Source organism: Cyrtonyx montezumae, unplaced genomic scaffold, assembly GCF_038088225.1.
Source record: "Cyrtonyx montezumae isolate F1298 unplaced genomic scaffold, pur_monq_1.0 scaffold_1, whole genome shotgun sequence".
In the NCBI taxonomy this organism is placed as follows: Eukaryota; Metazoa; Chordata; class Aves; order Galliformes; family Odontophoridae; genus Cyrtonyx; species Cyrtonyx montezumae.
This window is the reverse complement of record NW_027071825.1, coordinates 26,246,601-26,534,958: the sequence shown is the minus strand read 5'-3', so window position 1 is coordinate 26,534,958 and position 288,358 is coordinate 26,246,601. Positions and strand designations below refer to the sequence as shown.

The 288,358-nt window shown below is 37.4% G+C and overlaps 1 protein-coding gene across 2 annotated transcripts; it reads right to left on the bottom strand.

The window, feature by feature from the left end:
* Positions 1-47,225: 47,225 nt before the first annotated feature.
* Positions 47,226-244,716, bottom strand: BRINP3 (BMP/retinoic acid inducible neural specific 3). Of its 2 annotated transcripts, XM_065746865.1 has the most exons (8): positions 244,651-244,716; positions 229,439-229,724; positions 128,978-129,168; positions 119,838-120,028; positions 99,781-99,886; positions 95,574-95,810; positions 80,416-80,638; positions 47,226-48,560 (listed from the first exon to the last, which is right to left on the bottom strand). In XM_065746865.1, exons 2-8 carry the CDS (start codon positions 229,672-229,674, stop codon positions 47,444-47,446), a joined length of 2,301 nt encoding a protein of 766 aa, XP_065602937.1. In that variant the 5' UTR covers positions 229,675-229,724; positions 244,651-244,716; the 3' UTR covers positions 47,226-47,443. The 2 variants fall into 2 exon arrangements, with proteins under 2 accessions (XP_065602937.1, XP_065602946.1); XM_065746874.1 differs by lacking the exons at positions 128,978-129,168; positions 244,651-244,716 and having other exon boundaries at positions 229,439-229,646.
* Positions 244,717-288,358: the final 43,642 nt, after the last annotated feature.

Sequence of the window (288,358 nt, the reverse complement as noted above, 5' to 3'; positions counted from 1 at the left end):
GCTTTCCCAATGTTTTCTCCTTTGTTCTGCTTGTTCAGGCAATTGATTCTTTAGCAGCTTTTATCTTACTAGTCCAAAACACTAGCTAGTTTATAAGAACAAAAAAATAGAATGTAGCTGGTTTTTTCATGGCTCCAATAAATTAGCCATAAGCAACTAACTTAGATGAGAAGTAAATAGATCAAATACATTCAATAATGCCCTTAACTGCTAAAGCATTGTCTACTAAAAACAGTAAAGAGATTGTTATTTACTAGAACAGGCTTTGTAGCAGTCTGGAGAGAGAAAAAAAAGTAACTGGAGAGAGAAAAAAGAAAAGAGGGAAAAAAAGGATTTTATATACATAAAAAGCTAAGAGATGTATTTTAAATTCACTTTATCTGTTGGATTAAATGTAAATTCAGTCCTCCTTCTTCTGTTCTAGTTTCTAAGGAGCAACACATTTCTATGAGATACAGTCCTCCATTGTTGTGCATATCTGAAGATCAGAAGACTTACCAAGAAATTAAATTATTACAGAATCTATAAAAACATTCAAAAGAACTCAATTTCTTAACACAGACAAAAAGAATAAACAACAACAGCAAAAAAATCAGACAACAACACTCAGCCATGGCTGGTAGTTACTATACAATAATTTTTTGAATGCCATTCTGAATTGATGTGTTGTGTCTTTTCATATCTGAGAAAGCAATTTCCCAATAGATCTTTCTTCCTACAGAAGTAGAGGTGTAGATATCATCTTTAGGTCTTACTAATAAATACATAGGAAAAAAAAAATAAATGAGCTTAACAGATTTATTTTTTAAGAAGGTTTTCAAATCTCTGCAGAATTTTAGAGTTTAGAGGGGAAAAAAAGAGGGAGAAGTGGGGAGAAAAAGGTCAGAGCTTGATTTTTGGGTAAATGCTTTTTTATTTATTATTCTATCATTAGCTAAAATTATTTGCTATTTTAGGACAGCTCTTTGTTTTCTCTTTACTGACTGTCAAAGGTAACTTCTTAAACAAATGACAACTGTCTTATACAAATGGATGAAAATGTTAATTTACTTCAGAAAATCTGTTTGATTGTTTTGAATGATCCTTCTTTAGCTAAAACTTTAAAGAGATTTTGTAGAAGGAACCTTGACCGACTGATTTAAGAACCTTCAAAACGCAATGTTAGTGAAGTACCTCAGATTTCCATCAGCTCAGTAAATATTTCACTTATCACCTTTAATTATTATTCTGTTCAGCACAAATTGTACTAGATCTGGAGATACCTACACAGGAAGGGTTAACAAGAAACCTTGAAATATGTCTCTGGTTTATGAAAGATGAAAGAACAGCTAAAGATACTTATCCCTGCCTGTGAGGGGGGTTGGATCCTTGGGGTCCCTTCAATCTCAACCCATTCTATGATTCTGTGATTTAGGGAAGCATCAGCACCAGCAGTCTGCCTGGGATGCAAAATGTCCTCCTGAAGCGTTTTTATCAAAACTGTTTCTGTGTCTCTGATAATTTATAATAGTGATTCCTCTATTAGAAAAGTGATTTTAAACTGCATTTAACGGTCACATCTAGGTGCTCTAGGTGCTGCTACAGGCAACTAAAAAAAATAAAAGAAAACCAGTATTAGGATTATTACTTATTTTTTAGTGAAGTCTAACAACAACAACAAAAAAAGATGTCCTTATCTAATAAAACATTATGTCCTAAGAACTGAGGGGAAAAATGCTTCAGTCCAGTGGAAGCTATTTTTTCCTTCTGACTTCATCTTGAAGAAGAAATCTTGACACAAAAGTGTATTCTCTTTACTCCAGGCCCTGATTAACTCTTCTAGAGAAGGTTTTTTGTTTTGCTTTGGTTTTTGTTTGTTTGTTTTTTGCTGTATTTTTGTCTGACTTTAAAGATGCATAGAAACATTCATCTCTATACACTTGAATTATCTGTTAAAACATAATATTCTATGTTCCCTTATCTGATAAACTTTGACTTTTTATCTATCTGATCACATTAATCACTTATCAGGCTTGTCATTGCTGTTGTAAGCAGCTGAAAGTCATTTCAAAACCTTTAGTTGAAAAGATCTGCTTTCAGTATAAATTGTAAACCTTTCTGGCAAGGTGTCTGCACAAGATACTTTGCTATTTATTTACTGTTTGGCTCTTGTGTGACAGGTGGAGGATGTGCATCAGACCTACAAAAACAGCACTTGAGTTAATGTAGACAGAAGAACTTCCATAGTAGACTCAGGACCTGTAACAATAGAAAATGGCTTCAGGGATTTGAACAGGCTTGTTTCAAGAGATCACGAAAGACTTAAGGAGCAAAAGAAACTTTTCAAGGATGATTCCTCAAATTGCTATCAGGATCCTTCAAATAGAAACAGAAAAAGCTTTTATAGCTACTTAAAGAAAACTTCTGTATGTGAGTGAGATACTCTGATGTTGAATCAGGCACGAGCACTACATTACCACTCCTCATTTCTAAACAGGGATGTAAGCAGAAGAGTTCTTGTAATTTTCCATGAATGGGTCATTGCATACCCTTTCTAATTGAATATTGTCTTGTGGATAACTTGGGGTTGAGTTACATATTTTACCACATCTTTATTGGCTAATGAGTGCATTTCCCCTCTGCTACATACACAAATGCACAAATGGCTGGCCACACCAATTACATTGACAAAAAGCAGTGTCTAAATCAGTACTGACATACACACAGCACTCAGATGGCCTGATTCTATCCCCCCCTCCCCAAACGGTTAAGCACTGAGGTATAGTAGCAAAAGATATGAAAGTATGTACACTAATTGTATAGCATCCTGCTATCTCATAATATCTTCCACTTTCCCACAACCCCACACATATCCACAGTAAATTTAGTTCAATCCTCAACAGATGTTTACCTCCATCTCATTTAATCCTGTAGGCAATTAATCCCTTTGTCTGTAAAACAAGTTATGTTGCAAGTTTCTTCATTTGGCTCAATTTGCTGTATATCTCACCAGTGACAAGTGACCACTATTTATCACCATATAGTCCCAGAGGAGTAGAAAAGGGGACAACCTACTTGCACTGATTAAGTCCTAGGATCAAGTTAGACTTATTTAAAGTTTCTGTGTATTACTCACTCATCCTGATGACTTGATGGTGCAGCAGAGGCTTCTTAAACATGTCTTAAATATGTCTTAAACATAACAATCACATTCTGGGAGTGAGGCAAGGCTATGTCCTTACAGTCAGTTACAACTAGGTCAGAACTTGTAACACTGTGGAGATGAACCACTGTCTCTACTGCCGAAATGCAGCACCACTATCTCACCATGCTCACATCCACTGTTTAGTCTCCATAAACATTCAGAAAACATAAATGAAGGCCAATCCATGTCATTTTTTTCCTCACGGAGGGATTAAATGACACACGCTTGCATATTGCACACTTCCATGTCAGAAACCATTTTGTCAGACCGCGCCTCTGTTGCCATCTGTCACACAGTGACAAAAGGAACAGGAAGGCTTAATCTCTACTGCCATACCACCAACATCTGTTTCTGACGGTATGACCCAAACTAGTAAAATGGGAGGCATTACTTTTGGAACAGCCATCACATGTAATCCACAATCCTATGCCCAGGTAACAATACAACTGCCCAGCAACCAAACCCCAACTAGGAGATGAAATCACTGCCTGCTAACTGACATCCCCCACACAGCAGCTACCCTAGGCCAGCTCCCCAGAGCGTTATGGCTTTATGCATGCTTTCTGGTGGCATGGAATAACCTCTTGCCTAATTCAGGCCTGCTGGGTCACCCTCTGCCCTGCCCCCTACCACTGTGGTGGTGGCTCTTCCCCATAGAATGGTCCAGCCCAGCCACAGTTGTGCACCCATCACTTGGGAACAACCAAACATCAGTGTGATATTAACGATGTCTCTGCTGAAAAAACAAAAAACAGAACCAAGAAAATAACTCCTCTTATCTGAAGGAATACAATACTCTTACCTGAGGAAACATTTTTTTTCTGAAAGAGTGGTCAGGCACTGGAATGGCCTGCCTAGGGAGGTGGTTGAGGCACCATCCCTAGTGCTGTTCAAGAAGCGTTTAAATGAGGTGCTAAGGGATTGGATTTAGTAGTTGGGTAGAGATAGTGATAGGAGGATGGTTGGACTAGACGATCTTGTAGGTCCTTTCCAACCTTATGAACCTATGAACCTATAGGGTACCTTAGGTAAAGGGGAGTTTGTCCCAAGTGAATAAAACTCTGTCATTTGAAAATACCTTCTTTCTGAAGCTGTCATCTGGGTTTACACGTAATGGTGGGGCATAAAGCCATTTGGAGAAGGGTAGTTCAAGAAGAAAACATTTTGGAAAAAAAAGAGTTGAAGGATTTATTTTGCAAGAGGTATTCTTTCTGGTCAAACATAATGAATACTGAGCATACCGTCAGCATAATTTCATGCTAAACAGTACGACTGCAAGAAAAAAATCACAGGATTTCTGATGGATCAAAGCCAGTGTTTGTAGAATTCAGTCATTCTGTCGATTTCAGCATACTGCAAACAGTGACTCTCCCTCATGACTACATCATATTGATTTTTATATTTATGCCATAGATCCTTCTCAGCTTAAAGAGAATTCTTCCACATTAGACCGTAAATAATTGATGCGCTTATTGATCTTGTTTAATATCCTTTAGCAGTTTTTCTGAATTTGTATACTTTATCATTGACCTAATGTAACAGAACAACATGTTAGAACTATAATAAAAGACTACTCAAGGGAAAATACAATTCTTCCAATACCTTTCAAGTGCTTAATGACATGTATGCATTGTAGGGATAAAGAAATTTGCACAGAAATACGATCAACTTTTGTGAGTCAAGCTGGAGGCCTGTAACTAGCAATGTACCACGGGAGTCAAGACTGGATCCAGCGTTGTTTAATGTCTTCAGCAATGGTCTGGATAATGGAGTAGAGGGTAAGTTGAGTTTCTAAGGCTAGGGAAAACGCGGAGCCTCTCCTGAACAAAATAGGATGGGGAAAAGGCAGAGTTACTGAATGCATTCATCCACTCAGTCTTTACCAGCTTTCAGGAATCTCAGGTCCAGAGAATAGAGGAAAGACTGGAACTTTCTGGTAGAAAAGGATCGGCTCATGGAACATTTAAACAAACTGCACAAATATAAGCCTGTGGGCCAGTCCTGAAAAGACAATCCATGAGTAACAAGGGGGCTAGCAGATGTCATTGAGAGACTACTCTCAATAATCCTTGATTGATGATAGTGGGAGAAATGCCCAAAGATTGGAGGAAAGCAGATGTCTCTCCTGTCTTTAAGTAGTGTAAAAGAAAGGGCCTGGGGAACAGCAGGCTGGTCAGCCTCTCCTCAGTCCTTGGAAAAGACACGGAGCTGTTGAGCCTGGACACATGAAAAAGAAGAAAATCACCAGGAGCAGCCAGCACAGATTTATCAAGGAGACCATTGAAACAATGGGACAGATAAGCAGACAGTGAGGTGGGTTAAAAACTGTCTGAATGGCTTAGGGGGATGTTGTTTGGTGACAAAGTCTAGTTGGATGCCAGTAGGTAGTGATTTACCACAGGGATCAACACTTGGTCCTGTCTTGGTTACCATCTTAATTAATGGTACAGATTGTGGGGCAGACTGTATAACCTCAGCACGTTTGCAGGCAACACAGAACCGGGAGGAGTGGCAGATACACCAGAGGGTACTGTTGCCATATAGAGAGACCTCAACCAGCTGTAATTACTGTCTGTTTAGTAGGCAGGATTTTCTATCTCGCTAAGACCACAGGCATGCACCACTTCTGAAATAATTCTTAATCTCTTTCATTACTAAGGTAACCCTGCTGGAAAACTTGAGCCACTAAATTTCAGTGTTCATTCCGAATGAAATTCAGAGCATGTTAGGCATTTATGCTCTGATTGCCGTGAACAAAAGGGAATGAATATTTGTGGAGTAGCTATTTTGAGATTCTGAGCATAACAGATGTCATCAGATGATGACCAAAGTGTATTTTATGTAACAGTCTAAAACTGAAAGATGAAACCTGAAATATATAACTCGCAGAAAATAATTACCTGAATTCTCTATCTTCCCTTTGTAAAAGCAGATTTTATAGTCTTTTTCAGAAACTAATATTGCAGATTACAGGAACCTTACCATTTGCTTGTTTCATGTCCAAGATTTTACAACTCTCTTTCTGGAGCAGAAGGAAGATGTGATTATTTAGGTGACACCAACGAAGTTGTTTTAGTTGGGATTTAATATTCTGGAAGGTATTTCTTAGAGCATAGGTGTAAATGATGTGTTAACTCTGAAGATAACGAAAATATAAACCTTTTTTCTTTCTGAAGTGCCTGTTGCAATCACATCATACTTTTAATCTTTCTTACATGTGAATGATACAATAACAACATTGAAGAATAAGCCATTTCCTTTATGTATTTTACTGGTGAGAGTATCTACTGATCAATGACACAGTTGTCAATCCTTTGCTGCAGAAGTTCAGAATTAGATGGGAACACAAGTTCATCTTTTATCATTTTTTTTTAATATTCCCTAATCAAAAGAAAGAAAGAAAAGGAGGAAAGAATGGTTTTTCTGCAAGCAAACTTGATCCAAGCTAGATCCACAAAATCCCCAGAACACACATTATTCTCTTCAGTCCTCTTTGACTTCAAAACTGATAAAAACTGTTTCCTGTGCCTTAAATAAAAGATGCTTAAATTATCATTTTTTTTCATTTTTAGCCTACTTCTAACAATTAAAAATATAATTCTCTATCAGTATAAGACAAGTTTGTTTATCTACTGTTCATAAAACTCATCCCACATGTCTTTCAATTAAAGGTCACATTATGCTTTTTCCCTAGCTATATACTGGACATTCTGTAATATCCAGTGTTGAAAGTGTTGGAATCTTCATTGAAATCCAGAAAGATCTTATCAACTGGCTTCCTTTGGTCAGCTAGCTGTGTGACTTTGTCATAAAAGGAAGCTGTTAATTAAACAGGACTTTTCCCTCATGCCCATCTTGGCTGGGACCTAGACTTGTGGACATCACTTTTCTCTATCATCCATGGACTCTGCAGATACTTTAAACAAGATGCTGCATATATATAACAATAATAATAGAATAACCATAACAATATCAGGTGAGAATATTTTTGTCAGTGTTGAAGTTATAAAAAGCCAGTCAACATGTCAGCCTGGCTTTCTCACACATAGAATGCAACAGCTAAATTACTTAGAGGCCTTTTAATAGTTATCGCAGAATGCCTGAGGTGAAAACCTGGCCAACGTACAGAATTCAGTTTTAACATGAAATGCAATCCTTAATAAGAGTAATGAACTTGAAAAAGAAGGATTAAGAACTTCAACAGTATCTCTGTAATTAACTATATTTCAGTGTCAGTTTTGCTATGTGATTTGTTTGTTTTCCTATTCTTTTTCCTCCTTTGAATGTAAATGCAGTTGAGAGCAAAGTAAGAAAAACTTCTCTACATTTTATTTTTTGAGCTCCCACTTTTCTACATTGTTCTGAAACAGTGCTTTGTTGTTACTGATTTTTCTTGTTTCTTTTCTTTTCCAGACTCCCACTGATATTGTATTGTTTTGAAATATAAGTGCAAATGTTTGTAAACTACTACTGCTGTATATTAATATATAATTTCACTGACAAGAAAATGTGTTTTTCAGGTAGCTCAAAACTCTGATTTGTCTGCATGAAAGGAAAGTAATTATGGAAATAAAAAGGAAATTAAAAAAAATTAGAAAAGTGATCAAAGGCAGAAAGGTGCCTATCTATGTATAAGCAATGAGGTATAGTAAGGGAAGGGACAGTTAAAAAACAATTGAAAGAAGTAGAGATAAAAGTTTCTAAAAGTGTAGTGAATTTCATAAGGCAAACTTAGAATGTTCACAGGTGCGAACGACACGAAAATAAGAGATCACTCTATCACAGAGATAAAATTTTCTTTTATGTGACTGCATGTAAAAATATTCCAGTAGCAAATGAAGTTATACTCACAGAAAAAAGATAAAAATGCTTTTAGATTAAGATCTACACTTAGAACAAAAACAACAAAAAACAAATAAGCAAAAAAAAGTAATTTATTCCCACTTTAAATTCTAACAAAAATATGTTTGTAGAATTCTAATTCTTGTTAAAATATTACAGTTAATTTCCACTGATAAAAAATTAATAGACTATCCAAATACCTGATTATGATTTTTAGAACCTGGTCACTGCATACTCTTATCATGAGAATTGGTTTGCAGTCAAGGAAGAAGAAAGTGGAAAATCAGACTAAATATAATAAGAATCACCATCTTGATTATAGGACAGGAAAAAAAATGCATCCCTTTTTGGTTGTGTTAGTGCCAATTTAAACTGACTGCAAAACTAAGAATCCATGTGGGAAGATAGAAAAATAAATGCCAGCAGTGTTTTGGAAAATGGACAAAAGCATGAAATACATTTCAGAGGAATGGCTGATCGTGACATTTCCAATTTTATACTGCCTTATGATAGGATGAAAAAATTAATTTCAATATTATATTTTTGGTATCTGGATAGAGTATAAGTTACTTCCACTAACATGTTGCCCTTGTGCAAAGATGAAGGACAGTAAAAATGTGTTTGCCTCAACAAACAGTAGACCTGGCAATGCTGGATTTTTACTAGAAAGTATCAAATAAAAGCAAGATCTACTGCAACAATACTTTGCTGCATACATTCTGGTTGTATAAACAAGCTTTATGTATCATCAGCAAATCATTGAAGGTTAGAGATATTTTATTTTTTCTTATGAAAAATAATTGACATTTTTTCTATCAGCTTCCTATGCTCATAGGTTACTTCATCTGTATATTTCAGTTATGAAATTGGTTCACCAAAGCCCCTGCAGCCCTGAACCATTTTAATTGTTGAGCTACGTGGAGAGCTGATTGAAGTGAAAAGAAAATCTTGATAGTAAACTACTGCACCTAAAACAGCTCCTTTTCGTATATCACTTTGTACACAAAAGCCCTCCAGATTAGCTTTGTTTAAATATTATTTGCATGTAAATTTCAGGATAGGTTATAGACTGTGTTTTATGAATGAGACTAAATGTTAAAACCAGCAGTTATGCATATTTTTAAATACTGAAGTCCAGTAGTGCACTTCAAATGAAAGCATAGTTATAAGCAGGCTGCAGAGTCAAGGACATAAGATGAAAATATTCTTTGATATTTGCAAGATTTTGTAAGGTTAGGGGCTAAGAGCTAGTGCAGAAATACTCTGACTCTGGGTTGTGAATTGTGAATAAAGGAAAGTATTTCCATGTTCTGAACAGTGCCTTTGTAAACACATCCTCATTCAAGTATTGTACAGCCGTAATGGATTTTCTATACACTGAATTGTTTTGTTATTTTGCAGTTAAACTTCAAAACGTTCTGCAGAATAGTGGTATGGTAATAGAGTGCTATGGTGTCACTTCTATCCATAGCTTAAATAATGAAGGCTCTAACTGTATATTGATGCTAAAAACCATTGTTAAGAAGCCCAATTATATTTTTTTCCATGCTGAGTTTGAATAGGTGCAGCAGGTCAGTCATTCTGAATAACAAATCAGCTTCTTAGCCTTTCCCAGAAATAATTCATTATTCAAATAATCTGTCGTTGATTTTCATTTTCCAAAAGGTTGATGAAAGTTTTATAAAAGAATACTTTTCTTCTCCAGAGCCTTTCAAAATTCAAGACCTATCTATTTAATAGAATGCCAAGAATATAAGATGAGCATTTATTCCCCTTAAAAAAAAAACTCAAGCAAAAGGTTATAAAATTGAAAACATAATTACAGTTTCTTTATATAAGTTAAAATCTGTGGGGTTTTACTTCATTGTGCAAGCTAAGAAAGGACAATGCATCATAAAATGTCTATTGAAACATATTATAAAAGGGGCATGGTGATGTTCTTAAGAGAGCAATAGTCTTAAAGATCTAATTTGCTAATTCAGAATATTATAGATAAACTACTGGGTAAGATCTTTGGCTACACTGATGATGAAATGGTGGACTTCAGCATCCTTAGGACATGGAGGAGGACATTCAGGAAACTCATAACTCTGGACTTCAGGAGAGCAGAATTTGACCTATTCAAAAATCAACTTGATAGAGCACCATGGGATAAAGACCTCTGGGGAAGAATCACCTCCTTCATACTTGAGAGTGACACTGCCTCATCCTGTTTTCATCTGGGACAGAGGAAGTCAGGCAAAAATGTCAGGAGGCCTCCATGGATCAACAAGAAGATTTTGAACTCGGACCCAGAAAGGAAGCAAAAACACGTAAACTGGAAGGAATACAGAGACATTATCTGAGCATTCAGGGATGGAGTTAGGAAAACTTAGATACAATTGAATCTGGACAAAGAAATCAAGGGCAGCAAGAAGGGATTGTATGAGTAGTGTGCCCAGGTGGCCAAGAAGGCCAACGGCATCCTGGCCTGTATTAGAAATAGTGTAGCCAGCAGGAGCAGGGAGGTGATCATCCCCCTGTACTCAGCTCTGGTACGGCCGCACCTTGAGTACTGTGTTCAGTTTTGGGCCCCTCACTACAAGAAGGACATTGAGGCCCTGGAGCGTGTTCAGAGAAGGGCAACAAAACTGGGGAGGGGTCTGGAGCACAAGTCTTATGAGGAGCGGCTGAGGGAGCTGGGATTGTTTAGTCTGGAGAAGAGGAGGCTCAGAGGAGACCTTATTGCACTCTACCACTTCCTGAAGGGGGGTTGTGGTGAGGAGGGGGTGGGCCTCTTCTCCCTGATAAATAATGACAGGACGAGAGGGAATGGCCACAAGTTGCGCCGGGGAACATTTAGATTAGACCTGAGGAAACATTTTTTCTCTGAAGGAGTGGTCAGGCACTGGGATGGCCTGCCTAGGGAGGTGGGTGAGGCACCGTCCCTAGTGCTGTTCAAGAAGCGTTTATATGAGGTGCTAAGGGATTTGATTTAAGTAGTTGGGTAGGGATAGTGATAGGAGGATGGTTGGACTAGATGATCTTGTAAGTCCTTTCCAACCTAATGTACCTATGAACCTATGAGTACCTTAATAACAAAAGGAAAATGAAGGAAAATGTGTGCTCACTCCAGAGGGAAACAGGAGCCTGGTTGCCTGTAACAATGGAAAGGCTGAAAGACTTTTTTGCCTCAGTCTTTACCAGTGAGACTGCCTTCAGGAATCTCAGGTCCTGGGGCCCAGGGTGAATGATTAAGCATTGAAGACATAAATTCAGTGGAAAAAGATCAGGAAATTCTTAAGCAAAATAAATCCAGGGACCCTGATGAGATGCACCCACCAGTAATGATGAAGTTGGCAGATGTCACTGAGAGGCCACTATCACTAATCCTTGAATGATGGAAGAAATGTCCAAAGTTTGGAGAAAAGTAAATCTATCTTCAAAAAGGCCAAGAGGAAGAACCTGGGGAAATAAAGGCTGGTAAGCTTAATTTCATTTCTTGGAAGGGAGATGGAACAGCTAGTCCTGGAAATAATTTCCTTACGCTTGAAAATCATCAAGAACAGTCAGCATGGATTTATCAAAAGGAAATCATGCATGGTCATCTGATAAACCTCTGCAGTGAAATCACCAGCCTGATGGATGAGTGGGAAGCATTGGATATTGTCTACCTGTACTTCAGGAAGACCTTTGACACTGCATGCCATAACACTCTAATACAGAAGCTGCTGATGTATAGGCTGGGATGAGCAGAGAATGAGGTGCACTAAAATATTAGACCCAGAGGGCTGTGCAGCCATCTAAATCAATAGTCCGGGCTCATGTTGAAAAAAATCTCAAGAAGTTCAGCAAGAATTGTAGAGTCATACATGTGAGGAGGAACAATTCCAGACATCAATACATGCTGGAGGCCACCCAACAGGAAGCAGCTCTGCAGAGAAAGAACTTGGAGTCCTGATAGACACCAGTTGAATGTGTGCTTGCTGATAAGAAGGCTAGTGTTGTTCTTGGCTACATTAGGCACAGTATCACCAGCAAGAGAGGCGATCCTTCATTTCTTTTTAGCACTGATGAGGCCACACCTGGAGTACTATCTCTAGTTCTGACTAGTTCTGTGTCCAGTACAAGAAAGACATGAAAATACTGCTCAAGGTAGTGGAACACCTCCCCTATAAGAAGAACCTGACAGAGTTGGGATTGTTCAGCCTGGAGAAGAAGAAATGTGTATAGATTCCTGAAAGGAGGGTAAAAATTAAATAAATAAAAATAAATAAATCTACGCTAGGATAAGGGACAGCGAGCACAAACTGGAACACAAAAGGCTTTGTCTATACATCAGGAAGCACTTCTTAACTGCAGGTGATAAAGAAGTGGAGTAGTTTGCTCAGGGAACCTGCAGAGTCTCCTGCCTTGGAGATGCTTAAAATCTGCCTGGACATGATCCTATGCAACCCACTTCAAATGATCATCCTTAAGCAGTGGGCTCGGGCAAGTTGATCTCCACATTTCCAATCTCTACCATTCTTTGATTCTGTGATGCTGTGAAAAGACAATGTGACAAAGAACCTGATTGCAGTCCAGAAAGTGAAGAAAAAGTGTAGTATCTGTAAAAATCAATAACAAAACAAAAGAAATTCCTAATAGCAAAGGTGTTTGTTGAAAGACTTCATCCAGTGAATGAAGCAGTGACATTATTTCCCTAGCTGTGACTTCTAGGGCACTAGTAATCAGGAACAGAGCTTAGTAAATCATTCATAATGAATAAAGAATTCATTAGAGAAATATGAGATTTTTTTTTTTCCTTGAAGACAGGGTATCAGAGTATCACTTATTTGAAATATTAAGCTATGAAATAATCACAACTCACAAACAGCTGTGTGGAAATACTTCTAATGCATCAGGCACTTTAACAGTAGAGATTAACAATTTATTATGATGTGTTTGCATTAGGTCATTTAGATGCTGCTCTTGATTACAGCCTATAAAACAGGCTGCTAAACAAAGAAATGAAGAATAGCATAAATTACATCTCTGTATGGAGTATTCACAGTAGCTCCAGGGGACTGTAGCATAACTAATAGTGAAACATCTTCATATTCTTATGTTTTCCCTTGTCATTTCTGTATCTGTTTGCTTTCAACCTGTATCAGGTCCAAACTATTTACTATTCCCACACCTGATTTTGGTTATTCTGTATCTACTTCTGTAATTAAACCTAATTCATTCTGAAAACTACAAATGCAAGGATGCAGGATTTGACGTAGCACATTAAAAGAGTAGGGGAAGAGACTAGAGCTGGATTGGAGACCTGTCTGGAGGCTCTGACAGAGCCAGGATTACTTCAATTCATCTTTTGACTGCAGCATCTGCCTTCACCTCATATCCCATGCCAGTCATGCTGGCTACTTAGAATCAAAGATAAGATATCCAGAGCAGGGTCTACTCACCCAGGACAGCGGCATGTACCCAAAGCTGGTATTGATCTGATATGATTACTTATGAACTCATGACTACGTTTACAGTAGGTAAGGCAAATAACAACACATTAAAACTGTTTTCATCAGCTTCTCAGTAGCTGGTTAGACTAATCCTGGGGGTAGACACTGCAGTGTCTGCTATTTATTTGCATCTCAAAACAGCACCCAAAGTAAAGTCAAGGGCATCAGGTTCATCACTGCACCAGCTGCTCTCCCAGTTGTCATTCTTTATAAAAAGACAATCTGGTCTGCGATAAGAAGTTTATAGCATTTTTTTTTCTTAACTAGAAATGTTAGAATAGTATAGGAAGCACTTTTGGTATTTCATTAAGTTTTCTGACCTTGTGTCCAAGGGCATAATAAGATGCCAAAAAGCTGTAGGAAATGCAAATAAAAATGATACATTATTCTGGGACTGTTAATTATAATGTTATAGCATTTCTAATTCCATGATGCTATAACTGGCTTGAGAACAGTAGGCTGCAGCTGTGAGTTACTGATATACATCCTCAGTCAAAAGGATGTTTTTAAGATCCTTATCTAGTGATAAATACCAGGATGGAATGGAGTACAGGCATTAAAATTGAAAAGTTTTGCAGTTCTACTATAAACGTCTCAGTTTAAGAAGCTCTCATGTGAAAACATGAATGCCAGTTTCCTACTCTGGTCACACTATGGAGAAACTTGTCTTCATTATCAACAAAAACAACACATAGTTCTAGAGTATTTAGAAGTAGAGATAATTTTCATTTTCTTTAATTAATTTAAATCTGCAGAACTTTAAGCTTCATCTTTAATGCTGTGTCATTAAGTGGGAATTTCTATATAACTTGAGGAGAAGATTATAATGACTGTTTTAAGTGCATTCCAGTACAACATCTGTTCAGGAACTGGCCCATTCTATAGCACTGATAAGAGAAAGCAACGTTTTAGTTTAATCCACAGCAACTGTCACAAGCTTTTGTGGACCCTACCAGCAGGTAAGAATTAGCCATATCACAAAGAGATCTGTCATGGTGCAGTCTACTGCCAAATGTTAATCCCCAAAGGAACCTGTCCTCTATGAACCTTCCAGTGATCATTAAAGACACGCACAGAACTCTCTGTAAGTCTGTTTACAGAGAGTAAAGCTATTTACAGAGAGTATTGCACAATGCCACTATTAGACTGCAGAACACACATCCAAAGGTAATTTTTACACCAAGGGTATGTCTTCCTTCTTCCAGTCTTTCCCCTGTTCTCTGGGATGTGAGACTCCTGAAAGCAAGTCTTCCTGGTAAAGGCTGAGCAGAAGATTGCATTCAGTAACAGTATTTTCCCTGACCTGTGTAAGCAGTGACCAATTTATTCAGCAGTTAATTCACATTTTATGTAGTCTTCCTTTGTCACTGATGTGTTTATAGAAGCTTTTCTTATTGTCTTTTACATCCCTGGCCAGAATACATTACTTTAGCTTTCCTAACTTAAAAGCTCAAAACTTGTATGAATTCTCTGTATTCCTCCAAGGTTTTGCCTTTACTTTTGCTTACTTCATGCCCCTTTTATTTAGTTTATTTGTTTGAATTTGACTAGAAGCAGCTTGTTCATTGACACAAGTTTCAAGGTATTTTCCCCTGAAATTCTCTTTGCTGGGACGTTCTGCTCTTCATCTTGGAGGATATGATCCTCTAACATTAGCTAGCTTTCCTGGGCCCCTTCTCCCTTCAGTACCTTATCCCCTGGGACTCTATGAAGAACATCTTTAAAGAATCTAAGGTCTGTTTTGTTGCATTCTCCCTGCCTTCAAGATTCCGAACTTCATCATTTCATGGTCACTGCAACCAAGGCTACATCTGACTGTCACTCTTCAGGGAGTTAGTTAACACACCTGCCCTCAAGGACAAGGGAGCAGAGTTGGCAGATCTTTAAGGAAGCTTTCCTTAGGGCACACGAACTACCAGTCCCCAGGTGCAGCAAGTCAGGACAGGAAAGCAATAGACCAGCATAGCTGTACCAGGGCCTGATGGTCAAAGTGGAGAGCAAGAAGAAAATACACAGGCAGTGGAAGCAGGGTCAGGTAACGTGGGAGTAGTACAGGGATGCTGCTAGGCTATGTAAGGATGGGGTCAGGAGGGCCAAGGCCAAATTGAAACTGTATTTGGCAAGGGGTACAAAGAAGGATAATAAAAGCTTCTGTAGATACATCAATTGAAAAAGGAAAGTCCATGGGGGTTTACCCTCCATAGTGAGCAAAATAGGCATGCTATTAACAACAGATAAGGAGAAGTACTCAATAACATTTTTGCCTCAGACTACACTAGCAATTGCTCTATGCACAGGCCTTGAGGGAACAGTTAGGAACATGGTGACTGGTGGAGCAGTGTCCCTTCTGATGTGAAGGAAGATCAAGTTTGTGACCACCTGAGGTCATCCATAGCTCTGTGGGTCCCAGTGAGATGCATCCCAGAGTCCTGAGGGAATTGGCTGACATAGCCACCAAGCCACTCTCAATGGTATTTGAAAAGTAGTGGTGGTCAGGTGAAGTCACTGTGAGTGGAAAAACAGGCAATGTCACATCTATTTTTTCAGAAGGGTAGAAAGGATGACCCAGAAAAATACTGAACTATCAGCCTCACTGTAATGCCAAAGAAGATCATGGAGCAGATCCTCCTGGAAGCTATGCTAAGGCACAGGAAAGTGAGGGAGGGTATATGGGATAACAAGCATGGCTTCACCAGGGCAGATCCTGCCTGACCAGCCTAGTCAATTACAATGGCATAATTGCATCAGTGGGCAAGGGAAAAGATACTGATGACATCAATCTGGAATTCAGCGGGGGCTTTGAAAGGAACCTTCATAACATCCTTCTCTCCAAATTCTAAAGATATGGATTTGAAGACTGGAGTGTACAATGTACAAGGAACTGGTAGTGAGATTGCACCGAGAGTGGTGGTCGATGGGTTCGTGCCCAGATGGAGATCAGTGAGGCATGGTGTCCCTCAGGGGTCAGTGGGACCAGTGCCATTTAATATCTCCATCAATGACATCAACAGTGGGATTGAGTGCACCCTCAGCAAGTTGGCAGATGATACCAAGTAGTGTAGGGTAGTCAACACACTCAAGGGATAGGATGTCATTCAGAGAGACCTAAACAGGCTCAAGCAACGGGCTCAGGTGAAACTCATGTGGTCCAATAAATTCAAGTGCAAGGTCTGCACCTGGGCTGTGCAACTCCCAGATCCTAATCTGCAAAAAGGTTTCCACAGTTAGAGACCTATTAACAGCATCAGTTCCACAGACAAATTATTTTGTACTGTCAATACACTCCTCACACTCTTTACTCTCACCAGAAGGACTGCAGAAAACACTATCTGAGCCCCTGAACCCTTGACTATTACCCCAATAGCTCTGAAGTCACTTCTGGTACCATCTATATCTCACCTCACAGTGTCATTTGTACCCACGTGGAGTGAGAGTAGGAGGTAGCAATCAGATGTAGTCTGTATCTATGAAAGACAGTTTTCTTTTTCAACTATCTTGTCATCTTCAGAAGAAAAATCATGCTGTTACAATATTCTTTAAAGAGTTCTGTTTATTACAATAGAATGTATAAAAACTGTATTTGGTCAGCTGCCAGGGGACATGCTAATTATTAAATAATCCCTTGTAAGATATTTCTAGGTGGGATATTCCTACTACCAAAAGTAGCTTCGTTTTCAGTAGTTCAATTGTTTCATTAGTATCTAAGGAATCAGGAGAGAGGAAATGTAAAAAGAAACTCTAATAAGTCTCTTCTCCATATTCACAGCAAATCATTCCTGCCTTAGAATGACACCTTTGGACTTCATCATATTTCAAATATTTGACAATAGCAATGACAAAAATGCAGTATTAATTGCAGTGGAACTAGATCAAGTGGAAATTTTTAAATAGCATTCTGATTATAACAAAAAGATAAACTGCTGATATATGTACTGCAATTAACAGAAGTGAAGTGAAATTTTGAAATGACCTTGAAAATAAAAAGGCCATTAGGCTGAGAGTGAAGGGATATCCCATTGCAGAGGGAGGGACAGTTCTGTTTTGGAGGGATTATTGTTGTATTCAGAGACTTTTTTTCTGTTTTCTCCAATTACTGAAAGTAGTAGAACAAACGCTGCTTTGAAATACCAGTCAGGGACATGAGAGCAGTATCCTGATCAGCTATACCTGGGGCCTTCCCCAGATCCACCCTGGCCCAGAACACCATTTCTTTCCCCCTTGAATTGCTCTGTGTCAGTGGTACCATCGCCACTGCTCCCCTCAGTCATGGCTCCTCTGAGCTGGGCCTCACCTAGAGCTTCATATCCTGCCCCCATCCCCACCATGCCCAGCCATCCCACAGCAGTATCTGACCTCGATGCCCCTCAGTGGGCCAGATCCTGACCCCCTACCCACATCCTAACTTGGCCTCAGCCCATCCCTACTCATAAACACCAGTGAGATTTTGACATGCAGATCTATATATTTTGAAAGCTGACAGGCGTATTCCATACTTGGAAACCATAACCAAATGCTTAATTTGCAGCTATTCTTACAGCTTAGCTGGTCCATCTGTGCCCTCCTCCAAGCAGCTGTGAGCATGCAACTCTCAAACCATTTGAAGGTTACTGATTTTAGTATTGGTATCTAATTAGAATGTGTTCCATGGGTTGATATCAAAGGCCATCACTATTTTATGTAGCCAGCTTTTGCTCTGATTATTCCCTTTCCAAATGTTTTAGTTTGTTTTATTTTATGTAATAGAGCTCCAACCTAGCAAGCACTTACACAAATTCTCTTCCTAACGCCATGACTATAACACACTATTTCTTTGGTTATTGAATACTCTGCAATATAGAGTTAGCTGCACTTAACTCAGAAAAATCTTATCCTATCTATTGTTATATGTCAGTGAGTGTCATTAAAATGTGTACACATGTAAGCATTTTCTGGGGCAACTGTCCTCAAGGAGCTTATCTCCAAGATAAGAAAATACAGACTCTTTAAGTATGTGTATACAAAAGTTAAAGGATTGAAAGATCATGTAAAATATGATGTTAAATGCTATCTTACAGTATAAACAAGCTAGTTCACATGTATATATGCAAAGTTTTTGATTGACAATTCCATTAAATAATTAAATTACTTAGTCTGTAAACTTTTCACTCACTTTTAGCATAATTTTGTATTTCTAACTTACAATTTCATCTTATTTAATTCAATGTATTTAGTTATTTCAAATTAACATTTAAGAACTGATATTTTGAAGACTATAATAACATGATCAGAAAGAATAAAAAAATATTAACCATCCTGTCCTAACACAGAGAACTTTTGAAGGCCTCCTTCTAGAGGAACTCCTCTAGGTTTTACTTCTGATTCCCATGAAACTGATAAAGACAAATCTTAAATACAAAATGGAATAAAATTGATCAAACTTTTAGAGTCTAAAGAGCTGATCTATTATTTGTGCCACTGTCAGAGTCCACAGAGAAACATGAGAGTGTTATTTTCAGTAGTCTTAATGTGTTATTCTTTGCATTTCAAGATTCTTAGTTTATTGATCTTTAGTTTATTGATCTACACATAAGTATGACACAGAATACATTGCTTTAGAAGATAAGAACTAGTCCCTTCAAATCTAGTGTGTTACTTGCTTTTTCAAATGTACTGAATTTTCTTTTTAGATTTAAAGAAGAGCAAATACAAGTGTCCTATTACGCATCATATGAAGTGTTAGACATTAGCAACACATTAAGACAGGTATGAGTTATATAGACATGGTTTTAATTTATAATATACTTTCAAGTAGTACCAAGTCACAGAAAAAAAATAATTACCTCTTCACTTTTTTTTATCCACTTTTCAGACAAATAGAATAACTTCAAGAAGTATCAGAAAACTTTAAAGACAATTGCTATACTTCTCTACTGATACTCTGTGATGACTGATGTGATAAAGAAGTTCCATAGAACTTATGATTATCAAGTATTATTTCTGAGATGAGAATAAAATGTGAATTATCAGAATAGTGCTAAAAGCCTTTAATTTGGAAGGTTTGTTGTGTTTTCACCAGGTGGGTGGCTCATCACCACATAGTCATTGAGATAATGACTTGCCCCTTCCCAATGGGATGGGGGAGATAATTAGGAAAAATGTAGAACATGTAGGTTGAGATAAAAGTATTTACTAAGGCAGAGAAAAAGGATAATAGTTATGGCTATATATATGAATATGAATGTGTACAACATGTGATGAACAATCAATTGCTCACCACCCTTCAACCAATGCTCAGCTAGCCCCCAAGCAGTGGAAAAGAGTGAGATATACTCCCACTCCCTTCGAAACTCCTTCTGCATGATGTCATACGGCATGGAATACTCCTTTGGCCAATTTACATCAGCTGTCCTCACTCTGTTCCCTCCCAGCTCCCCGAGCCCTTCTCTACAAATGGCCTTGGCTCTGTGCAGTACCATTGGGTTATCAGGATTGTTTTTCTCCTAGAACCAAAACACAGAGTCATACCAGGTACTCTGAAGATAATCCCTGATGAAACTAAGACAAACAGTAACAGCAAAAACAAATAATAATGATAATAAAGACAGAATTAAAATATCAAAACTTCCGATACTTTTTGCTTCCCTCATAAACTTATAAAATCCCCTAAACAGCAAGAGAATGACTTCTACAGCAATATTGGCACCTACTTATTCTGCTTGAATTATTACTAAGCAACTAAAGGAGCAAAGACACTGATAAAGGCAATGCTCATGTGAGAAGTGAGCATACGGTAGGGTCAGGAAATGCCACGTATCAGTTTTTGTTTGCCTCCTTTTGAACTTAAAGCAAGAGAATGAGATAATCATTTTTTCCTCAGTTATAGTACATCAACATATTCTTATCCTCCCACTCCCTGAAATTATAATCAGACTACAATTTTTCAGCTGCTGCTGTATACAAGTAAACTGTGAAAACAGGATGAAATTATCAAGTCTGCTAGGTTGAAAGTTAGACAAGTTTGGATGTCTTAATTGTGCCCAAAGACGTACTGTCAGCAAGAGAAATCTTAGTTGGGAGGGTTACAGAAATAACCCCTAAAATCCTTCCACTAATGCAATGTCTTCAAATCAGTTTGATGTAAATATTCAGAATTCACAAATACATATTCACAAATTATATATCTATTTAATGTATTATTTTGAGTTACACCATAAGAGTAGAAGCATATTAAATTGTGTCTTCTCATTTAAAACACTAAACATCATGACTTTTTCTTATCTATGTATGGCAGATGAATTGGACTGTAAGAAAATACAAACTCACTAGAGTAGCAGTTTCAGGAGGCAATGGAGGATGACTGGAAGTGTTGGGTGTCATATAGTTTCTAAAGTTATAACCTCTATCCCTTTATTTGTACATCATAGGATATTTGAACTGAGGACTCCTGGTTTTGAAAAGCTTACGTGAGTGAATCCAATTACACTGATAGTTATAACTGATTCAAATTAGATGTCACAAAATCAAGGATAGCTTCAGATCTAAAGAAGGGATAATTACATAAAAAATATAATTGAAAAAAAAGAATTATGTAAAACTCTTTGGATATTTGGGAAAATATTTGAAAAATAGTTCAAACTGGTAGATTAGACACAGGACAATTTTCTGGCTTTGTCTGCATACTTGGTATTAGAATCCTAGGAAGAAAAATAAGCTGTTTTTTCCTCATAAACGACAACAGAATAATGATTCTTTAGCACAAGCAAACAAGAAGACTGCTTTTGGATGCTGATATGAGACCAATATCTCAATGACAATAAGCAATTCCATCTGTGTAACAGTATCAATGATCAAGTTCTTATATTCAGAACAGTTTTCTGGAACTGTGGCTTCATTTTCCCTTTCTTTCTTGTACATCCCCCTCCACTCCAGTATTCCACATTTTATTTCTTGCTGCTGCACAGGGCCATTACTTTATCTTAAATTGGCACTGATCTTTCCTTTTAAATATTCCTTTGAAATGAAATAAGTTGAACAGCATTTTAGAGTCCACAGCAAAACCAGCACTCACCAGCTACTCTCTACTTACTATTTTCTGAACAACAGTTTTTCTCCATTCTATGGGCCAATCCAAATCATCCACAAGACTTTTAAGCAATACGTGTATACTGTCACTGCTTTTGAGAGATGGATACAATTGAATCTGTTCATACTTCAGACAAGTTTAAAGCATTCTTCATTAAAGTTCTTTTCAGTTCACTGGGGTGAAACATGAGAATACTGTGAGGACAACATGAGCTGATATAAGCTGAAGGACAGGAGGCTTGCATAAATGCAAGCTCAAGAACAAAATGCACAGGCTGCAAAACTTTTTGTCATGATAAAAAAGTAGAATAGATGTCCTGTTTTTGAAGAATGGACAAACAGATGCTTTAGCTCAACATAACAACAGTGGGAGGCAGTTTGGGCTACTCCCCCTAAAAGGTTGGAACTTCACAGCAGAAATGACTCTTAGCTTTAATACCACGACCACCAGAGATGTCAATCACTTTTGGAATTTCTGTCCATGTCCTTGGGATGTAATTAATATGTATTTGTTGTGCCTTTAAATATGCAGTTATTTCTCTCTTCAGTGTGCATGTCTGCTGAGCTATCCCCATGCACCCAGCACTGTAAATAAAGGGAATACCTGCTTGACATAACTCATTGGCATGTCAAGTTACTCTGATGGTTTTCTCAACTTCAGGAAAATGTTAGTTTTATGAATGTTACCATCTGTGTATGGTAGCATATGATTTTCATTTATCAAAGATAGAAAAAAACCACATTTCAAACTTTTAAAATAGAATTCAAAAGATATGTGAACACAAAACATGACAATGTTAAGTGCACTGAGACTATAGATGAAAATTGTGGGGAACAATTTGATGGTTTGGCAAAAATGTGAATTTTAATGCTTTTTTAATAAAAAATCTTCACATCTTGTTACTATGCAGGTCCATCCCTTCCTCTTTATATTTCAGACATTAGACATAGCTTATTTAGAATATTAAAATATTTATTGATTAAAAAAATCATTACTAAAAACTAGTAAAATGACTTACAGTCAGAATCAAAATTAACAAATAAAACATCACTTTTAAAATTACTAATTACTGATTCTGCATACTATTCACACTAGTGGCACTCTGCTAATTATCAAATGGGATGAATCCCTTACAGCTATTATTGAATTACAATTTTACCTGCTATCTGTCCCCACAGCAGTTAGAGCATCTCAATGTCTGAGTGGAAACTGGTGATGAGTTAAGTTTCTCAGGGGTCTGAATTGAGACAAGCACTATTTCATATATCTATTGTCAACATGGACAGTGTATCTGACATGCTGGAGGAAAGGGATGTCATCTGGAGGGTCCTTGCAGGTCCTGTGCAAACAGGATGGAGTTCAACGAGGCCAAGTGAAAGGTCCTGTACCTGGGTAAGGGTGATCCCAAACATGCATACAAGATGGGTGATGAACAGATAGAGAGCAGCCCTAAGGAGAACTGGTAAATATCTGTGGATGAAAAGCTTGACATGAGCTGACAGTGTGCACTTGCAGCCCAGAAGGACAACCATGCCCTTGGCTGCACCAAAGGAAGCATAGACAGCAGGTTGAATGGGATGCTTCTGTGCCCCTACTTCACTCTCATGATAACCTACCTGGAGTATCACATGCAGATCTAGGACCCACAACAGCATTAGAAAGATATGGATTTTTTTGGGAGGAGTCCAAAGGAAGGCCATGGAAATGATCAGAGAGCTCAAGCACCTCTCTTATGAGAAAGACTCAGTGAGATAGGGTGAAGGAGAGATATGAATTGGTGCACCACCCCTACATTTAAGCAGAAATACTGGAGTATGGGATACCTCCCAACAACCTCAGGGGCTTCCACAAACTTGCTGAGGGTGAATTCAATCCCACTGTGTCATTAAAAATGTATAGAATTAGAACAGTCCATTCAGAATGATCCTACCACAATCACCAAATCAAACTCTAATGATGCAGACAAGCACGTACCTCTGGTTTTGAGTATCATGCAAATTCTTCCTAGCTTTCCCTTGTCTCATGTGTCATATTAGAGGAAGCAGAGGGAATGCATGAGCTACTTGTGTTACTGAAAATGAAGGGAAGTGAAGGGTTAGTAAAGAAAAATTAAAGAAAATTAAAACAGAGCTTCCTACCACAAATCTGCAGTTGGAAGAGAGGGCAAATTTATTATTCCAGTTTTACACAGAACCAGAGCTTGAATGTGCTAAGTAATTTGATTCCAATTGATTTTTAATACAACTATGGAAAAAGTGGAAAACTAAATGTATGACTAGTCACGTCTGTGGGTTTTGGTTGGTTGATCTTGTTCTCCATCAAAGGCAAACCTTTCCTATCTTACTTTCATCTCTATTTTTTTCTGATTCTTATTTTATTTTTATATTATAAAGATTTTAGGATATGGGCAATTTTAAACTTCCAGAATGTCTTGAACTACATGGTAGTGATGTAGTAGCATCATCTTGAAGCCCATTTCCTTTCAGTACAAAAGTAGTAATAAATAAAAAACAAAAAAATTATAGATCCTAAGCAAAGTAATAAGTTGCTGTCCAACCAGCTTTTGTAGAGTTGCAAACTTTACCATTTGGGACAAATCTTCAAGAAAAAAAATAAAAATAAAAAAGTGTTATTGCTTACAAAGTGGAACCCTTCAGCTGACAATGTATATTCACTGTACTTTTACAGACATTGTTGTGATAAATTAAACTTGATGCTTGTTTTTCATCCTAAAAAGTGAGGGGATTGTATTTGTGCCAGAAATAAGGCACTTGGATTTGCTGGCCAGCTCAGCACACCTCTGCTGTATTAGCTGTAGGCCTGGTTCTGACTGCCTGAAAAAGATGTAGTTTTCAAGTGTCCTCCCCTGAACCAGAAGTTTCTTTCTGAATATATCTGTCAAATCAGTTTTGATTCAGGTCATGCTTAGACAAAATTAAGCAGTATGTAATGGAAAGCTGTATTCAACTTCAAATCATGCAGTGAGCTCATATGAAAGTGACTGGCTACACCATGAACCCAGCTGACTTCCTCACTCAGGCACTGAGACAAAAAATGAAGTAAAAAATAATTTTAACTGATTTTTTTCACATAAGTTATGCGATTAAAAATTATGCACAAGAACATCAGTAAGTGCTGCAATATGATAGAGTCAAAATATATTTTCAAAGTCTTAAAGAGAGGAGAAAATGAATGACTAACATTGCTACCTTTAATCATGACTCTAGTGATTAAAGCATTTATACGCATCCAACAGGTTAAAAGTTCTGTACTAACAGAGTCTGGAAATGACTCCTCTTGCAGTCATCATGGATGATTTAATCTCATTTTTTTTCTTAAAAGAGTTCTAATAAAGTCAGAGACTTTCTTAGTTTGTATGTATTATATTCAATAAAAATTGTGTTGAAGTTTGTTTGCACTGTAGATCAATATTTGCCTGGTATTGCATTAGAAGATGCAGTTGTCCATATGTATTAAGTAAACTGCTGTCACTGTTGAACAGGACTCCTGACAAGCATGCATATAACCTTTCTTATTTTTTTTCCTGTAAGAGGAAATTTAAAGTTCGTTACACATTTGATAAAGACTAATTTTGAGAAAAAGAAAACAAAGATACTACAGTGGTACTACAGTGAAAGGAAAAGAAGGTGACAAATTAAATGAGAAATGGCACAGGAGATGCAAATCATCTGCAGGACTTCCAGTGGGAAGAAAACTTTTTCACCACCACAAAAGGAAATTTGTTTTGTAATCACTGGAATAAATGTAATCAATAAATACACTATATTTGCAAAGAAAATTTACTTTGTCTTTTAAATGCTCATCTAATTTTACTTGAGTAATCAAACACTGAAGGTTTGTGGACCGTTTTTCACCAGACATGACACACTTTTCTTGTGTTGTTAGGAAGCATTGCTTACAAACATTTTTTTTAAGTAGAGAAAGTTCAATAATTAATTTACTGAGAGCTACCTAGCTTATTTCAGTGTCCTTAGAGGGACTGTGAGATCATTAATTTCTTCTGAATATTTACTCTAGAAAGAAAACAATGGCCTTTATATGAAATTTAGAAAAGAAAGGAAATAAACCACTTTTTATGTCAGTTGTGAAGAAAGTAGAAGCCTACAGCTTAAACCTTGATCTTCTCCAATATAATTTTATATTAAAAACATATTGTGATAGCTAATTTAAAAGTTGTGAATATGGCAAGAAATTGTATGTGAGAGCTGGGGAGGTTCAGCTACTGAAGTTCTGTGAGAACAAAGTAGACTGCCATCTGCCAGGAACTGCATTTGCAAAGCATTCCAGCCAGGCCCTTTTTCTATGATGCCATGTGTAATAACCTATCTATAGTAAAATTGCATAGTGCACAGAAAAGCAGAAGCAAAGAGAAGTCTTTGCAGAATAGAAATAAGAGCCGGAAAAATAATTGTTTGTTCCTTGGTGTGTTTCAGTAGAACAGAGATATGCCATATTTGCAATTGAAGACTCAGTGGAAGAGTTTATGTAGGTTCTCATTCTGATTTTTGGAGTCTTGTACTCAGCACAAAAAAAAGCCTTGAAAATTTTTTTTAGAGGGGATAAAGAGTTGAGGAAGTGAAGAGGGTGTCCAATCTCTTTTTGGTTTAATGTAGTGCGAGAAGCTTTCGGGTTCTGGTACGAATGCCACTATTATAAATGTGAAGAAATGCCATTGTCCTTAACAGGCTTACACTGATTATTAGTGTGAAGAGGACTGAGCTGAATTCTAGCTTAGATTGTACCTACAGTTCTCCTTGGGTGAGGAACATACAGACTATTTTCTCCCTCCTCATCAGATATTGAAGCTTTATAATACAAGTTTCAGATGGCAACTTTGAGATTTAGCTTTCAGATCTCCTACACGTCACAGGTGAGTTTCAATGAATTGTTTGTTAGATACAGCCGTATCAGCCATATATACAAAAAGATGCAAAATTTGTGCCCTGCAGAGACTGGAATTTTTGCCTATTAGAATACTGACTAGTTATAGATATGCTTTTGAACACAGAGCTCCATTGTCTACATTTCTACTGATCATTTGTAGGGTTAGAACTGCATGGCCATCTGGTTAAAGTAAAGCAAAACCAACTTCTGAATTTAATAATATTGCTACTTCAAGAATTCTTCTATTTATATATAATTTGCCAATTTTCTGTAAGATAAAGGGAAAAATAAAGACAACCTTGACATCACACACAGTGTAACAAGTAATGAGTATGTGAGAGTATTTTTTCTGTATTTTAAGTACTACTTTTATTAATAAGCAGATATCACGGTCTCTTTCTAGCCCTGCTCACATTCCTGTCAGAATAAGTCTGAATTTCACTGTACTTCATTTACAGCGTTCATGAATGCTAATGCTTTCAACAGAAGTTGTTCATGTTTGCAAAGAATATAGTAAAAACTACCACTGAACTTATACAGATATTTGAAACAAAAATCAGCATTCAACTACTTTTATCTGTATTATTCCTTCAATATTGTTTCCACTAACCATACAGGTGCTTAGACCTGACTGAAACTATCCGGTAGAAAAATCTAACAGCCTATTTAGGAATAACCTATAGTTATTCCTAAGTACAAGTCTTGAAAACAAACCTTGGTATAGAAGTGTTCCAAAATAGAGGTTTTAACATTCATGGAAATGCTTCACACGAAGTAATTGTCTTAATAAATGTCTGTGCGTTCTACAAGCTCCCCCCAACAGTCAGACAGGCTTTGCCATTTGTCCATGCAGGTTTATCATTGACGTTAATTTTGAAGAGATTCTAAGCATTCTCTCAGCTTCTAAAGGCAGTACGGTGAGGTAAATAACTCCCAAGGATGGTACTTCACAAAGAAATAGTATAGATGATGGCATATTTTGAGTAGTTCTATATAGACAGTATACAAATAATACAAAAGAGAAGATGGCTCACCTTCAGGATGTCAAGGCTCACAGGGGGCTCCACACGGGAGAGATCTCCAAGAAGAGATCCTTCCCTGGTGGTGGTCAGCCCTTAAATGGGGTTTGGGAGAGGTGGAGCCAGGCTCCACCCCTTCCACTCACACAGGTCTATCACCTCCACCTGTGGCCCCATGGCTGACTTGGTGCTCACCTCAAGTGACCAATCAGTGGTTCAGGCTGTGATTCAGCAGTTCCCATACAAGTACGTTCTGTATGCATCTTTCATACAATATCAAACAATTTCTCTGCTGCTTATTTATTCATGTTATAAAAACACGCAAACAGCTGAGAAGGGAGTCATTTTGTGCTAGTTCTACTATTTTTATGACCCAAGAAATGAGAGATTCCAAGATATGCCTCTAAAACTTAAATTCCTTGGGAACTCTCTGGAAGCATGCAGGGCTTCATAGAAGGAAGCTTTAAACGTTTAAAGAAATGCCTACTTTTGGATAGCTTTCGTTAAGACTCAATAAAAAATTCCAGTGGAGTTCTTACATTTCAAATGTGTTTGCTCATTTGCGGCAACTTTATGAGTTGTTTTGAACTGCTGAGCTCCGACAGTCAACAAAGCTGAATTACACAATGGCAATCACAGTGAGCATCTAACGTGCTGCATACACATATATTTCGTTAAAAGAAGATGCAAAAGGTGCTGCACTGGAACACCATAGAATTGTTTCTGCTACTCAGACATTCATTTGAACCCTTACAGCTGTTTTGTTACTAAACAATGGATGGAGTAATGAGGAACCCTCCTACTAGTTTGCCTAGCAGGAGAGCAGAGATACTTGAATATTTTTAACAATATAGAATAAAGGAGTTAATCAGATACTTTCTTGGTTGTTGGCAATTGAGAATTCTGTGTTGACAGAATCACAATCAAGCATCAGGGAAACAACCATTGCATTCCTTGTTCACAATGGAAGAAATTACTGCATAATAAAAGCATTATCAGCAATGCTGTTAGTAAACTTCATTATTATTATACAGAGCCAGATTGTAATAGTCTGTTATGAAAAAAAGTAAGACAGCAGGCACCCATTCCTTGTGTTTGCAGAAGAAAGCGTAAGTTGTTCATTTTCATTGAGCTGCCTGTGGACTTTGAGCTCTTGTAGGCTCTCGCAATAGCCATCCTAAAATTGCAGACGTACACCAGCTTTAAGGAACATCCACTGACTTTGATGCTATTACCCATTTTAAATATTCTAGAACTTCAAGAAGAGCATGTCAAAACTGTACTAGTTTCTAGAGGCACACTGCTTTTAGACTGAACTGGTTTTGTGCTTCTGGCCGCAGGTCAGTGCAGGAACCATGTTCTTCTGCTTGTCCACCTGGCTGCAAAAAGAGAATGAAAATGTACTGCACTTTTTTGTTTGTTCCCAGAATCAGACTATTTCGTGGTAGTTTTCATCTTAATCAATTCCTCCTGCAAGTACGTAATCCAAACCACAAAAACATATATATATATATTTCTGTTTCTTAGTAGTTTAATAGTGCAAAACAGGTTCATCGTATCTCTCTGGACTTCCTGGAAATGAAGCAAACATTATTTCAGGATGATTAATTGAAATATTACTTCTGGCACTGTTACAGGTACTTCAGCTCTTTATTGATTTGCTTTTGTCATTGACACTGCCTTGCCAAAAATGTTGAGAGAATACCATTTTACTACAAAAACAAAAAGTTACTTAAGAGAGGACATACAGCACATGCAGCCTCTTACATCTTCCCACATACAAACAGAAGTGTCAGAATTTTTATCATTCACCAAAGCTGCTCAGAAACTTTTTCAGAATAAAAATCTATTTAATTGAAAGTTAAATAACGCAGAGTGCATTGACTATTTTGATAGCCTTTTTGTGAAGTGAAAAGTTCTATGAGGTCCACTCACTGAGAAGATGAAATGAAAACATGATCTCTCTGAGCAAAAACTAGATTTGTCTTTTATTCAAAATCATATAAAAAAAATTAAAGTTTGAAATTTTCTCCAAAGTGGAATGTAATAAGAATTTAAAACATGAAAAATATCTCGTCCACAGCCATCTCTCATTCACATAGCTGTTGATTTCCTGAATTCATTTGTTAACTCTTCTCAGAAGTAAGAATTAATGTGATTATTCTATCTGAAGATACAGGAAAGAAGAAAATATCAGAAAGCAGAGAGGAGAAGAAATAGAGAGTTCTTATAAAGGAAGACATGCAGAACTGGTGAACTCACAAGAAGCATTACTGATCACAACCACAGACTATTTAAAGTGATCAAGACTGGAGACAGTCTGGAGTGCAATTATCATGCCCTGATGATGTTTTGATCTTGAGGAATATGGACCTGGCTTAAGAATCAAGTAGGAACTTGAATTTTGGAAACCAAACTGACAGATGTATACAAAATTAATGGATTAAATGCTGCAGAAAGGAACTGATCAGAACTGGTAGCTCATTAAGAATATTTTTCATAGAGCACAGGAGATTTTGATTCCAAATTGAAAGAATCGTAGAATCATAGAATGGCCTGGGTTGAAAAGGACCCCTGCAATCATCTAGCTTCAAGCTTCCTGCCTTGGGCAGGGTCGACAATCATTACACCAGGCTGCCCAGAGCCACATCCAGCCTTGCCTTGAATGCCTCCAGGGATGGGGCATCCACAGCTTCTCTGGGCAAACTGTTCCAGTGCATCACCACCCTCTGAGTGAAAAACTTCCTACTTATATCTAACCTAAATCTCCCCTTCTTGGTTTAAAACCATTCCCCCTTGTCCTATCACTGTCAACCCATGTACACAGTCATTTCCCCTCCTGTTTATATCCTCCCTTCAAGTTCTGGAAAGCCACAATGAAATCTCCCCATAGCCTTCTCTTCTCCAAGCTAAACAAGCCCAGCACCCCCAACCTTTCCTCACAGGAGAGATGCTCCAGCCCTCTGATCATCTTAGTGGCCCTCCTCCGGACCCGTTCCAAGAGCTCTGCATCTTTCTTGTGCTGGGGGCCCCAGGCCTGGTCACAGTACTGCAGGTGGGGCCTCACAAGAGCTGAGCAGAGGGGGACAATCAATACCCTCTCCCTTCTCACCACCTCTAAAGGAAATAATTGGGGAAAGAGAGCGCGGGACTTGACAGCAGGGAAGAGTATAGGGACACGTAAGATCTGAAACTGGGGATACCCAAAGGCAAGGAGAGAGCTGCCAGGAAACACCAGGAGCTGCCACTCCTTGCAAGAGCAGCTGAGGAGGCATGGGCAGGATGGGGAGCAGGGGTGGGAGACCACCACATGTAAAAGGGCACACAAGTGAGCAGGAGAACAGCAAAGAGGACTGGTAAATGGGGTGTGGTGCAGCATGGCTGTTTGTGCAGGAGGGTGAAAGGTGGACTGCTTTCTTCTCATCTGAGAAGAGTGCACTCTATTGAAAGAAAAATGGTGAGCACCTGCTGCAGTGCTCAGGCTGTGGCAGAAACACAGAATGGGGAGCCACAACCTTTCTGGGCTGACACGTGCCCGTAGATGGACCTCCCAAGGATGGAAAGTGCAGCCCAGATCTTTGGTTGTGGGGAACTCCAGAATATGGAAGTCCCATAAAGGCCTGAGTTAAGTTGGGGTGTCATGGTTGAAAGCGTGCCCAGCTTGATAAATTTTTTGTGCAGGTCACCAAGCTGAGAGGAAATCACGAGGATGAGAAGCATCCAGAAATCAGAGAGTGATGCATGGTATTCACACAGTCACATTAGCAGACTTAAAGCTCTGCCTTGTGTTTCTGCCAGGGGCTGAAGCCAAGCAAGCTTACAACCTTGAGGAGAAAGACCTCAGAAACACACAAGATGAGGTAGACTGGAATCTAGTCTCAGAGCAAAACTAGTCAGGGAGCTGTTTCTGGATGACACCAAGCTAGTGTAGTTGATATAACAGAAGGGAGGAATACCACGCAGTGTGATTTGGACAGGCTTTAGAAGTGGGCGCATGTGAACATCATGATCTTCAACATGGCAAAGTGCAAGATGCTTCACCTGGGCTGGGGCAATCCCAAACAGCACTACGGACTGAATGGATTGAGAGTAGTGCTACAGAGAAGGATTTGGTGAATAAAAAACTGAATGTGATCCACCCATGTGCACATGCAACCAGATCTAATGGGGAGCATCCCTGCCCATGGCTCAGAGGTCAGATTAGATAAAGTCCAAAGGTCCTTTCCTACCCAAACCATTCAATGATTCTGTTCTAGGACAGCTGCTTTAGCCTGAGGTAAGTACTGCACCTGAACTAAAGGCAAATGTAGTCTAATTCAAGATGTAACAGTGTAGCACCATAATGAGGAAAATGTAAAAGCTTTAGAGGTGTTTGGAAGTTAATGATGCAGCGTTGTGGTAACGACCAATGAAATTAACTGAAATTAAATTTTCAGTTCTCACTGCAAAAACACATTAAAACTAAACTGTTTCAGGATAAGGCTGTCTCATTCATGCACTACCACTCCTGTTTGGTATTTTATTCCTTTCTATTTATTTATTTATTGGTTTAAATGCTAGAGAGTGATAAGTTGTTGTATTTTTCTTGTTCATACTGCTAACTGGAATTTCTGTAAGGGCAGAGAAAAATAGATGGAGTTCTGAGTGACTGAAAATATGAAGAAGGTGTACAAAATGCGAGGAAGCTTCAGTATAGATGATGTCAAATATTTTACTCAAGCTCCCTGCAGTCATAGATTTAAAAATAATAATAATAATAATAATAAAATCACCAAAAAGCAAACAAACAAAAAGAAATGCAACAAAAAGATCACCCAAACAAAATAAATACATAACTCAAGATCTTGCTTTTGCAACATTTTTAGATTTTGGTATGTTTTTTTGATCCAAATTCTACTTAATTAAAGATTTATGTACGTGAATGATATGTTTTCATTTAATCTAGAGTTCCACTTAGACAGAAACTCAAAGATCCATTCTTAACCTTTTCTAAAAGCAGCTAATTTTGTATCTTCCCCACAAAATCTAGATCAGGCACTAATTTAAGGATATGATTTGTGGTCTTATGTTAAGAGATGCTTTCCACCTGCAAAATTAATACTTCTCTATTAAATGTAGTAAATGCTAAATGTTTTTTTCTCCCATCATGGAAGATATGTTAATTGAAACATATGAAATCAAATTAGTTCAAGCATAATAATAAAGCCTTATAATTCTTCATTTTGAGTTCATTTTATAATACCAGCCAATCAAGATCTCCTAAAATAGAGCAAATTTACTATTTTGTCTCAGGTATGCCATCAGATGTATATTTTTAGTAATGAAGTGCTTCAAGTAATGCAGTACTACAAGTCAAGAAGACAATAGTGTGTTCAGGATCCAAAAATAGAAATAAATATTAGAAGTACAAAATATAACTTGAAAAAAGTTATCTTCCAATTATCACTAAGATTCTTTGTATAAATATAATGTGTAAATATAGTACATAATAATTAGTAACAAGTCATTCATTAAAACCTACTATGTAATTACATTTGATATACTACTCAATAATTCTACAGAAATCTCAGAGTTTATTGTTGTGTAGAATAAATTAAAAATGATCATATAATAGACTAGGATGATACAGTTTGTTTTGTGCCATATTCTTTACTGCTGTAAAGAAGCTTGGCTGAACTTATTGTCCTCATACCAGACTTGAACTTATGCTATACATTATCATTGGTAAAAATATATAATTATTTATCTATTTGAGTGGAATGGAGCAATACATATTAAACAAACAAACAAAACCCAAGCAAACAGCAAAGCAAACAGCATCTAAATCTCAGTATTTCTTTCTTCCTTCTCTTAAACAAATAAAACAAAATATTAATTATGGATAAACTACTACCACCAAGGATTTCATGTATATATTATATGTTTGGCTGCTCCAAATTTCACTGTGTGTTGAGAATGCCTGGTGCCCAAGCTGTTCCCTGCTCACTGCAATGGATTACTAGGATTAGTAGAATTTACCATCTACATTTTCACCCTATACTTTCTGTTACTGAAAGAGGAAGCTTTTGAATACCTTATGACTGCCATAATGCAACATAGAAAGCGTTCTATTGCCATCCATTAGGACAAAATGTTGGCAACCAATAACTACTTAATAGTTTCAGGACTTGTAAGTCCTGTTAACTAATGCTTTTTAGTGAGTATGAAACAGATCTAGCAATGCCTATTTAATTTTTTATCTTCATTATTTATCTCATGAAGCCTTTGTTTAATACAAAATGCAATTTTTTTCTGCTTAAAATTCAATTCAGTTTTACATTCTTGAAGGCCCTTTCGCAGTAACAATACCTTTTAATGAGTTGTTTGTCTTTTTTCTTTTCATAGGCAATCTATATTTTAAAAATTGATGGACTGGCATGAGAAGCTAGCTGATTTGAAGCAAGTATCCTTTTTGTCCAGATTGCTTCTGGCAGAATGATTGGCTTGTAACTCTGATACTCCACACCACCATTTACAAACTCAAATATAACGAGTAAAATATTTTGAGACAATCAAAAATCTACCAGGCTTAAATACAAAGTGTAGTTTTGTTAGAAGAGAGGTGTAAGGTTTTAAATGGAAGGAATGATCATGTTGCCGTGAACCATCTATCACTGCTCCCAAACATACAAGTATAAAAACAATTAACAAACACCTGCTTTACTTTAAAAGAGATTTCTGTGATTTTTCTTTCTTTATTTTTTTTTTCTCCCTTTCCTATCTCTGTTCCCCTCTGGAGCATATCCAAGATATACTTTATATTCCTATCATAGTCTTTTCTCATTTGTGAATCTTTTTATATTGTATAAGTGAAAAGACTTATTAAAAACTGTGATTATAGTTTCAAGTTCTGCTGATTAATCTCTAAAACCTTTTAACTCTCTAATAATTTTGCTTCTCATTCACGGTGTCTCATTTGGAGAATTTTTATATGGCTTTTTATTTTTTAATTTTTCCAACACAGTAACAAATCTTTGTTATATTTAGGATGAAGACCTTTGTAGGATCTTACAGAATGAAAAACAGCTATAATATGAACAGCTCCTGTCCCAGTGACTGTTTTCTTCCCTGGTGAGCTATCAGTTTTGTCCAATTGCAATTGACTGCCACTGTTTTTACCTTGTAACGTCAGTAACTTACCTTTTAAGTACTAGGAGTGTCCTGTGCAAGAAAATAATCCTAAGAAATTTCCAGTATCACAGAATTGCAGAACAGTTTGGATTGGAAGGAACCTTAAAGATCCTCTAGTCCCAACCCACTGGCATGGGCTGATTGGCCCAACCAGCTCAGATTGCCCAGGATCCCATCCAACCTGGCCTTGAGCCTTGAGATTCCGGGGATGTGGTGCCCACATCTTCTCCAGGCAACATGTTCCTGTGCTTCACTACCCTCTGAGTAATAAATTCCCTCCTAACGTGTAACCTAAACCTCAGACGTTCGCCCTTGCCCTGTCACTATAAAATGCTGATCTCCATCTTTTTTTATATGCCCTTTTTAAGTACCCACACTCCTGCAGCTCTGAATCTTTCCTGTGCTTGAAGCTTCAAACCTAGACACAGAACTTCAGGAAGGGCTTCACAAAGACAGGGCAGAGAGAAAAATCATCTCTCCACCCGTCCATTGATGCAGCCCAGGATGTAGTTGGCCTTCTGGCCTGCAAGTACACACTGCTGGCTCATGTCCAGTTTTTTGTCCATCAGAACTCCCAAAGCCTCTACAGAGCTGTTCTCAGTGAGTTTTTTTCCCCAGTCTGCGTTCACGTCTGGGATTGGTCCAGCCCATCTGCATTACCTTCCATTTGTTGAATTTCTTTAGGTTCAGGTGGGGTCACTTTTCAAGCCTATCCAAGTCCTTCTGGGTGGCATTTCTTCTTTCTGCTGCATTAGCTGCACCACACAGGTTAGTGTTGGTCACAAACTTGAGTACATTCACCGAGATTTCAATGGAGATTTAAGCTCTTTTCATTAAGGGAGGTTTAAAACATGCAGACATTTAAAACATAATTAAAATGTTTCTATTCTCATGAGCACCGAATATATTTAACATAAATAATTGTAAATCAACTATTGATATGGAAGGCTTAGCTGAGTTTACCTTTTTTATGGATCTTCAAAGAGTTTTGATTTCAGAAAAAAATGCTATTTTTCTTTTATCTCTTAAGAAGCATTATATAGATTTATCTTTGTGAGCAGCCTAATATATATATGTTATTTTAGAATGGTCCTTATATATAAGGATGTCATTTAATTGGCCAGGAAATAAGGATGGCAAATTGAGAACTAGAATGGGAAGGGACAGGAGTTTTCTTCTGTACCAGCTGGTCAAAGAGAAAGTTTGTTTTCTTAGGAACACCAAAAAAATCTCCATTTGATGGCAGATCTCAAAAGGTGGTCACAAAATAAACAGTGCTGCTAACAGAAGCTGTGACTATGTTTAATGCTGATGAGTAGTAATTAATGCGGATTCTTTCAAGCAAGACTTGTAGGCTCAGATGATGCTTAGTAATTCATAAAGAAAAGGGACAGTGAAAGAAAAAAACTCTGAATGTGAATTTACTCCCTGTGTAAGTCTGACAGCCATGGTTTACGCAGCCTTCAGTATCAATGAAGAAGCAACTCTGAAGTTACACAGACTGGAAGATGCTTTAAAGACAGGAATATTCATAATTACTGGATGTGAACCAAATATAATCTTATTCTCTTATATACCTTTGTACCTAAGGGTAATTTAGATCCTGAAGGAAATTCTCAACTTTCTGGCTCATTCCTCTTTATTTAGAAACTTCATAATAAGATCATATGCAGTTTTACAGAGTAACTGTGTGGTGGTCTAAGAATAAATGACTGAGAAAAAATTGATATGGACAATGATTGATGGCTGTAGTTAGTTCATCACAGTTCTTCACTGCTACTCCTTCCTTCTGAATTTCACCTCTCTAGCATGGGTCATCTCCACAGGGCATGACTCCTTCAGGGTAAACCTGCTCTGGCATATGTTCTTCCATGGGCTGCACTGTCATTGATCTCTCTGTTGTGGTCATTTCCATGTACCACAGGGGAATCTCTGCTTTGGCTCCTGGAACACTTTGTCTTGACCTTTTACTTCCACCCTGGTATTGCAAGGCTTTTTTTACTCACATTTCTTTTTCCTCAGTTCTCTCTTACACAGCTGCTGTGCAGCATCTCATCCTTTCTTAAATCTATATTACCAGATTATGACCAGCATCACTGTCATCATCAACATTGATGTTCTCAGCTATTGCTGCAGTGGGGTAGTCTCAGGGCTGACCAAACACAGCTAACTTGTTATGTCTGTCATGGGACAGTCCCAATTTCTCCCAGATGCTGTTCCACAGCCCTTCTTCTGCTAAGATCTTGCTTAATACATTGGATATAATTGTTTGTAATCAGCATTCACTGGGTGGCTTTATTTGTCTCAAATAATTTTCAAAACCACAAGATTGTAGAGTTTCCTTAACAACAACCACAAAAAAAAATACTTGTCCTGTATGGAAAAGATTTGGTACTGCATCAATATCCCTGGACTAGTAAGATAGTTGTTCTCCTTAAGGTTTGGTCCCATTTATCACTACACATACATGAACCAAGACTAAAATGTTGAATTACCATTTTACATTTTGCCCCAAACAGTATTCTCATCTCAAGGAACTAGGAAAACTACAGAGTGTAAAAGTTGTTGAATATAAAATTTAAAGTTCCACTGAGCACAGAAATAACGATTAATTGACTACTTCTGAGTTTCATAGTGATAAAAGAGCAACAACAAAGACAGTAATCAGAGGGATGTATTAGCATAAATTACTATGATTAGCATAATAACAAAAACACTGAACAGATGATACTCTGAATCGAACTTAAAAAACATGATACTGCGTTGTTAATTTGAGGATCCAAACTTCTCTTCTGTTTTTTACTTTTGATCTTCTGCACCAAGCAGTTTCAGCTCCATGTATCAGGATATCACTGGTAGAGGTAGATAAGGACAGAGAGGAGATGTTCTATGCCACAGAAATGGGAGATGTTGCATGACAGAAACAGGTGATTCTGGCAGCTTGGGAAATTTCATGTTTTTTGGGTTTTTTTTAGCCTAAGGCTAGCTTGGATTATGGTATCAGGAAAGCTACTTCCCAGTACCTCAGCAATTATTTCTGCCCAGACATGAGGGCTATACTGGACATAGTACTGCATGTAGTGAAAACTCAATGACAGCTCCAAGATCTGAGCCTTAGAACATGAGATATACTCAGACTTAATAAAGTCCCTGAGTTTGCAAAACAACAGCACTTCCCAAGCAAGTCTGCTAAGGGGAGAATACTTTTGCTTTATGGACATTCAAAGAAAATCAGGAGAAAATAGCTAATCAAAATGGTGAATTATTTTATTTATATGATCTGCTTTGTCAAGACATGAATTCACCCTTTTAAATAACAAGCAAACATAAACTGCCCTCCACAAACCATAAAATAACCATTCACAGACACTTTTGATCACTCCTGATGATAAGCTCCTCCCATGAAATGCATTTCACCCAGTATGCAAAGTGCAGCTCACAGTTCTCAGTTAAATGAATTTAATAAAACTTAATGAAGCACTCTGAAATGAAAACAAAGGCAAGCTGATCTCCCTCTACATGAAAACTAGACCATCATACTGGTACTGCTGAAATATCTGAAATAATGCCAATATCTTAGCATGACTTTATGGGGTTAATCAGTGAGTTTTCAAGGGGTAGATCTGAGTATCGTAGAAAATGCAGTTACAGTAAATAAAAATTTCACAGACATAAGTAATGCCAAACTGATTCAGACCTACTGTCTGCCTAGCTCATTTTCTTACCATTGACAATGACCACTGTCAGGTGGTTCAGAAGATGATACAAAAAGTGAGTATTGGAGAAATAGGAACAGGATAGCCTATTGCTATTAAATGGATATCCTGGTTCTTTTACAGCTAGCTTGTTTTTTTGTCTTTTTTTTTTCTTAATATATACATTAGCATCTCTGAAGGTTTCAGTCTGATATATGTCCCAGTCCTGCATTCCTAGAGACTTTCTATGCAAGGTGAAAGTAACTCTGCAAAAAGGCACTGCAATTGCTAATAAAATGTCACAAACTTTGTACTGCAGTGGGAAGACTTTAGCACTGAGCTTTGTCAGTTTTTCTCCAAACTTTTCTTGAGTTTCCTGAAGTAGATTTGTTTTTTCACAGTTTACCCATAGCAATAATCATTTTGAGCAATTAGATGATTAGGTGGACGGGGCTAATTCATTTTGCTTTTTCTTACCTTTCAGTGTTTGTTTTTTGTTGTTGTTGTTGCTTTATTTTTTAGCAACTAATTGCAAGAAGCAGTTATTTTGGAAAACAAAACATCACTTGAACACAGTAATGGAGTTTTACAGACTCCAGCAGAAACCTGGAGGGGTGGGGACACAGGCTGTGGTGTAGAGAAGCACAGCACAGGATAGCAATAGATGCAGCACAACCTTGGCTGCAAACAACTCACATATGATCATTTGAAAAATAAATAAATGAAGACCACAAGTGGCACAGAATTAGTTTAGAAGCAAATAAAACAAAACACATATAACTAAAGTATTTAAAATGTACCATATATAGTGAACTCAGGTAGGACATCATCTTTCACGCAGGCAAAGAAGGAATAAGGTGTATAAGCTTATTAAAAATGTGTGAAAATAATTCTTTGGAGGTCCCTAGAGGAAGGGATTAAAAATAGCATGTTCTGCTCCTCCCAGTAAAGGATGTGAGATGCTGACAACTTGTACTTTCCTTTACATGCACTTGCTTTATGCAATTATATTATAATTATTATTACTGAGACTTTTTATGTCATAACATTCAATTCTTTCTTCTAATTTTTCTTACGAAAATTTGATATCAAATATCATTAGTTCTTTGATTATTCTGCTAAGATTTTAAATATACTAATAAAAAAATCTTAGTTTTAAATATATTGTGTGCTTTAATGTTGACAGAAGCAATTAATAATTGTTATTAGATGTTCTTGCTTTTTGCTCTTAAACAGTAAATTACCTGACACTCTGTTTATGCTGAACAGTCTTCGTTCACAGCACTTTTACTCTTCTCCATTTGTTTCCTGCCTGCTTGTACAAGCAACAGATGAACAGACATCCAAGATTTGGTACTTCAGGGAGCATTTTCAGATTCAAATTTTACACTAGCTGGAAAATTTGCTTCAGCAAAAGTTTTAATACATAATTAATAAATATTTAATTAATATATAATTTGCTCTTGAATAAGATCAAGTGGGATGTGGCAATATAGTTTGCACATATGGACACTTCATCCCATATTTTACAAAAATGGGCCTCATTTGCAGTCATCTAGGCAAGATATAAAGTGTTCATATTTACAGTTTTATCCTGGTATAACAGGCTCATTTCATGTCATCAAATTCACCCCTACACTTTGTGACTAGGACATGCATCATTTGAGGCATGCCTTATTCCAATACAGGATTTATGATGTGGGCTGGGCTCCTTGAGTTTAATTTGATTTAGGAAAATTTCCCAGAACTTACCAAGCAAAAATCAATTATAAATCAAAACATCATATTTCATTTTCTCCTAAAGTTTAAAAAATATTTCCTGAAGGCCTGATTCTATAGCAGTCTTCATGTTAAGCTGCATTACTCCTTGCTGTCTTCTAGTGCAGTGACTTGGTAAAATTCAGCATGATTATTCAGTGGCTAAACATAGCCCCTACTGATTTCTTACACAGACAAAGTCTCATGAAGTTGAGCTAGTTATTTCATTGGTTAGGTTTTCTTGGTTTGTTTAGTTTCTTACTTACATTGCAATTTTTTTCTAGGGCAGAACAAATTTGACATAAATAACAGCCTTCCAACTTCCTCTCGTTTTCATGTGTGACTTGATTAGCCACATTGTCTAACATTATACAAGTAATCTAGGCTAAAACATAGATCTTTGGTTAAATGATAGGTAGGTGTAGGGTGTTGACATGCCTGAAGTACTCTTTAGAACTATGTTGTAAATAGAAGAAGTCTACACTTCTATTTTTTAAAAAATATATGTATATATGCTTAAAGTTTTACCAGATGAATGCCTCCATATAGGTATGGGTGGTTTCAGAGATCTGAAATATACATTATCTTGTAGCAGAATGACAAAAAGCTTCCTTACAAAGCAACTTCTGCCTCTCATGAATTCCTTGTTCCAAGAGTACTTAGGTGGAAATGGCAACTATTAACCTTAAAGTCAAATATCCTTGCTCATAGTGGGCTTACTAAATAGTGTATCTCAGCTCTTCATGTAATAGCTTTTACTAATTTTGTCAAAGAGATTACAGATTGCCTCTTGAAGAGAAAAGGAACTGGGCAAGCTCAATGGATGTCAGTGTGCCCGTGTAAAATGTTTGTGTAAAATCCAGCTATTGTAATAAATAGTCACATAATGATTTTCAGATAAATCTGTGATGAAATTGAAGTTATAGAATGACTTAAATTCAATCTAATAACAGAATATGACAGGAATTTCATTTCTGTTACCTTTTTCTGATGAAGGAGAAATATCTGTGATGGATAGATTCCATTTACACAGTGATTTATTGGAACTAGCACTGGTACGTTCACTCTAATTTAATAGTGTTTGTTTATTTTGCCTTCTTAAACTGTAATAGCTGAGAAATTTAGCATGAAAATAAATGCTTGATAATTTTCTGAATGTATAACTTTTGCCTCTTCTTAGATGAAGCATCTGATAAGCAATTTCACAATAAATGCAGTCATTTATTGAATACTTTGCAAAATAAAAGCTCTTTCTCCAAATATTTATAAAGCCAGAATTGTCTTGTGGCAGAGGACATAACAACTTCTTTTACTTTGTTTCTGCAGTAGATCTTCTAGTTTGATTTTTGATGCAATTTGAATTGTATTTCCTTTGAAAGGATTATTATGAGCCTTGTGTTGGATAGCACTTGCCTTCAACTAAGTAGGAATGCTACTAGGCTAAAGAGTCATACAATCATAGCATGGCTTTGGTTGGAAGACATCTTAAAGATCACCTATTTTCTGCTCCCACCTGCCATAGGCTAGTTTCCACCCACTAGATCAGGCTGCCCAGGGCTCCATACAGACTGGCCTTGAAAACTTTCAGGAATAGAGTGTCTGCAGCTTCTTTGGGTAACCTATTCCAGTGCCTCACCACCCCCTGAGCAAAGAATTTCCACATAGATAACATAAATATTCCCTCCTACAGTTTAAAACCATTTCCTCTTATCACTATCTGTCCATGAAGAAAGTTGGTCCTACTCCTTCTTATAAGCTCCCTTCAAATATTGAAAGGACATAATGAGGTCTCATTGAGCCTTCTCTGAGCTAAAAAATCCCAGCTTCCTCAGCATTTCCTCATAAGAGAGGTGCTCCAGAGCTCTGATTATCTTCATGGTCCTCATTTAGATCCACTCCAACAGCTCCGCATTCTTCTTGTATCTTAGTCTGCCCTGGGCCTGGACCTGGGCCTCCAGAAGAGGCCTCAGATGAGCAGAGAGGCACAAACATCTCCCTTTCCCTGCTGGCCACCCACCTCTCTTTGATGCAGCCTGAGATACTGTTCTGGACTGCAAATGCATGCTGTCAGTTTATGTCAAGCTTTTCATCTACCAGGACCCCTAAAAGTGGCTTCCCTCTGAGCTTTTCACCTAGTCTGTACATATATCTGCCACTTCCCTGTCCAAATACACCTTACATTTGGCCTTGTTGAATCTCATTAGGTTCACATGAGCCCTCTTTTCAAACCTGTCCAGGTCCCTCTGGGTGGCTTCCCTTCCTTCTATGGTACTGAGTGTACCACTCAGACTCAGGTCATTTGAAAACTCGCTGAAAGTACACTCAATTCCACTGTCTATTTTGCCAATAAAGATGTTGAAGAAAACCATTCCCAAGACTCACCCTGAGAGACAGCACTCAGGATCAGCCTTCACCTGTATACAGAGCTGTTGACAACGGCCCTCTGGCTGTGACCATCCAACCAACTCTACCCACCAAATAGTCCAGCATTCAAATTCTTATTTCTCCAATTTAAAGATGTGGTGCAGGACCATGTCAAAGACCTTTATAAGTGCAAACAGACATCAACTGTCCTTCCTTTGTCCACCACTTAGGATATAGTTGGCCCTTTGGGCTGCAAGCACACAGGGCTGGCTCATGATCAGCTTTTCATCCACCAGAACTCCCAAGTCCTTCTCCACAGAGCTACTCTCAAGGAGTTCATCTCTCAGTTTGTACTAATACCCGAGATTTCCCCAACCCAAGTTCAGTATCTTGCCCTTAGCTTTGTTAAACCTCATTAGGCTATCATGAGCACTTTTTGAGTTTGTCAAGCTCCCTCTGGATGGCATCCCTTCCTTCTGAGGCAAAAAACTCATTGAGAACTTCAGTCTTTTCCATATTTGTTGTAGCCAGTTCTCCTTCCTCATTTACTAAAGGAGGTACACCAATTGACCAATATACCTGTAGAATCCCTTTTTGTTATTTTTAATATCCCTCACTAAGTGCAGTTAAATTGATGCCTTGGCTTTCTTGATTCCATTTCTGCATTTCCAGATGGCATCTTTGTACTCTTCCCAGGCCCTCCTTTCCCTCAGTTTGGTTAGCAGATCATTGATCAGACATGCTGGTTTCCTACCTCCTCATCATGACTTCTTATGCTGGGGATGGAGAGTTCTTGCAGTCTCAGGAAGATGTCCTTACAGAGCTTCCATCTTTGTTCCATTCCTATGTCCTTAAGGACATTTTCCCATGGGACCTTACCCAGTAATTCCTTAAACAGCTTGGAGTTCACTCTCCTCAAGTTCAGGGTCCTGACAATACTCTTTGCCAGGCCTAGATTCCACGAGATCATGAACTCAACCAGGACATGGTTGCTATGGCCCAGAGTGCCTTCAGTCTTAAACTCTTAAATGAGATCCTTTGCATTAGTGAGCACTAGGTCCAATAAAGCTTTTCCTCTTGTTAGTCTGTCCAATACTTGGACCAGGAAGCTATTAATCTTCAGTACACTAAAGAATATCCAGGATTGCTTGCAGCTCGCATTATTTCTTTCCCAACAGATACCCAAGTGTTTGAAATCCCCCATGAGGATGAGAGCCTGTAAGTACAACACTCTTGTAGCAGAAGCAAGAAAGCCTCATCCACAAGCTCCCCTGGATCAGGCAGCTTGTAGTAGGCCTTGACCACCAGATGTCCTCTATTGTTCTATTCTCTAATATTAACCCACAGTCTCTCAACCTGGTTTCTTGGAGGCAGCTCTTCTGTCTATCCATCTCTTAACACAGAGGGCAACTCCTCCAACCCTTATACCCTTCTTATCCCTTCTAAAAAGCTTGTAGCCCTCCATCACAGTATTCCAGTTTGTGAATTTGTCCCACCATGTTTTTTGTGACAGCAATCAGATTATAGTTTTCTAATTACACCACGCTTTCCATCTCCTCCTGCTTATATCCCATGCTGTGTTCATTGGGGCAGAAGCACTTCAGCTGGGCTGTCAGTTGCATTACCTTCTTGGAGGAGCTCTCCCAAATTCCTCCAGGACAAATCTGAGGTTTATCCATGTTGCTTTTTATCAAATCTAGTTTAAAGCTAATAAACCCAGGCAGGTAAAAAATAATATTATTTTATATAATCTAATAATAGTAATAATATATTTATAAAAATATATCTATTTTACATAATCTAATAATCTGTGTTAATATCTATTTGTTTTTCTTTACCTATAGCCACTGAAGCTATTTCTGAGTACTTTTGCAGGTTGCCACGATGCCATTGCATATATTGCTAGCACTTGCTTGTCTTTATTTCAGTTTATAGCAGCACATAATAACAGCAGTGGAGAATGCAATGGGAAATAAAGAGCAAAGAAACAGAGTCAAGATCTGAGCTATAGCAGGGAATAATCATATGCAATGTCTGGATGGAAATGACTGTACATATATGTTCCTTGATCTCAACAAATATGTTCATAACCTAGTGCAAATTTTTTCTTGTGAATCAAGATTTTTACTCTTTCCACTTGCCCAGAATTTTTTGGTTCTCTGTTAGACACATTGAAATCATCTTCATAAAAACAGAAACACATCAATTTCAAAAGTATGTAGAAGGAGATACTGTTGGCACCTGCTTGTAGTTTGAGAATCTGACAAATCTTGCTTTCTTTTTTTTTGCTATTCACTTATATTTTTTTTCTTTTTTTTTTAATGTCTATGGAGTCTAGTTTTGGTAAATTGAACACCCTGGTTCCAATGTCTGCAACTAGTTGATCACTAGTATGCTAAAAAAAAATTGTATTATATTTTTAATTTAGCACAACAAATACAGTAAGTACTTTATTTTTTTTCCCCAGTTAAATGCACTTCTGGATTGCTATTTAATTATTGTATTTTTACACAATATTGTAATTTAATTATATGATTATTATACCCAGATGGATTGTATAGTAATTAAATGATGCCTTGGGAATGTTTTGGCTTATTCTTCTTTGTGTGAACACATTTAGGTCTCAAGAAGATCTTTCCATCTCAATCAAATAACAATGTTTGAAAACAGAAAGAATATACAGTCAGCAGTGAGCTATTTTAGAAAGGAATTTGTAAAAGGGGGAAAGTATCTGAGCTGATTTAATACAACATACATAGTGACACTTTTTCTTACTGAAGGAATAATATATGTGAGTGTTTTACTTACCTCTGCCTCACGTTTCTATTGTAACTCATAGTTTCTATGAGCATAATAAGACTTCTTGATTTTTGTTCAATTTGTTACACCATAGTCTTTCTATTATTTATAAAGACTGCAAGATGTAATGATTAGTAAAATCAAATTGTCTATTTCTATATTTTATTACAGTTGCCAAATATATACCAAAAGAGAGATCTGATAATAAGAACAGAAGTAAGAATCATAACTGAGAAGGTCACGGTTTGGCCTGGTTCATCATATCAATGAAGGCATAAGCCAGAATTTTGACAAAGACAAATAAGCTTAGATACATTATTTATCAGCAAAAGAAAGCTGTGATTGGAAACCAAATAGGAATTCATCTAGAAGCTGATTTAGGGAAGAATATGCTAATTTTTGTCCTGCTGAGCTCCTAGTATAGGAAGTAAGAGAGATTATCAAAATGTGTGTTGGTAAAATAGTAATCCTTTCTAATATATGGTGAAATCAGGATGGAGAGGAGTCACTAAATAAAAGGAGGTCCTTCTTGGCTTTAGAATTTTTGAAGTCTTTCTGAGCTTCTGTTTTATTTTGCTTACAAATAATTACAAAACATAGCATTCCTTGTGCTACCATGGGCTACATACAAACAAAAAAAAGGAGTTGAGCCTAAATTAAGATTAGGCTGTGATTCAGAATTAAATTGTAAAGGAACTGAATCAAAATTTAACAGATTTATTTTAATTGAAATTAAATGATGTTTAATTCTATGATTAAATTCTAAAACTGCAGTTATGAGTGGATTTTTTAATCTTTCTGTCCTTGCACATAAAATAGTAGTTTTATATGTAAATTCTCCCCCTTTGCAAGCAAAATCAAACAATCAAACAAAAAACAAGTTGACCTTAACACCATAGGCATGAATTCAGATTTCACGTGAGGAGGTGCTACTAAAAAGAATTTGTACAAATTTCCCTCACTTTATTCTGTTTGTACTAACAAGGACTACAGATAGCAAAGACAGTTGTATTATTCTCTTCTGGCATAATGTAGTGGAACTTTCTTGGAAGTCCCACATTCTGCCATCCCAGCCATAATTTTCATCCCATCAACTATCCAAGAACCTAATTCTGATCCACACGTAAGCGCATTTAATTGATCTCATTAATAAATTAATAGATTAACCAGTTGTATCATTAGAGAATATTTTATACTGAATTTGAATCTTGACAGCATGGATGATGCTTAGGTAAATAGTTGAAAACAGGTATTTCTATATGAATATTTCAGAGTGTGCACTTGGGAGGAGTAGCCAATGTATACGTGTGCTTTAATATTTATTCTTTCTATAAATACACAAAATATCCAGGCAAAGCAAAGGATTAGAGAGACTTCTGAAAACATTTGGAGATAGTTTTCTCTTTTGTAAGATGAGTAAGATCAGTGGCACAGACAGCCTCTCACCTGTCTGCTGTTGAGAGAATGCAACCTTTCATTACTGTGCATCACACATTGTCCATCTTAAAACACTCAATATTGCAACTCTGAGAGTCTGTATGTCACGTTAAGCAATTTGAAAAGGGCATGCCTTTTCAAATCTCAGAGGTGTAGCAAGTAAAGCATCACTACTGTTGTCACTTCTGCTCGGAATAAAAATTTAGAACTAAATCCTAAGAATAAAATATTCTATGGTTTAGATTCTTTTGTGTTTTCTGTTAAAATGATGAGCCACTATGTTTTATTTACCTCCAAAGTGTGTTCAATTCACACGAAAGTATATCAAGATTACTGCTTTTGTGTAAGAAGAAAGAATCCCACAGCATTTCTTTTTAATAACTGTTCAGCTACAAAATTTTATTGGTATCCTTCTATGTTCCCTCTAGAGGATGTAATGCACAAAAGCATTGCCACGGAACATATAAAATTACAAATGAAATTTATTGTAAAAAGTAGAATGTCTTCTAGACTGGTGTCAGTATTTATTTCATTCATAAACCAAAACTGCAGGTATAATATATTCATTGTCAGCAAGTTCATGTGTGTAAATTGCCATCCAACAGTATTGACTGATATAAGACAGATATTGAAAAGACAATTTAAATTTACTCTTCCAAACATAAACTGTTCCACAAAAGCACTGTAAAAACTCCTTCAAGGTTTTGTGTTGTGCTTCACATTTATGGTTAACTACATAATTTGGTTGTGTCATAATCCACTGTGTTTGGCAATTTGGCATTAAATGCCTGCAAAGCAGATTGAATTCTCACCACTTCACTGGTAGACAGTTTGAGTCTATGACGCAGCAAGCAAGAGAAGAGGTCTAGACGACGTTGACCAGGTGGAGAAAGTTTATTTACACGATCACGTATCTCTAACAGCTGCAAAAGTGCAGAGTCCTGTGATCCCTGAGTATAGGGGTAGTCCAGCTGCAAAATCAAGTCTCGAATTGCTTCTGGGTCAAAGTGCATGCTGTAGCCAAACACTTGGATGTTGTTTATTTTCATGTAGCCCAGATTTCTTGAGGGATCAATAAATTCCAGGGGTTCATAGTAGATGCTCTCATTGCCATTTGGACCATTTGACTTTATTCGACTCCTCAAATAGATGTGTACTGTTTCAAAAAATGTCTTCCACTTGTTGCCCAGAGTCAGTGTCCAATTGTAACACTGCAGGGGTAAGTCCAGCTTAGTCCGCTCCCAGTCTGGGAAATTATTTTCATTCACAGGCATAAACCAGCTCTCAGAGTGGCTGCCCCCAAAAGGGTTGACATAAACAGCAAGAACAGGCTCTAAGGTGCTGTTTTTAGTTAGGCAGATTTGAAGAGAGAGGCCTAGTATCATATGGACCAGGCTAGACTTGTACTTGTTACTCTTAAGAGTAAGGAGCATCCGCTTGCGCCAAGAAGGATCGAACCAGTTGTTGAGGCGCATGTCATTGCTGATGAAAATTGCATGGACCTCAATTCTCCGATCTGTCTTCTGCAGTAAATACTTCATTTCCAGGTCCTGAAGGTCAGTCTCAAACCCAATGTAGTGCTCTGTTGATTCTGCGACTTCAGGCTTGCAAATCCCTTGGCTTAGCATGTATCCAGCATTACAGCTCCCACAGCGGGTACGATTGTCCGGAGCACAGCTCAGACAAGCAGAACCATCTCCAACTGTGCAGGGAAGAAACCCATTGCAGGCAACCTGGTCATTAGGGCAGGTGCATGTGTGGGTCTCTTCAGAAAAGCTTCCCAGAAGGCCATTTTCATTGCAGTAGAGAAAGGATTGGATGCGGTTGAGCCAATAGTTGGAGGATCTGCAATTTTAAAATACTATATTTTAGCATAAAAAGATACCTGAAAACAATAAATATAACCTTGCAATTTTTTACCAGAAATATAAAAGTGCTTTAAGTAACAGATTAAGGCACTGCGAATATAACTAAAATCAGATGACAGCATCTGCCATCAAATAAATACATATATAAATTGCCCTTTAACAATGCAAAATCACAAAAACAAAATTTCCCTTATACACTTGCACAACAGGAACATTTTAATCATATATTTTCTCTGCATCTCTGTCAAAGAGTAATTTTTTTTCTGTAATTTTCTTCAGATGAACATCTTGAAGTTCTATACAGTTGAAATTTCTTTTCCTCATACCATTTGCTCAGGAAAGTGCTTTGTATGTATCTGTGTATATGTATCATCATGCTGTTTTGTTATGAAGATTTTTGTAAGCCTGCAAGCCTTCTTGTTTCTAGTGGTAACTGCTTTGATTTATAGATTGTGAAGAATGGGGTAACCAACATGCTTACCTGGAATAGCAAATAGGATCCCACTAAAACAGATTCAGTCTTAATTCACTGAATGAATTCCAACACAAGGCTATCATCATAGACACACAGGATGGCTTTGGTTAGAAGAAATCTTGAAGATCTTATAGTTCCTGCCACTGCTATGGGCACAGTTCCCATATCCCTATGGGATATGCCATGGATGACCATGCTGTGTTCTTTTCATGAAATTAAATGATTGTTTTACTTTATTCTTATCAACTCATTTTAGTTTCACAGGAAACAATAGATGACGTACTAAATCACACTGTGAGAACATACTGAAAACAGTAATTTAGACCAATGAGGTACAGTTGCTAGCAGAAAGGGAATGTAAAAAAACACAGTTATGTGGACATAGTCAAGACAAATGTTATTTCCTTCCTTGTCTGCATTTTTCATTCCTTCTTAGTAGTTTTCACATTACACAGCTTAAAGAACTTGTTTTCACTGCTGCAGAGTCTGTTTTACTGTTGCCACAATGAGGAGAAAAAAAAAACAGAACAAAAACCATGAAAATAAAAACCAGTACTACCATTTTAGACTCTAGAGACTGTTTTTTGGTTTGGTGCTTTGGAGGTTTTCCATTTTGGTTTTTCTCTGCTATTCTCAATCCCTTTTATTTTTCTTTTTTACATATTGTCCATTGGTATTTTTATGTAAGGATATACAATATGATATGCCTAAACAATCTGCTTCTTTGTGCTTAGTTGTAAGTTACAAGGAGGCAAAAATGCATGGAGAGTTTCCTCCTTTCCAGAATAAAAACAGAACATCCATTCTACAAACAAATGCGCTGTTACAATATAAATGTAACTCCAAAACCGAGTAGAACATTAAAGCAATAGATTTCAAAGGTAGAATCAAAGTTCCCATGTACTTTGTCTGGCTCATTTTAACAGTAATCTATGTTTTTTCAACTTAATCCAAGTTTGCTCTGGCAGCTCACAGGAAGTGGAGTTTGGATATGTTACAACCTCAGTTCCTCTTACGTGTTGAACCTTGCAGCTGGGCTAAGTCTCTCATGGACTGTCATATTATTGTTAGGCCTACAGTGCATGACAGCAAACGAAACAGAGATCTCTGTCTGAAGGACTGAAAATATCCCTGAACACTGAGCAGTTTAATATCCTCCACAAGTTTTACTGAAAACTTCAAACAGATAATCAACTACTAGTCAATAATTAATGGTAGCGTGGGAATATTTTTTGAAGCTTGGTGCACCTAGCATGAGACAAAGAAAATCTATCTTCTATGTCTTTTTTTTTCTTTCATGAGACGTCCCTTTTCTACTACATCAGGTCTAATTATTCTTTAATTGTCTAAATCAAATGACTCAAGTAGTACTTGATTGTCTAGCTACTCTATGCAAATTTGAGTTTATCACTCCTAATTCATGACTTTCATTTTCTGCCATATTCAAAGTTCACTGCTAAGTCTGTCACCAGACAGTAACAAAAATGCTTATTAATTCTGAAATAAAGATTCAGTGTACCTTTCCACTCCTCCGTTTCTCCAGAGTTGCATTGATATATGTGATCTACAACAGTCACTAGGAAAAGCTCCTGTTTGGTTTCATAGGGGTAGGATCTGAATCTCTGACTTCAACCTCCTCAGGGCTTTGCTCAAAATTCAGTATACTTTTTTTTTTTTCTCTACAGGTTTAATAAGTTCTTAGAACACTTCTCCAATCTTCACTAAACAATTCTGTACACATTCCCAGTGTCCTTTTACCTTTAATTTCTTCAATTTAATCAGTTATATTCTCATTGTGTTAATGAAGGACTAATTAGAAAGCTAAGAGGCTACTTATCTTAGCAGTTCCTACTTGCATACATAGAATAATAAATAAATGAATACAATGAGTATCTGGGGGAGAATTGAAAGGGCTCACCAATTATCCTTTTAATGAGACAGTAAACAATATTATTTGATTTGAGAAATTAAATTTACTGGCCTGATGTGCTTGTTTTTCAAACACCGAGTTGTAGAACTTTAGAGTTTCAAACAGAACGAAACAATAAAAATACTCCTATTTCAATCAGCTTCAAATCAAAATGTGATGTTCAATGTATAGATGCTTTCATGATCATACAATATTATGTGATAAGCTATTATCAAATGCTATTGTAGTGAATAGTAGATTTGACATAATTTTATTGTTGAATTGAAGTAATATTTAATCGAAATAAATCAGTCATAGTATAGGCTACCACATATCAAATTATATGATTAATTAGAGCTCCTTCAAAGTTTCTTAGAATGTCTCTGTAACTTTTTTCTTGATTAATATATAGTCTAGAAATAAAAGTTTCAAAATACAATAACAAAGTCACAAGAGAGGCTGAAATTTCTAAGTAAGCATAAATGCTACTGATTTCTTCTTAGATGAATGCTTGTCTTTACAGGAAATTGACCACCCTCTGCTTATGCAGAGTATGAGACAGATAACCCACGCAAATTGCATACAACTAGAAACCACACACTCTTCAGTTAAAACTCCTCAACTGGCCTTTCACTATTCTAGGGTTTCAGTTTCATCCTTGACTACAAAGAGTTTCTAATCAACTAAATCAACACATCCACCTAATACCATTTAATTGTTTTGACTATATACTTTGATATGAATATATGTCATATTGCGTGATAATTTTTCCCAATTTTAAAAATTTACTGGGAAGGAGATTTCTATTTAATTATGATTTAATAACAAGCACAGTCAATTGAAGGAGTAAATCACATTTTATTATATTTCACTTGTTTGATTAAAAATAAAATCAGGCTAGATGATCAGGATCTTTTGTGGGTGAACTTCCTGCTGCATAGAATGAAGGAAACAGTTGGCTACCGTACTTTGAGCTAAAATATATATAGGGCAAAGCCTGACATTTAATTTCACATTTAGATAACCACGGTAAAAAATGATATTATTCTACAGATGTTAAATCAGATGATTAAAAAATTCTTATCTGATGAGAAATAGAAATCTTGACTGTTTTTGTACATGAAGGAATTCTATCTGAAGTTGCACTGCATTGCCTCTTTATGAAGTCCTCTGTAATTCTTAATTCTTTAAACTATTTTCTAATTTTTTTAATTGCTGTTTATTCAATAGCCTTACCTTAAAAAATAGCTTTTTGGAAGATTAGCAGTTGGAAGTTCAAATAAAAAAAACTTATGATAACTCTTATTCAAGACACAATAACATTTAACATAAGAACAAAGCAGTATGGTCATCTTATGTAATAGCTATAGCAAGTACTTAATCATGATATGACACTTTTACCTCCCTCTCTGCCTCACTAAGTGCTTAACATCTGTTGTACATCAGATGGTTCAGTAGCAGATGATGAGTACTCAGTGAGGCAGATGCTATGTGAAAAAAATGAAGACAATTTAACAGGAAGTGTATAGGCATTAAAATACCCATTACCTATTTTTCTCTTCTCTGGAGATTGAGTCCAGTATAAATCTGTAAGACAGGAACATCAAAAAAAGCAAAAGCACTTACAAGCCTCTTTAAAATGTCCTATTCTTGATCTTGTGGGATCACCTCTTGGGAAGGACAAATGAGAATCAAATTACTTAGTTTCTTTGCTGAAGTTCATAACAGGAACATTAATTGTTGCCAAATTTGATAATGGTATTTATGTGAATGTACTTTTATTCTGGGAGTTAGGTTAAAACTGCAGACTTGACCGTTGTCAGAAGACCAGTAAATGACTGATTAGAAGACTGACTGTTTTTAGCTTATTCAGCCTCACAAAAAGCAGTGCTGTAACCACTCCTCAAATGGTGGACATGCCTGCAATGACTTGATTACAGCTCATGTTAAATATGTCAGTGAGATTTTCAATGAAAGTTGCAATTCCAACTCAAAAAGATCATCAATGGAAGCAGTGCAGAAGTTCTTAGTTCACACCTTACAATTTCATGGCTGGCTCCACCTGAGCCAGTTGTTTTAAAGCTCTTCTAAAGGTACACTCCTATAGCCAATGGTGAAAACAAGGTTTTTACATTCTGCATATTTATGTCAGAGCATCCTGGGATGTGGAGAAGGAGTATAATAGATTTCTGAATGTACATAATGGAAAGAAGAGCTTCTTATTAGAAAGTGACCTTTGCTAAAATTCTGTGATACTGTGCAGAAAAAATGATTTAATTACATATGATAATTTGAAAAATATTCTTACTATATGCTGAAATTGTTTCCTACAAGAGGATGGGGGTAATAAAAAAAATTAATTTTGTTTGGGACCTATGTATACTAACTATAAAATGGGAAAAGATTTGAAATACCAGGAGGATAATTCTGTATTTAGCATTAATAACAACTGAATCTACGTTGATTTATTAAAGTAAAATACCATCTTCTTCATTCTTAATCACCGTAATCTTTACAAATCCCCCAGCCCTTGTGCCACCATTCTGCAGCTTTTGCTGAAGAATGATGGGTACAGTATATTTTAAAAGCAATAATGCAAATCACTTCTAAATTCCAGACAGTTCACAATATGAGAAGTAGAGGAAATAAGCTCCTGTAGAAAAATTCATAGACCTGTCACACCTTGTAGAACAAAACAATCATGAATTACATGATATTCCACACAATAAAACAATTTGACATTGAAAAAAATATTTTTAATTATTTAGATTACTTTGATTGAGCTTCATCTGAGGAGAGGCAGCTGCTAGCTATGCTCTCATAACATCTTAAGAATATCTTATTAAACTCCTGTCATCGTTTTGTTGATTAAACAAAGCCACATCCAGTTTGATCATCATCTAAAAATTCCTGAAATTCTCTTTCTACAAAGCAAAGCTTTTAACAGTGACTTTTGAATTTTATTTTTTTTTCTTTTTTTTTTTAAAGTAAAATGATGGTTGTGACAACACAACCATAACAATTTGGAGTTTGTTCTCTGAGTTGGTGCAGAACTTTAGTTATTTAATTTAGAAAAAATATTTAGGGTTCATTGATTTTTCTGGATATAAGGGCTCTATTGTGCTTAATCTTTTTCAAGGATCTTTCCAGTCTGTATATTTTGTATTATTCACAAAAATTTGCAGGTTTATCTACAATAATGTTGCACTTCCTTTAATCTCGTAGCAAAAAAATTCTAATCTGAAGCACCTTCAAGCAAAAACAGACACATAATAGAAATCATTTTAAGATAACATATCCATTGCTCTTTTGTCATGGCTATGATCATAATGATCACTGAGATAAGGTGGAATCAGAATCAAATTGCTTGGTAGTTCCAGCTACTTATTAAAAGAGCTTCAAATCAGAGACAAGCTTTGAAAGCTTTTACTAAATGATGATCCATAGCTCATAAATAATGATTGATAGTACAGCAGGGGCAAAGAAAATACCTGTAAAATGAATCAATTGTGTCAAAAAGCAGAATGAAAGAGGAATTAGAAGTGCAAGGAAAAATAATAGTTGTACTGTACAGGAGGAGGAAAGGTGTTACAAAAATCATAATACAGAGGATACAAAATTTCCTGTTTCTTAAGGCCACTCATCTCTGCTAATATGTGTATTTGTTCTTGTAGTGCTAGATGGTTATAAAATTCATCTTAGGCCACAGATTATATCCTTAGGCTTTAACGGGCTTTTTCAGATGCATATATCAAAATAAATTAAAAACAAAACAATACAAAACTAACCTGAAAGCTTTAATGATTTTTCTGATGGATAAGCATCTTTAAAACACTAGAAAAATAATCAAGTTTATTATAACACAATCAATTTTCCATGTCAAGGACAACCAAGGAAGTATAAAATCAGACAAAGTGCAAGTAGGTCCCCCACTACTTTTACAGAGAAAAATGAAATAAGAACATAAGAACCTAATACTTCTACATTTAGAAATGTACACAATGTAGTTTCATGCACTAGCATAAGATTGAATTAATGAGTTGACCACAAAAAGAAAATCCTTGTGCATTTGTGAATGCTTAGACACTGAAATTAGTATGGTTAGTGTCGCTCTGCATCTTTATTTACAGCTTCACATTGTTTTAGCACAAAAAGTGGCAGGTCTTTGCTTTGCATTGAGCCATCTTTAAGATAGATATATCTTATAGATACTATGATAGATATTATAATCAATGGAAGAACCATTGATTTACAAAATTGAGGGAAAAATTAGATTTTGAAATTAAAGATATACCACCTAATAATGTAAGTTGGAAGAGGAAAAGTAGTTAATTTAGGGGTAACTCTGGTTCTGAAGATATATAAAGCAATGAAACAATTGCAATTATGACAACAGGTGTTCCTCAGATCATTTGAATATGCTGTCATAAACCAAATTTGAATACTTAATTTATAGGAGGAAGTGAGAAAGTAGGGGTTGTTAAAACCAACTGAATTCCCTTATAAACATACATCCTAGAACCCAAAGCTCAACTGGAAGATAGTGTAAGATGTAGCTATAAATTCCATACGTTACAATAACCATATCACAGAATCACACAGATTCACAGGGGTTGGAAGGGATCTCAAGAGATCATCAAGTCCCAACCCCCCTGGCTAAAGCAGGTACCCTACAATACGTCATAGAGGTAGGTGTCCAGACTGGTCTTGCATATCTCAGTAGAAAAACACTCCACAGCCTCTCTGGGCAACCTTTTCCAGTATTTCATAACCCTTAGCATAAAGAAGTTCTTCCTCATATTAGTTATTAACTCTTATTATTGACTCCTTATCCTGTCACTCCATACCACTGAGAAGAGCCTGGCCTCATCCATTTGCATCCCACCTCCCTTCAGATATTCAATATTTATCAGATCCCTTCTCAGTCTTAACTTTCCCCAAGCTGAACAGACCCAGGTTACTCAGTCTTTCCTCATATGGGAGATGCTCCAGGCTCTCTATCATTCATGTGGACCTCCACTGGAGTCTTTCTAGGAGATCCCTGTCTTTGCTAGGGAGCCCAGAACTGGATGCAGTATTCTAAATGTGGCCTGACCAGGGCAGAGTAGGAGTCACGCTTTCTACTGAATCTCAGAATACCACTGGCCCTCTTGACCTCAAGGACATACTGATAACTCATGGACAACTTGTTGTCCACTATGGTCCTTCTCTGCAGAGCTCATCTCTGAGAGATCATCTCCTTACCTGTACTGACGCATGTGGTTATTGCTCCCCCTATGCAATACTTTACATTTGCTCCTGTTAAACCTCATCAGGTTCTCTGCCGAGCTTTCCAGACTGTCCAGGTCTTGTTGAATGGCAGCACAGCCTTCCAGTGTGTCAGCCACTCCTGCTAGCTTTGTATAATCATCAAATTTGCTGAGACTAGACTATTCCTTCAACCAGGTTGTTGACAAAAATGTTGAATAAGACTGCTAGTTACAGGCCTCCAACCAGACTCTGCATCACTGATCAACCCTCTGAGCTCTGCCAGTCAGCCAGTTCTCATCCCAGCTCACTGTTCACTCATCTATCCCACGCTTCCTAAGTTTCATAACAAGGATGTTCTGGGATATGGCATCAAACTCCTTGCTGAAGTCAAGGTATGCAACATCCCCTCATCCACCTAGCAAGTCATAACATAATAGAAGGCTATTACATTGATTAAGCATGATTTCCCCTTGGTGAATCCATGCTGACTACTCCTGATAACCTTCTTCTCTTCCAGTTCTTTGGAGAGGGTATTCAGAACAAGTTGTTCTGTCACATTTCCAGGGGGTAAGGTAAGACTGACTGGCTTGTAGTTTCCTGAATCCTCCTTCTTGACCTTTATGAAAACTGAAGAGACATTGGCTATCCTTCAGTCTTCAGATACCTCTTCTGTTTGCTAAGGCCTTTCAAAGATGATAGAGAGAAATGTACCAGCAGCATTAATTTGAATTGGAAATTCTGGAATTCTAGAATAAAAAGTAGCCTTGAATGAAAATTCTTGAGATGTAGTGCAGCAGATCACAAACTACTGAAGAAATGTAATGAAGATCTATTGAAGAATCTAATGAATCTAATCTATTGAAGAAACTAATGAAGAAACTGAAGATCACAGTGCTTTGCAGTGTCTTTTAATGCTTTTAGAATAGGAGGAAGCAGCAGCCAAGTTCTTGCAGTCTTATTCAAAAGACGGATACAACAGAAAGTTCAGAGACAGAAGATCATTTCAGAACTGGAAGTTTCCAGGTAGTTACTGAGGTAAAAAAAAGTAATATGAAAGAGTAATCGATGAAGTCAATGTGGTCTTGAAACCACACTAAAACCAAACTGAAGTAAAACAAAAAGCTTGTATTGAAAAAAGCATCCAAAGTTATAGTAGTGGAGAGGGGTAGATTTGAGTATGAGAAGAAATTTAGTGGCAGAAACATCATGCTTCAATTAAGTGGCTTTCTGGAATTCAGTCTCTTTAATACAAGCAAAATTGACCTCAGTAATAGACAGTAGCAGAAAACAAGGCCATATTAGATCCATAGAACTAATACAAGATCATCACAGTATCCAGCTTTCATACTGACTACATACCCTATTCCTGCTTTCAGTGTTCTTATTCCCAGATATAAATACCATAAAATAAAATAAAATCAATCAATAAATAGAAATTCTCTTTCCATTCCTGCAAAACTAGTTATAGCTATAATTATGGAGGTAGGCTTAGAGAAAATCCAAGTCCTGTTTCTGGCTTACCACCTTTCTGTATGAACATGACTATACACAACAAATATTGCTCTTCTCTTTTGATGGTGATCTTAATTTTTTTTTTTGCCTATTTGGATTATAAGTTTGGGTGCCTATAGATGTTTCTGTAATATAAAGAGAAATAATCGGTCATGTTTTTCCATTAAGTAAATCCAGAGTTATTACACCAAAGCAAGAATTTTCTGCTGAAGAGTAATGATTTTAATTAAAGAATACAAAACTCAATTCTGTGTCCATACCTCATATACTAAGAAAAAAAAAACTGAGTTTAATGTGCTTTTTTTTTCTCCCTCACATTTTAATAATAATTGAAAACAAAATAAACTTATTTAAGCAAACCCTCTGTTTTAATGTAGACACAAAATACTTTCTGTCATGACATGCTCTAAAAATGTAGTATCATGTTGGTTTTAAATAAATTATTTTTTGTATTTTATATGATAATGTGTAATTGTTATGTCACTGATGTATAAATGTAAATGACCAGATGTTGCATTACATAGTACAGATATAATATAGAAATTATGTATTACATATATCATGTATATTATGCAATAAAATATTTATAATATTTCATCAGAGTGGTCAGAGCTCTAAGCCTGTTAGTGTTCAAGAAATGCCCTTATATAAAAATAATATTCCATGTAGGTCCTTTTCAGTCCTTTTTTTTTTCCCTATCTTTCTGTGGTTTTATTTGTTTTTCAAAACATACATAGGTCAATTTTTTTTGTTCATTGTCCTAGCTACACCAGCACATTAGCTGCCAAAGAAAATCATGGATGTGGAACTGTGTTAATAACCTCCTCCTGAGAGGAAGAGTAATCAGCTATAAATCATAATCTGAAGGGACAAGTTTTGATGCAAAAAGAACATATTACTTCTACTAAACTGTGTATAATGTTTCTAGATACCCAATCTCATTCTGCTGAGAAAGGGGAGAATGAAAATCTTCCCATTCAGAAGAGCTTCCTTAATACAATGCAATTTTTAATCAAGTAAATACAGTCCAACTCATTTTAGGGCCTTTTGATTTCCTGATTGCTAAAATTAACATGTATCTACCTAAAGGGATACAGAAGAGAAACCACACGTACTACATGCTTATATATAGCTGTGAAATGGTTCTTCTGTTATACGGGGTTTGAAATGTAGAACTGTACTGAAATACAATCAGCTTTCTTATTTCTAGAGAGCTACCTGCACAGAGACTGATGCACAAGCTGCAAAAAAAGTGCAGTGCTGTTCTTTACTTATTACAGAAGAAAATGCTAGTTATGGCAACTTGCTGTCCTTCACTTGATACGACTGTATGAAATCTTGTACTTACATGCAGAATAAATTGCTGATTTTTACCTCGTAAAAAGTTGTACAAGTTTTGAGGTTCCAGTTTTAACTAGTTAGGCTCAGGGAAGATCATTAAATACTAAGATTGCAAATCAGGTTTTGTAAAAAATCATCTCACTGTGATAGCTATAAAAGGTTTGATTGGTAGAGTATCCTATCAATGTTACTGCACATTCTATTTTGTTTATAATGAAAGTGACAATAGAACAAACATGAAGACACTGCCAGTAGAGAAGATGACTATCTTCCTCAAGAGGCTTTGTGTTGAGGAGTTTTCAACCTAAATAGAGTACAAGGAAAAGAAACATGGTGTAGGATGGGCTCACAAAGGTTTTAGAGATGTAGTGAGGGAACGTTGAGGACTGGAGGTGGATAACTACAGAACAACTAGATGAACTGCTAGTCTGAAGCCTTAATATTCCTTCTGTCTTGCTAAGGATTTCTTACAGTGTAAGAAATACAAGTGACAAGGAATAGACACAAAATTAGCCCTGATGTCCTCAGGCATACATATCACCCATTATATCTACAGTTTATAAATACACAAACTGTCTACATACACTTCCAGGTCTCCCTTATTTACATTTTGGTAGATAAGGCAACAGCATTTATATTAAAGGACCATTTACAGGTGTATAGAGGGCTTGCTTGGATCTCTTTCAGACTGCTTACTATGGCACTTCCATTCAGTGCATTAATGCCTTTTCCCATGTTGCTAGCTGCTACCATTCTGTGGTGCTTTTGATTGACAGCAAAGGAAAGCAGACTTGTCACTGGGAAAGTAAGCAGGGCACTAACACAAACACTCTCAACTTGACGAGTAATTACATTCCCTCTGCAACACAATCGGCCTCTGCTGGCAGAAGGACTGAGAAACCCAAATCCACACATAATGCAGTGATTTTCACAAGGCTGCTTACAGCTAGAGCTGATATTATCAAGAAGTTTAAGAAAAATTGGCCCTGCTCAAATTTTGTCTATTCGGCTGTTTTTTGACATTAACTCTATGCAGTCAAACACTCAGCAATAGAAAGACAAACTGCAGATGGTATTAGTAATGAAAATTAATGCTAGATTTATATATCTGGCAGGAGTTTCATGATCAGTGCTGCTTACTGCAGTATCAATGTCAAGCATTAGTATTATCTTATTAAATGCATATTACTTTCTTGATCTATTTACCTCACTCAGAAAATGATGGCTCTGGGGAAAAGTCTCCCTTTACCTTCAGAGCACTCACGACCAATGACTTACAAATTCTTAATACCAGATTAAAGCCCTGTGAGAAACTGCATACCTGACTAGAGGCTGGAATTCAGTGATGTAATCTTAAAAGTATTATCTGTACTCACAAACGATCCATATTTATTTATCAGAATTATTTTCATGCCACCTAGCATCTTCCACTGACTGTTTTTAGTTCCTATGGAAACCATTTCAACTGTTCTTCATATAGGACTGAATTTTGCTATCTGAACTCCCCGTACACATATGGGTACTTGAACTCTTAAATAAGATATCTGTACCCTTCACTCCAGAAACAAAGGAAGAGGGTGTTGTAGGACTATCTAAATTCCCAGGATCAGGTGACTGAGTAAGAAAATTTGAAACTTTGAAGAGCTATGCAAAATCTGCAGTGTAATCTTGACATAACCAGCAGTTTTTAGGATTACAACAATTTCCTAACCTCCATATTAAGGCAACATTAGGGCAAAAATAACAATTCTAAAGAGTAGAGGGAAGGGCTATTCGTCTCAGCACCTCAGTTGCCCTGGGAAGATGTCTTCCTTTCTCTGCATTTATTCTTTTTTGTGCAGACTGATCTTTTTTTTGTACTGATGCTACTTAAAATGTCCTACTGAGCTTAAGCATGGCTGTGAAGCAGGCTGCTTATAGACACTTTCAATTTTGAACATTTTTATATGCTTATAGGTGTGGTTTTTTGTTGTTGGGCTTTTTTTTTCCAATTCACAGTGTGCACCATGAAAAAATGAACACGCTTTGTTAGTCAGCTTATATTCAGATAATGCCTTTCCACACTTGAGACATAATCTCACTTGAATGAATTCAGCAGCCAGTATGCAATCTCTAGTATGCATTCCCCACCTCAAATCAAGGTACAAATCCTTCAGGTAATTCTGAAGCCAAGTATAATTCTCAAGTGCATGAACAGAAGGCAAAGCCCAGTAAGGCTGATTGAGTCCTGACAGGCTGCTTAGGTAGCTGATCCCCATGCCCTTTGCTAAAGCACGAATCATTACTTAAAGACAGAGAGCTACAATTTAGGAGCAGAACTACAAAATTTCAGACAAAATGGAATCAAGGTGAAGGACAGATGAGAGAAAAAGGAAAATGTCCTCTCCAGAAGCTCAGACTTGGCACTGCTGTATCAAATTTATGAGCTTTCATAAAGTTCTATGGAAAATTACTGTCTTTACAATATTGGTAACCTTTTTTTTCTTCTTGATCTTTTGTTTTCTGTTTGTTTTATATTCACATTATTTCTTTCAAAGAGTTACAATTTCTTACATCAATACAGTATTAATTATAACCAGCTTAAACATAACCATGATGAGGTCTTCCTTTGAATATCAGTTGAACATTGACTGCTAATCAGCAAAAGATTGTCCATAAGCCTTTTTCCTAAGGAAATATTGCAAATATTGAGGAGTATGTTTCACTTCCTTTGCACTAAATATTGTCTTACTCTAGTTCTACATCCAGTGGAAATATGAAATAGTTTCCTTTTCTGAAGGGAAGGTGAAAACAGTATGTCGACCTTGTGTCAGATAGAAGGGGTGGATTTTTCTCCATTGGAAATCTTTATCAGTGATTGATGGATAAGGCTTTCTGCCTCTAAAATATACTCTACCATGGATCCATAGATATCTCTGAGTGTCACATGAGGCCACATCAAAATTAACTCAGACCTACCACTTCATTATAAATTTCATTCCTTCACCTTTCCTTATCAACTACTAACAAAAACAACAAAAGAAAACAAAGCAACTGATGTTCAGAAGTGCAAAAATTTGGCACTGCCCCTAGACCAAGGATTTCCCTGTATTGCATAAATACACTGGGAGTCACTTTTTATGTGTCTTTTCCTGCAGCCAGTTCTTTCCTTTACACTGAAAGGCTCATGAACGGCTCGCATTTCAGACTGTTTCAGTCTGTGCTGAGTAATGTTGGATATATTAGTCATCCATATAGTAAACTTTCAGAATCTTTTATACAATGGCATTTGAGCTCGTCTTTAGAAGTAAGTAGCTTCTCTAATCAGGTTCCTCTATAACACAAGTGATTTGTGAAATGCTTGTTTCAGACACTTCTCATGAGTCTCCTGTTTTACAACCAGAGCAGAGCAGGCTCTGAGAAGTCAATCTAATTTAGTGCATGAGCAGCACCTGTTATGTTCAGCACAACAATAACTTATAAATAATTTTTTAGAGGAACATACATATTGCATTTACAGGCTTAGGAAGTCCTCCCCAATTAAAAACAGATTGTCCTTAATAGAATCTATAAATGTGAACTAAAGTGTCTTTGCTATTTTATTTTGCAAGATTTTTTTCTCCTTTGCAGCAAACTTACCCCAACTGTTTCTCCTTTATTGCCCTGATAAGATAGCAAATTCCATTTCCTGCCATCTGTTGCTAAATTTGTAATTTTCTACAAGATCAGTATGTATGTGTGTTTTTTTTTCTACTTTCTTTTTTTTTTTAAGAGAATTTCCTACAGATAGCCAAAATGATTGTTCCATTTTTCACTTAGTAAACTCTATTTGATGGCTTGATTAAAAAAAAAAAAAAAAAAAGCTGAAGTTCTGCTCCTACACTTTAAGGAGATTTGCTGGTTAGAAAAAAAAATTCCAATTTCATTCATCTCCTGGAAAGAGCAATCTATTTCCTTTAAGATGTTATCATTCCAACTTGAAAATGCTCAATTGCTTTCACTATTAGCTGGCCATAGAACCACAGAATTGTAGAAAAGTTTGGATTGGAGGAGACCTTTAAAATCATCTAGTTCCCACTCCCTGCTTTGCCTATTTTCAATTGACCATTCCTTTAAATAAACAAACAAACAAAAAAAGGGGGACGAGGATACTGATCACTAATTTGCTGAAGCTTTGTTACAGTTGCTATGTTCCCTTGTGGAGTTAGGTTTGATGTTTCTGTTTCCTTTTATTACTGAAATCTCCACAAGAATGTTTGTTAAGTTTGAAATTGCTTGTTGCTCTTTGGATGCTGAAGGGAGTAATATTAGAATCTCTCTAAGAAGATAATGTTAATGGAAACTTTAAAGGAAAAGGCAGAAACAGTGAGTGACTGAATAAAAATGTAATAATAGTCAAAATAACCCTAAAAAACCCATAGTCACATATAGGAGCAGGGAAACTGTCAAATATGTTTGCTGAAAACTAGTTAGTAGATGAGATGGTGAGGATAAATCTTCACAATTATTTTCTGCTTCCAGAACTTTCAATGGTTATGATTTCTCACTGTGGGCCTCAGGAGGAAACGATCTTGCCTGGTTTTGCTTGCATGTTGCATGTTTTCCCCCTCAGCCTCTGAAGAAAACAAGTAAGTATTATAAAGCAGTATTGCCAATCAGTTCTATCTTTTGTTCCTCTATTGTCAACAGCTTTTAGAATTGGTGAGCTAACAAACAAAAGAAGAGAAATATATAAAAGAAAAAAAAATCCAAAAAAAGGTTGAGCTCCTTGTGCTTTATGAAAAGAAGTAATAGCCCACTGGAGATTCTATTAAGTTGCAGAGTGAGTCCAAATATTAGAGCAATTCACATGGGATTTCAACCACGACAGTCTAATTTTTAAAGAAATGAGACTTACTTACTAGTTTAACCACTTACGGAATCATTTTAGATTGTTTTTCCACTATCTTTCATTTTAGGCTATTTAAAAATATAGCTACTTAAAAAGATGACAAGACTTCTGAGCAAAAAAATAAGAAAAAAGAAAATTAGGAAAAAGTTGATATATGGATGCTGTATTTTTTTGTTTGTTTGTTTGCTTTTTTTGTTCATTTGTTTTAATTTTTTTAATAGATATATGAACACTGAAGTCAGACAAAATCCAAAACAATCTGTCTGAAGTCATTAAGGTACATTATTCTTCCCCTAGTTTAATGCATTTATTACAGGTGGAAAAAAAATGACCATAAGACATGCTGCTCCTTGTTCATGACAATAACTTACTTCTTCTTCAGTACAGAACAGTCAGCATTTCAAAAGTACAGACAATTGTCACTCCTACGCTCATCTACAGGTGCTGCTCTGAAAGTAATGCCTTCCATTTTATTATGTCAGCCCATAACCTCAGAGGTGGATGTTGGCATTATTTTCAGAGCAACCTAAGTACTTATCATTGGATGTCAAGGCAGAGTGATGGTCAAACTTAGCAACAGTCAGTATGCTAAGGTGAACCAGGTGAAGATATCTGCAGTTAAAGGCTGTTCTTGAAAGCTGCATTTCAGGGTCTGAGAAAGTGGAATGAAAGCTATTATTTTAGTGTAATATTAAAAGGATAAGGAACAAGAATAGTTTTTATCCCTAGACAGATTTCATTAATATCTGTTTACCTTTATTTTATTGTGAAGCTGTTTTTGACTAGGTTAGCCCATTTGCATTACTCTTAGTTCTTGGGGATTCATCACCTGTTATTATTCTTTTTTTTTTTCTTTTTCTGATCTGTCAAATTTTTTTCATATTAGACTTAATTTTCTCCTAGCAGGATCCATCTTTCTAAGCACCTGGAGAGCACTAAAATGACACTGCAATAATATATTGAAACTGCTAACAATTTTCAGTAGGGGACTTTAGTGCAAGCAAACAGTCACTGCTTGTTGCTAAAAATACACAGATAGCATATTATACTTGTGTATGAATAACTGAACAAAGTTAATTTAGTAAAAAACTACAGTTTTTACAGTACATTATATATTTTTCTTATTTGCTCACTGACAAATTAAAAAGGATTAAGGGAAAGTAGTATCTGAGCCACGCACACCGAAAAGCATACAGTTCAGGAATGTGCATATAATAAATGTTATTTTTCTCTTACTGAAAAGAAAAAGAGTCTCAAATTCTGCTAAAAATAATAATTATAAAAAAACATATTTGTGTACAGGAACTTTAGAAAATTATCACTTATTCTGTTGTTCACTTTCACTGAACCCATATATTTTTGATACTTGGGAGGTTGCCAGGAAATTGTTCTTGAAATAATTGAAAAGAAAGTGTGACATGTTGTTAAAGGTAAGCTTATACTGCTTTACAAATAACAGAAAAAAAGGAATGAGTGGGAACCTGGGGCAATAACACATTTATCTTCTTGTCACTCAACTGGTTGTAAAAAATAAGATTTGGGAAAAAATAAAAAAAGACTGTTAATCAAGGAAAAATTCACTTGTTATACAAGTGAGTGTCTCCTGATGTCTCTTGCTGTCAGGAAGCTGATACAAATTGGATATATTTTATTTGTTGTTATTGTCAATCACTTTGTTATTTCCAAAGCATTTCACATTCTATGGTTAATATCATAAATATGCCTTCAATTTTGAGTACATTGTGATTTCGTAGTGATTGATTCTTCAAAAGTTCTGATTAGGAGAAAATACTCAAAGGAAGAATACGTGGAGTGGCTGAGAGATAGAAACTATAAATCAATGGAGTAGGCACAGAACAAGACAAAATACTTCTAGAAATTGGTGGGTATCTTCCAGCTGATGCCAGCAGCCTGTTAAATGAATTTCCTTTGTGAGTAAGATTTCAAATGACAAATGACAGCAATTCTAACTCCAGTTGAGTTTGAGCAGAATTGATATGCTTTTAAACATTTTTCTTGCCATTAGAAGTGGGTAAAATGGTAAGTCAAATGCCTTGTTTATTCAGAGTTGTCAATATACTCTCTGTTGCTGTTCACGGTACTTGGGTGCTTGTGCATAGGTCCTGTAACAGATGCCCAACGTGCCAACGTGCTGCTACTGATACTTTGGGCACTCTGTGTCACGTCGTCACTTGATCCTTGAGAGTTCACTGTCACTTTCTTCACAGTGTAGCAATGGCTTTGCAGTTTATCCCTTCCACATGAGGTGTAGATGCTGGCACTCAACACAGCAGCTCCCTGCAGCCAGCTGCCTCCAGGCCCAGACATGTGTCTAACATCTCTTCAGACTACTTGGGTCATATATGTCAGGAAAAAATTCTTTTCCTGTGATCCCATGCAGAGCCAAATAGTTGCATCTCTTCCAGCATTTGTATAGTGACATCAATGTCTGCTAAACACTCTATAAGAGTTTTATAGTCCTCATCTTCCTTGAAGGTGAATGTGACTGAGGAGGGCCGAGTTGAATAGCTCTTGTTAGAACATGGGAACTGTTAAGACTCCGACGATATTTTAGCTATTCAGAAGTGCTATACTACAGTAATCTACTTTTATGGGAGTTGGGAAGATGAATATACAATAACATAATCACCAGCTGTGCTGTTACGTGCGAAGCTATCCCATTAATCACACTCAGTTTTCCTTTACATCTTAACAGTATGCAAAGTGTTTCTGCCATTCTAGTGCCTTAATGCTAGAAGCTGCACACCATAACTGCTTTTTAAAAGCCATCTTCTCAAGAAATTAAGCACTCAATCTTTTCCTTTCCTCCAGTGGAAAAGTTAATTCAGCACTTTCTGATGTCAACAACATACTTAGGACAGCCTAGAAGTATAGGCATGCAAATGAAACCTCACATGTATGCCAGTTCCCATACTCAAACAGAAACTGTTAATCAAATTAAAAATAAGTTCAGTGACTCTGTTTATTTGCAGATGATCTGAAATGATTCAGCATCTTTGTTTTTCCATCAGGACACAAGGCACAAACAAAAAGTGGTTAACTTACATCATTTCAGAGAAGGTGTTAGAGTATTTGGGGTTTAAAAGAATGGATTAATGCCAGACTAGACTGATACTGCTGTTAAGGAAATATAAATGTCATTAATATCTCTGGGATCCTACAGACATAACTTTGCAAAATTGAACAGTTAGAACTGAATCAGTAAAATATATTTATAAGATTTAGTGAGATGTGTGATCCCACAGACTATGAGACTTGCAATGTCATCAATTTCACAACTGCATAGCTCTATTCATCTGGATTTATCTGTAGAGTTCTATAACCAGATGACTGTCTGCCATTCAGCAAGAAGAAGAAACAGGCTCTGGAATCATTATTTGCCAAGATTCACAGGTGTCTCCTGTAGGAAACTTCTTTACAATGCTTCTCTCTATCAGGACACTGATCTCTATTCAGTACAGAAAAAAATTTGCCTTTCATAGACAGAGGGTCTGTGTTTGCCTTTGAAGTTAATCCAGCATCGCTGCAACACTTAGGAGCACAGATGTAGACATTTTGTATAGACTTCCTTTTAAATATTCATGGTGGAAACCTGTTTCTCTGCTTATAACACTCCTAACTGAGGATTCTGCCTTTTATGAACTTTTGCTCAAGTCATAATCCACAAGAAAACTATTTCCTCACCAATTCATTTGACATATATCCAAATGTGCATATACATAGATAAGTAGCTTGCATATGCAGCAGATGGTTCAGTGAAGAAATTAAAAAAAAATCACTTAATGTTGAACAACCTCATGCCAGTGGCAAGATTCATTAAACTGTGGACTGGACTCAGCAAGACAGAAAATGCTACTCAAGTGTTTTGCAGTGTACCGAGGGCTGAACTGATGAAACTGAAAGTCTGCCTGCTGTCTTGGGATTTGCTACACTGGTCTCTACTCAGAGAAAATTTAACTGAAGTTTTGTAGAGAAACATTAGGGACAACACATTCAGCAGCTTAACTATCCATTTCACAGTACCTTTGACATATCTTGGACATATTTGCCAACCATCTCATTTATATTTATACTGTACCTCAGCCATCACTCCAGGAATTATTGAAACCAGTAGCGCTTTCTACAGATAATACACTGATGAAGCAATCCACACAGATGGTAAGCTTTCAACTTACATTATAAAAATCATCAGTTATTGTCCCCACATTTTTCCCAAAATTAAGGCCAGTTTGTCCAAAAATGCATGAAATAATACATACACTGTTTCAAGGGCATGATGCCTGTGGTTTCTTCTAAGGTCAGTTAAATAATCTTTTAGGATTTCTGCTTAGCCACCAAAGAGAAGATATCTAAATTTGGGAAAAGGATAAGAAGAAAGGGAAGACAAGGCAATGTAAGGTATAAAAGGTTAAGATAATGACCCTGATTTCAGGATCTATGCTAAAAATCTCTGCTTTACACGGGGGAAGAATACTAGAGACCATACAGTGAATGTCTATGGAGATCGGGAAGGGTCAGAGAGCAAGATGTGTGAGGAGCTCGTGTGGTCACTGGGTTTGCTCAGCTCAGAGCAGAGAAGGCTGAGTAGGGGACTGATGGCTGCAGCTTCTCCCAGGGAACGGGGGAAGACAGCACTGAACCCTCTGCTCTCTGGAGACTGTGATAGAGCCAGAGGGAACAGCATGGAGCTGTGTCAGGGGAGGGGAGGAGGGGAGGGAAAGAGTGCTCTATTGGGGCAGTGGGCATGGAACAGGCTCCCAGGGCACTGAGCTCGGCCCCAAGCTGCCAGAGCTCAAGGAGCATTTGGAGTTGGGATTTTGGATGGTCCTTCAAAGAGCCGGGAGTAGGACTTCACTTTTCTTGAGTCCCTTCCAACTCAGCATATTCCATGAGTCTATGTTTGTATGATGATTAATGTCAAGAGAGATTTTTAATTGCTGTTTTCTATAAGAGCATGCATTTTGAAGAGTTAATTTATTTCGAAATATCTTAATAAATATAAGGATGTATAAATGAATTTTAATTGATGGAATTAATCCTGACATTCAATGCACTTTTAAGTAATGAAGAAAGACTTGTTTGAGTGCACACTGAAGTTATTCCTGTCATGTGGAAGGAACTATTTATCTAAGAATTCTAATGACCAAACAGACAGATAATCAGAAGAAAATAAATACTTAAATATTTATTTCTTTAGTTATTTTTGCTAAAGCATAGAAAATCAATATTATTATAGATATAAAAGCTTAACAGTGGGAAAAATGTTTGGACTCCTTAGAAATTCTGAATAGGATTGAAACTGAGAAGGATTTTAGTTCAGTTTAATTCTGGTTTGGGTCATCTTTTTATTTTAATATCTTGACAATTTAGAAGTGTCAGTCATTAGAAATAATTAATTAAAACTATACTAGAGAATTAATAAGTGTCACCTACTGTCTGGAGTGCCAACAGTTATTATTACTTCAATTCCTCAAGGTTTTTCTTTATTCTTATCATCTGTTATTCCATATAAGGATTTTCAGAAAACTGATAATACAATGACTGGAATAATTTCCTGAGAAATTAATTGCAATTAATGACTTCTGCAGCTGTTCCATAATGCCTGCTATTTGAGGGATTTTTTTAAATTATCTCCGGTCATCAATTTTAAACTATGCTACCGATTATATCTTTTTAATATGCTTTAGAATCCTACAAGCATACACTAAATGGGTAAGCAATTTATATTTTATGAATCAGCCACGTACAGAAAATGAGATCCCAGGATATGATTTCTATGTTATTTTGCCTAATGAGTTCTGAGACCTTCCTTTAAAAAAAATAAATAAATTCTGACATCTCCTTCAGTGAGATGTGCGTTGGAGAGAGACCAAGGAGTCAGATGTCTTAGACATTTGTCTTTCTCTGTTTCATCAGTAGATATTCAATTTAAGAACTTCAAGAAAATCATTTAACTTCAAAATACTGCTCAAGTTATGAATGCGAAGAGAAGACTGATAGAAAATCTTTTCATTTCAGATGGAGTTTAAGGCCACAGTTTTATTCGCTGATGGATTTTCAGGCAAATCTTCATTTGCCTCCTCTCAGTCTAAAGCTTTTCTATTTCCTGCCTAAAATAAACTTTCAAAATTGGTATTTTTAAAGAATATTACTAATAGCACAGTGCTTTGTATTCACCCTCTGTGATACCTCCACTGCATTTTTCCAAAAGATTGGAAAAACCTGGAAATATCTGGAAAGTATGTACAAATGTAAGGCTTGTGCCTTTTGTACACTAATATCTTCCTTAAAAAAAGTAAACTGAAATTTTCAGTAGAAAAGATAACTTATTTCATTTTCCCCCAGAACTGAAGAAAATATACTGGTTTTGAGAATGCAATTTTAATTCCTAAGTTACATATATATATATATACAACCGTGATCCAAACATATGTCTAGAAGATAATAAAACCAAAACATGCAGGACAGTTAATCACTGCATAATAAATTAACATGTGTAATGGGCAACTTCTGTCACTCTTACTGTATTTTCTATCCCTTTTTTAACTCCTCCATTTCTCAGAAGCAAATGTTTTCTTTCCAGACACCAAGAGGGTAAACCTAAATAAAGATGGTAGAATCAGCTATTATTTTATAATGAACTGTATATATGTATTTCTAATTCTATTATTAATTTTGAGGTTATAAAGATCCAAGTTATATATAATTATGTTGGAAACAATATTGTATCTTCCCTCATATTGTCATGCACTAGCCATAAGCTGAATTGAAAACCCTGGTTAGTTTGTGTTAGCTGTGGTCTCCAAGTGCAGCCCTTTAGCAACATTAAGTTTGTACAATATCTTTCAGGAATATAAATGTTCTGACAACAAAAAAAATATTAAATGAATACCCCAGTAATAAAGTTTTTCCCTAGGTGACATCTGTCTACACAAAACACATCACCAAAACTGCTGGCACTCTCAGCCAAGAAGCCAAGGCATAAAATACAATGGATAATTTATTTACTTAGGACTCACTTTCACACCCTCCAGCAGTGATGCCTCCTGGTCAAAGCTGAGGTATGTTGGCAAAGCAGTGCATGCCAATCAGATCTGCTGCTGTTCTTATCTTGAGAGGAGCATTTCATAGAGCTGGATGCTTCTGAGCTGTCTGCTTAGCACTCCTCTGATGTTAAGTTCACTTAGAAACTGGGGAGGGCAGGAAGAAAGGAAGACAAGGGGAGGGAAGAAAGCCAGTTTCTAGCTTGTGTTTTGTTATTGCTGCCTATGGGAGTGTTTAGTTTGCTGCTTGGTATTCTTTGGGTTAAATGAGCTGTACATTGCTCTAACAGTCTGTATTGAGCTACCAGTAAGATGCCACTATTGAATTTATAATTTGAAATTTTTACCTATCTCTTTTGTTTATGTTTCCAAGAATTAACCACTATCATAAATATATTTTTCCCAAAGTTTCTATCCATAAATTTCCCTTCTCCTTGTACATAGTATCTACGCACAAACTGAATTCTTATCTAGCAGTTCAATTTCTCTACCCTTAATCTCTGCTGTATTATATACATGATCCTTTCTCTTCTTTGTTCTCATCAAGAGCACACATAAATTAATGTAAAGCTGTTTTTTGGTGGTGTTTTGTTTGTTTTTTGTTTTGTTTTTTGCTTTTATATATATATATATATATATATGCACACACACATACATATGCACACGTATATACAGTCTATATTATACTGAAAATGACCTGAAATCAGAAACATTAGTTATTTCTTACTGTTGCTTAAGGGAAAGTTAATATTCAATAGCCATACCAAATATGGTTTCTGAATCTGAATAAGGCTAGACATGAGATGATATGAACAGTTCAGAGGGAATCTTAAAGCTCAACATCTTCAGGGCTGAGACTTTCCAATCTTCACGTTTATCTTAAGATAAGACTATAATAAGTCTCCAGTCATCTCTAAGATGACCTGAAGCACAAACCCAAAGGCTAAATCTAACATTTGATATCTCCTTAAAGAGTTAATCTCTCTCATTCTGAGTGACATAAATGCATAAATTGCATAAGGATTAACACAGGCAAGAAATACAAGACACATGTATTTCTATCTATGTCACTGCTTTTTATATTCCACTTTATTGTTTTGTTAATTGTAAATGGTTTATGACAACTAGAGGCCTCTTTGTCAAAGTGAGGCATGAGAGCAATAAAATGTTGTGCCTGAAATATGGACATGCATGGAAAGATACCCCCATCTCCTGTCCTTATATCCAACCTTCATCTTCCCTTTTGTCCTGCAGTCACATCCAAGATTTTGTGTGCTTCGTATTGATGCTAGCTTCTCACAGAGGAGACATTTACGTTATGGCAATACATTTCAGCCCTAGATGAGACTTGCACCCAACTGTGGAATGTGCTATACAAACATATAGTGGAAGCAGTCTGTGTATTAGTGTAAAGAAACAGAGTAGACAAAAGGAAATGTGATATTGGCAGCTTATTGGCAGTGCTGTCACATTAAGAGAGAAACAGGCAGACGGACTTTGGTGACTTCACAGAGGAAACCTGATCCTGGAGACTGAATATCAAAGATTGGTCTTTCTTGATTTTCTCTCATATTAAGGAATCATCAAATCATAGAATCATATAATCAGATCAGAGAATGGCTTGGGTTGGAAGGGACCTTAAAGATCATCTAGTCCTCAACTCTCTACCATGGGTAGGATTGCCAACCACTAGATCAGGCTGCCCATCTTACTTAATAGTTCACAGGTGATAAGAGAATTTTATCATCTGGATTCAATAAAGTATTGCACAAACATGACCTTATTCAGCAACTGAAATCTGGGAAATAGTGGAACTATATGGACTTGTAAACAACCTGATACCCAAGATGCTCTGAAATCCAGTATGTCTTCCTTGTGTCCCTCCCTGAATTTGTGGTGTGTATCATCAGGCTCCCCTGTGTCAGAGGGTGTTATCTAGAAGAGATTCTGTCCATCATGTAAGACATTATGGAAAGATGCATAAACATCAGCTCAAGAGCAAACAGAAGCCAAGAGAAGTGTTCCAGGATCTATTAACATTTCAAATAATTATTTGAAACTGCAGGCTTGCACCATCACAGTGTTAGCTCTGTCATTTCTACAAGAGATTTGTGTAGGTAGGTGATCAAGAAATCTTTACATTTGGCTTGAGAGAAAGTCTTTTACAGTAGTCAGGTCACAGTCAAAACCAAAAGGCCAAAGACAAGCCCCCCAGCATCCTGGATCTACACTGGGGAGCAGATGTGCTGAACACTGTATCTCTGAAATGGAAATTCTGTAGCAGCATTTAATTTAACACATCCTTTTCTTTTTCAATATCGCATTTCTATAAAGTAAACCATAATTTTGAGTTGACTGCGCGTTATTGTCTTAAAATTTTCAAACTCTGGTGCTGTCAGCATCAACTGCAACACAAAATTTGCCTGAAAGAGAAATGAAGAGACATGAAATGGACAGAGTTAGAATGGACAGAGGCAATTTGCAGTGGAATGGCAGTTAGTGGATCTGAAATGGAAATAGGTTAATAATCGAAAAAGGAAATTGGCACCCACAGTTTCATATTTAAGAATGGACCATACAGTGGAAGTTTGTCTTTGAAAGGAATTAGGCATTTCTGTTCTTGTTATCCCATTATTCTTAGAAGGCAACTTAGAAAAGATGGATGCCAAAATAGTCAGCAGTCTTGAATGAAACTAGCAACAGGACAAAGGGAAATGGTTTCAAACTGGAAGAGGATAGATTTAGACCAGATATAAGGAGGAAATTCTTCATTGTGAGGGTGGTGAGACACTGGAGCAAGATGCCATCAAGGTTGTGGAAGGCCAAGCTGGATGGGGCTGTGAGCAACCTGGTCTAGTAGGAGGTATCCCTGCCTATAGCAGGGGAGTTTAAAAGATAATCTTAAATGTCTCTTCCAACTCAAAACATTCCATGATTCTATGATTTTCCTTGAGTCATTTACTGCCATCAGACTTCTGAATACTCTTACCTTTTGTCTATTGTCTAAGATACTTCTATCTGACTATTCGACATTATTCTTTAATATACAGAAAAAAAATCTAGAATGAAGTCACATTCCTCTTGCCAACATTTTGCTCTCAGAAAGTACAGTTTGCCCATCCTCTTTAACTTGATGGAGGCTTGAAAAAATGTAATGTATAGCACAAGATAACAAGAACAAGCCCTGTGAGCAGATAATAAAATGCAACATTAGAAACCAAAACTCCTGCTGAGACCTTCTAAGAAGAGATTACTCCTCTGGCTGCTCCAAAATTAATGTCTGCTATTTTATGAGGTTGGCCTACAGTGTCAGAGGTGGAAGTTGGTGATATGGCAGAAGTGGTTGAACCTTATTGACAGTATCCCATTACATTTAGTAGGAGGTTTGTATGAGTTCATAGTTGGCAAAAATGTGGTGACTATAATGAAAAATACCATTTTGTAGATGAGAATGAGCTCTAACAGTGTTACTGTGCTCTTTGTATCTGTTGTAGTTAGTACATAAGTAAATAAAAGTCATTGCTTTTGCAAAAGTCCTTGTATTTTAGGCCCAGTCCTTCCATCCAAGTTTCTGCTGTCTTGTACTGATTTTCTCTAAGGCAATTTAGGCTCACTAAATTCTGTAGGCAATCTAGGTTCACCATTTACCTTTATTCTAACAGTCCACCAACTGATGTATAGTAAGATTTTTTTCCTTATATCCAGTGCCACAGATCAGCTTTGGAAAGAAAAGGAATCACCAACTTTGGAAGATAAGGAATTAATAATATGTAGTACCTTGAGGGTGTGGGATGGTTTTCTTTGTGTGTTTCATTATAAAGTATTCTGAAGAAAACAGATTATAAGGCCTTCTATCCTAAGGATTGGAACTAGATTCTGTTAATAAAAAGTCAGATTTAATATATGTTGTTTGTGTGTGTGTGTATTTGTGTGAGCATATGGTCTGAGGAGAAGAGTAAGATAGAAGACTCTCACCTGAAGTGTTCTTACAATATTCAAGCCCTGTTGGGCTCTCAGGCCATGTGAAATTTTTGCTCTGTAAAATTAATAAAGATAGAAAAATGGAAATTCATGGCTCATCCTTCTTTTTGTAGACATCCGTGGTGCTTTCTTTTGTAAAATTCCAGAATTATCTTTTCAAAAACCAGAATTCTTTCTGCAGCTTTTCTGTTTGATGCATTCATCTACTGCCTCCAGTGATGAATGACTTCTACATGAATGATGTCTACATTAGCTCTCAAAGATTGTTTCTTTAAAAAAAAAAAAAAGTATTTTATGGAGATAAGGACATAATTCAAATGTAAGGCTACTGAGAATAGATTTCTCTTTTAGACATAACAGTTCTGATATGTTAATTAAAATCTTTTTACAAGTTATTCTAATAGCTATTCTAAATTTGCTTCACCTTGCTCTACCAAAAACAGATCCTTTAAAATATATAAGTCACATTTTGACAATGACTTGGCTAAAATGTTGGTATAATGAAGATCCTCAATGTACACTACATGATAACATCATACATCCAGTACTTAAAAAAGAAAAATAAACTATTGACATTTCATTCAAGATTTTGTGCAGATATTTTACACGAGTATCTTAAAATTAAAATTCTTATTTACTTGAGTTGTTCGTAATCATCCATTCAAGGTTGTTGCAGCAGATTTCTATTTTGTTTATATGCTAAGGAAGATGTAATTTATTCCACTGGTTTATTGTATTGACATATGTGTATATATATTTATTTATGTCTTTATTAAATCACAAATGGTGCTGGTTATATTTGTCATATTTTTCCTTATTAAGTGATTTAAAATGCATACAAGAATGTTTGTACTTATAGCAATATACTGTGCAAACTGAATTCACTCAGCAGATGACATTAGCCAAGGAAACCATTTGAGTAAGGCAGAAAAAGAAGAAAAATGAGCACTTGTCAGGAAAGAAATGAAAGCTGCTCCCTCTCTTCAGTGTCTTTCAGAAAGAGGTGTGTGGGTAATAAGTCCAATCATGGAAAATCATTGTCATTTTTGTTGAAACATATTTTGGGAAGTTAAGATTCTTTCTGTCCCTCAACATAGTTTATTATTGTTTTACACTTTTAGGCATAAATCTGTCCATTTTCCCATTTTAGTACCAAAATTTAGACATGTTAAGTCTCTGCTTACCCTCTGGTTCACGTCAGAGCTGTCACTTATAATAGTTTGTGGATAGAACCATATATTCCTTTAAGATATTTTTCAACTTCTCAGTATATATTCATTGCATTAAAAAAACGAACAAACAAAAAAACTTACTGCTACTTTAACCAAAACAGAAACAAAAAGAAGTTTTGCTCCCCAAAGTACAAACAAGCCTATAATCACAATTTATTTTGCCATATGAGGACAGTGACATGTATTATGCAGTTATGTAAAATTGGTATTTCTTTATTACCTACATCTGTTTTGTCTTTGAAAAATTTGAAAATCCAAAGCCTGTTCTCCTGTAGCAGGATAGTACTTTCTCACCTCACTGGAAAAAAACATGGCTAAACCTAGAAGCTTGGCCTAACTTAATGGCTGTGTCAGTCCTTTTCTCAGGCTAGATATATACTAGAGCACAAATGCCATATGCAAACTGCTTCCAAATATTTCCAGTTATTCATTACGCCTCATGGTCGTAGTGTAGAAATATGCATGATGGTGTCAGTACAGAAATGTGTTTTTACACACTTCGATTCCTACAGAGCAAAATGTATTGAGTTGCTAGCACTGTTTCAACAACTGTCTTATATTCATGCTATACCACCTACTGATTCCTGCAAAGTAGAATGTATTGTGCCACCAGTGGTGTTTCAACAACATCCCTGCATAAAAACTGCAGCAAGAGCTGGCCATCTAGTGGAATAACAATTGCTGCATGCAGTGGACTCTGGCCAAGCAAACATAAAGAATAAGCGTATGGTATTTCAGGTTTTAAAGGGTGATGTGTCAATAAGATGAGAGTATGTTTGTAATAATCACTTGAACCTTCAGAATTAGCACTGTGTCAAGTCCTGATTACAGAAAGTGTATTGATTATTTCAGGTGAATTTTACAAATTACAGGGAACAGCTCCATAATTGTTTATAATGAAAATGTACAGTTTTGGTGTATCTTACCACGATTTGATTCTCAGGGAAAGGAGTAGTGATTCATTTCATGTTAATGAAAGGAAGCTTAAAACCTGAGAAGAACATCTGGAGTTGGAAATATTGGATATATTGGAAATATTTGCAATGATCAGAACAAAATAAAAATAATCATATTCCCAACACCGGTGCATACTGAAGTCCTGAAGTAAATAAGAGATTGTTATATTGTTAGTGCAGACTGAAAGATAAGTATTTATATATTATTGTAAAAAAAAATGCAAATGGTGTCATATGCAAATGTAGATTCTTTACCTTGCAGGTTAATTGATGCTCTTCTACACTTAACAATGACGCTACAAAAGGGTTCAATGATATTTTCATTCAAGGAAAATTAAAATATAAACACAATTTAGTCTTATGACTAGGAAATATGAAGTTACAAGCAATTTTGACTAACTAATTAATTACATCCTATTAAAAATAAATGAATAAAAACCACACAACAATTTGCTTCATGTTCGGTACCAATACTCTGAGGCCAGAAGAACTGGTATTTTCAGTAATGAATTATAACAGTGACCATACGTAGAAGCTCCTACAAGTGTGACAAAATTATTTCTGGCAGACAACACAGATGAATCCCTATAAAAGCCAGTCTTACAGTAAGTTTTCATTAATCAAATCAAACTCTTAGGACATGACCCCAGCATCACAAAAGAGAAAGCCAGCTCTCAACTTCAAGGATCTATGTATCATCTATTGACTTTTAAAACACAATGTAAAATTAAACATTAACACAGTTCCTTTGTTTTTACTCACTGCCAGCCTTGTGATCCCTATCACAAACAGAAGGCTCTTTAATCTGTATCTGAAATGTACCCATAAAATAGAATTTTAAATCACATTTATACCTCCATTAACTCTTTCTAACCTCTCTTTCCATAATAAAAATTGCCCTCAGCAGGACTCAAACACTAATCCAAATGAATTGTTAAAAAATCCTTCAGAAAGTATTGAATTGTGTTCAAATTCTCACTTTCTGTTTCCTTTGAGTCTATAATATCATTGGCACGTGAAGCTATGTTTTTTTTTTCCTTTTTCTTCTGTCTTCCCTAAAACACAAGAAATGCTAATGCTTTGCTTTGCTTTCCTTGTTCATTCTACTCCTTTTCTGCTGAGAAATCAACAGGTTTATAGCCTGATGAATATTTCATGCTTCTCCATTATGTTACTCACTATTCCTATTCCTTCACTACTTACCTGTTATCAGTTAATTACGGACAAACTCAGAACTGTGTTTGGATTAAGTATAGTGTTACAACTAAATGTACCTGAATATTCCTGTGTTAAGATCCATGTTTACATTCTTCTTATACTATCCCACTTTCCATCACTGAACTCTTTATCCATTCCTGTATCTCCAACTATCTGCCCGTGGTTTTGTTGTTTTCTTAACCAGGTTTGGCAATTAAATCAGTTTCATTTGATATTCCACTCCCATTTATCAGTTTAAAGCTCTTCTTTTCAGCCATAAAAACCCTGATGTCAGAAGGCCATTTTCCAAGTTAGTCAGATAGTATCCATCCTTCAAAAATTCCCATGTTGACCAAATGTATTTCACTAGTAAGGTATTCCCAGAACTGCACTTAGCATTAATTTTGATCCATCTCTTGATCATCACTATGCCATCGTATTCTGTATGGACTGCAAAAAAAAATCTGGGTGGTCACCAAAGCAGAATGTAAGTTTCTTAGAAGCAAGTTCTCATATTTCTATGTCAGAAATGCACTGCAGAATGAAACTGCCCCGGAAGTTTAGTACAGCTCCCTGTAGAACAAGGGTACTCATTTCTGGTTAAATCTATTAACAACAAATAAAGTATGGACTCACATATTCTGCCTTTTGTAAGCAAAACAAATAAAAACAACAACATCAACAACAAATAACACAAAAACTGAACTTCACATAACGAACACAAGGCAGGTGTGCTGTGGTCAATTTAAACTGATGTTAGCTTTTTGCACCTCATTTCATCTATACCCAGTGGTCAACGCCTGCCAAAGATTGTCCCAAAAATTACACTGAAGAACTTGATTGATTTCAGATTTGGTAGAGAAAAAAAATAATAACGTGAGGGTGGGTTCTGTTTCTTGTATTTTAAGAAGCTCCACATATCGTTGGTGGAAACTGGGCTGCTCTAGAAGTCTTTATGTTGAATTGTTGCTTGGGGAGAATGCTCATTCAGGACATGCCTAAGAAACACAGCAGATGTTGCTGAATCACTGTACTGACTACGTAAGCTTTCTTAGTGGGACATTTTATAAATAAGGAATAACTCCAAAAGAGAAAATTATATATTTTTGTTTCAACTAGCAAATCACAGAGCATGATATTTAGAAATAGAGGGTGTGAGAGCCATAATGGCTACCAACTTCTGAAAGAAAAAGTGGCTTAATAACCATGTACTACAAAAGTAGAAGAAATTATTGGAGTCTCAGCAGAGCAGAAAGCAAGGGAGAGTAAAGTACCCCTGGCAGTTCTGGAACATTGAACCTCAACTAGATTTCTTCAAAATTGATGGAGAAATGTGTTAAATTCAGGAGTCACTGGGACTAATCCCATGATGCTTTTGCTCAGAAGAATGATTTCCCTAAAAGCTCATTCATTTCAGATTTACGCTGCTGTCATTCCACTACTTTCAATAAAGCAATTTTCGATCAGCAATTCACAATAACCACTTATGTTAATACAGATTTGACTAGCTAGCTTTCAGGATCTCTGTTTCTAGGCAGAACTAAAACACATTTTCTTTCCTTAGGCATCCTTTCAAATCTAATTTATATCTGACAAATGAGACAAGAAATCAATAGTATGTAGTATATACTGTATAATGACCTGGAAAGTTCTTAAAATAGTGAAGCTTGCTTCAGAATAGGTATTCAGTATTCTGTATACAATTATTTGGCATTGTCACAATTGGCCAACTTCCACTGGAAATACAATTCTGTAAAAAAAGGGCAGACCAAAGGGGATGAATCTGGATGTTCATGCTATTTTGAAGTTGCTTCTCATAACATAGTTGTATACAAATTGGGTTTTGCTATGGTTTTTCCCATTACATTTAAGAAAATACAAACAGAAAACATTGAAGGTTGGCACTGTTGAATTTCTAGAAATATAAAGACTAACTTCAGTATGTATACAGTATGTCATGCATTGTAACATCCATGCTATTAAAGAGATACTAGCAAGAAACAACACCATGAGGTTTTCAGATTTTCATAGGCAGACTTTCTTACCTCTGCCTTGGCATGCGGATGAGTGGCTGTTTATGGCATCTCTTACTAAGGCCAAAGAGCTTGTGAACAATTTTCTGTGCCTTGAGAAATAGTTGCTTCATGCTGTTTTCTAGCTGCTCATAGCGGCGTTGAAAATTAGAATCCATTGTCCACAAATGCATTACAGTAGATGTGTTCAGAAAATAATTCATGGGCAGCCTTTTCATAAATAATTTGAATTCATCTGGAAAAAAAAAAAGACAAAATGTATTAGGTTTTAATTATGTATTTGTAGCTATTTTTAGAGTAAAAATGAACTTATTCTTTGGATGTTCTTGAACTTCTGATATATTCAAATATATTCATCTTTTGCAATTTTAGAACTGAAGTTTCAAAGTAGAAAGTTAACCACATTTTTTGTGATAATATTAGTGCAAAAACAGAAAAAGTAATTCTATCCATAAATATTAAATTGATTTTAAAGGCCATTCAAGCACTATCATTATTTCTCAACCTGGAGAACATGAAGATTAAACAAGAATCAGGGCTACTCACCTTCATATCTAGTCCCTGAATGTAAAAGCACATTTAAAGATCAGTATACGTTGACTCATATGGAGAAGATGGAAAATGTTGGCTGCTCCTTCCTGCTAACTTCTTGCTGCCCAAGGCTAGCCATTGCTGCTGCTGCTATGCCCCCCTGCTCTCCTGCCTTGGACCATCAGAACGGTGTGCAACGGATCACTGCTGGATCTGGTGGTGACTATCCCCACTTTACACAACTCTTGCTTCTTTCCTATCTTTTCTATCGCCTGCCTTCTATTCCTCATCATCCTAATTGGTAATAGTGTCCATCCTCCCCTTCTCCATCTCCCTGATTAAGATTTGTAATAAACTGGTTGGACCAACATTCGAGCTGTTGTTTCTTAATCTCACACCAAGAACCTCCTCTCCCTCCTATAAACTGAAGTGAGACAAGAGTACATCTGATACTTAGTAAATCCAAATCAATATGGTTTCACAGGCCTACTCTTTTTTTAGACTCAGATAAGCCATTAAAAGTTAGACTTTCAAAAGTATTTAGAATTGAAAAGACTTCAGAAACGCACCCCATTTCCTTTTAACTCTCGTCCCTGTCTCTAAAATGGTAAAATAAAGAGTTCTTAAGCCACACATTCACTCTGAATTCACATTGTGAATATCTTTCACTTTTTGATTTGTTCTGCTAGCTTAGTCCATGTAAGATATATAGATTGAATCTCATTAAAAGAATCTTATTAATCAGTGAGTCTATTTTCATGAGCAGTATAATTTACAAGCTGAATTATAAGTTTTGAATCTTAATAAACTTCATTTAAATAGGGCTCTAATTGGGAGCATCAGAGAAAGGGGGTGAAGAAAATAAATAGCACTCTTGAATAGATATATACTATTCTTTCTTGTTTCCATATTTCAGTACTTCTTTTTTGTCTGCCCTCCTGCTGCTTTTTACTGCAGCAAAGTCGCTTATCTTATTGCTTTCACCCTGACAGTTGCACCTTTTGGGTAGTATATTGTCCAACAGATCCAACAGACTGAAGCAGCCTCCTGCTTGAAACTAGAATTGCTCACAATATTTAACATTGCTATAAGTTTAGGTTTCTTGTGGGAGAGATTTGACTGGGAAAAATGTCTATTAACATGAAAGAATATTCTACTACAATCAAATCAAGAGGTATGCCTGCTTGGTTTAGTTTAATCACTTTTTTTCTTTAACAGAATATTTTAATAGAAACAGATATATAGATATATGTATTTTTTAATGGAGTAATAAGAAATTTCCTAAATGAGCTAGACCAGCCATCCTCTCTATTTAGTGGGGCATGGGGTCAGGATGAAACAAACCAGATATTATTTGCCATAGAATATTCTGTGATGGATTGCAATTCATTGGAAGACAAATAGTACTGAAAGATCTTCTCGAAGGTATGAAATGAAAGGGAGGGGGGAAAGATGATTATTTAATATTTAATAAAATGGTGTTCATGATTCATCTGGAATCTCTTTGGCAACATGTTACTCGTTTTCTGGTGGTACCTTCCTCTTTGGGTAGTAGCTTTATGCTGTTCTCCTCTTGAGATCAGTACCACTGCCCCTCTGCTATCTCTGGGTAAAAAATTAAATTAGATAGAAATTAGATTTTTACTTCTTTTATGATGTATTTAGAGCCAAACTCTCAATATTTGTTTATTTTCTCCTTAATTTTATCTAAGATATTAGTTCTTATCCCACGCCCCAAAAGACTAAGCATCTAACCTTAGATTTTGGTTTTTTGTTGTTTCTTTGCTGTTTTTATTTTTTTCTGGAAAAAAAAATGCAATAAAAGTATTTGGTAAATTTTACTATGCCAGATGAGCAGATTTTTATCACTTGGTGCAATTCTAGGAAAACAATTCCCAATTGACAAAGAGAAAATTGCACCTTAATCTCCACACAAAACACATCCCAAACTTCCTTTTCCTTCAATGTTTGAACAGTTACTGTTAGAAAGGATTAAGTCTGGCTTGTCTGAAAGAAGTTTGGTAAAGCCTTCCAAGCCTGAAAAGTGCATTTTCAAATTTATTTACCAGTGTAAAAAAAAAAAAAAAAAAAAAAAAGATAAATAGGAGTAAGTGAACCATTTCAAAGTACATCCTTTGGCAAAATTCAGATCTGCAGTTTGTATAAATCATCCAAGCTCTGCTGACTTCAGGGGAGTGTACTAATGCACTCAGGATCAGATCCAAAAATTGCATTCCTGAATACCTGTTTTAATTGCTAACTTCTCCATTCTCTTCTGCTCTTCAGAGACACTGGTACATTTACTCAAACTCAGTTTCTTGATGCCAAAACAATAGATCCCAGAGGAGAGAACATACTCAAAATATGCCTTTTCAATTTTTGCATTTGTGTAATAACTTAAGAACCGTTGTCAATTTGTTGTCCTTTGCAAGCTTTACAGCTAACAACTAATCAGATGCAGTGTTTAGGCATGATAAGGGAGGTTTACAGTCTTTAGCTTGTAATGCAAATGTATTTCCAATAAGAAAATGCTCCTTTTTTTCCCTGTAATAAACATTATCCTTGACTAGCCCTGTGTCCTGAATGATCATGCTAATGAGCACCACAATGCAGGTAAAAGAAAGACAGAGATAAAATGAGCATGGTTGTGTAGTGCCTTCTGCAAAAAAATAAAATAAAATAAAAAGGAAAGGAAAGGAAAGATAATGCTCTCATATCTTAAACAGACACATTTCATGATCTGTGAAACTACAACATGAACTCCTACCACTGAAAGATGATTAAACTATTACACTCTAATCAACACATTATACCAGCCATTCGTGAAGATTAACAGCTAGTACCATAGTGCTGGGAGACATAGAAATTGATGGTATTAAGACATGATATGACAACATCTGGTAAGATTTCAGTACTTTCGAATTTATTTTTTCATTGGCAGGTATCAAATGCACATGTAATAGCATTTCTCATACTACTCACTTCAAATTATGAGAAAAATATAAACTATTATTTGCAGTGATTGATCAAATAGGTTAATTTTCCGTTCATAGATGGTCATGTTTATTTTTCACCTTCCCCTTCTGCCAGCTTTATCTTCCATGTGTTAGTAGTGGTGAACAGACTGAAATGGTATATCGTATTTCAGCAGGAAGGAATAAATGTAAAATATCACAATGGAAGTAAATGTCATTGCTGAAGTCAGATGCATATCAGACACATTTAGGCTCCAGTAAATACCTAGAACTACTTAGCTGGTAACTTGGATTCTCAGTGCTATTCGGTATAGGAGCAGGGCACACTGCTGAATCCACTGATTAATATTCTGCAGACAGTGCCATCAAAGACCAGAAAAATGGAGAGCCTCATCTAAAGATCTGAAAATCCCCTGCAACAAGGAAAAAAAAAAAGGTGCCTGCTCTCTGTGGCAGATGCCAAGTGGTTTTTTTTGTTTTTGGTTTTTTTTTTTTTTTTTTTTTTTTGAACTTTTCCAGAATATCAAAATGTTCTGGGCTAGCATGTTTCTTAAGATCCTTTCTGGTGTATCTTTGGAAGCATCTTAGAAGATGATGTAATTATCCCAACTGGGGAGCCCAGAACACTGGGTTAATAATGGTAGCACAAGCAAATATTTGACTGTGCAATGTAATGCTTACGTAACGTGTCACATAATATCAACTCGCTTTCTTCTCCCATTGACTTTTGCATAAATGGAACAAATCCAATTATTGTTCCAAAATTTTTCTTTTAAATGAGAGCTACTGTTTACCCAGTCAATATAAAATGCTTCTCTCTAATCTATCTGGCATTAGAAACAGCAATTTTCTCCTCAAAGTCCAAGGCATTCATTGTGTTAAGACTGGGAACAGTCTTGGCTTCTGCTGTAAGAATAACACGAGCAGGAGGGTACAAAACTATAGCTCATTCCAACTTCCCCTGGTGGGCCTCAGGATGCCTACACTGGCATCTCCCTGGCTCACAAACACCCCTTGTGCAATGCAACACAATTCCTGTTTAATTGTGGATTGTATAGTCTAATCCAATCTTAAATTTTCTTTTTTTTCTTCTTCTTCTAAATCAGCATTCAAATGTGCAAAAACCAAATATATTATTGCACTAAAACAGTCTGAAAATACCTGAAAAACTGTTTTGCCTGGCTAGTTTAAGAGTTCTTTATTCACTGGCATACTTTTCCTGATGAGCTTATGGATAAGAATTTGGACTGCAGCATTATTTCCATTTATCAAAGCCCATGAAAAGCATGTCTGTAGGAGAAAACCACTTTGTATATCATATTATTATGTCAAAATTTACCACGAGATAGCAATTGAAATGGGCTATTTTATCATTTCTTTAAATGGCGCTTTAATGATACATTTTCTTCCTTATTCATCCAAGAATAATAATAAAAAAGTCTTTGACAATCTTTATAGTGACTAAAATGCTGTATTTATTAGTTTGATTGACAGCATTTCCAACATTTAAGCTTTGTCTGTACAATCTATGCAGTTGCCATTTATATATATATATCTTCTTTTTCTATAGAGCTTAACTTGTTCTAAAGGTATTAAAATTCTGCCATTACAGTTTTGAATTATATAATACTTCATAACCAAAAACCCATTATGCTTTTCAACAAAGAAAAATTAATAGGTTTATGCCAAATTGTCAAAAATGAACAAGTCCTTTACAAATTCATGTGATGGTACACCTAGTCTTACACACTAGTTCAAATGAGAGTGATTCATACAAATTTGCTCAAATGAATGCATTCTATATGTAGCTTTGATTACGATACTGGTTAGTAGTGAAAGACCACGAATCTTCAGAAACCACTGCTATTTTGAGAAGCCATTTATCTTCCTAAGCCATAACACTAGGATCTGAGGGTTCACAACGCTGCGGTGAGGGAAGCTGTCCCTCTCCATCTCTGCTATTCTAAGGATGTTTCATGTCTGTGACCTCTCTCATCCTTCCGATGCATTTTATTCACTTCATGTGCTGAGTGCACTTGAGTAGACAACTGGAGGTGTATTATGTTTCTCCCTTTTTTATTATTATTGTTACAGTAACCCTGTACTATACATTTCTATGCAAACTCAGAAGGATGAGAAAGACATATGAGCCTATCCTCACCCTTCACAGACATGTAGGCCCTCCTGATAGGCTCCAGGGCTCCTGTGGCAGTATTGTTGGTGCTCACATGAATGAGTAACAAGAGACAACAATCTAAGCTGAGCCAAAAGAGCCTTAGCAATTTCTCCTCAATATTCTCTAACATTTTGTAGATAACTCTTTATCTCTGCTACATCTCAACTGTCTTCTCTGTTTAGATTGCCAGTTCTTTAGAGAAGACCTCGTGTCTTATTAATCTTTATAGGGCAGTACTTTACCCAATAGGTTGCAAATTTAATTGTTGCTATGTAGTACAAATAATAATCTTACATTTTCTTGTAGTACAGGCAGCCACATCCTGCTTGGAGCCCATAGTTATAACTGTAATTAGTGTGAGAAGCAAGACTTCCCTGACAGGAACGATCTCATAAGTCCCAACAGATGATCATATTTTTTATACAACAGGAATATATGTGGAAATACATATATATATTCTAAAATATGATCATAGTAATATCATTACTTTCCCATAATAATGCTTTTAATTGTAACCAGGGCATAAAATATTACAGCAAGTCAAATACCAGTGTCAGCTGTAAATTGAAACCTCAAACCACAAAGCTGGTAGTTTGAGGAAATAAAAAGCAATAGGGTCTACAGTTCAAACTGCTGGATGTGGTTGATGTTCAATGAAATGCTACCTCAATATTGTGTAGGTATTATTAAAGAGATTTATAAAAGATATATGCTTTTATTTTAGACCACCTATTTCTATTTTAGACCAGCATGATTCATAAGACTGGAGAAAACAAAGTACTAAAACTAACAGCAATGTTCCAAGAAATGTATCTCTGAAAATAATAGAATTGAAGGAAACCTAACATTGCAGCTTAAAATCACCTTATTTCTCCATAGAAAATGTAAAAAAGTGAACTTTACTTTTTTTCTTTCTGTATTTTTTTTTCCATCTAAGAAAAAATCATTCAGCTCTCCCCATAATTAAAGTAAATGGACTCCTTTTTGAACTTTCTGAAGGACAAAGAAAAAGAAAGATATCTATGTTCTTTGTAAATATAGACTGTCTATGAAGGAGGAGAGGAGCTCAGCATTTAAAATTGAAGAGGTGGCTTGATCAGCTACAATCTAAGCACATTTCTATGAATTTTATAGGGGGATAAGTTTTTCCTTTTCCTTCTTCCTTTCCTTTTCCCTTTGCCTTCCCCTTTCCCTTTTCCTTTCTTTTTCCTTTGTCTCCCTGTTGGGTTAATTTTTTTGCTGAAAGGATAGTTTCTCTAATCTGTAGACTTTTCAAGGAGGAAAGAACTAGGCAAAATGTCAATGCAGCTGAAGGCAGGATTGCTGAACAGAGATCCTCTGGTTCTTTGTTAGTATACAATTTCTTAGGAACAATATGGGAACATTATAATGTAACTAATTTTACAGGGACAGGAAAGCCCAGATACTACTTTCATAATCTCCTCTCCTTGGTATAAACAACCAACAGAAATGATATCAATTTCTTATGATCAAAAAGTGACTTGTTTCTTAATCTAACTAAAACCTTAACAGTGAGTTCACTTTTCAGAAATGAAGAAATCAGACTCCAATAGCTTCTCTGTAAATCCCATCAAGGTCATTTCCTTCGCCGTGTTAGTTATTCTTTCAGGGGTGATTTTTGAATCTTAACTCTTTTCAGAATGTTCATGTCACCATCCTTCAACTTGGCATTCTTTGGAATTAAATGCACACACTCAAGAAAACGTTCTCAAGGAATTTATCAATTTTGAATCGTGGATTATTTTGGAATTTTTATGAACATTTTGATCATTTCAATTTATTTTGTTATACAAACATTTCTGAAGCATGGGTGTTTCATTTACTATCTAGTGCTACGATTGTTATCATTCCATAGCACTGTAAATGCACATAATGCATAGGATACATCTCATATGTAAATTTAGGCATAATCTCTGCCAGCTCAAAAGCTAATTGTATTGTTCTTGGTCACATTGATAACTCCTACCGTTTAAAATCTGAATAAAGCAAATAAACACTTAAGCTGTCACAGAAGGATAGTTCAAGAAAGGAAATAAATGAAACAGAAAATATTCTTGGAAAACACGCTGAAGTAAATAACAAATGTCAAGCTTTTACAAGAGAAGATTTAAGAATCCACAAGTCAGAAGAGACAATATTGCTCTGGAAGAAAAGTGAGACCATGGGGTTACATCCTTCTTAGTAAAGAAAGTCCAAAGCTGCCAAAACAGATTGGAATTCCCTCAGGAAAGAGTCTGTCTCCCAGCTCTGAAGAGAACTCCATTATGTCCAGTACATAATGGACATAAGTAGAATGATATCAGATCAAACCTTCTGCTCCTCTTCTTATTATAATATCATCACTGTGTTTGAAGTGTCTGAGAATTCAATGTGGTGTGAATCTTTAATAAATTGATTTGTCAGGTGCTGCTTTAGCAGGAGGCTCTTAGGTTTGACCCTGAGGCTATTATATTGCCAGGATTTGACTGGCTGCACCATCATTTTTGGAATCAAAAAGGAACAATTTATATACCAGCTCTCTGAAGAAATTCTGCACATCACATCTGTTCATTTTATTAAAACAGTGACACCTCCACAGGGGTGAGCTGACGAGTATTGGTCACAGAAGGAACAACAGCTTGGTATATCTGTTCATACTATCGATTAAACTTCCTGACAATCACATAGGGAAGTTAATTACTGGGAAGCAAATTAACACCTTTGCAAGATAATAGAGAAAACAATAATTATGTTAAGAACTCAGGAGGCTAAATTTTCTTGGCCTTGAGCCCAAAGCTATGAACACCATTTGAAAGAAAACCACTGCTCAACTGCTCTGGGGCAAATAGTTTGAACCATATTGATTGAAGTCTTTATTCTCAGTGATTAAAAAACACCTTCACCTGCCAGTGAGATTTTTCAGACATTTCACAAGGAATCTTTCAATTAAGATTTCACATGAGACTCACTTTGTATCACTGCTGGTCTATTCTTGTCAACAGAGGGGCAGACAACACTACTCGCATGATATGCAATTATACCTTATTTCTGTCTTGTAAAATGAAATTACAAGGTTCACTTGATAGAAATGTCCTCTTTTCTGAATCAATAAAAATGAGATTTCTTAGCAAGTGGGATTAAATCTGTTGCTTTTATAAACAGAAGAAACCATTCAGCGTTCAGTTTTGTTTTCAGGTTTAATTTTTGTAGCTTATGCTACATGCATATTAGCTAAAATAACAGAAACTGGAAAAGCAGTACTGTATCACCACACCCCAGTAAGAGAACTTTGAATGTAAATTGTCTTCACTTCAAATAGCAGTGAAAGATTCTAAATTTACTGTCTGTCTGTAATGTAAAATCAAACTCAGTTCCAAATATTCTTTATGAACTGAAATCTCAACACAGAGTGAAAGCTAGTCTGGGAGGCTTTCTTCTATTTATATTAGCAAGAAGTTCCTTCTGATCAGAATCTATATATAGCAATTAAACTCAAATTCATATTCTTCTGATGTGCTCAATTTTAATAATGTGGAACAGGTGTAAAAGAGACATTTAGTACCTCAGTTATGTTTTAAAATGTTTATCTTAGAACACAGATTCTCTCTCTCTCTCTCTTTTGTAATTTTTTTTTTCATTGAAAGAACAATTATGGGAAACCATGATGAATTTACCACCATGGTGAATTTACATTGTGATTAATATGTAGTCTGTAACAAAGTTAAAGCATCAACACGATGGTTTTGACATGAGTTATTGAGGGTTTTGTTTGGATCTTAGGGCTGCCATTACTACTTGTAATAGGAGGGAGAGCCAGAAACCAGGCTAAACTATACACAGTGTAGTAAAAATTGCAGGCTTGGCAGCTGAGAAAAATTACCTTTTTTTACTTGTCAGCTATATTACTTTGATTTGAAGACAGCAAAAAGCAATAAAAACGAATCCCAGAATACCCAATTTTCTAAAGCAGTTTTAGCACAAACTTGTGCCACAGGAATAGCAAAAATCAGTGGCTTATTTGGATGCCAAACAAAATTACATTAGAATTTTCTGATTAAATAAGGAGGTTGCTAAACATCAGTCTAAATTCACTTTTAAAAGTCATCCATCAGAACGAATCTGACACACTATAATCAAAGCAATGTTTTAAAGGGTTTGTCTATAGAGAGAAAATGAAAGAGTGAACATTACTGAAACTAGCTGCATTCCTTAATGTACAACTGGGAGATGTTAGCATAATTCGAAATTAAGATGATTTCAGAATTTCAGTGTCAACATTTTATGAAAAAAAGAAAAGAAAATAAAATGCAAACTTATTTACTCAAGATTTACTTTGTTTTACACTGGGATTTACATTGTTTTTCTTGAAGATTCAGATTTGTCATTGGTTGTTATCATAACGCATTCTGTCACCCAGATGTCTAAGATTTCCATCTTCAACACTACATGCTCAGATTTAACTTTATATTTTGTTTAACTATCTTTTGTGTGCTTTTTATTCCAACATATACATATACAAACCCTTCATTTTCTCATAGACCATCTATTGCCTCTGTGGTGATGAGTTTCATAACATCAGATTTGCAGATCTGTGGGGAAAGAAAAGGGAGGTGCCTTTCCTTTTTCAAAGTTAACATTTACAGAATATTTATATTTCATATGGAAAAAATGATCTGAAGAAGAAAGAAGACAGTACTGAAAGTATTGCATCAAACTGCAGTGGTTGCTATGATATTTTGCATTATTATGATAGTTTGCGATTTTGAAGGTGGAAATAAAAAATTAATGACAGTCTTTAATGGATAATTCCCTGTATCTGACTGAAGATTATGGCAAAACATAGTGGAGATGATGCATACTATTATTTTGTGTAGATTTTACATAAAAGTAATTACATAAGATGAAAATGCTCCCCCCAAAAAGAATGAGACGTCTGAACTTCTGCAGCGTTACTGACTTTTAATTCAGTAATAAGTTTATCACCTCCTCTATTAGAATGCACTTTTTTTCAACTCTTTAAATCCAATTCTTTTATGCGGAGGATGTGGGGAATTTATTAATTCAAATGAACAGAAAACTAATAAAACTGACGAAACAGCAGTGCAAAGATTCAACAGTAATCTATGCTGATGCAAAAAATATTTTATAACTTCAAAAGTAGTGCTATACATTAACTAAGGATTTAGATATAATTTATAGATGAAAAATTGGATTTGTTTTTCATATTATTTTGAATCAGTACATGTAAAGGTCAACCAATGGCCAAGAGCAAGACATTCATAAGTCATTTTAGAATGATGATACACACTGCGTGTGAAGTCCAAATCCAGTGAATCCTGGACTTAAATATGCAAAAGAAATTCAGTTCGTTGAGATTTTGAAACCAAATCAATGATGGAGAAGGTACAAACGATGAAAATATATTTCAACATATATTAGTGCAAAAGTTAATATCAATTACCCTTGACTGCATTTATAGCACTTTTGCTTTTTGTGATAATGAAATATACCTCTTAAATTATCTATAAGGCAGAGGTATTAGTCAGAAGAGTGATTGAGAAAATTCTGTATTTTGAGAAGCCTGTAGAAGGATACATTCTTAATGTAATAACACATGCTTAATTATGAGTGTGAAGATACATGGCTGGTAGCATAAAGAATTTTTGTGTTCTAGACATAAACTGATGACTAACATTTAAGTACACAGTTCCTATCTGTAATGTTAGTGGACTGCAACTGATTAAGTTAGGCACATATTTCAGTACTTCACTGAATCAGCTTAAAGTCCAACTATGACAAAAAGTTTCTGTCCAGTGTGTTGTAGGCATTATATTCCTGTTCTCAGTATTTTGTGTTTGTACTGAATGTTTGAGAGAATAAATTTTCAACTTCAAAGCATATTACTTTGAAAATATACTTCATATTTGTTGCACACCTCCTTATACAATGCCTTTCAAGGGATTATTCTGAGAGAGATTTTCTTGCTTTTGAGAGGAAAAGATATCAGCACTTGGGAAATATACAATGACTAGGGAGAAAGCTGTCATTTTATGTAAGACACGTGAAAATAAATGCTTGGAATGAAGATTTTACTTCAGGGTTTTTGTTTTGTCTGTGTGTGTGTGTGTGTGTGTGGTTTTTGTTTCTTTGTTTGTTTCAGGAAGTCTCATAAATATTATTAGGGAGTTATCAAAATAAACTTGCACCATCTTTCATGGTTCAAGCAACTCCCATCATCCATGTCCCTTATTAAATATTTTTAATTTCTTATTAAATAATTTTTATTTATTTATTTTTACTTTAAATAGAATGAGAAGAAGTTGGAATGTGGAATTCCAAAGATTTCTTTTGGCAGATCACCTTAAAATAAAATTGCTGTAATTTATATTGTTTGATTGAAGTGGCTAGATTTCCAAAGGTACTCAGCATCCAACCACACTGGGATTTTGGTACAGACAATGCATGATTGTGTCCTTGCTATCAGAATCCAGAGCCTGTGCATGTGGGTTTTCATGTTTCCATGTAATTTAGAGCAGTGGGTCATAATTTCTATAAAATACTTAGTTGCTAGTTAGAGGTTGACAGGTTGTGTTAGAATTTACCTTTTTATATTGCTAAGCCTTGCCAGAAGGGTCCCCAGCACACCCAAAACCAGCAACTTAATGAGAAATTGTTTACTGACAGTATCAACATTGGTGTAATCACAATTGTTTAAAGTCTTATTCTATCCTACATACTTTAAGAAATTGAGATTTTTCCTAAGGAATCTTCTGATGCTCTTTATCGTGAGAAACTAATTGGCTTTAGAGTGCTTGGGTCAAACCTTCTTCCTGAATGGGAAAGATAAAGTTTACTGATAAAGTGGAGTAGAAAAGGAAGTTGGACATGTGTGTGCTCTTAATACAAAGAGTAAAACAGATAGGGATACAGGAGAAGTGACAAAGTAAAAACGGCAATTTCAACATTGAAAAGGGATTGGGAGGTGGACAATGGGATTTCAGGCATATAAGAGAGGACTGCAGCACTTCAACCTAACTAACATTACTGGGCTTGATAGTCTGGGATATCACTGAAATTGAAAAATTGAGTTGTTAAAAGATGCCAGAAGAACCTGAGTGAAACAGAATCTGCAAATCAGCATGTAACAATGACCAATTCTGAACAGAAGCTGTGTTTGGTTGTTGAATCTCTATTGTTCCTAATTGCTACCACCAAACCCATACTGGGTTCATTATATAAGTAATGGGATCATTATATAAGTAAAACTAGAAGAAATTTTCCATATAATTCATGTTTTTCATTTCACCCAATTTTGAATTAATCTAACATGTACATGTATGCATAGACAAATCATACTAAATTATTGCCTTTATTCTGTTGTAATTGTAGTGTACAGGATTTTTGACCTTTTAACTATGTATTCCTTTGTGTCTCCTGATTCAAAAGGCAATACAGTTTTGTACACTGGATAATTTGGAGGAGAGTGGTAACCCTAGTAAAAATGATCTTGTGTCTTCCTTTCCTCCCTTCCTCTCTTCCTCCCTTCCTCTCTTCCTTCCTCCCTCCCTTCCTTCTTTCTTTTTCTCTTTTTATTTTATTTTATTTTATTTTATTTTATTTTATTTTATTTTATTTTATTTCTTTCCTTCAACTCAAGTAGAGAGTTTCAAACACACAAAGTAAATGTAGCCACCTCTTAATTTTAAATGGGATTTAGGAATTAAAAAACTATCATTACTCACTTGTAAAAATCTGTTCCTCTGTTGTTTTATCATGAACAGACGGAAAGATAACGCTGGCTATAAACAAGTAATTTTAAACAGAATCTTTACTTCCTCTTTGGGCTAAAATCTGTGGACAGATAATATGCAAGATCTCAAGTGAACTCAGTAAGTTTTATAGCTTTTCATATGGGGACACAATTTTTTTCTATATTCAGATAACTATTTTGTTGTATTTAAAGTAAGGAAGGATTAGGATGGCAGGACGTTTAGAAAATGAATATACTTCAACTTTTTGTGAATCCAGAGGCCAGAAGATTAAATGTATGGAGTCCATTCATTCCACAGCACTCTGTAGTAGTTCATGCTGGCCAGTAGTTAGTTTACTGGATTGTTCTGTACTTACTCTGACTCTGAATTCCTCAACAGCACTTCTCTCAGTTTGCAAAGCAGTAAATGATAGCATTACTCCAGAAATGCATAAAGGTGTTAAAATAGTCACTGAAAAATTGATGGGTTAATATTCACATAATATTCAGTGAAATATAATTCAATTCTTTTGCAATTAGTGAAATGTGTGATTCTCCAAGCAGAAATATTCTCTAAGGAGAAAATTCTGGTATTTTCATATTAAGAGTATAATTTCACTTGAATTTATAGTAACTGAAAAACATAACAGTTATGGGGTCTTTTGAAATTCTTGAATTAAGAATTTAGTCTTAAACAGCATCGCAAATGTAAATAAATGAATGTACACTGATAATATACTGTTCAGAGTTAAGTGTGGCATGGATATTTCTTTTTCTCACCTGTATTCTTCCCATGATCAGAGAGGTCATTTTCCCCCTCTCTACCATTTATTCATTCTCTTTCCCCTATATAACTTAATTCAAAGGGCAATTTCTGCTTTTTCTGTACATTCTCCCTTTCTCACTCCTTTCTCTTTCTTCTTCTCAGTTTTTCCCAGGTCTGCTGAGCTCTCCTTACTTTTCCCACCATCTGGCTAGACAGCTGTTACTGATATTACTGAATGAAAACAGTTGTTCAGAAGCTGATTTTACCTGTGGATCCCTATGGAACAGAAAGTTCTGATGATAAGGACAGGTGAAATCATGTATGAAACAAATCTCAGTGCTTTAGAGAAAACTGATGCAGCACAGAACTGCTATAGAGGCAACATGGGTATGCCCAGTTGAAGAAGAAATCATATAAAGAAACAAGTTACCAACTACAGTGGATTGAACTATTAACTCATTGGTAAATCAAGGGCAGGCTGCACCCAGCACGTCAGCTTCACAGCATCTCAGGAGGAATGGGATGAAAAGAAAGTAAAACAAAAACATTGACCCAGCACAGAAAAAAAATGGATGTAAAATGAAGCAACTGTTTCAGCTGCATTACAGAATGAAAATTCAGATACCTTTTCAAAGAATATTCAGCCTGATTTTGTTCCTGGTTTGTTCTGTTTTCTGACTCCTCTAGTAGATAATTCTCTCTCCAAAAGGGGGTGAGTCCTCATAGCCCTGATCTCCACAAAGTACACCACATGAATTTTCAGCACAGCCTGCTTAGACTCTAATGTACTTACCCACACTGGTCATCACAAGGTGAGAACAATTCTAATGAGAATTCTAATTAAGACTGAGCCTCAGGATGCTTTTAAGAATATAATAAGCTTTAGGTCTGTTAACCATTATGGAGACTTCTGATGCAGTCTGTTCTATGAATACATTTTACAATACAAAAAAGTCTTATAAAACACCTCACCAGATTCTTCAAATTCACTGTTATATGCATTCCAAGTTTCACTTATGCGGAGCAGGTTTTCTTCCATGGCTTGAATGTCCATGTAGGGACAATTGCACTCAGGGAATTTGGGACCGCACTGACACCAGCAGTCATTGTCCTTGCAGATGAACTCTCCCTCTGAATTGCAGGCAATATAGCTCAGAGCTGCCTGGACAAAATGTTCTTGCAGATACTCAGGCAGGATGACCTGAAGACCTTAGGAAATAGAATAAGTGTTGTGTTATTAACTCAAAAGAATACTCAAGCTAAGCAGATTCCCTTACCTATGTAAGATGATTAAAGAAATAAAAAATAAAATAAAGTTATATAAGCTACAAAAAGAAAAAATACAGGAAAATTTACATATATTTCTAGCATTTTTGCTATGTCATGAATTTTCTTGCCAGAGAATTAACTTAATATATACATACATTGCTCTGAAAGTAATGTCTCCTTTATATTCATGGAAATAGCTACAAACAGCTACAAAAGAAAAAAACACCACAATAACACTATTTGATAGAGCAAATTCTCAGCTACAAAACACTTTTTAAACACAGTCATCACCATTAGAAACTCATTTTCACCAGCAGTGAAGAGTCTGCATGCTACATTCATAAAAAATCTGTACTAGTGGAGATGATTCACTGTTTCATAGCTGCTACGACTTGCCCACACAGTCCACCTTTCATTAGCTTGAACAGACAGAAGTCAGAAGGCTCGAAATCCAGACTGCACAGTGGGTGTGGTTGGACAATCTAGACAAGATTGTCAATGCGCTCCACAGTCTTCAGACAAGGTCTGGATTTATCATTTTGCAAGATAAAGGTTGTCTTTTTCTCTGGCCTCACCTTGGAAGTTCCAGCTTTCAGCTTAGTTAGAGTCACAGTGTAGCAGTTAATGATTTCCCTGGGTTCTGACAAACCCAGAATGATCACACCTTTCCTATCTCAAAAGACAGTGAACATCACTTCCCACTGAGTGCTGTTTCTTGAACTTTTCATTTCATGGGGAATTAACATTTCAGCACTTCATGGACTGTCTTTTTAACTTCAGTTCATAATGGTGACACCAGGACTCATCACTGTTGATGATCCAATCCATGAAAATGTCACCTTCTGTCTCATATTGGTTCAATAGGTCCTGATAAACTTGCACATGGTGTTCTTTCTGTTCTTGCATGCACATTTGTGGGATCCAACTACTGCAAACTTTGCAATATTCCAATGCTGCCACCATGGTTTCCCATGTATTGAAACCAATATTCACCTTCATACAAAGTTTTCTGGACATAATCCACCAAGCTATACAGACAAGTTGATTGAGATGCTCTCCATTTTGTGGTGTGACAGCTGTGCTTTGATGTTCAGAACATGGTTGATCTTTCACATTGCTATTGCTATTGCTGAACCACACCACCCACCCCTCACTGTGCTCACATCCACTGTCTGGTCTCCATCAACACTCATCAAACACCAATGAATGTCAACAGGTGCCATTTTTCCTACTTGAATTGAACTACTAACTTGCATTCCTCATATATACTAGTGTATTTCTTTCTGGGGAGATTGTCAAAAACAGAAATAGTGGATTCATCAACTTCTCCTTGACAGGAGACTGAATGAAGAGCCTCGGCTGTAGGTTTTCAGTATGGAAACCTGCAGATAAATTACAGCCCTTATACTAGAAGCTAATACAAATTTTGAGATTGTTGAAGGGAAATCAGCTTTGAAGGTAGCAACAGTGAAAGCAAGAAAGCTGTACAAGGAGAAAAAAAACATCTGAAGGAAACCACTGGACTTATTTTCCACGTTGGCTCTGACACAAATAGATACACATGAAATACACCTATTCAAATTACTCTAGTTATTTTTCCATGCTTCTGTAGACCCAAGCTAAAAAGAATCGGAAAATTGAGTTGGAAGAAATTTTAGGAAAATAAAATTAGCCTTATATTTCATTTCTAAACATTGACATATAACAGCCTTTTTAAGAAGTATTTTGGAAAAATATGTGTACAATGATTCCCTAAGAAGTGTAACTATGTCACTAAGTGCAAAATCAAATAAAGAACATTTTTGCTATTGATTTTTTCAGTGTATGGATTTATAAAGAGGTTTACCTCCATTTCATCTGCCAGTACCTCAGGCAGACCTTGCAGGATGGGACCTGATCTATCACCACAGAAAGTCCTCTGACTACAGCATGCACTGGAACCAACTAAAATCAGCTATTTCAAATTGCCTCCTCTCCTAAGGGATTTCCAATTGCTGCTGGTATCTTCCAGTAAGTCTATAAAACCCTGAGAAAAATAATTAATTCCTAATTCTACTAAAGTTTTAGCATGGAGAGGGGGAGGAAGTTTATTGTTTGAAATCCTTCTGCTACGTTTCAAATTCCACTGCAGAGTGTTTTCAGACTCTACCATGCCATGACCATGTAAAAACCACAGAGCAGGAGAATAAAAAGATTTAGAAACATTGTGAAGTGTATTTCTCTGAAAAAAAATTGGACATTGTTAATATGATTTCAATGATGGGAATGCATATTTAATATAGAAACTTTGTAAATTAACTATTACTTCTTTGGCTACAACAGTCAAGCAGTAAGAAAAATAAAAATAAAAATAAAAATGATGAACAAAAACAGCCAGACAGTGAAGTATATTATAGATTTTGATTTGTTAGCTGTGATTATATTCTGGAGCAAAATTAATCTCTCTGGAAACAGTGAAGCTTATGCCTCAGTATATTGGTTATTCATGATATATGTTTCTCTTACATAGACACTTGAACAGTTTTATAGAGATTTATTCCTGAATATCAGGTAAATAAAATTATATCTGTAACAATAATTTTATAATCTTTCCTGGTAGAAAATCACATTATAATTGCATAACAATATTGTTAAAAGTGCCTTTCTTTGCCTCATATCAAATCACGTAAAACTTCTGCTACCCTAGTATACTTTTTCAATGTACAAATGTATTTGTGAAAATAATTAGAATTGTTAGAGAAAAAGAAAGCCTAAATAAGCAATATTGTCTTGTCCAATTTCCATATGGTATCCATGAAATAGTTTTAGGGGTTATGTTACTACCTTTCTCATGACAATGTAATGGCATGTGTCAAACCTTTAAAAATGGCAAATGATTTATGGATACATTTCATTCATTGCATTCCAGTGAAAATGACAAGTTCTTTTTAAAAATACATATATTTTCTAGGAAATCGTGCCTTTTAAACTTTTCTCACAAATTGGAAAGAGAAAGGCAAAAAAACCATAAATGTATTAAAGAAGGTAATCATTCCCTAGCAGCCAGTCTCAGCAATCAGCAACAGCTTCATACTATATGTCTAACTCAATTGAACTGATACCAATAACTTTTACAACTTGAAATAATTGTTTAATTAAGACCAATACTCTTCTGTCCTCGAATATACAGTTATGCATAAACACATAAATTATAGAGAATTTAGTCTGTTTTCACAGCAGTAACACAAAGTTGTTCATGTTGCATTTGTGTAACAGAAAATGAACAAAAAATACAACAATTACTAGAGGCTCACTTTCAGCAACATTCAGGTGACTAATCTGCAGTCTGGGATATGGACCTTCTGGAATTTATTAAAAAGAAAAACAAAAACAAACCAGAAGCAAAACAATTTTACACGTATTTTACTAATGAGTGACATGTCTAACCTTATGGGTTTCCTTATAAGTCCCAGAGGAGCCTTTGCACTTTGCATTACTCAAGGACTTTGCAAATCTATGCCTTTCATTTCAATGCAAATCTATTCATTCCAGTGGGATGATTGGTTACTACTCAAAATGTGCAAAGCAGGCTGAGCACAGGAAATGTCATTCCCTGCGTGGTAGAACCTACTGGAATTTGGGTTTTGTTAAAAGGTAAGCAGGTCATTGCTAACTAGGGATGCAAAATGTTAACAACATTATTCAGATTATTTTCTGATGGGTAAAGAAATTTTTTCGATTTGAAAGGCAACACGAGTTATTGACATTTCCTTCATTTTGCCTAGAATGCAGTTATTGCACACACACACACACACACGCACAAAAGAAAAAAGAAAAAAACGACCTTTTATGAAGTGGAAAAAAAGAAAACAAATAGTGTGATAAATGTCATCCTGTTCCCAAACAAATTAATGAAATTACACCTACATACCTTGCAACTGAATCTTATTTTCAGGACTCTGAACCAGAACAGAACTGACAGAATCTAGGTTGTCATAGTTACTGCAGCCAAGAGGACCAGTCCGTGTTTCTGTTACCTGATGGGAAGGAAAAGGAAAAGCATTTACTGCATTATTCAAAAGAGACTGAAGAGTTCAGAAGCTTGCTATGTAAAGTTTCCCTTTAATTCATCTGTCTGTATATTTCAGACTTAATTAAGATGAAATAGCCGGTTTTATGTATGAAAAGTAAGACTACAAATGTTTCACCAGTACAACAAACTTTAGAGAGTGCTACTTCGATAGCAGAGCACCACTACCAATATTTTAGCTAATCAATGTCTAATGATGATTTATTTCTTCATACCTATGGAAATCCAAATGAATTTAACAAATACATTTAATAAAAAATGCAGAGTGAGATTTTCACTGATGAAAATTGTGCACTCCTTGTGGAAATCACAGTAAAAATGGATTTTTTTCTGTGCAGTAAAGCAGGATTTAGAAGGAAAGCCTTTTTATGAGGTGCGCCTATCATGGTGGCACAACATTTTTCATCCAGGAAAGATCTAAAATAAGTTAGGTCACATCCTGCCCGTTGTACACACAGGGTCTAACCACAGGATCAAAATACATCAAAATGTATCACAACAAAGCTGCCACAAACACAGCTTTGCTTTAACTGATGATTGTGCTAGGCAACATGAAGTTTGTTAAACAAGTAAATACATTATTAAGAATAATAATATGAACGATAATAAAGACAAGTGGTTTATATAATTAATGGATGATGTGGATGGTTCTTAATTGTCTACAAAACAATTACAAAAGCGAGTTTCTTTTAAATGAAGTGAAAAAAAAATGGGGCCTAATGCAGTTTTTCAGCAATGAAGTGCTGCAACTTTTGAAGCCCAGAGGGTTGGCAGGGAACAAGGCAATGTAGTGTCTCAACTGTTATTTTACCCTACTTATGTAGCAAGATAAAATCCCAAATCCTTAAGACGGATGGGTATACCAGGATCTTGCTTTTTTTCTCTTTCTAAGTGGATTGGATGCTACTGAAAACTCATGGCTTTTGATTCTTTCTCACGGGCAGAAAGAGAACAGTAAAAATGAAAGAAAAGAAATATAAGCAGAGCTGTAGAAGAAAATGTTGGACATGAAATATTTTCTGACTTTTCCTTAACACAGAAATACAACAAATTCCTCTATTATCCATCTCAACAAGCTGCTCCCAGCTACTGTGTTGGAACTTCCTTGCTCTCTTTGCTTTACCATTCTAGATGTTTCTGACCTTTACCTCTATTTGTTGATTTGTCTCTGAATAAAGTTGATTCTATCATCCATTACTTCAAGTATTATATTCTACTTCAAATCTCCTGGAGGATAAGTCTAAATTATTAGGTCACAGAGCTCATTTCCAAAATTTGAACCTCCACCGCGCAGTAGACATCTAACAGTACTTCTTATGAACAAAAGGAAGCTGTCTATTTCAACAATGCCTTTTGGAAACAATACAGATACTTGCTAAAATACTCCATGAAAGTTCATGTTGCTTAAGATCCCATGGTGCCCTTACAGTGTCTGTGCCATCACCAATATGTGTGAATGGCTGCAAGTGGATCACGCTATCTCCACACTGTTTAGTATTTTCCAAGTCCTAACATTTTCACAAAGTAAAATGTGGAATCTTGGGCTACTTGCTGGCACCTTTCTGTCACTTTTAACAAGCGTTCCTGGCGAAGGAAAATGAGATCCTTTGCAATGCCAGCAGCCTGCAGAGGGAACACACAGATCTGGCTTCAGCCAAATCTCTTAGCAGAGTGCCAACAGCACAAGGAAATGAGATCAAGTAAGGATCTCTCTTCCCTGCACACATTTGGCAGTCAGGGCTAGATTTACCTTGTTTTTTGTGGGTTTTTTTTTTTTGCTTAGTCATCCAGTAGAGTGTACAGATTTTTGCAAGGCTATCAGATTTGGCTGGAAAATGGCCAGACTGACAACTCTGATTTACCCACGATCCTCCAGTCCCCTCCTTCTCCCAAAAGTGATCTAAAATTCCTTTCTAAAATCTTACATTTTTGTTGCACACCCACATCATATAGGAAATACTAATTTGTTCATATAATAATAAAGACAGGTATGTACATTCAACAAGATAAACAGCCAGAAGACAGAAAAAGAGGGATGAAGGGTGCTATGAATTTTGTCCTAGTTCTGAAAGATTATACTCAGCATATATACCTCTGCAATTCTATTTACAAAGATCCATTTTTTATTTTTTATTATAATTTTCAACTACTTGTCTATGCAGCAATTCAGCTTCATGAATTCTTATGAAATATAAGACCTACAGAAACAATTCTTATTCATTCTTTTTTTTTCTTATGCCTCTTGACATCACAAAATAAAGAAGTTTAGTAAGTATCTGTGTAATTATGGTGCACCATTTTGTTCATGAAGGTTTATTCTTCACTTGGATGATGCAAGACACGGGTAGTGACAACTCGTTTTGATTACTGGAGTGACAGCATGTGGTGTATGTAGGTGTGCACAAAATGGGAAGGAGTTCATCATTAAACTACTTTTACTTATAATTTTTTTTTCTAAGGACCAGTCATATGAAACCACTCAAGAGAGTTACTCACAAATGAGATACTTTTGTCTTGATCCAGCTGTTACTAAAATCACTGACAATTTTGTATTTTGTGACTGTGACAGAAAGAAAACTGCAATGGTAGAAGCAACACTGGAAAGGAAATTGCACTTCTTTAATTATCTGCCAAACACAGAAGTATGGCTATATTCAGACTCAAGATCACAGCTGAAGTGTTTTGTCTGAAGGCATACAATAAAAATTAAGGCAAAAATAGGAGAGGGAACGGTAAAATGTAAATGCAAAGAATATGTTGAAATGCAAGCATAGTCCAGTAGTGATGAACGAAGAGCACTGTAATCACTTGTTTCATAAGAGCTAGACCCACAGTCTGTGAAGAACACTAACTCACAAAGCAAAATACAACAGCCCAAAGTTATTTAACAACCAAAAGCCCATAAGAAACAGTAAACAAAACATGTGTAAAACCATTTGACAACCCAAGCAGGCTATTCTCAAGTGCATTGTTTTCGAAGATTATCACAGCACAGGTTTCCCTGGGCAGCAGGGTTTTCAGTTCCCAGAAATAAACCGTAACATTTGGCATTAATGAGGCAAATGCCTACAGTTTTCAGTCAGTTAAAAACTCATAACCATGGTGATAATGACCCGATTATAAGTGCACAGAGAACATACCTCCCAGCACTTAAGCAGAACTGAATTCTTGTGATATCAGTGGGTAGTATTTCCCTGGGAAACTGTACTTTTTTTTGTCCATGATAATTAAGCCTATAGAAGACTTTCCTAATAAAAAGGAAACACATTTCTGCAGAGATTTCAGTCCCGGTGTGTGCTTTCTTTTGCACATAGCTAATATCCCTAACTACATGCCCATGCAGTGCACTGTCTTGCATAAAGGACTGTCCTTTTTACGAAGACTCTTTTCAAAATGTGTTTGGCTTCTAAGGCAGACAACTAAGCCACCATAAAGGAGAATGAGACAACGCTAGGAAATTCAAAACAGAAAGCTACGTTTGTATTCATATTGCCTACTTTAAAGATTAAAAGACTGATTTAGAAGAAAGTCCTTGCATACATGTGACACTAGAGATGGAAGTTCTCTTCTGAATGACTGGTGCCAAAGAAGGATGAGCAAAGTGTGCAGGGTGAAGAAATCCAAAGGAAAAAACAAAACTGGATTGATATTTTGGAGAATTGTCTGAGGAAAAACTGTACTTCTCATTCAATATAGCTAATGAATCATTAGGTAAAACCAGATCCTAACATTATCGTTCACACTAAGTCCTTTCCTCCATAAATCATTCAGTGGGATTAATTGCATAGTAACAATATTTGGCAGTTCCACAAATAATAGAACTCACCAGAGTAATTACACATTATCAGTAATCAGATATAAGAGTCAACTGGGACACGACGTCTTCCAGTCATGCTGCAAGGGGCATGGATCATCTCATGATGGTAGGCATATGTCTATCAAGGGTGAATCACACCTCTGGGCTGCAAAACCTGTTGTATATGTGGCCTTGATATTGAACAGAAGCGTCACAAGGTGCTGCCTATCTCCCCTAGCCTTCCTGCCTCACTGTGGTCCCCCCTCCATCACCACAGATCCAGCCCAGGCCTGCTTCTGCAGGGCTCTATGGCTGCAGGCTCCTCCAGGCCACATCCACTGCAGCAACGTGGGCTCCTCAGTGGCTGCAATGGAGATTTGCTCCGCATGGTGCCCATGGGCTGTGGGGAGCTTCTGCTCTGTACATGGAGAACCTTCTGCCATCCCCTACACAATGAAAACCTCTGCCATGTAAACCCCAAAACCTTTTTTTCTTTCTTTTTTTTTTTTTCTTCTCCCGAGAGTCTGCAATTTTTTACAAAAGCACCTTTCTTTCAGCACCTTCCTTTAGAGGAGAATAATTGCTGTCGTTACTGTTCTGCTGCCCTCTGTGTGTCATTGAGCATACTAGGGCTTCCACTAATTAATGCATAATTGAAATAACACAAATCATCTGAATGTTCCAAGTACTGACACTTATCATACAACCATTTATGAAGGAGGCTTAGATAAACCAACAGAAAACACAATGTCAGGACTTGGATTAATGTTCTGGGAGGGGAAGTATTTATTTATTAATTTTCGAATTATCGACGTTCTAAAGCAGTATCTGATAGATAAATAACATTTTCAATACATTCTCTTTGAGCATTGTTCATACTGCTAGTACAGGTCTGACTTTTTCATTTGAAGAGATCACTACGTCAGACGACCTGGAATCACTCTCATCTTATTTTTCTGTCAGAGACAGTAAACTTAATCTGCCAGTAAATCAAATAAATTGGACAAATTTCATTAACCAGGAAAAGTAGAATAAGAACTTCCAGGTTTTTAAGCAAGATGGTGTTTTTTTTAAGGGTAACAGTTTAGTTTCATCTGATAGGGGGCAATCATCTATCAAGTCTCTTCTCCACAGCTTCAGAGAACAATTTACTATCGTGAATTCTAGGAGTACCCATAAGGACATCAAAACAAGTCTTTGAATTTATGCTGTGCCACAAAAAATAAATAAATAGAGAAGAAAGCAAGCTAGGACAGTGTCAGCACTGAGCTAGCAGAACACATACATAGGTTAAACAGACTTCTACAGATAATTAAGATAGAGATGGAGGAGGGAGGAAAAGATTATGCTGTTCCGTAACTCTGACTCTGCAAACCATGGAAGAATTATGTGGCTCTGAAACTTGAAAGTGAGGAATTCCCCCAGCTGAAATCACTGGCAACTCTGACAGGTCTGACACTGGAGCCATGATTTTCCTTCTTCAAGGATATTTTAATTTACACCATGTGTCAGATACCACATTCCCATGCATCTGTATCTGAAGCAACAGGAAAGTCCTCAGGAACTGAGGCTGCCTGGGGCCAGTGTAAGAGCCTTTATTACTTGCAATTCCAGCCTTATACAGAGAGAATAAGCATTCATTTTTCCTTCTAAATAGTTTTCAGAAATGTGCAAGAGTTCAGTTCTCCTTTGGAAAAGTAATGTACTTCTTAGTAAAGATGCAATAAAAGCTGAACATTTTGTTTTAGCTTACACTTAGGTAGTGCTGCTTGCCTACATCTTACTTAAATGAATGCTACTATTATTTTTTCACACATTTTGTTGGTTAAGGAGACATCTGAGCAAGAAAGAATAAATGAAATCTGTATATTCTTCTTATAAAGATAAAATTAGAAACAAAGAGCACAGCAGAGTTTTCAAATTAATATAACACTCCATGCATACAAAAATCATGAAGTATTTGACAAAAAACAGCAAAGAAACTGTACTAAAATACAGCCTACTTCAAAGTCCTCACTCCTTTTCCAAACACAGTACAATTATACAACAGATGAAATCTCCAAAAGGAATCCTGGGACACCTACTGTAAAGGGAGACTGTTTTGCAAACTGCAAAACCCACTCAAGAACTTGCCAGAATAGGGTCAGTTCCTACATGCCATGTTGAGCATACTCTGATTTTTTACTGCATGAAATTACATACATGAAATTTAAAGAAAAAATTAGCTTGTATTAAATTTAAAAATATATATTAAAGGTTAACATGACTTGAAATATAACAAGAATAAAAGGAATTAAAGTCTTGAAGCCCAAAAACCAGAGTGATAAGGACAGGTTAAACAAGATCCAAACTTTCCACAGAGATCCTACCCATGTTTAAATATTTCTGTGCAATTTTAAAACTTATTTGAAATTTCTTTAGTGTAATCACTGATAATGTACTAAATTACGTAATCCCCAGGGTTTTTATTTCCTCTCCTGTAATGCAGTGCCACTAAGCTACCAATTGATTCTTGACGTCTGTAGCACTACAGTTCCTAACACTGCCCCTCACATACTTTGATATCTGAAGCAGGACATTCTACATGTCCACTTTATTTTACCATGCTCCAGTCAAACCACCCCTTTTGGGGCTGTCATTCCAACCTCTCAAAAGAAATCACATTACTGTCCATAATATGCATGTCTGCTGGTTCCCTCTCCATCTGGGTCACATGTTTCCAGGGTTTTATTTTTAGGTTCTACCCTTCTTGCTTCCTACTAATTCATTCCCTCTGGTAAATGGCTGTAACATTTTTGCCCTTTCTGTATCATCGGTACCAATTCTCAATATAGTTTTTGCAAAATTACTGGTTTTATGATACACTTTATTATACATTTTCCTGCCTAACTACCAAGTTATCAATAACAACTAATGTATAATTTAATCATTAAACACCTCTCAGCTTTTCAAATTAAACAGAAACTCTCAGCTAAAAGCTAAATTGGTTGTAGAAATATGGAAATATGAAAATATGAATTCCTCCAGTGTTAGCTGAATAGTTTAGCTAAATTGCTCTATAAGTCTGATTAGTTACACTGTTCCATGACTACTATGCAACTTAATCTGTGGCAAAAGCAATCTTTTGTCTTCAAATCTCACAAATTTGTGAAAAAACCTAGAAAGGATGTTTGAGATGGAAATCTGATTCCAAATTTTGGTGAAGTAAATACATATGACATGCACAGCACACGGATACAGATTCTTATTTCAAGTAAGGTAGTAAGACTTGCCAACTTCTTTGCTACTTAATTTTTAGGAGACTTAGGATTTAGAAATCAAATCTCTTGCACTTTTTTTTTATTATTATTAAATGTACTTGCTCCTTGTTAGATATTACTTGTTAAGGAAAAATATATGCAAATATATTTACCATAGTTGCACTGGAAACTCCAATCAATATCAAATAAGCTAAAGAATAATAATGTACAAAGGACCAAGTGTTGAATCTGTTTTGAGGTGTAGACATTTCTTGATATTTTCTAGGTCATTTAGGTGAGGTAAGGGAGCAATGCTCGTAATCAGAGCAAATATAAGCAGCCATGAACTCTATTCTCATTGCAAAACAGAGAGCACTGGGGCTTAATTTTATAGCCAAGCTATGGCTTTTATATCACCCAAGTTGTTGTGACAGCTTAAATTGTGGGATTCACACAAGATATATTTAATCTCAGTAACATTTTGACTCTTTGTTATCCAAGCTACTTCTACAGGCTTGGGTATTAAGAAAACCTTCATGGAGATTGGGAGGTACATAAAACAGTGTACACCCCAGTGGTAAGAAAAGTGACATCATTTACTGTGATTGATCTTCATTGGGAAGTTACACATAAGGACATCTCTCTCAGATTTCTTATTTCTGTTCCAGATGCCATTGTTCAGGCAGCAGTGCCAGTGTTGATAGAATTCATTCAGACAGATGAAGCACTGAGGAAGCACTAGGGAAGGAAGATTGGAAACAAGGCCCTTTAGCTGGGATATTAACTTGCTATGTTAGCTCATCTTTCTGCAAGAACAAGGTGAGTCCCTTCTCTTCTTTGTGGCTAAATTTGATCAAGATAAAAATATTCACACTGTTCTAGATAAAAGTGTCTATAATAAACCTAACACTTATTGTAATCATTAAAAAAATCAAATAATATTTATAATGCAAACGGAAAGCTTGCTGCTGTGATAATGAAAACTGTTCAAGATTTAAATAAAAAGTGGGAAAAGGTAAGGCAAAAGGAAAGAAACAATCTTGTAAGTGACAAACCATATGAAAGAAAAATTGTTGGTTAAAAATATATCAACAGACCATAAACTCATAACCGATTTGACAAAAAAAAAATATTATTTATATATTTAGATTTTTCTAGAAGTTTTTTGGTTATGGCTGTTTGAATATTGAATTTTTTAAGACCCTCAAAAATTTGAATATTGTTGAAACTACCTTTAGCTAATAAAAATGGGTGTATAAGGTATATTTATTGATATCCCCTAAAGGTTTAATGAGTAAACACACACACACACACTCAAAAACAATCTTACAGAATAAATGGAAGTTTTGTCTGTCCAAAACTACACATCAACTCAGGAAGTAAAATGGAAAAGTCTATGTTTTACTCAGAAAAACACAAGTATAAGTAGATTCATGTTTGCTGAGTTTGATTAAATAAACAAAATACTTGTAAGTGCAAGCATATAAAATAGTATTAAAGTATTTCTAAATCTGCAGCAGTGGAAAATTATTATAAAATGGAAATGCAAATAATTTAATAAAATGAAATTAAAAACAGAAACACACATCTTGAGACATAAGAATTACAGCTGGGTGACAATTTTTTATGGATTATGGCAACATCCTATATTTTGATCAAGAAGGACTAGATCCTCCCCAGTATAAATCAGATTTAACGTTGATGGCCTACTGTGGAGTTGCACTATGAAATTTCCATGCTTCTGACACTGAAAATACCTTTGCCCCATGGCATTAAGGATGTTTCAACAAGCTCTTCTGGTAAACCTGAACTTACCATCTATATAGCTTCACAAATGAATTAATATTTTGGAAAGTTTCCAATAATAGCTGAGTTATACTTGATATTCTTATTTCATGAGCAAGACAAAGAGAATTTTTAATCTGGAGAAGGCTGCTCTTAGAACTAGTCTCATGGGGCAATGCTATCCAGACAGAAAGGTCTGCTAAGTATCAAGGTCTGTTCATTAGGTCATATGTGAATGTGAATGGAACTAGCATTGATGTTTTTTTGCAAAAAAAAAAAATGTTCACAGTATAAAATCTTGTCTAAGATCTTGTTTCATTAATTTTTCTGGACCTGATGTAGGTGAAAATACCAAGGGAAAAGAATGACCTATCTTAAAGCCAAGTGCATAACTTCAACCAAAATATAGGAAAGGAAAAAGAGGCTTTAACATCCTGCAAGCATGCAAATCTAATGAAGGAAGTATAGGGGAAAAGGCATGGGAGGGGGAAGTTTTTACAAAATCTTTTACAAAAAAAAAGATTTTGTAATTGTATATAAATGCTTTTATTATATATTATAGACATTTACCAACTTCTATATTTTCATCAAGAAAGGCTTTCTCAATGTAAAGTCATTGATAAACTGGATTAAATTATGGTAATTAATTTTCCTAATTGTCTTAAAGTTGTAAACAACTGATTCCGTGAAGTTTAAAAGGCGTATAGCTTGAGTAATTTAAGCAAAAACAGGATGATATTTTACACTTCTATTTGTGTATTATAAATTCTTCATATAATTCTTGTTTTTAATAATCAATATGGCCAAATGAACATTTTCCAATAAAGATTAAAAATTATTAAAGCTAAGTTCCTCACGTTTGTTCTAAAAAAAAAAAAAATGAAAAGCAGATCCACACATTTTGTCATTGCACGTTAACCAAAGATGCAAATTGTTTTGCATTATATAGCATAGCATAATTATTTCCTAGAATGAAACATGTGGCTCAGTATTAACATCAGTGTCATATTTCAAATACTTAACAAGATTGTGAATAAAGTCCAGTGAAAGAGAATAGAATTACATGTCAGAAAAATTATTGCTGTGTATCTTCAATCTGTTATCTGCACTACTTTCTCAACAATTATTTTTTACACATTAAAGATTGCATGAAAAGTCAAAGGAAGAAAAAGGAATTATTTTCATTTTCAAAGCTCTATCTATTCATGGAGAATACATATTTCCTTAAAAATCTACTAGATAAGAGACTATGACCTCTATTTAGTAGGCTTATTACAACTATTTGGAAAAAAGAAAAAAAAATGAGCTAAATAGCTCTGCTTTGATATTCTCATTTTATTTTTTCAGGAAGAAAATATCAGTGGAGGAGTACTGCAGTTCCTTGCAAGAACTTGAAATATAGTAACTATTTCCTGGGGAAAAAAAGTGTTAATTTGGGTAATCTATAGAAGAAAAATTAAAAATAGTTTGATAAAAAGATGATGGTTGAGGTTGAATGGAGAAACCTTGATGTCAATCATATCAAACTGTAAGAAAAGAAACTTCATTGACTTCACTGACTTCAGTATAACTTGTTTATTGTATAAGGTTAGAACTACAGAACTCAAAATTAAAACTGCTTTCATTTTGAACTCTTAATTCAGTAATAAAATCTATAAAATGGTGATGAAAATACCATCATTTCAGATGTGAAAGAGCTGAAAACACAATATAGTAATCACAGAAAGTGTTCTGAATGAGTGAAGAATTTTTTCTTAAAGCCAGCTTCTGTCACTGCCTTTATTAACATTATAAGCATTATGTTTCTAAAGCTTTCATTATAGTTATGCTGTAGAAATTTAAACCCTGCTGATGTTCTGTGTTAAGCCCTGAAGGTAGAAATAATTCTGAGTTGCAGAAGAAAGCAATGATGCAATTCTCATAATCAGCTGCCTCTAAAAGATATAAACATGATGGATATTTTCAGAGGTGTTTTATATCATTAAATTAACACTTTCAAGAGGGAGACTGCAGTTTTAATTGTAACTCATAACAGCAAAGTACATGAAAATATCTTAAAAATTCTATTTGAAGAACAATACATGTACTGCCATCCTTCATTATTCATTATCTTGTTTTTCTGAAACCTTATTCCTTCTGTCTCTTCTGAGTCTCTGTTACCCTGGCATATTCTTCCTAATCTGACTTCATACACGTTGTTGATATGTGGTATCTGTTATTTCCTTAGTTACAGGGGTAGGGAAAGTTTATCTGAATTTTATAGTCCTTTCTTGACGTTTTCTGACCTGCTTTCAGGCAGCAGCTGTCAATTAGAGAGTGGAGGACATTGAGAGTTCTGAATGACATTTCCTAGTCAAAACACAAATCACTGCACAACCAAAGATCTAACTGAAATCCATGAAAATCTGACTGCCTCAAAATTAGTTCTGGAATGCTCCACCCTTGTATATCGATATGCATGTATCAATATATTTACTGTGGATCTTGTGATGTTAAAACCTTCCTTTAATTTTCTGACTGTTTTCCTTTTGGTTTGGTTTGGTTTGGTTTGGTTTGGTTTGGTTTGGTTTGGTTTGGGAAGGGAAGGGAAGGGAATTGGGGAGGGAATTGGGGAGGGAAGGGAAGGGAAGGGAAGGGAAGGGAAGGGAAGGGAAGGGAAGGGAAGGGAAGGGAAGGGAAGGGAAGGGAAGGGAAGGGAAGGGAAGGGAAGGGAAGGGAAGGGAAGGGAAGGGAAGGGAAGGGAAGGGAAGGGAAGGGAAGGGAAGGGAAGGGAAGGGAAGGGAAGGGAAGGGAAGGGAAGGGAAGGGAAGGGAAGGGAAGGGAAGGGAAGGGAAGGGAAGGGAAGGGAAGGGAAGGGAAGGGAAGGGAAGGGAATTGGGGAGGGAATTGGGGAGGGAATTGGGGAGGGAAGGGAAGGGAGAGGGGGAGAATTTGAAGATTTTTTTAGATGATGGCAAAAGCTGTGTGAAAGCTGTTAAAGACCGTTGCTTACATTTGTCCATTTTCAGCTTGTTTCGGATTGAAGTTTTCCTCTCCTCTATCTTCTCTGTAGAATAATTATCTGAAGTTTTTTCTGAAAGGTCTGTACTAGCATCTGCAATATGTGCTATTTTGTTGTGTTGAAAATATTTCACGCTGTGTGATGAGCTAGGTGGCAACGTTATAGCTCCTTGCACACATTCTTCTATGTGCATTATTGAAAATATAATGAGACAATGTAGTCTGTATTAGAGGCTGCTGAAGTACATCCTTTTACAATTGTCTTGTTGCAGCTGCTGTGATGCATTGTGCCAGTTATGTTGCTGAGTCTGCATTCTGTGAGTGTTTAGTAAAATGTGATTGCATTAACTTGCTAGTTCTTCCTCCTCCTCCCTCCATTTCTCTTAACGTCTGGAATAGTGAGGGTCAGATTCTCAAAGTAATTGCATTCTTTTACACCAAATGAAGAACTGACCTCTACACTACCTTTGAGAGAAAGCGGTTGCAAAACTTCTATTTAATTAGAACTCTACTGTCCAAGTGAATTAAACTTATTTTTATTTCATTGCTTTAAACTCTTGAATAAGATAAGGCAATAATTCCCTGACATTTACATTCTGTGTATTCTTAGAATTATTTAATGGCCCACGCATAGAAGTCATGGTATTTTGTAACATATATGGAACATTTGATCCAAAAATCTCCAAAAGCTCCCAGTCATAAAAGTGTAAATCCTCCTGTAGTTTAATTTTACAATGAAAGAATCACAAATTCAGTTCTGTGCAGTGAAATGTGGTATCAAGATGCCAGAGATGCCAGAGTTTGGGCTTCAGAAACATAAGGGAATTCCAGGGATGTTCCTGAGCAAATAAGCCCTGCTGAGAAATACAGGGTAATTGTTTCAGCACAGCACGACTGCCTCGTTGTGTTCAATATTTCACATGTTTGTTGATGTGCAAGTTCTGTTGATGCTAGCTGTATGTACTAACCTACACCATGCTTCATGGCACGGTCTAGCCAGGCTCAAAGAACAGAATATCAGCTGTCTCTTATCTCTATAGACTTGCCTACCCAAGTTCATCACTAAGCCCACATTACCAAAAGGCCTTTAGGAAGAAGATGATGCTCAAAACAAAGTGGAAATTAGAAGCCAAAATTCAGTTCCCAGTTTGTCTGGTAAGATAGGAAAATGACCCAAATTTAAACTGAAACATTTATACCTGTACATAGTTGAGGTGTGAAACTTCTAACAGAGATTTTCAAAGTAGCCTGCAAAGTTACTGAATTCTCAGCAAAATTTAATGGGAGTTTGCCACCTCAAGATGAAAGATTCATGGCTTTTCCTTGAAATGATTAATTAATATCACCTTAATTACACAATGCAGAAGATACAAACTTCTGAAGAGGGGCAGTGTCTTCTGGCTGTTAATTCCCTAGTGTGTTTAATTAAACTCACATTTACTTTTTAACTTCTTAAATTGAGTCAACAGAAAAGCTTTTCCAGCTCAGTGTTTCTAACTGTAATTTTACAAGTTAAGCCTTCTCCTGACCACAGATCTTTGAGCTTCCTAAATTCTGGTCATTTACAAGGCTTGGGTCTCAAATCCTTACCACAGACAACAAAGAGAAAATCTGGGCAAGCAGAATTCAAGATCTAAACTTCAAAAAACTTCAAAATTTAGCAACCAAGAAAAATTCTGAGAACGTTTAGGATTCTTCAGGAATTTGACAAGAGAATGAGTATAGCAATTACCTGAAGCCACAGAAAAACACACTCAAATACGAGGTGTGAAAGAAAACAAAAAGAAGGCGACAAGATTTTTTAGACCAAACAAAGAAGCAAGCAGGCAAACAAAAGGTCTGGATTTCAGAGTGAGTTCTGAGTGAAAAGCTAATTTCATTACATTAACGTTTCCTCTCTTGCAGCCCACCATGAGATGTTCATGGCTTAATTATAGATAATCAGATATATTTACCATTACAATAGAACTCTGTTGTACACTATTTGTAATGTACAGTTTTCCAAGAAAACAAAGTGCTTAAATTTCTAATGGTGGAAAAAAAAAAAAAAAGAAAGAAAAAAAAAGTGTTTTGGGGAAAGAAAAAGCAAATTGCACAATAAAATTTAATTGAAATGAGAGGGCAGATTCTCATGGATGGTTATTCATTCTCACTCAGATGGAATAAATGGGCTGTAATCTGGCTGTAAATAGCTGCTTGAAAATTCAATTTATGCATCTGTTCTGTTGCCTCTTGTTCTTCTGACACGCTGTAGCTGTCCTTCAGCTGCTTGGACCCTAAGCAAGCACCTACACTATTCAGCTCCCACACCTTTCTGAAATATTTTCCCTAAAAAGAAGATCTATTCTGGGATAAAAGATATCCTCCAAAATATAACTAGTATAGCACTTCACTTTATTAAGCATCAGTGTTATAACTGCCTGACATAAATGTGTTTGTCCCTTTGCAACATATAGTAATATTATCCAATCATACTTTATCTACCATGCTGTCACCGTGTTTCTTAACTTTCCTGCATAACTTTCCTCAGCAAGTGATTAGGACAGCCTCACAATTATGCTTCTATAAAGCTCTGTGCTTTTCTCAACCCAGCACTTCTTTTCTGCAAGACTGAGTCAAGGGCAGGCAGTGGTGTGAGCTAATTTTCCCTTATGACAATGGTAGTTCAACAGCAGCATCTCATGAACAGGACTCAGGGTCAATTGCATAGGAGTTTATACTACTGTGTTTCCCAACTGTGTTAGAGAGCAGAAAAAAAGTTGGGACACTATGCATAGCTCTGTATCCTCTATCTAACACTGAAAAAGCCTCCTAACCTAGTGTTAGGAGGATGAGTGCTTAATCTCAGAGTAGTACAGAGGTCATTCTGCAACTGGGCAGCGACAGAACACGTCAGAATCACAGAACAATGTAAGCAAAGTTGTGAACATCAAGTGTACTTTACACCATCCATCCATCAGGTGATGGAAAGAGGTCTGTCCTATCGATTAGAGTCATTGCACTGTTCTGGGTCTTAGGTCATTTGATGGTTAGATCTCCAATAGACTCCAAGTATTATGGCTGTACAGAGGCAAGAACAGCAATGAGCAGGAAGAGTTGAGAATATTGCTTATGAATGATAGTACTAACAGAAAGGAAAACATTTGTTGGCTTTATTTGTATTATGCTTCCATCATTTTAGAGGATTTTATCAAATACAAGGAATGTACACTTCGTCATCCCAATAAGCATGTTAATAGGAAGACATAACAGCTGTCAGTGCATCTGAAGATAAATGTTCATAGGAAAAAGCTTTTAAAATGAGCATGTAAGAGAAGTAATGTTGGATCTATAATATTTCAAATACAACAGGATATGCATTAATTTAAATGTATATGCAAATTACATGCAGCCCTGAGGCTCTTGGAGAGTTTCCAATGATGCCCTTGAGGCTGCAAACTGTTGATTTAGCATATGAACCTAACTACTATCAGTAAAATGCATGCATTAAAATAATATTGAAAGAATGTACAAATCAGGGACTTATTTAAATAAGGTAAATATTGATATCAGATCTGGATAGCTCCCATGAATATTTTATTTCCAGTTGGAAACTATTGTGATTTTGTGATTGATTTATTTTTTTCATTTTACGTGGAGTAAAAAATGAAAACAATGGAAAATTGTGAAGCTTTAATTAGTGGTGCTCAAGTTATTTTTGAGGATAATTATGCCACGGCTAAGAAACTTGATTACAAAAAAATTTGATTAACAAACTTGATTCATTAAATAAATCTCTTGTGCTCCTGACCTCATGCTGCGCACTAACAGTTTTTGGTCAGAATAAGATAAATAAGAATTAAACATGAAAACTTGAATGTTAATTTTCACTTCCCTCTCCCTGATGCTTTCCTGTTTGTGTGATGCAGATCAGCTTCTTAATACAAACCTTAAATCTAAAACTTAACTAAATCTTGCTTCTCTGATCAATCCCACAAACTGATATATCAAGACTGTAAGGAAAGAAAAGAAATTCAGGTAGCATACATCTCAATAAATTTGATATAAAGATACAATAATTTCTTGAGTATTAATAGTCTTAAGTACATAAGGGAGAAAAATGTTATGCTATATGTGCTTTAAAAGAGTATCTGCCATTTTTGTTCTCAATATTTAAGAAAACAGATATATATGAGTAGTGCTGTTTTATTTTCTTGTTTTTCTTTGTTTTGTTTTCACTGGACTGATTGAGTTTGATCATCCTCATCTAATATTTTATCCATTGTTGTTTTTCCTCTGTAAATCAAGGGATTTAATGGAACACTGTCCATGCCCCATCCGCAAAGAACTTCATTCTTAACCATTTCAAGAAATACTAGAGGATGAAGTCAGGAAAAATAGGAATTAAATGTCCAACATGAAAATAGAAGAAGTTTGTGAATGAAGGAGTTACTCGCTTTTATCCTTGTTGTTATAGTTGACTGAGTCCTGCTACAGATTTGCTAAATGCGCTCCTTCACCTGTCCTATCCAAATTAATCTCTGCTGGTGTCTAATAATTAACTGTAAGTCACTCTCTACACCTGCATATTCAATTGCTTTCTTACTAATTTATAGCCATTAAATCTTATTGATATATTATTAATTTACAATGCAACCAAAACCAAAATATGCTCTTGAAAAGTGGGCCCATGTAAACCTCATGAGGTTTAATAAGGACAAGTGTAAGGTGCTGCACTTGAGTTGGGGCAGTCCCAGGTACATATTCAGAATGGGAGAAGTATTCCTGGTGAGCAGCACTGCACAGAAGGACTTGGGGCTCCTGGTGGATGAAAAGGTGGACATTAGCCAGAGTGTGTGCTTTCAGCATGGACAGCCAATGGTATCCTGGGCTGCATCAGCAGAGGGAGTGGCAGCAGGGAGAGAGAGGAGATTGTCCCCCTTTCCTCTGCCCACGTGAAGCCCCATCTGGACTACTGCGTCCAGGTCTGGACCCCCCAGCACAAGAAGGATGTAGAGCTCTTGGAGTGGGTCTAGAGGATGGCAACAAGAATGCTCAGAGAGCTGGAGCATCTCTCCTGTGACGAAAGGTTGATGGAGCTGGGCTTGTTTGGGCAGAAGAAGGAAGGCTTTGGGTAGACCTCACTGCGGGAATTTATGAGGGAGGCTGTCTTTTAAGTGAGCAGATAATGACAGGAGAAGTGAGAATGGTTTTAAAATAGAAGAGAGGAGATTTAGATTAGATGTTAGGAAGAAATTGTTTACTCAAGGGGTGGTGAGGCACAAGAACAGGCTGCCCAGAGAAGCTGCAGATGCTCCATCCCTGGAGGCATTCAAGGACAGGTTGGATGGAGTCTTGGGAAACACGATCTGGTGGGTGGCAACAAGCCCATGGTAGGGGGCTGGAACTAAATGATCTTTAAGACTCCGCCCAACACAAGCCATTCTGTGGCTCTGTGATTCCCTCCCAAACCACGTATTTTGATTTGTGTTCTAAGTCTTGTCTGTACAGAATGTTTCTTCATCATTTTTTTTTTTAATTCAGATGTACATTCCCCAAAAGATAGCTGAATTTCTCCTAGTGAGGGTGTGAGTAACTAAAGCAGTATTAATATTCTCTGTTCCTGAAAACAACTTTGCTAGTATGGCAGAGTCTAGAATACTGCATATTTAAAGGCCATTCAGAATGTAACTAAAATTTACTGACAAAAAATAAAGAGGGGAAAACAAACAGTTCAAAACAACAAAAAAAAGCTTTTTAGTCTTTTCCTTTTCAATTAACTGAAACTTTATATACATGCAGATGATGCTTAAGACATAGAATTGCTATCTGCATGTGAATCATAAATGATAATATCAAATATTAAATAGATTCAGAACATGTCTTGTTGTTGTTATTAACTAGTCAGCAATCAAAAATGATTGTGTATTGCCTGGAAAACTTATGATTCAGAATTTCAGGGCTTTCTAAACTGTGCAGAAAATAGCCCCACTTGTTCCAGTACTTTTGTATTGGAATTGTCAGAAGGGAGTAGTGTAAACTGAGGAGGCATTTCTTGAATTGCTTTTGCAAATCCTTAATTCGACCTCTCATGCAAAAGAAGACTTTGAACGAGGCTGTGGTGTGCAAGGCAGACATGGAAACTGTGTAAAAGGTGCCAGGTCCCCTCTCCTCCCTGAGCAGCTCAGGAAGGTAAGGCACAGAGAGGGGTGATGGAGGGTGTGTGACCCTGTCCTCTGGTCCTCAAGGTGTCACTGCTGCTGAACGTGACTCCAGGTAGACCTGTGGAAAACCTGCTGTTATCAGTACACGTTTTAAGAAATAATCTGGAAATCTATTTACAGCACAGGTCTGGAACATTATTGGATGGTTTTCCAATGTAAAAACTGCATTGTTTCAAAAATCTGTGTGGGAAGAAAACAAAAAAATGCCTTCCCTGGCTGCTTTTTGTGTTCCTAGTGTTCAACAGAAGCAGGTTTTGTTCAGTTAAGTGTTCTGACAATAGAAATCTGTAATGCAAATATTCCCCGTCTCAATAAAGGAAGCTACAGCTACTACAGAATCAGCACCGTTGCATCTGATGTGAAAAACATTTTCTAGAGAACTGCTGCACTCAATTACCCAAATCAGATTTGCTTATGGAATGCAGCTTGTATTTGTACCCATTTCATGAACAGGGAGGGTGTGGAGAGAACACTGTGATGTTTGTAAAAAACTTTGGGCATGCAGAATATTCATTAACTAAATCATTAGCAAGCACAGTTGAGTTTTGTCATGCACAAATTTGCTTTAAAAATACAGCAAATGGGAGAAAACTCTTTCAGAGACAGCTTTGTCTTTGTATTTCTGTATTCTAGCACTTCAGTTACCATTTATTTCTTCCCATAGAAGGAAAAATTTGCCTGTGCTTTGAAGGAAGCAGACTGGTTTTAAAGGTTGCTGCAGATCTGCATAATAAATAGTAAAATTTGGGAGACAAATGAGAACAGAGCACTCTGCAGCAAGATTGCACAATCCAAGAGACATTCCCTAGATGAGATTGACTGGACTTTATGTTTGTTCATCTGTATTTTCATCTGTGCCTGAAGAGCCTAACACTGCCCTGAAGCTGACCAGCTCTGAACTGGGATTTGCTAACAAGATCAGTGGAGAAGGAAAAACATCCTTCACATATCAGCAAACAAAAGCATGTGCTGCCATGCCACAAACTCTTCATGCATCCTTCTTTATAAAGGATCTAGAACTGATGGGGAGGTGAATTTATATTTTCTTGAGCAATAGCTAAGGTGGCTAGCAAGTGCAAATTCACCTCAGATGGCCTTTAATGAGGATCTTAGTTAAATGGGAAGATGGAATAAATGCAATGGATTCTAACTCACATCTAATATTAAAAAAATCAAAATTAATGTGCATTCAACTTTAAATTACATTTTGATTTTATCTTCAGAACTGGAAATGAACTGAAAGAAGTTGTTTCCAATAAGCAACATTATGGTAGAGATTTGAGCAAGAGAACAGTTGTCGATTTATATAATGTCTGCAGAGATTCTGATCTTAGCCAAACATCTTCCAGTGCTACGGATGACCTACTGCAGTCAGTAGACAGGACAGAAAATTGGATGTGCTTCTACAGCACTGTAGAAACAGGAACGCTTTTGGTTTTGTTTGTTTTTTGGGAAGATTGGTAAAAAGTAATTCATATTTCAATCAGAAGAGTAAACTAAGCTACCCTTTAAAACAATTTTTGAAGGAAAACATAAACAATATGTAAACAGTAAGTGTCTCTAGACAGATAAAGATCTGACTCTACAGTTATTGAGCATACGCGAGAAGATTTTCTCAATGACCGAACGCTTCTACAAGGGCTGTTCAAATTATGTATCCATCACCAAAGTAATGTTTTCAGCATGTTAGACACTTTTCTAAACTATCCTCTTCATTATAATTGTAATGCTTTGATTCAGGTAAAAAGCTATTAGGAGAAGCATGGTTATTTTTCTAATCAGTCTTTGCTTACTGCTTGAAATACGTCTCTCCTGAAGAGCAGCTAGTGAATCGAGAAACACGTCCATGGGTTTGTCTCAGTAGAACCCCCATACCTTTATGGCAGTGGAGGCTATCTGGATGTGATGGAGTCTGCGCAGTGTGCTGTCCCTGTCAATGAAGTAGGAGGCTGCGAGCTGGTGCAAGGTCTCCAGAGTCACCACAGAGCTGTTGGTGCTGGGATCACTTCCATCTGACCTCTTGCTCAGCTTCCTTTTGTCCACAAAAATTGTGAGTGACTCCTCTCCTGCATACAGAAACAGAAACCACAATCTCCATCAGTGACATCCTCTGCAGCTCTTGTTTTGCCAGAAATAAGTAGTCAAGTTTGCCATAGCTATTAGATAAACCTCCCTGGCAGTATATTTAGATACTTCAGTGCTTAAGCACATGCACAAGAAGTTCCATAGATTCAGTGCTTAGAAGCCTTCAGATGTCCATTTTCAAACAAAAAGTTATAAGGATGGTTTTTAACTGCCCACTGTTAGCTTGTAACTTCACTCAAGTTTTTCTAGAAAAAAAAGAAGAAAAAAAAAGAAAAAAGAAAGAAAAAAAAAAGGAATCTGTTTATTTGAAAAGAAAAAGTGAATGAGCAGCTACGTTAAGTTTTTGTATTTGAAATTCTCTGTGTGAATCTCCAGAAAGAAATAGAAAGAGAGGGAGAGAGGGAGAGAGGGGGGAAGGGAAGGGAAGGGAAGGGAAGGGAAGGGAAGGGAAGGGAAGGGAAGGGAAGGGAAGGGAAGGGAAGGGAAGGGAAGGGAAGGGAAGGGAAGGGAAGGGAAGGGAAGGGAAGGGAAGGGAAGGGAAGGGAAGGGAAGGGAAGGGAAGGGAAGGGAAGGGAAGGGAAGGGAAGGGAAGGGAAGGGAAGGGAAGGGAAGGGAAGGGAAGGGAAGGGAAGGGAAGGGAAGGGAAGGGAAGGGAAGGGAAGGGAAGGGAAGGGAAGGGAAGGGAAGGGAAGGGAAGGGAAGGGAAGGGAAGGGAAGGGAAGGGAAAGGGAAGGGAAGGGAAGGGAAGGGAAGAATACTTCTAAAATGAAGCTGATCTTCCAAAAGCAAAGAGAAACTCCAGCATCTTATGTTGCAGTTTTCTCACTTTTTTCTTTAAAGAGACATGGAAAAGTAGTCTAGAGTTTAGAAAATTTAGTTCCCATAGGACAATTAAAAAACAAATCTCTTTTGATTAGCTAAGTACATTCTTAAGAACAGTTTGAGTACAGGCCTACTGGTGATCAATTTTTAAGGCATTTTCCAAAGTAATTGTTTGCTTCATAGATCATTTTTCTGCATTTCAGGCTAAGCAAGAAACTCATCAATTAGCGATGTGTCTAAACAAAACTCTTACCTTTGAAAAATGAATTAGAAAAAGAAATGATTGTCTTGGTATTTTCTTCTGTGCTACTTATGTTCTACAAAAACACTTTTCTCAGTTTCCAAACCCTTGTTTGCTACCTAGCACTCTTCAGAGTTAATCTGCTCAAGAAGGAATAATGTCATTCCACCTGTGTTTTTGATGTGATGCAACTCCACAGACCGCTGTTTCCTTGATATTGGAAAGAAAACTGCCCTGATATGCTCTGACTTGCCACTCGCTCTAGTTTCATTGCTCACCCATCTGCTGTAGTGGCATTTTGCCCAATCAAAGGATGGGATGCCAATTTCAGGCAGGCTTATGTGCCAACAAATATAGCTGAAGAGGGATAATATGTAGGACAAAAACATGACATCTTCTTTAAGATCTTGGTGGTCAGCAATGCTAATCAAGAACGCATGCCTCCATGCATCTGCTGACATGTTTTGCATATACAATCACCTCTACTTGCAAAATTCACTTCTGTTTGGAGAAAGAATGTGTTCAGTGTTAATCAGTGGGTCATACAGCGTTTCCCAATCCCATCTAGATACAGTGTTCCCCCATCCACCTAATTAATCTTTCTGCTGTAATAAATGGATAACGTGTTCACGTTTTATGGCAATACGTCCAGCAAAACAGGATGCGTTCACATGCCAGGAGGGGCTTACACGTGTTGTATTAGCACAGGCTCATGTGCTACATTTTGCCACACCATTCTGACACAATGGTGGTGTGGGTCTTGTGGTCAGGTGGCCCATTATGCACACCAGGATGCTTCCACACTGATGGCATTGGGCAGAGAGCTGGAGTGCAGTAGCACCTCATGGCTGGTGCCACAAAATCTGGTCAAAGTTCCAGCACTGCTGGTGTTCAGTTATGCCTATGAAAAGCCTGCCTTTTCAAAACCTGCCCTGCAATGCTACAGTGCAATATCTGAAATGAAGAGCAACAGAGTGAGCTGAGAGTGGAGCCAGGGGCTGTGGGCTTTGTGCAGCTATGTGTGTCACTGCAAAGACACAGAAGTAACCGAGCAATGTGACAGCTCAAAGGGGGTAAACACTGAATCAGTCATCAGTTCCAGCAGCATAGAAAAGTCACAGAATTTCATTAAGGGATCTAATTTATTTTTCACCCTTTTCCAGGTGTCTCAGCTATTGTATTTAGATTAAAGTGACTTTTGCAAGCCAAATCAGATTTCCACTGAAAATAGCTTAAAATGAATTGTAAGGTAAACATAGGAAATCTTGAAGGTAAAGAAAAAAAAAGATGTTCTTTGTATTTCATGAGCTGGCATGCCACCCTGCCTCACCCGGTGCAAACTCACAGAGCCCTTTTGATTGATCTGTGTTAGTTATTAGCAGAGATAGTGGGACAGTTTAAATCCAAATTGTATCTCAACAGAGTTCTGATAGGCTTTATTATTATTAAAACAGAGTTTGTTTGTTGTTCCTCCATCAAACATGCTTGATCTCTAGGAGGCAAAGATCACAGCAGTGAAAAAACTCCCATTTCCAAAAGGTATCTTGAAAAAAAAAAAAAGTGTTCTACATGGCTTTGTTTTGTTTTGATTAGCAAACATCAAGAAAAAAAATCTTTGAATCCCTTCACAGCTATCATCTCATACTGTCCTCATGGACCTGCTCGACTGACCCATACCTGCTGTAGCAGCCACTGCTGGGCACATTTTGGCAGGCAGATCCCCTAGCAGCACTGCTCATCCCCAGGCCTGTAGTCCCGTCCCTGCTCCCCAACAGACATATGCTATTCCCAAAGCTTTGTAACCCAACGGAGATCACATCCAATTACATTCCCAAGGTTGAGTGAAGGCACACAGCTCAAGCAATGGGGTCTTTGGTGTAAAAACGAAGGAAGCTTTCTCTTCAAAACTCTCAGCACCGTTCTTGGATGGCAACTCAAACTAATTCATTGCTGATATTCTCAAGCATTACAGTGATAATGAGTGCAATTAGGTATATTTCAAAAATATTTGCTGTCCAAAAGGCATCTGGTTGATTCAAGAAGCATTTCATCTTGCAGAGCTGACTGTGCACTTGTTAAGAAAAGGATTAAAGTGGGTTAAAAAAGCAGAGAACTCCACCATATGTCGTTACTTGGGCTCTACCATGTTGCTGCAGAGTAGTAACAGGGTTCCATTTGCATGCAGCAAAACTGTGAAGGAACATCACCGTTTCGTATTTAATTAGCAGGAGACAATTTGAGTTTAAACGTTAATTTAGGAAAAGTTAAACCCATGACAAAAGAAATTCTCCTGCTGCATTCAAAATGTGGATCGTATTTTTTTTCTGTTTATAGGCTGCCACCATGGAAAACCCTACAAAGACATCCAGACATCAGCTGAAAAATAAAGCTGTGCTTTCTGTAATCTCTAGAAACAGTATTCTCTCTACTTCATGCAATTCAAGAGTCAATTTAGTTCACTTTCTCAGGGTTAAAAGAAATACTGTAATGACCTTTGATCATTCTAATAAAACAATCCTATATAATCTAATGACTGGTTTAAGAAACCAGATGTTTTACTTCCATATAGCTCCTGTCTCTGACAGAGATACTTATCTGTGGGCTGGGAACTGACATTCACACTATAGTCTGACCTTGAAAAAATACATAGAAATGTCCTTGTAAGCCCCAGAATTCACAAGCCTGTAACTTAGCTTATATACTCTATTCATTTGTTTCTAGGTTTATGTGAGCACATTTTGTAGGATTTGTATTCAAAAGTTTCATTTCTGAGCTGAGAAAAAATTCTACATGCTGATATTTCTGAAAACGAAATAAAATACGTACATAGAAATTTACCTAGACAAATAACCTATCTGTGGCCGTTTAGATAGAAGATTTCTAAACAACAGTGTATAAATGGCATTCAGAAATTAGCAATTAATCTTCAAGAATTATTCAAATAAAAAATGCAAATAACTATCATTGGCACATTAGAATTAGAATTATGCAGTAACAACTGTAACTAAATAGAAATGTCTACTGGAGTAAATATATTTTGCTACACAGAATAAAACATATTCACATGATTTTAATACTTAGTGCTATTTTCTGCCTCAGTTATTGAGAGTGTTTCCTTGCACCCACAGTTTTGTGATGATAAAAGGATCACATGCCTTGATGTTTCATATTTTCATGTGTAAGCTGGGTAGAAATAGGAAAATGTGATCCAAGCAGCTCACATCACTGCTTGTCAGAAAGTGAGGAAATTAGAAAGAAAAGATAACACTCAAAGGTAGATATATCTGAGCATCAACCACAGTTACCTTCTTAGAGCCCTGTGTTCATAAATGTTTATGTATCATAAAATTACATAAAAGTCTTTGGTGTATAAACTTTTCAAAAGTTTATGATTAAATGTAATACGTCAGTTACAATAGCTGCTATGCAATATAGTAATAAAGACATATAATGCTACTTTATTAAAAAAAAAACATCATCAAAACCAGTGTGACATTAGGATTTTATAAGGTCTTTTTCCCAGACTCAAACAGATGCTAATGGAGGTGCACAGCTTCAAATAGTATCACTGCTAGGCCAGATGTGACAATTTCTGTGGTTCAACTGCATACAGCGCACACTAATTCCACATATATATCCTCTATGATAAGATTTGAGTAGGATTTGATAGGATTGAGTGATTTGATTTTTCTCCCTTAAGCGAATAGGGAGAGAAAAGAAAAAGATTGTTTTGTTTTGTTTTTAATTTCTCCTTAACTTTCATAATATTAAATGCTGAAAAATGTACAGACCCATGGAGGGTCTGAAGGTCCAATGCTAAATTTTCAAGTTTTTTTCTTCTTTTTTCACATTGGTCATTTAGGATTGGACTCTCCCTCCTTTATTTCCCAATTATTTATTCCTTACTCTGAATGAAGCATCATAGAAAGAAAAATTCCTATCAGCAGTCAGTGCAAATGACCATAAATCCTTAGAAACCATAGAATTCACCAATTTACACCACCAGAAAAATTCTCTTTTCTCTGTGCACAGTGTAACATATTACTCAAGATCCTTCTTATTCAGGATAGTCAAGGTGTGAATATCAAACATGTTTGCAGAACTCTAATCAGTGCAGAGGAGAACGACAGGAGGTTGAGGTTAAACTGATTTGCTGATGTCCGCTAAGATAATCTGTAGTAAAGAAAACAGTTACTTCTTTTTTTTATTTTCTGACTGACCCAGACAGGTGAATGCATCGATGATCTGGTAATGAGCACTTTGAGCAATTATGACTGACAATAGGAGAAAAAAATCTCAATCTCCAACATTTGAAATTACCATTTACTGTTTAGACAATTGGCTTCTGATGCTCTAATTTCATAACAAGCCTTGGCAACCTATTGCAAATTTGTTTATTGGGAAAGTTATGGTTTTTCCAGATGCCAAAGTAACCTAGTCTTCATCTTGCAAAGCACCAGCATCAGACTTCTGTCCCCCAGATGCCAGCAATAAGGACATATCATTTTAATGTAGTGTGTTGGTTATCATTTATTTCCTCATCACCAAATCAATTGCTATGTTAAGCAACCTTGACATCCACGTGTAAGACAGTGTTAAAATGAATGCCCTTAAAGTGGGGTCCATTGACATTTTTACCCTACGCTTATTCCACAGTGGTGTCCTAGGCTTCACAATAACTTCCAGTTCTTCAGTGCACTGCTCTATCGTTATTTGCTGTAAACCACTCAGGTCTATGGCAGCTAATGCTTCTGTATATTATGGGCTTTTTTACTATGGGTATTGTTGCATCATGCTGTAGGCAGGCAAAAGAGAAAAGAACTAATGTAGAAAAAAAAAAGACTGCTGTTTCTCACTCAAAAGAGAATCTTTGATTGTTGGAAGTGCTGGTTCAAAGCTGGCAGAGAATTCAGAAATACATTTTATAGAATCAGAAAATAATTTAGCTTGGAAGGTGGTGGTCATGGAGTCCAATCCCTTGTTCACAGCAGGTCTAACCAGATGAGATGCTCTGGATCTTGTCCAAAAGAGTCTTCACTCACCTTTCCCCTAAAGCTGTTCTGGCCAGGAAGAATTTTTAGCTGGATTGTATAAATCTGCAATCTTGCTAAAGCTTGCAGGATATGTGCAGTCCAAGAAGAGTGGGGAAAATTACCTCACCTACTACCCACCCTAATGCAATATTCCCATTGATATTGAAAATTATATTGATAATGGAAAATAATGAGCAGCTGCATCTCTCCTTTTTCTACAAATTTGATTCCACAGACAACCAATGCAAAAGCAGAAAAAGTTACTCCTATGCACAAGCATGAGAATTTATTCATGAAATCTACTGCTTTTGCTCTGCAAATCGCTGGATTACATAGTGTCCTTGCATCATACAACTTGAAGTTGCTCATTACAGACATTTATCTTTCCTTACGTCACAAACAGATAAAAATTCCATAAGAAATTGAAGCAGTGAGAAATGTCATTTTCCACATTATCTAGTCGAACCATGAAAAATAGAACTTCTCTAACTTCTCATTTTAGAATGCCCTTGAGGATTATATATCTGTGATGGTGAATAAAGACTTGGGAATGCATCACAAACAACCATGAGGAAGAGTTCCCTTTATGATCAGAAAGGGATATTCATGAAAGCCAAACGGCCACAGAGGCACACAAATCTTACAACAAGATCGTTGATTTGCCAAGCTTTCCTTTGTGGCCATGAATGCAAAAAACTGGGGATTAATTAAATCTAAAAATATGTACGTAATGTTTGGTCTTCTGATTTCAAGAAGCTGCATAAGCAACAAAGCTTTCAGAAGAAAACTACTCATAATTAAAGAAAAAGTATGAATATGTTATTGAAAGAAAAGAATCAAATTAAGTGTTAAAATGTGGATAAGCGTCTCTGGGAATCCCCATTCAATTTAACTCCCAAATGAGAACTAGCACTTACAGGAAAGTATAGGGTTATTAGCTACCATATGAAAGCGTTTTTAGAAATTACTAATTTCCTGTAATTATTTTAATCAGCCAATTTTTCAAATTATTCACCACCCATCCAATGATAATGGAAGGTAGCAGGTGTGCCTAAAATTATGTCCTAAAATTGAGGCTAGAGACCTAAATCAAAGCCTATCGAAGTTAATATAAAAAATCCCTTTGATTCATTAAGCTTTGACAGAGCCCAGAAGTCAACACTGTCTCTCTCTAAGTGGTGAATTTGTGCAAGTATATAGCAGGTACTGCATTGTAAGGCCTTTGTGAGGTGGTATTAAGAGGGACAAGAAAAGGATACTCTACCCCAGTTTCCCTGCAGGAGATTCTAAGGCTTTGGGTGCCATATCTAATCTTTAAAATGGAACTGATGAATGTATTTAGAAGAACTGTCCTTAGGTTTCAGTTTTTACTTAGGGCTATAAAAGGCATTTAAGTCTGTAGCTCTTTTGTGATTTGTGTTACACTTGCTTGTACTTGTGAAAGAGCAGTTAGACTTGGGTTAGGCTGTTTGGTTTTTTTTAATTGTTAGGTCCAATTCCAACTTCAAAGTGAATGGTGATGATACAACTGTTAATATCCAAATTTATGTTAATAATCGGCAAATAGCTGATAATAATAATTATCTTTTACCTTTGGATAATCTTTCTGTTAGAATATCTGCTGCATCCACACCTTTATTTATTGTGCTTAAATAATTTGAGAAACATTTTCTTTCTATTCTACAGTTAGTTCTGTTGTTCAGATGTGCCATATGCACAAGAAAATATATGCCTGTCTTTTAAAAAGGTTCTTTTTTTGTAAGAAATAAACATATTGAGTATTTAAAAGAAAGACTAGGAATTGTATTCCGAATTGTACTCCCAATTGCTTGTCAGCACATGTAATTTGTTCTTATAATCCCAATAGCAGTGGATTTAATGTAAATACACCAGTTCTGAAAATATGATAAGAATTAATTCTTTATTATAATTTCAATATCTACAGGAGGAAAGAAATTAACCTTGTTTCTAGAATGGTCTTCTCCAGAAGAGAGCTGCTGTGAGCCATTTCAGTTGTTACAGATAGCAGCCACGGGAGAGTGGGAAGACTGTCATTTCCTTAGTATATAGTTAGAAATCTGCTATGAAATGTGCTAAAGAGAACAATTCCTCAGGTGGATAAAGGATTTTGACAAGACTGTCCTGTTGGAAGGATACTCAATCACTAGAATTATCTTTAATATAATCAGCCACCAAGGGATACAGCTGCATTTCTAAAATATCAGTTCATCTTGTGATGCCTAGATGGGTAATCTCAGGCACTAATTATCTTTCATTCAGAACAATTTACATTCTCTTTTGAACATTATCTCTCATCACTGGATTTCTTCAATCCATTTTATTACTGGATCCCAATTACACATCATGCTACACTTTCCAAATTAGTCTGCTGGGTTTGTTGCTTCATCTCTGGGGGTACTGTGATGGAGCCAGACACCACTGTAATTTTTTATTTGTCAAATTATCGTAGAAAACTCTCACAGAAAAATGTGCTTTCATTTGCGACTTCTCAGTGCAGAACAGTGTCCCCAGAAGACCAGGAACACACACCCCAGGAAACTGGGTAAAGAACCTCAGTATTAGCAACAGGAATTCTTATCTTATTGTCCCTGAAACTGTTTACACAAAATCGATAAAACAAAGTTTGTCATCAGCAGAAGAAAGGCCCACAAGGCTTGAAGACAAAACTTACTCATCTGCTGTAAAACCCATCCCAGGTTACCAGCTCAGCTTAACTGCTGAGAACAGACAGCACCACAGTTTTACAAGGAGATCAAGTGGCCAACGTTTCAGTTAAGTCAAACATGCACTATATTGTCAAGCATTAACCCTACCTCCCAAGGTAGCTGATAGTAGGAAGTGTGTCCCATATTTCTTGATCAGGTTCTCTGTGATCTGTTGAAGCGTCGGGCGGCGTCCTAGTAGCCTTATGTTACGGAAGAACTCGGGGGCAAGTGGCAGCGGGGAGCCAAGAAAATTGCGTCTTTCAACAGCAAGATTGTTTACTTTCCAGCGGCCAAACTCTCTGCAAAGGAAAGTAATTCTCATTCAGAAATATGTCATTCAGACAAATGTCTTCATTTGCAAACTACCCTGCTCCGTCGACTAGCTAGAGGCAACTGGCTGGGTACTACAACGAGGCTTGACAGTGACACTCTGTCATGTGTTATAAGCATAGGACAAGCAACAAGTGTTATTTATTAGAAGTGGAGGAAGTGCTCCATTACAAAACCATTGTCTGGAAAAAAAAAAAAAAGACAAATAAAAATTAAGCCATGTAGGGTGCTACATCCTTACATGTTCGTGTTTATTTCCTGGCGTGAATACAACCTTAGAACAACTAGATTTACATTTAGGTACGTAGCCAGCTAATTCAAGCAATGTAGAGAAACACTGTTCGTATGGCGACTACTGAATCACAGCCTGAAACACTGAGTGAGCACCTGAAGGAAAGACCCGGGCAGCCATGGGAGCACAGGTGAAGGCAATTCACCTGCAACCCCATTTAAAGGCTGACTGACACTGTAGAAGGATCTCCTGTTGGAGGTCCCTCCCTTCTTTGGAGTTCCTTCCTTGTGAGCATGGGTTCTCAGAGATAGGTGAGCATTCACTTTTCCTTCTTTTTGCAACATCTGGTTGTTTGCACTGATCCTTTTGCCTCTAGACTGTTACTATATGTTTTCAGAAGGTTTCTGTACTTTTGATCTCCATCTAGAGTAAATATGCAGGTAGCATGTCCGATGTCTAAATACAGATAACCTCAGCTGTAGGGGGGATATAAATGAATTAATAATCTGATCCCCTTACCCTCTGCAAGGTACCTCAGTAAGAGATGGGAGGGAAGAGGGGGAGAGGAACAAACAAGTCAATTACACAGTAATAAGCACATCTTTTATTCATTTACTTACCAATTAAGCTACTAGATACTCATTAGCAGTATAGCTTGTTGCTTTCAACTTTGCTAAGATACTTTGCGTCTTGCTTTTGCAATGTGCTCTCAAGGCTGTTTTGGCTACAGACTGGAATACTGTGAGTATTAAGTCTGAGGCAACCTTTGGACTGCAGTTTAGTTACTACTTTGTCAAGTCCTTTGTAAAGCATGTCAATTAAGATTTGCCCTCAGATAAGACTGTAGAAAAGCAAATAGATTAGAGAGCTTAAAGATCCTACTGAAGGTCCCATCTAAATATAGTACAAAAGTCATTCACACAACTAACACAAGACAAAAATCAAGTTTGCAGTGAGCAAATAACATTTCAGAGATATTTGAAAGGAAGAAACTTTATGGGACTGAATGAATAGAATGAGATACAGAAAAAGAAAGTGTTTAAATATTATGTATTCCATACTTTTAAATTCACATGTATGAGTGAGAGTCCAAATTAATACAGTTTTGTATAGTCCTACCTGCCTACTCTTCTAGATCTGAAGTTCCTTTTCACCAGGGTGGCTTAGCCACGTATATGTGATAGATAATAATTTGGTGCAGTTATTTTATTGGTCTTTTTTGGTGTTGTTTTGGTTTTTTTTTCATTCTCATAAATTTATTTTCATCTTAAGAATCTAGAGATCTGATAATCTCCTTTTTTCAACCTTTCTGGAACTACAGCATCTTAGTAGAAAGAGCTGAGAAAACTAAAGCACAAATATTTTACCTCTAAGAAACAAGGCTAGTGATTTGTTATAGTGACTATAATATTGCAGTAAATACAGTGTATTACCTTGAATTGTAAATGTACTTTTCAAGTGAAAGTAGAAAAGAAATAAAGAAAACATGTTTCTTTTAATTTTACTGCAATCCTTAAAAATATATCCAGGAAGACATTTATTTCTACCTTCCCTTCTTCCTTCCCTAACCATGTGTATGACCCTTTTTTAATGCAGCCAGAACAATGTCACTAAATGGTTCTTGCTGTTTACATCAGCAAGTTTCTGACTGAAGGAGCCATCTCCAAGAAAAATACTTCATTCTGATTTAAAATGCCCAATATTTTTCAGAATTTCTTTATAGTCTGCTGTAGGATTTGACACTGTATTCAGAGAAAACGTTTTCTTTTAAGATTAAACATTGCCAACTTGAGTTTCCAGTTCTTAGAGCTTTTAGTGCACGTCTGTTAGATTAAGGCTCTTCTAAATGCTAGGCATGCTCTGCATAACTAATTACAGCTCTTATCTGAATCATTTCTTAACCTTGGACTTACTGTGTCAACTGATACCATTTGTGTTTCATTCCAAACTGTGGTTTTACTTGATAGAAGTCTCACAGGTTTTCTCCAAAAAACAAAACAAAAAAAAAAAACAGAAAAACTAGAAAAGTAGTGATCTTGCCCGTATTAGATTCAGAAGAGTTAAGTCCTCCCACTCTACTAAATGTTTTGTTTACTGAATTTATGGATTCATTTATTCTAGTACTATGAGAAATTTGTTTGGCGTAATTAGTCAGACTGAAGTTAGAGAACCTCCCTTCCACAGTTTTTGCTACAGAAAGACTGCTTTGCTGTAATGTACAGTATTTCAGAGAGGGAACTGGGCTAATGTTTTGGTTTTTATTTTGAGAGTATCAATGGAAATAATTAGTAGTACAGCAAGTAGTCATCCTTTTAAATAGTCATCCTTTTAAATTCACTGCTGTGGAAACTGAGCAGCTAACAATTTTAAAAACAGGCTATTTTTTATACTCAATTAAAATGAAGTTTTCAAAGCACTTACTAGATTCATAGATACACTAGGTTGGAAAGGACCTACAAGATAATCTATTCCAACCATCCTCCTATCACCATCCCTACCCACTAAGCTACTAAATCAAATCCCTTAGCACCTCATCTAAACACTTACTAACAAGCTTACACCTTTTCCTGAAGTCTTTCTTAAATCATGTACTTTGGAACCTTGACAGATGAAGACCTAAATTCTCTGGGAGAGACAAGAGGAAGTTTCCTGTCTGAAAAGATGAGGGACACGGGACTACAGAAGTGAGCCGCCTGATTTCATGAGAGCTGATACATAGATGAGGACAAGCAAGATGTCACAAGTAGCTTCTCCAACAGGAACAATGAGAAAAGATTACAGATTTCAGAAATAAGTGAGTTGGTGGCAGTAAAAAGTGAAACGAGGGAAACTAGGGTTAGAGTTCAGGGTAGAAGTTTGCTCTGCGGTGTTTTCAAGCATGTTTTCAACATCTTCAAGAATGTTGAGTGAGGAGGCTTTCACAAGCCATTCCTGGATATATAAGAGTCACTAGTGAACTTGTTTTGAAACTAGAGTTGCTTTCCCATTTAAAAAAAAAAAAAAGTTCCCTACAAGTAAAATTGCATCAGATGTTCCTTTTACATGTTCTATAGATAGAAGTTTGTGTATATATCTATACATAGACTGAAAAACATATCTGAAAAACAACAGCTACAAAGAATACAAATGCTATTTGATAGAGCAAATTCTCAGCCACAAAACAATTTTTAAACACAGTCACCATCATTAGTTTCACTTTCACCAGCAATGAATGTCTGCATACTGTGCTCATGAAAATCAGCACCAGTGGAGGTGATCCACTGTTCTACATTTATGATGTTTTCACTAGGAAAATATTACCCATGCAGTTCATCTTTCATCAGCCTGAACAGACAGAAGTCAGCAGGCACTAAATCCAGGCTGCATCTTGAACTTTTTCTTTAAGGGGATTTCACATTTAATCATTCTATGAACTTCTGTTTTAACATTAGTTCATAGTGGTGACACTTCATCTTGTCACAAGTAATGATACAATTCAGGAAAGTGTCACTTTCTGCCTCATACTGATTCAATAGGTCCTAATAAACTTGTGTTTTAATCTTTTCCTGTCCCAGCACTTGTGGGACCCATCTGATAAAAGCTTTGCTATACTCTGACCCTGCCACTGTTGTTTCTGTTGCACTGTGACCAACTTTCAACTCTATACACAGTTTCCCAGGTAGTAATCTGCAAAGTTGTGCAGATGAGCTGATTGACGTGCTCTTCATTTTGTGGTCATGGCCACCTTGGAAGTGACTTGTCTTTCACATTGAATTTCTACTGCTGAGAAGCACCAGCCACTGCTGCCCTGTGCTAACATACACTGTTTGGTCTCCATCAGCATTCAGCAAGTGCTGATGAATGTCCATAGCTGCAACTTTTTTTCACATGGAGGAGATTTAGTAACTCCCAAGCTATGCAGAAGTTGCGTGCCTTAATAATTTTTATGTTCTTCTATTTATTTTAATATGCCCATTGGTCCAAAATGAATGCCTTGCATTTATTTACCTGGAAACCACACCAGGGACAAAGAGTACAATAGCGTCAGATCACATTTTCAGTATAGCCACCACTGCTATCTATGTGTTTTTGCCAACAATGGACAAAAGCCTGCATGCTCCACTGGTAAAAATCTGCGTCAGTGGAGGTGATCCACTGTCTCCACTGCTGAAATGCATTACCCGCTGCCTCACTGTGCTCACATCCACTATTTGATCTCCATACGCGTTCAATGAATGTCTATGGGTGCCCATTTTTTCTGAAGAAGGAAATCAATTTCACACCTTTGCTTCCTATGCACTTTCATGTCAAGATACCTTTTCTGTCAGACTGCCCCTCTACTGCCATCTGTCTCACAGCAACAAAGTGTGTGCAACTACATTAGTGGGAAGGTTCAACCTCTACTGCTACACAACTAAATTTAATCTCTGATGGAGTGGACTAATAAAACAAAATAGAAGGGATTATTTCTGAACAGCCCTCGAATATTGAAAAACATTTGTATCTATACACGTATATAGAAGTTCCCTTTCTTTTCTTGAATTTACCTTGCAAGCAGCAGCTTATTCTCTCTTATTTCCTTCCCTCCTCATCGTTACACAGTAAAGCTCAATTTTTTTTAACCTGTTTCTCTTGTAGTCATTCTCTCAAACACAAATTCTCCAGCCCTCAAATTATTTTTGTACAAAATGTGTAAAATTCTCCTTTGGATATCATATTCCTGTTCACTGCAGACTAGCAGGACCAACAGAACTAATAATCTTAGAAGAAAAAATTCCACTTTCTTAAGTCATAAAATCATAGGATGGCTTGGATTGGAAAGGATCCTAAGGATTGTCAAGTCCAACCTCCCTGCCACAGGCAGGGACATCAACTTCCAAATCTGGTACTAGAACAGTTTGCCCAAGACCACATCCAACCTGGTCCTGAACACCTCCAGGGACAGAGCATCCATATCCTTTCTGGGCAGCCTGTTCCAGCACCTCATCACTCCTGTAAGGAACTTCCCCCTGACATCCTGTCTAAACCTTCTTAAAACCATTCCCCCTTGTCCTGTCACTATCTACCCAAGTAAAAGGTTGATTCCCCTACTTTTTACAATCCCTTTTAAAAAGCCTGTCCAGGTCCCTCTGGATAACATCCCTTTCTTCTGTTGTATCAACAGTGCTACTTGAGTTGGTGTCTGAAGGTGCACTTGATCACATTACCTACGTGTCTGATGAAGAGTACTGGTCCTAAGGTGGACTCCTGGGAGACTCCATCTGCCATTGGCCTCCATTTGGACATAGAGCCATTGATCACATTCCTCTGCCTGTGTCCATCCAGCCAATTCCTTAACCGCTGTTTAGTCCATGCTTCAAAATCCGTATCTCCCCAGTATGGGGACAAAGATGTGGTGGGGGACCATTACAAAGGCCTTGCACAAATCTGAGCAGATGACACCAATTGCTCATCCTTTGTCTGCCAACGTTGTCATTCCATTATAGAAGGCACGATTTGCCCTTATTGAAGTTGTATTATCTTGGATCACTTCCTTCTCCTATGTGTACCTTAACATTGCTTCTAGGTGGATCTGTTCCATGGTCTTAGGTACACACATGAGGCTCAACCACCTTGGGTCTTCCTTTCTACCTTTCTTAATAATGGGAGTGATGTTTCCCTTTTTCCAGTTGCTTCACCTAACAGCTGTGACTTTTCTAATATTATGGAGAGAGGCTTGGCAATCACATCAGCCCATTCTGTCAGAACCACGGGATGCAGGAAGAACATCTCCCACCGAACAGCATAGCATCAGTCAAGAAAACTAATTATAGCTCAAATACAAACAGTGGAGTTATAAGAAGCTTGTTCTTCTCTTCCATTTCTTCTAATTTGTGAGAGCCAAGTCTAGTGCTGCTGTTGTGTTTATCAAGAAGCTAAGATTTAATAGCAGCTGGACCCAGTATACTTCCCATCTATTTTCAGCCTGAACAATATGCTAACCATTGGATAGAGCTCTTTATTGCTCAGGGCAAAGCCTGCTGTTGAAAAGGATGATAGCTTTGAGTTTCTGGGCTTATACAGGAGAGAGGAAATAAGTCAGCCTGGTTACCAGAATGAAATCTGTGCTAGAAGTGCAGTATTCTTATAAAGTGTGCCAAAGGCAACAGAAAGCATTCTGTCCATTTTCCTGATTTGTATGTCCTACACCTAACTCTTGGCTAGTTGGTTAACATACACGCAAGAGTTCTGAAACCCATTGGTGCCAACACTGACAGGTACTGCAGGCAAGTCACAGCCTGTTTGCTGAATGGTGTCTTCTGCCATTTGTTCCATGGGGGCAAAATAAATAAAAAAAACAAATAAATCCAGTTTGAAATATATATTTTTTTTATTTCTTTCATTATTTCCTACTACTTCTTATTTGTGTAGCATTGAGAGAGATGCTCAATCTGAAAATAATGTTCTGACACAACACACATTTCTGTAAAGTGAATATGGACATATTTTCATCTTAAAAGAAGATAAAATTATGTGTGGATCTAAAAAGAAGTATAGTAGCAGGCAAAGGAGAGTTGTCTATGTCTCATTTCAAATTATTGATTCCTTTTTTTCAAATGCGTATAGAAATTCTACATTTCTTTCTGCTACAGCATTCATCTCAATACATTCTAAACTATGTGGTATGTGGAAATACAGGGAAAGCTCTTCATAAAACATCTAGTTGAAGGAAAAAATATAGTTTTATTCTAAATTTGCACTTTGTGTGAATTTGAAGTGGGAATATAATATCTGCCATTCTAGATAATTAACTAAGAGATTTGTGGTGAGTCTGATGGATTCTTCCTAAACACAGCCATCTTTTTTAAGTCAGGTATACCCAAGTGAGGCTGAGATAAAACTAGCAATGTTAGGTTTCATTATAATTTACATTGGTGTTTCATAAAAAAGCATTACTGCCAGAATATATAAATGTCAATAAGTACCAGTGTTGCATAGTTTAGAAAGCCAGCTTGGAGAATGAACATTGCACCATTTTTAATCTTACAGAACATTGCTCTGTATTCCCTTCTCTTAATGTCTTCTAAATGACACAGATCCACTTTTGGCTGGTGAGAAGATGATTGCTTCAAGTGGGCTGGAATGACATCAGAATTCTGAAGCCAATGTTTCCCAAGCAGCTGCAAGATAATCTGTTGGCAGAAAAGATCAATGGGAGAATATATGGCATTTTTCTCCACCTATTTTATTTAAATCCTGAATATTTCTTAATATTTCAAGCCATAACTTGAAAAAAAGCTAATATGATACAAAACGAAATGACTGCATTAAGCCTTGATGGAATGGTCAACCAAACATTAGGATGGTTGTAACTTGTATCATACCCTTTATCTGTGACTAGGGTTCAGGTAAGCTGCAACCTGCAGGGACATGAGATTGCCTTATTCTGATAGGGCTTGTAACACGGTAAGCCATGTTCCCTGTGGCCAATTCAAGGCAAAAGCTATGAAGGGTTGGAACTGTTGTAGGACCTTGTAGACAATCTAACTCCAATACAGGAGACAGAATAGGTTGTAGGCAACCCATCTGGACACCCCTACACCACATTCCTACAGATTTTATAAAAGAAGACCACTACTTTGAAACATGCTGGTGATAATTTTCCCTTCGTATCTCATCAGTTTTGTAATGCTCAAAGTTCTCCTTCCAGAACTAGAATTCATTTGCATCAGATTCCCTGCTTTCTTTCATTATCCGTATAATGTAGAAATTTATCATATAAAACACATAGAAACCCACGAACAAATTTTAATCAATATATATATTTACAAACCTATAATGAAATACAGTGTATTTTTTTCTATATGCATAGTCATTCAGATGACTGTCCCAACTATGACAAATTATTTGAGGTATCTCATGAACATTGTGGAACCATCAGAAGAAGAGGGGTGGGTTTTCTTTTGTTCCTGTTAGATTCAAATTCAGTCTCTGTAACTTATGCAGCCAAAAATTCCTCCTTTAATTAAATATGAGCAGGAATTTTCTGTATATCTTGTCTTGTAGCTTTGTGTTTGTTTTTCATCCAAAACACACTTGTGTCAATGTCCCCTTGTTCACATAAGAGCTGTACCTCCATTGCTGAAAAGATATTTGAACAAATGTAAGAGTTCTTTGTGATTAATTTAAATTCTGCCTCAGAAAGAAATCTATCACCCAAGCAACATATAGTAAATAGTATGAAGACATGCACTTATGAGTGATACCTGCGAAACAGAAAAAAATAAACAGCAGGAACATGTGGTTTGCAGATTCTTCCCAACTGAAAAATATTTGTATAAACTGATCAACTAATTGTGAGAAACTGGTATAATGTCCTGTAAAACTGGGCTGGCTTCCACATGCTTTTAAGACAAGGATTAAAGGGCAAACAGATTATTCATGTTTAGTCACTATGAGCAGAGAGGACAGGGAGAATTACTAGTAAAACCATCCTTGTGTGTACAACACCTGAAATGGAGAATGATTGAGTTACCTGGCAGCTGCTTTCCTGTAGATGTGTTGGGTTTTATACATTCTGAGTAGGCAGAAAGTAGATTTTTCAACTTTTTTATGTTTCTGGGGATTGATTATTTAGACCAGTAGATATTCTTTCCTATATTAATGACAAAAAAAAAAAAGTATGGATTTACAATCTATTAGGTAAGATGATGGCATTTTTGGAGTCACAAGTAATTGTCCATCCAATTAATTACATATAGTCCAGGTCACTTTCCATTATAAGTGGCTTATATGTTTATTCTTTCTTGCAAGAAGTTCAATATTGATTTCATGGTTTGGCATACATCCAAGGTAGATAACAAGTCCGTTCATTCTCCCCTTGATATTGCCATTGATATTGCCAGGACAGTTTCTAATATCTTTTACCCATATTGCTCAGACTAATCAAACCTTCCTATAAAGTCTTGGCAAGCTCAGATCACTGTTTTCCTTGTTCACATCTACCCACAGAAATCCTTTATTACCTATGCAACAAGTTTTCCAAAATGGCACATTTGCTTAGACCTTGAGAAAATGCTTTACGATACACTGATGAAAAAAAGTATGAGAAAGAGAAGTTATCACAGAATCACAGAATCATAGGGGTTGGAAGGGACCTCTAGAGATCATTGAGTCCAACCTCCCTGCCAAAGCAGGTTCCCTACACCAGGTTGCACAGGCCCTTCACCATCTTTGTGACCCTGTGATGGACTCCTTCCAAGAGATCCCTGTCTTTTCTGTACTGAGGAGCCCAGAACTGGACACAGTATTCAGATGAGGCCTCACCAAGGCAGAGTAGAGGGGTAGAATCACCACCTGCTGGCCACGCTCTGTTTAATGCACCCCAGAATGTTGTTGGCCCTCTTGGCCACGAGAGCACACTGCTCATGGTCAATCTGTCGTCCAACAGAACACCCAGATCCCTCTCTACAGAGCTCCTCTCCAGCAGCTCATCCCCCAGCCTTTACTGGTGCATACAATTATTTCTCCCTAGGTGCAAGACTCTACACTTGCTTTTGTTAAACCTCATCCAGTTTCTGACTGCCCAGCTCCCCAGCCTGTCTCACTGAATGGCAGCACAGCCTTCAGGCGTGTCAGCCAATCCTCCCCACTTCGTATCATCAGCAAACTTGCTGAGGGTGGCCACTATCCCCTCATCAAGGTCATTGATGAAGATGTTGAACAAGACCGGGCCCAGCACGGACCCCTGGGGGACACTGCTGGTTACAGGTCTCCAACCAGACTCTGCACCGCCAACGACAACCCTCTGTGCTCTGCCAGTCAGCCAGTTCTCAACCCACTGCACTGTCCACTCGTCTATCCCACACTTCCTTAGCTTTGCTATAAGGATGTCATGGGAGACAGTATCAAATGCCTTGCTGAAATCAAGGTAGACTACATCTACCACCCTCCCCCCATCCACCCAGCCAGTGACAACATCATAGAAGGCCACCAGGTTGGTCGAGCATGACCTCCCCTTGATGAACCCATGCTGGCTACTCCTGATAACCTCCTTTTCCAATTGTCTGGAGATGGCATCCAGCACAAGCTGTTCCATCACCTTTCCAGGGACAGAGGTGAGGCTGACTGGCCTATAATTACCCGGATCTTTCTTCTTGCCCTTTTTGAAGACTCAAGTGACATTGGCTACCTTCAGTCATCAGGCACATCCCCCATTCTCCAAGACTTCTCAAAGATGATAGAGAGCAGTTCAGCAATCACCTCCATCAGCTCCCTCAGCACCCGTGGATGTACCCCATCGGGTCCCATGGATTTATCAATATTAGCACTACCTAGGTGCTCACAGACCACCTCCTCCTTGGCTAAAGGAATGTCTCCCATTCTCCAGACCCTCTCACTAACCTCCAGGGTCTGGCATTCCTGAGGGAGGGCTTTTTCACTGAAGACAGAAGCAAAGAAGGCGTTCAGTATCTCCGCCCTCTCAGCATCCCCTGTTACCAGAACATCCCCCTCATCTAGTAGGGGGCCCACATTCTCCGTAGCCTTTTTTATTATCCTCTATCACTTTTGCCAGATTCAATTCCAGGTGGGCTTTAGCCTTCCTCATCGCACCCTTGCAGGCCCTGACAACCTTTCTAAATTCTTCCCAAGTGGTCAGACCCTTTTTCCACATTTCATGGACCTTCTTCTTCCCTTTGAGTTTGCACATGAGCTCCTTGCTCATCCATGCAGATTTTCTGTCACCCCTTCCTGATTTCTTGCTCAAAGGGATGCACTGATCCTGAGCTTGGAAGAAGAGCCACTTAAATGCTGACCAGCTCTCACAAGGTCCCCTTACCTTCTAACACCCTAGCCCATGGGATAGCTCCAAGTAGGTCCCGGAAGAGATCAAAGTTGGCTCTCCTAAAGTCCAGGGTAGCAATCCTACTTTTTGCTTTGCTTCTCCCACTCAGGATCTTGAACTCTACCATCTCGTGATCACTACAACCCAAGCTGCCCCCAACCTTTACTTCCTTAACAAGTCCTTCCTTGTTAGTGAGAATAAGGTCCAGTAACACCCCTCCCCATGTCGGTTCCTCCACCACCTGCATCAGAAAGTTGTCTTCAACACATTGTAAGAACCGTCTGGACCGTGCATGCTTGGCCAAGTTGCTCATCCAGCAAATATCTGGATAATTGAAGTTCCCCATAAGCACCAGTGCCTGGGAACATGACACTACTTCCAATTGCTTATGGAAGGCCTCATCAACCTCCTCTTCCTGATCAGGGGGCCTGTAGTACACACCCACAACAGTGTCACCCTTACCAGCCTGCCTCTTGATTCTCACCCACAAGCCCTCCACTGCTACGTCACTCTCCCCCAAGTGGTGTTCAATACATTCTAACTGCTCTCTCACATAAGGAGCAATTCCACCACCTCGCCTTGCCAGCCAATCTTTCCTAAAAAGCACATAGCGCTCCATGGCAACATTCCAGTCATGAGAGCTGTCCCACCACGTCTCTGTGATCACAACGAGATCATGGCCTTGCAACCACACAGATCTCCAACTCTTCCTGTTTATTTCCCATGCTGCGCTCATTAGTGCACAGACACTTAAGGGAAGCAGCATCCTCCTGCCCCACTCCATGCCTTTGAACTCCACCCTCTTCATCCATCAAGCTCTGTTTTGAGCCTTGAACTAATCCCTCAGCCCCAGCGGCCCTCATTTTGTCCTCTTCCCCCTTCATATCTAGTTTAAAGAGTTATATTAAAAGTTATATCTATTATATGTCTTTTTTGTCTGACATTAGGAGCCAATAGATTTCATAGTCCTGTTCTTCTTGTTGATTATGCATAAACAAAACATACTTATTCTGGAATTTCATAAGAAAATGGGAGTCAGAAGCCATCTCTGGACTTCCCAGTTGAGAAGTGGCTTTAAGGAGTTGTCTGTACATATTGCTGCTTCAAAATCAACAATATCATAGATTTCTTCCTTCTGTTCTCCTCTTGACTAAAATAAAAATAAAAATAATGGAACTAGATTTCTTCTAGATGTTAAGAAGAAAGATGAGCCTGTAGAAGTGTTTTACTACGTAAATCAGCACAACAAGATAAAGTTTTTGAAGATGAAATCTGCATAAAAATCTGCTGGAGAAAATCACAGAGGAGAAAATAAGAGAAATGAATAGAGCGTTCTTTGATTCAGTGTTGATGAATACCCACGGATGAAGACAAGGGAAAATCAAAGTGCTAAAATTCATTGTTAGGATGTGCCACAATTCATAGTCACAGTCTTTTAAACATGTTCCACTACAGCTTTTTTTAGTTTTGTACCAGATCTACAAAATTGATCTGTTTTACTAGGCAGCAGAGAAGCATACAGGTAGAACCAAATTGTGATTAAAAAAATAATAAAGAAAATATTAAGAAAATACTTACTGACTTCCCTGTTTTACATTTGGAAAAACTGTGGCTCAGTAAAGGTTCACCTGTAGAGTGCTGTGAACAGATATAACATCCAATTTAAAAGGATGAGCTTTTAAATCCTTTGAAAAGCTTTTGTGTATGTCTGTTTGTTTCTGGAACTTTGCTGCTGCTTAGTACTGGCTTAGCTCAGTGCCATGGAGAGATCAAATTCTTGTCTGCTCATACCAAAGGCTGATGTGTCTGCCTGCCTGGAATTGGTAGAAGGTACTTATGTGACCGACTTGAAGGCAAAAAGAAATTGAATCGCAGAGGCATCACATTCTCGAACAAATATTGATTCAAAACCTTACGTATCCGGCAACACCTAATGTCAAGAATTGTTTCTTTTCCAATAATAATGTTATATAAACTGAAATAAATCTCTATAATGTAGATCATTTGACTCATTTTGCATGAAATTGACAAATTTATCCATCCAAAAAAGGACTTTTTGTCTCCATTTATTTCTATGTCCCTCTTGCAGACTACACAACAGAAGCATTGGCACTGATAGATGACAGAGCAACTTAACCTGCACTTGACTCTATAATGGCCTGTGTGTCTACCAAGACACTGGACTCAGTACGATTTTACACAAGTATAAATCTTGTAGACATAAGCCTATATGTTGTTTTGATATTGTGAAATCTCAGCTTGTAATACACTTTATAATATGTATGTTGGAGACTTTGTATGCAAATAGGTCTATTCTGATGTTCTCTTTACATTAAAACTTTTTAAGTAAAATCCATTATCCCCCTACATTTCTAAGAAGCTTAGGATAAAAGGCTCTGCTTTGATTTAAATGTTGTAAAGCATATTTATTGAGCATTTTGCCTTATAGCAAAATGTATGCGTGACTGTAGCCATTTAGTTAGCATGTAGCACCAATGGGATATAAAATATTACCTAGAATGTTATATAATAATCATATCTTCCATAATCTGTATTTATAATACCACGAATACCAGCACAGATTGAAAGGAGTGAACTCAATGGAGGGAGGCTGGAAGCTCTTGCTGTGGAAGAGGGACATATTTAACAAACAAGAGAGGCAATACATGGCATAATACACACAAACATTTAGCCATGCTAAGGATTACCCTGTCTTTACATTCACATGGCTGAATAAAAGACTGTTGTGAATCACTCGCATCTGTATCAAAAGTGTCAGTACTGTGCCTAAGCATCATAATTAGAAAGTGTGAGTAAAGTTCCACGTAGTTCACCTTTTCACATCTGGTCAGCTTCCCTTGGTTCAAAAGCCTTCATTTCTTCCCTCTTTGATTGTATTCACAAAACACAAGTTTAATAAGACATAGCAGTACTGTAACATACGCAGGCCAATTGCAATACAGAAGAGAAATAAACGTTGAATTAAAATTAGGAACAAGTTTATTGCTTTTCTATAGATGTATATCAACTTCAGGTGATTATTAATCTTATCATGGCAACTGCGTTTAGGACCTCATTCTTCTGGTTGCTCAAAGCATGAAATAATGAGAATCTACATTAAAGTTTCAGTATTCTCCTATAAATATTAATTTGGAAGGAACAGAATGCAACATGGCCAAGCTTAACTGTTTGTTAAGCCATATACCCAACAGACATGATGGTATTTTTGTCCAGCTTCTTTGTGTAAGGAGCAACATTGGACAATTACTGGGGATTCTGTTTTGGCCACAGTAAACTTAACCTTAGCTATTAATGCCTTAAACAGAATGATTTTCATCCTATTGTAGGACATGCCAGCTTTGAAATGCTGCCATGAAAAAATACCAGTAAGCCTCTAGTGCATGTGCTGTTTCTCACAAACTGAGAGATTACAGTGTGTTAAATGTAGTCCAGTATTTTACATATAACAAAAATTGCATACATAAAATGAAAGAAATGTACAGATAAATGAAGCAATCTGTGTTGTAGTTATAAATAAATAAAGTACATTATTGCAAATCTGTTCAAGTGCTACTTGATTATAACATCCCACCCCTTCAGATTCAGTATGGCAACAAAGCAAGAATTTTTACCATCCGATGGGTATCTAGTGGCCAATGTGAAGACAAATCCAATTCCATTTCCTATGGTAAGCGTATACAGTTCCCAAACATACCACAAAAGGAGAGGAATCAGCTAATTCATATTTTCAGTGAAAACAATGCAACAAATAGAAGAATTACAATTTAGGTCTCTCTGCCTCAGTAAAAGTAGGAAGTGGAAAAAGGCAGAACAGTCGCAGACCTTCTTTCTCACAGGAAAAGGGAAAACTGTGGCTCAGTAAATGTTCACTGTGCATTGAGCTGGCTTGATACGTGGCACATTGATTACCTGTAACAGGTAATGGTGCTTTAAGATGAAGCTCATACTGCTATCAATATAGAATCATAGAATTCTTAGAGTTGGAAGGGACCTCTGAAGGCTATGTAGTCCAACTTCCTGCAATAAATAGTGACACGCACAAGTAGATCAGGTTGCCCAGGGCATGAATCAGCCTCATCTTTAAAGTGTTCAGGGACAGGGCACCCACCACATCTGTGGGCAGTCTGTGCCAGTGCCTCACCACCTTCGCTATAGAAGACTTTTTCCTTCTACCCAACCTAAATCTACCCTCTCTAAGCTTGAAGCCATTTCCTCTTATTCTGTCATCACAGACTCTGCTAAAGGGTCTGTCCCCTCCTTTCCTGTAGCTCCCCTTTGGATACTACAAGGCTGCTTCCAGGTCACCTCACAACCTTCTCTTCTTCAAGCTGCACAACCCCTGCCCTATCTTAGCCTGTCCTCATAGGAGAGGTGTTTCATCCCCTGGATCATATCCTTAAATAAATCCATCTTCTCTGAGTAGACCTGCTGTGGTGCAAAGAGCAGTAATTCTCTACATGCACTGGAAAAGGCTGGAGGGAGTTACTGTGCCACACGTGTGGAACAGTTTGTTGAACCCCTGAATTTGGGACTGGCTGGAAGTTTAGATGAGATGCTAAGGGATTTGATTTAGTAGTTGGGTAGGGATAGCAATAGGAGGATGGTTGGACTAGATGATCTTGTAGGTCCTTTCCAACCTTATGAACCTATGAACCTATGAACCTAAGTGTGTCAAAGATGACAATAAATTGAGGGTAGACAATGAGGTATTCTACAGTAGATAGCTGAAGAGCACAGAAATAAAATTTTATGTTCTACAATTCTATTTGCTTTACTTTTATTAAAATAAGTTGTTTACACAAAAAGCTGCAAAAACACAACCTCCCTGGCTCTGCTGCAGATCAGTTACTTCTCTATGAAGGTGGAAGAAAGAGAGAGAGGCTGATATTTCCATTTTGTCTTTCTGGCAGAGGTATAAGCATTGCACCAATGAAGCAACACAAACACACAGACACGTGGAATTATCCTCTTGGTTACTCCTTTTGCTCATCTTGAACCTGTGTGGCTGAGGTTTAATCCTCCTTACCATGGGGTCACCTCAGAGTGGTGAATACCTGTTTCTGACCTGCAGGAATCATTGATGTCCACATCAAGGGATGGTCTCTAGTAAATGTAGCTTAGCCACACAGGAATCAAGGTAGAAAAAGGAGATGAGCAGGATTCCAAAAATAATGCAAAGCTACCACAAGAGTACTGGCTTTCCTCAGATATACTCCTGGAAGTCAGAAGAGATGTGTTATGTGGAGTTCATAGACTGTTCCCTCTTTGGGGACAGCTTAAGCCTGCCTTCATGATGCATACTCCCTGAGATGGCATCTTTCCTGCTACAACTCAGATGCAGAGGAATATACCCTGACACAGAACCTGACATTTCTAACTTGTATTTACTTTTTTCTTTTTTTTTCAGTCAAGAAAATGATGGCACAGAGAAAATGTGCATACATTCTGGCCTGACCATGGATAAGATCAAAGTATATCCTTAATATGAAGAATTAGGAACTCTTCTATCTAATAGCTCTGACATACCCATAAATCCTTGCATCCTTTCAGGAGAAACTTGACCTGGTAGAAGCTAAATATGCAGGAAAAAAGTACTTCACCTCTTTAACCTAAATGATATTACAAAATTCACTTTTAAATGGGGACTGTCTGAACGCAAATAGGGAAAGCAGTTGATCTCATTTCCTCTTTTTTCTGTCTTAAGGAAAAGTCAAAGGTGAAGCAATCCAAATTTTTTTTTAAATAAAATATTTGAACTATTCTGTTTTAAGCTGTTCTTCCTATGCAATGCTGCATTGTCACATAAAGATCAATACAATTACTGAAAATGAAATCAGAGGAAAAATATCCTGCATGTCTTAACATCTATGCCATGTTAAAGCTACTTTGCTGAACCAATGAGAAGTTAAAAGTGTAAAAGGTGAAAGTAGAGTTTTCACACATATAGAAATATATAATCTATTTGTTCTCTCTGTAGCTCTGAAGTCGTGACTATAAATTATGAACTTTTTGTGTGTCTTTTCAAAGGAAGTGTGATTACAGTTGTTTCTTTGAATGCAGGAATAGAACCTAAATCAATTTCAAAGTGTATGCTGTTAGTGTCATATCACTTAGTGGAAAAGTTTTTGCATAAGGGATCCTACAGAAATTATCCTGATTATAGGTTGCTTTTTTTTTTTGTTTTAATACTGAGTAGGATGATATATTAATAAAATATGCTTGGCATGGGGTATGACACGTTCTTCTGAAGTGAAGCACTCAAAATGATGTTGAGACACTAGAGAGATGGCTGGAGATCCAAAAGCTGTAATGTAATAAAAGGCAAGGTGCTTTTAATGCTTAATAATGAGAAAACAAACACAAAATAATTTAGCAAGCAGAAATATGGCAGTAAAAGAGTAGGTAAAAATAAAGACTTAAACTTGGAGTTTCACTGCAAATAAGGAAAATTCTTACAAAGAATATGCCATATTTACAACAAAATGTTTATGTCACTTTCGAGAGTTTTGATAAAAACTTTGTGGTAATGGTGCCCCTAGGGAAAAATAGTAATAAAAATCCCTCTGCTTAAATAATTTTGAAAACAACAGGGAGAATAACAAATAAAGGAAACTTCTTTTTGGAAAAAAAAAAAAAAAAACAGAGAGAGAGAGAATGCAAGCTTCTGGAAAACAGGAGCCCTGTTCCCTGCTTTATTCCCCTTTTGGCAATATCCACCAGCTATGTTTTATTTCCTACTTAGACTATTTTGTGGGTATTTTCTTACTCAATGTCTGTATACAGTCCAGGATAATTGAGTCTTGGTCTACTGGCACACTACACAGTCTCCTCATACACAAAGCAATAATAGCATCAATTATTCTGCTATGTCTGCAGAAGTTCCTGTAAAGAGGGTAGAAATATTATCATTGATGGAAAATAAAAAACTGCTAGCAAAATAATAGGATTTAATTACCTTCTGTGTAGAGTAAGAATTGGACAATATACTTCATAATCTGTTCTTTACTTCACTGGCTGTGCATGAGCTTTCAAAATCCGTGTTAAGTAAGAAAGTGAAAGAAGTGCAAAGAAAGTGCTATGATAAAAGTGCAAGAGCTATGATAGAAAGTGCAAAGAAAGTGCTATGATAGTGCTATGAAAGAAGTGCAAAGGCTATTCCAAAAGTAATGCCTCCTATTTTATTATGTTGGCCTATGCCATCAAAGACACATGATACATGTTGTTGCTGTGTGACAGATGGCAGCAGAGGGGCAGTCTGACAGCATGGGCATCTGACATGGAAGCACATATAAATCAAACGTGTGGAATTGAATCTCTCCATGTGGAAAAAACTACACACATTGACTTTCACTGATGTTTGCTGAACATTTACAGGGAGTAAACAGTGTATGTGAACACAGTGAGGTAGTGGGAGGTGCATCTCCGCCATGGAGACAGTGACATGAAATAAAAGCATATTCCAGATGGCCATGCACAGCTGCCACACCACAAAATGAAGATCAACAAATCTGTGTGAATCAACTAACGGCGGTGATTAGGTTGAAAAAGAGTGTTTTACAGCTGAGAATTTGCTCTATCAAAGAGTGCTGTTGTACTCTTCGTACCCGTTACAGACTCCACTGAAGTAAGGGTTAGTCATATAACAGTGCAATTCTCTACTGAAAATGTCATATATACAGTATTTCCTGGTTTATTAATTTACTAGGCTTGAAGTCAATACTTTTCTTTTTATGTCAAATGTGAGCAAAAATAAATATATGAATTTAACAATTAGGAATAATCAGAGAGAAAAATTCCCACTCACTTCTGAAAGCCTGAAATCGTTTCTTCCTTGAAATCTCAGAGAGAGGAAAAGTAGGTCCTGTCTATACTACTACCAGGTAGGTACATTGTCTTTCACAACAGACCCTGCCCTTACAAAAATGAACAATTTTCCATGTATAATTTGAGGGAAATCTCATGACAGAAAATAATTTACACAAATTGTTTTCTTCCTTTAGTGCTCTCATGGGTTACATTTTTGCATTCTTCTAAAACATTCTCGAATAACTGTCAGAATCCTTACCATTATAAGTACTAATGTTATATACATCAATGTTCATTACAAGCTATAGTGTTGCCCTGTCTGATAATCACGATTATACAAATCACAGAAATTCCTTTTAAAAAGCTAACATTTTTTGAGAGTTATGTGAGTTACTTCAGGCGAATACTCTGAAAACATGAGATTCTTTAAAAGCTAATGTCCTTACTGGGAAGGAAAACAGAAAGATGTCTCTAGCAATTATTTATTAGCAAACTGAATTTCTAGACTTCATAGGGAACAGCTGCGGGTCTTTAATAAACCACAGTTGTGGTGATATCCTGCCCTTTCAGTCGCACAGTCAGTAATTCAAATGTGCCTATAACTCAAGAGACGATAGCTACTGACAGCTGGAGATAAGGTGACAAATAGCTCTTCCAGTTGAGACATTGACATAATTGAAATGTGCTGCCAGAGGAGAACAGAAAAGAAAGCATGGATAAACAGCAGTAAAAGCCAAGTGAAAGGTACAGTCCTTCCGCTGCCTTGCTTTCACTTGCACAGCAGTATCAGACTGTTCAGGTCAGCTGTGATAACTGTGGTCCCCTAATGGGGTTTCCATCACATTAGAAACAGAACGGATTGATCTTTCATTAAACGTTTACAGAACTTGCACACTAACTGAAGATGATTAAATGTGAAAATGCCATTGATGTGCCAAAGTTTACAGGAACATTCTGCTTCAGAACTTTCATGACATGAAAATATGTTGCAGAAGTATAACTGAAAATTTATTTTGACTGTCTTTATCCTAAGTAATCCTAGGATTATTTATCAGAACACTCTTCTACTATATTTGTTTGGCCAACAGCTGGGATGAAAATGGTCTTATATAGTGGACAGGCCCTGGCATTGAAAATGAGATCAGTTCCCAGTTACACTGATGACTAAGCATACGTTTTACAGTTTATTGTATCCTTATACCTTTGCAATGCAGAGAGATATTTATTTATTTATTTGTTTGTTTGTTGAAGAATTCTGAGATAAAAAATACATCAACCAGTCTGTCCTTAACCTTGTGATATTTGAGAGGGGGCTTTAAGGACTTTGATAGCAAAATGTCATGTAGTCATGGTAAATAGCACTTTTTAAAACATAGAGAATAATTTCTTGAAGCCACAGTTTTACCATCTGGAAATTGATAGGGATCGAGACATTTATTCCTTACCTTATTATGCTGTAGATCAAAGATATCATAAATCTACTTGTAAAATGTTATTCAAAGCACATTCATTATCTCTATAGAGAAAGAAAGTCTACACTGGCATATGTGTAATACCTTTCTTCAACACAAGAGTAGGATTTGAGAAGAAGCTTCTCAGGAAGAATATACCAGAACACTCCAGAGAATTTCTTGCCCACTATTGTTTTCTTCCCTTTGTTCTTTATTCAAATAGCAAACATCTCAATATCTTGCTAGCAAAAACAGAATTTCCAGTGCTATTCTCTTTCAGTCACTCTCTACTAGATTCATGGTCACTCTCTACTAGATTCATGGTCACTCTCTACTAGATTCACAGATAATGCACAGGCAGAAATTCTGTAGGTCCTCCATCCCAATTATACTGCAAAATGCTTTATCATGTCATAGGGATAAAAAAAGCACTGACTGAGCCTAACACAATGCCTAGGGACCAGCAATAATAGAGCCAACACTTTGAGGAAAACCACAATTGCATGGAAAGTTATTCTGTTGATGGAAGTGTGGCTGGAATCAGGTGGGAGAAATAAGGAATTTCCCCAAGCAATAGGAAGATTATGTTTAAAGAAGAGCTGTTTTTAAATGAACAAGTGTTTCAGGGAATGACATATGTCCCATATGGCAAAAAGGTGGTAGAGAGAAATAAATGAAAAAGATGCTCAAGGAGGGATTGATCATATTTTCTTTAACATCACAGTCTTTATACAAAATTAATTTTAAGTCAGGTTGGGGGTAACTTTGAACTTTGCAAAATAGTTTGCAGGTAGGTTCTGTGCTTGCTTTTGTATTTTTAAGGGGTTTCATTGCATTTCCATTTGGCAGTGAAGCTTCACTAGCTTTAGGCAATCACTGTTTCTTTTAACAGCCTTTATTTGTTTCTTCTCCTTGAAACACTCAAGTTGCAATTATCTGTATTTCTATACAGATGTACACAGGCCTATATGCTATGCTCATCAATTAATGAGAAAGGAATATAGATCTGCGAGCCAGAAAATTACCACGGTATCATAAGATGACCTAAGTACTGTATTTATAGCTATTCAGAAACATGACAATAGTCAAATTTTACAAGACTCAAATACAACTACTTTGATAGTCAAACAGGCCACATCACTTATGCAAGCCTCAAATAATACCAGGAATGAGGAAATATTTATGGTTGGATGGATGGTTGGTTCTAACATCTTTGCCATGAAGCTGTCAGTCATATTACTGACAACAGCAAATGTATAACATTCACAGCAACAAAACTGAGATTAGAGGATGTGTTTAATTTTTTTTATATCATCATGTTGAACTGAAGCCATATCCGTCATAGTTAAATTCCCACTAGAAAGACAAAGAAAGCCTTCATGCAGACTCAGTGCAAAACACTAATAATGGTAAAAACAATTAGAACATGTCATGGCAGTGTGAAAGTTCATAAATTAACAACCTCATTTTTATGGGGATGGTGTAGGGGGATGTTAATCTGCCAATGGCCTACTTTAATCAAGATGAATAAAAGAGCAGAGCTTTTCTCCAGAAACAGTACCCTCCAGAAATCCAAAACATTTAAAATACTCCAAAATATACAAAAATCAATGATGGAAACAATGGATATTACAAGTGTGAAATGAGATAAATTTAAAGATTAAATTTAAAGATAGAGTCGTTTTAATTTAAGGTAGAATCTGGTCCTCTAAGCTTAGTATCTGCTTCAGTAAACAGCAGACATACTAAGCGTAATTCTCTTTCTACTTTCCTTCTCCCACCTGGCAAAGATAGATTAAAGATGAAAAAAGAATGTATAAACATTGCAACTACTTATCTTCGTTTTTACCTATACCTAGAATTTTGAATATTTAACTTCTCCCTGAGGTTTCTTTACTAAGAGAATGCATTAAAATATTTTCAATAGCTCCAATAAGGCAGCAATCCTTTATATACAAATTTGAAAAAATCACTAATGAATCAAATAAAGATTAGAGTGAAGAAGGTCAGATATGGCAAGGGAATAAGAATTGAATAACTTTGTACTGCACCTGCTGTAGGTATGCAAATCTGCCATGAGCCACTGGAGGCCTCTCAGCACTGGGAGGTGTCCTCAATAGTGAGAGAGAAGTTGCTTATTCTCAACATCAAAGACAGACATCTTTAAAGTCTTATCCATTGTATAATAAACATACTTCAGCACATTCATATTGTTTGATCTTGTTTTGAGCCTTAGGATTCAAGAGTAGTCGTGATTCTGCATCATGACATGCAAAGGCAGGGTTGCACAATGTTGAAAATATGCCAGTATATGAAATGTTTTGGTACTGAAAGGACATCATTCACTAAAGAAAAGTGAACTACAAGTATTATAAGTGCCTGTTGCTTAATTTGCAGTAGGTATGAATATGCATATATATATTTTTTTAAACAAGATATGTAGTGTATATTCATACATAATTTTAAATAGTGTAAGAGGCATAAACTAATCATTCAGTAAAACACTGAAATTTACTTTAAACTATAATGTCATTAGTGATCTCTGAGGAAATTCTAACTATAAGCAAACTTAAAAACTAATATCTGCCAGAAAAGCCAGCATTACCGTGAGTTTAGATCATCTGATTGATTTTACGGAACTTAAAAAAGAGAGCTTTAGCAGAAATAAATGATTTTTCATACCCTATGCTAAGATTAAAGAAAGAAATGATAAAATGGAGTTTCTCCTTAATGATGTCCTCTGTAAGTTCACTCCATTATACCTCAATGCAAATCCCACTAAAGTAAATGAAGAGACAATCACCAGAAAGTCTCAAAAGTCACAAAGGCCACAAAGGCTTTTAAAAGCTGAGCTCAATGGGATGAGGTTCAATAAGACCAAGTGCCGGGTCCTACACTTTGGCCACAATAACCCCATGCAATGCTATAGGCTTGGGGCAGAATGGCTTGAAGAATGTAGAGAGGAAAAGGACCTGGGGGTGTTGGTTGATGCTCGGCTTAACATGAGCCGGCAGTGTGCCCAGGTGGCCAAGAAGGCCAACAGCATCCTGGCCTGCATTAGAAATAGTGCAGCCAGCAGGAGCAGGGAGGTGATCATCCCCCTGTACTCAGCTCTGGTACGGCCGCACCTCGAGTACTGTGTTCAGTTTTGGGCCCCTCACTACAAGAAGGACATTGAGGCCCTGGAGCGTGTTCAGAGAAGGGCAACAAAACTGGGGAGGGGTCTGGAGCACAAGTCTTATGAGGAGCGGCTGAGGGAGCTGGGATTGTTTAGTCTGGAGAAGAGGAGGCTCAGAGGAGACCTTATTGCACTCTCCCACTTCCTGAAGGGGGGTTGTGGTGAGGAGGGGGTGGGCCTCTTCTCCCTGATAAATAACGACAGGATGAGAGGGAATGGCCACAAGTTGCGCCGGGGAAGATTCAGATTAGACCTGAGGAAGCATTTTTTCTTTGAAGGTGTGGTCAGGCACTGGAATGGCCTGCCTAGGGAGGTGGGTGAGGCACCGTCCCTAGTGCTGTTCAAGAAACATTTAGATGAGGTGCTAAGGGATTTGATTTAGTAGTTGGGTAGGGATAGTGATAGGAGGATGGTTGGACTAGATGATCTTGTAGGTCCTTTCCAACCTAATGAACCTATGAACCTATGAAATAATATTTTTACTCTTTTTGTCTGAAAACAGAATAAAAATTGTGTATTAGTAAATTGTGCACATGAAAGTATATTTGATCAATTTGAATTCTCTTGGTTCACAACATTTTCTTTAGTAGATTACTTTTTGTAGTTTATTCAATATTTGAATGTACTGAGACTACTTTCCTTCTATTTTGTACTGGAAATAACTCATTGTGTGTATTTGACACCTTAACCAGAGTGCCAATAAGCTTTGATCAGAACATGAATCTTCTTTGATTGAATTAACATAATTGATAAGCAAGTGGATGTAAAACTGAGCTGAAATCACAGGAGAACATGTTTCTCTGTAAAATTCCAATTGCATTCCTGTGGCTTTGGGAAGAGAATCACTTAAATTTCAGTATTTCTTTCCCAACAATGTAAAATACAATGGCTATTAATATTTTATAGACCTGGTATGTACAGAAATATCCAATAAAAGAAAAATAAAAAACAATTATGTGAAACACTTCTGACCAGGCCATCCCATTACATATGCACATGAAAAATTAGATTGCATATTTGATATCAAATTGTTCTAGAAGAACTGGATCAGTATAAAGTTACCAAGGCCAGGCATCCAGTGGTGCTGATTTCAGCCAACTAAATTTAGCTGTGTTGGTTTTGGCTCACTTATCTATTCCTGTAGTTTAATGCAATTTTCTGGAGAGCTGGAGAACTGCCAGAACTGTACCCCGTTCCTTGCAGAGGTGACTCTATCTTTTCCAGTGAAAGAATATTTCAGTAGAAGTTCTTTTTCATTGAAAGTATGTAAGAGATTAAATGTTAGCCAATGGTTAGATTTTCTGTGGCAAAAATAATGTATCTGCTTGACAATTTTCAAAATAGAAATATTCAATTTTTATTTAATCAATCAAAATCTAAGATGACTTTAACAGAATAACTATTGATCTTTTAATTCCAGCCTGAGTCCACCAGCCTTGAAGGTTTCAAATATGATCAGTTCTTATTTGTTAATTATTTGTTTTAAACTATTTTATTGTGTTGCAGTACCTAAAGTACATTATCAATAAGGTTATTAAATAATTTATGGCACAGCTTACTGCAACTAAAATTCATTCTCACTCCTATTAGTACACTAATAAGTAAAAAACTATCTGGCTGTCTTACTTTACAAATAATGGGCTACTGCTACATGTTGTTACAGTATGAATCTACAATATTTGTGAATGAAAGGAGATTGTCTCAAGAAAAAAATAAGAAAAAGAATACTAACAATAAATATGCCCAAATGAAAATGCCCATATCATAATCTAAGGCACTGAGACTGTTAATATTTAGTGATTATTAATGTACAGAGCAGTTGAAAGACATTTCTGAAGCACAGTGATCACAGGTTTTTGACTGACAGATCTATATTTATTTTCAGCTGTACTAGGTCAGAATCAAAGGGGAAAGGATAGAACTGAAAATGCTTGAAGTTCAAAGTGCATGTGTATTGTCTCAGAAAGGTCCTTGTCAGTTAATCTCTTTGTTTCTCCATCACAATCTGAACTGTAATTTGTTAGAAGTATTTCTTGATACCAGTCACACATCTTCTGAAGTAATATTGTAAGTAGATAAAAGTGACAGGAGTTTTGTCACAGTGCCCTTCTGGAAGCTCCATGACAGAAAGCAAGCTTGCTAGCAAAGACAAACAGATTAGTCTTCAGCTAATTTCATTTTGTATGGATCAATGAATTATTATATACTCTAACACAGAGCATTCACAACAGACTTTTAATCTTGAGGAAAGGACATAAACCACTGTTCTCTTGGAATTTTTGAGTTAAAGTTGGCCAACAACTTCTGGATGGTAAAGGAGAGGCAGCTCAAACTTTTTGTCATGGACAAAATGCTACCAGTTCTGTTTTAACATTAGAAGTTGGAGTGGTAACACTCAAATTTTCATTAAAACAAATACTGACCAAGTACATAAGGCATAGAATCACAGCATCATGGAATCACCAAGGTTGGAAAAGACCTTCATGATCATCGAGTCCAACAGTTCATCTACCACCAGTCTACCCCACTACCATCTTACCCCACTAAACCACATCCCCTAGGAAATCTATGTCTGTAAGTTTATTGAGCAGTCACAGTCATGTACATGAGAATCAGATTTATAATTCAAATTCTAGACAACAGTGCAGTCCACTCAATGGTGTTCACCTCACACCTTAGTTAACTCCAGATTCTGTGCGTACATTTATTATTATGTATTTAATATTATCTACCTTCAGCTCAGAAAATTTAGAATGAGCTTAATATGGTAAAAATTCATTTGTGAGAGCACATTTTTCTACAGATACTACAATCTGTTATGTCTGATTACTCCTGTGTCTCTTCTTTAAGTTAGGAATTCAAACTGCATACTATGTGTATCCTATTATACTACACTGTACTCTAAAAGCTACAGCTGAAGCAGTATTCACATCCAGATTGTAAATGAGATGTGGCGTATCAGTAGATCTGTCCCTTAAAAGTATTAAATAATAAATTAAGAAAAATTTTCAATCCTAGCACGGTGACAGTATAGAAAGGCAAGGATGCCAAATGTACAAGCAGCTGGGGTTGTCTGAAGCTGAAACGAAAGGGGCATTGTCTTTTACTTTCATCAGTATTTTCCATGTACAAGATTTTTCTCTTCATTAGAAAGCAGAATTTCTAAGACTAGTACCTCTTGCAGTTCATTCTTTATTCCCTCATATATGCACAGTTGACACACGGTGGCAAATATTACCCTCTGTTTTACTTCAGCAGAATTCCTGTCTTCTTTTCCCAGGTGTCTAATTTACAACGGAAAAGTAGCTCAATAGCAGTCACCTAGATATTTCCGTTTTCTTTCATGTGTATTTTCCTGCTATTTCATAATTATCTGCTAAATAGCATTGCAGTAAATACTTAAAGGAATTGTCTGGGGGTAACAAGCAATACACATCTGAGAATATGCTGAGTTTGATGCATACGCAGCAACTATGTAATTGCTTCAATATTAGCTTCTCCTCCTCTGGACTTGTTTTCCTCTCTTGATGCATCTTGTCACCATCGCTTTAGTTTGGGAAATAACTTCAATTTCAATTACTGCACTTCTGAAGTATTTTACCTTGGTTTGGGTATCAAGGAGATTCTTTTGCCATTAGGACTTATGTGTTATTTCCTCATTCCTCACATGCCATCTGCATTTAAGCAATTGCATACACATCTCTGACAAGATCAACTGTTCTCCACAGGTAAAAGGCTTGGATTTAAAGCGTATTTCTTTTCTCGGTAAGTCCTCACACCTTTTTATCATCACACAAGCACAGGCACAAAGAGTGCTCACAATAACCAATTTTCAGTGCTTCCAAGAAACTGCTCTCAGGGTGCAGGAGGAAGGTCCCATCTCCTCAGCAATTCGGCTTTTTCATGTATGGTGATCGTCTTTCTCAGTTTTTCTTTCACTGAAAGTCTCTGTTCTCTCCATTTGCTCTCAGTCACTTTTCATGGTAAGGAATTACTCATTATAATCACTAGCTTTTCTTCATAAGATATTGCACAGCGCAGAAACGACTTTGAGTGTGCCCTTCCCCCATTTTGTCAATCAGTTGGCATGGTGACACAACAGCTGCTACAAATCACGGGTAAGCTGCTTAACAAGGACATTTCTGAGAAAAGTTCATGCTGAAGAAACCACTAGGTTTTCAATCATAGCACTTGTTCTTTGGGCCACTGTGCTCATACGACTGCAACTAGGGAAAAACATATTTTGGAGATATTGCAATTGATGTATGAACAAGCTTGTTTTGAGAAAAAAAAAACCAACATGGTGTGATCTGATCCATTTACATTCTGGTATTTCTCACTTTCATGATGATCAGAGATGAAGCCACATAGGTCAGCACCACACAGATCCAGAGACACTGAGGTGCAGCTGATGATGCTGCCTCAGCTCTGTCTTGTACTTGCCCACCAACAGAACGTCCCCAACAATCAAAAATAGCCTTAAGATCATTGTATCCATTCCTTCTTAGAAATCATTACATGATCCTATGATTAATCAAGTGTGTCTGATGGTACTGTGCACCAGAAGTAGAGCTAACTACTCTCTTCCCCTCATCCTGCCCGGGACTAGGTAGAGATAGACCAAAAAGCACTGCCAATACATTTTTAACTACTGCATTGTTTGGATTATTTGATATTTAACGATTTCCTGACAATTGCTTCATTAGACCTGATGCCAATTTTAAATGTTCTGTGAGCATTTTCTTCTAAGACCTCTTTTCATACTTCTCCTGGATCCCATCTGAAAACTCCTATTGAGTGGTATCTGAGGATCAGAGCAAATTCTGTTCATTCATTTTACTAGATTACTTTTTCTGAGATCCTTATATTTGAGATTGTCATTTATTTCCTGATTTTTGTGAAGAGCATTGAATAGATCTAACAAATCCTTTCCCTGGACCTCTCCCTTCCCCTGACAGCAGATATTTCACTAAAAAGAAATTTATTGACTAAAAAGTATTTATTCCATTTTTAGCTAGGAAAAAAAAAAAACAAAACACTTAAAACTGAAATTCCTGATTCTTGTGTTTTTAAAAAGAAGTGAGTGTCTCTTTTTAAAATTACTAATACTCCTTTGAATTGAGTTGTGCTTGAATTTGATACTGGATGTGCCCATTTTCTGCTTAGAACACACTTTTTTGCAAATGAACAGTATTACCATTAAAATGAGGTTTACAATGAAAATGCTGACATAGTGCAAGCAGAAAAGCTAGCAATACTGAAATCAAGTAGGATTAAATAACCAGAAAATAAGCAAGAGTTGAAAAACTCAAGATAATCAGGTGCAATATAGTCTCTCATGCATATTTTCTTCTTACAGTTATGACACTCTCCTTTTGCAGTGATGAGATGCTACCATGTTTAACTGATGTTTTTTTGGAAATGTTACACCACATGCTGAGAAATGTGTTTCCAAGTTCAGTTCAGGCAAATCAGAGAGTATTTAAAATTATACAACCATACTGTTGCTCAACGTGACTGGGAATTTCAATCCTAAACTTTCTGTCACATCCTAATTTTTCCTTTAAATTGTGATTTAATTTATTATTTATATCAGCAATCTTACATGCTTTTCTGGAGTTATTTTCTGAAAGTTATTCCAAAAAAAGAATATCTCGCTGTTCAGGAAACATCTAGCAGACATGGAAATGGTACCAGGACTCCAGTACCTGTTTCTAATGCCCTCCTAACTAAACCTTACTTTTCCTTTTGCCTCAAAGATGTTGAAATCATAAAAGCAAAAATATCAACAGGCTTTAATTTGTCTTTTACTGCTGTTACATATACGTGTACATATGTATATTCTTGGCATGTTATATATATGCATACATATTCATGGAGGACACAGTCAACTAGGTAATGCTTCACAAAATGAGATATCCATTTTTTTCCTTTCTTTTCTTCTTCTCAAAAGCAATAAATATGGAAAGAGCATCAATATCACCACTGCTGATATTGATTCAACAACTGAAAATAGCATCAGTATGTACATGAAAGTGCTCTAGACTTAAAATACACAACTAAGCTCAGCATGTTAGCAGAGTTGTTGTGGTGTTATTTTGCTTTTAACTTTCAGATTTCCACACTGGGGAAAAACTGAACTGATGTTTGTGTCATTGAACGTAAGCAGCATGGCTTCACTGTGGAAACCATGATCAAACTAGACAGCGAAATCTCTCAGATCCCAGTCCTGTATGTATTCACTAGACACAGGAGTTGGTTTCTAGCCTCATCAAATTCAACAGTAACTCTAACAAGATCTGAAGCTAGTTTAAATCCACTCAAAGGAAAAAAAAAATAATGTACAAAAACATGTTAAAGATATTACATTCATAGACAAAGTAAATAATCTGTCTTTTGACATGCTGTTGTCAGTTTATCTCAGAGCAGTTTACAAAGCAACTGAGAAGCGTAATCCTTGTTTTAAAGGTGAAACACACAGTAAAAATTTTCAATATCCAGTTGCCCAGAAAGACATCTTTTTTCCTGACTGGCTCCATATTTACTTAATTCAAAAATTTTAACATAAGCTAGCTCAGTCATTGATCTATCTATAGTGAATGATAGGGAAGCAAAACCAGGAATTAGAAAACATAAAATGGGCAAGAGCGGTAACTGTTCCTTTTAGCATTTTCCTTCCTTACTAAAATGCTTATGCAAAATCTGATGGTGATATTTATTTATTTATTATGATATTCTGCCTCCTTGAGCTGTTTCTGTAGGGCAATGTAGGCTTCTGTCTACTGGCACTAGAGAGCCTGTAATGTGTGCATTGCTCTGAGAAAGTGAAAAGATAATCCCAGAATTTTTTACTCTATATAAGCAATTGACCAAGTGTGATTCCCTGCTGCAGAAAGCAGAGGTACCTAGATGCTAACCTGACCTGTTTAGAGGAGTTTGTTGCCTTCCAGAGGCTCAAAGATGAGCTATCATGGGAAGAATACAAAGCCTTGTCCACACATCAGACTATTAACCTCTGTAGCTCTTCAATGTGAGCACTGATGTTACCAAGGGCAAACTGGAAACCGTCATAAAAGAATAAAGGATTTCAGAGCTCTCTGGATAGTGGTCAAGAGTCTAAGAGCTCAGGCTATTTTCTCTCAAGCCTGCCAGTGAAGGACAAGGATGAGAGAAGGATTTTACAAGCTACCTATTTGTTGTGTTACTGACCTTGGCAACAGGGTTTTGTTTTCAGCAACCATGAGACCCAGTTTGAAGATTACAACTGATGAGGGAGGTGAGATCCACCTTACTAGGCAGGGTACACGTTTCTTAGCTAACAGATTGACCAGCCTGGTCAAGTGGGCTTTAAATTAGAAAAGATGAGAGAAGAAGAATGTTACAGAGACAAGGCAGTCAGCAAAACACAACTCGAGTTGGGATAGTGACAAGACAAGGGGGAATGGTTTTAAACTAAGACAGGGAAGATTTAAGTTAGATATTAGGAGGAAGTTTTTCACTCTAAGGTTGGTGACCCACTGGAGCAGATTGCCCAGAGAGGTTGTGGATGCCCCATCTTTGAAGGCATTCAAGGCAGGGCTGGATGTTGCTCTGGGCAGCCTGCTCTCATGGTTGGCAACCCTGCTCGTGGCAGCAGGGTTGAAACTAGATGATCTTTGAGGTCCTTTTCAACCCAGGCCATTCTATGATTCTATGCCTGCTGGTGAAGTACATACAGGATACGGCCACGGAGGATCTTCTTGCACCTCTTCCAGGAAGAGGGTACACTGTTACAGATGGCTGTGTACCTTTTAGGGAAGACAGGACAAGGAAAGCAAGGTGATGGAGTTGCTCTTTAGGTGAGATAGCAACTAGAATGTATCAGCCTTTGCTTAGATGTGTGTAAAGAGAAAGTACAGACCTTACAGGTAAGGATTAAAATGTAGTCTAACACAAGTGACACTAATGTGAACACTTTCTACAGGCCAATTCATAGGAATGTCAATGAGGCCTTCTACAGACAGCTGGAAGTAACCTTAGAGACCTTGGTTCTCATGGGGACTTCACTCACCTTTGTGTCTGCTTTGACAACACAGGACAACACAGCCAGGGGACATGAACTCCAAGAGGTTCCTTCAGAGCACTTACAACTTTCTGACACAGGTAAGGGAGGGGACAACAAAAGGTGTGCTGCTGGACTTTGTACTAACAAACAATGAAGGAACCGTGAAGTTTTTGGGCAGCCCTGACAGCAGTGACCATGAGATCCATATGATTGTGCTTAAGCAGGAAGGTTGGACTAGATGAACTCCAGTGGCCCCTTCCAATCTCAATCGATCTGTGTCTGTAAAAAGAATGTCTATTTTCAGAGCTCTTGAAAATACTGAAACATTTGTAATAACACATGGAACCTCTGCAACTCTCCAGAGGAATAGAAAGATTTCAGTTTTATGATTTTTAATGTTAATATTTTTAATATCATTGTTGCTTGTAAAGTGTATGTTTCAGAGATGTTCTAGCTTATGATCTATTCTTACGTTTGTTGTTGATCAATCAGAGATTGAATACATTCTGCTCTTCTGAGAAGGCTTAAACTCTGAACTGGTGAGAGGAAGATGAGAGAGGACAAAAACAGAGAAGGGAAAATCCATTAATGACAACGAAGGGATGACAGAAACTCAGTGCTTAGACTGTAATGAATATTTTTCCCATCTGACTGGCCCTTCCGTTTCCTCTACTGGCATTTTGCACTTCCAGCTAAGGTTATGTGAGAAAGAAAAATCATCTTATATTAAATTGCTCAGTGATGTACAGGTAAATGCTTTCCTAGAGATGTTATTAGCAACTGAACAGATTTTTTTCCTCTTCAGTGTCTTCTGAATGACTTGAATACTTTTCATGTTTTTTCAATGTCTTGTACTAGAAAGCAGAATTTAATTAGTACTTCTCAGATGAAGAAACAAGAAGTAAATTTAAAAGAGATACAAAGATAATAACTGAATGAAGATTACGATGGAAGCCTCTTATAATCTAAGCCAGCTAGCCTGGCAAGATCCATGTGCTGGATGAGGTAGCAGTGGAGCTTGTTTAGTCCCTCTGCTGTCATAAACATCAGCTAGAAAAGACACAAGAAAATGAGCTCTCAGTTTTTACTTCAAACCATATCTTGATTCTATTTTGCTTGAAAATGAGGGGGACATCTCATGTTCATGCTCAAGAACAAGTTGACTTGCAAGGGTAGCAATGATTGTGAAATTACCCTCCAAAATATTTAATTTCAGCAATGAGATTAATTCTGACCAAATATGGCCACAGACATCTCTATAATTTAGTCACAGGGCCAAATCCATCAGTCTTTCATCTCTATTCCTGCAAGCTTCAGCACAAGCTTCCCTGTCATACTCAGACCAGACTTGCATGCTGTAGAGGATGCACCAGCAGAAGCACCACATTACAGATTTTCTCAACTTTGAGCTGGTAAGCCTCTTCAGTAAGAATTAAGTATATTGTGGTTTTGTGTTTTCATTTCACAGCAAAAACCAAGGGAGACAAAGCTGGCAATCTCTTCTGTGTGGCAATAATAAACCATTTTCATTTTAATCATTCAAATCAGTTATTTTACTTAGCTTCTTTAGCTCTCATTTTCCCAGCTGTGCTGTGACTGAATGACAGTGTGACACTCTGGAGAATATGTCTGCCCAATTATGAATTCTGTTCAGTTTTGTGAACACTATTTGTAATTGCTATAACCACAGTGGATTAAATCACCTTTTTTTCTTATTTTTTTTTGTGCAAAATTGCAACACATTGTGGGGATACAGTCTCAAAGAAATCAAAACCTCTCAACACTGAATGGTTCTTCTCAGCTTGAATAATGATGTTATTACCAGCAGGGCCTTTGATTGAAATGGATTTTACAAAGAAAACTAAACCAAACCCAGTCTGTCTGAGACCCAGAATTCTCCATGTTCTACCCAACCCTATGATGTGGAGAACTGTTTCACATCACTTGGCCAAGACAGCATGGGAGCCATGCTTGTTAGCCTTCAACATGACTTGGAAATACTTTGAACAAATAAATGTTATACAAGAACATTAAAATAAAGTACTTCAGCAGATAAATAAAAAGCTGTAAAAGACTGCCAGCAGCTTCTGTCAACTCTTCAATCTGTGAAAACAAATATTTTGCAGTAGTGGACACCTTTAAAAAATCATTAACTTGGATATGAGAAGCAGCATAGCTGCACACCACGAATTTCTCCCCATTGAGTAAGTTAGCATACTGTGCAGTACTCCTCAATTATATGCCAACTGGGGCCTGGGAGTAACTAAAAAACTAGATGTGATTGCATTCCATTTACAAAGGTATTTATTTACACTATAATATATTTATATACATTATATATATGTCAGACTGTATGACGTAATGATATTACTGAACCAGGCCATTCCACCTCACATTCAACCATGTTTAGTCCCAGGAAGTCAAGTCCATGAAGAAAAAAATCTCCAGTGTGGAAATGAAATTAGAATCAGAGAATCAGAGAGTCAAAGAATATCCTTGTGGAAAGGGATCCACGAGGATCATCATGGCTCCACACAGGATCTCCCAAAATCCAAACCCTGTATCTGAGCTTGCTGTGCCCTTCTACACCTTGTGAGACCTCCCCTCAGCCTCCCCTTTTTCTGGGCCAAACAAACCAAGGGATGTCAGCCTGTCTTCATATTTTTTTTTCTCTAGACCTTTCCCCATCTTCGAAGGATGCTCTCTAATGCTTTTATATCTTTGTTATATTGTGGCACCCAAACTTGCACCCAGTGCTGGAGGTAAGCAGAGCAGAGTGAGACAAGTCCACCCCTCGCCTGGCTGGCAGCACAGCCCCTGCTGCACACACGGTATAGTCAGGTCTTTGGCTCCTGGACACATTGCTGGCTCAGATTCAACCTGTCATCAGTCAGAACTCTCAGATCCCTCTATGCAGGGATGCCCTCCAGTGTCTCATTTCCCAGTCTGTATAGCCAGGGCTGCCTCATCCCAGGTCCAGAATCCAGCATTTGCTGGTTGAACTTCATGCAGTTCTATGCATGCCTTTCTTCTCAGCACTAAATTCCATTTGTGAAACAGCATGATGTCAGTTACAGAATAGCTTCAGGCACCAATTAGTTGTTCCAAGATATAGTCAGGCTGTGATTTTTTTTTTTTCTGCTGAGTTCAGTGAGTTTTGGAATTCGTCCCACATCAGCAATTCGGTTCTCTTAGTACGAAGATGAAATGATTTCCAAAAACACTGTTAAAAATGAGAGGATTTAATAGCTGTCAAGGCTGTATACAAAGATACAAATTGGCCAAAGCACAGGTAGAAAGATGGTAACCATCTGGATAGTTTTCATGTGTTAACTACCCTCTGGTTTGGGGCTCAGCATTTCATTTTTGCTGATTTTAGAGCCAAACACAAGACACCTGAGCAGAAATCACACTGGGAGCTTTTCGAAAGTCCAGAGCTCTTTTATGTGGTCTCTAGTTCAACACCTTTTGCTTGCTGAAATAATGCCAAAAACCAGCCTTTGTGAGATTTTGGCTCTCTATTTCCACATCAAGTTACTGGGCACCACAAAGGGATCAGCTTTGCTTTCATATTTTAGCCAAAGCTAAGGACTTGCAGCTCGGTTGCACATGAGTTCATTCTTGTTGATCCGACAGCCTAAGGAAACATGCTGCCAGGAGACCACTTTTTCAGTTTCATTAGGTTGCTGGGCAAAATTCAATGCAAAACTGCTTTAATTCTGGTGGCTGAATGTCACTAATGTTCACATATGCAAGCACTAGGCATTTGCAAAGTTACTATTTATGAGTTCCAGCTTATAAAACTTCCTGTACCTGGTATCCATAGCATGTCAGGTATATATGAATATCACTGTTAATCTGTATCTCTGGCAGCCTGCATCAGTGTCAAGGTGAAAGCCTCTGGAAGGTCTCCAGCTCAGGCTGTCCATATGCTAGATTAGAGCGACAGCACAGGACTGCATAAAGCTCCTGTCTCCACTCCTATTCTTGATCAGATGATAAGTATACACTTTTCTATAATACCAAAAGAACATCATGTATAGATTGCTGAGATTATAGGACACCTTTCTGACAGTGAATGCTTCAATGCAACTGAAAGGTAGCAAATCACAAGCCCTAGTAAAACTCTCTGATCCAGGGATGTGTTGAGTAAATTCAGTATTTGGAGTCGCAGTCTGTGCTCTGGCTGGGATGACCTTGAAGGTTACATTTCTGTATTTCACACACGCTCTGAGTTTTCTAATTGTACATGTCAGCCTTTTAGATCAGAGGTTTGGGTACTTGGAGGTCGTTAAATCTTCAGCATTGATATGATATGACAGAACAAGGTTCAGGGAAGTAGTCCATTCTACTTTTTCTGTTGTGACCAAAGACTTCTTGATTAGAACACTTCAGTAGCATGTTTGACATTATTGTAACAGGTTTGACTTCATTATCTAATCCTGTACTTGGTATTATTGTCATGTAATTTAGTGTATAGGTCAACTGTCCTTTTTTTCCAGTTTTAAGTCAAACCATCACACATTTCTTGTATATGGTGATTGATGGAAATTAGATATATCATGAACAATAATACAACGGCTTCGTGGATTATTCTTAAGCAACAGAAAGTAATTTTCAGTTTATATAACTGGGAGACACAGTTGTCATCCTTCTGACAACAGTCTGTATAAAAATTTGGTATAGTGCAAGGCTGAGAAAGTTGAATGCAAGATGTGGGGAAATGGATTACAGGGACTATTGTAGACAGTCAGAGGTATGAAGAGTTAACTTTGCAGTGAGTTGCAGGAAAAAAAACACAGATAAAGAACATGTAAAGCAGAGAGACTGAAAATACTTTTGATCAGGAAAATAAAAAAGAACTTCAGCTGGAGTCTGAATAAAAGCTGTCCTTTGTTTTCAGTATGTGGCACTGGTAAATTCACTGATAATAATGTCATGTTAATAAACTTGGGAAAAAAGTGGCATTAAGATTTCTGGCATACAGTCAGGAAGATTTAAGAAACAAAGATTTAAAAAAATTAGACTTGTCAAAATATTTTCTGATAAGTGCAGAAGTACATGATAAAGGGAAAAATAGGTTTAAATTTAATAACCATTTTAGTTCTTTGTTTTTCTTCTATTTTTGTGGGTCTTTTAAGTTGGGATGTTAAAAGAGTCTGGAGAATCAGACATGCAATGCTCAGTTACACAAACGACTAAGCCCTAGTTTTGGGTAACTGAACAAGTTTTGGGAAATCTGGGAAATCATCAGTTATTACATGAAGCAATGCTGTAAAAAACACAGTGTGAAGAGGATCTTCATCCCTGGAGCACGTTGGGCATTGTTGCTAAATGGATGTGAACACAAGGCTGTGCAGACACCACTCATTCCCCAGGCCTGAGGTGGGGCAGAGTGGGAGCTCTGTTCCCATTGTGAACTCAAATCAGAACTTCTGTGCCAGGAAGAAAGAGGGAGACCTCTGCACCCCAAAGCCCATTGTGTTTGGCTAAGAGGAGTTTCATCAAGAGACTTCATTGAAAAAGTTTCAAAAATCTCCTTAAGAAACCACTTGCACCGTTTCCATTAATAACATTAGGAGCATGGTGCCTTCTGATATTTTTCTCAAGATTCATTCGACAGAAACTAAATCTAAAACATATGTCTTAGCATATTTAGAAAAGATCATTAAACTCTCTCTGATTTTTAAATAAAATACTGAAATCCCCTTATGACCTGAACAGATGGAACGTAAGGTTAATTTTTCTCTGATTACTACTCTGTTTCCCTGAATGCGCAAATAGTTATTCTTCACTCTTTTTAAAGGCTTTATAGGAGCTTAGCTGTACAAATAATTATTCATTCACTTGTGTGAAAAGTGCTTCAAGTTTTACAGACAAAAATAAATATCTAGGGAGATTAAAGGGAAACATCAATCAGAAATAGTTAGACAAAGCTCTTTTTGAGCACTTTTGCCATTTGAGTGGTAGGGGCATTTCTTTTCTTCTATACATGAAAAGGACAGGCTGTGAAAGCTCTGACTAATCTGTATGTTTGCTGATAAAAACTATAACAAATTGTACTGCAAAAATATTATTTTACATGTGTTTCTGGGGAAATCGTAGAACAAATCCTCCTGGAAATACATGTTAAGGCACATGCAAAATGAGAAGGTGATCCGAAACAACCAGAACAGCTTCACCAAAGGTAGACTGTGCTTGATGAATCTGGTGACCTTCTATGATTGACTGATGGCACTGACAGAAAGAAAAGGAGGGCAACTAATGTCATCTACCAGGATTTGTGTAAGGCCTTTGATGTGGTCCCACATCACATCCTTAGCTCTACCATGGAGATATCACAGAATCAGAGAGTTGTAGGGGTCAGAAGGGACCACAAGAGATCAGTGAGTCCAAGCCCACTGGTAAAGCAGGTTCCTTACAATGGGTCACAAGGGCAGGCATCGAGACCAGTCTTGTATATCTCATGAAGGAGACATCACAACTTCCCTGTGCCACCAGTTCCTGTGCTCACTATATTTTAGTGTATGACTTTCATGTTACTAATTGTTTTTCTACTCCTCCTTTTTTTCTCTATTTTACTTCATAACATTATACCCTAGGAAACACATTCATTAATTTTGTTCATGCAGTACATAAAACAGCAGCCACAGCTCTCTACTTCACTGTTTGTTTTTTTTCTTACTATTGTCATTTTAAAATGTCAGGACGCAGAGACCTAAACAGTCTGAGGACTAACTGAACCATTTATTTGTGATAAAAACAAATGTCTTCTGGCTGCTAGACAACTTTCAGCATCTGCATTATATACTTTCTAGTGTGCGACCTTGACAGATCAGACATCAACTTCTTGAACGAAAACAAGCAGAAGAGCAAGGGGATGGAATGTGATATTGCAGCTTCATTTTTCTGAAAGTGTACTTCTATTTTTTCAGCCAACTGAACAGAAGATGCTAGGATGAAGTGCCCATGACAACAAGAAAATTAAAAGCAATCTGTAGGTCAAATTGGATATTTTTAAGATGGCATACCTCAGAGGCAGTGCCAATATTTTTCTCAATTTGTTAGCATTTTCAACGGCCACCTGAAAAATTAACTACGGTCACATGAGTGATCAAAACACAGGATGGAATATTTGCTTTCCATCAGATACTTAACTACAGACACACTACAAACAGAATAGCCCAAAGACAGAACACAGCTCTGGGAAGGCATGTTTTACAAATAGCTCATTCTGCAAATAGAGTGAATTATGACTAAAGTTTGGATGTGAATTAAGACTTTGTGGTCTGCATTAAGACTGTTAATTAAAGAAGCTGTTTGGTTCAAGTATCGTGACTCCTGTTACCAAGGATACACTAGGAAGAAGAATAAACACAACGAAAATGACAGGAGTATGACAAAGATGCATAACTACATGTCAGTGGAAATGGCTTTAGCTACAGTTTTTGAGTCTGTGGAAGCGGAGTGAATATTTTAGCTGGATCAAATGGGAGCTTGAATAAATAAAGACTAAGAGAAAGAAAACATATCCCAGAAACATGAAAGATCAGAAATCTGTAACTTCACGTGAACATTTTGGATAATAGGAAATATTTCTTCTCTGAAGGAGTGGTCAGGTGCTGGAACAGGCTGCTCAGGGAGGTGGTGTAGTCACCATCCCTGGAGATGTTAAAAAAATCTTTAGATACTGTATTAAGGGACATGGTTTAGTGGGGAAATATGGGTGGGAGGAGAGCTGGACTAGACAATTTTGGAGGTCTTTTCCAGCCTTGGTGATTCTATGATTCAAACAAATAGGAAGAAGAGTGTGACTCTTTGAGGAGTAACAGAACCAATTACAAGATTGGTTCAGGCACCTGGACCATGGGCTCAAGCCTCAGCCTTGTCTGTATTATACCATCATCTAAATTGTCTTCCTCATGCACCAAAACTCCACCTGAAGACCAAAGATCGGAGTTTGGGGAATTTAGGGCTGAGAAGCCTGGACCTGAGTGTGCCTACTGTGGGCAGTACAGCTTTCTTCTAGATTCCCAGACTTGTCTTGCCTGGCACTGAGGAGAGCTGTCTGTGATTACCCATTTCCAGTTTTCCCAAAGAAAAAATAGTCAGCTACATCACAGTGCTGCTAGCTCATGAATTTTTGAAGGCTGGAAGGAAAGGGACAGTCAGAGATGGAAGAGGTGCTGGAAGGAAGAGTTGCTGGATGGAAGAGGTGCTGCCTCTGTAGAAATACAGTTTAGAAAGCAAAAACTGCTACTGCACAGTAGGTGTGGAGTGGAGGAAAACGGGTGTAAGAAGCAACTCTGCTCCAAGGTTAGGGAAGAAGGACACAGAGGATATGCTCCCAGTGTCAGAGCTGAGATTCATGGGCAGCCCATACAGAGATTGACACTGCAGCGGGGGGAAGTGTGAGGAGAAAAGAACAGCAGAGAGGAGCTGTTATGAACAGAACATAGCCCTCTGTTCCCCATCCTTCCATTGCTCAGGGCAGAGTACAAGGTAGAAGAGCCAGGAGTAAAGAAGTGAAGCTGAGCCTGGGAATTTATCAGGGGAGTGGAAGGTGTTTCAGATTTTGCATTTGTCTTTCACCATCATATTATTAATTCCTAATAAATGAAATAGATTTTCCACAAGTTGAGTCTGTTTTGCACATTCTTGGGTGTGAATTCCCTGTCCTTATCTCAGATTCTGAGCTTTATTTCCTCCTATTTTTTCTAACTGATGAGTTGAAGAGGGGGAGTGAGACAACAGCTGAGTGAGCAGCTTGCAGCTGGCTGAGTTCAACCTGCTGCAACCCAAAAAAAAAACCAGAATTCTACAGTGAGAGTTTAACATCATGTCTAAAATCACCATAAATTTCATAGAAAATACATTCTGCTCTCACAGACATTCCATTCCTATTTAGTTTGCCATACTCCTAATTCATGATTTCTTGCAGTGTATTTCAGTGACCTTTACTGAGTTGCCTAGTTCTCAGATATTGCTAGCATGCAACATAACTCATCCAATTTTTTTTTTTTTATTGGCACTTTCTGTTGTCAATTAACCTTTGTGTCCTTTCTGTTGCATAGACAGCTATAGTAGTGGAGGGGGAAAAGGCAAGCTCACAAATTTCTGAGTTTGGCAGCTTCCATCAGTGTAATACAGAGTGGAGAAAACTCAGCATCAAAGCAAGGGTTCCACACTAACATGACAAATGATGCTTTTGCTGCCAAAATCTTCAAAAGAGAATAAAAAGATTTGAAGACAGAATAGGTGCTTCTTGTTTTGTTTTCAACCTGACAAACATTTTGTTTTCAGCCCCTTTTTTTTAGTTCCAGCATGTTTTGCTATGCAAAAATTCATATTAGTTGCGTCTTCTCCCTGATGCAGTGCCAGATAAAAATAACCCTCAAATACAAGCAAAAGAGGCACTAGAAGGACAGGCTGCCATAAATGCAGTGGGTGCCACATCTTGGGGACCTTCAAGGCGAGGCTGGATCAGGCCTTGTGGAGCTGTGCACATCCTTATTCATTGCAGGGGAGCTGGACTCCTTTAAAGGTCCCCTCCAACTCTAAGGATTCTATGATTCTATGGCATCATAATTTATTTCTTCTTTTAATCTATGACCTCAGTAACATGGGTCTGGTACGCAGAAGCACAGTAGGATATTACCTGCTTCCTTTAATTCTAGCAATGACAAAAATACCATTTTGACTCTTGATACACCTGATGAGTTTCTTATAATTTCTAAGGAAACACCCTACACACTTAGTTTATTCATATTTGGCAATAATCACGTCTTAGTTGAAAACAAATTACTAACATATGACATGGAAAAAGTTATTTAAATTCAAATTTAAAGGATGTATTACTGAAGTATAACCCGTAATATCAAAGTCTGTGATGTCCTGATCGTGAAATGATGTAACACAGCAGGCCTTACAAAATACTATCATGGTACACACCGTTCACAGAAAGAACTACTGAAGCTTCAAAAAGACTTTCTTTTAAAAAGATTAAGAAGCTTGAATTATGCTACAGCACTCCTTTGGATAAGTGCAAGAGGCTGCTCTGTTCCAGTGAGCTGCTCCTTGCAATAGCAATTTTTTATGTATGAATTTGTAAGCTGGTTTTATGGGGAGGCTGGAAAAAAGGACAGTACCTACGGGTGATTCTGTAAACATGAGGAAATGTTAGAAAATAAAAGCTGTATTTTCAGCTGAAAGTTATTAAAAAGTGCAGTAAGGTAACAAAACATATATGCATTATAGCTATGAACATTTTTTAAAATAACTACTTTTTATTGTGTTCTGTGAGATATTAGCCTTTCAAAGGTTCATCACAATAAATTCTATAGAGTTTGCAGTAACCAGTAAGTAATGCTTATTGTGGGCATGTCACCCATAAAAATATCATCCAAGAAACCACTAGGTGTAAAGCCAAGCTCTGCAATTCCTCATTGCTTAAGCTGTAAATAGTTAGCTTTCCATATGCTGAAATCTTTACAACTAACATTAAATGTCAGCATCTCCATTAACCTAGTATCTTCTCTGTCATGGTCACACTAAGTTTTTCTTCAAGGAGAATAAGGCAACTAACAAAACTTGATATATATCATTTCTTTAAAGATATATATATATATTTTTTTCTATGATGTCAAAATTATTAATGCTTTAGTCAATACCATATGGGGATGTGTAATTAAACTATAAAGACATAGTTTTGTGACCTTGATATTGTACTTGATCAGGAAACCAAAAGAAAGAAAAAAAAAGAAAGCTCTTTGGCTACTGCAAATTTAACTTCCCATTAAATTGATAGCTGCAGTCTCTTTAAAGGCACAAAATTTATGTTAAATGCTAAAATGTATATGTTAGAAAGCATCAAACTTTCACAAAGTAAGGCCAATTCACGATCAGATTTCACTTAAAGAAACCAAGTTCCCCAGCTGATGTTGTCAGCTGCTGCATTACAGGATATATTTATGGTAGATCTCTGGAAATGTGAAACCCCTTGAAGTGTCTAAACTGATGGGCATGAATGCCTGTCCATCCATCTTTATTTCTGCAAGTAAATTAAATATCAGCAAATGAATATAAATCAGATATCTATTTTGAGTGCTCATTATTTCATCCTAATTGAGAGTCAGAATGAATCTATGTTTACCTTTGCCTCTCTCTACAAAAATAACAATGACAACAGCAAGACCAACTAATTTCTGTTATTTCTGATCTCCTGATTTGCAGTCACTCCTTTGCTCAGTAGGTCCCTTGCTCTGAAAGTGTTACTGCACCCAACCGTGCCCCTATCTTCACAGCATGACAACCAGGCAGCCTCCAAAGCTGCAATTCCATTGTGGCATATAATAACATTTCCCAGATTACCTCCCCGAAAGAAACAACTTCCATTCTTCTTTCACATTGCCTCAGAAGATGACAGGATCTTTCACCCTTGAACTGTCTCGGAACCCAAAATTTACAAACAGTAGAAGCAAATGAGCTCTGCAAGGCCTCATTAGAGTGTAGGGGAGAGCATCTTTGCCTCTAGTTGTCAAAGTGATACAGTCATGGCAATTTGCTCTCAATAGAAATGATGCCATATGCTATCTACAGCGTACTTGAGGTCCATTTTGAATTGAGTTGAAATGAATTGAGTTCCATTTTCTGCAAAAATACGGTAAACTGGTTATTTTTAGCAACATTAAGTTCTTAAACACTCCCACTTGTGCTTATCACCTTACTTTCCTCATGTTTGATTAAAAATTTCCACTTATCGCAAATTTTCCTTCCCTTTACGGTTCCATGTCTCTTGTATTTAATCTCACTTCAACTCTGCCCATCACTATGGTGTCTGCTGGTCTTTTTTTCTCTGAAATTATAATGTAGAAGAAAAGTTCTATAAAAAGGTATGGATGGCATTTGCATTTTGCTTGTGGCACTGTGGCATCATTGATTTTATTCTGGGAATTGACTGAGTGCTGCCAATTGTTGGCAGAGTTGTTAATGGTTTATAAATTATTCTTTTAATTGATAAAATGTACCTAGAGTCCTCCGGGGGAAATTAAGCAAGCTTGTATCTATATGCAAGTAAGCCTAAAACTGTGACTATTAGAAATCAGAGCGTCAGCCAGAATCTTCTAGGCATTTATAACAAAGCACTTTTCAAACACTAGATTGCCTCTAAACTTATGTGCTTGATCCCTTGAGTAGGATAAGTGACATTAACTTTATTTTCAAGGTCTGGGGTTGACATGATTGCTCCCTCGATCAACTGCTTCCTTGTAGACATTTACATTTAAGCATACTTAAGTATAAACTCCTCCAAAGGGTCAAAGCCAAGCCAAGATAGATTATTTCCATGAATAATTCTTGTGAGCTATGGTATCAAATGCTTTACTAAGTTCAGATATTAATCTAATGCATTCTACTGTTCTCCCCAGAATATGGAAATTGGAGTCAGTGGTTTAGAAAATTCCTCAGTGAGGCTGGAGGTCCTTGTGGCTGAAGATATGAAATATAATATGTCTTTTGCTTCAAGGATGAATGGATCAATGAATAAAAATGGGATAAGAAGCCTACATCTTTTCAAAGCTCCTGAAGGGGTATGAAGCCTGATTAGAGTACGTGTATAAATTTGCCTGCATGCATGCTGGTTTGACAAATCCACATCAAAACGTAAGGCATAACATGAATAAGATACACGTTGAATTCAGACATATTAAAAAGAATTTGAGAATTAGATTCTGGCTGACACTGTTTCCCTTGAGAGATGTCTTCTAGAATACAACTGTAGTAATGATCTCAGTGGAAGGCCACAAAATCAACCATTAAAAATTCTAATACTAAGGCTAGGCTGAGGCTGAGATTTGTGTAATTAGTGTACAAAGGACGAAGGGTTTTTTTCTCAAATTGTCAGAAGAGAACTCTAGAGTGACTGAAAAGCAGAGTCGAGTTCTCTCCTTGCAAGTTTGCAGTCATTACTTTCCTAAGGTACAAAGAATGGGTTGGATCCAGCTGCTGTTCCTTTATTTATGTGTGAATTAAAGTTTGCTATTAGTATAGTGCTACTAAGCTCAGTAGTGCCATTATCAGAACAATGTCCACAAAATTCAGTTTAATCCACAAGAATAGCATAGGGAATACAACTAACTCAAAGACAGATGTTAAATGGAAATGTTAGATGGAAATCCATATATACTGATACATACATATATTTTCATATCTCATTTCTTGCCCATCCGTCTCCCCCTCAACAGTTTTCCACAGGATACAAAAAAAAAATAGTCTATGGCTGACTGTGATAGTTATTACTTTCTTTAATTTGGGGCTTAGTTTGCATATTTAATTCAGTAGAACCACAACCTATCTATTGCTTAGAATCTATTCAGCAACTGTAAGATTCTGTCTTCACTTCCAAGATGTCATCTCTTACTGCCCCTGAGATAAAACAATGTGTGAGAAGATTTGCTTTACTGAAAGGATTCTTAGGGAAAAACTTGAATACTTTTTAAATATGTCCAAGGAAATACTGCTTATGAACAATCTTGTTCCAAGATTCTTGCAATGAAATTCAAAATTCCAAAGTTCTTTTTTTTATGTGACAAAATATAATTTATTAAAATTGCATCACTGATTGTTCCTTTAAATACGAAACTCCCTTACATTAGTTGCAGGTGGTCTTTTTCCCTTTTGAATTTCGGGAGCAAGAATTATGTGGAACTGTATCAAACTTTTATCTTTGTGTGCTAAAAATCTGAGATTCCATTTTCTCCTTCTAATTAATAACAGGAACTGTGGTAGCTCCCCTGAGGACCACATTCATGAATCCAAGTCTTCTGTTCTTAGAAATAAGGGAAAATCAAAGTCCATGGAAAGCACAATTTATGAAGAATCACTGAAGCTAAAGACTCCACTGATAAGGCCCAAAATAGATAAAAATTAGAGACAGTGGAAGTAACAACTTCTTCTACTGAGAAATAAAACAAGCTTGAATGTGGGCAGTGAGGAAGAAAGGTGATGGATGCAGGAATGAACAAGTCCAGGAGAGGCAAAAGAGAAAAAATCTACAGCACAAACTTGACATCGTAAAATGTAATGTAACTGTAAAATAATGATATATCTTCTGCAGTATAGCTTAGCCCTGTCTTATTTGTATGCATATGAGAACTTTCCAGCAAGTAAGCAGAACTTATCCTTGCTATAAAAACCTCAAATCTCAGCTAGGTTGCTCCAACAGCTCAAAATTAATGTATTAATACTCCCATGCATGTATACTTTTTGATGATATTTCCACTGGGTTTGTATTACATAAGCACTTTTAGCACTGATGTAATATCTTCTGTTTTACAGATGAATGAAAACAGCTCTGGGCAGTTACTCGAGTTCAAGCTGAAAGTAAATTATCTCAGAAAATAGGGGAACACTGTGAAAGTTCTGTGCAAGTGTGACCTGAATAAAACATGGTACACGGCGATCAGGAGATGAAAGATATTCTTGGCTAAGCCAGCTGGATAAGTCTCTGATTACTCCTTTAAAGAAACACTTTCTGCTTGTATTCCAAACTACAGATTTCTGTCTCCTCACCCATATACTCACCAAAACCAATTTTAAATGGCCTGAAGCACTTTTATCCTGTCAAAAGCATCAACTCAGTCTGCATTCGTGACATTCAGGTTTGGAAAGTACATGCCCAGTAATGCTGCATTGTGCAGGGAAAGAAATATTTTATAGTACTAGTAAAAACATGCTTTCACTTTTAAATTCTAAGAAACTAATGCATCATTGCTGTAATTCTTTTCACTGTCTTTCTTAGGCCTTATATTGGTGACTTTCATATTGAAACTGTAATCTTTTGGAACTATGCAGTTTTTATTTGTGCCTTTTTATAGTGCTAGTGTTTCTATATGCTAAATTCTCTAACAAATACATTGATAAGTACAATCAGCTTTCAATTAAGCTTACAAATAATAAGAAGAAAGAGAATTTTGACGTTGGTGGGGTGGTGGTGGATGTATATTAAAGGCTCTCCTGCCAAATACCGGTGTTATGCATGAAGGTGGGTAATGCACTTTGCGATTACACTGTTACTGATTTTTATTTGCACTGCAAGATAATACTCAGAAATCCAGCTGCTGAGAAACGTGGGTATACTTCTGCCAATGTGAGCATTACAACTGATTCTTCCTTCTCCTGTGCCCAGTCTTTACCACGGAGTCCAGAATCTCAATGATACAAACTGATTTTTTTACAAAAGTAACCTTCCACTTCACAAGACGAGTTTCTTGTATTTGGAGACTGACCAAGTACTGGAATGGAGATGTTCAGGTCAAGAAAAGCACTGATGACTCACTGTAGGAACTCAGATGACAAAGTGCAGGGAAAGGAAGGCTGCTGTTGCCGGGCATGACATCCCTTGTCATCACAGGGCATGAAAACCATGAACCCCAACCCTGCTTTCTACCCATAACCCTACCAATATTCAGCTTAGGTATAGTGGTAAATACTGTGGCCAATTTGTTCCACAGATCTTTGAAAAAGCCTACATTTCAAAGACCTGTGTTTACCAGAAGACAGAACAGTACTTCTTAGAGTTTCTGATACTCTTTTAATGCTATGCTAAAAATGTTAAATCATAGTGTAACATCAACAACAGGACTGTGCATTTCAATGTCCTCTTAAAGATGACACTCTGTGCTACCCTTGAGGAGAGATTCCTCAGTTGCTAGAAAGAAGGTTTAGTAGGTTTTCTTATTTACTAGGCTTGGTGATTCCATCCATTTTATCTGTCTCATGAATTAGCTGCTAGTTGTCTCCCCTGAGGAGAAAAATAAACACACAAATCTTAGGTTGATGACAGAATAGTTCCAGTGCCAAGCTAGAGAAATCAGAGACTACACAGCTAGTTTGAATAGAATTATATATACCTTGCTATGTCTTCTGTGAACGATAAGTCATTAATTTGATGTTTACATATTTAAGCAGAAGTTTTAATTTCACTGGCAACTTACAGAAATGCACTCCGTAATTTGTTCTTTATTCACTAGCTATGCATGACCTTTCAAATCTATGGTGTTTAAGAAAGATAGGAAAGAAGTACAACAGCTGCTCCAAAAGTAGTGCTTCCTGTTTTATGATGTTGGCCCACACCACTGGAGGCAGATGTTGGTGGTATGGCAGCGTTCTGCCATATTCTGTATGTCATTCCTGCCAATATTCAATTACATTTTGTGGCCATGTGACAGATGGCATCAGAGGGGCAGTTTGACAAAACGGCATCTGACGTGGAAGTGAAGCAGACACGAGTCGTTGAATTTCTCTACGTGGAAAAAATAGCACCCACTGACACGTATCAGTATTTGATGAACATTTATGGAGACCAAACAGTGGAGGTGAGCACACTGTGGTGGTGGGTGCTGCATTTCAGCAGTGGCAATGACAACAGTGTTTCACCTCCACTGGTGCAGATTTTGATGAGCATGGCACGCAAGTTCTTGTTCACTGCTGGTGAAAGCAATGGCAGTGGCTAAGTTACTCATCAGATAGCGTCATTGTTCTCTTTGTATCTCTGTTGTAATTTCCTGGAAATAAACAGGAGGCATTAGAAGAATTTTTTAATTACTAATCTGCACTCATTAAAACTATTAACCTATGCAACCTATGCATATCCTGGGAGTTACTAGATTGTCACTTCTTTGTTACTTGATTGTTACCCACACAAATGGTTGCTATTGTGAATATTGTCTTTCCTTCCATGATCCTGCCTGACTCTTTGGCTTTTCTTCTCCTCTGATTAAGCACATGACAGAATACAACTAAATAACAGGTAGAAAATAAAAATTGTATTTCCAGTGTAGCTTGAGAATAATGTTTGCTCAGCTTGCTTTTCTGGGTTTTGTGACCCAAAATGACAATTACATTTAGCTTGAAATGACAAGAGAAAAATGCTTAGAATTTACTCCATTTCTGCATCTTAGACAACTAAAAATTTAGCCTTGTACTAAATATCTCATAGAACGGTTACTCACTATTTTGGATTACTATAGATATTTTTTATGAGTCATGACATATAACACACAGCACTCTTATTCAGGAAGAATAAATGGTGACAAACACGGGGAGCACTAGAAAATGTACTAACTCAAAAAACATGGATTCTCCTACCTCCATCCATGAAAAGAAAATCCTTGAGGGAGTAAAGAATGAAAGTTCCATTACTGAGCTGCTAAACTATTGTAGACTGATCTCAGGTGGGCATGTTGTCAGTATTACTTATTGATACAGATTGATAGTAAGTGCTCCAAATAATAACATCACATCAAAGTCCACCCAACCATATAGTGAAATAGCAACTTGATTCCATAAGTATGTGCATCATGGCAATAAAATATTGCATAAGACTAAGTTTAATAGCATTAAAAGCATTAATATCACAAGATTAATAGCATACACCAAGTTATTGAAAAATTACATTCTCATGCAGCAACTTCTGTACTTAAAGCATACTGAGATGAAAAAATGCATGGTAAATGTTATAAAGAATGCTTCAGTTTAGTATTCCTTAGCTTGTGTTATCTTAAGTGCTTCTGGTTTTGTTGTTGCAGGCTTTTTTCTTTTTGCACAAAACTTTTGTGTGCTGATACTGAACTACTCAACTCAGTTTCTGGCTTTAGATTCTGTGAAAAACAGAGACTGGCCCAGGGCTACATACTTAGCAAAGCTCTAAAAACATACTCCATTTTTCAGTTTCACCTTGAAGGTCTTAAGAGCTGTTTGATTTTGAGATCATAATGAGTATAGAAAATTAATTCAGTGAGACTAGAACAAAAATGGAAAGCAGCAAACTCGGAGATTAGAAATAAGAGTTGACATGGCTTAATAGAGAAAGATTTACTACTCTTGAAAACACTGTTGGTCCTGATGGATGAGTACAAAATGTGAAGTACATGAAGCAGGCTGCATTTACCTGTAATAATACAAACCTGAAGTAATTTTATTGTTGACTCTCAGAACTAACTCGGTGGATTGGCCTCACTAATAATCAAGCATAAAATGATTACTACAATTGAGTTCTGAGATTGCAGGATGGTGAATTTTTACTGGATTGTCAGCAGATAAATGTACGTCAGATCAGTGTTTCCAAACCTACAAAATAGGCATTCAATAATGTAAGCATAATAAAAAGCTCCTTTCACTTAATCTACTTCCTAAGCTTTCAGGAAGTCTCCTCTAGTAGAGTAAGAAAGATCAAATTGTTGCATAAAAAATAATCCTTGTCCATCATATTAGCAATGCTTCTGTCTTTTTTCAGTGAATGAAATGAGAATCTTCTGCACCAATTCATCATCATTTGGATATTTCTCAAATCTGAAATGTTCCCCTGGCATAAAATATATCTAACTGATATTATCAATAGGCTGATGGTCTCCAAATGATATCCTCAGCAGCTTTGAAGATACATCAGATTTTATCCAAAGAATTCTCAATGTTGAAGGAACACTTTGGTCAGTCAGTAATCAGAATCCAGTTGCCACAGCAGTGATTTTCCAAAGCTAAGTGCTTCCAGTTTATCACCAATATCCATTAGTCTCTGAAGCAAAGAAGATGCCTGACTGTACCAAAAAGGTATAACATAACCAAGTTTTACTACTTAGTCTTAGAACATAGCTAGAACATAATTCCTCTGCAGTCACGTGCATGTTCAGGAAGCATAGACAGAGAGTGGAAGAAACATACCTAGAAGCCCATTCACAGGAATCCTCGGTTGGAACAGTCACTCTCAGCCGCTTTCCTCCCAAATGCAGAATTTGTGAATGGATTATAAGCAGCTCAGTACTAATCACGTCTGAGAACTAAGCAAATTCCAAGTATTTCAGTGGAGTATTTCATCACTGTTTCATATCCAGGAGGATAACAAATAAACAATGAAAATACTTCTTCTGCAGATGACTCCACTATCTGCAGTATTCTAACATCATAACTACAGCTGGGCAACCTCAAGGGCCCTGTGCATTAAAGCCAATCCTAAAATACTATATAAATATATTCAAAAGCCAATTAATAATTTCCACATATAAAGAATTCCAGGTAAGTGTCATAACAGCAGGTTTTAAATCATTCCAGACATTAGTAAACATGCTCTTGTGGAAAAAAAATATAAGTGATCTATTTACTTTTTATATATCAATAATTTCAATTTGCTTGCAGTGTAAACCAGGATCATTTTCATGCACTGACCTTCCTCACTTCTGCTGAAGTCTTATGTAATCATGATCCCATTCAATGTGTGTCCATGCCTACTGCAGAAACAAAGGCTAGTACACATATTTCAGAGCTGAGACTAAATTAGGTGGGCTTCGTACAGCATCTAATTGAGGAGATGCGTTTCAGGATGGGGCGAGTTTTTCATTGCCAATTGACCACTGTATAGTATTAATGTTTCCTTATTTTTTTTCCACTCCATGTGGAAATACCATGTGTTTCAGATTATGAGAAGCTTCAGAGACTTTAACCAATATTATTATTTCCTGTTTTTTATTATTTTCATTATAGTTTTATAATTTTTGATAGCAGTATTATTTAAGATTTAGCAACCAAAAAAAAACAAGAAAAAGAAGAAAAAGAAAAAGAAAAAGAAAAAGAAAAAGAAAAAGAAAAAGAAGAAAAAGAAAAAGAAAAAGAAAAAGAAAAAGAAAAAGAAAAAGAAAAAGAAAAAGAAAAAGAAAAAGAAAAAGAAAAAGAAAAAGAAAAAGAAAAAGAAAAAGAAAAAGAAAAAGAAAAAGAAAAAGAAAAAGAAAAAGAAAAAAGAAAAAGAAAAAGAAAAAGAGAAAGAAGAGAAAGAAGAAGAGAAAGAGAGAGAAAGAGAAAGAGAAAGAGAAAGAGAAAGAGAAAGAGAAAGAGAAAGAGAAAGAGAAAGAGAAAGAGAAAGAGAAAGAGAAAGAGAAAGAGAGAGAAAGAGAAAGAGAAAGAGAAAGAGAAAGAGAAAGAGAAAGAGAAAGAGAAAGAGAAAGAGAAAGAGAAAAGAGAAAGAGAAAGAGAAAGAGAGAAAGAGAAAGAGAAAGAGAAAGAGAAAGAGAAAGAGAAAGAGAAAGAGAAAGAGAAAGAGAAAGAGAAAGAGAAAGAGAAAGAGAAAGAGAAAGAGAAAGAGAAAGAGAAAGAGAAAGAGAAAGAGAAAGAGAAAGAGAAAGAGAAAGAGAGAAAGAGAGAGAAAAAGAAAAAGAAAGAAAAAGAAAAAGAGAAAGAAGAAGAGAAAGAGAAAGAGAAAGAGAAAGAGAAAGAGAGAAAGAGAAAGAGAAAGAGAAAGAGAAAGAGAAAGAGAAAGAGAAAGAGAAAGAGAAAGAGAAAGAGGAAAGAGAAAGAGAAAGAGAAAGAGAAAGAGAAAGAGAAAGAATGAGAAAAAGAATGAGAAAAAGAAAAAAAAAGAAAAAGGAAATTTTGCCCCGAGTGATACAGATTTCTTTATCACATGGGCAGGCTGTGTACATGTGGATAAACTGGCAGAGAACCTTGGTAGAAATGAAAAATCTTTTTGTCTACAGTTCATAAAAGTTCTAAAAAGAATCAATTCTGTTGATTTGCTTCTGCTTCTGTTCCAAGCCACAGTATGGTAAATTTACTTCCATTCCAACTCTTAGCTCATTTTGATGTAGACTTCATTTTTCTCCTGTTCTTAACAGAAGCTGTATACTTGGCAGTCCCATTCATGTGGCACTGCTCTCCTAGGGCCATAAGAAGCTGTGAACTTATTGCTTTCAGAGACTCTTGCAAACTAAGATGCCTTGGTCTACCAGCCTGGCTTTGCCAGTGGAAAAATTAGTGTTTACTTGGGCTGCAGATGTTGCAGGTGCAGAAGGGACATGTATTCAGCACGCAGGTTCTTTACTGCAGTGATGGAGCAAAAAGGCAAAAGGGACAACATCTGCTGCAATGGACCATATTCATTCCTGGGGGTATTTAGTTCCATTTTCTCAGGTGGACAGGATAGATCAGGGAGTGGGAGTGTGTCTGTAGAGTCTTCATTTCAATGCCATCCACATTTGTAGACAGCGCCTACTGTTAGGAGAAATACCCGTGTAATTATTTGTTATATTAAGATACCAGAATCCAACCCTAAACACTCCAATGTTTATTGGATTGTACACAGAAAACAAACAAACAAACAAAACAAAACCTCCCAAAACAGGTTTTGTGCATGCTGTATTATCAGGATTTGTCATAAAATGCATTAGCACAAGGACACTCATCTATAACTTTGGATGTACAACTATTTGTTTATAGTAGATGAATATATATTCATACTATGGCACAGGTAACTTCAAAGCCATCCTAGCCTAGCATCACGATTTACTCCTGAATGATTTTATCCCAGATCTCCATCACTAACAGAAAGCTAAAACAGACCCAACCTTTTTTAAACTGTTTTATATCTTGCAGTTTTTTAATGGTCCAATTTTAGACGAAAATTGGTGCTGAAATGGAAATAATGATATCTTTCACTTCTCAGAATCTTTCTATGAAAATTAACACCTTTCCATGTCAGTTTTGAGGTTGTCATTAGTGTTTTGGAAATCAGTTGCATCAATGTTTTTGTTTTAAAGATAAACTAGTTCACAAAAGGTTGTTTATAAACAGTTTTCCCAAATTGTTTTATGACCCTGTGGATTCGTGCTTTAAGTTTCAAGTATCTGACAAAGCTTCATGAATCATTTTCTGCTGGCCTTTTCAGGTGTATCATCCAGGACTATTAGGAAAGCATGTCTATTCCTCGTTATCCTTGGGAGCTGACATATCTGATGAAGCAGAAATGACAGAAAAATAGTGATTTCCCTCTTTTATCTTGACTTTATTTGCTGATCAAGTTATGCCTCTTTCCTGCAGCTTACCTGAAGGCTTGAACTGCTTATTTTAGTACTACTTTAGCTCAGATTTCTGTTTGCTTTTTAATTCATATTGTGATGAAAAGATATTCTGTAATCTCTGTGCTGGTAATGAATGGGTTACTTGGAGCTTGTAATATCTGAATTTTATTCAGCTGTTCTCACTGAACCCAAGCTTGGTCAGAATTCCTACATATAAAAATGTATTTCCATTTACTGTTGCCTTATCCCTTTTTTTCTCAAACACAGAATGAGACAAAACAATGTCCAAATATTCAGATAAGAAATATTCCTAGCAAGGAACGATAGAAACCTGTCCTTGAAATGAAACTGCTTTTATGGCTTGCATAACTATGGAGTGTTTCAGAAAAAGAAATAGTCTGCTTACACACTCTGGAAATGAACGTGTTTTCAACAGGATACAAGCCATGATGGGCACTTTACAATGAAAACATGCATGATGGTTAGACGTATTCATGCAATCCCCTGTCCGGCTGTTTCTGCCATGAGTTTACAGGTTTTCATTTTCTTTGCTGGACTGAAGAAAAGGAGGCACATGGCCTACACAAGCTAAGCTTCTTAGCCCCCATATGGGGCTTTTATATGACCTTAGATAAATACTGTGCTGCACTGCGACTATCTAAGAGGCAGGAGTGATAAATATGTCTTTTTCCAGTTCCCTTTCCCTGTTGCCATTATCAAGTACTAAGTACACGGAAGACTCTCTTTGTTCTGCTGGGGGAACCATTGGATCTATAGTGATGCAAATACTGAAAATACTTAAACCATTCTAACTGTTTCCACATTTATTCCACAGATAGCAGCTCACACGATTTTCTTCCCTTGTTCATCGTATCTCTCTTCACAAACTTTTGCCAAAACTTTCTCTGAAGAGCGTCTTTTTCCCTGAGCGTAAAAGATCCCTTAAGAGCCTTACTCACTAGCACTTATTAATGTAGGATTAATGACATTTTTAAGAGGTTAAATTAAAGGAAACAGGCAACAGTAAATAAGGGTTTATATATAAATGGATTCAATGGAAACCATCTGCTGAATTCAAATTCCCATCTCCTGCTCTTTCAGGAAATCACTCTTATCTCCTATTGGCCACAACAGGATAGGTACTGCAGGAACTCTCATTTCCCAGAAATTCAGCAGATTTTTAAATTGCATTCCCTCTAGGTATGAGCTAACACACCCTTCTCATCACTTGCAAAGGTGTTGCTTCATCTGTTAAATTTAATTAGCCTACCCAAACTTATCAAACTTTTCATTATTTTTCTTCCATGTGAGCTGTCCATCAGAGCTCCATTTCCTCAAGAAACTCTGCCAAAGCAGTTTGGCTAACTATCTAGTGGTGCTAAAAGCTAATAAATCTTTTTAGGAGCACAGGTAGCCCTGAGAATGCTCTGAATTTAAAGTCTGATTTATGTCCTTGGCTCAGCAGAAAGATCCCTTTTGCAAGAACAAGAGCACCGACATCTGAGTAAGCTGCAAATTCTGGAAGTAGCAGAATTACCTAACTCTGGGTTGTGGTTTAGCTTGAAACAATAAATCACTGCTGAGCACCCTCTGAGAACCTAAACTTTATCAGGTCTTATTTTACTTTAGACTTTGAAAGCTGATCTAACTGCCAATTTGACTTCTCTTTCCTGAGTAAAATAAAATTGCTGTTTGGGGTGAGATTTCTTATTGGCCCATTGAAAAAATCATTCAAATTACTGGAAGGCTTGAAATTGATAGTAAAGTGTCAGTGAATGAAAACCCATTATGGAAAAAGTCCATTTCTGAAAACTTCTGAAATATTTTTGGATAGTCTGGTAGAAAAGTGATTGTAGTAGGATTAGAAATATTCCGTTGCAAGTCTTTTCCTTCTCCACATCTGAATCAGGCTTGAGCCTGAAAAGAAGAATCTTAATTATACTCTGTGTGTTGGAGGGTTTGTGTTTGTTGGATTTATTGACTGACTGTTGGAAAGACAATGCCAAAGTGCCATGTTTTTGGGGTTTTTTTTAATTTATTTTCCCACACGCTGCAACTTCAGATCATTTATGCCACAACATTTTGATGTGCCTATTCTGGCCCCATCTTCTCTATCATAATACTAAGTGCCGTCGTATATACGCCCTCTGAAAGCCAGTGGCAGAACAGTGAATCAGGACCCAATTCTACCCAAGAAAACAGAGGTGATGCTCCAACAGTGATTTCACAGAATCATAAAATCACCCAAGTCAGAAAAGACCTCCAAGATCATCTAGTCCAACTACCCACCTACCACCAATATTTCTCCACTAAACCACATCCCTTAGTATCACAGTGAAACATTTCTTGAATCAGGTTGCAACCACCTCCCTGGTCAACCCATCCCATTTCCAGCCATTCAAGAGGGACAATCCCAAGTCTTATCAATTTTTTTAATGATGCTTACCCTTTCTACCTCCCGACTGGCAAGCAATGCGTTTCCATAGCTAAATAATCTGACTCTTTAAAAAATTTCTTCTCCTCTCTAAAGTATGTTTACTTAAATATGGCATTGCAACCCCACTGATGTTTTTCTTGCTTTTTGGGAGAGTTTAGAAGACAACGGACATAGAAGTTCAGAAATGTATCTCAAGGAGACTTCTCTGAAATACTGAAGAGGAGTGTTTTAAACAGGAAATAAGCCCATTATGCAAGTTTTGTATCTATCATTTTAATGTCTAAATGGATTTAATACTTTTTCTCAGTATGAAGATTTTAGATATTTACATAAGATTATTTAAATAAAGCTCAGACTTCTTGCACTCTCTAACACACAATATTCTTTCTGTTGGTGAAATATGAGATTTAAAATAAGCTATATGTCTGACATTGTTCTTTAGACTTTGATAAATGTTGTGCTCATTCCTAGAGTTATGAGAAAATGAAAAACTTTTGTCGTGGCAGAATAGAAAACAGAAAATAATTTTCTCGTTTTCATAAACTGAATTAAATTTTTGTATGTACTATAATTAAAAAAAAGCATCCTCATGTATGGGAATAGATATCCTAGCAAGTAATAAATCAGCCTTACCACTCTTCTGTTATTACTAACCATGTGTGAATGTTATAGATTTATGTCTTGGTAATTCATTTATTTCTGTCCATTATCCTATGGGCAATTTGTTATGTTTATAATAACAGATTCTCAAACTCATTAAAGTTAAATATTTCACTACTAGTAGGTACATAAGATTGAAGGAAATAAATTCTGCTTATGCCATTGCTGCTTTGGTAAAATTAGGATACAAAGTTGTTTCCTTTTAATTTCCTAAGCTCACACTGCTTACCTACCACATCAGGGATCTGTACCACAACAGCATCTGTTGCGACAACTTGCAGCAGAATAAGATGCAGAGATCAGCTAAAACTTGCAGTGCTAATCTCCTGGGTTATGTAGTTGCAAGCCAACCTCTCCACAGTTGCTGCTTCAGCACTGGTAACTTAAATGTGTTAGCTTTATTTGGTGCCTTCTTGTTATATGAAAACTTAGTTCATTTCATTATCTAACAGAAATTTACCTATATAATATGCACTGTAGTGTTTCACGTTCTGAAAAGGTTGCTCTTGCAAGTGTAGCTAGCCTTGATTACTTCAGTCATAGTCACTTCTGTGACCAATACCTCCAAAGGAGCCATGACAAGATTGATTTCCCAACTTATCATCAAAGATATAAAGATAGTAACAACACTTGTGAGAGCATTTGAGACTAAATGACTTCTAATCGATAGTGCTGTTTTTATTTTTGACATGTGGTAAACAGGGAAAATAAAATTTCTCGTTAACAGCACCATCAGCTTTTTTGTGAAATTGAACTGACTGCTGTTTGGTCTCTGATGGGAGATGAGCTTCTTCAGACAGCTACACTGAAGGCAGTGATTCAAACCCCTCTGAAGCATTACTCTGGATTTCTCTCTCTTTTATTTGTTCTTTACTATCTCTTGTTATTCTATTTCATTGCATGATATCTTACCCATGATGTTATAAAAATGCATTTTTTGTAAACTAGTTATTATAAGACTGGTTAACTAATCATATTAATTCTTAAAAATAAAAACATTTGTATTTTTGTAAATGACTTATTCATTCTTTAAAAAAAAGGTAGTAATTATGGATTCATTCAAATGTCATAATTGTATCAGACTTGAATAACTTAATGAAATGTGTTGTACATTAAAACAGTGCAGCAGTGATTTAAAAAAGAAAATGACTTTGGACTTCTGCGTCTTGCCTAATTTTGAACAAAGTTTTGGACAGTATATATGTCCCTTGGGATGTGAAATGACAAGGTATGTTCAAAGTGTGTACAACTAGTCTCTACGACATACTATCTTTTTAGGACGTATAAGACTTAACCATTGTCGAGTGATTATTTGTAATCTTTACACTATTGCACTTAATCAAAATGCCTTAAATCATTATATTATCCATGAAAATGTAATCATAATGTAACTTCTCATCATGAAATCTTGACCATACTACAACCCTTGCTTGCTGACACCTTTCCACCACAACAAAAACCAAACAGCAAACGCTTGAGACCAAAAGCATCATCTGTCACATCCCAAGATGTTGAACTGAACATGTCACTTTTCCCAATTTCAGACCCTTTCAAATTTTAACTCATGTTCCATTTTCTTTAGCTAGATTTTTTTTAAGTTGCAATTTTGCTCTGTATTTCAGTTGTGAAAAATAGGCATGTCCAAACACGGAACTATGCTAAATGTGGCTAGGCGCTGGGAAGCAAATTATCTTCTGGAAGAACTTGCCTTATGACTGTAAATTGTACATTGGCCATGCTTTAAGAATCTAAGATGGTAGAAGGCTTTTAGAACAAGCTTTCCCCCCGCACCCTGATGCATGTCTCCTATGATAATCCTGAAATAGGAGTCTCATGATTGGAAATGGAGGTATGTTTCTCAGATGGTAAATTTCCTTCAAGTGCCAGAAGAAAAATGGTGTATATGCTTAGTGATGCTAAAAGATACACATTTCAAAGCAGGAGGCAAAAGCAATTCTAACAGCAGGGCTCCATAACACCACATGGCTGCCAGGTGCTGTGATCCTTAACACCCATTCATGAACCTTGGAAGCAAGACAGCCTCGAGACTAGGTACTTGGAAATGCAGATGTGAAAGGATAACACAAAACAGCAAGTGTATTTTAAAAAGCAGTTCTATTCTTAAAAACAAATAATAATAATGCATCTTCAATAACCAGAGTAAAAACTTATTAATTTTGTAAAGCAAAAGTTGATTTATACTTGAATCACATAGTCACCTAAGTGGACTAACTAAGATGGAAGAAATCCTGACCAGTTTATCTGAGCTTCAGAGATTGCCTACCAAGAAACAGGGGCAATTCAAAGCATCCGTGGATGAAAAAGCTTCTAAACAAATGAAAGTCTGGTATACAGGAATGCTGCCTTTGCAGTGCTTTGAGGTTTTCTTTATTACTTTATCACTAATGCAAAGTCACTATATTTTAGGTAAGGGAAACTGCTACACTAGTGCAGGGTTGATGTCTGCAGTCAAGTCAAGATTTACTTTTCTAATGTAAAATTTTCCAATGGGAGGATTTTGCAAGACTTGGGCACAGTTTTGAGTATGAGGACCCAAAGTGAAGTTAGCAGTAGACTACGTACCAGCTAATACTTTTGTCATGAAAGCATAATTCTAAATTCATTATACATAATTGAAACAGAGAATCTTCCTTCCCATTGCTTAGGCAAAATTAACACACATCCGTGATGAAAGACTGAAGAAAGGCAATCTTTTAGAAAAATTAAACCATTAATGTGCAGGCTATAAAAACTGGGGGAAAAAATAGCATATTGCTACGATAAGTATAAAGTAATAATAATAAATAAATACGAAAATCGTCATAGGTAAGCTTAGGAAATGTGGCATAGATGAGTGGACAGTGAGGTGGACTGCAAACTGGCTCGCTGGCAGAGCTCAGAGGGCTGTGGTCAGTGGCAGAGTCTAATTGGAGGTCTGTAACTAGAGGTGTTCCACAGCAGTCAGTACTGGGTCTGGTCTTGAACAATATCTTCATCAGTGACCTGGATGAAAGGATAGAGTACGCCCTCATCAAGTTTGCTAATAATACAAAACTGGGAGGAGTGGCTGGCACACCAGAAGGCTGTGTTGCTATTCAACAAGTCCTGAACAGGCTGAAGAGCTGGGCAGCAAAAAAAAGGATGAGGTTCAACAAGATCAAGTGTGGAGTCTTGCCCTTGAAAGGAATAACTGTATGTATCTGTACAGGCTGGGGGATGACTCACTGGAGAGGAGCTCTGCAGAGAAGGCTCTGGATGTCCTGGTGGACAAAAGGTTGGCCATGAGCAGTGTGCCCTGGTGGCCAAGACAGCCAATGGGATCCTGGGGTGCATTAAAAAGAGCGTGGCCAGCAGGTTGAGGGAGGTGTTCCCTCCCTCTACTTTGCCCTGGTCAGGCCTAACCTGGAGTACTATATTCAGTTCTGGGGTCCCAGCACAGAAGAAGATAAGGATCTCCTAGAAGGTGTCCAGTGGAGAGCCACAAAGATGACTGAGGTCATAGAGTACCTCCCATGTGAAGAAAGGGTGAGAGACCTGGGTCTGTTTGGTCTGGGTAAAAGAAGTCTGAGGGGGGAACTGATAAATGTTTATAAATATATGATGGGTAGGAGTAAAGTGGATGCTTCCAGGCTCTTTTCAGTGGTATCCAGCAACAGGGCAAGGGGAAATGGGAACAAACCAGAACATAGGCAGTTCCATTTGAACATGAGGAAAATCTTTTCTGAGAGGGACAAAGCATTGAAACTGGCTGCACAGACAGATTGTGGAGTCTCCTTCTCCAAAGATTCAAAACCCACCTGGGCTATTTCCTATGTGACCTACTCTGACGAGCGTGCTTTCACTGGGAGTCAGACTAGATGATCTCCAGAGGTCCCTTCCAACCTTTAGGATTTTGCAGAGCATTTATAATTTATTCTTCTGACAAGATACTGCATTAAGCACCAACAAAACCTTTATTAAATGAACAGATGCTAAATTTGTTAGTGGGCTCATAACATCGCAGACTAGAAGGAGCAGTGTTTCTAGTCCACCCTCCTTGCTGAAAGCATGAGCAGCATTGAAGTCAGACCAGGATGTTCATGCATTTGTTTGTCTGAGCTGTAAAATCCACCCAAGACAGAGACGAACCAGTCTGTCTGGTCAGTCTGATCCAATATGTAACCATGCATTTGTTACGTTTGCTTTCCATTATCTCTTGAAAAGCAGAAAGGAAGAGACTTCTGTAGGAATTCTCAATTCAGACTCTTTAGACACTTTTGATATTAAGTAAGTAAACCTCAGGGCAGAACTTTTACCTCACTTCCTACATGCGGCAGGATAACAGTTTTATCTTCTTTTCTCTCTTGAATTATTATGGAGCTATGAAAAAGAAAGAAAACAATCTTTAAAATAACAAGGGAAAAAAAAACACCTAATCAAATAAACAAACAAAAAAAGCAAACAAAATGACCTATTTTTTTTTTTATACCAGTCAAACTGTAAGCACAGAAACATAGGGGATGTAAGAGACATCTGGAGATCATCTAATCCAACCCTCTGCTAAAGCAGGTTCCTTAAGAATGTAATGCTATGGGATAAGTCAAAAGCACCTAAAGCAAAGTCCTGCTCACTGCATTTCAGAGTATCAAATCTGGCCATCTACAAAAAATTCTAAGACATTATTAATTGAAATTATGTCCAAGGAAAAATGTGTAGACAGCAAGAAATTCTTTCCAAATGAGTTCATGAAAAAGAATGATTATTTGCAATGAAGACTGGTCAGCAAAACCCTGGGAATTGTCTGTGAAACTAGATAGCTTGAAGCTGAAGTTATAAAAATGAAAAGTATGCTGTAAAAGCAGACAAGTTGCTGTAAAAATATAAACGCTTAGGTAAAACAGAGGATGTAGAGAGCTTCAGCTCTGCTAAGGATATTTACAGTTCATGCAGGCAGAGAGCAAAAGGATAGGAATGCTCTCTAAAGATTATTTAATGGCAATAAGTGTTCACAGAGCTTGCTGGCCAGCAATAAAGCTTACCATAATAAGCACTGCAAAGGAACACAAGCGTAGAAAAGGGGAAAGATTTCTACTGCGTGCCTTCTGAGCTGCAGTTATTTTCAATACCTTCCTCAAATGGATGAAAATTAGCTACTAAAGAGCTAATATTTATTAACTGATTAGAGAAATTGAGCTTAGAAAGTGAATAAGAGTTGGTACAGAATGTAAAACTGAAATACAATCTTGCTGCCACCAATATTTTTTGTGAAAACCTCTTTGTTTTCTGGAGCCCAGGGGACATATATGTATAAAATGTGATGAATTTAAATAACAAGACCACTGTGAGGTCTTTGAAAATTTCCCTTATTTTTGCATTATGAAAAATAGCTTGAGTCCTACTTAAAATAAAAAATCTTGGAGATAGTTTAACCGTGTTTATATTTCTTTTAATTACTTTTCCTATGAATTGAATTTGCACTACTTATTTCAGCATTAAGAAGGATATATCAGTCCAGATATCACAACGTACGCTGGGATATTGTTTAAATTCAAAAAGAAATAACATTTGCAAATAAAACCAAATTACTGCAATGTTAAATTTCATTCTGAAACATAAAGATACCATATTTTCAGGAAGAAACAAAGGAGTTGCCATGTACCCTGGCTAGACAGAGGAAAGGCAACCCTTGGGAAGGTGTTAATTGAATGTCATGAAACCCTAGGTTGAACAGGGCTTTGTGGTGGATCTGCTTTTACCTCTCCTTCATATGAACTACCCGATAAGACCAAAAGTCCTGCTCCAAATTGCCAGGTAAAGATTTAATAAATGAGTAAGTAAATACATAAAGAAAAGTTTTGAAATTAATTTAAAACCTCAGTATTTTAAATAAGCAAAAGTCAACAAAACTGGAAAATGTAAGCCAGCAGTTCAAAATTTGTATCTTCATTGCATTCCATCTATCCACTCCTGTTTTAAATTCTATCAGTTCAAATAGTCTGTACTGAAGCATCCAATCCATCCCTTCAGAAATTTCCCAGGGCCTTCCAGGGATTTCCTTCACCTCCACAGCCCAGCTACCTCCTTTATGGTTCTGGTTTCCCATTGTAATTGTCTTATTTGCTCCTTCTTAAGGCTCTTTCTGTCTAACATTCTTATGCCTTCTTGACCCCTAATGGCTCCATTTATATTTTCCCTTTACAAAAGCAAACTACAAATTATATTAAAAAATAAATGAAAAGAAAATTACTCACCATTATCATAATCTATTAAGCAGAGCTCAGTCTCATGTCTTTTATCAAGGGACTAAAAGTCATTCTAATTAAGATGCAACACAGTCTTTATATATATATTAAAAATAAATCCTAACAAAAAAATAGGGAAATTACCTAATGATACCCTTTCTAGAAGTAGCAACAGATGTAGTTCCTTGATGAGAATGACCAATGCAACTTTAAGGACTCCACTTTTTAAAAATAAAACATAATAGAGTAGTAAAAATGAACACAGAAATTGATCTCAAAAATAAAAACCTTTAGAATTAATCTTCATAATAATACATCCAAAATATGTTTAATATATCATCGGAAATTTAAAGGCAGTGCAAGCAAATGTGCAATCAGCTTTTAAAGTTGAAACACATATTAAAAATTATCTGTTTCAAAATATATATATACTAATCAAGAAACATTTGTGCTAATTAGGTCCCGCCATGCAGTATAGAAATGCAGTCTTATCCATTTAGATGGGATGAAAAATGCTATCTCTGGCTTATGGAATATCTAACGTGCATTCAAGAAACACCTCGGTATTAATAAGAACACTTCTAAATCTAATGTCACATGAGTGAAAAAAATTGAACCGATGGTGATGAGCATAAGCAGGAAGATATCTGACTGCTGCTTTCCATGCTTTTGAGTTCTGACAGCAGCACATGAGCAGAAAGAAAGAAAATCCTTCCAAATTAATCAATTAGGTCTCCCTAGCCTAAGTGTAGTATTTGAGAAGGAGAGAATTTTTGTTAACGAAGGTTTTACCGATGGAAGCATTTCTGACTTTATTTTATTCCCAGCAAAATGGTGTGTAATTCATTCAGTCACAAAACACATACTCTGACACATTCAGCTGCTTCTGCATTGCAGGTTCTGTAAGTTGAATGCAGTCCTAATGAGCTCATCTAATGCCGTTTTAATGCACAGTGCTACAATGCTACGTATGACAAGAGAGGTTTGCTCCGACAGAGAAACACTATGTGTTTTTCCACAATTTTCTATGATAGAACACCAAACAAGATTCAGCCATTTATCAGTAAGCACATGCTATGATTCAGACTTCTGTGATCACAGGATTTGATGTGTCAGCTCTTCCAGCCATTATCTCACTAGAAGCCCCAGCACATTTCCAATCTATCTCCATTCTTACCACATTCTGTTATACCTCAGCTCCTAAGGGGGGAAGAAAAACGCCATAATTAGTCTAAAAAGGCCATAAAGGCCAGCACAAGTTCTTCAGTTTAAAAGATGTAATTTACAAAGGTGTTCAATACTAAAACAAAGTTATCTTTCATCCTCTGAAAATGACAGGATGAACTATGTGATGTATGAAAGTCATCCACTGTAATTTCGGAATTTCTTTAAACTTTATCAGTTTATTAAGGTCATACAAGTTGTAGAAAGACATTTGTATCCAAACACGTAGCACCAAATACATCAAAACTTGCCTAACACTTCTACTAGTATTGGATATTAACGAGTATTCTTCAAAGCACAAGATTTATTTTCTGAAAATAAAAATGACCTTGTTGCAAAGAGCGCATTTAATGATAAGCTGATGATACCTTGTTTGAACTGTTCTTTGACTGCTAATTCTCTTTCCCTGCAAGAATATATATATATATATGTATATATATGTACACTCATACACACCAAAACAAGAAGCTATCAATTTGTATTGTCACAAAACAAGTTGTTTTCTCTTATCAGCACATTCTTAATAACAACACTAAGAGGGTTTTTTTGAAATATCCCTATTCTTTATTATCATCTATTGTTTACATTAGGGAGAGAGATTAAACCATAAAAATGACTGAAGTCTAACAGACTATGCAGAAATTAAAGATACAATGCAATTAATTAAAAAAAATTGCTTTATATCTTACCTCCCTATTTTCCAGTGTTCCCTTGTGTCTACTCTTCCCCTTATAGTATCAGGAATACATTTTATATAACATACTGTAGCTGTACATAACATCTTCCCCTTTAACTCCTGTTATCTAAATAACTAAATGGCAATCTATTCTTAGAGTTCTCTTTGCAATGGTATGGTTTTGTCAGAATACAGAGTTTCAGAATCATAGAATGCATTGGCTGGAAGGGACCTTATTAAAGACCATGTAGTCCCAACTGTCATGCTGTGGGATGGATGGTCCCCACCAGATCTGGCTGCCCAGGGCCTCATCCAATCTGGCTTTGAACACCTCCAGGGACGGGGCACCACAGCTCTGGGTAGAAGTGCCCGTACCTCACCACCCTCTGAGTAAAGAATTTCTGTCTAACATAAATCTCTGTTCTTTTAGATCTATTTCCCCCTCATCCCATCACTATCTGCCCGTGTAAAAATCTTCCTCCTGTTTATAAACTCCCTTTAAGTACAGGAAAGAATCAATGAGGTCTCCCTGAAGCCCTCTCTTCTCCAGGCTGAAAAACTCAACCCTCTCAACTTTTTATTATAGGAGAGATGCTCCAGCCCTCTGAGCATCTTCATGGCTCTCCTTTGGACCTGCTCAACAGCTCTGAATACTTCGAGTGCTGAGGGCCCCAGGCCTGGATACAGTACTCCAGATGGTGCCTGTCACAGAGAGTGTGGTGATTTCACTGTAATCATAGAGAGAAAAAACATGTTTTCTGTTGTTTTACCATAGTTTATTCAAACCACTGTCTGAAACAAAACCAGGAAAGAAAATGTATCTGCTGATCCATATGATTAAGTTCAATGTTTCGTAACTGAATTCTTTTTTTCTGAACTGAATAAATAGGAAAAATAAAATAACAATCTTGGTTTTATAATTATGTGTGTAATGTATTTATTATGCTGACATCACAGTAGAGGTCTTCTTTGAAGAGATTTGATGAATCTAAATACTGACCAACATCCAACCAACTAAGTTGCACCAGGGAAGGTTCAGCTTGGGTATTAGAGAAAAATTTCTTCTCTGAAAGAGTGGTCAGGCATTGGAACAGGCTGCCCAGGGAGGTGGTCAAGTCACCGTCCATAGAGGTGTTTAAGAAACATTCAGATGTGGTACTAAGAGACCTAGGTTAGTGTGGGGAAATATTGGTGATAGGTGGATGGTTGGACTGGATAATCTTGGAGGCCTTTTCCAACTTTGGTGATTCTATGATGCTATGTTCTGATATTTGTTCTTTATTGTAATAGAATCTTACAATTTTTTTAAGTTCAGTCTTCCACTCTTGCTTTATTTTGACTAAATACTGAACAATTCTACCTAGAGTTGCAAGTGTGATTGTTATAGGAAGATGTTACAGGGAGAAACAAACCTATCAATGTTAACAAGCAACGGAAACTCTGCTGTCTCAGTATCAACACAGAATGTACTAGAAAAGAATTTCAGAAGCACCATGTTGAATTTTCTTTTAGAAAAATAACAAGCTGTTTGAAAGTATAACCAATAAGCCAAGATTACCTTGTTCCCCCATAAATAAAGCTCAAGTTATCTAAAAGGCTGTAGGATCACACAAAACTCTCTTGTGCATATGGTTAGATAGCTATCTGAAAATCAGGTATTTGAACACATCCTCGTCAATCCCCTAATCCCAGGCACAGAAACTCATCTTCACATCTTGTCAAACACATACTATTACATGGCACCACTGAAACTATCTGAAGTAGCTATAGATTCTGTTAATAAATTACTGAATGAGCTTCCATGATTGTATTACCTAGGAAGCTAACCCAAATGTTCACCCACAAACCGAAATGTAAGCACTGTATTTATTTTCACTCCAGGAATATATGGAAACCCACACTGAAGCAAAGCAAAGCTTCACAGTGTGTTAGATCTATTTAAGTTTTGGCTGCTATCAGGAAAGAAGGAAAGGAAGCCCTGTCTGCTCCTTCCTGATCAGGCTGACTTGTGACATTGCTCAGACTATACAGGAAATCAACATTTTTTCATACATGGACATGATGGGGAGAGTGAGAGGGAAAAGGAATAAGATCAAGAGAGAGCCTCCAGTCTATTGCCTTTAAAATAATGTACAAGAAAAAAAAACAACCAACAAACAAACAAACAAAAAACACTACATATTTCTCTGCTTTGTTAATCTGAATTATCAGGAGATGCTACTTTCCTCTTCTATGCTAGGGGAAATTGAAACATATAACTCTCTCATGTGTTTTTATTTTGGTTAATGGCAACACTTTAATGGTACCAGGATGGGCAATATCTCTCCCAGTTACTTGTCATCAGCTATAGTTGGTTTTTGTTTTTGTTTTAACTGCATGACTGTATAAGCACATTTGCTCTCTGTCTCCAAGAAATAATGACAATGTTCACAACTATTAGATCAGTGATTAAATACTTATGATTGGTATTGAACAAGCCGTTGAAATCTGACTTATCAATAGCTTTATTCACCAGTCCACACTCGGTAGGCATTGGAATGCACTGCTTTGTTATGAACACCTCATATCTCAAATACCAGCTCTCCTCAGGGTATCTAGTCCACCACAGAAACACATATTTCTCATCAAGAGAAACATCTCTTTCCTCTGCATTTGAAGGAGGTGGTCCTCCTTGTCAGCATGTGGAAGGAGCAGGGCATACAGCTGGTACACCACACCTTGAGCAACAAAAACTGTCCTTTTCTCAGTAAATCAGATGCTTCCTTTTCTTCTTCCATTTCAGATGCTTCTATCACAGCAGGTACTCAAGGGCCATTTGCATTTGAGTCCGATGTATCAGTTTATAGTTTTTGATCTGAACACAGAGGGAGGTCGTTAAAACACACTTTGTTTAAATTCTCAGGTGGACATAGGTAGCAGTGTTTTAAAGAAATATCTGCCTTGTCAAAGGACTTCTTTCATATGTCCTGCCACTGCAATGCAAATAACGTAAGTATCTAAAAAGACATGGCCCAGATGAGCATGTTAAGAGTCATGACACTCACAGGTTCAATAAAGACAGTTCTAATACTAGCACCAGTAGTGAGGTCAATTCAAGAAACACTTTGTCTCTGATTCACAACCTTCCTGCTCTTTGTATAACAAGAAAATACAACATCGCATAGAGTGGGTGACCTTGCGCTGCATCCCACATTATATTTTTCAACAATAGATATATTTATAAAGTTCCTAGCTGTAGCCACTGAAAAATCGCTTTGATTTCTTATTATGCCTACTGTTCCTTACCTATTTCATAAAGGAATGCCTACTCTTACATCTGAAAACTAAAGAAACCTCTCTCCAAGTCCAATTTTTCATATTTATCTCCTGCAATCCACTCCAGTTAGCCTTCCTAGACTCACAAAGACACAGAGGAATGCAGAAACAATTGTGAAAGACACATGATCCAAATGGCTTGGAGGATTTCATGAAGAATACCCAATCTGGACTGTCAGAATACCATAAAGTATGTCAGATTTTATATAGAAAAGATGTAACTAAAACTATACCTGGATAGAAGGCATAAAGTAATGTTATTGCTGAGACTTTTATTACTCATGTAGAGTAAAGGTGTTTGTATTCCACTTCCAGAGGATGGGAAGTGGGAGGCTGATCTGTATTAAAAGCAACAGGGAAAGATGGAAGGACTGAAAGAAGGAGTGGAGGGGAGGGGAGGGGAGGGGAGGGGAGGGAATTGGGGAGTGGAGGGAATTGGGGAGGGAATTGGGGAGGGAAGAAGAACTGGTTGTTGACCTGTAAACTGACTGGGACTCAGTTTGATGGTAAAACACAAAGGTCAGTCACTTCTCTTTAAATATAATATTTTGTAGAGCAAGATAAATTTCCCAGTTCTTTACTCCATTCACAGTACGTTAGCTGTGATGGGGCTCCCCATAAGCAGCTAGTCGCAAAGCATTTTCCTGACTACATAAAAGATAACTGCTTAATCTCCATCCCTCTCCATCCTTCAGATAGCCTAGTAGGCTTGTGCAGAACAGTCACAGTCAGTTGACTTGTACTTCCCCTTCACAATCTTAGTCATGGTTAAACATCCATCTAGTTATGAATTGGCTGTAATTCATTTCCATGCTTTGCCTAATGGTGATAAACATGTTTTCAAACCAATTGCACTACAGTCATCTGAAACCATAACAAAATGCTAACTGGTACAGGAATAATTCACAGCCTGGCAGTATCAAATATAAGATGAAGACTCAAAAGGAGGGTCACTAAACACAAAATTCCCATGAGACACTTGAAATCTGTGACATATTTCAGCTAAAGTGATTTTGAATAACAAAGATTAAAAATAACAAATTCTATATGCAGTGTAATATTATCGTGATAAAAGTATGGGGTAAAGGTTTTGTTAAGTTTTGAATGGTGTAGGCTGTAAGTATGTCTCAGAACTGCAAATTGAGTGCTACAGCATGAACTTATCTTTCTTGTGTGTGTGTGTGTTGGATGTGTCTAGCACAGTATCGTGGAAGAGTCAGTACACTGAGGAGTCATCATAGAATTGGAGATTCAGAGAACTGATGTTGCTTGCAAATGAAGCAAAAACTTCTGTAATGATACTGAGCTTCATTATTCTTTGCACAACACAGGGACTTGAAAATAAAGTGAAAATAAAAAAAAACAAACAAGCTAATAAAAACTTACTGTAGCGAGAGTCATTAACTGCTTAAATAAATGCAATTTCTAAGATTATTACATTAGAGTAAGTGTTGCTTTTATTAACTTAAAAATGTGTGGAGCTGCTGCAAACTTCAGCTGCACACCCATAAAAGATAAAAGGAGGAAGATTTTGAAGGCTTAGAGTTACGTTTAGTGGAGTCCAGTCAAAGGAAAACGTGCTAGGAAGTCAAAGAATACAATGCCAAGAACAGAAAACTTGTTCAAATTCCTCTACTACATGTAGCCTTATTTATCATTTTATATTTGTTCATTTTTTAATGGAAGAATACTGTTAGTTGTCCAAAGGCTGTCCAGCCATTCAAAAAGGTTTGATGAGGTGCTTGCTCTTGCTTATGGGACCCATTTTTATGGAAGATCTTACATCCTTTTATTTCCTTTCATATTGTAGGGTCATTTCTGCAAGATGAGAAATATGTGCTCTAGCCCAATGATACCACTAAGCAAACCAAACCAATGTTACTGTTTTGTTACAGATATGCTCAACAAATCTCATCAGAATATTCAGAAGCTGCTCTCTTTTTATTTTGTCTATCATATCCTGTGAAAAAAGTGTTTTCCTCCACCTGATTTCCAAAAATCCTCTGCCAGACCTCCCAGATAGAGATAGACCAGCAACTCCATTTGATATCTTATAAGCATTCAAGAAAATCTCAGGTGTGCAAATTTACTGCATAATTCTCACAGGCGATAAATGGCATGAAGAAATAATGGAAAAACAAATTATTTAGAGCAGTGAAGAGCTGCAAGTTTTAGAGAGACTAAATAAAATAACCTACTGTACCATTACTCAATTTCTACTGAAAGGAAAAAAGAAAAAGAAAAATGAATTTCTTTGCTTGACTGAAAGGAATTATTACTTAGCTGTGACAGAATTCTGTAAAAGCCAATTTGAATATATATTAATCATGGCCTCTTTGCCGGATACAAAACTATTTTAAATGGAGGTGAGATGTCCAAGGTAAATGGTGTTTTATATTTCCAGTAAGCTTCATTAATATATGCACTGCAACATGGAAACCAAAGGGAATCTAAAGTCTGTAAACAGCTCTTCTCCTCATCTAAAGGCTGTATATTTTCTTTTTCCCTCCCAGGAGAATAAAACAGACATCAAATTCTAAAGCATCAGAGGAAAAGAGAATGAAAGGAGAGATTGACACAGAAAGTGAAATAGCAAAGCTAGTAACTCCAGAAAATGTAAAAAAGTTACCAGTCAAATAGTGAAAGTCATACAGTGTACTCAAATATTAATTTCTTCAAGATCAAATGACTCTTTTAACATGCAATGTGATGGCATCATAAAGCAGCAAGAGTGAAATTTGATACTTTTATAAGGCTGGCACTTGATGATGATTCAGTCTGAAAATATTTCATCTGTCAAATGGTCTCTCGAAATTCAGGGACCAACAGTCACTTTATTTCCTTCTCCTTCTGGTGGAGCTAAGACTGTAATGTGACCTTCATCTCACACAGGCTGCTATTTTAAATGAAGGCACAAAAAGAAATTCGTTTCTGTCTTCTGACTCTTCGTTTGCCCCTCCTCCAAATTCCAATTTTTCAGCAAGAGTCCTTAATTACCTCTGACTTCCTACAAGCACAAAGAGCCTTTTCTGAATCACAAATCACTTGCCTCTCTTGTGTTCTCTCTTGCTCCCCAAAACACTTCTCTCATCAGTACCACTGAAACACGGTAAAAAGACTCCTAAGAGAAAGCCTTTGTGAGTTCCTGAGCTTACATTTTATAGAGAGATCTTGTAAGGAAGTCTGTCACATTCAAGAGCTCCAAATAACAGCAAATAAAGAGGAAAAACAAAAACTTTAAAATGTAAAAAACAAACAAAGAAGCAACAACAAAAAACAGTAAATGTATCAGCTTATTACTAGGAGGAAAAAAGAAGAGGGAAAAAAGATAAAGGTTTTGGAAAGGAAATATATATTCATATATTAATATATATGAATATATTTCATATACATATACACATATATGTGAAATATATATATATATATATATATATAAGCTGGATTTTGAGACTATCTCTGTGATGACTTCATAACTCTCCTGCCACCTCACTTACACTCTCCTCCTCATATCCCCTTTGTCTCCCTTCACACGTTTCAGTGCATACAGCAATGAAAGTGGATTAGCAGACTATTGTTCCGTTGTTTTCTCTTTCTTACCTTCATCTGTAATAGAGTGGACAGTTCACAGATGGGTTACAGAGAAATTGCCTGATCATATTTCCTTGCCCTTTCCCTCGTCTTTCCTCAGATGCTGTAAGATCTTACATGTGTAACTAACTTGATGCTATGAAGTATCTCCTTGGAGACTGCAAAGCACATGTTTTGTGCAAATCTGCAGCTTCGATTTACAAACTGAGGGGATTAAAAATGTTCACATGCATCGCTGTACACCATTGATAACCACATCAAAAATAGTAATGACTGATATTTTTATAACAATTTAAGCAAGCCCTTTGCTTTGAGTAAAAACATGATTTCCAGAAGATTAATTGGCGTAAAACCTGAGTTTCAGTTGACTCATTTTTAAAGGAGGCTTTCAAAAACTATTGCATGTAACTATAGAAATAATTCAATCTTTTTGAACTGCCTGTACATTCCATCACAATGTTTTCTTCACAGTGTGTACACCACATATACCAGCTTTTAACCAGAATCAAAGGCTCTATGCAAATACACCATATTTTCAAATATGCCTTACTGTAGTGGTCAAATTTAGTTTCATCACGTTATACAGGACAGGAAATACACCAGAGGGACATATTCCTTCTAAGTTTTGTTGTTATTATTTTTCTGTTCACTGCTGATACCACTGTTGTACTGTGGCATTTCAAGGGTCGGGCAGATTTCTATGCACAGTAAATTAGACCAAAATGGCACTAAGAGATGTATTTTACTATACATATGCTAGTAAGCCTACAAGCACTCTTGCTTACCTACTAAGTAAAACTGGAAATTCATTTTTTTTCTCTTTATTTACAAATTGAATGTTATACAGATACCTGCAACATGAGAAGGCTGTGATCATAAGAGGTCATAAAGATGCGTGTTTAATGTCTGATTCAGGATATAAAACCAGGAATTCCAGTTGTGCTGCTGTGACTAATGAACGAGGTTAAATACTGCTTAGGATGTGAGCCACTGTGAAAGCTGCTGGGAAATAGGCACAGGATCTGATCAACAGCAAGAGGGAGCATTATGTGGATGCAAGGTATAATGTCTCTGGTGAGGCGTAAGTATTTGTAATGCCTATGGCAGGATTAGTCCCAGGGTACCACTACTGTGTGAAAAGAAAAACAGTCAGGCTTTGATGATTTTACACTATCTGTGCATGGTCCCATTACAGCTCTTCTGTAGGGGATTACCAGAGCAAAAGTGTTCTTTCCCCTGTCGAAACAGAAGCAGCTTCACTTTAATCTTACAGCATTCAGCTTTCCAAAAGCCTTTAGACAATTTTCCTAGCCAACCTCTCATAAAGAAACCACGGTGCAATTGGACGAGAGAAAGTCCTCGAGTGGATTAACAACTTCCAAAAAGACAGGAAATAAAGGCAGAAAAAAATTACTGGTTTGCACAGGAGAGAAGATTAACATTTGATCCCAAATGGATTTCTGGGGCTCAGAATATTCCTAAACCATCTGGAAAATGGGGTGAGTAATCAAGTGAAAAAGTCAAAATTTAACATTTTAAAAATGGAATAAACATCTTCAGCAGAACGGATAATAATTCCTCCTTGGATTGTTTGTTCATATTTTTATTTTTTATATTTTAACTTTCCAGACCCGTATTTAAAAACTATTACTATTTTAATATTGAAGAATATATTCCTACACATCTCTATTTCTGCACATCTTTTAATTTTGCTGAATAAATGATTGAATCTGGATGACATTTACAAAACACGCTTGCCAGCTCTTGACACTCTGGAGATGCTACTTTGCCATCTTATATGTCACCCACATTCTAAGTCAGAGACGTGGTAATTTTTTGGCCTTACAATGTCTTTTTTTTTTCTTATTCTTTTAAATATAGCACATTTAGTGCACTATATACCACCTGTAACTCAGTAAACTCAAGGAAGAAGACACATTAAGGATTTTCTTTCCTTTTCACTGCCTGTCTCCAAAGACAAGTTCATCTGCTGCAAAACACTGACCTTTGTTTTACAGGTACATCAAAGAGACAAGTTTTGGTATGATTCAGAGCAAAAAAAAATAGACACTGGATAATCCCTGTATGGTGCTCTAGTTCTTCTAGTGATGCATGCAGGGAAAGTGAATGCGAAGTGCTGTAAAACAAAGTATGGACGGTGTAGCAGATGCTCTCATTATTCAGACCACTTCCGCATGGCAGTGAGCTGCAGGCAAGATGCAGCCTTGTCTCAGAGACATATATTCCCGTGCTTCAGGGCCAGAAGGGAACACCGAGTTTATCTGATCTGACTTACTGCAGTGCAGGGCAGTGAATTCTGCCTCGTAATTTGTCCATCAGAGAGAATGATTCCTCCTTCCTGCAAAACTGAATGATACTGCCCCAGGAACTGTGGCTAAACACCACGTCTCTCTCTAAAGCACATCCAAGCATTAATTAAACACTTTGGATCTAATTTTTACTCATCGTTCTATCAACTATGGAAGTCAGTGACAGAGTCCTTCAAATGTCTATACTAGAAACTAATGCTTATTTGCAGTAATTGTTAGCTTCTTTCAGATTCTACCTTCCAGGATAAAAATGGCCCTCCAGATTAGTCCGGGGAAAACTCTGTGATCAGGCTTCTGATCTCTGCATTCCTTCTGTGACCGTATGCTTTACCATCTGCAGATGTGGTAAGTCTGCACTAACAATCAACTGCCTCACCTCTCACCATCATTACCTCGAAACACCATGAACTAGAAACCAGAACCTACTTCAGCATGGGTGACAGGATTGCAAAATCTGTCCTGATGGTGTAAAAAACGTTACCGTGACACTGATAATTAATAGCAAAATAATTATTTTGGTTTTGATTATGTTTTATTACTCAGAGAGCTCAGCTTAGAAAGAATGAGAAAGGTCAAGCCAGTTCAGATTCAACAAAGGAAGCATTCAGTTAATCCCCGTGTCCCCTACCCTTGCCATCATACCTAGACACATTTATATGAATTCATCTTGACAGATTCCTGTGAGGCAGGAAAATGCTCTTATCTATTGCAAGAGCAAACAAAGATTTGGCATGGTCACGCAGAGAACCTTTAAGGAAAAAGGGATAAGGGAATAAGTTTTCCAAGTTGCATGAAGCACTTTAAACGCTTATTTCGTTTCACTCAGATGCATGTTGTATTTGTCATCCATATTTTCTCAGGTAACAGTCAGTCCTGATTCCATTAATGAGATATACAAGTCAGAACTCTTCTAGAACTTAAGATGGAAAGCCCGGAGCATATTCCATTAAACCCACAGGGCTAAATCTGCTAGGATACACGCACATATCATTGTCCATTTTTTTCAGCTCATAAAGCAGATCTCTTTGAGCCCTCAGGAGGGAAAATTCAACCAAATATCCTTTCTCTGCAAGGTATGAACAATGAAGCTTTTCAAGGTTTGGGTTCTTGTGTGCGTGGTTTTTTTTAATTTTTTTGTGGGTTTTTTTTTTTATCTGCATTTAAACACTTCTAAGTGGGAAAGTACTTTCGATCAGTTAGATAGACAGACTCTGACTTTTTCACTTTTTTCCTTTTGTCATGAAAAGCTGTCAGCAAAAATTGAGGACTGGGAGTCTCATTGTTACTATTTTTGTTGCTGTTCTTTTGCTTTGTTTTAGTGGGGTACATTTTGTTTTATTTTTAGGAGGAGGATACACTTTTCCCACATTTAGCCAAAACATAAAATGCCTTTACACAAAATCAGGACTAGGAATTTCATGAAAGGTTCAATCCACTCAACTCAAAAGGCATCATGCATTATGTGCTATTTCCATCAGTGATGAATGATAGGAACCAAGTTGGTCAGTCACTGATTTATGAGAGCAAGTGAGACTATAGTGACACGCCGGCAAGGTTATCTGATGGAGGATTTATAAGCTGGGAGACAGTGACAAGCATCAGACCTCCCATTCACACTAATTAGTGGGCTAACAGCTACAGGCACCGCTCCCAGGAAGGATGAACCTTGAAGATGGAAAGATTGTGGACTTTGGGGCCCACACTGGCAGGGTTAAATAAGTCCCCCATAAGAAACAGGATCTGTGATCTGGAGATATCTTTGTGTTGCTTAAGGAGGGATACACCCACTGCCCTTCTGTGACCAGGAGGCCCATAACACTCCCACTGCAGTGTCAGCCTCTCTGGCCTTTCTCCACACTCTGACCCACCACCTCTCACTCCTGTTACCCACCCCATAGCAGAGCTCCATGCATCCAAGCTGCTTCTTCACAGAGAGGTAAAAAAATTGAATTAATTTTCCCCAAGTCAAGTCTGTTTGGCTTGTGATAGTGATTGCTAAGTGATCTCTCTGTCTTTATTGTGACTTGTGAACATTTATCACTCTGTCATCTCCCCTTGTCATGTAGAGGAGGGAGACTGATAGAGCAGATGGGGGGGTGTATGGCTTCTGGCCAAGGTTAATATACCACAGCTTTTCTCCATCCATTGCAGCACAGCAGCTCTATGAGCTCCCCACCCTGTTTCTGTTAGTCCAACAATGCTGTAGCTTTGTGACTGGGCTTGGAGCTCCAGTTCATTCTGTGTTGTTTTTTATTTGTTTTTTTCCTGCAGCTATATTTTTGTGTACACATACTTCAGATGGTAGCCTCTTTGCCTTCCAACCAGGTGCTCCACCTCCACATTTGACTTTCATTATACACCTCTCCCACTGTTCATAATGTCAAGCTGTCCTCAATGCTTTGACCACTCTGTTGGCAATGGAGGTCTCATCCTATTTTGTCACGTGGAATTTCCCACAGCCATTAACAAACACCTGCTGTTGATCAGGTGTTGACCTGTAGGACCCCTCAGCTAATTCCCCAACCTTTCCCCTTCAATAGGGCAATTGTCCATCATCTGAAGGGCTCTAGAGCCTTATGTGCAGAGCTCTTGTTATGGTTGACTCACCAAAAATGTGCTCTGGCAGTAACACTGGTCTACATGGATGAGCAGTAAGTTTGAGGGCCACAGAAGGGGTAGTATCTTCACACAAAATCCATTTGAGACCCTGAGGGAGTTGGGATTGTTTAGTCTGGAGAAGAGGAGGCTCAGAGGAGACCTTATTGCACTCTACCACTTCCTGAAGGGGGGTTGTGGTGAGGAGGGGGTAGGCCTCTTCTCCCTGATAAATAACGACAGGACGAGAGGGGATGGCCACAAGTTGCGCCAGGGAAGATTTAGATTAGACCTGAGGAAACATTTTTTTTCTGAAAGAGTGGTCAGGCACTGGAATGGCCTGCCTAGGGAGGTGGGTGAGGCACCATCCCTAGCGCTGTTCAAGAAGCGTTTAGATGAGGTGCTATGGGATTTGATTTAGTAGTTGGGTAGAAATAGTGATAGGAGGATGGTTGGACTAGATGATCTTGTAGGTCCTTTCCAACCTAATGAACCTATGAACCTATTAAACTCCCTAGAGAGAAAGTCAGATTAACAATCCCCATGAAGAGAGATGCTAGGAAAACTGAAATGTCAGTATGAAATACTGTAAACATTAGGGCTAAGGACAAATAAATTACAGAAGCATACTATAGAAAAGTAGCACAAAACAAGTAGTTGTAGTAATGGCATAGGGGAAGCCACATTGACATAACTATTTGCACAGTTTGTTAACTGATGAGAATATAAGCAGAGATGTTTTGGTCTGAAGTATTCCTTAGCAACAATTTGGAACCTCTGCAGTATCTCTGTACGCTTGGCTTCTTCTAAAGAGCAAAAAATGCCAGAGACCTTCTTAACACTGAGATTAACATTTCCCTTTTCCAGATTGTTCAGCATACTACTAAGATTGCAGTAGGATACAAAATAGTCAGAACTATCTATGTGTTTGCCAAGCCTTTGATTGCATACGTTAGCCAAAGTGATAGCATGGATGCTTATTTTAGGTAAGTCCACACTTCTTTAAATTTCTTTAAGACTCACTTTGCTCCAAGAATATCTAAAATTTAGTGTTATAATAAAGCGTATTTCTTAGTAGCTATTGCATGGAGTAAAGAAACAGAACGTGTAAGACTGTTGGTCTAAGAACACGCTCAGAAATGTGAGCAGTCCCACATTTCTTTGACCCACATTCCTTGAGGAACTGCACTAGTTAAGAATAATTTCCCAGACTTCTGGGCCCACATATTGTGGATTTGTGAATTTATTGAAAGGCAAAAATAGTCCCTATTTTTCATTCTCGATGAAATGGAAAACTGTAGAAAACAGCAATATTTCATAGAATCATAGAATTGTAGAATCCTTAGGAGTTGGAAGGGATTTCTGATGGCCATTTATTCCAACTTCCTTGCAGTGAATAGTGGTTTGCAATCTCAAAGAGCTTTTCTTTTGCTCTGAAATACATACACCAGTGCTTCATTTTCTGTTTTTGACTTGTTTTATTTTTAATACTAAAGCGACAAATGACCTTTGTTCTGCTATTAACTACAGCCTCCCTTTCTTCACCTTCTTTCTTTCTTTATGCCCATACTGGAAAAGAAAGGGAACACGAGAAAGAGAGAGAACATTATGAAACACTTGATTTAAAAGTGATATACGAATCTGTTTAATGTGTAAAAATCTTGGTATGGTTTTAGGATGTATTATCCTTTCTTAGATGTTTACTATGAAAAAAGAGATTATTTTGAAATACCTATAAACATCATAATGACACTTTTTTTTCATTTTGAAAGAGGCAGGATACAGAAATTCTTCCAATTTTATTGTCTGAAACTATTTGCCATATGCATTCAATGATTTACTATACTTCAGCACGACAATACCAATATGAAAATGAGATGATCAGCACCATTAAAACATTTTTTCCCCCAAGAACTTAGAATTTGCACTAGTAATTGTTTTGCAGAAAATGCCTCTACCTCAAAAATTGGCTTAAACCAAAGATTTGATCAGACACCCATTTGACAGGCAGTCACAAAACACTAACTCCAACATATCATATTAGTGTTATATTGAATACAAAATAAAAGAAAAACAAGTGTGCAGCTCATATAAAATCATCATTTGCTTGGTGTTTGTTTTTTTTGTTTCTTCCCATATATCATTATAATTAGCTCATTTCCAGAAACAGCAGGCAAGATTATAGCATTGAACAGTGTTAATATTGACTCATGCAATGACAACCAGTGAAGATGTATTAATATTTTAACTTTACAAAAAATAAAGTGCAAAATGCTTTCTTAAAATAAAGAAAACTTTCAGCATTTAAGACTCAAATCTCTCTCAAATTGTGTTGACATGGAACTTTAGAAAGAAAAGGGAGGGGTTTTGACGTTATTTTCCTTTTTTCTGTCTAGATATTAAAATTTGAGTGGCATGTGGTAATTAGTTCTAACACAAATCAAGCTGTAGGAGTTTTACAAAATGAAAATGTGCACTAAAACAAACAGGGTGATGACTGTTCTCTCTGGAGCATTATGATTTTAATTACTTTTTGATCATAATTGTGGCTACATTCCTCAATCTCAGTCTCTACACTCATAAAACATCCTCTATCTGCTTATTCACTTCTAGAAGTCATTGCACCATATTAAGTTCATGTATGTTGGTAGATCCGAAAGTAATGCCTCCTATTTATTTCCATGAAAACTACAACAGATACAAAGAGCACAATAACACTATCTGACAGATAAAATTCTCTTGGTTGCAGCGACAACCAAGAGCCTGCATGCTCCCCTCATCAAAAGCACACCAGCAGAGGTGACCCATTGTCACTGTCACACTGCAGAAACAAACCACCATCCCGTAATGTGCTCACACCTGCTATTTGGTCTCTGTACATATTCAGCAAGTATTGATGCATGTCAATGGGTGACACTTTTTCCACATGGTGGAATTTCATTACACATTTTTGCTTCATCCACACTTCCATGTCAGATGTCATTCTGTCACACTGCCTCTCTGCTGCCATCTGTCACACAGCAACAACATGTAATGGGACACTGGCAGGAAGGTTCGATCTCTACTGCCGTACCATCATCTGCCTCTGACATTGTGGACCAACAAAATAACACAGGAGGCATTACTTCCAGAGCAACTCCGACGTCTATATTTAGATATGATATTTAGAAGTTTTCCTAATGAAGTAAATAAGTCTTAAAACTAGAAAGAAAAGCTAAGGAACAGTATTTAGGAGAGTTTTATGTTTAAACATACAGAAGTATTCCATCCTCTACAACCTATTGATTTAAATTTGTAGCTCAATGCCAAAAATTAAAAAAAATTAAGAATAAGCGCCTTCAGTATGAAAACTCACAAATGTGACCTGAGCTTCTGCATTGCAGAGGATGAACTGTTATTTAGCTGTCTAATCTGAGTTATTAAGAAGAGTGCCTAGAATTTGCAGGATGTCATCTTTGTTCATGGTTACTGCTGAATCAGAACTGTTGCTTTGTGACACAGCATGAGACCAGCAAATCTCACACTGCCAGAACTGTAACTGCTTCTGAGGTATATTCATAACCCAGCATTTCTACAGGTTGTTCTTCACACGTGTTTCAACCTAATCTTCAGGAGAGGTAAACATAATGGCATAAAAAGACGGGTAATGACTATGCAGCTGTAGATAGGACAGCTCGTGGTGTGAGGAAGTGGCATGTTTTTATCAGACCACATGTAGAAGAAGCTTAAATCTCATTCATTAGTGAAGCTTTCCTCGGGAGAAGTGAGAGGCTGCATCTGAATGTTGCTGCTTAACAAATTCTGGTAAATATAGTGATGTAGCATAGTAATTCCTGGTGAGCTCCTCACTAGAGCAGCCACAGCTCTGAGGAAAATTGTTGCATTAACTTTCTCTGCTAAAAGTTTTTCTAAGGAAACTGAAGTGATAAAGAAGCAGTCAGAAAACAAGATTGTTTTAGTAGAGGAGATAGATGAAAAAACAAAGGTCTGTCTGGAGTCTAACCTGACCTTTTGCCTGTTGCTGCTAAAGGTTTGTGAGATCTGCAGTAGCTGTGACTTGGAAAGACCAGCTGTGCAAGGAAAACTACCAACTCTGTTCAAAGGAGTCCCTCTGCTCAATAAACTCTGTTTTTATCCAAGCTTTGCAGTTTGAAAGAAGCATTCTCTAAATGGAGCCATATTCTGAACAGCTTTAAAATTACACGTGCCAGCACACTAGAGTTTTTGAATGATTGTTTTTTCTCCGAGGATACTCTGTGACCACTCCAAAAATGTCAAATAAAGATATAAATACCATAATAATAAAAGAGAGAGAAAGAAGCTCAAAGTACTGGAGGAATCCTGCACAGTGTATGTTACAGATATGCTGATATTTTCCTGACAATTTGGCTTCAAACTCAGTTTTCCTTCTCCCAGTGCCAAGCACCATATGCTAGGGGCTATCATGAAATGACACTTATCCCACAAGTCTGACATGGAGATGCTATATTTAAATTCAACTGTTATGTGAAATAATGTTTTATAAGAACTCCAGGAGGCTGTATGCAGACAGTTACAAAAGAAATCCATATCTAGGGATTTGGAGGAGAATAAAGGACTGTAGCAGTACCCCTTCAGAATCTGGAGGCTAACAGTATCTAGAAGATATTCCCTTTCCTTTGACATAGAACTAAAAATATTGCATAATGCAAAGTTTGGCATATATTATCTTGCAGAGTCTGGTATAAATCAATTTTTTATCATCTTGACTTCTTTGGGGTTTTCTGAAATTATTTCTGCTTGCATATTACCTGTCTTACCTTACTTGAAGTTACCCTTATTAACAAAAAAGAAATGTTAATCTATATATGTCAGATTTTTGTCAATAAAACTTTAGTTTTAAATCAGAAAAGGATGCTGGAGGAAAGATCTTTAACTGCTGGAATTATCAGCATTGAGCATTCAACATTCTGTATTAGGTCATTTCCAACATCAGAGTCTGTTCCATAAAGAAAGAGATGGCAGTCAACTGATTACACTCTTCAGATCTCCAAAGCAAATGTCAGTCTTGACAGCACCTAAACAAAGCTGCAACACTGGCACAGAATAGATGTCTTCAGTTGTTGGAGGAAATGCTTTGCTGCAGCTGAAGATATTTATGAATTAAAATTTAAGTGTTCCTTAGCCTGGTCAATGCCTCACAAAATAGCTCTGGAGTTTGACACTAGCACAGAACAAGAAAATCTGCAGTTTGAGACTTTACTCTTTAAATAAGGGAGACATCTAAACGCCTGTCTTACACTACTGACATATTCTCCTACAAGTCTGTTTTAAAAAAAAAATGTGCGAGTCAACGCTATTTTCTGCTATACTTCCAAGGGAAGTTCACATTGCTGCTGTTTATCTTCACAGTGCCTAAGAATTTTTCATGTGGTCCTGACAATTTCCATGAAGCTGTTGGGCTAAGTTCATGCAAGATATCCTGCACACTCATCTGCACACACAAATAAGTGACGTGAGCATGTGTCTGCATGCGTACAGTTTACTTCAGAGAAGTCTAGAACTGTAACATCTACATAATAACACTGTTAATATACTGTCAGGATGCTCTTAAAGCCCACATAAAGCACCCTAAAATGGCAGAGCAATGAAAAATTGCATGATGTAGAGACACACACATATACACTCAGACAGCAAATGTATTCCAAAACACAGATATTTTAACTGGCACTCTGTCCATATTCTTCTGGCAGGGAAAATCACAGAAAGCAATCAATGCACAGTGAAATAACACTATCTCAAAAAAAAAAAAATTAAATTTCTAAAGTTTGATGGAATCAAACAACATTTTTCTTTGATTTGATTACTTCCTGACACAGCACCCACCTCGTGCCTATAGAACAGCAAAGCTGGAAACAAAAAAATTCCACACCTTAGTGAGTAGCATATTTTTTGTGGTTTTAGTTCTTCTGCAGCCACTCATCTCTTGGCACAGGCCATTTCCCTGTTCTACACCAGTTCAGGATTCCCAATATAATGTTTGTGGGTAGAGCAGAATGTGAAAGAGTTAATGTAAAAGAGGGCTGAAGTGTCAATCATCCCCACTGAGCTAAGATTTCCCCACTCATTTGTCTCTTAATAAGACTTAGCAAGGTGGTAGATAACTTTTTCTACTACCTACCCTGTACTTAAGAGATATAGACTGAGTAGGGGAGTGCAAGTTTCCTTATATCTATTTATGCCCCTGTATGAGGCAATTTATAAGTTTGGTGAAGTGCTGGCAACCACTCAGCTCCTGAGGCAAATTTTTAACAGATCACTCTGTGTCCTACTGACAGAGTCCTACCAGATGTGGCCTTGCAGTATTATTAATCTCTTCACAGGAGGCCAAGAGGAAAAGCAAACAGGCAATGAACGTAAAATTCACACAGTCACATAACATGGACTGGGTAAATGCAGTTCTCGGTTGTTTTTCCCAGTTGTTATCTGAATTTTTGTTTATTTTTGTTTTGTAATTACCCATGTAGACCATCACAAACTATGAGTTTGGACTGGAAGGGACATTAAAGATCACCTAGTTCCAATCCCTGCCGTGGGCAAAGGCCCCTTTCACCAGACCTGGTTACTCAAAACTCTATCCGTGGCCTGGAGCACCTCCAGGGATGGGGCAACTTCTCTGGGCAGCCTTTGCCAGGGCCTCATCTCTTTGCAGAGACTTCTGCAGCCCGAACAAGCCCAGCTCCCTCAGCCTGTCTTCATAAAAGTGATGCTCCAGCCCTCTGAGTGTTTTCAGGGCCATCCTCTGGGCCCACTCCTACACCTCCGTATCTTTTTTACACTGAGCATCCCAGAGCTCAACTCAGTGCTGCTGGGGGGGGTCTCACAACAGCAAAGAGGGAAGAGCAGAGTAGAGAGGGTGTTTATTTTATTCTCTATCATTCTGTATCCCAAACCTTTGCAACAAGGACACGATCCTACTTCTAACTACCAGGCATAATCTTGTTGAACATATCAATTGTTAACAGCAGTTTAATGTGAGCATTAGATCACTAATGGCAGTAAAAACATACTAGCAATTAGTTCAAAAACTGATGGGCCATCTTCCTCAGTACAGCTCTTACCCTTGCTAGGTACCTAAATAAACAAATAATGCACTAAAGACAAAAGCCCTTAGAAAATATGAGGCACTTGAGAAACTGGATCTGAATGTTAATGTTAAGCTTTATAGAAAATCTCAACAAAGATAGAGTGGTGAGAAAAAAAATGGTACTTTAACAGCATATTTAATTGATATGGCATTAGCTTCGATTATATTTAGAGAACATCAAAGACAACATAACTGTACCATGAGGAATGAAATAAAATTGGAACTTCAGCAGAATGACCAAATTTAATTCAGTGTGCAACAATGGTTAAGATAACAAAATATTCTATGCAGCAAGTTTACTCATCCTCTTAACTTTATTTGTGCAGCCTGAAATTAGATTCCATAGAAATGCAAAGTTTTTCAGATTCCTGAGATCGGAACCTTTATCTTTCCCTGCAGGCTATGTGTATTAATCTACTTTTCTTTGAAGCATAGAGCTGTTCAAGCTCATTTAAAATGTGGCTATATTTTTATCAATGAGCCCAGATAGCTGAATTATATATTTTAATTGTGCTTTTTATACTTTGAAGATGCTTACTTAGTCATATATGTTACAAAAGTATGCAATTAAAGAGCTTTGCAGCTGCTGATCAGTAAGTTGTGCCTATATTAACAGTGAGACATTGTTTAGTATTTAGTAAAATTGACCACTTCTTATTAGTGGTAGTATGAAATTCAGAGTCAGTTTTGTTCTCCTGCCTTCTTTGGTGTTTTGTCGTGAAAATAAACTAGAGCAAAAGATGTGAAAACATGAAATACCTTATGATTTAAGTGAGATAGAAGAAGTTTTCATAATTCAGTAACAACTCTATGTTAGTTAAATGCACAACTGGAAAATTAGAATGTATGCTTATCATTTTAGGTTTACACATTTGACATATCTGGTTAACTTTTTCTGTTTGGTAAAACCAGAAGAAGGGTAGTTACAGTTAGACAGTAATGAATCACTTTTCCCAATGAATCAACCTGTGAAATAAAGCTCATCCAGCAAAGAGCATTACAGCTCTAACAGCATCAGACCACGTATGTTTAAACAGAAAAAGCAGTATCAACATAGCTGGTGGAGGGAACCTGATTGCCCTGGTTTTATCACTATCCCATATCATGGACTGCATGACATCATGACATGGAATAAAACCAGGACACTAATTCTGCAGCTCACTGCATGCTACTGTTATATGATGTCTACAGCTCTGGAAAAACTAAACTAAACTTAAAATAAAATAAAAAATAAAATAAAATAAAATAAAATAATAAAATAAAATAAAATAAAATAAAATAAAATAAAATAAAATAAAATAAAATAAAATAAAATAAAATAAAATAAAATAAAATAAAATAAAATAAAATAAAATAAAATAAAATAAAATAAAATAAAATAAAATAATGTAAGCACAAAAATGTGTTGGAGTAAAATTGTGAAGGTGAGATCTACTTGATCTTCAGGGTACTGTTGGATAGCAAGAACTATGTTATTCTATCCTTGGTCAGAGTTTCAATGACAAAGAAAAAAAAAATTCTGTACCACCAAAAAGCTCTGGCAATAGAGTGGAGAGAGATGCAGAATTAATATAATCCTTTAACAAATACCAGCTACTTGACAAGATTTGCACAGCAGAATTGACATAAGCACATTACAGGAGACCAGGAAATCAGGAAAGTTTATGATAGGCAGTAAAGTCCTTTCTCAACAATGGCAATTTTAGCTTATCAGCATAACAAAACTGACTGGAAACAAATTACTACAGACTATTTAGGAAAAGACATGGTGTGTGTGTCTAACAATCCATTTGCATCAAAATGGCTTCCCGAATCTGCTCGCACACACACACACATTCACATTTTTATTTCTTTTGATTAAAGTGTTAACGATATCACTGACTTCAGTGAAACTTATCATTTGGAATAACATTTGGTATGAAAAAGTTGTTCGAACTACACAGAGAGCCTCTAGAGAAGTAGAACAAAATAAAATTAGCTTCCCAGGTTAATGTATTACAAAACCCCATTATGCAACAGTTTCACCTGCTCCATGCCAGGTTATCATTTCAAACTATTTTTGGCCCAATTTAATTGAAACTAAACTTCCCCTCTGATAACCAAATCACCTTCTAATATTTTAGCTTCCTATTCTGCAACACACCACTCTGGCTAATACAGTGACCAGTAGAATCAGAAGATGCAGTAATCAAAATTAAAAATCACTGGGTATTCTTCCTCTATATTCAGGTTTACTTTAGGAGGGTCATTAAGAATCTTATTTATTGCCTACAATTTTTCCTTGGATAAAAAAAATACATGCAAGAAAACTGGATATCAGAGGCATTTGTAGAGGTTACAATGATAAGAAGCCAGTTCTTGAGAGTCTCTGTTTTGTTGACTATACAAATTCTCATTTTAAAGTTGCATTTAAGCTTTCAGAAACTCTCTAAAAATATTACATTTTCATTTAATTGGGCACTGCTTGTCTTTAAGACAGTATTTTGGTGGAAAAGTATCGACCGCTCTGAAACGAGGGGGATGGTTCTCAAATTTATGTACTGCATTCATTAGTACATGAAAAGCAACGTGTAATCCTTGAACACATTAGCTGTGAAGGCATCCTTTTGCCTCTTCCTGTGAGGACTGTGACCAGTGCTCATTTCAGAGTATGAGAATTAAATGTGAATACCTCTGTTACAAATTCCAGCATTTGTTATCAGTGATAAAACCACATTTCTTTATGTGAGAAAGGAGTTAAACCTAGAATCCTAATCCCTTTGCTGGATTAGTCTCAGCATCAAGTCCACAGTGGGCACACTTACACATATCTTCTTCTATGTATAGCCGTCTACTTACAATTAGAATCAGCACAGCATTACACTGCACTCTAAACCCAGAAATTTCTGTAGTCAGCCAGTTCAGATCCTCTAACTACAAATCGATTTTCTTCATCTGAGATAGAGAGATTCCTGTCCCAGATGGTTACCTGACAGGCATCTCGCTACAATTTTTGCATAGCAGTGTTATAGAGCTAATGTGATCCCTGATTTTCAGGACCTAGTTAATTCCAGAGGGTAAATAACTAGAAGGGATTTGCCTAGGGCATCTGGAATGTGAAGTCTTTTTATGTTGCTCCGGTATTGTGTGTCAGTATTGATTAAAAGGTATTATCTACGACAGTCATACAAAAATAATTTATTTATTTTATTTATTTTCCAGCAAAATAGAAAAAAAAATGTTAGCACCTGGGTTTCATTCTGGGTTTTATGCCTTGAGCCACCTTCCACTGAACACTTTGCCAGCAATCAGAATCATTAGGTGAGATTCTCAGTGACGTATCACATGAAATTATAAACAGAGAAGAAGTATGTTGATTATGAGGGGTATGTTTATGCCCCATCCCTGGAAGCATTCAAGGCCAGGCTGGATGGGGCTGTGAGCAACACAGTCCAGTGGTAGGTGTCCCTGACAATATCAGGGGGTTGGAATTAGATCACCTTAATCACTCTTCCAATCCAAACCACTCTATGATTCTATAATTAATAGCATTAGTACAAAAGGAACATTATTTGTGTTGCCTGATAGTCTGGATGGTGAAAACGGCACAGATTCTCGCATTTGATCTTGCACTGATTGATTACAGTCAGTGAATGTAATACATCCCACTAGCAACACCTGATCCTCTATTGACAAATTTCTATAAGAAGTTAGTAAAGTACAATACGGATTTCAGATGTAATGTCCAAGAAATACTTACTTAAAAAAATAAAACAAAAAAAAAAATGCATAACTCCATTCTCACTCAGTCACTGTCTCAGTTACCAATATCGTATTTATTATGTGGTCTAATTTTTCAAAGTGTTTCTAATGCTGTTAGAAATCTCAGTGTACCATAGGTGATTAGACTATCCTCCAAGCAAAAAAAATGAGCATGTACCATTACTCAAATTAGAAACAAATATGAATGGGGGAAAAAAAGACAAGAAAAGTGAGAACTGTATACTCAAACAATTTCAGTTCAGACAATGTTGCTAAGACATTACTTGACAAGAATATAAATGTCCCAACTCATGAAAGATAAAGCCCTAAGTAGCAGCCATGGAGATTATCCTTCCTTACTCCAAAACACGTCTGCTTACAATTTGTGGATCAAATGTGCCCTACCCTGCTTACCTCCAGTTCTTCAGGTTCCCTTCCCAAGAAAAGAGAGTACAACGGAACTATGAGAGATGGGACATTGTCCTGAGTTTCTTGTTATGAATCTAGCCATGTAGAGCCACCCTGTATCACCTCCAGGATGTCAGTTGAAGCCTAAGTTCCCGTCCCACTAGACCAAAATCCCCCTTGCATAAGCTGGAGTACTTCAAGTCAGAAGCATGAGAATGCAGCCTTTTTCATTTAGTCTTATTCTACATTTGATTAAGATTTTGGTATCTTAAGAACTGAAGTGCACAGTCATTTGCTCACATAGCTGCATCTCATCCAAATCTAACAATAAAATTTCACTGATTTCTAGCAATGTTTAACTACAAATCACTTTGCCTATTTTCACATTTTGTGAACAGAAGTGTGTAAAATAACGTAGCCACAAAGGTGGCCCTGCAGATGACCCCACAGAGCTGAAAGTGAGTACAAAGGAGTGACTCACTTATAAATGCCCTGACAGCAAGACAATATCCAGTGAGAAACAGCCAGCCATGAGAAGATAAAAAGACAAAGGAAAACAACCTATACTCAGTGTGGCACTCTGAAAACAGCCAGTTCCCACTAACTACTCAACGGATGTTAAACTCTACATTCCTCTTGCTCAGCACTCATCAGCAGTATCAGAAAGCAGTCACTCAGGTGGCCTTTCCACACCTTGCATTGTTAACATTATTTTTCCTTTGTTTTCCGTCTGTGAGAGACGTTACTCACCAAATTAGCGACTTCTGAAATTACAGTTTTGCTAGTGTATTTCAAGATGATGTCACATCAAAGCTGAGAAAAAATCACAATCATCTTTTTCACCACAGATCAGAAATACAGATCTCTCAAGGATGAAAACACCTCAGGTCCAGTACACGCTGCTTTCAGACACAGCTATTGACCATAAATTCGTTTGATGATGTGTAAATTGACTGCTGTATTCCACCTCCCACCTCTCCCTATTTCCCTGTGCTCTGAGAAGTTCTAGTCCCTGATTAAATTCATAGATAGAGCTGATTAGCTTTTTATTCCAGCCATCATGACAGTACCAGCACTTCACAAAGAAATGTTCATAGTGTCTACTGTATATAGGACTTTCCAAAGTCTAACAGATCTAGAGACAGAACTCATGGGACTTAATGGTTGGATATTAGGAAACATTTCTTTTCTGAAGGAGTGGTCAGGCACTAGAACAGGCTGCTCAGGGAGGTGGTTGAGTCACCGTCCCTGGAGGTGTACAAGAAAGGTTTACGTGTTGTACTGAGGGACATGCTTTAGTGGGGAAATATTGGTGGTAGGTGGACAGGTGGACCGGATAATCTTAGAGGTCTTTTCCAACCGTGGTGATTCTATAATTCCGTGATTCTATGATCCAATTTTTTTCTGTGTAGTGACATCATTTCTTTTCTGTACAGAAGCTTGTAAAATCTTCTTATTAGCACAAACCCCAAATTAAATCAGTTTTACTGCTATCAACAATGATGTAGAGTCTTGCAAAGTCACACCAAATCTCATCTTATGTTTTAACTGAGACGGGAAATAGAGTGAAGTCTGTGTGACTGTCACACACACAATTTTGTTGCCCAGTAAATACAGCATACATAAACAGAAGTGTGTTTTAAAAGTAAAGGCATAACTGTTTGTTTTTCATTCTAATTTCCCAGTTAACAAGTATTTTAAGCTTAATTGTTAATATTGTCTTTAAACCCCAATAAATCCCTACAGTTACAATTCCTATTTCACTTGTTGATCTCGTTGTCTTGGAAAAGGGGAGAAGGCCAGGGGAAAGCTGTTCTGTTGTAACAGAAAAGATGAATATCAAGGGACTTAATAAACTGCACTGCATCATCCTTGATGTTTTTGGCACCAAGAACATTCATACTCAAGTCACACAGAACCTCCATGCCAGCACCAGGAAACAAGTACACATTTGCTTGTACTTATCCAGGATAAGGAGATGACAGTAAAAATAGACATAAACATTGCTTCTGCAGGGAAAGCTCTAAATAAACAGATGGATCTTTGCAGTCAACCATATGAAAAATATTTTTTACTGAAAGGAAAAGCAAATTTCATGATGATACAACATAGTAGAATAATATAATGTAATGGTATATAATTTCATACACAGATAAAACTATTCAGTGTGTCGAAGAAGGAAAGCAGTTCTTGAGGAAATCAGCAATGAAAGAGAGATTACTGAACCTTTCAGGAGACATATGAAAGAAATGATCAGGATCCAGCTTTTGCTTGTTACTCACATGCTATTATTCATAACTTGGGCACATAATTTGGGCCATGAGCTCAGCCCGAAGTTCTTTCAGATTCCTTTAAAATTCAGTTATATATAACTTCAAATGTTTTTCAAGCATTGAAATAATGAGAATCCACTCTCTAATCATCAGCACACATTTGGAGCTACAAGTGAAGATACAGGTGGAAAATAAGTGACATGGATTTCATATAAGCAGTACAACAGAAGGAACCTATGGAAAACAGGGATTTAAATTAAGAGCCTTCATCACCACAAACATATATACATATTTTTTCTTCATACGGGAAAAGAAGCTATATTCTATCAAGTCTGATTTCATTAACCATACCCACAACTAGACTGAAAAAAGGAGAAAAGAAAGTAGCCATAATAGCCACTGTACTAAATACAAGGTTCACATTAATCTTTTTCTGTTAGAGATTCTCATATGTCTTTTACTGTAGCCATAGCTAAAGTTTATTGTGTGCCATAATCTAGACTGGACCACAGAGAAAATGCAGTAAGATCTGACAGAATGCTTCTGACAATCACATTTTCATCCAAGGATCTAATAAGGAAAGGCCAGTGTTAAGGAAAATATCTAGACTTATGATTCATCAGAAAGTGTCCATGGTAAAATAACATACACTCAAAAGCTCTTACTAAGAGTCTTCACTGTAGGAGACCTATTTTTCTTTATAATAAATACTATCCTTCTCACTATTTGCCTAGAAAAAAATAAACAAACTCTTGCATTTTCACTATCTGTATATATGTGCACATACATATGCATATATACATGCATTTACTCTCATGCCAATTTACTCATCATAAAATATTGGGGTTCTAGAAATTATTAAATAAAGAAAGCACCACGGACTGCATGTTTTCTATTTACTATCATTCAAGTTTCATAGTATGCTACCAAACACATCACCAGTATTCCGTAAAAGAAAAATGGCAACAAAAAATTCTTTATAACAAGAGACATTATGACAGGTACTTCAATTTTAATCATTTTACGTTAATATTTTTTATTTATCTTGAGTTATTAAATATCTGAAACGTAAACAAAAGACTTCATGTTTGTTAATGCAGTTAGTCAGATTGGTTATGCCACGTAATGTTTAGAAATTACTTTTATAACCTACAGCCACTGTTTTACATATATAGCTAAAGATGTAGTTAAAAAAAATGCAGATGGAACTGGACAAAATTGTGTGGCTTCTGTTTAAAACTTAAATATATCATATGTATCAGCAGGCAAAGATGACATAGCACTTGAGTTCCTACTAGAACAGTCAATTCTACAGCTATCAGTCAAGGTATGGGCTAAAAAGCTCTATTTGTTAAACTTCAAGAACTGTAAGAGTATAGTTCAGAATTAGTTCAAATACCAATATTTATTTTAAATGTAATATTTCAGATTATGCTGATTTTTCAGAATATTTGGTAAAATACTGCATATGCTTTTGATTTTGAATTATGTTGCTCATGTAAGTCAAAACTGGGAAATGTGTTTTTCCCTTGAGAAATTAATATTCATTGCTTAAATCCAGATGGTATCTGGATTCAATGCATGTGAGACCTGCATACACAACTTCTAAATTGCTAGTGGGCTCTGTATGTGTAGTCTGAAGAGCTCTCTCTATATACATCAGATTGTCTGGTCAGTAAAAACACCTTCTTTTCTCAACTGTATAATTAAAGTAGAAAGAGAGTGTGTCAGAAGATGAATTGAGATATGGAGCCATTAACAACCTTAACACTGTTTTCCATAACAATCATGTTGAGATTCTAGGCAGAATCGAAGAAGACATTATTTTGAAGTATTGCTTTTCTTAGCAAGTGTCTCTATTGGAATGAATCTGGAGTTACACAATAAAATTTCACAACCAGCAGAATGACTAGCAAAACCCATAGAATCAATCAGACCAAGAAGACAACTAAGATTTAAATTCTGAGATATTGACCATGACCTTAAGTCAACGATATAAGAAGAAAATGACAAAAAATCCAAAGTGAGTATATTTTTTGCCAATTGTTCTTTGTCTGTGTAGAAAACATGCAGCCACTCTCCTAAACAAGGAGCCATATTTTCCAATCTATACTATTGTCAATACAGAAAAGGTTTCTGTGTTACTCTGTTCTGTTCTCTGTGTGAGATGCATGCCACCCATACACATTTAGAATGTGGATAAATGCTAATAATAAACAAGCAAACAAATATCCCTGAAAACTTCAGTCATTCTGTTTTGAAAGGACTGCTGACCTATCAGCAAGATTGAAAAATACTAGTAAAAAGTTTAAAATGAAAGGATACAGAAATAGATTCATGTAGATTTAAATATATAGATTTTTATTTGATTAAGCAAAATAAATATTAGTAATTGTTTTTTCTTTTTTATGAAAGTCATCCTCTGTACCTTGAATACCAGTAGAAGGACTAGCAAGGATATTCAAACAAAAATGAAAATGAAAGGCAAATGGAAGAACAAAGTCTCAACTAACTAAACATCTTCCAAGAATTAATGATAATGACCTGATTCCACAACCAAGATCTTGGCAGATCATCCTGCTGACTGAAGAATTAATCCATTATTAGTGTTAAACAGCTTTTATACTACCTCAATGATTGCCTGAAACCATTAAGTAACAACCTCTATTATCTTAGTTTTTCCAGGGTGACTTAAATCATTTATGAACTTACTAAATGAAATAATGATAAACCGTATTGTCTAAATAAATGTTCATTGTTTTAGGGGAAAATGTTAGTAGGGAGCTTAATATAGTAATCATTCTTAAAATATTAGGTTTTGAAAGTAGGTATATTCTGGAAATTGATTATGATAACGTTCACAAAAAATGAGATTCACTCTCCTCCTTGCCATTTGAGTTTCCTTAGGATCTTTGATTAAACGCACCAAACAAATAAGAAATGCACAGAGATTGTCAAAACACAGACTCCTGCACTGTATTATTATTAAAAAAAAATACAGAAGGCAATCTTGGCATCAATATTCTCTTTTGTTGCCAAGATAAAACACTCTTGTATTCTCGTCAAACAAACTGACTCCTGAGGACCCTCCTAATCCTGCTGGCTCAGCCAACACTATTCCACAGCATCCTATCCAGTGCTGGCACTTGTTTACCTCACTGTGAGAAATTTTACCCTTGTTTTGAAACCCAGTTGTTCAATACTTAGCTAAGAAAATGGAGCGAGGGTTTAGGGAGCAGTCTTGGCTCTGGTCATTGACAACGGAAAGAAAAGGCATTTGAGTACTGTGGGATTAGGCTCACTGTAAAATGTCTTGTTATTTTCTGAGATTTCTGTAAGATTCCATAGGAAAACAGTATCACATAAAAGTAAGGTTTATCATCAGGATTTGGTCACTCTTTTCTATAGACCTTCAAAGATTGACTTAGGCAAATGTTGGTGACTGGTGTAAGAAGTGAGCCTGATTGGTGTCTCACGTGTTCTTGAGTAATACGTCCTAGCTTGCTCTTTACCTAGAACAGATGACTTCTCTACTGCATTCCCCTAAATACAAAGAAGAGCTGGAAAGGAAGGGACATCTTGGAAATAAGAACTCACTACCTCCTCTTGGTTCTTCCTCCCTGCCTCCAACTCCCTTATCCTCATCTCCTTCATTCTCTCCTGAGCCACAACAGTCCACAGGAACTCAGATTCATTTATTGTTGCTGTTGGAGTTATATCTAGTTGAAGGCCTCTTTCATTGTGAGAACCATACTTAAATGTGCCCATTCTTTATCTCCTGCACCTCCCTCTGAGGGTTTCCTTAGGCTCACAGAACTACTGGAGGCAGTCCACACTTTGTAGCCACAGGAGCATCAGTGAAAGACTGAGTTTGTGAGTATCTACTTGATGTAATCAGCAACCCCTTGAAATTACTAGTCAACTTATCTGACCTTAAGATTTAATTAACATGAAGATTTTTAAGAGTTTCCTGTCAGGAACATGTAGCTTCTCAGTTTAAATCATCTGTTGTTTTTTTATTTGTTTGTTTGTTTGTTTGTTTTTCTCACCTCATTACAAGTAGGTACCTTCCAGAGAATATTTTAAATAAATGGTTCAAGGAGCTAACATCATTTTATGATAGCAATCGCTCGCTGTAAAGCAACACTAGCTAATATGTGTTTAGGATCTAGAGGTAAAACAGAAATGTTCTCCTATGAAAGGGAGTGTTGCATTTGAAAGAAAGCCATTTAAATTAAATGTCTTTGCAGAAAATAGTATCTCTAGACCTGGAAATGCAGTCATGTAAAGCTTTTCTTTTTCTCAAGTATGTACTTATTAAAGTAGTTTCAGCAAAGTCAATTTTGTCATGTCTTTACTGTCCCTGTCATGTCTTTATTGTCCCCAACTACCTAGACTAATAGAGGCTATTCAAAATCACTGCCATCAGAAATTAAATTGTTATTTTTCAGATACAGGTATTCTTAAGAAATACCCTACACTTATAATTTTATTTCATTTTTCATAATTATTTTTTTCACTGTAAGAGACTACAAATGTTTGATTCCTCAGAAATGGAATTTATGTCTTTTTGTTCTGGCTACAGTGCTTCAATAATGAGGCCTCAGTATTGGACTACAAGCACTATTATTACAGTAGAAATCCTCACAATCACAGAAACTCTCTTTGAGCTGCTCTTCTCTATTTCCAGTCTATGAACCACTGTATATAAAAAGAGGACTTTGTACATTCCGTAGACTAGGGCTTTGAAACCTTCTGAGAATGATGATACATCTCATTACTGTACCTTTCATCCACAAGGTTGAATGGAAAATCCCCCGAAGCAAGCTGACCAATTACGATGAAGGCCAGAAGCAATTTACTGATACAGTGAACTTCAGAAAAAGGCAAAAAGAACTGTTCCTTCTATTTATTTCCAATTGATATGGCAATTGTGAAAGATAAACTTGTCTTCTCTTTGGTACATTTATAATCCTGCCTCTAAGCTGCCCAGCAGCGACACTAAGCATACATTCCTATGGACAGGGAAGGAAAGGCTCTGAAGAGTTGAGGGCAGTGGCTGCCCAGTTTCTAAGCTACCTTGCTTTGCTAGAGTCACAGGTCCCTGACTACAGCCACTTCTTTCCTCGATTTCTGCAGTACACATTTGCCACATTTGTTGGTTTTTTTGCTTTATATATATATATATATCCTGCTCTATTCCTCTGTTACTAACCCCCTCATCTTTTACCTGTTTTGTATGTTATGAGTTGTGTTACTGAGACTCGTGGCTGAGTTCTCATATGGTTTCCAAAGACACTGACTTATCTAAAGAAGATAACACCTCTGACGCTACCGATACCAAATGGGCCCTTTCAAAAAGTTGTCACTGATAATGGTTTCCAGAGTGTGATCAAGTGTACAGGAACTAACAGCACCAAGAAGTGCCATACCATTGCTTCCTTAGACTTTTCACTCCTCCATTTTACTGAACGTTTGTCTTGGGAGGAATTATTGAAGACAAATGCTAATTCTCTCAATATCATACAATTCCTCTATTTATAGCTTAGAGCAATCTTGGGAAGAGCACAAGGAAATTTCATTCCAGAATGTCAGCAAGGAAGAGAAGTGCAAATCAGGCCATACACTGAACACACAACTGAACTTGGCAATTTTTTATTTATACTTCCTGTCAAAAGAGTGGATGTAAAGGAATCCAGTGATAACTGTGGACTACAATATGTTGAAAGGGAAGTAAAATAAAACTGATTTTAATGTTGCTCCTACTTAACCTCTCATACAAGTGCTAAAGCTTATTAATAAGTATTCAGTCAGGCTTTAGTCTTGCTTACTTTACCTTAAAGGTTCAATTACTGAAGTACTACTCAGAGCATATGAGAGGAAACCAATATGTCTTTCTAGTACTTTCTAGTCCTTTATTTTGAGTTGCTTATGAACCAATATAATCTCTTTTAAAACAATCTCTGAATAAACTCTTCTGAAGCCACACAAACACTGTACTCCACGGTTCTTTGTATATTTATATATATATTGAGCTACTCCATTCTTTAAGACATAATTTTTCTCTCTCTGCAGATTGATACTCCATACTTTTCAGGAACACTTACCTCAAATGGATATCAGTGGTTATTAAAATCTAGTCCATCATAAGCCCCATGTCTTATGTTTTCCCCTTTTCCATTAGGCTTTGTAATGCAATTTTTTTTCCCAAAACTGTTTCATTCTGATGATTAGAAACATAACTTGTCAGCCTACATTTATCTGTAGCAAGTTTATACTAATCTGGTTTACTAAAAGCTTTTGGTTGAAATAGTTATCACTCTATGATATATACACTAATAGGAATTGTAATCTTTTTCATCTCTATCCCTCTCTCTCCCTTTTTTTCCCCAACCCCCATCTATGCAATTTTTTTCAGCTTAAAAAAGTAGGCTTTTCTCTTCCCTGACTTTTCACATCTATCTCAGATTTTAAATTATTTTTCTTTAACAAAACCACACAATATTCCTGAGAAAATTTCCTCAAGACCCCGTCTGATAGCATAAATACTTCCATATCTCTGAAGAAATTACTTCTTCTGACACAATGTAGATTCTTTGCATAATTTCACAATCCCTATTTCCATCCTGGTAACCTCTTGTCTTGTGCTGTTTGGATTTAAATGCCTTTGTCCACATAGCTGATTTACATAAGCAGCACAGTATTCCTATTGTGCATTAAATAACGAATTATAGAATCACGTTTCCTCACCAAAATACATAAGTTGATCTGAAAGTAACGCCTTCTATTTATTACCATAGAAATTACAACAGGGACAAAGAGTATTCTGTACAGCAAATTCCCAGCTACAAAAACAATTTTTTCAACACAGCCACCACCATTAATTATGCATTTTTGCCAGCAACGAACAAGAGCCTGCATGTCACACCCAACAAAATCTGCAACGCCTGAAGTGACCCACTGTCATCGATGCTGAAACGCACCGACTGTCTGATGGATAGGAGAGCATCATAAAATAGAAGGCATTACTTTTGGAGCAGTCCTCTTATTTGCTGTTATTAACTACATAAACCAGCTTCTATGAAATAAACACTTTCCGAAGACACAGCACTTCCACTAATTTAGAGGTTTTGAACAGCTATCCAGGTGTTTCTCTGACATTTCGTATAATATTGGCAATGAATGTCACCGTAAACTGCGACAATTATTAAATTTCCTGCATTTATAGAGCATTTCCTATGAAAAATTATAGGAATATTACTCTGCCATAGAATCAATATAATCAACTTACCTCTCCCAATTTGTACCAGTGTTGGAGACATCAGGTGTAATTATTTAGTGTCCTGCAAAACCTGGTGGAAATGTTATTGCAGATATTTTTGTCTCTTTCATCAGTATCCTGTAGCAATGGAAGTTCCTCTCCTTGAGGAGCAAAGAACTCTACAAGACCAGCTTGTTTGCCCGTGGACATAACTGACTTTTAATGCAGTGAGAGTACATTGTTTTACTGCTCCTCTTCCATAATTTATACATCAGTTGTTTTTCTCAAATGATTGTTTTATGATCAGAAAGCCTGATAGGGAGGTAAGGTGAAGTGTAATTTTACCTTGAGAGAACTGCATACGCTTAAATTAAGATGTCCCATAAGACATTGTGCTCAATTAATAAGTACATTCTCTCAGTACCAACCCTTGACATCCTGTATAAGAGGTTCATGGTCAGATGAGCAGCTATTTATAGTGTGATTATAAAGCAATAGCTTTTGGACTCAGTGGCATATGAACAAGAGGAAAACAGAAGTGCCATCTTGGAGTACCTATAATGACATGTATTCATAAGTTTTTTAGCCTTAAAGTTGGACTTTATCTGTTTAAAATGCAAGCTTATTAAACAACGTAGGAAGTAAAAATAATTAAGGCTGCTGAACATTATGGAAAGTGAGAGCCATACATTCATAGTCTGTTTCCTGCCATACAAATGTCAGCACTGGTATGGAACAAAGAGGCTTTCAGGGATGGAGAGAAGAACAGAGGGAAAGAAGGCCATCCTGTCAGCACTGGTTGGGGGGACACCTTTTTTCCTTGGCCATATATTTAAGCTGAGTCAAAGAAGACCCTTGTCTTCCCTTCTTTCTGCTCTTTCCTTACCTCTCCATTTTAATCAGGATTGCATCCCCAAGGAATTATTTTCATTAGGTAAAAGATAGGTGAGGAAATTAACAAGCCAATTAAGACTCCAAATTCTTTAGCCCAAGAAAGCTCACAGACAAGCAACGGGAATTAAATTTACAGCGTGTGGTTCATAACAAGGTCACCATGTTCTGCAGTACTATCTAACAGGACTGTGTCTTATAGGGAAACTTTGCAGTAAGACTCATATTTGGAGGACTAAATAAAACAAAAATGCAGTTTTTTTTCCTTTCGATTCAGGTAGCGTATGGCCTCTTTCCAGCTCACTTCTTGAAAGGAATAGGCAGAGGATAGAAACAAACATAAGCAACACTCTTTGGTGGATTTGCGTAAATTACAGTCAGTTAAAACCTATGCACAAACCCAAACGAATATCAGAGAGATGATTGCATATCTATAAAGCCTAACAATGTTTCTGTAACGATGACTCAGAAGAGAAAAAAAATCTCAAAGACATGATTGAAAGAACTGAAATGAAATACTATTCCATCCTTCTTGTTTTTAGCAAGATAATTTTGGTTTGGTGTTGACTAATACAGAATTATAGGAATAAAATACGCTATCTCAGTCTCTGCATTACTGGCTTTACATTATCGGTCCTGACAGCTGGCTTTTAAATTGCAGTAAATATTAGGCAATGCTGTTCAGTTAAGACAAGCCACTTCATCAAGCATATTTCCAAATCACACTTTCTTTTCAAAATGTGTTTAATTTCTCTGCATGTGGCAAAGGAGCCCATTGCAAAATTGACCTGCAACAGAGTGCCCTCTACTGCATGCATTCAGCAAAGAAACACAAAGCAAGTTCCTTAACAATAAAAGCTTAATGTATTGAGACCAGCAGATTTGTCATAGGGCACTGGCCATTGAACTAAAAAACAGCATGTACATGAAGGCATTTATTACTCTTCCCTTCTTCTAAAGAACTGCATACCTCTATGGAATAATAGTTTAAAGTAGGTATAAAAACTGCACAGACTGTTTTATTGTTTCAAATGAAATCAGCATGTGTTGTTCCACCAAAAGTGGTCTGTATTAATAGGCTGGAGAGTTATTAAGGATGGTAACAATCTGTCCCACATTGCATCACTATGGCCATTTTTCTCTTTGTTTCCAGGAAGGATCTACGACAATGAGAAGTGAAAAAAATCTCTGCTTATAGACTTGTTCTCTCAGATCTCATTTTCTTCTCCTGTTTGCCATTCGCCCACTGCCATTAAACTGAACTCCCTTTTTCATTCGGATGTCCTTGGTAAACCTATTAGGTTTTCCCGAGTCATGCTTCTTGCAAATGATTAAGAAGATATTTCATCAGTGCTGTCTCTAAAGACTGGAAACTGACAGCTTCCAAATGTACCATGAAAGCAATTCTATAGCCAGGCATAAATTCTCAAGTAGGCCTATAGTTTTGAAGTCGTCCCCTGTTTTTTCCTTTTTCCTCGTGCCATCTGACTTGGGCCAGGCTAATGCTGTGGTTCCTGATGGAACAAATACCTCTAGCTGCCATTAAAATAAACAGGCTCTTGGAGCTCAGTCCTTCGTGGATGAGTCAGCTACTTCTCAAAACACTGGTATAAACTAGCATAAGAAACATTTGAGTAACATTTGAAATGCCCTTATTTGTACAATGAAGCCAATGCTTTACCCGTAGCATCTGTGAAGCAACAATTTCATTCTTAAGTCTCAACGTATGTCTTGATGAGCAGCACTGAAACGCAATTGGATTGGATCTTTCTGCACAAACAAGTGTGTCCCACAGTAACCCCAGGGAAAGTGTTGGAATATCTCAGAATACCTTAGGACATTTTTCAGTATGTCACTAGGGCAGACTAGAGGTAGACCGTGAACACCAACGTTCTCCAAAGCAACACAGTCAGTTATCAACATTTCTTTATACAAAACAGAAACAACACAAGCAAGCATGTCCGTAGTGCAGAGTGCATATATGGCCTTGCATATATTTCAGCAATGACTTTTGTCTGTGGATTTGTTCCCACACGTGAAACTTTCCCTTAAGGAAACCCTTGTTGGTAATTTACAACTGCTAAGGATGGTATCTCTGCTTTCCCTTTTGCTTCATACCTGTAAATCTTGTATCTTGTGCTAAATCCCTGTCGACTTCTGTCCACAAAATCTGTGTATTCCTGTGAACGATGGAAGGGTCCCTTATCAGAGAGGAGCCAGTCGAAGGGGCTTGTGGCATGCTGATCCGAAACAGCAGCAACTGCTAAAACCCAGCAATGAAGACTCAGTGCTATCCACTCCCATAGAGCCATCAGAGAGAACAATTCAGCACCAGCACTGCATCGCCATATCATGCTTCCACTGGGGACTTAGAGCCTTCATTCTCTTAGCTTTCCCTCAACACCTAGACAAAATACACAGTCAATTAGATAAGCACACACTAGGCATCCCTTGGAAGCAGAAACAAGTTTCCTTTCTTTCAGCTTAAAGAGATAGTGGCCTCTACTTTATTACATTTTACATTAGCATAAACCCCACTAGGCTAGTTAACATTGGAGTGTTTCAGTACTTCAAACGCTGTGAAACTAATGTCTTCATTAACATCATCAGCGATAATATTTACTGTTGAAGGGAAACCTTAACAAATTGTCATGGGAAGGATTGTTTTTTTTTTCCTTTTTTTCTTTTTTTTTTTCCCTCCCCCATAATGCTGGTCATTAATGAAAAAATTCAAGAATGACTGCTTTTTAGCATCAATTCGAAAGCATTCAGCAATGTCTATGCATTCATCTACTAGAGAGAAAACAGGTGAGATTGAGAAGAGCCATCCTGCTTTCCTTTTTTTTTTTTTGTCCTTAGAAAAGACAATGGCTTGCCTTCACTCACAGTTAACAGAATCAAGTTGTCCTGCTCCGGCATAGCTGGACAAAGAGTAACTACACTGTTCAGCTGTGCTGGAGCTACCCAGAGGGATGAGTTCAATGAACTTCAGGCTTCAGATGGTGGAATTTTAAGTATCCTTAACAGCAGCGCTTGGCCTGTGCTCCAATTCACTACAATTGAATGGATCGATCTAGAAATACTATTGAGGTTGCATCTAAAGAATTGTTTGGGTGCCCAATTGAAAATCAATTATCAACCATAGCTCCATTTAAGAATTCAGTGAAGACAAGCCAGTTTCTTCCTACTCCTCAGTCCCATACCTGTGAAATTGAATAGGGATTCTTTATCTTGCTCAGATTTTGTGAAAATATCTATTCAAGAGCATGAACTCCCAGAAATACTGAAATACATAGAAACAATCTAATTTGATTTCCAGTGTATGATAAAACAACACACAATGAAGTAGAATATGCTAATGTAAGGACTTTCATTTTTCTAGTTGATGAAATAATGTGAATTTGTGCTCCTGAAAAACATTTTTAATTCACAGTCAAATAAAACAGCATTCATCATGACGTTTTTACTGTGCCCCCTGTTATGAATTTTTTTTTTACTTGCCAGGAATGTTTTTGTCTCCATCAGTAATTTAATTTTCAAGTGTATCCCAAATAAAGGTTGCTTCCAAAGAATCGTACTGCAAATACACACTCTTTAATACTCATTCATTGCAATGAAAATGTTGTAGCTGAATAAACATGTTCTTTCCATATTTTATAACATTAATATTCCAAAGAGTCTTTAGTATAGATTATAAACATATCTGCTGCACGATGCAAACTGCCTTCAAAAGAGAAGTTCATTTGAACCAACAGGAATTTACCGTCGAAGAATGCCATAATTATCTATTCAACCAGAGAAAGTTTATTGTTTTCTTAGAACGAATGTAAATGTTTGTAAAATTTGATTTTGACCTGATCCTGCAAACATTAAATGCGTTAAGTAATCTTGCTGAGAAGAGACTATTCATATATTTCACACTGAACACATGTCAGGGCACTGAGTTGTAATCGTGGTAGTTTATGATCATAAAACACAGACTGCATTAATTTTATAAATCTTTTTGAAATGAGATTCTGCAGCAAAGGACTCTCTTAACTTTTATTTGTACTCTCAAGCAGTCATTTACATGCAAAAAAACCCTGCAGATCTGTGAACGATGTGTTAAGTTCCAGTGTCTTCTCTCTAGGCTGGTGGGTTGTTTTTTTTTTCTTTCACAGATTGGTGTTTTTTTTTATGTGAGGTTACACTACTGTGCACACTTCATTACATCCTATGAACAAGCGTGCACAGATATGAAGCGAAACAGAAAAGCAGTAGTTGACTCTCCTGGGCCATAAAAGCCATTGTGATTATTTGACTGCCATTTCCTGATAAGAATTAGCTCATCATGAATGAAGAAGCCAAGCTAGTCAGCTCCAGACAAGCCAGACATACTTTTGCATCGCACAAGAGTTAGCATGCACCCTCTCCCTCCTAACAACATAATCCTATCATCAGGAAAAAATATATTGCACAGCAAACCCATCCCCCTCTTTCAACCTCTTGACAGACTAGGACGACTCTGGGCATCATTTCTTTACATTATCTGTGGTTCTAAAGGGCATAATGAGAATTGTAATTTTTTACACACAATGTTGTTATCAGATTGAAAGCTAAGACAACATTTCATGTTTTCTAAATTAACTTTTCCATTGAAAAATAAATATATCATGTAATGGTTTAATGTACAAGAGATAAGAGTTTACTCTTTTGGGTTCTTATTAACGCTGAAGTGTTACAGCAATAAATTGTTATGATGACTAATTGAGCTCCTTTTGAATTTAAAATGATGATAGTGAGACTGGAAAAAGAATGGCTACGTATCTGTAGAATCTTCCTACATCCAAGGGAATAGTGTTGAGCTCTGCTCCATATTAACCTTAATGCTACACTTCATGCTATGTCATAAATTTACAATGGGCAAAACATCTATAGAGAACTTGTGTAGTGTCAGAAGAAAATTATCTCCTTGCATAAAAACTAAATGAGGACTTTTTTTCAAAAGTGTTTAAATATACAGCTAGCCATTGAGGAGAGTAAACAGTGTGTGTGTTCCTTACAGATACTTATCCAGTTGTGCATATTGCCCATGTTTCATTGTAGAAACAGTCTGCATATCACGAATTCTCAGAACACCCTTGACAGAGAAAGTTTTACCTCAGTTTAACAAACAGGAAACTGAAGCATGAAAAGACCAAGGCTAAGATTTTGCAAGCTGCCAAAGGGATTTAAATATGTGTTCTGTGTTAAAAGACGAATTTGTAAGTCTGAGCCTAAGGAATTTTCCTAAGGTTACATTGTGAAGGATCTCTCAAGATTTTAAATGCTCATATTCACTAACAAATTCAAATGCTTCAAAAACAATTTTCAAATATAGGTATGATGGACATAGAAAGGTTCGAGTTAGAACAGCCATCGCAGAACTCCAGGGAGGAACGATCTGAATTAAATTTGGGGCAGAAAAACCTGCTGTTTTCAGGGTGGGCTGTGAGAACTGAAAAACAAACGAGCGTCAGTTAAGCAGCTGAGGTGGTGGATTTTAGTGTAGAAGAGACACTCTGTAAAGACAGTGCTTCAAATAAAACCAGCATATCAACATTCTGCCTCTTTAAAGAGCTAGCTTAGAGGACAATTACCAAGCATAGGTGCACAGCCAAATTACTTTCTGCTATCCCCAGGGTTTCACCCAACTACTACTTGCAAATGCTAATGAGTCTTCATCCTTTCCTCCTCTATATTCTGATGTTATATTAAGCTTAAGAAGTATATTGTTTTAGAAATCTGTTAGAAATCTACTGTCCTCACTGACATTAATGCAAAATGAATTTGACTGTGTAACTTCTGGGAATACTTCTGGGAAAGCTACACCTTATGGTTCATGAACATGTAAAGGGTGCTGAAGACTGGTAAAATTCATGCATTGATACCAGCTGAGATTGTAGTCCTGGCAAGTGTAAAACCAATGTTGTGACCACCGGGCCAAATGTCACCAAACTTCACCTGGCAGCAAGACCACAGGAAATCTGTAATCTTTTTGTTCTCTATTTTGTGGTAAAATACAGCAAATTTATCCATGTGAGGTTTTTTCTGGAAAATTCTTCCAACACTGAAATGGTCTATAATTCCACAGGAGTGGTTTATAAGGCCACTAAACTGCTGCACGTAAAATAGTTCAAAATGTGTTTGCTTTATTTCTGAGTTGAGCTCTCTTGCATAAAGACCATGAACTGATAAATCATGTATATGTAACATGGACCAAGTGCTGTGGACATAGCCTGAGACATCCTTTCCCCTCTTACACATGGAACAATGCTTGAACAACCTCTGTCAGCATCAGAGAACTGAATGCAGCACTGTCTCCATCATTCTCCCTTTTTGCCTCTCACAGGAATCTCCCTCTGACAGTGGAAAGGCCAAAGGCCTTTGGTCTAGACTTAGAACTGCAGAAACAGTTATCCCATGTAAGGATGGTGTTCCTCTATGTTGGAAGCATTCTCCTGGATAAAAAATTACATAACAGCAAAATGCTTAGGTTTGTTATTCTCATATATATCCTTTTAAAGTAAACTAATAGCTTATAATGAAAAAGATGTTCATCTCTCTACAAGTGTTAGAAAGCTTCATGTCTACAAGACAGCGTTTTTAAATGCAAATCACAAACCTAGTTCTCTTTGAATTAAGCAGCATAATAATTGATAAATACATTTCCCTTTAAAAACAATGCAGGGAACAGCAGTGACTGTGTCTCAAAGATTATTCCTATTGCTAGAAGACCATGGGCTTATCAATTGATGACCCTGCATTTTCACTTCTTCATCTGAATTGTGGAGATGATCTTGTCCTCAACTTTTGGCACATTAACAGTGTTAAATGAATGAGATCTGAGGATGCATTTGTCCTTGAAATTCTCATACAGTCCAGTGTAAATAGAACAGCCAAGAAGCTGATGATGTGCCATGAAATAAAAGAGCAGGAAGTGCTGGAATGGGCATGGGCTACAAAGGAGGAAGAAAAAGCAGGGAACGTGCTACGCTCTGCTCTCAGCCATCACATGGACCTTGTTCTTCAAACAGATATATCCAAATCCATATAATAAACCCTCCCAACCTAAACTTTCAGAAGGATATAAAAAGGATGCTTGAAACGAAGTTCCGTCTTGCTCTTGTACGCAGCCATTTGACAGTGGTTAGCTTTCACACATTAGCTTTCAACCACCAAAAGGACAATGCAGTGACAAGAAAGGCAGGATGTACATTTGGCAGAACAAAAAACAGACTAGAGTTTGGGGAATTAAAGGATGGATAGCTCTGCCTGCCACCAGACCTGATGCACATGAAGTTCAATGTACAGCTGCTGACAGTATGCAAAAGTAGAAGGCACCTAGGTAGAATGCATAAGTCAACGGATGATTTTCTCTGAGGGGGTTTGAATCAGCTTGTTTTCTATTGTTCAGTCCAGGCCTAGGAACTGTCATCAAATGAAGACTCAAAAGCCAGATATGTTGGCAAATCTGAAAGGAGAAAATAATTCTACACTTAACATCCTTAAATGAATTCTGGACTTAAAAATACATGGGATCTCTATATCGGGCCCTACGTTTGCTTTGACTTCATGCAATCTATTAGGAACACATTTTCTTTGTTCAAACAGAGCTTCACCCACTGCTGAATTTCAGCTTCCTTCTCTACTCTCTATGTGAGACAAGGATAAGACTCAAGTAATTATGTCTCCAAAAGCCAAAACAAAGAACAAATGGGATGTCTGATTTTAGCTGTGTTTGAAATGTGAGTTTTCACTGTCACGGGCTGCATGGTTACCAATGGAAAGTGCCTTGGCATTTGCTCTGCACAAGCAGCAATTCACCCCTGCAGTATCTGTGAGCATGTAACTGGATGTACCCACATGATTTTTATTGTATCTCTGTACAGATAGTGCCAGTTTCCTTAGTCCTTGAAGTACACCCAAGCTGTCAGGTATGCTGAGGTAATTGTTTTCATGCCTGATACTTTTAAAAGACCTATTCTTTTTTTCCTTTGCTGCTCAGATAATGCTGGAAAAAGCTCTCAGGTACACCTTCAATCTGTTAATCTAAGTTCATCCTCCTTTGCAAATCAGTCCTTCTGTTTCAGCTGACAAAATAGGGCAGCATCCCCGAATTACAATATCAGGTTTTTTACCTTGAAGAGTTAGTCTGCTCCTCTGAGGAAGCACTCGGTGTGGCAAAAGTGATCTTCTGGGGCCACAAGTGAGCCTCAGTGGCCCTTAATGGTTTTCCTCCACCAAGCCAGGACTAGTGGTTCCTGAGCCTTCCACCCCTGCCCAAGTGTTGCTGGCTTGCCTGCATCATCCCCAGCCACCCCATCCACCTGCCTCTGCCTGACTGGGCCATTGTCAGACCTGTATGGCTACCAGCCCCACTCTGCACACCCACATCAGCATCTTGGGGCCACACTACCACTGAAATCTGCACCCACCTGGACTGTGTCTTGGCACCTGGATTGGCTGCATACTCTGGCTTTTTAGCCCTCTCTCTGTTCTCATAAACCAAGCGTGGCAGCTCTTCTCTACCACATAAAGGCACCACAAAGTGCGGGATTTACAAAATAATGTATGAGTGCCTTGAAGATCTGAATTGTGTAGGTACCTGAAAAGGAGAGAGAGAAAGTCACCCATTCTTCAGGGCATCTCAGCTTGTCTTTAGATGAAGATTCATCTCTATGTCCTTGTGAGATAAAATCTATCAGTCACACAAGGAGATGAAACAGAGGTAAATTCTGGAACAGCTTAGCAGCACTCAGCCTGATCCCCGGGTATCCGTCACACAGGATGCCATGAAGCGACAGTAAAATCTGATGCTTTCAGAGCTGTAAAGCTGATCTAGGATGAACGGCTGTATAAAAGTTCTTAGGCCTTCATATTTCCATGAGTGTATATGGACTATCCCACGTACAAAAAATATTTGCATGTAGTACAGTAGATGACATTTCAGTCTCGTCATTCCATTGCACGTTACCCTAAGTACTCTCCTAAATGTCCAGAAGTTTTTAATGAAAACATCTGACAGAATGAAAAGAACGGGAATGGAAATAGTACAAGTCTCTCTGAAAAATTTTGGAATTTGTTCTAAAGGAATTTCTGTTCATAGAAAATCCTCATGGGAAGCAGATACTTAGAAATTTGTACTCCAGCTAATGGGAATTTTTAAAACTTGACACTTAACCTAAAATGTTCCTGATCCACTGGTGCAATGATCTTGTTGGGTGTATATTACAAGTGCTTAAGGAGGTCTTTGGATGCCTTCTAAAATGGGAGGAAGCAGTTACATACAGGCTGTACACTAAGGGTCTCATTTTGGATTTTCAAATTTGAGGACCAGGTTCCATATAAGTAATCACTGCTGACTGCAAATGATTCCTATAAGGCTAAAATGAGATAAGAAATTTTGCTCACCAACGATTTGTTGAGCTGAAGAAAAGACATTTTAGAGAAAAGGGAGACTTTTTGCAGCAAAGTTGTATTGCATTGTAATTCTGATCTTACCACAGAAACATTGACAAGTCCCTTAACACTCAGTCAACATCCAGTTTCCACACTGGTGTGTCTTTTCCTGATAAGATCAGGAAACAAGGGTACTGTGAAGTCTGCCAAGTTAGTATCTATAGAGTGCTTTCAAATAATTTTATGACAAAAATTGGTATAAGGTAAAAAAAACAACCATTCAGTCTACTTAATGGAGTCGCCAACTATTTTTGTAGCTACTTAAAATGTATGGCACTGAAGATTCTGTAACAAATGCTCCAAAAAGAAAACAGCAATCTTGGACAAAACAGAAGTTTCCTTGAAGTTACTGAAGCTCTCATATTGTTTGTAAAATGATAAAGAAAAAAAAATAATGAGACTCAGTTGTCCTCTGATCTTAAGATGGGACAAGGAGGGACAAAGAAACAATTGAATGAAGTGAGGACATACAGACAAAATATAGATGACAGCTTAAGTTTCATGTATTTCCAGCCCCTTGGATAGATAACCAAATCCTGCTCTTGTTTTAAATTCTGACAACAAAAGTCATGGGTTTGGGGTTTCTAGAAATGAATCTGTCAGCTTAGGTGCCTTAGTTCAAGTATGGGATACTGCTCTGTAACATTAGCAAAATAACATCTGATTGAGAATTTGCACTTTTCCTGATTTTATTTTCCATGTAAAAATTAGTTTAGATCAGTAGTTAGAAATAACCTTCGTCAAAATCTAATAGAACATCATTTGTCTTTCACAACATATCTGGATTCATTTCAGTAAGAATGGATGATTTTATGTATTTTGTTTCTTAGTGTTGATATCTAATAAAATGGAAATGTTTTTGTTTTGCTTTTCTATTAGGTTTTTCAGACAAAGGTGCTCCAGAGCTCATAATGTATTTTACAGCTGATTTCACAGATGGTGGAGCTGATTTTCAGCTGCTGTAAATGGACGGTTAAAATTCTTTTCAGATTCCCAGGCTTCAGCTCATTTATTCCAGCAGGAAAAAAAAAATAGACTTATTCCACCAAAGCCTTATTGGAAAAAAAACCTGGAACCTGTTGTGTATGCTGCCTAGATGGAACTCAGAGGATTCAAGAGCCCAGAGCCCTGTGTCTGATCCTTCTGTAAACTGTTGCATGACTTTGTGTAAGTCCCTTTGCCTGAACATTTTAAGCCTATAACTAGTATATGGGTAATAGCCAGATCCTCTTAAATGTTCATGTTAAAGCTATTAATTTTTTATAGTGAGAGAGGGACTTTATGGCTGACTGAACAAAGATTCAAGCTTCAGCAAGTCAGTCTGGACCTAATTGCATCTGAGGATGGATAATATACAAGGCTTGGTTGTAAAAGTAATAATTATGTCATGTGTACTCGGCAGCCTGCAATCTCATATAAATACAGCACTAAAGCTTCCTCATAAACCTTCTTCCTAAACATGATTATGATTCATTAGTTTAGGAAAATAAAAATTGTTTGTCACTTTTTGGACAAATTCAGAAGAAATTACAAAATTAGGAAAAAAAAAAGAAGAAAAAAAAAGAATGTCTGCTATAAGATGCCTTTCTTGTGAACGTCATGTTACAAGGAGAGAAAGCCTGAGCTATAGAGTCTCATCACTAATTACAATCACCCAACTGTTTTAATTTAGCTAAGTGACAGTCTGAAACCGTGGTGGTGCAAAATTATCACTATTTCTTGTTGCTGTTGATAGAAAAGCACATTCTGATTTAACAGAAAGATGTTAAGCAAATGTTGAAAAGCTTTAAACTTTCCTCTAGTATCTTTTCTGTGCGGAACAGGGGACACATTGTCTACATTTCTTATTAGAGATTACAGATCAGTGCAGTCTCTCTAGATATGAGGAACGTAAGATTTCTTTAATACATCCTCACATTTTCTTTTATTTTTTTTTTCCTCCAGAAAGACTGAGAAAATGTTCTAGACTTTACCTGGCCAATATAGACTTGCATAAAAATATTAATCTGTTTTATGAATACCTTTCAAAAAAGGCCATTACTGCTTCTCCAACTAATGTAAATCAACCTGATAAACATATGTTAACATATAGCTTAAATGGTACTTAGTAGGTTACTAAAGCTTTTACTTTTTAAGCCAGTAAGTCAGATTCATCTCCCACAGGAGCAGTAATTAAACAAAGAGAACATCATCAACTAATGGCCATCACCAGCTAATGGCTCTATGTGAAATAAATTCTTCATTTCCAGAGGCTGACAGCAGGATGAGTCTCAACTTGCATAAACATTACTGCTTTACATTAAGAAGCATCTTCATTAGAAATGTTGTTATAATGAGGATTAAGGTGATTAATCAAATAAATGCTGAGCAGCCAAATGCTCTTAAAGAACGGGGGTGGGTATCACCTCTGTCCTGTATACCTGCCCACATTTCAAGATGGAGGAACAAAAGGAGAAAAGCAAACATTCTGCTTGCACTGTGCTAAGTGTTTCCCATAAGACAGTGATGATATGATCACTTTTAAGATGCCAAAGTACACATATATCTATCTATACAGTACACTTATGTACAATGTCATGTTCAAAATATGACAATTCTAGCCCTCAGGGTTATACATTAAGATAAAAGGAAAAAAAAAGATAAAATTTGTTGTAATAAATGTTTGCTCTGTGTGACCTCCAAACTTATAATGAAAAGGGACCATTAACATTTTAGGTGAAAGCCAGCTAATTAAAAGTGTATTCCTAGGCTGACACCTTAACCCACAGTACTACTTTGCAGTATGTTTGTCACCTGTGGTAAGACTACTTAGAAATAGCTTCAAATATGAAAAAAAAGGGAAGGGAAGGGAAGGGAAGGGAAGGGAAGGGAAGGGAAGGGAAGGGAAGGGAAGGGAAGGGAAGGGAAGGGAAGGGAAGGGAAGGGAAGGGAAGGGAAGGGAAGGGAAGGGAAGGGAAGGGAAGGGAAGGGAAGGGAAGGGAAGGGAAGGGAAGGGAAGGGAAGGGAAGGGAAGGGAAGGGAAGGGAAGGGAAGGGAAGGGAAGGGAAGGGAAGGGAAGGGAAGGGAAGGGAAGGGAAGGGAAGGGAAGGGAAGGGAAGGGAAGGGAAGGAAGGAAGGAAGGAAGGAAGGAAGGAAGGAAGGAAGGAAGGAAGGAAGGAAGGAAGGAAGGAAGGAAGGGTCAGTTAACCAGGTATTTTTGTTGTTTCCAAAGGTTTAATAAATACTGAAAGAGCTACATTAGCTCTGCAGAGTTCCAGTAGTCATGAATGATATGGAATTAAAGGTATAGACTAGTGCTGTGACTCCCCAGATTTAAGTCCTTTACTTGCAGTGTATGATAAATATCCTAAAAGCCATGTTTCTTGTAAATCATGTGCTGGTAACTGTGGAAGTGAAAGTGTTACTGCAAATGAGTGGAATTTTTTAATCGCCATTAATGTGAGTGCTACAGCAAAGGTACCTGACTGATGAGCCTTGAGATCTCACCTCGTTATTAGAGAAACCACTACAGTTTAATAGCATTAATTTAGCTAACAGTACATATTGCCTGGTCAATCTTCTTTTGAAGGTGGAACAAAATCTGTGGCTTTTGTGAAAGGCTCATTAAATATATAAAGCTTTGACATGACAGAGGGTGTCCTTATTTTTTTTTTTTCTTGCTAGTTTATTTTGTGGCACAAAGTGGAAATTGAGACTTTCAATAGGAGTTGGGAAAATAACTGTGCTAATAATCAATCACATGTATGACCCAGGGCAAAAGAGCAATTAAACATATTGTATCTGTGTAGGGATGAATGGATGGGTAAGTATGGTGTGTATTACGCATATTTATATACAGTTATGTAGACGTACATAAAAACTATCTGTATATATTCACACTGACTATACTATATTTAAGTTATTAATGTCAGAGCTAGGAAGCCAAAATAACCACATTACAGTTTCAGCAGTAGGACGACTTGAGTCGTGATGTACTGAAATGTACTGAATGCCTGCAGCTCAGTGGAACCCTTCAGAAAATGAAACTATTGATGTTCTTCAACTTTATACAGAAAAAAATGTTGATTTATCAGTGATGGCAGAATACTAACAAAAGGAAACATAAGAGCACATTAAAAAATCTTCAGTTCCTTACTGTTTTAATGATATCTGAGTCAAGATATGCAAGACCTTGTACAACTCTGCAGCAAATATCTTCATGAAGCTTGCTTTTATTTTCTTTCCTAAAACTGAAGTTCATTTTAGTTACAAATTATTATCTTGGAAATTGATCCTGCTCTCAGTGAAGTTAATAGCAATGCTCAGATCTCCTTTAATAGAGCGAGATCAGGCCCTCACTGAACAGCAGACATATTGAGCAATAGGAAAGCAATACCACAACAAGAATGTGGTTGCAATTTAAAAATAAATTAAATAAATAAACGCTTGTTCTGAAGAGGACATAGGATGAGATTAAGAAGAGCAAGCCAATTCTCATAAAGTGTCTATTGTAAGTTACTGCCTGCAGCAGTCTACCAGGATGAGTTTGTTTTGAATGCAACTTATCCGAGAGTGTATTTTGGCTCCCTGTGTCAAAGAATATTTCTAGTGATTTCACTCCCAAATGAGATTGCTTATAGTTCAGGAGGGAAAACAAAAACAAAAATCACTGTTTGCTTCTGATTTTGAGACAGACGAACTGAGGGAGCTGCACACGACATCTAGAAAAAAACTTAACACTTCCAGAAAGTATCATCAAATGTCTTGCACCACTCCCTTTTTCTCCTAAACAAAATCTTAGGTGGATTAATTGAGCTCCCAGTTTTCTATTTAGACTTTCACAAACCACACACGAGTCAAGCTTGCTGGTAAAAAGACTGTTCTTTAGTTTTAAGTTGATGCTGCATCTTTTTGTCAAAATCTCAAGGAGGATGTTTCCAAGACTGCTCATAGTCAGATGTGATAACTCGATTCCAAATTAATCCAAATGAAATGAAGACTATTTTAGTCCCATAAATCACTGTCTCCGCCTGCGAGTGAGAGGAGTGAAATCACAGTAATCTGCATGACTAGAGAACTAACTTTTCAGACTCACATTGATGTAAACAACGAGTAGGCTCCTGTAATTAATTCTTCACAACAGTGTTCAGACAGTAGTAGAAAAAAAAATGGGAAAAGATGAGACAGGGTGATTACATCACTTGAAGATCCTCAAGTTGTTTTTGTTGTCTTGTTGAACAAATGCTGCCTTCTGCAGTGAGATCAGTAAAACGTTCAGCTGCTTCTTTTCACGTTTCCTAGTTAACGTTTTCCCTCACAGTGTTTCATTATTTCATGGACAAACACCCCAAACACAGCAACTCTAGTGAACTCGGCATCTGCTGGGGAGGTGAGCTCTCACTGGAGGTGGATCAGCTTGCTGAAAACGTAACACACGTTTCCCTTTGGTTTTCTTTTTTCTTCACTTAAATTACATACATGACTTAGAAAAAAATGGTTGAAGGTGAGATATTGTAGGTAGTTTCTTTACGTAACTCTGATAACGAGCACAGCAACAGTGCCTCAGACTACAGCTCTTTGCCATGCTTGGATGCAGAGAAGACATACACATCAAACGTTTCTGTTCGCAAAGCCAGGTCTTATGGTAAAGCAGATAGAGCACATGTAAAATGGGTAACCGTGAGCTCTACTCATGTTGGGCACTGACAGCAGTCTGTAAACTGACATCTAAATGGATTGCTCCTCTGAAGTTATTCCTTTCACCTTGTAAATGCAAGTAGGGCCACTCCAGCTTTATCTCCGTACACTTAATGTGTCAGAGCCACCTGTCTCTGAAAATACACACTGTGAGGGTTTGATTTCACTTTTTCTTTTTATAGCATTCTTTTGTGATGCCATATTTAAATACCGTTAGATGTCAGCAAATAAGTTATTTTAGTTTCTTCTATCAGACTTGTTTGTCACATACATGTCTCCAAATTACTCTTTTTTTTTTCTTTTTTCTTTTTTTTTCCAAATAAGGTCTATCTCACTCTGGCCTTCATTTGATATGGATCCATGACTGATTTTAATGCAGCCATCACAGAACATTCTTCACTTATCACATGCATTACATTTTTTTTTCTGCCAGTCACGAATTCACTTTGCTTTGCATGCATGCAGCTCCTTAACCTCTAAAAGAAATTATTGCCACTTAAAAAAAAAAAAAAAAAGATCTCAAACAGTAAACCACAGCATATTCCACTTCTTCTGCACTGTACGGTTTAACACTTAATGAGACGTATGCAGAAAATGCACTTGAATCCAGAGTGAGCCACAATAAAGACTGTGCTGGTAACAAAGCCCTTACCTTTGTAAATGCATGCCGATCTCTAAGCAGCACAGGAATCGCAGCCCCCAAAAAAACCAGGTCTCCTGCTTTCCGATATACGGTGACAGTTTACACCCTATTTTCTTTAGCTCGCTTTTTACACTGTGCTACATACGGTTCGTGCTCCTGGTGCCTGGGATTGGCTGGTGCGCCTATGAGGTGCGCTCAGGACTCACGCCTGGAGCATCCTGCAGCCCCGATTAACTCTTTCTACCCGAGCTCTCCGACTCCTTCATCCAGTCCGCCCAGCCGGGCGGGGCACACACCCTGTCCTCGGGGATTGAGGGGGGGGTGGGGGGGGCTCGCTTTCCTCTTCCCTTCCGAAGGGGCGGGCGGTGGGCGCGGGGAACTTCCTTCTCCCGGGGAGGATATGGTGGGGGGGTTGCGGGGGGGGTCCTGGCAGCTTGGGTCCGACACTCGGCTGCGGGAGCTCGCCCTGTCCGGAGCTCCTCCTTGCAGCTGCGGGAGGTGGTGTGCCCACCCCCCCCCCGCTCCCTCCTCCCCCGAGAGGGGTAAGAGCAACTCGGAGGAACGGAGTGGGGTTACGTCCAGGCAGAGGAGGGGGCAAGGCTGGCTGCCGGCACTCGTCTGTAAAGGAGTTCCGTCCCTCCGAGCCCCCTCCCGGGTGTCCGCCTGCCGCTGCCAATACTTGGAATTGGAAAACGAGCTCCTAACCGAGGAGTCCCAAAGCCTCAGAGCTTCAGAGAGTCTGAAGGTGACAGAAGAGGTGACAACAATCCCTGACAGCGAGGCCAGTCACAAACAAGCAGAGAGAAGGAAGGGAAGAAGGCTATTTCTGACCATTCCCCCAGGACTGGGGTGTGAGACTGGGGAGGTTTTACCCGCTGCCTTTTCTTTGTACAAAAAGCAAAAGAATCAACTGAACTGAAGCCAAAAACCGCCGGGCTGCTCCCTGGCATTCCCATTTTCTCCGAGTCATCCAGCCCTGTGTGAGCAGTGGGGATCCTCTGGTCTGGGAGCGCTGAACGCTGGCAATGAAACACCGAGGCTAATGGAAATCTTCCCTATTAAACCCGCCTCAAGCTCGCCGCATACAATCTCCCATTAAGACAGCATTAATTGCATCGATTTATTCGATGTTTGTACGCAGAGGGTTTGTTGTCCCCCCTCCCTTCCTGCCGAACCACCACCCTGCCCGTGAGCTGCCCAGGCACCGCTGTGCCATCCATCGCCGTGACCGCGATGTGAACTACTCCGCTGCCATCTCCGCATTCCGTGCCATCTCCCACCGCTGCCCGCACAGAGGGAGTGCGGAGTGCCCCGAACCGCGGGCAGTATTGTGCCGATGGGCGCATCAATCTCTTCTGCAGCTCGCTACCATTGAGCTGGCTTTGCCGAGGTGCTGCTCGCCGGGTTATTCCCGCAGCGAGTTAAGCCCCGGGGCTTCCTGCTAAGTTCTTAATACGCGGAGAAATACTACTAATAATAAAGAACAAAAAGGAGGGTGACAAGTGAGCTGGAGCTTTGGAAATGCACTTACCTAGGTAATCCTCTATACCTAGGAAGGGAAGGAGGTCTGAATGCACAGAAACTTTCCTTGAGGAGCATGGTGCGGGGAGGATCCCCGCAGCAGCAGATTCAGGAGAAGCACGCAGGGTTTGGTTAAGGACCCCGGCCCGGGGGCGGTGGGGGGCGGGAGGGGGCGAGGGGAGCACTGACGACAACGGGAAACCCGGCGGGGGAACAGGTTATGGGGAGGGATGGAGCAGAGGCGGGGGGGCCGTCCAGCTGCGGGGAGAAGAGAGGAACTGGAAGAAGGATGGATTTTGGATCCCACGCCTGATGGGCTTTCTTCTGCTCCCCCTTCCCCTCTCCCGACATCAGCCAGCAATTTGGAGGCTGGGGGAGGAGGGGGAAGGAAGCAACCTCGGGAGCGCGGTATTGAAGAGGGCATTGATCTTTTCGGTTCTCTGCTTGCCACCAGGCAATAAATTCAGATCTCGTGTCTTTCTCACTGGCACCTCCACCTGCTTGCAAGCCCTGAGCACCGTCCTTGCGATCTGTGCACGTACTGCTGTGGAGACATGACTGCGCACACACACACACACACACACACACGCTGATCGCGCGCGTTAAATGACAGAGTTAAATACCTCGGTCAATACCTCCTCGTGAGAACGAACATGTTCCCTCCCTACCTTCTGTTATTGAACGTGGGTGGATCTCTGCCTTTAATTAGAGACACAGAAACGTTGGAAGCATCAGCCGCAAATAGCACTGTAACGGCACTCATCCTTTTTTTAACAACAACTATTTATTCCCCTCGGTCCTATCCTGTGTTTTTATTTCCAAGTGAAGAAGATCCTACTTGATCCAAAGGACAGCCTTCACTTCGGAAAGCGGCAGGTAGATGTGTGTATGTATACATATATTTACGTTTGGTGCAGACGGCGCCTCTTCTCTACCCCCAACCAAGCTCAAACGCAGCATCCCCCTGCCCGCTGGTACCGAACCCGGCCCGCCGCTGCCACCCTCCAGCGCATGCAACAGGACGGAGCGATTTGGGGTCCGGGGATTCCTCCTGTGCCCTTCTGATCCCTTCTGGAGCACGCCTCCCCACCCCCAATCCAATCTGAGCTCCTTCGGGGATCAGTGAGGGCAATGAACTTTTCCTCCGAGCCCTTCCGCCCCCCCCGCACCCCCCTCCCTCCCCCCCCACATCAGCTGTGCCTGCAAGAGTTAAACTTAGGGAATGTAGCAGGTATAGAGCGTCTGATGGAAACATTAACACAATGTGATGAATAAGCGGAGGAATGGCATAAAGGCTGCGCGTGTGAGACTGCGGAGCGGTGCGATGTAGAGCCGGGAGCTGCGAGTAACGCACGGAACGGATCCGTGCCGGCAACGGTTGGTGCTTCCAGTTCCTTCGAGTTCGGGATGCGGAGCGAGCCGCGCTGCTGGGAGACTGAAAGGCAAGGCGAGGCAACGGAGAGGCTGCTTTTCTTTCTTCCCTTTTGTTTCTTTTTTTATTTCCTCTAAGTGTCCGTTTGCTGGAGGCAAGCAATCTAAATGCGAAATAAAACCTACTCACCGGGTGACATTTCACGAAGCGAAGCGGCTGTGGGCAAAACGCATCCCGAATCCGAACGTACAGTCCATCTCTCCTCCGGCTTCAGGCTAGAGGAGGGATAGGCATGGTGGTGGGACTTTGGAAACCATCAGCAGTTCCGTGTGGCACGGCAGCAACTACAACACCCGTACACACCGTGCGTTGTGTGTGTGTGCGGGGGGAGGCACAGGGCCCGGAGAAACTGGGGGGGGGGGAGGGGGTTGGGGGGATGGGGGGTGGAGTGGAGGGGCGGAGGAGGAGAGAGGGTAAGAAATCCGAATAGCATGAGGAGTTGCAGGGAGAGGTTAAGATTTATTTCGTTCCCTGTTTGCGGCGTTTTGGTTGGGTCGGTTTTGTTTTTATTTCCGTTCGTACTGATTCCTATTGTGTGTGTGTGCGTGTGTGTGTGTGCGTGTGTGTGTGTGTGTGTGCGTGTGTGTGGTGATGGCGGTGCTCCTCAAGGCAAGAATAACAAACGGCGGGATGCTCACAGCGCAGGGGCTGCGCAGAACACAGCCCAGACCGCGCCGGCAACGGGAGGCTGCGGAGGGCCGGGGATGCTCGGAGGGGCTCTCCTCCGCCGCCTGCGGCAAAGGGGGTGCCGGCGTCACCGGGGAGGGCGGAGAGAGAGGCAGGGGGGTAGGGCCGGCTCCGGACGAGGGGCAGCCCCGGGGCTCCTCCTGCAGCCGCCATCCAGCGAGCCGCGGCCGTACCGAGCGGTAAGAGGAGCCCTGCCTGCCTCCCCTGTCCTGGACGAAGCCTTTGTCTCAGATCCCTTTGGTTTCGGAGCGGCGGACATCGCGGCGGAACGCTGCTGTCCGGTGGTGGTAGGTAGGGGTGGGGGGCAGCGGGGGCTGCAGCCTTCCTGCTGTTCACTTGCGGCCCCCCCCCGCTCCCTGCCCTGCCTAAGGGAAGCATCCCTATTCGCTCCCCCCTTTTCTCGGCGCTCTGTATGGAAATCACGATCTGGCTTGGTGGAAAAAAATCTCCCTTTTCCTCACCTAGTGGCTCCAGAGTGTGTGCTGAATTTCAAGGGGTATGTATGGGAGGGGAGGCAGCGTCAGCGTTTGTGGAGCGTGATCCTCTTCGCTACCTCTCTGGCTCCGTCTCTCTCCTACATACGTGTGCTGTAAGCAGACGTGTTTATGGCTAATAAACACGTCTTTCCACATTTTCGGTTAGCCTGAGAGCTTGGTATTAATACATCGAAATCTAACATGCTGCAGATCAGCAAGGGGCTTTGGCATCCCGACTTGTGGGCAGGGTAACCCGATCACGTTCACACTGTGCCTCCCAAGATCCGTAAGCAAAGTGATCACACCGACCATGTGATGTACACGTTGGGCAAGATGGGGTGGCAGCCAGCGTTAGAGCGGCACTTGCCCATTGTGTGACATACGCTTTTCACAAGGCTGTCATTTCTGTTGACCTTTTTTGATCAAGAAGGCTTTTGTCTTCACTCACTCACTCATCTCAGTGTGCACCACGGTGAGATGTTCGTGTGCACGCGCCAGCCTGACAGTTTTATGCTTCCAAAATCTTTTTGTGAGGTGTTGCAGAAGCCCAATTGTGTCTCATTGTTTTGCCCCCACCAAGCACCTTTTTGTCATCTTTAAACTGAAGAACTGAGGAGTCGTTTTTTATTAGTAATGATTTAGCCTGCTTTGCTTTCTTATTTTCTCCAGGGAGGAGAGAAAAAATAGAAGTAGAGGAAAGACACTATTGATAGTGGAGAAAAAAGAAGCGCCCATTTCAAGTGTAGTAGCTGTTAAATATGTAGGCATGAGTATGATTCATTATGCAGTTATAAAAATGAAAAGCATACTGTCTTGCCTCGTTGCCTTGGAGTATACTTTCTCTTGCAGCAACAAGTAGTACAGACTGCTCTCCCCCTCTTCTCTCCCCCTTCCACCTTCAGCAAGTCCTGACAAAATGCCAGTTAGAAAGGTCAGACTGTTTATGTAAAGATAAGTGTTTCTTCACAAAGACTGCTGTACATCAAGCCTGCAATGAGTATTAGATAGACTTTGGGATTCAAGTTACTCAGTAATAGCACTATTCATTTTCTAGAACTGATAAAATCCCAGAGAAAACAGAAGACAGACAGAGCATGTGAATGGGATAGATCACCATGCTAGGGGGGCATGGAGGCAGCCGTATCTTCATAACAGTGTTTGTAACTGCAAATGCTAGTAAGCTCTGGTGGACCTTCATTTATTTATGTGTGTTAGATACACAAACACACACATAAATAAAGAGATTTGCTGATGTGCTAATGTTTTTCTGCTCTTCTCTCTGGTTTTCATTCTGGTTGCAATGATGTCCTGGGCTGAATTTGTTCTGCGGTCGTTTCACACCAAAGGTAGTTTAAATCAAACAAGGAGAATTTGAGTCTCAGCAATTCTGTCAGTTAAAAGAATACTACCTTGGAATAACAACATAAATCTTCCACTGGTGTCCATTCCAGGATCTGATTGAACCCACAATTCCGTTTTAGACCTTGAAATGGTCCTGAAGCAGACTTGAACTTTTCTGGAGGACTTTGATGCCTTTTGTTCAATGATTGTAATAAGATATTACAAAAACTCGTCACAGGTCAGAATACTGAAATTGCAAGCAGTGGCACCAATTATACTTGAATGGGGCAAGAACCATGAGCTGGAAATGCAAAACCCAAACTTGGAACCTAGTTTCTGCTGGGGAGCTGCACGTCATCATGTGAGAGTGAGGAGGTACGTTAGCTCTACCAGTCCTACAAGCCAAGTGGCATTGAATTAGAGGTCATCAGATTCCTTTTTCTCTGCATTAAATAGTGTGTCTGTGCATTAATAAATACACATTTTAACAGTATATCCCATCACACTTCTTTTTACTTCATATAACCATATTTTTTACCCTCTTTTGTTCCAGAACTGACTCAGTGCTTCTTTTTAGCTACTGAAAATGCATGCAATTTATTAAATCAGTTCAGCAGTTGCTGTTAATTTGCCACAGGAAAAAAAAAGTACTATGCAAACAACACTGTCACCTTCTTACAGTAGCTTCTTCCTCCTAGCTATAATGGATTCTCTGCATGCTAGTCTCCTGTAAATTCTCCATGTAAAAATTCCATCTTCTGCTTGCTTTGTTAAGGGAAACTCGACTTGACTTTTGAAACAGTTGGGAGGAGCAAAATGATAACCTACTGAAGTGCCTTGCCCTTAGCTGAAATTGTGGCAAAGTAATTAAAGCAAGAAGGCTTACACGTTGGACTACTTATGATCTTGGTGTTTTCTGAATGGGTGAGATTATTTTTAGACGTTGATTTGAATGTCAAATTTGCATATTCATCTAGAAAACGTAGCAAATGCTTAATTGCCTATGTCCAAGTGTTTATATTTCGCTTTGAAAACAATGTGCCATATATTCCCGGGTTTCATTTTTTATTGCTATTTGAGTGCATCCACAAATTGAACTACTTATCTAAATAAGTTGTGTGTTTGCTCAGTACAGAAACAAATATGCTGTGTTTAGAATTTTGCTTCATAAACATATTTTGACCTATATGCTTTTACTTAAATGGAGATATGATTCACTTGAATGAAATTACAGCCAAAGAGTTTTTCTTTTCTCGTGAAGGAGTTTATTTTTAGAATTTCCCAGCATTTCACTTGTAGGGAATGAATTGGAACAGTAGAATTTTATATATTTTTTTTTTTTTGGGGGGGGGAGTGGGGAAATAAACATAAAAATACAGTGTTAGCAATGACTGTGTACTTACTTAGAATCATGGAATATCCTGAACTAGAAGAGATCTACAAGAGTCACTCAGTCCATCAGCTGGCTTAACACAGGAGTATCTAAAAATTAAAGCATATGTCTGAGAGCATTGTCCCTGTCCATTCCCTGTGAGGAGCTGCAGCCTCCGTGATGCCTCCCCTCATCCCCATCTGCCATGGGCTGAACCAACCATAGGACTGCTCCTCACACACCTTGTCCTCAGAGCCTTCCCCATCTGCATATCCCTCTGCACTCTAATAGTGTAACATTACTAATAACTAATTAGTTAACTAATAAGTGGATAACCTTGTCATAAAAGAAATAATTTAGTTAAGCAGTTCTTTCCCCTCATAGACCCATGTTGGCTATGACCAGTGACTGCATTACCTTTCAAGTGTTTTTCAGTACAGAATAGTCTTCTCCATAATTTTATCAGGCACTGAAGTGTGACTAATTGACCTGTTACTTCTAGGGTCTTCTTTCCTGCCCTCCTTGAAAATTGGGATGTTTGACAGCTTCCATTCAACAAAGAACTCTCCAGTTTCCCAATAATAGAGAAATTTTGTGGTGACATGAGCCAGTTCTTTCAGCACCTTGGGGTGAATTCCATTGGAGCCCACAGACTTATTATGTTGTACAAGTATACTGTCATTTGGCAGTAGAGGACAAAAAGTGTTGCATTTTTTCCCAGGTTATAAGTATTATTCAGACACCAGTTTTCTGAGGTGGGAAAGACCAATGATGATAAGACTGGTGATGTTTCTCTACTCCTTTCAGAAGATATTAACTGTGATACATGTAAGTTCACGTAAGCTCACTAGACATAGCTAGACACACATATCTGGAAGGGGTAAACAGCACTTCAGTTGTGGAGGCATGAACTGTTCTAGGGGTTAGCAGCCTATCCACCTCCTGTTCTTGGAAAACTTAAGTCTATTCTTTGACATCTTCACGGCTGCTATTTGTACTATGGAGAATGCTACAAAATTTCCTCTTTGTATAGAAAGCAGACACAGCAGCTCAAACCAGAAACTCTATATTTGAATGAACAGATGGATGTAATGGCTGCATTGTAATAGACAGAGTTTATAATCTAGCACATGGAATGTGATTGCAGTGAGAGCGGGGTTGGTCTCTTCTCATTGGTGACAGGTGACAGGACGAGGGGAAATGGCCTCAAGTTATGCCAGGGGAGATTTAGGTTGGATATAAGGAAAAGTTTCTTTACAGAAAGGATTGTTAAGCACTGGAATAGGCTTCCCAGAGTGGTGGTTGAGTCACCATCCCTGGATGTGTTTAAAATCCATTTGGCTGTGATGCTTAGGGACATGAGTAAGCGGTCGGTTGTTAGAGTTTGGTTAGTATGATTATATTGCAGTTGGATTTCATGAACTTGAAGGTCTTTTCCAATCTGAACAAATCTATGATGCTGTGAGTCTACATAAAGCACATGATGTCTGCTCACTGTGATCCTTCTAGGTAAAGTCACATAACTTCTTCAGACTATCCTAACCTAACCGTGACATTAGAGCTGAAGTGATCCACAGAAGATGAAATAATTGTCTTCAAATCCATGAGAAAATGACAATAATAATGTGTTAGAATACTCTCTTTCTTTCCATTATTTTTGTTGATTTATTTGTTTGTTGTTTTGTCTGTGTTTCCAAGATTTTGTAGGCAACATTACAGGGTTGGTTTTGTTTTTTTTTAGTAACCTGACATATTAATGTATTCACTCTTTATTGATATACAGACTTTAAAAAATCACTGAAAACTGTGTTACTTTCAAGAGAATGAAAAGATAACTATAGAGAAAAAAGTAAAAGAGGAGCTGTGTTTTAAATCCCATTGAAGCACTGTGGTGAAGAGTCTTATACATCAAATGCCTTGTTCTATTGTGGAAGATTTCTTCTCAGTGACTGTGTTAGTCCACTCTTCAGTACCAGAAGTAATGTCCTACGAGTCTTATGACATGTACTTCTAGGAGTTGATACGTTGGAAATGGAATGGAGGACACCATACCACAAGCACTGACTTTACAAGCACTGTGAGAAGCACTAGCCTAACACTTCAACAGATTTACAAAGGAGCTTAGCTTTTTTGTATCTAAATGCAGAAGCCATGAATCTTTTCTTCAGTTTCCCTCCCTACCTGAGTCTAGTATTGTCACACAGATGTAAATAAAATCTCAATGGTGCTGTTATGTTACTTCTGCATGGTCAGAATTGAGTCCCTTTTTGACTACACAAGGTATTAACACACACACACACACAATAATCACTGTCACAGATAGACTGGGATTAATAGAGGAGGACAGAAGTGTTAGCTTGAATAGAAGACACTTCAATGCATTTTCTGTGGTGCATATAGAAGACCAAGATCCACTTCCAGATAAGTTGAGTTTTTGGAAGCGTGATGGAGTCGAATGAAGTTCTGTTACATCTGAACCACTGTACAAAAGGCAGTCACTATAAGTTATAGCAAAAACAATCCTGTCTTCAACCAGTAAGATATACTGATTAAAATCTGTGTTCTTTTTCTTTATGAATGTTTGCAGAAGTAGAATATATATTTGCCAAGATGTTTTTAGGAAAGTTTTCATGGACTGAAAAGGGGACAACAGACAGATACCACTGAAATTCTCAGGTAATGCTTCATAGTGTGAACGAATTATGCACTGGAAAAGTAGAATTTTACTGGGTTGTTATGCTGGGAAGAAAAGGGCACACAGATAAATCAATTTGCATTTGGAAAATAGATTATTTTACAGATATTATTTCAAATTTATAGTCATTTCCTGAATAGCATCTGGTGCATTATCTCTGCAGATGTAGTTATCTCCTGTAGAAATAAGCTGAGCAAAAGACCTGTAGTAAGACTTGAAAATAACCTTTGTTATTTTGTCATTACCTCATAAAAATCAAAATACATGGGCCACTAATGACAGTGAACAAGAACAATGCAGTTTCTTGAACAATGTGTTTCCAAGTTTTTAACATGCACTTAAAATATAGCAGTATTACAAGCATTTATCATTTGGTTTGGCCATTTAAGCTAATGAGACAGAAAAAGCACGAAGAATTTGGATGGATGAATGCATTTTACTTTTAAAAAAAAATTTTTAACAATTCCTATCTTGCAAGAGTTTGGGCATCGCAGAGCACAATAGGTATGTTTTTGCCAGCTGCAGACATCACCCTTGTAGAATTCTTCCACACTTGTAGAGGATAAATACTAGAAATGATTCAGGTTCTTTTCTCAGTCACAAAGGAAAGGAAGCAGTAAAAAAGATGTCTCTTACTTCATTTGTTTGATTATGTTCTCCATTTGTCAAAGCAGTGGAGCACAAAGCCCAAATGTATTTTGTGAAGCACTCTAGAATCTGTTTGATTTGAAGCCCGAGCTTAAAACTTTCAGCAAGGAAGAAAGGGATTACATTTTAGTTCTTTAGCACGTGCTTTGCCAAATCACATGGCAGCAGTAATTCACATATGTAAGGTGGTACAGGCACCTTTACCATAATGGCATAATTGCAGTTGAATTTCTTCAAATGTTATTGTAGAAAAAGCAGATCAAATCTTCAGACCCCATTCAGAAAACTTACGTATCCAATTTTGAGTTAGCTGTCCTGGTTACCTTCAACCTTTACAATGACATTGTGTTATATCCGAAATCTCTTACACAATGGAATATTAATTCACATTCCTATTATGAACTCCAGTAGATTAGAATCTGTTTTCATGTGGTTTCAGGTGAAGGCATGAAGAGCAGCTCTGGGGAAACATGCACATAGGATAATTTCAGTATCTCAACTGTGCACTTGCATGGCTAGGTAAAACAGAACAAAACAAGAAAACAGCCCTGAGGTAAAGTTCTCATTAAGCATTGTTTGGGTTGTCTAGAAGTGGTAGATCTTCTCTACCACCAACTGGAATTTATTGGATAATTTGGTGTCATCATAGGAAGTATTTGTCAGTTACTTTTCTTTTTTGAGACAATAAACACATCTAGAGAATGAATACATTCTGTAGCTGATGACTGGTATGTGTTAATACAAATATGGTCAATAAGGAGTTAACGAATCTGCTCCTTTAGAGCTGCACTTTACAGTCTAATCACTGTCTACCCTTAAGAAACAGCTGTAGCATGATTTTTTTGTACAAACTCAGTAGTCAGCGTTATGGACTTACTAGTATAAAGAACTGCTTAAATAGCAGGAAAAAAAAAGCAGTTATGAGTACATGAAGAAATAATTTTTTTGATTTCTACACAATTTTCTCTATATAACTAAAAAAAAAAAGAAAAGTAAGGAGAAATACCCATGCAGTGCTTAAACAACCTTAAGACATCTGTTTCTCATGCTGTCCCTTGCAGCAAGAAGGCTGGAGGCCTTGCTGGTGGGCAAGAAGTTGAGGAGGGACATAGATGACCCAAACTGACCAGAGAGATACTCCATATCATTTAACATCATGCTCAGTGTTGAAAGCTGGGGACACGAGTTTTTCCAAAGTAGCCATTGCTCATAGGCTGGCTGTACACGTTTGCTCTTGGGAGGTGGTGAGCGATTGATTAACTTTGCACCACTTATTTGTTGTGTTGTGTTTCAATTATTAAACTGATTCTTCTCATGTTTGGTCTGATTCTCTTCTCCATCCCTCTGTAGGGGACAGTGTGAGTGAGTGAAACAGAGAACAGTCCATCTGGTTTTCCTGTTTCACTAATCTCAAATTCTGTTAAATACGTGTTACCTGCGTTCCTCAGAAATGTAAGAAGGTACTAAAATAAATTAGAAAATAAAGACATAAGATTAAAAGTGGGAGTGCATCTTCGTACTAATAGTATTAACAGTGTTAAGCTGGCTTTGGTGTCATGTTTCATTTTCTGGTTAGCTTTCCACCACTATCATGCTTTGCGAGTATTCTTTTTGTGGTTGGTTTCTACTTTTTCTGCTTCTCATGAGTGAACACACACAAAAATAAATTATTCACAAAAACATGGAGCCTCACTTAGCTCTATGATTATGCTGTAAGGTATGTATGGGATTAGTGAACCATGGGGTGTTAGGTAGTATCCCCTGATGGAGGTGGATAATAATATCTATTGGCATTTGACATAAGTGGAGCTGAAGACTTGTATAGAATGCAGGTAAGGATTTGTTTGGAAACCTAAAAGATTATAACACCTTTTAGCAAGAGCCAGTGGGATACCGCAGTGTGCTCTGTGTGATGTGAATGTGATTGAGCAGTGTCCAATCTGCTTTGGTTTTAAATAGACTGTGGCTCTATCATCCACTTATGTACACTGCTGATAAATACAACTGAAGGATCTTATCACTGCCTTAATCCTTCATTTCCAACACCTGCTAATATCTCTTATACTTGTCATGCTTTGATCCTAGTGAGGCTGGACATTTTTTTGGTTAAAGAATTCTGGCTTATTTTATGTTTGCACACATGTTCCCTGCAGGGCTTCAATACCACCTCATAGCACTATGACAGCATAACTGAAGGAGAGGGGATGCTGCTGATCTGTGGAATGCTCCCACAGAGAAATAACTGTACTTACAATGTTAACTGTTTCTACCTTGTAAATTATTTAATGTATTTTGTACTCAAGGAATTATAAAAAATGGAAAAAAGAAGATAATATGGACATATATATGTTTTTCATAACCTCAACAGAACAAGATTATGAAATTATTCCCGAATTTCTTTCAGGTTGAAAGTAACCAAAACACTGAAGGTTTTAATTAGAACAATTGCATGTCAGAAGTAGCTAGTAGGTCAGAAAGAAAATTGCTCTAGTTGTAAGTGGTTATTCAGGTTTTACTTTTTATGAATCATATAAGGCACACATTTGTCGATGGATCCTGTCTTAGAGATTTCTGCCCAACCAAGTAAGCTTACTAGCTCTTAATTTTGTTCTTTATCTGAGAAAAATTGTTCTGTTTCATCATTCACTTTCTGCAAGTCAGTTTCTGACGAAACGTGCCAGGCTAATACGCTGGGTAGAAAGTTCACTGACTTGTAATCAGCTTCAATTGTAAATATATTCTAAGGACTGCATTCTAACTGTATCAAATAGAAACATGCCATCAAGCTAACCAACCTATGCAGATGGAAATCTTTCAGTTCTTCCAACATCTCATAATTAACATGTCCATCTAACTTTTAAATACTACAAAGAAGTGAATGTACCAGTATGTAACGGTGCTCACATCTTAGTTTTTGAAATGCTGTTTCCATAGAAACAGCAAGAGTTGTTCAATTTTTATTTTTATTTGTTACACCCCATTCATACAGCGGTATACTCATCTCATGTATTTACATGTAGGTGAACTTTGTAAGTTACTTTAAACAACAGCTGATAAAATACACCTAATAAATATGCTATGCTTTCCACAGGTAATCAGGATTCACTCTACAGTGGCTTAGTTAAAATTTTCTTCTCTTACAGAGCCTTAAATTTGGTAAGCAGCAAGGAATCATAGAATCATAGATTGGCTTGGGTTGGAAGAGACCTTAAAGATCATCTAGTTCCAACTCCCCTACCACAGTCAGTGTTTCTACCCAGTAGATTGGGTTGCCCAGGGCCCCATCCAATAACAGCTCTTCTGCAAAGTTTGCTAGTGCCTCTGCTGTTTATAATAGTATTGGGAATATTTTCCATTCTCAAATCAGCTATTGGAACAATGAAGTAATTTTGAGCTATGCTGTTTCTTAATGTGCTTTTTGAGCAGTAATTACTGCATCATCACCTGCAAAGTCTTACAGTGCTGGAAAATTAAAACAATTATCCTAACAAGTTTTCTATGAGATTTTTCATCCAAGTTAGCTAAAGCATATTCAGAGTGCTAGCTTCCCTATGAAAATCAGTTTTTACATCCAAAGTTATTCTTGCTTTAGTCGGACACCCTCCAGTATTATTTAAAGAGCCCTGCCTTAAAACGATGACATGTCTCTAGCCAGTTACAAACACAGACTTGGCTTAATCACCAAAAGTCTTCCCCTGAAGGTATTCACATAAGCACCTCTTCTCTGCAAAAATCACAAATATTTAAAACCTTCAATCACTAAGGAGCTTGAGAGTAGTGTCTGAATATTTTTGATAATAGATCACTGTTAAGCTGAGATTCCTATTTACACTGATCTAACCCTGCACAATTAAAGCTGGTAGAAATTGTACATGAACTATGAAGAAATTATTCCATTTACCTACTATGATACAATCATAGAATCATTTGAGTCGGAAGGGACTCTTAAAAGATCATCAGGGACATCTACAACTCCATCAGATGCTCAGAGCTCCCTCCAGCCTGACCTTGGATGTCTGAAGGGATGGGGCATTCCTGGGCAACCTGTGCCAGTGCCTCATTGCCTTTATTGTAACAAACTTCTTTATATCCAGGCTGAATCTGCCCCCTTTTAGTTTGAAGCCATTTCTCCTTGTCCTGTCACAACAGAGCCATCTAAAGAGTTTATCCCCTTCTTTCTTACAGCCCACCCTTTACATACTGGAAAATCACTCTCAGGTCTCCCTGGAGCCTTCTCCTCACTGTACTGAACAGCTCCAGCTCTCAGCCTGTCTTTGCGGGGAAAAATCCATCCCTTCGATAATTTTCATGGTCCTCTGAACATGCACCATCAGGTCCACATCTCTTCTGTACTGAAGACTCTAGATCTGGATGCAGCGCTCCAGGTGAAGTCTCATCAGTGCAGAGCACAGGGCAGGATCACCTCCCTCACCCTGCTGGTCATGCTGTGTTTGATGCAACCCAGGATACAGTTGGCTTCCTGATCTGTGAGGGCACAGTGCTGGCTTATGTTCAGCTTCCCATCCACCAGCATCCCAAGGTCCTTTTTGGCAGTGCTGTGCTCAGTCCTTTCATCCCCCAGGTTGTACTGATAGTGGGGGTTGCCATGGCCCAGGTGCAAGACTTTGCAATTGGACCTGTTGAACCTCATGAGGTTCACCTGGGCCCACTTCTCAGCCTTTCTAGGTCTCTCTGGATGGCATCCTGTTCCTTGGGCATGTTGACTGCACCACACAGCTTGGTTCTGGTGTGGCTCTGTCAGTGGGCAGCAGGGACAGTGCTCCAACACACTCTCTTCTATAAGCCTCAGGGGAACTGAAACACCACGTTCTCCTCATCTGATCCAGGTGCTGCAAAGCTGTTTCTCTCACATTTTTCGCTCCTCTGCCTATCAAGCATTTCTGCCTTTTCCCAATTATGTTTTACCAGAGGTGTCACCAGCATTGCTGATGGGCTCCTCTATGGCTGTGATGGGGCTGTTGCACAGCCAACTGGACTGGACTGGAACTGGCTGTGCCCAACAGTGGACAGCTCCTATCTGCACTCACAGGCTGCTGCCAGCATCTAGATGTGGGCACCCAGCAGAACACTGGTGTGGAGTACATTTTTGTAAGAATAAGAATATCAGAATATAAGAATATAAGACTTCACTCTGTAAAAAGAATTGAAGTTGTGGGTATACAGAAACTGTGGAATTAATTGTGCCTAAAGTGTGTTACTGTGAGCCAACATGAGAAAAAGGCCAGACAGAAATTGTGAGGGTATTGCATAGAGTTGTTCCTCTTAAAAACAATCTGTGAATCTTTGTTAAGTTGTTGATCTCAGCTTGACTATCATCACTGGACCAGCAAAAACACGACAGGTAGTAGTACTATGGTATCATTTGCCTTTTCCTGTTCACCCACTTTTCCACTCCCTTTAAAACAACAACAGCCATTTTACGACATCACTTTTGACTATGCCTTTCCTTTTAAGGAATAGGGAAGATGAAAACAAAAGGAATTAACTTCCTGGATATACTTAAGCAAGGTGAAGAGAGACCTTCGTTCAGTTCAGATTTTGAGCTTACCTAATCCCTTTCACAACACTTGGTCTTTGCTCAGGTGTTTATATGCTTGATCTAAAAATATGCCTGAGTGCTTTCCTGAACTATGGCCAAAACATTTACACAAATAAAGAAGAGTCTGTTCTAGTTTGTTTTAAAGATATTATTGGGGAAAAGAAAATTGACAAGCACATTTCATAAGTTGTAAAGGCAGGCAGTGAACTAAATGTGAAGTCAGGAGAGAAAAGGTTCTTTTCATTGTATGCCAGTTTCTACAACTTTCACTATAGGAGGCACAGTAGAAAATTCTGTAATACTTTATCAGATTTGTTAATTTGCCGCCTTTCTGAAATCCTTTTAAACAAAGATCAGCGTGAAAGTATCAGATAATTTCTGTCCAGTGTCAAAGTACAGTTAAACTAAGAGAAAATAAAAAGGCAATTACTATAAGGGAAAAGGTCCAAATATTCAGAGGGCAGATACAGTAAAAATGTGCAGTCGTATGGCCACATGGTATACTGAAAAAGATGCAAAGCGTTTTCAAGTCTCTTTCCCTGCCTGCTTTTGACAGAAGGCGGTGCACCAGAAGCTGCATGACATGAAAGTCTGGTATTTTTGTTTTGTTTGGGGTTGCTTGGTGTTTGTTCTTGGTGTTTATCTGCTTTTTGGTTTTGATTGCTTTATAGTTTATATATATATAAGTTTCAGCTGGGAACAACTTCCACTCCTTTCCTGAAAACAATTCCAATAAGTAAAGATGTCTATACAGTAGATTTTTTGGTGTTGTATACACTGTCAGTGCAGAGAAAATGATGCCTTGAACACAGAACATTTCTTCTGCAGTAAAAGAAGTGTTTTTAAGGAGTTTAGAACCATCTTAATAGTGCCTATGTCCACATTTTTCATATTTCTTGTAAACTGGCATCCTAGACAGCAATTCTCGACTTCTCTTTGTGTCTGAATTCATAACACCTCTTGCAGACACACTTTCAGAAACATGATTTCTAGTTTGGGAACTGTTGGTCTAAAGGGAATACCCGGTGGTCTCTGTTATGACACAGTTTAGATTCAGAAGAGCATAAGCTGGGTTAAGTATGATAGTGCTCAAATGGCACGTCGTGCTGCCTCACTCAGGTTGAGGAACTGGGGACATAATTTTCTGCAGCAATTTGAATCTGAACAGAAGCAGAAAATGACAAATATCTCTGAGCTTCAAGTGTAGTTATTAAGATTTAAAAATACAGTACGCACTCCTTTAAGCTATATTGAGCAAAATGATGCTGATGACTGACAAATTGTAGGCAACAAAAGCATCAATTCCTGCATTCAGCATCTTTTGACTAGTTATGCATGGACTTGTGGCTTGGATCTCAATCCTGAACTAATTCTACATTTAGGGGTGAAAGGGCCTAGATTTCATATTAGCAAAACTTACGGAGCCACCAAAAGACACCAGTGGTGCCTAATAGGTGAATTAGAATAAAATAATTAGTGGTAAGGACCTAAAGGCTATTCCACGTGTTTCTGAAAGGGAGATAAGGTTACCTGGGTGTTCTGGCAGACAACAGGTTGGACATGAGCCAGCAGTGTGCTCTTGTGGCCAAGAAAGCCAATGGAATGCATTAAAAAAAGAGTGGCCAGCAGGTTGAGGAAAGTGATCCTCCCCCTCTACTCTGTCTTGATGAGGCCACATCTGTGTATGTACTGGAGTAGTGTGCCTAGTTCTGGGATCCCCACTTCAAGAAAGAGTCCAGCAGAGGGCCACAAAGTTGAGTAGGGGCCTGGAGCACCACCTCCCTTGTGAGGAAAGGCTGAGACACCTGGGACTCTTCAGCCTGGAGAAGACTGAGAACTGATCTCATCACATTTTATAAACATTTAGAGTGCAGGACTGAAGTGCATGGGCTCAGGCTCTTTTCAGTGGTGTGCAGCAACAGGACAAGGGGCAATAGGCAAAAGTTCTATACAAATACGAGGAAGAACTTCACTGTGAGACTAACTCTGAAACAGAGTAGTTACCAAGTCCCCTTCTCTGGGGATACTCAAGACCCATGTGGATATTTACCCACAACCTGATGTAGGGAATGTGCTTTAGCTGCAGTGTTGGACTAGATGATCCCCAGAGGTCTGCTCCAACCCCAACAATTCTGTCACTTCTGTGAAGCAGTTGTCCATCAACACAGTGAATAAGGATTCCAATCGGGAAGGTCCAAGACTGCTTCATTGTGAAAATCTAAGTGCAACAAGTGAGAATAATGAGTAGGCTTCCTTTAAAAACACAGTACTGTTTTGAATTCAGTGGCTAATCCCTTATTTTATTTGGTTAGAGCCTAAAAAGCAGTTATGACATCTATTTAATTAATCTAAATGTCAGCAAAAATTCTGTATAATACAAAATGAGAGCACCTGAGCACCTGGCCACGAGAAATTTCAGTTCTGTGAGGTGCAGTAAGCACAGACTGATCAGAAAAATGTAAAATAAATGCCACCAGCCGACAACTAAACTCTTCTTTCATTATTTTCTCTTGAGTCTTAGGTTTTCTACACTTCTGCAACTTTTTTCCTTCCTCTCCCATGGGTAATAATGTCAAAATAGCTTTACGTGGAATCATTCTTTATCAAATGTATTCTGAGAGTGCTGTATATGTAAGAGCTCTGTATTGACAGGCAAATCCCAGAGTTTGCTGTCGGTCTTGATTGGGCTTGATTTAGCTCTAAACTTTTTCACAATCAATTATAATGTCTTCATTGTTTAGCACCTGCCACGCAGTCTTTCCAACTTGTGTTTTTCTATTATGTGGAGCAATTACCTTGGGCCTAGTAGTATATCACATAGAACATTTAATAGAGGGGTGTAGATCCTTAGGGGTTTTAAAAGGGCTGTTCAAAGATGTCCTTAACTAGTTTCAACAACAACAACAAAAAGCTTTAAACTAGGCTTATTTCATCAAGAGTTCTGTTAATATTTATGGTCATCTCATGTCTGGAAACCCTCTGATGGTATGAGAGAACACTGCAATTCCCAGAAAGGGTTCCTACCTGTTCATCCATTTCTTTTGCTTTCCAGTATTAGACCAAGTGCTTATAGTGTATATCAAACTCCATAGAGAAGATCTTGTGAGTCAAATTGTGATCATTTGCACCGGATTGGATTAAACATGATTCAGAAAGCAGCCTTTTTTCCCCATTCAGAATTCAGCAGAGGCCAGCAGCACAGTTCATGAGAACAATGTCGAGGAGTGTACAGTCAGTAGCTATGTGAATTAATGGGAAGTGGCATGATGACATACATAGACTTGCAGTAATAGTGTTTGTGGCAGTATCCTGGATTGTGGGAAACAATGTTGGTACAGTTTGCGTTCGTATGGCTCAGACCTGGATCAATTATATCCAGATTCTTTCAGGTAGCATTTACTGAAGCAATTCCCTCTGCCAGGCATCAGGCAATGAACAGCAAGCAATGAACAGCAAGCAGTGAGCAGCAAGCAAGCAGGGTTAACAGGAGGCTGGGGCTCAGGGGAAAAACAGGGAGCAAAGCAAAATGACAGGACTAGAGTTACTGTGACATTCTTAATTTCATTTTCACTTTCTGCATTTTTTAAACAAAAGTTTTTGCCAATAAACTTATTTTTTATCTCCTTAGTCACAGTTACATTTTGTGGGGCTGTGGAGGATGAGCAAAGGTTTTTAATCACTTATTTTCTCATTTCTTTCCAGAAAAAAATTAATCCTTGTGTAAAATCATATAAACACGATATTCCTCACATACTTCTTTTTGTTTCCTCCTTTAACATGTAATGGAGCCTGTGCAGTACATTACATTGAACGTCAGTAAGGTTAAAGCCGAAGAGCTGCTTGTAACATAAACATATATTTCAGACTAGTTGGTTGGATCAATTTCAACATTAAAAATATTTTTCTTCTCCTTGTTATTGGTGAAACTTGACAAAACCCTCCAGTAATCCTGTAGCATTGCCTGTGCTGCAGTATAAGAACCATTCTGATAAGCTTCTTATTTAAGCTTCTCATCCAAGCATTCCTGCCATGAATGAGCTGTTATTAGGATTTAGGGGAAATGGGAGAGCAGAGTTCAAATTGAGGCTTCTTCTGTGGAGGAAACTGTATAGGAAATACTATAAAAGTAAAGAAATAAAATGTGTTCACATAGACTAGCATAGTTCTTTGCAATGAGTGTCTCGTCGTCGTATCCAGTGAAAGTGTAACTGTTTAGCTCCCCCTGCTGATCTGAAATATTTGTGCCTTTTTTTATTTTATTTTATAGCAGGTAGACTTTCCCTCTCTAGACTTGTTAATCACATATTTTTAAAGAAAAAGATAGTGATGATTTAATTTGTAACATAGATTTTCACAGTTAATATTATGAAAATGATAGACAAATTATTTCCTTCAGGCACTACAATGATATCTTTGACTCACACAATAACATCTTTCCTTTTTCCTTTCCTTTTTAGAATTCATAGCACTGGAAGAGATCTAGAAAGATCAAGTCCAACTGGCTGAGCACTTCAGAGCTAAATGTACTTTAATTACTGAGGACATTATCCAAATGCTTCTTAAGCAATGAGAGTCACAGGGCATTGACCACCTTGCTAGGAACTCTGTTGTATTATTTGACAATGAGATCACCTCTCAGCCTCCTTTTCTTCCAACTAGACAACTCAAGTGACCTCAACTCCTTCCTGCAAGACATGCCTTCCAGGCCTCCTACCAACTTCATTGTCCTCCTCTGGATGCTATCAAGTATCTTAACATGTTGGTTTTTTTAATGTTGTGGGGACCAGAACTGCACACAATACTCAAGGTGAGGTTGCACCAGTGCTAAGTATAGCAGGAGAATCTCTCCTTTCACTGGCTGGCTATGGTGTGTTTAATGCACCTCAAGGTGCAACTTGTCGTGGCTGCCAGGGAAGACACAAACTGAGTGAGTCTTAACATTCATAATGCTTGTCCCGTGTTCCAGTGCAACTGGATCACTGAGAAAACATTCAACAGAACTGACTTTAAAATTAAGTTCTATATGATTCTGCTAATGACTGGCCACAAAACAGATGTAGCCCCACTCACTGTAACCCTTCGAGTTCTAATATTAATCCAGTTCACCATCCAGCAAATAGTGAACCTGTGTATCTCACAGATACACAGAACCTGTGTATCTCACACAGGGCTTCCTCAGACACCCAAGACCTTTGGTAAATTACTGAGGGGAATGAGCTATAACATCTGCTAACTTCTTCAGTTCTCTGGGGTGAATTCCATTAGGCTCCAGGGACTTAGGAATTTATGGCTGCTACAGCTGGTCCCTTACAGTTTCAGTGACCACAGATGAGAGTCATTGTTCCCCTAATTTTGATTCTCCCAATCTGTGGAGTGGGCAGCCTGAGATCTATTGTTACCAATAAAAACTGTGTCAAATAAATTAATTAATTAAAAGCACTAAATAGGTGTTAAATGCTTCTATCATTTCCTCATTCTAACTTGTTAGGTAACCATGTGCATCAGGTGTCAGTGCAGTGTTTTCCTTAGACCTTTTCTTACTATTGACAGACTTTAAAATATCTTTTTCTGTGGTCTGACATCACACTGGCCGCTGTCAACTCAAGTTGAACTTTGACTTCTCTTGTTTTCTCCCTGTAGATGTGAACTGCAACTCTGTACTATTCCTGTGAAGCCAGACCTCTCTTCCAGAGGTCACGTATTTTGTTTTCCTGCCCTAGCTCCAGGTGGAGTTTCCTGTTCAGTCAGGTCAGTCTTCTTCCTCTCTTTTTTGTCTTGTGACATGGTGGGTTTGTCTGCTCTTGAGCTTTCAAAAGATGCTTCTTGAAAGACAACCAGTTCTCATGGACCCCTAAACCCTTTAAAGGATATTCTTAGGGGACACTACTAACTAGCTCCCTGAGAATCAGTTTCTTCTCTTAAAGTCTGTAGTGGCAACTCTGATCTTTTTTCAACTTACAACAAAAATTTTGCACTTGACTATTTCATGATCACAGCGGCCAAAACACCACCTACCATCACCTCTCCTACAAGATCTTCACTACTCTCAAGAAGCAGATCTAAGTGGGCTCCTAGTGGCTTCCTAGGCTTGCTGTGTTTGTGGCAGGAAGCTTTTTTCTTCAACGTGCTTTAGGACTTGCTTGTTGCAGCAGTTGGATGTTCCCAGTCTTATCTCCTTTTATATCTCCTAAAAGGATAGGAACTATTGACCCATAGATTAAGTCTAATAAAGTCTAATATAGTCTAATCTCTCCTTTACATACAGCATACAGTGCAACAATTCAACCTCACTGGTTTTGCCTGAGCCTCCCAAACAGCTGATAGCCCTCCATAACATCAGTCCAGCTGTGGGACTCATGCTGCCAATGCTCACTCCAGTGATATCAAAATACTTAGAAAGGGCCAAACCTTTCCAGTTCAAACAGTTTGTTCCTCATACTGCATGCACCTGTATACAAGAATTTCAGATGTGCCCGATTAAAATGAAGAGTACTGGGAGGAATCTATTTAAATAAACTCTGTACTGAAATTTTAGCATTGAGATCATGCAATAATTATTGAATGGTATGAAAGTCAAATACAGAAACGGTATAGAAATGTTTGGGGGAAAAAATGGAAAAAGCATTGGCATCAACTCACTCAATCTGTAATTTGTGCACTTATTTAATTCATTTAGCTATCACAAAAAGTTAACAGAGGCTGAGTTAGGAATATGTCGTATTGGCTGGCAGATCTTGTAGCTCATAAAGTTCAACTGTAAAGAGGGAAATAAATAAAAGGGTCATAGTTAAAAATAGAAGGCCTTTGAAATTATTTTTTTTTATCCTCAGCAAAAAAATAGATGAGATCTTTTTCCTGATCAACAGGTAGATAAAAGTGTAGCATTTACAATCCTAGACTGGTATCATAATGGATTAATTGGCTTTGACAGCAGTGCATGGATTATGCTAGCTAAGCATGTAGCCCGTTTGTAGTACTAAACTTGAAATCTTGAGACACACACCAAGTTAAATTCACTATAACATTTAGTCAAGCATAACATTTAGACAAGCTCAGTATCACTGTGCTTTAACAGTTTGGGAAAACTTAGCTTTTCATAAAAGCATTAAGAGTTAAACAGTTGTTAAATAAGCTGTTAAATGAGTTGAATAGTAGCTAACCTTATTCAGCAGTTCAAAACCCGATTGATTTGATTTTACCATATGATTATCTTTTGTGTATGGAAGTGTGGAAAATGGAGATCAGAACCACATGATACAAGTTCTACATCACAAATAAGAACACATCCACAAAACAGAGCTGCAATAAGAGCTGGGAATGATTAGAGATAATGCATTAGCCATCTGCACAATGTCTGCTAGCAGCGAGAAGGTAAACAAAGTCCTGGCATGCATTATGTCTCTAGAAGTGAGATGTATGAATCAGAATTTAAATATATACTGAGCAGTAGGAAAGCATCTTTTAGAATATTCTGAGATTTTCTATTTATGATATTTTATGATGACTATAGGAAGCTAGAAAGCATCAAGAAGCAGCAACAGAAGGTACTTTAAATAACACTGGAAGCGAAGGAAATGTCCCATAAGGAATGAGAAACCAGACTCTTCTGTATGCACAGAGGAAACTAAGACCTCAGAGCTGAAATATCATAAAAGGGAAAGGCAGATGTTAATGCAAGGTGTCTAAATACAATAACAGCTAACAGGAAAAAAAAACACCCACAAACGCATAAAGGTTAAAATGAAGTTATTACACTGAAGTTATTTGGACAGAATTAGGACATTCATGAGTAACTGATGTGCACCATATGAAAAATACAGATTAACTGAAAGGAGTACTTACTATGGCAGACCTGTGCCCATGAAAGAACTTTAGGAAAGTAGACCAATTAATCTTCCCATCTTAAACATAACCTATCTGTGCTAAATGTTACAGTGACTGTTCTTCTCTGGAATGAATTTGATATATCTTTGGTGATGCAGAGCTGGCATGTGACCTAATCTTCAGTTCATCCCTGTTTTAAAAGGTATATTTGTAGTAAAACATAAAGAAAGGGATAGTGCAGATCGGAGATGAATGATTAAACTTTGGAAAGGTAGAATAAAAAAGGAAACTTACCCTGGAACACCTGTGTGAAAGTTATGGCGTAGAGATAATCCAAAAGCAAAGCATTTAAATTCTAGATAGACCTTTTTCAAGGTGCTGCTGCTGCATGTAACGAGACTGCCTTGATGAACAAATCCACTTGTTTTCAGGAGAGCTCGAGATCCCTTAGAGATATGTCCTTCTTAAGAGGAACTCCATCTCGGATTACTTTCTTTATTTTCTTCTCAGGTCCTACAGTTTGTAATCTAAGATCAGCAAATAGCCAGGCAAGTATGCAACAGCTGATCCTGAGCCCCACAGAGCCCTGCCACCTATCTTAGTGTTTTACAGGTAAACTGATATCTTCTGGAGTTCTCCTACCATCTTACAGGTAAACTGTTATTTCCAGCCTTTTCAAAGTTCTCATTCATACCTCTCCTTCTATACAACTTCAGGGTACCTAAAAATAGGAGTAACCCACAGAAGAGAGATTTATTGGAAAGATGATGGGAAGCTTTAGGTCCACTTGAAATACCACTCATGTAAATGTGAAACAAAAGCTTGATGTGCTGTTTGTAGAATGTCATCTGTTGGAAATAAGTAAATTGATGAAAAAGATGGGAAAGAGATTATCTCTGCTAGTTTGCCTTCCTAAAAGGCATTATGGGGAAAAGACAGGTTGAGGTTGAGACAAAAACCATTATTAATGATTTGGGGCAATATTCCTTTTAAAGAAGTGCATCTGAGGTGACATTTTGTCAGACAAAGCTGGGTCCCCTGGGATGCTAACATTCATTCCTATGTAGAATGCAGGAACTCATTTTAATTTCATATAGTATATTTGATGCTATGTCAATAGTGTTACATTTTTTACTAGAAGAAAATGTGATCAGCATTGCTAAGAAGCAGTACCATCTGCTACAAAGGCAGAGTGCATGGCAAAAGATCATAAAGCAATCTTTTAATAAAAGAGATCTATTTATGTATCAATAGACAGTAATGTATGCGAACAGGGTGGGGAAGAAACACAGAATATGAGGACTAAAGCTTCAGGATTTACACTACTGACTGGTCTAAATTAGGACTCTCAGTTATTAGACTGTGCATACAAATTCTCACTTTTTCTTAAGGATGAAATTTCGTTTCTACCTAAATCAATAGCAAATAATGTTTCCCTGCCAAAGCTGTAGTAGCAGCTGTTGCTGGAGAAGTCATCAATCAACTGCCTATCTGTATTCACACTCAGCAGTCAGAGTAGTGTTATATGATAGGGCTGCTCTGAAAGTAATGCTTCCTCTTTTACGTTGTTGGCCTACAATGTCAGAGGCAGTTGTTGGTGACATGGCAGTAGAGGATGAACCTTCTCATCAACATCCCATTCCATGTTGTTGCCATGTGACAGATGGCAGCAGAAGAGCAGTCTGATAGAATGGCATTGGGTCCATACCATACCATCAAGTGCATATGAAGCAAAGGTGTGGAATCAAATTCCTCCATGCAGAAGAAATGGCAGCCACTGACATTGCTGAATGTTTATGGAGACCAAACAGTGGATGTGAGCACAGGAGGTGGTGGGTGGTGTGTTTCAGCAGCAATAGCAGTGACAGTGGGTCACCTTCACTGGTGCAGGGTTTTATGAGCATGGCATGCAGGCTCTTGTGCATTGCTGGTGAAAATGCACAACTAATGGTGATGACTGTGGAAAACAGTGTTTTGTAGTTGAGAATTTGCTCTATCAAGTAGTTCTATTGTGCTCGTTATAATAGTTGTAGTCCCAGAAATAAACAGGAGACAAAACTTTCGAAGCAACTTACATAGCTTACATATGTAGAAGAGGAATGCTGCAGACATTTGGAAATGCTGTCACAGGAAATGTTTGCTATGACAATTCCCAAACATCACTGTCTTCTTGCACCTGGAAGCTACGGTGTACACGGAACTATGAGATAAAGCAGTGTTTCTTTCATTAGCTGTATATCCCTTGAGATAACCAGAAGTAGGGGAGTGGAAAGTGCTTCTTTAAGATAACTGAAGTTGCATTTGAATAAAACATTACATGTGTTAAAGGGAATCTTCTGCCATTCTGTAGGTTAGGCTTTAAATAAATAGTTCCTTAGTTATATACTGTCCATTTCTCATGCATTAAAGTCAAAGAACAGGAAGAGTTGGAGCAGAGCAAATGCCCAATGTTTTCTTTGAACCCACAATATTCCAACAGCCTACTATAGAAAATCAGTTTAAGATTTTACAGATTTTAGGCTTTTAGTTTGTTTGTTTTTGTTTTTCTTTGTTTGCTTGTTTTGGAGAGGGAAGAGGGAGCAGAGAGATGGAGAGGATGGTGAGGGGAAAAAATTTTTCCCAGCTCCAGAAAGAACAAGAAATTCAGGATTAGTTAGTGAAGATAAGAAATAAATTAATAAGCTTCTTACTGGAATATATCCTGTAAACCACAAGAGTTTGTTACTGTATTTTGCTGAATACATCTAAGGTTAACTTCTTCAGCACTAATTGTTTTCAAGCAAGAGATACTGACTGAAAGGATGCTGTGGTGTTGTGTTTTAAAATGTGGTGCTTCTGGTTTTTGGTTTTTTTTTGTCTTTTTTTTTTTTTTCAGAAAACTTAACCATTTGAGCTTTACAAAGGCTGTGTTGGCTGTATGTGGAAGTAAAACATAATGTTCTTCAGTTTCACAGGATTCCCAAGGGAGATTCCTGAGTGCATGTGTGCGTCTGTGTGATGGAGTTTGGTGATTGCTTCCTCCGTCTCTCTCCCACCTCCCTCTTTTATTTTCCTTCTTAAAGCTGTTAAATAACACAAAGCTTATTTTGATGTCCTATGGAGTGTCATAGTTTATTCACACAGCTTAGGTATAATTGTAGGAGTGCCAGTACTTCTAAGATAATTATATTACAGAGATTCTCATTAAAATTGATGGTTGCATTTGGACCTTGAATGTCATTTCTCTTTAATCTAGCAGGATTTGTGAATCTGTTCACTCCTCTCTCCCTTCACGAGTGGGATGTGACACTTACAGAGGAGCTACCAGACTTGATTAATCACTCTTGATGAAGGGCTTTTTTCACAAACATTGGGTTTCACAAAATGTTGCAGTGCTTGGAAATAGTTTAGTTTTTATGTTTGAAAAGAAGAAAAACCTGGTTACAGGCTGTAATGTTTTATGTGTAGGATTTCTAGGGAACCCTAATTCAGAACTTTGATTTCTGTTGAAAAAAATCAATTTACTTTTTAAAAGGAAAAAAACAAAACCCAATACAAATAAAGAATAATAAAACCTACTCTAAGCTTAATGAAAATATCTATAGTTTGGCTTTTCTTTCCATTTTACACCTGTAATTTAAACCTTGAGAAGGAAACACAGTCAGAAATGGAAATTAATTTGACAGCATGAACAGATAATTAGATTTGAAGGTGACCAGGCAGTGTTTAAAGTCTTTTTCAGATTTTTTCAAGCAAATATAGCAAAATGTACTAAAGAGTAAGCAATAGAAGAATACTGCCTGATAGACAGTAATGCCAGATTTGCCTTCTTTGTTATACATAAGCTTGCAGAGGAAAAACACTTTCAACAGCTAATCTATTTCTATGTTCTTCTAAAATTCATTTGTGGGTACAGAGCACTATGACTTCTTATCTCGTAAACTAAACAAAGGTTTTATTTTAGAAACAGAGAAGCTCAGTTTTCTATTTATTACACAAACAAGAAGTTGAAATTATGTTCATTACTGGATCAGCCTTTAAAGAAAAAAATTGTTGGCAGTCTTTTCAGCGACTTACTTGGTTTTATTCAAAAAAGACTGCCAGGCCTGTTAATCTCAGTTTACCTTCTGTGACTGTATAAACCTCTCAGTCATTCCTATGGAGGAAGCAAGTTTCCTGTATCATCCTTATACATCATGAGTATGGAACACAAAGCATCTTGATAGTACATGAGTACTTGATTGTACATGAGTACAAGTACTTGATAGTACTTGAACAATAGATAGTTGAAGACAACAAAATAACCCTGATTTCTCACCTATCTTGACCTTAACTATGTATAGAGAAATCAGTTATGAAAAAGAAAGATGACAAAAATCAAGGAACTGCTAAAGCATTTCGAGCTACAGAGATCAATTGGAGTACTCAGAAGATTGGAGAAAACGCTGGAAGATAAATGACATTAACACAATAAAATACATCATCAGATACTGTAGAGTTTTAGTACGGGTAAGTCAAAAGAGAGCTCCTTTTAAGTATACCTTGTCCAGGACATTTTCCAAAGCAATAAGGGATATTAAGAAAGTATGGGAATCAATTGAACAAGGATGCCCCTCAAGATTATTCAAAGTCTACAGCTTCCTTACCTGCAGTAGATACTCAGCAAGTGACTAATAGATGACTTCTTGAAACTTAACATTTCTCAAGACTGAGAGACTTCTTATCTGCTAATAGCTTGCTAACTCGTTGTATGATACTGAGAGATATAAAACATTAATTTCATACATAATCCTTTAGAAATAAACCATTGACCAGAATGTCCATTCTAACTTTGTGACTCAATGAGGGAGTCTCCATAACACTTTTGTCTGGTCCTCTGTCAGTATGTAATGAAGTGACCCTGCCATCATGAATCTTGCCAAGTCGTGTAATCTTTGTTAAATCTCTATAGCAATAAAATACAATGCTACTTCTCTCTTATGAGCGAAGTGTACAATCTCATCCAAGACATCAAATGTGGTCAGTCATATGAATTTATGAGAGCATGTGAGACTGCAGGAATATTTACACCAGCAGGGCTGTCGGATGGAGGACTTCTAAGCTGAGAGGCAATCACTAACAATAAATGTCTCATTCACACTAATCAATGGACTAACAGCTACAGGCACCTCTCCCGGGGAAGATGAGACTTGCTGCTGTTAAGATTCTGAACCACAGGCCCTACACTGAGAGGGTATAAACCCATGGGGGTGTGCAAGTGTCCCCTAACCTGGGTAGAGATCTGGGGGTCCCTGGGCACCAGACTGGGCCCCATCAGCCAGGCACAGGCAGTCCTCCAGGCCACCACGAAGAGATGTCTGCGTTCTTTAGCAGGTTAAACTTAGCAGTTTAACCTTTAGCCAGATGTATTCTGAGTCACCTTTCAGATAGCACCAAAATCTACTTATGCTTTGAGATGCTGCTGGGTTTCCCAGGTCAGTACTGTGTGATCACAACTATTTTACACCAAAGATAATGATCACACGTGAAGACTATTCTGTTAATTGCCTTCACTCTGTCTTGGTGTTCCAGCACTAGTTAAAACCTGGAAGGGCAAGATGCAGAATTGTGTGTTATCTCTGTAGTAGACCGAAGCTCTCAGTTCCTTACAACCTACAAAAAGAGAGCATGTAAAATCAGAAGAGCACCAATTTTGTGTGCTTGTAAGTAAGTCGAGTTCACCTCCACAGAAGAAGGAAAAGTGGGGAAGCTGGCCATGGAAAAAATCATAGATGATTCAATTTTGGGGGGGGGATAGATAGATAGATGATAGATAGATAGATAGATAGATAGATAGATAGATAGATAGATAGATAGATAGATAGATAGATAGATAGATAGATAGATGATAGATAGATGCTTGATAATTCTAATCTGAGCAAGTGTGCTTTGCAGTGTAAACTAGTGCTTATTTTTTTAAGGATGCAGTTACCTCTCTTTCAAAACTATCTCTGCTCACACACTAACATCTCTGGAATACATACCAACACCAAAATATCTAGTATTGTGTGTGATTCATACTGACTGACAGGGCAGAAGATATTCCCCACACCATCTTCTCCTGCCTGCCAAAGCATCAAAAAACTAAGAAGAGTAATGAGAAGAAATCTTCTGTAGCTTCTTTTTTTATACTCCAAGGAAGTGTAGCCTGAGGTGAGCTCGATCTTGCTCAATGATTTGCATAGATGTTCCTCACCTAGAGGTAATGATGTGGGAGGAACTTCTCTTGGCTCTTTTGCTGTCCTTATATCGAGAGAATCGAGTTGATACCCACCTTTGGAGACTGGTATTACAAGCTAAATTAAGACAGCATACACTTAACATTTATATGCATGATATATACAGTTACATTTCAGATAGAAAGTGTATGTGGTGTTCAGATAAACATACCAGTACTTCTTGCTTTGTTCTTCCAAGCATACTGCTACTTTGCCAATTTTCTAGAGTGATTGAGTATTGTAGAGTACTAAAGTAGAGGACAAAACAGATTCTGCAAAGCAACGTGCATTTCAATTCTTTAACCCAAGCATAGTAATTACTAAAAATTCTGGCATACTTTACTGTGCCCACAGCCACAAGCTAATATTTTCTTATTTATTTATTTATTTTTATATTGAGAATATGAAATCATTTTTGACAACTTACACTAGAACTGCAAAAGCCCTGTCATCTCTCTGCACCTAAATATAGCTTGTACGAAAAAGGGTTAAAGCAATTTCCATCTTCAGGTTATGTTACAAACCTTTATATTTAGTAAAAGGAGAATGAGTAGCTTCCTGAAACACAGATAACGCAAGGTAATCATATTCTGCATGCTGTACAAAGAGGGAAAAAAGCTAAAAAAACAGAGTTTAGCTTTACTGATTGTAACCTAATTAACCATGAACTGTACTAAAATGCAGCAATGTCCAAGAGTTTTTGCTCCTCCTGTACTGACAGGTCGAGAAATGTTGGCAATAAATTTAAGCTGTAAGGCTATATTCCAGTATCTTCTAATTTATCTGCAGAGTGTCAGCCTCTTTTAGTTGTTGTTGACCAAAATAGGGCGTAAAAGGACAGATGTACCAATTTCGTACTTCATTTACACATTGGAAAAGGACAAGATACTTTCTCCTCCCCTGTGAAGATTTAAATAGTCACTGGCTTTAGCAAACAAATACGTGAGAGGCATAAGGATGCTTCATAAGGTTCTGGTCTGGAACTGGTATGGAATAATGTATTTATTTATATATATAGTATTTATATTATTTTATTTTTATTTTTATTTTGTAAGAAGTGGTTAATACTGACATTTATTTTCAAATTATGTGGTCTCCAAATTATTTCAAGTAAAAATAAAAGCAATTGTGAGGAAAATTCTGAGAGGAAACAACGTATGGGTTTTTAAGCTCTTTTTAAATCTTTCTTGATATATATGTATATATCTTTAATATGTGTGCCTATAGTTTGGCACAGAGCTACAGTTTCCTGTGGTATAGAGTGCTGGCATGCAGCATGAGGGCCATATCCCTGTACTGTCATGGCAAACATCCTTAACCCTTTCTCTAACTTTCAAACCACACACCTTAAATTTCTTCATTTTTTTTTTCACTCAGAGGGTGAAGATCCCTCTATGACATATATGCAGAGATGCAGTAGGAGATCTGATCTGTGCTTTCTGGGCTACAGTAGTTACTATCCTGTACAAGTGGTAAGAAGAGCACGTCCTTAGTCATGTATTAATAATTTTAGGTTCTTTCTTGCATGTCTAATCAACCCAGATGGGAAATAAAACAGTCTTAAAACATGATCATGTTCTCTCGACAAATCTTAGGTCAGTGCAGCCATGTACTTGGAAAAAAGTATAAAGCTGATCATTGAATAATAACAACAAAAAGTAATCTGACTTTTGGAAGGAAAATACTTCCTTTAACCAGAAATTAAAATTTCATTTTTTTTCTCTCTGGGTTTTTGGTTGTTTGTTTTTCAGAAGAGAAAGTTAATTGTGTTTCATTAGAACTTAAAGTATTTTATAGATTTCACCCCTGCTAAGACTTTTTTAACAACTTTTCACATTTTCATGAACTGTGGGCCATCTTCCTAAGCTCTTCTCTACAACACACATTTTCTGAAACATTTATAACCACGGTTCAGCCTGAGATAGAAGCAGATGTTGAATTAGTACATTTTGACACAATATTTATTGGCAGGGAAAAAAAAAAAAAGATAAATTAAGATTGTCAAGAGAAGAATCAAAATAATATATTCAAACTGCAGCTGAACTTGGCATGGGATGCAGAGAATAATAACGTGGGATTCTACAGGTGCATTAGTCAGAAAAGGAAGAGTAAAAAGAGTGTACTCCCTCTGATAAATAAGATGGGACCTGGTAACAGCAGACACAGAGAGGTTGGGGTACTCAAAAAGGTTTTTACTTCAATCTTTGCTGTCAGTCACTCTTCCTATGTTCCTCAAGTCTCTCATGTCTCTAGATTTCAAGGTAGATACTGGGAGAATGAAGTCTCTTCTGATGTAAGTGAAGATTGGATTCATGTTCATCAACTGAACCTGCACATGCGTGTCTCTATGGGGTCTGACGGGATGCAACCCAGAGTCTTGAGGAAACTGGCTGATGTAGCTGCCAGGCACTTTCCAATACATTTGAAAAGTGATTGCAAACAGATGAAAGCAATCACTGAAAAAAGGAGGAAATCACACCTATTTTTAAAAAGGATAGACAGGCTCTGGGATCTACAAGAATGAATGGTCAGCCTCACCTCTGCACCACATAGAAAATCCTCCCAGAAGTTATGTTAACATACAGAAGATAGGGAGGAAGATGATTTGAGACAACCTATATGGTTTCTCAAAAGGTAAATGTGCCTGACCCACCTATTGGCCTCTTGTGAGTGACTGCATCAGTGAGCTGCTGTCAATAGCTCAACATCTACATGGAGATAAGTGATGAGCACTGGTCCTCAGAGGACAGGTATTGTTTAATATCTTTATTAATGACATGGTAGATTCACATGCACTGTCAGTAAGTTTGAAAATAGTGTGGTACACTCGACACCATGGGAAGAAGGAATGATATCTACAGGTGGAGTTGAGAAGTGAGCCTATGTAATTGTCATGAAGTTTAGGTGCATCTGGGTGAGCGAAATCCCAATCCAATATGGACTGGGTGATTAAGGGCAATCATGCAGAGAAGGACTTGATGTACTGGTGGATGAAAAGATGCTGTAAAGTCTTCCTTTGTAGCTCCTGAGAAATGAGCAAGCAGGCCATTTTATTGCTAGAAATAAAATCAATTATCATTATACTCTTTCCCACATTAACTCAAATAACAAAACTCTCCAAAATTACACATCATAAAAATAAATTTATAAGTATATAAGCAAAGTCCACTCGTTTGGTGCAATCACATATGCTAATAAAACTGCTTTAAAATAGTAAGAAGTGCCATCTGCTGCTACAAACAAGAATCTCACTCTCAGTCACCTCTGGGTAGAAAGGAACTCGTGTTTAAGCAGTAGCATCTGTGTTTCTGGGAAAATAATAATCTCAGTCTTTGGCTCATACCAAAATCAGATATAGTCTACTGGTTGGATTTACTTTTAATCAGAATGTAACCTTGCACAATCACATTTTTCATTGCTTCTCTTAATATTCAATTTGCTTACAAGGGCTATGCAATCTACAAGGGCTGAATGGAATCTGAATATGGAACATTCAGCAAGCACCAAGGAATGTCAATGGGTGCCATTTTTTCCTTATTGAGGAGTTCAGTTCCATGTTTATGGAGACCAAGCAGTGGATGTGAGCACAGTGAGGTGGTGGGTGGTGTGTTTCAGCAGGGCTACAGCAATGTGAAAAATAAGCTACATTTCAGATGCCCATGCACTGCTGTCCCACCACAAAATAAAGAGTTCTTGGTCAGTTTACCTGCACAAATTGTCTAACAGTGGTAACTATATTGTAAAAGAATGTTTTGCTGCTGAGAATTTGCTCTTTCAAATAGTGTTAATATGCTCTTTGTTGTCACTTCCACAGAAATAAATAGGAGGCATTGATTTTGGAGCAACCTCCATGTGTATAAACAGAAACTGATAAATTTACCACACTGCTGCCATGCTGACTTTCAGAGACGATTGGCATTTTTGTTTGTTTGTTTGTTTGTTTTATATATCAATCAAGACAGACTGAGAAACAGAAATAACCATGCAGACATTCTTTGTAGTCTTTGTGAAGGAGAGCAATTTATACATGGAAAAAAGAAAAACAAACTGCATAGATACCCAGCAAGTTTAGAAAAATTAAATTCTACTACAATACTTTCAACACATCCAATGTAAGAGGAATGTAACATTTCCCTTGCGAGCAACGGATTTTGTTAAGTCTGTACTAAACCATTTTCCCAAATTTACAATGATAAACAAAATAAAACTCCACGATGGAAAATCACTTATCAGATGGGTTTAGAAGAAAATTCAGCAAGCTAATATATTTTCAGTTTGATGGCTAAGGAATTAATCTTGCAGTAAGAGATTAACATTTTTAAGTTCAACTTCTCTGTTGCTGCTGGTTCTGTTTTACTCATTGTAATTCCTCCACCTGCTGCTATCTCATCTGTGATCTTCCTGGCACTACGTGTAAGAATACATCCACAAAATCCTAGCCTAGGTAAAATACAGCTATAACCCAATCTGGAAAGTTTCTTTTAGTGCCTTCACATTTTCAAAAGGTAGATGCTACTGGAATTCCCTTTTCCACAGTGAAAATTTATTTACATAAAGTCAAGCTTTTCAGTACCGTGAACAGTGAAAATTCATGTCAATTTTACTTAGTTTCAATTCAAAAGATAGGACTGAAAAGTAGAACTCTTCAAAGGCAACAAATTATGTCTGTGTCAGTAAGGCAGTATGCCAGATGACAGAAAAATGCCAGTATATTTTTTTGTGTTGCATATGTTAGTCATATCATAGAAGAAAGCAGAAATATGTCTAAGTTAATGTTTTGCAACCCATCTGGAACATCATATTTGACTTCTAGGATGTGAGGAGGAGTTGAAATTAACAAGATACCATGGATGAGGTATGATGAGCCAAAGCAAGCAGTATCTAGAGCATAACCAAGGAACAGCAGAAGAAAGGATTCAGCCTGAAAAGTCATATATATTAAGGCTACAACCGGAGTGAGATACTTAGGAATGGAAAAAGGTTAACAGAGCACACCTGGATGTGATACCACCAGAAGTCAGTTTGCTAGCAATGGGATCTTTCAGTGCTGTTCCAAGAGTAATGCACCCTATTTTATTGTGTTGGCCCAGAACGTCAGAGGTAGATATTGGCAGGATGGCAGCAGAGGCTGAACCTTCCCACCAATATCCCATTACTACTAATGGCAGGGTACACATGAAGCTGAAACACCTGCGTCTCACAGAATCAAAGAATCATGAAGGTTGAAAATTACCTCTTAGATCATCAAGTCCAACCCCACCCCATCCCCACCATGCCCACTGACCATGTCACTCAGAGCCACACCCCCACCATCACCTCCAGGGATGGTGACCGCCCTCCCTCCCTGGTCAGCCTTTGCCAGTACATCACCACTCCTTCTGAGAACCTTCCTGTAGTATCCAAGCTGAGGGTCTCTCACAGAGGATGCTCAAGGAGTGGATTCTGCAGTGCTAAAAGGAGGAACACAGACTAGTAACAGACACAGCTCAGGAGGATGTACGTACCTGTACATATATGACTGTATGTGCATACTGGAAATGTTTTTAGACTAATCAGATGGGTATTTAGAAATTAGCATGTATTTAACAGTTGATGAATGCCTAGTAACGTGGTTCATACATTCTTTTACTGATATTAATCTTGAATGCATAGCTCTGAGATCGCCATTTAATTTTTTAATAATAATTAAAAAAAAAGACAGTAAACAACTTAGATGCCAATCTGAGTTGAGCTATGAGAACAGAGCAGCTTATTTTCTCATTGCATTCTATGACTTCCATATCAAGTATGGCTGGCATGGGCACCAATTATATTTGGTAGCACTCCAGGAAGCTCTGCTAGGGATTATTTACTCTACTTCTTGGCACATCTGTTTTTATAATACGACCATAAGTTCTGTCACTGATTTCATTTCTTCAGTGTGAAGTGGTGATGACAGGCAGATCTCCAGTTCCCTGCAGTTACGTAGCTTGCAGAATTTACCACTGAACTACTGCCTGCTGAGGAAAAATATTCTGGAATCCATGTACTGATTAAATACAAGTTATTTCTAGTTGTAAAAGTAAACTCTTTGCAGTACTAGTTGTGAACCAGAGGATAAAATAATGCTTGCAGATAGACTCTCTTTAGATCACCAAGATCAAAGTTTTGTCACCCTCTTGTAGAAGCAGCTATTTGCAAACACTCCCTACAACTCACTCTCCAGCACTGCCCATTGAAGATCCAAGTAGCTTTCTGGGTGATAGCAGGAAGGGAAAGGAGCTGGTTTGTTTGGGAAATAGAGCTCAAAAGGTCATTTTCTTTTCTGCAGGTGTCAGATGAGAACTTGACAGGACTTTCCACATGTCAGAAGCATCCCCATTCTTTCTGTTAGGATGAATATTTCAAAGTAATTAACTGTTTAATAACATATTCGTAATGTTTATGCTGCTTCACACTATTGCACCAGCAAAAGCAGTCCAGTTCTGCCTTACTAGCAAAACTTCCCACCTCAATCTAGTTAACTTGATGAGGAACTAAGTGACTAAACAAATTGGATGTGGACGCAAGTACAACTCCGATATCTAGCTATACTATTGGATAAATGTGAATTTCACCTCTAACACACTTAGATAAGATGAATTCCGGAGCTCCTGTCACACAGCACCTGTCCCAGATGGGCTCTAGGCCTCTGGCCATGTGTCTTCACAGGAGCAGCTGAGCTGATGGCCATGACAGGCGCTGCTATTTATCAACAGAGGAGAGTGTTAGCGAAAAGATGAATGAATGCATTACCCACATGGTCCCACTCCCCTAAGATACAACTGACAGCATTCCCAAACACCTTTGCCCAATGCTCTGTGGATGTTTGCAGAGACATTTGCAGAATTTGCTGCATGAATCGTGTTTGTGTTCTCTGCTTCACTGAGGCAAGAATAAACTAAACCTAAACCCACAAGCTTTTTAACTCATACTGATTTTGCCCAAATGAATATTCTGATACTGTGGCTTGCAGGCTTTCTCTAGCCTGGATGCAGGTTCACTCTTTTCACTCTTGTTCATTTCTCAGTTTTCAAGACAGAGAACATTCTATTGGATCTTTCAGCATTTGCACTTTAGAGATGTGTGAAAGACAACTGACACTAACATTTGACTGATCTGGACTATGTTCTGCACTGATCTGCCAAAACTACAACCTCCACCTGACCCAGAATTACCTGCAGCTACACAAAGACTATTATGATCCAGGGGGCATAACCCTCTATAAATACAAGTGTGGGAAGCCTTAAAGGTTTTAAGTATCTTACAGCTATCACAGATTTGTGATTCGATAAAAATGGCCACTGTGCTCCGTGTTGTTTCTGCTCTGTTGGGCTTTTGCTACTTGGCTTATGCACTCAGTGCAAAATATATATATATATATATAGGTAGAAAGACTGATTTCTTTTTTTTTTTCATAGTTGGGTTCCTTGGACTAACAACTGGATATATAATAAATTAAAACTTCTTGACATCTTGGTGTAATCTCTAAAATCCCAACCAACAGTTTTATACCAAATGTCTTCAGCCCTGGATTTTCAGAACAGGGAGAATGAGAGCATTGGCTTGAGGGCAAAAGGGGACATTATTTAGGGCTGTTCAGGAGACATCTAGAGTAGTGTGCTTCAGAAATGCTGCACAGAGAGCAGCTTCTGGGAACAGTTCTGTCTGCTCTGAATTGTTACAGCATGGCAACTGCTGTAATTTAGAGAATTAAGCTGTGCTCCTTTTACCATGGACTCAGTGGACATATCTTTTGTTTCCTTGGATAAGTGTGTTCTGTGGCAATTAAAGTGAAAAAAAAAAATTATAGAAGTGCATAAGGAGGGACTTTTAATTGCTTCCATTGTTTTTGTGAAAATAGACAGACTTCAGAGTCACTTTAGAGATCCATAAGAACTATTTAAAGTGGTGACTTTAGAAAAATACAAAGGTTTTCTTCTAATTGGGTCCACCGATAATGAAGTTATTTTACTTATTGCTATATTGAAGTCATATTTCATATTTAAATGCAGGTTAACAGATTCAGCCTGCTTTAATCGTTAACAGATAAAAAATGGAAACCCTGACTTCTCAGAGAAGAGCAGCAATCTTTTAACAAAATCTAACCCTTTTCCTGCAGAACAAGAACATGTGTATGGATCTTGATAGACAAGACAAAATTATCAGTGAGCTAGTGGTGAGAATTGCACCATGCATCCCTTGTTTTGTGTATTATTAATATTCCCTTTCTTTTCTGTCCTATCCGACGGCCTTCATCTCACTCCCCAAGTTTTACTTTTATTCCAGTTCTCAATTCCACTGTGGGGAGGGAGTGACCATCTGAGTGGTGCTGAGCTGCCTGCTGGGTTCAACCATAACGCCCTGGAAGAAAAACAACAGCAGAAACTGAGCAGTGCCTTGGGCTGGAGAAATATTTTTCTGTTTCCCAGAAACCTTTCACCTTTGCATGACACAAGCAAGATCTACATAAATTTTTCTTCTTGTGCAGATGATATGGGTCCTTCTTCACCGCCTGCCCATGTGTGACACTTCTGCTTTGCTCCAGCTTCATTCCTCCTTTCCAGCCCATAGTATGCAATAGGAGGATGCAAATCTAGGAAGAATCTGTTTCTAGCTTAGGCTAATGGCAAATACGTGTGACTGAGTTCTGTGGGGTGTTCATACACTTGAATTTGTTTATCTTATTTCCCTCTTTCTTTTTAGAACAGAACAAATACTGATAGTCTTTTTTTTCTTCTTTTTCTTTTTTTTTCCAATCAGAATTGTCTGATGGTGTCCCCTGTGTGAATTGCATACATCATTACACAGCAGTTAGAGATGTGCTATAGATCATCTGTTCTTCATTTGTGAGTGATTAGCCATTCTCTTTTTGAAATACTGCTGGGAAACAGTCTTTGATCCTGACTGCCTTTGGCTAGACCTCGAGATGTTGGCTTAGATAGAAATTTTGATTCTAGACTAAAAATGAACAAGTGTTAGAAACAAATGCACTTTTATCTATTGAAAAAGGATATAAGGTCGAACTTTACTCTAGGTCCCCAACACAGCTCAATTCAGAATGAATATAGAGAAAGGCAATTATTGATTAATTAGTACAGGTAGCTCTTGAATTGTCAGAATGCCGTGTTCATGATTCATTGGAAATTGAGTGCTAAGTTCAGTACATCATCTTTTTGGTGGGAGGGACAAGGATTGATTATTACCATAACCGCAGTCTGAAAAAGTACTTGGATGATATGTTTTATTTTAAAGAATAATAAGCTATGGATGTATGTAAACTGTTTCAAATAACAATGAAGGTATTATCTTTAGATTGAATATATACAATGACTAAATATGTATATATTATTTTATATTTTGCCAATATTGTTTTCTCTTCATTGTTTTCTCTTGTAAGGGATATGAACTAAAAATTCTTCTGTTAATATTTAAAAAGGAAAATCAATTTGCACAAATTACAAGCAATTTTTTTTTTGTTTGTTTATCAAAGTCTACTTAAACTCTGCAAATCTCTTCAAACAAATTAATTCTCTTCCAAAAAAAGTTTTTGTTTCCTTCTTCCCTTGTTCGTTTTGTTTGTTTGTTTGTTTGGTTGGTTTGGTTTGGTTTTGGATAATTTACATTGTACGATTTTTTACTTGAGTCAAGAGGTTTGTTGTAAATAGTCAAATGACCATCCCGTTGTTTTTGTTTGGCCTGGATAATAAAAGAAGCATGTTATGGTTTCATGATTTTTGTTGTCTTATTGATATTCCGCATCATAACATCATGTGGTGTATTGGGAGTTAAAGAGTTAATGCTCCAGCTGCATGCTGGGTATTCTTGTCCAGGAATCGAAGCCCGGCTCCTAACTGGAGCATTAGCTTTGAAGACATTCAACATGCTTCACAGGTTAAATCTTTGGAACAACACAGGATGTTTCAACTGAGTTCTTTCACAGAACACAAGACAGAAAGATATAAGTTTTTCACCCAAAGTCTGTCTTTATTTTAAGATCTTTGACCAACTATTCAAAATAACAAGTAATACTTTTCACTTTGGCACATATTGGAAAGCAGGTTTCCAGCCAAGCAAGACTAGGTGGAAAGTAACTTACTCAGGTGGATATTGAAAAAAGCTGGAATAACTTTAGAACAGCATGAAGTATTTAATCTTTCTCTGTCATGGAATTATTGTTGGCTGCAGAGTGACTTTTTAATTGAGTTCCCATTCCTTTTTGTTGTTGTTGGCTGGTTGGTTGTTGTTGTTGTTCTATGTTCAGTGGATATGTACTATTTTACCCTTTGATTTTATGAAACTGAACACTGGTGTCAGCAAAGCCCAACACTGTTTATAAACTTTCCTATTTTCTTATTTTTCCAGGTCTACTGGAAAAAAAACAGAACAAAACAAGCTGTCAAATTTCACTGTCACACTGAAGCAATACACTGCACCCAATATAAAATAAATTGCATTTGATAATTTATTTTATAGTCTTTGGTAATATTCATTTATGTCTTTTTTTATATATTTGTAGTACTCTAATATGCACCATACAAATATTTTTCATTTTGGTATATAGTGGAAAAGAAGTTTCCTGTAACCAAGAGGTAACTGGAAGGGTATAGTGAATTTCATCCCAAAGATGCTTTCAGCTCAAAAACCAACTGCATTCAGGAGTGCATTAACAGAGGGGCAGCAGCAGGGAGAGGGAGGGGATTGTCTTCCTCTGTTTTTCTCTCCTGAGGCCCCACCTGGAGTACTATATCTAGCCTGGGGACCCCTGCACAAGAAGGATGCAGAGCTGTTCCTTCAAACACATATCTCTCCAATCTAGAGATAAGGATGTGGTATGGGACCAGGTCAAAGGCCTTGATCACTGAGTATAATTTACAACATCTTAAGAAAGTAAATGACATTGTAAGAGAAAGGTTAGACTTCACTGAAATTGCATTACTCTTGAAATCTCCTGCCTGACCCAGAGATGTTCCACCCAAAGCACAACGAGGTTTCATAGCATGAAAGGATCCTTTTGCATTTTTTGGAAATGATGTTTCCTTCACAGATATTGCACACTATAAGCCAATACACTCAGTCACATAATGTTTTAGGTAAATTTATCTTATATTTAAGGAAAAGGAAAACTGAAGATATTTGTGTCTTGACCGATTACATTCTTCAAATAAATAAATAAAGGTAATCTAGTCTGCTAGCAATCTCAGGTCTGCCTGCCAAATCTGAGCAAAGCAAGACTGGTCATGTCATTATGTGAGGCTGCTCTAAGTCTTGTTCAGCTCAGTGCTGACTGTCTCCAAGCATGGAGATTCCATAAAAATGCCTATATATATTCTAGGATTCTAAAAATGCCTATATATTCTATATATACTCTATATATTCAGTGTTCCACCCCAGGAAAAGCTAAATTTAAAAATAGATATAAAAGCCTCATTCCATTACATTAAACATATTGGGAGGTTTTTAATCGCCTTTAAGGAGACTTAGGTTAAAACTGAGAGAGTAATTACAGCAGAAGTAGTTTATATGAACAAACCTAATTTTCTCTAAAAAGATTCCTAATTAATGGATAGAATAAATGTAGTAGATATATTATATTTGGAACTTAGCAATACATTTACTACCATGTCTCAAAATTTTAATTGAAAAGTTAATTTACATTAGCTTTCATATGAACTGTCTTGTGATTTGAAACTGTGCTAAGTGACCATCTTCATTCCTAAATTCTGCTATTTCTCTGAAAACTATCGTTTGTTAGAGAACACTGGAGACCTATATGAAGTCCATTGTACAGAAGCAGCTGAGCTGTGAAAGAAATTATTACGTAGGCTGGGATTTGCTAGTTAATTACAAATTATTGTGAAGCAAATTAATTTATTTTAGCCTATCTCCAAGTGTGTAAACGTGTCAGTTCTCCACAAACTTAATTATTTTTCATTACACAGCGATCTGATATGATTTGATGGTCATTCTTAGCTCTGTATTGAGCTCTGTATTTGCAATGCTTCATCATTCTGAAATACAGACAGTGAAGGCTTTTCATTTTTTCTATGAGAAATCATGAGTGTATTGACTTAGAATGTTTTCTGTTGGTTTTTTTAAATTTTTTTCTATAGTAACATTGGTCTCATTGAGATATTACTTAATAGTTCATAGCTCCTACTTTAATCTGAAATAGCAATTGATTTCTACTTGTGCTTGAATACTGCAGGCTATAAATTTTAATATATTTAATGCCCTGTTAATGATCCTTCTTTGCAAATATTAAGAGAAGCATCTGAGCCATCACTCTTTGCTAATGTATCTTTGCAGGTTTACAGGGTATTTACTCAAACTATGTTGGCTAAGGAAAAAATAACCAGTTTCTACAGAAAAAAAGTAGGGCTCCTCTCCTCACAAATTTTATGTGGGGGTCTTAGATATATAGAATCAATCAAAGAATCATGGAATCACCAAGGTAGGAAAAGACCTCCAGTATCATTCAGTCCAACCATCCACCTACCACCAGTATTTCCCCAGTAAACTATGAACTTCAGTACAACATCTAAAGGTTTCTTGAACACCTCCAGGGACAGTGACTCAACCACCTCCCTGGGCAGCCATATATCACAGAATCACAGAACTGTAGGGGTTGGAAGGGACCTCCAGAGATCATCTGTCCTAACCCCCTGCCAAAGCAGGCTCCCTAGACCAGGTTGCATACATAGCGAAAAATGTGATGTTCACTCAGTGATAGAAAACATCTCTGTTGGAACAACACAACACTCAGCTATGAGAGTTAATAATGTATTCAATCATATCCTAAAAGTTTTAAAAATCTTACTGTTGAGGTTATAAGAAAAATGGATCGAAATTCTCTTTCAAATTCTTCGCATTACAGTCTTTTTCCTACACAGATCATGGATCTTTGTTCTCCTTTTCCCCTTTGCTAATAATCTTTAGCTCTGTTTCTATCTAGCACCTCAGATTTTCATTCCTAGAGAAATGCAGTTGCTTCACAACAGTCCAGAGGACCTCTTCTATTTAGTGTCTCTAAATTTATTTATAACCAGAAGAAAGTACTTCCAAAGTTTCCCATTCAATAGCCCTCACATGGTATTTTGTCCGCTAGCTTTCTGTCAGTCCCTTAAGACTACTTCCACTCTTGTGAGCATGTTTATCTCCCAGATTATTTAAATAGTCCAACACAATCAATATTCCACATAGACAATAAAGCTTTCCCATCATCAATATGTAGAGTTGGTGCTTTAGCAAGATTGTCTCTTTGCAATTTCAGCCTGAACCAGGGTTGTTCTTGTTCCCTTAGGGATGGAGGGCTGCATTCTGAGTATCCCCACATATTGTCTGCAATTCCTGCTATGTAGGCATGCCTTTTTCTAACTGCTTCTTCCACAGCTCCTCCCAGAGGATCAGGAAGCTTTGTACATAATGGGCAGAAACAAGGTGTAATTACTATTTTATGGCTTAAAACCTAGACCTAAGTATACTAAAACAGTGATAGTAGTGGTAACATTGCAACTTCACCAACAACACGATCAACAGCATTTTGCAACGTAGCCAAGAGTAAATGTATAAATAATACAAGACTCCATCCAGTGTTTTTGCAAGAGATGGATGGTGAAACACGTGAAATAAATTATTTATGTCACATTTTCTTAGCTATATATCTGTGTTTCAGGTTCGTAGAGGAATTGGTTTTAATATGCATTGACAGCCTCATTATTGTGTAAATAAAATGAATTATATGACATCTCTGCAGCTAAAGTGACATTTTAGATGGATGAACCAGGATACAGTTTAGAAGGCAGTGATAGCTTGTAGGTTTATAATGAAAACAGCAACTAGTGCTTGTAAAATTCTACAGTTTTTAAGTTTGCATCCTAATAACTCACATATATCAAAAACTGACATTTTATTAAAGTTTAGGCAAGCCCATGGCTTTAGATTCATAAAATCACATTAAACAGTCTTAATGAGATTGGGAAATGGTTCTGCAAGAGTTTTGGAGGTGGTATTCTATTCACCCCTTAGTAAGAGTGCCTATTGAAAAGGGAAAAAAAAACAAAAAACAACCCTCTGGGGAATTTAAATATTTCAGTGTTTATTATCATTTATCTCTCACTGTTTTCAGATGTCCTTCTACTTTCTTTAAAAAATCTATACATTATATCACTGAACTATTAAACTGATGAAAAATGACATTCTATAATAGGAAGACAGTCCATACTGATTATGTCTTCTTAATACTTGAACAGAATTCTGTTATAGAATTATTTTTTATACATATAAATTAACATGGGACAAATGTTTCTTGACTGATTTTTATATATAAATCCTGTTTTGGGAAACTAATTCAGCATGGAGATTTTCATTCTCACCCATTTCTTATACTTCGAGTGTCACTTTTCTTCAGTCAAGTTTGTTGTTTTTGTGAAGGCCTATAAAATCATTCTTACAGTGTTTTTTCAATTGTACATTTATATTGTACAGTTGGGTATGCGCTGTGTCATTATTTACAGATCTGTATTACCAAAGCTGCATCAATTACCTCGATACATCTCCAGTTATAAGGTGCTTTTTCCAAAATCACCTTGGAATGTGGTATAATTGCCACAGTTTTCTAGGAATCACTCAGCTGAATTGGGGATAAGTGTGGAAATAAGCAGTTTTATCCCTGAGCATCTGCTATTTATTTCATACCTACATTTTCTTTTTCTTCAGAAGTTTAGAAGGAGTGGTTAGTAGAGAAATGCTTTATTTTTACACTAGAAGTTAGTGGCTGGTACCAGATTTTGTGCTTACGTATATTGGTTGCAGCTCCTGGAGTCTGTAGAGAGTTGGTGTTTGTGGAATGCATAAATAATATACATTTGCAGAGATTCTCCATCAAGATGCAGAAGTTACACTTGAGTATGATTTACTTTATCTGAAAAGTTTTACTTTAAACTGAAAAGGTACACGCCTCCAAACAATCGGATCTGTTTCGGTATAGCTTAATTTAATCTGAAATTACGACCAATTTGTATCATTATTTATTTCAACTTTGAGTTTATCCCAAATGTCCTGCTTTCCTACATCTGATTTTCTATAGTGACACAGGAGACTACTAGGGGTCATCAGCAGTCAGTCACTTAATCTGAAATGATGCATTGTCATCCATCAGTTTCACACACAGCTCCCTTTGGAGTACCTCTGAAAGAGGGGTATGAGCAAGAGAGAATATCCTCAGACATAACTCATTCATAGGTGTAAAGGACATAGAAACTTATTAAACAGAATTCCCAAAGAACAGAGAGAGAGTGGATGGAGAATAAGCTGAGAATAACCAGTTATGTAAGAACAAAAAGAGGATCAGTTTATCACTGAACCATTCTTAGTAGAATTATTATTTTGGTAATCTTTCCTTAAAATTGCAGAAAGTGTAATTTTTTC

Bases quoted from the DNA above. Each gene is read 5' to 3' on its own strand.
- BRINP3 (XM_065746865.1), bottom strand. From the start codon at position 229,674: ATGATATGGCGATGCAGTGCTGGTGCTGAATTGTTCTCTCTGATGGCT. The intron at 120,029-128,977 runs GTAGGGTTAATG...TTCTGTATGCAG, and splicing joins ACTATCAGCTACCTTGGGAG to GAGAGGAGTCACTCACAATT. The intron at 95,811-99,780 runs GTATGTAGGTGT...CTATTTCCTAAG, and splicing joins AAATAAGATTCAGTTGCAAG to GTCTTCAGGTCATCCTGCCT.